At 40.1% G+C, this 288,358-nt stretch overlaps 4 protein-coding genes across 12 annotated transcripts; 1 reads left to right on the top strand and 3 right to left on the bottom strand.

The window, feature by feature from the left end:
• Window positions 1-59,578: 59,578 nt before the first annotated feature.
• rnd3a (Rho family GTPase 3a) lies at window positions 59,579-74,723 on the bottom strand. Its single transcript, XM_041978522.1, has 5 exons — window positions 74,408-74,723; window positions 74,030-74,117; window positions 64,488-64,597; window positions 62,783-62,917; window positions 59,579-62,325 (listed from the first exon to the last, which is right to left on the bottom strand). Exons 1-5 carry the CDS (start codon window positions 74,555-74,557, stop codon window positions 62,086-62,088), a joined length of 723 nt encoding a protein of 240 aa, XP_041834456.1. The 5' UTR covers window positions 74,558-74,723; the 3' UTR covers window positions 59,579-62,085.
• Window positions 74,724-100,412: 25,689 nt separating this feature from the next.
• LOC121635392 lies at window positions 100,413-106,053 on the bottom strand. Its single transcript, XM_041978505.1, has 3 exons — window positions 105,670-106,053; window positions 102,398-102,492; window positions 100,413-101,803 (listed from the first exon to the last, which is right to left on the bottom strand). Exons 1-3 carry the CDS (start codon window positions 105,866-105,868, stop codon window positions 100,652-100,654), a joined length of 1,446 nt encoding a protein of 481 aa, XP_041834439.1. The 5' UTR covers window positions 105,869-106,053; the 3' UTR covers window positions 100,413-100,651.
• A 95-nt stretch (window positions 106,054-106,148) lies between these two features.
• LOC121635386 (R3H domain-containing protein 1) lies at window positions 106,149-163,892 on the bottom strand. 8 transcript variants are annotated; one of them, XM_041978489.1, is made up of 26 exons: window positions 163,798-163,892; window positions 156,992-157,136; window positions 150,346-150,544; window positions 144,318-144,335; window positions 143,759-143,848; window positions 140,278-140,401; window positions 138,774-138,852; window positions 138,073-138,132; window positions 137,726-137,866; window positions 136,077-136,185; window positions 135,810-135,905; window positions 135,486-135,511; window positions 135,205-135,258; window positions 133,134-133,366; window positions 127,466-127,732; window positions 126,854-126,993; window positions 126,427-126,555; window positions 124,382-124,844; window positions 119,565-119,722; window positions 118,091-118,224; window positions 115,417-115,520; window positions 109,528-109,709; window positions 108,973-109,114; window positions 107,916-108,013; window positions 107,746-107,830; window positions 106,149-107,139 (listed from the first exon to the last, which is right to left on the bottom strand). In XM_041978489.1, exons 3-26 carry the CDS (start codon window positions 150,502-150,504, stop codon window positions 106,880-106,882), a joined length of 3,351 nt encoding a protein of 1,116 aa, XP_041834423.1. In that variant the 5' UTR covers window positions 150,505-150,544; window positions 156,992-157,136; window positions 163,798-163,892; the 3' UTR covers window positions 106,149-106,879. The 8 variants fall into 8 exon arrangements, 7 of the variants coding, with proteins under 7 accessions (XP_041834423.1, XP_041834422.1, XP_041834424.1 ...); XM_041978488.1 differs by lacking the exon at window positions 163,798-163,892 and adding an exon at window positions 160,693-160,846; XM_041978490.1 differs by lacking the exon at window positions 163,798-163,892 and adding an exon at window positions 160,693-160,846 and having other exon boundaries at window positions 118,091-118,221.
• A 279-nt stretch (window positions 163,893-164,171) lies between these two features.
• Window positions 164,172-283,864, top strand: zranb3 (zinc finger, RAN-binding domain containing 3). 2 transcript variants are annotated; one of them, XM_041978486.1, is made up of 22 exons: window positions 164,172-164,258; window positions 166,750-166,941; window positions 177,982-178,000; window positions 178,269-178,447; window positions 183,766-183,997; window positions 188,151-188,236; window positions 189,317-189,488; window positions 192,961-193,095; window positions 203,303-203,422; window positions 207,680-207,799; window positions 208,320-208,499; window positions 208,697-208,870; window positions 210,570-211,008; window positions 222,237-222,503; window positions 232,631-232,785; window positions 246,178-246,282; window positions 250,608-250,750; window positions 266,869-267,009; window positions 274,308-274,466; window positions 274,613-274,805; window positions 282,564-282,695; window positions 283,345-283,864. In XM_041978486.1, the coding sequence occupies exons 2-22, from the start codon at window positions 166,802-166,804 to the stop codon at window positions 283,441-283,443; spliced, it is 3,390 nt and encodes a 1,129-aa protein (XP_041834420.1). In that variant the 5' UTR covers window positions 164,172-164,258; window positions 166,750-166,801; the 3' UTR covers window positions 283,444-283,864. The 2 variants fall into 2 exon arrangements, with proteins under 2 accessions (XP_041834420.1, XP_041834421.1); XM_041978487.1 differs by lacking the exons at window positions 282,564-282,695; window positions 283,345-283,864 and having other exon boundaries at window positions 274,308-274,493; window positions 274,613-274,729.
• The last annotated feature ends 4,494 nt before the right edge of the window (window positions 283,865-288,358 follow it).

Here is a 288,358-nt window from a genome sequence, read left to right as displayed (position 1 = left end):
TCCAGTGACATTGTCTGTGATAACCAGAGGGCAAAGTGTGTATATGTTTGCCTCCACGTGCACACAGTGCGTAATGACTGTGTGCACTTGTGTCGAGGCGAGGAGGACGTCATGTTTACACAACCTGACAAGCAAATCTATAGCAGAGGAGGGAAAAATGCCCAGTTACCGAAGTCTGCAGCCTCAGAATTCAAAAGATAAGTCGTCTCTAAAACACATCACAGATGTGACATTTCTGGGTCTCAACCAGTGTGGAAAAATGGTCTCAGACTCGTAAAAGTAAAGTCACAACAACTTGCTATCATTTATGTGCTTTCTGCCACTGACTCACTTGTGTTCAGGATTTCAGGCTTTAAATTAGTCAAGCTGTTCCTGCTGTGCAGGACGCTTTCTTCAAATCCACATTATGACCATTTGTTGCCTTACACAACATGATTCAACCTAAAAAAGCATCACTGCAATGCATCCTGCGACTGTGTGGAGCAAATGGCTGCACACTAAATGAGAGTATAAAAAAATATGACATATTTGGGTTATTTGGGCTTTATTTAGGCTTAAGTCAAAGCTGCAGAAATTATTTAGAGGCGATTTTTAACCCTGTTCAGCACATGACAAATGATGTGTCCAGAAGATGTAGATTTAAAAGCTTCACCGCCTAAAAATGTTACTTCAGAGCATCGTGAAAGATGACTGTGTGAGAGTCAGAAAATCTGAAAAAATAGAAGAAAATCTTTATTCAGTATTATAAAAGTAAATAAAACAAAAAAGAAATACAGAAAAAGTGGAAAACTGAAAAGGCGCCTACCTGTTACCATTGAGAAAATATCAAAACAGGGATAAATTTATATAAAGAAAAGATTAGCTACAACATTATAATAAGAGCAATGTATAAATTAACTTCTATTAGCTACAAAACCTTGAGGACCAATCCCATTTCTCCTTTTTATCCCTACCCCACGTCCTTTAAAACAAAGCGGTAGCGGTAAAAGTATTCTCCTAGGAAATGAGAAATCCCTACTTTACCCTTATATGTCGTCAGAAGTCGTCACTAGAGCTAGTTACATCATTTGGAAGACAAGTATCCATGACAACTGAATGACAACAAACAAAGATGGCGTCTACAGCTGTTTCAGTTGCCTGAGCTGTGGGCAGATTTTTCCATTTGTCTTCAATAAGACGAAAAAACAAAAGGAGACGTTATAATGTTATAAAACACTCAGAGGGTTCTGCTGACAGAAATTAGCGACATTAGCAAACTAGCTAATATTAACAGTGATGAACGTTATTGATTAGCAGTTAGCAATAAGTTAGCGATTTTGACAACATCCCCATGATAAACAGGACCGTAAATAAAGAGCTAAAAGATGGAACATTAAAATAATGTTTACACCCTTATTGATGCTGAATATAAAATTATAGGGGCCCTGCCTTTCTTTTGTCGCCATCTTTACTGATGTATCCAACGTCTGTCAGGACGATCACAATTCTGGGCCCTCTTTGTTTGGATGGTTGTGTGGCCCTCACCCTTAGCTCTTCCCCTAATCCAGAAGAGAATTGAGATAACCCTTTCCATAAGCTGAATGCACAAAAGTAGAAATGGGATTCAACCTTTGAATTTCACTTGTCATGATACTTCATTATTTTGTCATTTCTATACATTTTTTTAAATGATCTGAGAGTAAAATCTACCTGTAACTTTCTTTCCTTCTTTACTTTTAAGCTCTGATTGATATGCAACTTGTTAAACAACAAATTGGACTTTTACATGAGCTAAACTTCTAAGTTCATGTCAAGAATCGGCTCGGCTGCATGTTCTTCCCTGTGTTCACTTCATGCTGGCTGACATTTTCATCTGATTTTCAGTTGATTTGAATTAATTTATGTACCTCGATTTTAAAATTATGCTTTTACGTTGCACGTTGCAGCACTTTGGTCAACTCTGTTGTTTTTAAAATGTGTTATAAATGAAGTTGCAGGTTGCGGATTCCTTTTTTTGTTTTAACATGGATGGAGATTTTCTTTACTAGACCTTAATAAATGCACTGTTTAATGTTTTGTGTGTTAGGAGTGTGAACTAAGCATCTTTGTAAAGACAACCATGTGTGATATTGTTATTGATTTTCTTTCATGCTTATGAAAACAGAAGATACGACTTTTTATGCTGACTAAGAGTCCCTGCACTACTGGTCAGTGGTCTAAAACAATACCAAACACATTAAATCACTTTAATATATTTCATTTATAACTGCTGAATCTATCTGATTGACCTCTTTGCACACAATAACAAGGGCCAGGATCCAATCTTTCTATGTCAAATGACAGCTTATTGACTGGATGCTGCAGTAAATAGGCTTGTGTCTAATTATAAAGAGTCCTGCCTCTCTGAGCATCATTTTATGATGACATCAAACAAGTCATGCACATGCACGGCAAGTAATGCGGTCTGCAAATTGTTTCCCTGAATAAACCCTTTGAGCTGTCTGAATATTTTTTAGGCCTCTGCTAGAGCTAAACAATAAATATTTTAAAATAAAAATTGCTGCAATTAGCAAATCACGTAGTGATTTACACGTGACACGACGCCTGGGAACGGTTTCAAACCACTTACATTTAATGTGATTCCTGTCGTCTTTCTTGTGCAACAGTCATTTAAACATCATGTGACAGCTACGCTGTGAAGTCACAGGTTCAAACCACATAGTGGACTAATTTTCCATAAATGACTGAAACTCTCAGTCCTAATGTCCTGATGAAATTATTAGAAGGTTTAACTGAGTGAAGTCGCTCTAAATCTTAGATAACGTGACATTATTAAAATCTAAGAATACTGAGTCCATTTTAAGCCGTAATGTAAGTCAGAAAGTCCTACAATGATGTAGATTCTTCTTGTTCAGCTGCGTCTTTGTGATGGACATGAAGTTCTCAGCATGAATCAAGACTTTTCATCTTCACCTCCTCGAGAGACTTAAAAAAACAGGATTTCTGTCTCATGTTTAGATGTGATCTCATGTGATCCTCTATCTCATATAGAAAAGATATTTCTGCATGAACACTGAACAGGAGCTGAAATGTAAAATATTGCAATATTGGTCAGATATATGGCAATTACATTTTATCCCACATCGTTCAGGTCTAGTCTCTGGTCAAAAATGTCATAATCATAATTAAATAAGTATATCTGCAACCACAAGGTCTATTTTAATAATTATGAAATCATAGAGAGGGGAACGCTTGTGAGATATGTTAAAATGTTTAAATGCCAGCACACGTGTTACTGGTGAAGAATAAATGAAGACAGCACACAGCATAAATGGAAGAGGTTTCAGGCTTGCCTAAAAAATAATAATAAAATGAACATGATGCAGCTGTAGCTCTAAACCTTTATAAGATCTTTGTACAATATGTGAACATTATCGCTGCAAAGGTTAAATGTGATAAACTGAAGCAGAGCAAAGTAAGAGGTCCTGGTACAAACGGTTCAGGCGATGTCTCCAAAAGGGCCATTTTGTCCTTAGTTTGTCACCAGCTGTTGGTTTAAAAAGGTTCATTTACAGTTTTTCAGTCAACAGGTTAAAACAGTTTCCCACAAACATTGCATCTGTATGCATCATTAACAGAGCCTGGATTATTCTGGAAACACCTTGGGATGAATCAGTAACATCCATTGCTTCTGTTATACAACGAATTGTTCAATGCCGGATCTAAATTAAATTCAGAATAATTACAATTTAAATAACTTTTAGCCACACTGCAGTAACCCAGGATGTTAAAGAAAAAGAAATCGAAAGTTTGAGTATTGTGTTGTTTGACCTTTTCATAGAACTTGCTGACACTTAGAAAAGAAACTCAACATTTGAGGGGGGTTATGTTTAAAAAAATATGTGAACAAATGAATGAAAGTCCCCCAAAGAACTGAAACATGAGACCTGATATGTATTAAGAGATTATAGTCTACATATTGCTCACTGAACCACACTTTTTCTACAGATCAGCAAGTTTCCTGACGCCTCTCATTGGGAATCACTTGAAAGGAGCATCTTGACGGCGACTTCGCTTGCTTATTTAAAGCCTCTGGATAGACTGCCGCTGCCATCCCCTGGTTTTCACAGTGTGTGGGAAACCGATGAAAAACACAGAGATAATACCAAAACTTGTCAAACCTGGTCCAAGATCAAAGCAGCGGATCCATCTTACTGATGCGGCAGCAGTGGGTAGAGAGGGCCGAATTAAAGTGTTATGTAATGTGGTGGTTGTCTCAATAATGCCACAAACAGTCCAAAAAATGGAAAACTTTCATTAAATCTGATAACCTTAAAGTAACTAAACAGTAGTAATATATTGGAAAAAAATAAAAAGGTAGCATTCCGCATATAATTCCTGTATTAAGGAAAGCAGACATTCATCATTACTGTTTTGTGTCTGCTATAAGCAAGCAGTGTTTAGAGCAGGTTATTATATAACTCACACATTTATATTAACTCAGGAATTTTGTGCTAACATAAAGCCTCCATGATGGAGAGTATTTAAGCCCATTCATGTCAGGAAACCTGAGATTGTAAGGCAGATGTCATTGACTGCATTTGAAACGGAAGTCGGCCACCAGGATGTTTAGAGAGCTCAACCTCCTCCTGCTCTCCGAATCTGTCGTATTTCCTTACGTCTTCCCTTTCCTCTGCTTCTCTTTTGAACTCCGCTGGTGTCACACCCAGCTGGGAAGTAAGACGTAAGGAGAGAAGAGGAAGAGGAAATGGAAAACGGTCCAGCTGTTTAGGGTCTGAGAGGAGATGAGCACATGCATTTACATCCCTTCACATTCATTAACATTTGCACCCAAAGAGCTAAAAACCACCTCAACACATAAAAGTGAAGAACAGGTCCTTAAAGTTTGTTCTACAGTTACGTTATAAAGTTTTATCAGTTTTTATCTGGGGACTAATCTAATAATAGAAAATGTCTTATCTTTATGTACCACAATATTTGCTCTTGGTATTAGATAAATAACATATTTCCTTCTTCCACATGAATGAATATTGATTCATTCCCAGACTGACATTAATCCATGCAGGATGTGGGCAAACTACTGTCATCTAATATGGGAGAGGGATTTGATTGGAGGAAGCATTTGTATTGATTTTTGAGATGTGGGTTCAGTTTTCTGAATTTAACTCCTCAGCAGAGGTTTAGCCCAAAATTGTACTAAAGATACTTCAAAATAACATTAATCAATCAATCAAATTTTATTTTTATAGCCCTTTACAATAACCAAAAGGTACTCAAAGTGCTTTACAACAGAATCATAAAAAGTAAAACAATGCATAAAAACATAATATAATTCAAACAAAACATAGAAACACAACTGGAAAGTGCTGCAGGGTATTAAGAGCCTCCCAGAAGTGCATACACCTAAAAGCAAGACTGACCTAGTCGGAATTAAAAGTCAGTCTTAAAAAGTTATTAGATTATTCAAGTAAAAGTAAAAAGTAGTCACCCAAAACATCACTCATGCAAGAGTGTTTGTTTAAAAGATAACTCAAGTACTGAGTAACTGTGCTTTGTGTGTTGTTTTGTGATATAATAGTTATATTTTTTTAATTTTAATCCACTGGGTTCACGGTATTAGGTCGTTTTTTTTTCACTACTTTTGTTTTTATCATTTATATTTCAGCTTTAAAACAGTTTACCTGCCTTTTTGATTTAATTCTTTTTAGCACAACCTCACGTGTATTTTAAAAGTTTTACTAACTGAAGTAATACGCTGGACCTAAAATCACATAAAACATCAAATCTGAGTAGGAAAAAAGTTTTAGTGTGGGAATTACAAACGAGTTTAACGAACCATTTTCATAACTTAGAATGCAAATATAAACAGCTGATTTAAAAACTTACGTACAAATTTTGCAAAGAAACAAAGTCGTAAAACAACTATTTACATCAAAATGCAGCAATGTCGGTTTTTTACAACTATTCACAAAACAATCAATTTTCAAAATAAGACGCCACATAAAATATTTGTTCCACTCCAAAAGAAACATGTCCATTTCAAGACAGAGAGGACATCACAGGTTATATTTCCAGGGTGGGTTAGTCCTCCTTTCCACCAGGAGGCAGCACTTTAATCTGCAACTTAACTCCTCATTTTTTCTTGCCTGTGAGCACAGTTCCTTAGAATCGGCCATTTTTACCGTTTCTTCTTGCACCACAGGTGACTCTGGTTTGACTGGTAGGTCAACACAATTTAAAACTGGTATCTATCTTGTGTTCCAGTTGTCTTTTAATTTGTTTTCCAAAGGAATGCTTGCAAGAATTGACAAGCTTTTTTTCCCCCAAGAACACATAAGTTTCAGAGGATTCTGAGTTTCCAGATTTTAAAGATTGCTGCAGCCAGTCCCACCTATAGTACATTGTTGTTTTATAAACTTTATCTCTAATATGATATGCTATATGCTCTAAATATATGTATATATGGGAAACATTTCTGTGTGTACATATAGTATTATTCAATTCAATTCAATTCAAACTTTATTTGTATAGCCCTTTTCATACATTGTCATGCAATACAAAGTGCTTTACAGTGTAAAAACATATATTAAAAATCTAAGAGTAGAATAATGCAAATGCTATCTACCTTACATTTGAAATCACACACATTCACACACACACACACACACACACACCCAAGCGCGCAACACACAGCACAAACAGATGATGCCACTCTTCTTTTCATAGAATTAAAAGTATTCCTTCTAGTTCCTGTCTCTTTAACTGAAACGGTTTAAGAACAAAGTTTGAGAGAGAGATCTAAAAGACAAGATAAAAGACGATTGGCTTGACACCACTGTGAGGAAGCAATACCTTGGGGACCCATCCACACCATGAGCGCCCCGCCAGCAACCACAGAGGCCATCGCCACAGGAGCCGCCAAGATCGGGTCAGGCGAGGGCCCCCACCACAGCCACAGGACTGCAATGCAGGGCCCGTCAGCCATCCCGTCCAGGTCGACCCCCGCAGCGACAACCCTGCAGGCCGGAGAGACAGCCCACGATGTGGAGGATCCCCATGAGGGAACACCGGAGCTAGAGGATAAAAGATAAAAAAGATAAAAGCTGAAAATAAGACACAGTATAAGATACTTAAAAGAGCATAAATAAATCAACGTAATAAGAACAATAAAAGAAAATTAATATATATTAAAAAGTCAATTTAAGACCAAGATACAAATGAGTGATAAAAATAAACAAAATAGATAAATAGATTAATTAAAATAACTGAATAAATAAACTAATAATATTGTTAGTCAAATAACTAAATGATTAAGAAGTTCAATTAAAAGCTAAACTAAAAAGATGTGTCTTGAGCCTCTTTTTAAAAGCATCTACAGTCTCTGCAGACCCGAGGCCCCCTGGCAGGCCGTTCCACAGGCGAGGGCCACAATATTGGAACGTGGCCTCGCCATGTGTTTTGGTCCTCGCCTTAGGAACGACCAAAAGGCCGGTACCAGAGGACCTCAGGGTCCGCGAGGGTTTGTAGTCTAAAAGCAGGTCAGATAAATAAGAAGGCCCAAGACCATTAAGACATTTATAAACAAGTAAAAGAACCTTAAAATTATCATCATCATTATTATAAGTAGTAGCTTTAGTAGTATTATCATTATTATTATTATTATTATGATTATTAATAATAACAACAACAACAATAATAATAATAATAATAATAATAATAATAATAATAATAATAATAATAATAAGATCTCACAAGTGCCCTTAAAGTGTATTTATTTATTCTATTTTTCTACTTTAAATATTTCATCCTATTGTGTTTTTGTGTATTTTGTGTACTATCTATCTATCTATCTATCTATCTATCTATCTATCTATCTATCTATCTATCTATCTATCTATCTATCTATCTATCTATCTATCTATCTATCTATCTATCTATCTATCTATCCATCCATCCATCCATCCATCCATCCATCCATCCATCCATAATGTTTTATGTAAAGCCTTTTGAATTGTCTTGTAAATAAACTTGCCTTGCCTATAGTGTGACTAAAAACACATCTAAACAAGCAACAAGTTGGCTTTTGCCACATGTTAGGATCACATAGCTTTATTCTTTTAATAATTTTACCGCTCACTTTATTAACCCCGTAATTATCTTTGCACAGACATTTTGCACAGATATATTTTTTTGCACTGATATTTATATTTATTTATTTATTCTGCATCCTCGCTGACGGTTTTTTACTCTTATTATTCTTTAGTCTTTTTTCTCAGTGCTTATCCAAACTGTTTTGTTGTGGCCAAAAAATGCATCATAATCTCATTCTACAGTGCATCTATGATGTTATGTTGAATGACAATAAAGGAATCTGAACCTGAATCTGAATCTAATGCCTGATTTAATTTTAATTATACAAAAAACAAGAAAAAAATCAGGAGGAAGGACTGTAATAAAATTAAATGAACTGACCCATGTCATTGACATACACACACATTGATGCAGGGCTGATCCGCCTCCATTTACCATGTGTGAAGTTACTTTCTGGGTTAAAGAAGACACTCTTTGGTCCCCCTATAAGGTGCAGCCAATATATTAAAAGACTTATGTGAACATGAATTGGATGAAAGCTAAAGTAAACATTAATAAAAAAAATTAAACCCTCTCCACCAACTTGTAGAATGTGAGTTTAATTTCTTATTAAATCCTCAAGGTCATGAATCAGTGCTCCTCATGTACATGATGCTGACATGGATCATTGCTAAGGCAACATGGATGACTGCCTGGTTACATGGCACCCTTTGATTCATTATTAATAATGCTGAGGTAGCTTTTTGGTGCGCTTCATGTGAAAGAAATGCTGATTCCTTGTTGTTTTTCTCCTTTTTAAAATTCACTGCATATATTACTGGTAGTAACTGGGAGAAGTTATTTTGGCAAATTTCCTGCTAAAGAAAAAAAAGCAGATATTTGGAGTCATAATTTAGTTTTTAATATAAAAGCAGATATACAGAAACCAGTGAATTGATTTTTTGAGAAAATGATTTCCCAAGGTTAAATTCTCTGTCTGGTTTTGGTCTTGCAGTGATACAAGAAGAGGCAGCGATATATTTATTTCTCAATCCCAGAGGAATTTTAAACCATGTCAGTAGCATCTCACTTCTGTCTAATTTAAACAATCAGTGACTAGTGGTGCAACAGATACAGTCAGGAGTCTGGAGTGCTCATTTATTATTCCTGGAGTAGGTCACCATATGTTTTAAAATGAGAACCATGCACATTTGATTGTTATATTTACAGTATTATGTTAAAAGTCGGCTTTGTGTTCTTCATGTATGATGCAAAGCAGGTTACATCAGTTGCACAGAAAGAACTGCTAATTATGTTTGAGCAGGTGGCATCTTCATGGTTCTGCTTGTGTTCATGGCTTTTGGCCTGGTTACGGTTACTAAGCTGTGATTGGACATTTTTTTCCCAAGAGGAAGGATTAATGAGGAAATGGATTTATAAAGCTTCACCAGCTGATTTCTAAGATTCAAACAATTGTTTTCTATATGTTTTCTATTTCTATATGTTATCTGACTGTGAGGCACAACCTTTCTGTTTAAACCACTACAGTGCATTTTCTGTTATGGATATCCGTACTGATAGCCTCTCTTTCTTTCCTCATTAAGGTTTGATGAGGACAACTGCTTCTTCTACTTAATTGAGACCACTGGAAACGTATTGTACACTGCCACCCTCAAGAAAGCCTAAATTATTTGCTTCAGACCAGACTATCCAACGGAGGTCCAAAACTGCCTTATTAAAAATTGAATAAATAATTAAAAGAGGAAAACTAATTATAAAATATCTGTACTTGAACCAATTTATCAATTTTCCATCTATTTTTCACATTTTTATTTATTTCCACATTATTATTTTTGTTTATTTTTTTTTACTAATGCATCTATTTAATCTTTTATTTCAACATTTATTTCTTTAGGTATTTATTTGTATTTTTCCACTTTTGCTAATTTATACACATTTGTTTTCTCACTTTTCCTCATTTTTACTTCTCATCCTTTTTTTCCCCCTCAAGTCTGTGCTAATGAGGTGGCTGTGTCTATTCATGGTCTAAAGCAGGATTGGGAACTGAATGGAATCTTTTAATTTTGACTTGAATAGGCACCACATCACACACCAGTAACTGGATATCAACACACTGGTCATGTCATACAAACCATGACCAATTCAGCAAAGAGGACATTATTAGAGCGAGAAGGAGAAGAAAGAGAGAAAAAGACAGAGCAAGAGGTATGACAAGAGTCAACACCGGACTGACTTTTACTGGTTAGGGAGGGCTCAGAGAAGAGACAGGATGCAGAACAAGTACTGAAGTAGCCGCTGAGCCAAAGATCAGTTGTACATGAGTTAATATTCTGTCCAAGAGAAAATCTATCTTTCGGGATGGAAATAATCAACAATAGGTATTATAACAGCTACACCTGTCATGGTTTTGCTGATCCTGGCACTAGTCTGGGTGTGTGTGTGTGGGGGCGTGTCTTCTTTGCAGATGGAGTCTCTGTCTCCGGCAGCCATACTATATTACTATATTTTACCATATAGTAAATTCTACAACTTCTCATCCAAAAACACAAGGTTACAACACATGAAGGCATTTTTCATTTAATGGAACTATTAAGGGATCTCTTCAGGGACTTCTTTTAATGTCTGACATTAAAGCAACGCAAAGCAATCTCATGCTGGCAGCTACAAATGGAAGTGAGAGATAACAATGAACAAATTTATTTCGAACAAAAAATAAAAAATATAAAATAAAAATATGTTTCAAAACAAGAGAAAACAATTCTTTAGAAAACCAAAACACATTGCTTGTACAAATCAAAATGTTAACAGGTTCGAAAAAGGAGTGGGAAGAAGTATACACTTTTTGTTACTCCCACCCCTTCCTAGTCATCTTTTGTTGTGACGTTATATGTTTACATATTACCAATATTCTTATCAATATAACTTTTACTATGCATCCACTTTTATTGACATATAACACATAAAATAATTTCTCTTCCATATATATTTGTATACACACATACATATATATCAGCTTAAAATGAGACGAGTTTGGTTGCCATAAATGCAGCAATGTAAATGCAGTAAATCGCACTTGGTCTGCTTAACCCATACCGCACTGAAGGACATCACACAAGCGGTCCAGAAAAACACTGTTGTCTCAGGACTGACAGCTTTGACTTTCTGTAAGCATTGCATGCAATATTTTCAGATCAGTGTTTTCTCAAGATTACTGAGGCTGAGCGAGACCAAAGTACTTGTCATAAAACACCATTTTACAATTACGGGCTTCATTACATGGCAGTTATGTAATATAAAGTCAAAAATTTGTATTGAAACTGGTATTAAACTACCTCTGGTATTAAATCAAAGGGAGCAAAGATCTCTCAGCAGAATCTCTACTACTCATGTGTTTTTAAAACACGTGATTAAATGACGCAGGATGTTTGGTTTTGCTATAGCTGATCTACATTTTCCAGATGGTTGGGGAAAATCCCAGGAGTTTCCCTTGAAATTTGCAGAATGGAAATGAAGGTTCAGTCTTCCCCCTTGTTTAACTGAGTTTTAGTTTTTCAGGTCCTCACCTCGCAGGGACTTTGAGTCATTCGTAACCTCATCATGTTTTAATTGCTTTTGGCTGTGGTGCACTTCAGGGAGAAAACTGGCAGCTGTGCAGGATTCCTGAGTTAGGAGGTACTCAAACACACTTTTACAAGACTGAGAGTCTTCATTTCACATATCATGCACATGAAAAGTTTTTTTTTTTCTGCACATGCGCTAATCTCAATCTGTTAAAGTGTCTCTAATATCTCTAACATTTCCATTTTCGCAATCACCATATAAGGTATAACCATTAAAATTACACAGCAGAAACTATTTAAATGGCTTCTATATACAAGTGTCTCCTATTCATTTTCAGCTCTATTGAAACTGCTTTTAAAAGAAGCTGCTTCACTCTTTTGAGTCTCTGTTAAAAGAAAAGCCTTGATAGATTTTTTTTTTATCCTTGCAGTGGCTTTTGCACCTTTTTTCCTCACTGATGTCAACACCAGAGGTATCTCCTCGAATACACAAAGAAGTGCGACACTTTTCTTATTTCACCTTGAAATGCATGAGCACCTTCACTGCAGACAGAGTTTCACAGGTTTGAAGGCTAAAGCGAAAGACGCTCTCAGAGCTCAGCAAGAGGCTGGCTGCTCTCCAGGGCGGTAGCTTGCATGTCAGTGTTTCTGAAAAGGTTTCTAATTATAGTGTTGCTGTGACTTCTTCCATCTGTGATACATCCTCAATCTGTGGCGGTCCTCGGAGATGACTGATAGGTGAAGAGCAAGAAGGCTGCAGGCAGCTGATAAGCAGAGCCTACTCGGCCTTATAGACTCACCTCTAATCTCCACACTGTTTGATTCCAGATGTTTGTCTGTTATTTTATGTGCATCTTGGCCATTGATGGAGAAAACTCAGTTTACATCTGACCCTTGAAATGATAATATCATGACATTGCAGTGATTAATAATATAAAGGATCAGTAGGTTTATCATCTGTTAATTGCTCTATTTTTTAAGTAATACTGTAGAAAATAAAATTAAGACATGTGACCTGACATAAAAATGTAGAGTAATCTTTAGTGTATTGAGTTTATCTGGATAATGAAATGCCAGTACTTCACAGTAAAAAGAGATTCTGGTTCTTGAGCATTGTGCTGAAATTTATCCAGGGCTAACAGATACTGCAGGTGTCTCATGCAAAAAATTGGTAAAGGAGTTGTTAGCCCCGTGAGTCCCAAGAGGGAGGCTAGGATTCACTAACCCAGATAACAGACATTTTGATCTTGATAAGAGCCAGTTTTGGCAATCATGGGTCAGTTATGACACAGACAAGGGCCAGAAGTGAACCAGCTTGGCTTGGATTATGACATGTCTAATGTGGGCCACATGTGGTCCAGATGTCAGTTGTTGGCCTGGACCTGGATTACGGCAAGTATTTTGTGGGCCAGAAGTGGTCCTAATATGGGATGCCTACCTTGTGGCAGCTTCCTTGTGGGCCACATATGGTGGTCATGTGGCTGAGTTTTGGCAGCTACACTCACATTTAGTCAACAATGTAAGACAAGGCCAAAATTTGGGCCAATTTTTTTTAAAATAATTTCAAAATTAGCTGAATTTTTAAAACAACTTTTGTTCCCATCTGTAAATCATCATCATCAGTAATGAAACTGAGCTGTACCATTAATAGATGTCTTTCAGCTCAGTACTGAGCTCACAAAAAATAAGATGAAGGTTTAAGGTACACTATATTGCTAAAAGTATTCACTCGCTCATCCATATATTTAAAATCAGGTGTTCCAATCACTTCCATGGCCACAGGTGTATAAAATCAAGCACGGACGCATGCAGACTGTTCTAAAAACATTGCGAGGGAACAGGTCGCTCTCAGGGGTTCAGTGAATTCCAGCTTGGTACTGTGATTAGATGCCACTTGTGCAACAGGAATATATATAAATATTCTACAGTCAACTCAGTTGTATCGTAACAAAGTGGAAGCGATTGGGAACGACAGCAACTCAGCCACAAAGTGGTAAAAAAACTGAGTGGGGTTGACGGATGCTGAGGGACATAGTGCGCAGAAGTCTGCAAGTTTCTGCAGAGTCGATTGCTACAGATCTCCAAACTTCATGTGGCCTTCAGATCAGTGGTGTAGAGAAAGCCACCACTGGACTCTGGATCAGTGGAGTGACAAATCACACTTCACCATCTGATGATCTGATGGAAGAGTCTGGGTTTGGTGGCTGCTAGGAGAACGGTCCTTATCTGACTGCATTGTGCCAAGTGTAAAGTTTGGTGGAGGGGAGATGATGGTTTGGGGTTGTTTTTCAGGTGCTGGGCTTGGCCCCTTAGTTCCAGTGAAAGGAACTCTGAATGTTTCAGCAAACCAAGAGATTTTGGACAATTCCAAATTCCTAAATGCTCACAACTTTGTGGGAACAGCTTGGGAATGACCCTTTCCTGTTCCAACATGACTGTACACCAGTGCTCAAAGCAATGTCTATAAAGACATAGATGAGGAGTTTGGTGTGGATGAACTTGATTGGCCTGACCTCAACCTGATAGAACACCTTTGGGATAATTAGAGTGGAGGCTGAGAGCAAGGCCTTCTCCTCCAGCATCAGTGTCTGACCTCACAGGGGGAATGGTCAAAAATTCCTATAACACACTCCTAAACCTTGTGGAAAGCCTTCCTAGAAGCTTGTAGATACAATGGGTGAGCCAACGTCATATTAAACTTATTTGAAAAATGGGATCTCTATTAAGTTTATACCAGAGTCAAAGCAGTAGAGCCAATACTTCTGGCAATGCAAGTAGTGTAGATAGATTGGATTTATGAGTACCTTAGGAGGAAGTTGATCATCTTTCTTGAAGGTTTTGCTACATTTAAGAGTTCTTACAGACAATTTAGGCATAAAGTAAACACGCAAAAGTTTTGACAAGTTTAGCATCTCGTTTCCACGGTAACAGAGTTTTGGAAGGACAAAACTGCAAAGGTTTGAGAGTGAGCTCCAGATTTAAATGTTCTTAAAAGCAATGTGAATCCTATGCATTTGAACAGAAATTATAATCTTTTGGTGACAACGATGTGTGTCATGTTGTGTTGCATTTGGGCACTCAGGCCCCGTTTACACTCACGAACAGTCCGTGTTCTGTTTAAATCGCTAAATCTTTTCAAATTATTTTGGTCTCTTAAAGCAAAACCTGCTTTTCGTGCAACATTTATTCTGTCAGCAAAGAGATTGCATAAGCTAGATCTGTGATTCCCAAACTTTCTGAGCCATGAACCACAAGATAACATACGTTTGAGTTTGCGACCACAACAAATATGAGTAATGAGTAATATCTTAATAACCAAGGAGCCTTATACCCATAAAGCTCCTCTTGGCAAAGCAGATTTGTTCGGCCAGACCATCATTCTGCTGCCACCATGCTGGACAGGACAAGATTAAAAAATATGAGTAATAACTTTACTGTAAAAATGAATGTGTTAATTGTACAGATGAATTTCTTTGTTAATTTTGACAAACCTAATAAAATCTCAAATTATTTTATAAATATAGGCTTTTCTTTTTTTTTTTCTTTTTTTTGTCTGGCGAACCACTGGAATTATCTTGGGACCCCCAGTTTGAGACAACGCTGTGCTAGATAACAACCTCTTGTATAGAGGTGTGTTGGTTATGTCTTCAGGTCTGATGAGGATGTAGTGCATATGTGGGGTGTACTGTTGCAAAGTTTCCCCACCCGCTACAGACCTGGTATGCAAACTACATCATTGTCCAGTCCAATTTGCATTTTTCGTCTATTCTATAAATGCAGCTTCTTCGAAACACAAAGGGAAAATTTGGGGATTTTGCATGGAAATGTTGTGTCTGTAATAAGCCACTGAAATTATTTGTTGGGATATTATTGAGCATGTGAAGTACTTGTCTTTGACTTTCTTTACCTCATCCTTGTAATAGTGCTCCCCCATCTTGCACCAAAAACTATTAGAGAGGCTTTCTGCTGAGCTTATGCATCTGAATGCATTACAGTCCCATTAACAAACAGCCACAGCAGGGATGTAATTGTCATTTAATTGCCTGAGACAGGAGACCAAATGGAAAGTTTGATTAGGAAGGTGATCATTAAGTGTGAACTACCTTTTGAATTTGCATAAGTAAGATGTTGCAGTGGTGTTGGTTTAAGCTCAAGCTTTACCTGTATATTTTTTTAATCCAACCTAAGAAATGATCAACCTTAAAAGGATTTATTTATTTTTCTTGTTTGCTTTTCCTGTGCAAAAACGCATCATACATGCTTATATATACATTTATTTATGAAGAGGATGGCGTTTATAGCTTAGTTAAGTGTCTTAGCAGAATAGCAGGAGTAGCTGGCATCTGATAAGCATCTTTGGCTCGTAGCATCAATGGCACAGTGAGGGGTTTTGGTTTGGATCTCTTTATAATATGCTGGGGTGGTGAGCATAGCAGGGACTCATCCAGAGCTGATTCATGCTAATCAGGGCAGGTGGGAGTCCTGTGTGTGTGTTTTTCTTTTTTTGTTATTGGTTAAATAAACAGACTCAGCAGGATGTGGAGACACACATTGTCGTTTCTTCACACCAACATGATAGTTGTGCTGCTCTAGTTTTTCTAATCTTTAGGTGGTCCTCGCGGCTCATGGAGCTACTGTAAATGAACTGACAAATAAACAAACCAGAGCTCTTTGGAGTTTCACTGAGAATGGCTGGAATTTGGATTAGCTGTGACACCATGTGTGAGGGCCAGTTGCCAAGTCTGGGGCTGCATGACAGGAAGTAGTGATGGCTGAGGGTATTAGGGTTAGAGTCTGGAGGAGAGGCAAGCTGTAAAAAGAGGAGATGAGACATAAAATAGAAATTGTGGATTGTGGAAGACTGCAGATTAAACGAGCTGTAGATAAAACTACAACCCACTGAAGGGTGAAAACTGGTATTTTGCATGGCAGGTTGATGTCAAGTTACATTATTTAGTATATAATAAAGTAGTAGTAGTATATATTAAAATCTGTTTTCTTTTTGTTTTTAAATAACTGATTTAGTGTTCAAGACATTAAGGGCCGTCCCCACGATGCCGGATTGCAGCAAAACAGCAAAAGTATGTTAGAAAACCGCCCCTTTCATCCCCACAAAGCCAGGGATTAGCCTCCATTAAAACGACCATGTCTGAAGCCATGTACCAATGTGGATCGGTTTGAGTCCTCTACCGTCTGCAGTACTGTGTGTACAGCGAAGCCGCACAACTTGAGGATAGGATGTCAGTGCGATGAACGCTCACCGATTCCTGATACAACCCTTACTTGAGGTTTTTTATGCTTTATAGTCAAGCATTTTTTGAAGAAGCAGCTCAGCTTCTTTATTAGTCCAAATAAAGGTTTCTCCTTTGCTCCGCAGTGAATCCTCAGACTATCTTTCTCTTCTCTGCTTCTGATGTGAACTTCCTGCAACACGCAGTGAGCCTTTACCTGCGCACTGCGTTGTTTTGCTCTAGCTTTGGAGTGTTTACTCTTTAGCGCCCCCCACAGCCTGTAGTATGTACTACAGCGGTGTTGTGGTGATGTTGAAGCCTTTCTACTAGTTTTTGCCACCATTTTCAAACTGATTTCACACCTGAACCGGTTTCGGTGCCGTGTGGACGAAGCCTAAGATCAAACTGCGCTATATGGCTCCTAAACTAAAAGGTAAATTGACACCTCAGGTTTAGGTGAACATTATTTCACAGAAAAGTTGAAGAAGTTTGCACTGGAACAGTGATGTTATAATTAATGTGTAAGGTTTGATAGCGTGGGGAAAAAAAGGAAGGAGCAAGTTAGCAAAAGAAAAGTCCAAGTAACAAGAAGAGCGTGAACGAAATTAGTCAGAGCTGCATGACTGAACTTTCTCCAAAGCTTTAAAACTAGGATCACAGGATTTTGTATGTAATGTAGCACAAAAACCAAATCGTTCATGCATTTTCAAAGGAAATATGTTTGCAATGAAATCATTTTCAGAGCTTATGGATGCCATAGGGACTCTCCTGACATTTTAAAGCATGTGTTAAATCGGTTAACATTAGGCCCTCAACCAAAAAGGCCAAGGCAGGGAGCAGATGGCAAAGAAAGAGGAGATCTGCTCTCCTCTCTCAGCAGTCTGGATGTCACCCACGGTGAGGACGGGACATATGGTGAACCAGATTGGAAAGAAAAAAGCGGAGACATGTTAGAAAAAACTGAAGGAATTCTGGATTAATATAATAAAAAAAGAGACTTAAAAAAGACTTAAATGTCCAAATGTTGAGTTTGTAGTCCAAGTTCATCTGGTGCCAAAATCCAGAGAAAAATCTGGATCTGCCTCTTTTGTTGGCAAACTCTGAACACAGTAAAGCATGAGTCAGGACCTTTTCCCAGAGAAAATAAATTCCACCAAAGAGCATGAAAGGGTTTTTTCTGTTGTTCCCATAGTCCTCCTGCAAACACGATACCCCACGGAGGAAAGCGGTGAAGCGACAAGCTTTCAGCCTGGTTGAAATATGAGCCGACGGCTGGATCGCATGAATAAAGGTAAATTTTCTCAAAGGCTAGTTTATAGTCACAAATAAAGGATTAATGTTCAGGGCTTGTAACTTGCATTACTGATTTTAGATGTTTAAAGAACATCTGCTGGCCTAAAATTTAGATTTGATGCATTTGTCCATGAAAATATGCATCAAAATTCTCTTTGAAGACCTGATTTCCTCATGTCACACATTGTCTCACAAAGCTAAATGTCATACTGCCAGGCACAGGAAACCCATCCTCCCATATTCCCATACTTCTCAATTATTCCAATTTATTTTAATTAATAGTGATTATTTTACCAAACACAGATTATTTGCAAGCCTTAAAAAAAATCCATGATGGCTCAATTGCATGATTCAGATCTTTTAATTTGCTCAATAAACTGCATGATGGCTGTTATATTAAATGGAGCTGTGGTCTCCGGCCAGAAAGGTAAAAATTAAGAAAGAAGACCCAAACTAAAATTAGATGTCTGGGTGAAATTAAAAAATGAATTGAATTAAACGCTTCCTGGAGGCTGACACAGTCAAGGCCGTTACAAACTGAGCAAGAACGTTAATTTGTCCTTGTTCTCGAGGCTCTGTGGTCCTGGTTTGGAAGCTCCTGCGGCTTGTTCGACATCAGCACAGCAGAACTTTTTTCTCCATCTGAGAAGAGTTCTGTGATTGGTTGAAAATAAGTAGGCGTGATTAACGTGAAAAAGCTTGAAGCGGAAAAGTGTGTTTTCTCTGAGATCGAAAGACTCAGGTCAGCTAGTCCAGACCAGAGTCTGGAATAAACATGGAGAAGCAGCATTTAGCTGTTATGCTGCAAACAAGTGGAATAAACTCTCAGTGGAGATTAAACTTTCATTTTTCATTTTTTAATGTTTTATGTAAAGCGCTTTGAATTGTATTGTACATGAAATGTGCTGTAGAAATAAACTTGCATTGCTTCAAAAGATTTATAATAAACAGCTGACTGAGGCAGTGAGAAAGTACAAAAATGTATACAACACAAAGACATGGACACCCCTGCACTAACTCCCACCCTATCACAGACAAAGCTTCTCATGAAGTTTAAAAGAACTGGACCAAAACTAACTTTGTTCTTGTTACCTTGAGAAAAACAAAACTTCTGTTTTATTTTGGAGCATTACAGAGCTAAAGTATCTGAGGTACTTGTTAATGGTTGTTGGAAGAAAGGAGGAGATCAATAAACAGACCAGCGTGGCATCGACAGTGAGGAGCGTTGGTGGTGAATTATCAATTTGATTGATTTTCCAGCTGATCTAGGTCCCTAATCTCACCTTTGGTCATAAGATAACAAGATCACAGATACAAGCAGCTGAAATGAGTTTCCTCAGAGTGACTGAGCTCTCCCGTAGAGACAGGATGAAAAGTTTGGTAAGCCACACAGGGCTCAAAGTAAGCTGCCACTCCACAGGAGCCAGATGAGGTGGGTTGGGCATCTGGTAAAGATGCCTCCTAGACGCTTCCCTGGTGAGGTGTTCTGGGTAAGTTCCACCATGGAGGAGGCCCTGTGGAAGACTTCGGACACGCTGACCAGACTGTGTGTGCATTCACCGTAACAGTTCGATTGGAAGAGAAGTTTGTTTGGTTTGATTTGCTTTTATACTGAACTTTGCTCAAGAGAACCAAACTGCCCGGACAAAGTCACTCTAGGGGCGATATTCCCCGAAATTACCACTCACCAAAAAGAAATTAAATCCAGCTCATTGATTGGCCAGGACTGAAACTGGCTTGTATGTAATGAATGGAGCAACAATGAATGTATTCAGTCTGGTTTCAGTTTTTACTTAGGTCTTTAAATCAAATCTGTCCAGTAGGAGCAGCAAAATATGTTGCGCTACGTTGCGTCCTACATCACTTCTTCTCTGGTTCACTGAATGGTCTGTTTGCTTTCACACTGTACCAGAGTTCAGTTGCAATTGAACCAAGACCACTGTTATCAAGCAGACCAGAGTCCAAATGCACTACTCCAAACTAACCGTACTATCCGTGGAAGTGGACCTGGGTTAAAGCAATGAATGTATACATTTTTTTAACGCATTAACAATTACTCATCCCATAATATCCAAATTTAGCATTATGTTGGTGAGAGAAGCTGATTTTTGGCCTACAGGTGCCTTGTGTCAAAGATAAACAGAATCAACCAAAAAGCACTCCATCCTCCTTATTTGTGAGGTTTGTGATAGTTTAAAGATTAAAAAATTTTAGGAAAAATATAGATAAAAAAGGATAAACCTGAGCAGTCAGCGCAAATTCTAGTAAATGTTTTGAATAAAACTCACAGTATTTGTTTCCAAACAATATTCTGCCCACAGATGCTTCACATGAATGGAGCGTGTTGGACATCAGACTTCTATGATGTCACAAATGTTATTTATTTTATTTTCATTTTACTCAACTGTACTACTTCTTATCTTACTTATTATTCATTTATTTATTCATTCAGTCATTTTTTAGCTGGATGGGCGGGGGTTATTTGGCTTGGTGTGTGTGTGTGACTGCAAAAGATTTTATTGACTGTTTTTATTTTTGTTTTATTGAACAATGAGATATGAACTGAGATATGCATAAAGGTTTTTAATCATGTAAAGAACTTTGTGTTGCCTATGGCATGAAAAGCTCTTTTTAAATAAAGTTTGATTTGATTTGATGAAGGCAGTGTCAAAAGTTTTTATATAAAAAGAATGGCTCACAAATGAACGTCTCACAGCTGTGAATTGGTTCCCATCGTTCATTTAAAAGAGTCGTTCAAAAGAATTGATTCGTTCATGAACGTCACATCTCTACAAACCAGTCTGAGCTTCCCAGACTCTAAAAACAGGACGGTTGTTGTTCAGTCGCCCAAATTGTCTCCAGCAGTGCTGTAGCCACCCAGATGTTCAGGTTGGATTGTTAATGCAATGATGAAACACATGAAACCAAATTCCTTCCATCTTTTGGAGTCTGCTGATGTGTGTTAGGTCGGTAGCCTCATATCAAAATGTCCTGAGTCATGTTTGGCTAAATTGTGATGTCTACCTGTACTCTCCTAATATTGCTGAGTCACTGTTCATCATCGGCCATAAAACCTTAAAATATGACTTGCTATGAGACTAAGAACAGACAGCTCCAGGATAAATTATTTTTATTTTTACTTTATATTCCCTCTTTGCTTGGAAGCACCTGACACCCCAGTCACCTCCTCCCCTTCCAGTAAACTCCTCTTTATTCTCTCTGTGGTAGAAACGTGTTGGGGTGCCTTTACAAATCTCCATTTTCCAAACTAAACTTATTTCCAAGTTGACTAAACTGTTTTAATAAGAGTCCATCCAGCTGCTGCCTCCAATTTGGTCTTGCGTAACATGGCTGGTTTGAATCCGGGATTCGTCTCCAAATTTTAATGAATGAGCAGTAATGTTTATCCAAGTGCAGTAATTCTGTCTAAACTGTGTCCTGCTCAGATTTAAGGTTTGTGAGTAAGTGTGCATGTGTGCACACGCATGCGTACATGCAAAATTAAACGAAATTAAAGTTTTAAAATATTTTTATACTTTCTATTTATTTTTTTAATATCTTTATATATTCTAAACGAGCTCACCCCTGGTCTGCTACATCTTTAACCTGAGCCTGAGCCTGAGTCTGGAAAGAGTTCCGGTCAGGTGGAACACTTCTTGTGTGGTTCCAGTTGCCAAGACATCGTGCGCCAAGGAGTCCATCCACTTCAAACCCGTGGCCTTAACCTCTCACCTGATGAAGGCACTGGAGAGGATCGTCCTTAACCATCTCGGCTCACTGGTAAGCCCAAGCATGGATCCTCTGCAGTTTGCATATCAGCCTGGCATTGGGGTGGACGACGCTGTCATCTACCTGCTGCAGAGATCCCTGTCTCACCTGGAGGACACTGGAGACACTGTGAGGATCACTTTTTTTTATTTCTCCAGTGCTTTTAATACGATTCAACCTTCACTACTCAGGATGAAGCTGGAGAGGGCGGGGGTCAGTGACCATCTGGCTGCATGTGTCATGGATTACCTTACTGACAGACCCCAGTATGTGAGGCTGAGGGACTGTGTGTCAGATGTAGTGTTCTGCGGCGCAGGGGCCACTCAGGGCACAGGACTATCACCTTTCCTCTTCACCCTGTACACATCTGACTTCAGGTATTCCACGGACAGTTGTCACCTCCAGAAGTTCTCCGATGACACTGCCATAGTGGGATGTGTGTCGGAGGGGAACGAGTGCGAGTACAGGAAGGTCATCATGGACTTTGTCGACTGGTGTGAGCAGAATCACCTTCTAGTAAATGCCGGCAAGACAAAGGAGATGATGGTCGATTTCCAGAGAAAACCCTCCTCTACTGCACCGTTAAACATCCAGGGACTTGACATCGAGAGAGTGAGGACATACAAGTACCTGGGTTGTCCACCTAAATAATAAACTGGACTGGACAGAAAACACCGACTCTCTATATAAGAAGGGTCAGTGTCGCCTATACCTGCTGAGGAGGCTGGGATCCTTCGGCGTGAGCAGGCAACTGCTCAGAACTTTTTACGTATTGTGTATATAATGTTTCTTTCATTTAATTGTTTTTATTTAACTCTTGTTTTATCTCTTTTTGAGCTGCTGTAACAGTGAAATTTCCCCCATGTTATATTAATAAAGATTATCTTATCTGTATATTGTTATTTTTAATCTAAATAAGCACAGTTTGGAGACCCATCTTAATTTTGCTGTACTGTGCAATGACAATAAAGCTTTCTATCTTATTGTAAACCATGCCGCTGCTTTAAACTGGACTAATTGCAGCTGTTTAAATTACACACAGATCAATAACTGATTAAATGATTAAAGTCAGCTTAGACTGCAAGATTTGGGCTTTGAGCCTGGACTGGTGTTTCCTCCTGGTTTCATTTCTTCATGATGTTTGCGCACACATACACACACACACACACACACACATATATATATATATATCTTGTCTTGCTGGGTCATCATGGAGGTCTACAGCCTGCAGCAGATAAAGAAGACTTCTGGATCTGCTCTTGTTGTTCCTCTTGGTGACTGATTTGCAGTTTTAGCACAATTGCACATTTATTGTTTTCAGTGTTGAAATTTCCATCAAAGATGTGAAATTTTCTCTCTACATGACTTGAAGATATACGCCACAACTTCACGTGGTTTATTAGATCACATGTCATATTCTCTATTTTCTTTTATTGAAATTTTATCTGTTTACCGTTGCTGCTGCTACTGTTTATTCTGAGAATTTAAATAAAAACTTATATGAAAAAGTAAAACTGTCAAGCTCTCATCTGGTTATTGGTCATGCATGTTTTCTACTTCAGTGTTTAGCTCCACACCATTTTTAATGTAATTAAAATTTATGTAATTTCATTATCAACTGACACTGGTTATTTATGTGCTACGAAGAAACGAAGAGGTCAAACACTTCAAAAATGCCTTAAACACATTTTATTATGTCATGTTTAAGCCTGTACCAAAAAAACAAAAATACTTTTCACATTTTTGCTTGCACAAATAATATATATAAAACAAAAGCTGTTCGAACTGGCTGACTGTACACATAATATCATCTCATCATTATGTGTCTCATCCTCTGATCAGCTGATCACCATCTTCTGCAAGCCTTATGTGTCTCCTCTCTGGTCTGTAGTTGACTGTTTTCCTCTCCCGCATCGGGTGTCTTCTTCATAGTCTGTATGCTCTCCAGGGTCGCATCCTGGTGAACTCCATCTCTGCTGCTTGCAGCGTCTCTTTCCTCAGCTGATCCGTCTTCCTCGTCTTGCAGAGCGTGCAGCGTTTGTGGGTGTAAACTGACTAACAAAAAACTCTCCTACTTTCCTTTCCTGGGCTCTGAGTTTGTGTTGCCATATTTCCCACCACAGGACCCGTAAGTAATCTCTGTCTTCTTGGCTTACGTGGAACCTGTGAAAATTCTTCTCTACATCACAAATAACTGCTATTGGATGCTTGCGAAACCTGCAGAGTACTCCTGTCAGCCATTTGTCAGAATCGGTCCAGTAACAAATGATCATTCAGAGCTGTGCCTCATATTGGCTGAGCAGTCAAACACGACTCTTGATTTTTTGCAGGTTTTCTGGGGTGATAAACCCCTTGATGTGGAATATACCCACAAATGTCCTTCTCTCGGACGTGATCTTCCACTTTGTCTGCATCTCCATCCTTGAAAACACCCTCCATGAACTTAGTGGTAGTCATCTTTGAACTGTGGGATTCTTTTCAAACTTTCTTTTCAGCTGATTCAGGTCGCAACAACAGCCAATCACTTGCTTTGTGGGAAGCTGTGGGCGTGTCTTAAGGGAAGTGGCATTTCCAAAGTGCCCATCTGAATCTGATGTATTGATTATTAAGTATCTCCATGAACTGTATATCATCTTGTGTTATGCTCTTTTCCTCTATAATCAGTATCCTTGAAATCTGATTCAAGGGCTTTGATGATGGTAGCTGGTGTCAGTGGAGGAAGTTCCATCACAGATATACGGTGACACAGGCCTGTTACCTCAGATGACTTTGCTTTTGTGTGAGCTGCCGACAATACTCCAACCCAGATCGGTTTTGAGAGCATACGGCTCATCACCACCTCCTGTGATGAATTGACGGGGTGCTAATGCTCTGGAGCAATCATAGCCGATCAGGAGCCCGACCTCACAATCCATCAACTCTGGCATTTCTTTGATTATGCTGTTCAGATGTTTCCACCTTCTGGCAGTTTCAGGGGTAGGTATGTGGGAACGTTCAAGGGGAATGAAATCTCTGGTATAGGCTGGTGGCAAGTTAATGAAGCTTTGTGAGGAAAATCCTCGAACTCTAAGACCACTTACTCTTTGACTCTGAACAATGGAATCTTCTCCCATCATAGTGGTTAGCTTCAATTTGACTGGCTCTAAGCCTGCTCCTGTTTTCTCACATATCTCTTGGTCTACAGAGGTGCTGCTACTCTGTGTATCCAGCAGGGCATAAACTAAAGTCTCTTTTTCAGGTGTGGCAGTGGATGAAATCCATACAGGCACAATCATGGATGTAGTCCCACCATTGCCTTTGTCCACACAGCAAGAGAGGGATGATGTGTTCTCTTCCGCATGCATAGCATGAGAAGATGTGTCTGTAGCAGGAACAGAACGGTTCTCATGTAGTGGTGTTGGATGAGATTTTTTACATATTCCACATGTAGCCTTATTCTTGCAGTCCCTTGAATTGTGTCCTCTCCTAAGACAGCCAAAGCACAGGTTATTGTCATGTATGAACTTCCTCCTGTCTTCCACAGATTTGTTGACAAACATTTGGCATTTGTGAATTGAGTGGCTTTCTCCACAGCACATGCATATGACTGGACTTGATGTGGTAGATGTGTTTACTTTTCTTGCTCTGTTTGAAACTTTTAAGCTATCTTCCACAGCACTGCATTCCAGCTCTGTACTTGCTTTATCAGATGTTTTTACATTTGTGATGAATGCATTAGCCCTTGTGCGCTTTATATCCCTGGATTGCTTTTCATCAGTAGGTTTCAAAGCATTAAGTGATGTTACTGGATTGCAAGCAATTTCTGCTTCTGTGGCCAAGAAATCTGCAAACTCCTTGAATTTGGGATATTCCTCTGTATGTTGCAGCTGCTGTGTGACATGTCTGTTCCAGCGAGAAGTTATCCAATCAGGGAGTTTTTGTAGCATCTTTTGGTTCTCCTCACAGTCATTTAATACTTGGAGGCCTTTGATGTGTGGCATAGCATTACAGCAGGCTGTCAGAAAATCACTGAATTGTCCTTAGTTTAACAGAGTCTCTTGAGCCAATTTTTGGCCAGTTTTTTAGTTTTTCTCTGAAGGCACGCTGGATTACAAAGTGGTGACCATACCGTGCATTTATGGCTTTCCAGGCTTGGTCATAAGCTTCATCGTCTTTTCTGTAGAAAGTTCCTTCTAATACAGACTGTGCCTCACCACTAATGTATTTCTGCATGTAGAACAACCTGTCAGCGGGATTTATAGAACGTCGTTCTATCAAAGTCTTGAAGCTTGTGCTCCAACCTATGAAGTCAAGTGGGTCTCCTGTGAAGACTTAGGGCTCAGGCGCAGGAAGTCTGGTCAGAACCATTGTGTCATGTAAGGCTTGCGTTAATAACGCTTCTTTGGTAGTACTGCTTGGTTGTTCATCTTTACTGTTCTTGTATGTTTGTTCTGTTTCTGTTTTTTCTATTTCTTTAGGAGGGGCTGGAGAACAGTTTGACATCTGACTGCATACAACTGAACTCTTGTTCTCTCTGGAGTCAGCATCAGAGTACGCCCTTAGCTTGGCAGCTATTACTTCAAGATCTCTTTGGTTTTCCAGTCTTTTTTAGTTCTTGCCTTTGTGCAGCAATTACTGCTTCCATCTCAATTTCAGCCTTCTTTGCAGCACAGTCTGCTCTTTTAACTGTAATAGTTTGTTGTTCTGATGTACAGCTTGAGCAATGACTACGTTCAGTAGATTTGGAGGCTGTTGACTTACCATATATGGATTGAGCATATTCTCTGTCAAGCACCATATGAAGTCTAGCATGCTCTGCCTTGGTATCGAACTCTTTTTGACCAACCTCAGTCATGCATACTTTCATTAGCCCCATTAGGTCTGTAGTTACTGCTGAGCAAGAATCCATTTTCCTTCGAATCTCAGTAGAGGGTGCTGAAAGAGATCTTACATTATCATTATCAACAGTCCAGGCTGAACTGTGTTAACTGTGCTTAATAAATCATACAACATGATCTTCATTAGGCTGCCTGCTTTTTCCACAAGAGTGGGCTCACTAAAGCAGGTCGATGATGGCGTCTTCAAGCCCATTACTATAAGCAAATAATAATAATAATAATAATAATATAGATATTTAGTTTTAACAAGAGACTCTGTTACTGCAACCAGTATTGCAGGAAGATTTTGCACTGATTTTGCAGAAAGAATTCAGAACTTGCCTCTATGTACATGTGGTGTGTGTGTGTCTAGTACCAGTCATGATAACTGGAACTAGACATTGAACTGGACTTTGGGTGATGGGAGGTCTCCCAGTGGTTTCAGTAGGAGGGATGTGACGGAGTGGACCAGCCGGGCCTTGTCCAGCAGCTTGTTTGATTGGACCAGGTACAGGGCCGTGCTCTGGGTTATCTGGTTGCTGTTGCACAGGTGGAGGAAAATGAGCATGGAGCGGGCTCTCATGTTCTCGGGGATCTTGAAGTCATATCCTTCCACTTCAGCCCAGATGATCTGACACAGCTCCATGACCTGCCTATTCAGAACCTGATGATTTAGGGAAGAAAAGTCCGTCTTGTGGATCAGGATTTTAGTCAATTCGTTGACTAACAAACAAACCGCTTTGTGACGTTTTTCTGTCTCTGCTGGAGCAAAAACCTGGTCCTTCAGAAAAACAGGCTGACCTGTCTGGGCGTCCACAAAGGTCAGCGGCTGGTTCATCTCCTGTTGTTGGCTCTGACCGAGGTCCAGCTCTTCCGGTTGAGGTCAGGCTTTGTGCGTACTGGACCTTCATCTCCTTGGTCTTTACACAGGGCTTGATCTTACATTTGTCAAATGAGGAAAGCCAGGTGGTGGCAGGTGTCTTCGGGGTTTTCAACAAGGCCTTTTTAAAGTAGGAGACAAAGTATCTGTCGCTGTCTGGGAGCCTTGAATTCAGTAGAATCAGGACCAATCTACTCGGAGCCATACTTTTCCTTTTAAAAGCCTTGAAAATGGTCTCTGTGAAGATTCTCCAGCCTTTCTGGAGAGAGATCAAACAATGATGTCCTTCTACCTGGGTCCAGATTTTGTGGAAAAGCCAGGTGAAGGTGTTGTGAAGCTGCTGAGGAGTTGACCCCCTCTCTGATTTAGAAATGGCCTGGTTCATGAGGTTTTTCAGGACGAACGCAACAGCGGTTTTATAGCTGTCTGCCTTTTCTGACAGATCTTGCTCACGGTTTTCCTTCACACGATGTTGCAGAAGAACATTGTCCTTCCTTCTACGTCCTCAACTTCCACATCTGACTCAGCGGTGATGATCTGTTCCTCTTCAGACTCGGAGGTGTTATCATCTGGGTCCAGCTGAGTCATCGGATCCGATTTCCGCCTCTTCTGGAGCTGGCTCCAAGATCATTTTGGACCACAGACCGACGGTGGTCCAGATCTCCTTTCCTGATGTTGTTCTGTTTTGATGATGGCTTCATCAGGACTTCCTTAAAAATGAAGACAATCAGTTGGTCTGTGTTTTCTTCAAGCATGAATGTCAGCAGATCTTCACCGTTTAATTTAAGACTAATCTCCTTAAAGATGGTCTTGTGAAGATTCTCCAACCTTTCTGGTGAGAGATTAAAATCCTCTTGTTGAACCATGGCCCAGATCTTCTCAAAAAGCCGTGATATGATGTCTTTCATGCTTTGTGCTGACGTTTTGATCCATGATCTGGAATTGGCTTCTATGATCAGGTTCGTAAGGACCCTCCATACGGCGGCTCTATAGCGTTTCTCCTTCTTTAACTTTAGGGCCTCTTCACATGTCGGTAACTGAATCAAACGGGCTTTCTCCTCGAGTTCTGTGACCTCCTCTGTCTGATGGCGAGCTGTGGAGGTCTCTGTGGAATCAAGCTGCATTGGCATCACCTTTGTTTGCCTTTTTCCGAAGAAAGTTTTAAGTTTCTTCATCGAGGTAACACGTTTGGGTGGTGCGCCGGTTTCTGGAGCAACTGGCTCAGTCTCCCAACAGATCTTTGGGGGCATCCCTGGGATGCGGGGAAGAACATCCGGGACATGGTCTTCTTTGTGGGTCGAGGGAATGACGTCTTCGACCGCTGGGACTTCCTTTCTTTGACAGTACGCCCCGGAGGTCTCTGAGAGACCGTACTGCACCGGGATCACGTATGTCTTTTTCCTGAAGAAAGTCTTGAGTCTCTTCATGGTGGTTTTGCGTGCAGGCTTTGTGCTGGTCTCTACAGCAGCTGCCTCACTTTCCCAACAGTTTGTTGAAGACATATCTGCAATGTTAAAGGTGTTCAGATGATTTAGTTCTGAGGAAAATGGACTATTTCCCAAAACCAGAAACTAAGAACAATCTGAGGACAAATGAATTCTGTCTTTTCGGTTGTCTAAGCGTGGTGTCTCGATGAGGAAGGGATTTTTCACAATCTCTATTCCGTCTGAGAATTCCTAGCCAACTGAGCTGTGGTCAGAACAGAACTTTGATGTAGGGGCTTCTGGAATGCGTCCTTTATTACATCATTCAATAAGCCACACCCACGAGACGGGGTCTCCCGTGGCAGCAGGTTGTAATGATGTCACAAGGCGGAACAGGTGAGAGGGGGAGGAACGTGATCAATGTCTTTATATAAATGTGATCAAATTAAGGCCTGTTACCTCAGATGACTTTGCTTTTTGTGGTGAGCTGCCGACAATACTCCAACCCAGATCGGTTTTGACAGCATACGGCTCACCACCACCTCCTGTGATGACTTGCTAATGCTCTGGAGCAATCATAGCCGATCAGGAGCCCGACCTCACAATCCATCAACTCTGGCATTTCTTTGATTATGCTGTTCAGGGATGTTTCCCCCTTCTGGCAGTTTCAGGGGTAGGTATGTGGGGAAACGGTTCAAGGGGAATGAAAATTTCTGGTATAGGCTGGTGGCAAGTTAATGAAGCTTTGTGAGGAAAGTCCTCAAACTTTAAGACCACTTACTCTTTGACTCTGAACAATGGAATCTTCTCCCACATAGTGGTTAGCTTCAATTTGACTGGCTCTTAAGCCTCTCCTGTTTTTCTCACATACCTCTTGGTCTACAAAGGTGCTGCTACTCTGTGTATCCAGCAGGGCATAAACTAAAGTCTCTTTTTCAGGTGTGGCAGTGGATGAAATCCATACAGGCACAATCATGGATGTAGTCCCAACCATTGCCTTTGTCCACACAGCAAGAGAGGGATGATGTGTTCTCTTTTCAGCATGCATAGCATGAGAAGATGTGTCTGTAGCAGGAACAGAACGGTTCTCATGTAGGGTGTTTGGATGAGATTTTTACATATTCCACAGGTAAGCCTTGTTCTTGCAGTCCCTTGAATTGTGTCCTCTCCTAAGACAGCCAAAGCACAGGTTAGTGTGTCATGTATGAACTTCCTCTTGTCTTCCACAGATTTTTTGACAAACATTTGGCATTTTGTGAATTGAGTGGCCTTTCTCCACAGACACATGCATATGACTGGACTTGATGTGGTAGATGTGTTTACTTTCTTGCTCTGTTTTTGAAAACTTTTAAGCTATCTTCCACAGCACTGCATGCCAGCTCTGTACTTGCTTTATCAGATGTTTTACATTTGTGATGAATGCATTAGCCCTTGTGCGCTTTATATCCCTGGATTGCTTTTCATCAGTAAGGGTTCAAAGCATTAAGGTGATGTTACTGGATTGCCAAGCAATTTCTGCTTCTGTGGCCAAGAAATCTGCAAACTCCTTGAATTTGGGATATTCCTCTGAATGTTGCAGCTGCTGTGTGACATGTCTGTTCCTGCGAGAAGTTGATCCATCATCAGGGAGTTTTTTGTAGCATCTTTTGTTCTCCTCAAAGGTCATTTAAATACTTGGAGGCTTTGAATGTGTGGCATATGCATACTGCAGGCTGTCAGAAAATCACTGAATTGTCTTAGTTTTAACCGAGTCTCTTGAGCCAATTTTTGGCCAGTATTTTTTAGTTTTTCTCTGAAGGCACGCGGATAACAAAGTGGTGACCATACCGTGCATTTATGGCTTTCCAGGCTTGGTCATAAGCTTCATCGTCTTTTCTGTAGAAAGTTCTTCTAAGACCGACTGTGCCTCACCACTAATGTATTTCTGCATGTAGAACAACCTGTCAGCGGGATTTATAGAACGTCGTTCTATCAAAAGTCTTGAAGCTTGTGCTCCAACCTATGAAGTCAAGTGGGTCTCCTGTGAAGACTTAGGGCTCAGGCGCAGGAAGTCTGGTCAGAACCATTGTGTCATGTAGGGCTTTGCGTTAATAACGCTTCTTTGGTAGTACTGCTTGGTTGTTCAGCTTTACTGTTCTTGTATGTTTGTTCTGTTTTCTGTTTTTCTATTTCTTTAGGAGGGTCTGGAGAACCGTTTTGACCATCTGAACTGCATACAACTGAACTCTTGTTCTCTCTGGAGTCAGCATCAGAGTACGCCCTTAGTCTTGGCAGCTATTACTTCAAGATCTCTTGGTTTTCCAGTCTTTTTAGTTCGTGCCTTTGTGCAGCAATTACTGCTTCCATCTCAATTTCAGCCTTCTTTGCAGCACAGTCTGCTCTTGTAACTGGTAATAGTTTGTTGTTCTGATGTACAGCTTGAGCAAATGACTACGTTCAGTAGATTTGGAGGCTGTTGACTTACCATATATGGATTGAGCATATTCTCTGTCAAGCACCATAGAGTTCTAGCATGCTCTGACCTTGGTATCGAACTCTTTTGACCAACCTCAGTCATGCGTACTTTCATTAGCCCCCATTAGGTCTGTAGTTACTGCTGAGCAAAGATCCATTTTCTTCGAATCTCAGTAGAGGGGTGCTGAAGAGATCTTACATTACCATTATCAACGTCCAGGCTGAACTGTGTTAACTGTGCTTAATAACTCATACACATGATCTTCATTAGGCTGCCTGCTTTTCCACAAGAGTGGGGCTCACTAAAGCAGGTCGATGATGGCGTCTTCAAGCCATTACTATAAGGCAAATAATAATAATAATAATAATATAGATATTTAGTTTTAACAAGAGACTCTGTTACTGCAACCAGTATTGCAGGAAGATTTTGCACTGATTTTGCAGGGAAGAATTCAGAACTTGCCTCTATGTACCATGTGGTGTGTGTGTGTGTCTAGTACCAGTCATGATAACTGGAACTAGACATTGAACTGGACTTTGGGTGATGGGAGTCTCCCAGTGGTTTCAGTAGGAGGGAATGTGACGGAGTGGAACCAGCCGGGCTTGTCCAGCAGCTTGTTTGATTGGACCAGGTACAGGGCCGTGCTCTGGTTTATTCCTGGTTGCTGTTTGCACAGGTGGAGGAAAATGAGCATGGAGCGGGCTCTCATGTTCTCGGGATCTTGAAGTCATATCCTTCCACTTCAGCCCAGATGATCTGACACAGCTCCATGACCTGCCTAGTTCAGAACCTGATGATTTAGGGAAGAAAAGTCCCGTCTTGTGGATCAGGATTTTAGTCATTCGTTGACTAACAAACAACCGCTTTGTGACGTTTTCTGTCTCTGCTGGAGCAAAAACCTGGTCCTTCAGAAAAAACAGGCTGACCTGTCTGGGCTTCCACAAAGTCAGCGGCTGGTTCATCTCCTGGTGTTGGCTCTGACCGAGGTCCACGCTCCTCCGGTTGAGGTCAGGCTTTGTGCGGACTGGACCTTCATCTCCTTGGTCTTTACACAGGGCTTGATCTTACATTTGTCAAATGAGGAAAGCCAGGGTGTGGGCAGGTGTCTTCGGGGTTTTCAACAAGGCCTTTTTAAAGTAGGAAGACAAGTATCTGTCGCTGTCTGGGAGCCTTGAATTCAGTAGAATCAGGACCAATCTACTCGGAGCCATACTTTTCCTTTTAAAAGCCTTGAAAATGGTCTCGTGAAGATTTTCCAGCCTTTCTGGAGAGAGATCAAAATGATGTCCTTCTACCTGGGTCCAGATTTTGTGGAAAAGCCAGGTGAAGGTGTTGTGAAGCTGCTGAGGAGTTGACCCCCTCTCTGATTTAGAAATGGCCTGGTTCATGAGGTTTTTCAGGACGAACGCAACAGCGGTTTTATAGCTGTCTGCCTTTTCTGACAGATCTTGCTCACGGTTTTCCTCACACGATGTTGCAGAAGAACATTGTCCTTCTTCTACGTCCTCAACTTCCACATCTGACTCAGCGGTGATGATCTGTTCCTCTTCAGACTCGGAGGTGTTATCATCTGGGTCCAGCTGAGTCATCGGACCGATTTCCGCCTCTTCTGGAGCTGGCTCCAGATCATTTTGGACCACAGACCGACGGTGGTCCAGATCTCCTTTCCTGATGTTGTTCTGTTTTGATGATGGCTTCATCAGGACTTCCTTAAAAATGAAGACAATCAGTTGGTCTGTGTTTTCTTCAAGCATGATGTCAGCAGATCTTCACCGTTTAATTTAAGACTAATCTCCTTAAAGATGGTCTTGTGAAGATTCTCCAACCTTTCTGGTGAGAGATTAAAATCCTCTTGTTGAACCATGGCCCAGATCTTCTCAAAAAGCCGTGATATGATGTCTTTCATGCTTTGTGCTGACGTTTTGATCCATGATCTGGAATTGGCTTCTATGATCAGGTTCGTAAGGACCCTCCATACGGCGGCTCTATAGCGTTTCTCCTTCTTTAACTTTAGGGCCTCTTCACATGTCGGTAACTGAATCAAACGGGCTTTCTCCTCGAGTTCTGTGACCTCCTCTGTCTGATGGCGAGCTGTGGAGGTCTCTGTGGAATCAAGCTGCATTGGCATCACCTTTGTTTGCCTTTTTCCGAAGAAAGTTTTAAGTTTCTTCATCGAGGTAACACGTTTGGGTGGTGCGCCGGTTTCTGGAGCAACTGGCTCAGTCTCCCAACAGATCTTTGGGGGCATCCCTGGGATGCGGGGAAGAACATCCGGGACATGGTCTTCTTTGTGGGTCGAGGGAATGACGTCTTCGACCGCTGGGACTTCCTTTCTTGACAGTACGCCCCGGAGGTCTCTGAGAGACCGTACTGCACCGGGATCACGTATGTCTTTTTCCTGAAGAAAGTCTTGAGTTTCTTCATGGTGGTTTTGCGTGCAGGCTTTGTGCTGGTCTCTGCAGCAGCTGCCTCACTTTCCCAACAGTTTGTTGAAGACATATCTGCAATGTTAAAGGTGTTCAGATGATTTAGTTCTGCGGAAAATGGACTATTTCCCAAAACCAGAAACTAAGAACAATCTGAGGACAAATGATTTCTGTCTTTCGGTTGTCTAAGCGTGGTGTCTCGATGAGGAAGGGATTTTTCACAATCTCTATTCCGTCTGAGAATTCCTAGCAACTGAGCTGTGGTCAGAACAGAACTTTCATGTAGGGGCTTCTGGAATGCGTCCTTTATTACATCATTCAATAAGCCACGACCCACGAGACGGGGTCTCCCGTGGCAGCAGGTTGTAATGATGTCACAAGGCGGAACAGGTGAAGAGGGGGAGGACGTGATCAATGTCTTTATATAAATGTGAATCAAATAAGGCCTGTTACCTCAGATGACTTTGCTTTTTGTGGTGAGCTGCCGACAATACTCCAACCCAGATCGGTTTTTGGACAGCATACGGCTCACCACCACACCTCCTGTGATGACTTGCTAATGCTCTGGGAGCAAGTCATAGCCGATCAGGAGCCCGACCTCACAATCATCAACTCTGGCATTTCTTTGATTATGCTGTCAGATGTTTCCCCCTTCTGGCAGTTTCAGGGTTAGGTATGTGGGAACGTTCAAGGGGGAATGAAAATTATGCAGTATAGGCTGGTGGCAAGTTAATGAAGCTTTGTGAGGAAAGTCCTCAAACTTTAAAGACCACTTTACTCTTTGACTCTGAACAATGAATCTTCTCCCATCATAGTGGTTAGCTTCAATTTGACTGGCTCTAAGCCTGCTCCTGTTTTCATCACATACCTCTTGGTCTACAAGGTGCTGCTACTCTGTGTATCCAGCAGGGCATAAACTAAGTCTCTTTTTCAGGTGTGGCAGTGGATGAAATCCATACAGGCACAATCATGGATGTAGTCCCACCATTGCCTTTGTCCACACAGCAAGAGAGGGATGATGTGTTCTCTTTCGCATGCATAGCATGAGAAGATGTGTCTGTAGCAGGAACAGAACGGTTCTCATGTAGTGGTGTTTGGATGAGATTTTTTACAATATTCCACATGTAGCCTTGTTCTTGCAGGTCCCTTGAATTGTGTCCTCTCCTAAGACAGCAAAGCACAGGTTATTGTCATGTATGAACTTCCTCTTGTCTTCCACAGATTTTTTGACAACATTTGGCATTTGTGAATTGAGTGGCTTTCTCCACAGCACATGCATATGACTGGACTGTGATTGTGGTAGATGTGTTTACTTTTCTTGCTCTGTTTGAAACTTTTAAGCTATCTTCCACAGCACTGCATTCCAGCTCTGTACTTGCTTTATCAGATGTTTTTAACATTTGTGATGAATGCATTAGCCCTTTGTGCGCTTTATATCCCTGGATTGCTTTTCATCAGTAGGTTTCAAAGCATTAAGTGATGTTACTGGATTGCAAGCAATTTCTGCTTCTGTGGCCAAGAAATCTGCAAACTCCTTGAATTTGGGATATTCCTCTGTATGTTGCAGTGCTGTGTGACATGTCTGTTCCTGCGAGAAGTTATCCAATCAGGGAGTTTTGTAGCATCTTTTGGTTCTCCTCACAGTCATTTAATAACTTGGAGGCCTTTGATGTGTGCATAGCATTACTGCAGGCTGTCAGAAAATCACTGAATTGTCTTAGTTTAACAGAGTCTCTTGAGCCAATTTTTGGCCAGTTTTTAGTTTTTCTCTGAAGGCACGCTGGATAACAAAGTGGTGACCATACCGTGCATTTATGGCTTTCCAGGCTTGGTCATAAGCTTCATCGTCTTTTCGGTAGAAAGTTCCTTCTAATACAGACTGTGCCTCACCACTAATGTATTTCTGCATGTAGAACAACCTGTCAGCGGGATTTATAGAACGTCGTTCTATCAAAGGTCTTGAAGCTTGTGCTCCACCCTATGAAGTCAAGTGGGTCTCCTGTGAAGACTTAGGGCTCAGGCGCAGGAAGTCTGGTCAGAACCATTGTGTCATGTAAGGCTTGCGTTAATAACGCTTCTTTGGTAGTACTGCTTGGTTGTTCATCTTACTGTTTCTTGTATGTTTGTTCTGTTTCTGTTTTTTTCTATTTCTTTAGGAGGGGCTGGAGAACAGTTTGACATCTGACTGCATACAACTGAACTCTTGTTCTCTCTGGAGTCAGCATCAGAGTACGCCCTTAGCTTGGCAGCTATTACTTCAAGATCTCTTTGGTTTTCCAGTCTTTTTTAGTTCTTGCCTTTGTGCAGCAATTACTGCTTCCATCTCAATTTCAGCCTTCTTTGCAGCACAGTCTGCTCTTTTAACTGTAATAGTTTGTTGTTCTGATGTACAGCTTGAGCAATGACTACGTTCAGTAGATTTGGAGGCTGTTGACTTACCATATATGGATTGAGCATATTCTCTGTCAAGCACCATATGAAGTCTAGCATGCTCCTGCCTTGGTATCGAACTCTTTTTGACCAACCTCAGTCATGCGTACTTTCATTAGCCCCATTAGGTCTGTAGTTACTGCTGAGCAAGAATCCATTTTCCTTCGAATCTCAGTAGAGGATGCTGAAAGAGATCTTACATTATCATTATCAACAGTCCAGGCTGAACTGTGTTAACTGTGCTTAATAAATCATACAACATGATCTTCATTAGGCTGCCTGCTTTTTCCACAAAGAGTGGGCTCACTAAAGCAGGTCGATGATGGCGTCTTCAAGCCCATTACTATAAGCAAATAATAATAATAATAATAATATAGATATTTAGTTTTAACAAGAGACTCTGTTACTGCAACCAGTATTGCAGGAAGATTTTGCACTGATTTTGCAGGAAGAATTCAGAACTTGCCTCTATGTACATGTGGTGTGTGTGTGTCTAGTACCAGTCATGATAACTGGAACTAGACATTGAACTGGACTTTGGGTGATGGGAGGTCTCCCAGTGGTTTCAGTAGGAGGGATGTGACGGAGTGGACCAGCCGGGCCTTGTCCAGCAGCTTGTTTGATTGGACCAGGTACAGGGCCGTGCTCTGGGTTATCTGGTTGCTGTTGCACAGGTGGAGGAAAATGAGCATGGAGCGGGCTCTCATGTTCTCGGGGATCTTGAAGTCATATCCTTCCACTTCAGCCCAGATGATCTGACACAGCTCCATGACCTGCCTATTCAGAACCTGATGATTTAGGGAAGAAAAGTCCGTCTTGTGGATCAGGATTTTAGTCAATTCGTTGACTAACAAACAAACCGCTTTGTGACGTTTTTCTGTCTCTGCTGGAGCAAAAACCTGGTCCTTCAGAAAAACAGGCTGACCTGTCTGGGCGTCCACAAAGTCAGCGGCTGGTTCATCTCCTGGTGTTGGCTCTGACCGAGGTCCAGCTCCTCCGGTTGAGGTCAGGCTTTGTGCGGACTGGACCTTCATCTCCTTGGTCTTTACACAGGGCTTGATCTTACATTTGTCAAATGAGGAAAGCCAGGTGGTGGCAGGTGTCTTCGGGGTTTTCAACAAGGCCTTTTTAAAGTAGGAGACAAAGTATCTGTCGCTGTCTGGGAGCCTTGAATTCAGTAGAATCAGGACCAATCTACTCGGAGCCATACTTTTCCTTTTAAAAGCCTTGAAAATGGTCTCGTGAAGATTTTCCAGCCTTCTGGAGAGAGATCAAAATGATGTCCTTCTACCTGGGTCCAGATTTTGTGGAAAAGCCAGGTGAAGGTGTTGTGAAGCTGCTGAGGAGTTGACCCCCTCTCTGATTTAGAAATGGCCTGGTTCATGAGGTTTTTCAGGACGAACGCAACAGCGGTTTTATAGCTGTCTGCCTTTTCTGACAGATCTTGCTCACGGTTTTCCTCACACGATGTTGCAGAAGAACATTGTCCTTCTTCTACGTCCTCAACTTCCACATCTGACTCAGCGGTGATGATCTGTTCCTCTTCAGACTCGGAGGTGTTATCATCTGGGTCCAGCTGAGTCATCGGACCGATTTCCGCCTCTTCTGGAGCTGGCTCCAGATCATTTTGGACCACAGACCGACGGTGGTCCAGATCTCCTTTCCTGATGTTGTTCTGTTTTGATGATGGCTTCATCAGGACTTCCTTAAAAATGAAGACAATCAGTTGGTCTGTGTTTTCTTCAAGCATGAATGTCAGCAGATCTTCACCGTTTAATTTAAGACTAATCTCCTTAAAGATGGGTCTTGTGAAGATTCTCCAACCTTTCTGGTGAGAGATTAAAATCCTCTTGTTGAACCATGGCCCAGATCTTCTCAAAAAGCCGTGATATGATGTCTTTCATGCTTTGTGCTGACGTTTGATCCATGATCTGGAATTGGCTTCTATGATCAGGTTCGTAAGGACCCTCCATACGGCGGCTCTATAGCGTTTCTCCTTCTTTAACTTTAGGGCCTCTTCACATGTCGGTAACTGAATCAAACGGGCTTTCTCCTCGAGTTCTGTGACCTCCTCTGTCTGATGGCGAGCTGTGGAGGTCTCTGTGGAATCAAGCTGCATTGGCATCACCTTTGTTTGCCTTTTTCCGAAGAAAGTTTTAAGTTTCTTCATCGAGGTAACACGTTTGGGTGGTGCGCCGGTTTTCTGGAGCAACTGGCTCAGTCTCCCAACAGATCTTTGGGGCATCCCTGGGATGCGGGGAAGAACATCCGGGACATGGTCTTCTTTGTGGGTCGAGGGAATGACGTCTTCGACCGCTGGGACTTCCTTTCTTTGACAGTACGCCCCGGAGGTCTCTGAGAGACCGTACTGCAACCGGGATCACGTATGTCTTTTTCCTGAAGAAAGTCTTGAGTTTCTTCATGGTGGTTTTGCGTGCAGGCTTTGTGCTGGTCTCTGCAGCAGCTGCCTCACTTTCCCAACAGTTTGTTGAAGACATATCTGCAATGTTAAAGGTGTTCAGATGATTTAGTTCTGCGGAAAATGGACTATTTCCCAAAACCAGAAACTAAGAACAATCTGAGGACAAATGATTTCTGTCTTTCGGTTGTCTAAGCGTGGTGTCTCGATGAGGAAGGGATTTTTCACAATCTCTATTCCGTCTGAGAATTCCTAGCAACTGAGCTGTGGTCAGAACAGAACTTTCATGTAGGGGCTTCTGGAATGCGTCCTTTATTACATCATTCAATAAGCCACACCCACGAGACGGGGTCTCCCGTGGCAGCAGGTTGTAATGATGTCACAAGGCGGAACAGGTGAGAGGGGGAGGAACGTGATCAATGTCTTTATATAAATGTGATCAAATTAAGGCCTGTTACCTCAGATGACTTTGCTTTTTGTGGTGAGCTGCCGACAATACTCCAACCCAGATCGGTTTTTGACAGCATACGGCTCACCACCACCTCCTGTGATGACTTGCTAATGCTCTGGAGCAATCATAGCCGATCAGGAGCCCGACCTCACAATCCATCAACTCTGGCATTTCTTTGATTATGCTGTTCAGATGTTTCCCCCTTCTGGCAGTTTCAGGGGTAGGTATGTGGGAACGTTCAAGGGGAATGAAATTTCTGGTATAGGCTGGTGGCAAGTTAATGAAGCTTTGTGAGGAAAGTCCTCAAACTTTAAGACCACTTACTCTTTGACTCTGAACAATGGAATCTTCTCCCATCATAGTGGTTAGCTTCAATTTGACTGGCTCTAAGCCTGCTCCTGTTTTCTCACATACCTCTTGGTCTACAAAGGTGCTGCTACTCTGTGTATCCAGCAGGGCATAAACTAAAGTCTCTTTTTCAGGTGTGGCAGTGGATGAAATCCATACAGGCACAATCATGGATGTAGTCCCACCATTGCCTTTGTCCACACAGCAAGAGAGGGATGATGTGTTCTCTTTCGCATGCATAGCATGAGAAGATGTGTCTGTAGCAGGAACAGAACGGTTCTCATGTAGTGGTGTTGGATGAGATTTTTTACATATTCCACATGTAGCCTTGTTCTTGCAGTCCCTTGAATTGTGTCCTCTCCTAAGACAGCCAAAGCACAGTTATTGTCATGTATGAACTTCCTCTTGTCTTCCACAGATTTTTTGACAAACATTTGGCATTTGTGAATTGAGTGGCTTTCTCCACAGCACATGCATATGACTGGACTTGATGTGGTAGATGTGTTTACTTTTCTTGCTCTGTTTGAAACTTTTAAGCTATCTTCCACAGCACTGCATTCCAGCTCTTTACTTGCTTTATCAGATGTTTTTACATTTGTGATGAATGCATTAGCCCTTGTGCGCTTTATATCCCTGGATTGCTTTTCATCAGTAGGTTTCAAAGCATTAAGTGATGTTACTGGATTGCAAGCAATTTCTGCTTCTGTGGCCAAGAAATCTGCAAACCTCCTTGAATTTGGGATATTCCTCTGAATGTTGCAGCTGCTGTGTGACATGTCTGTTCCTGCGAGAAGTTATCCAATCAGGGAGTTTTTTGTAGCATCTTTTGGTTCTCCTCACAGTCATTTAATACTTGGAGGCCTTTGATGTGTGGCATAGCATTACTGCAGGCTGTCAGAAAATCACTGAATTGTCTTAGTTTAACAGAGTCTCTTGAGCCAATTTTTGGCCAGTTTTTTAGTTTTTCTCTGAAGGCACGCTGGATAACAAAGTGGTGACCATACCGTGCATTTATGGCTTTCCAGGCTTGGTCATAAGCTTCATCGTCTTTTCTGTAGAAAGTTCCTTCTAATACAGACTGTGCCTCACCACTAATGTATTTCTGCATGTAGAACAAACCTGTCAGCGGGATTTATAGAACGTCGTTCTATCAAAGTCTTGAAGCTTGTGCTCCAACCTATGAAGTCAAGTGGGTCTCCTGTGAAGACTTAGGGCTCAGGCGCAGGAAGTCTGGTCAGAACCATTGTGTCATGTAAGGCTTGCGTTAATAACGCTTCTTTGGTAGTACTGCTTGGGTTGTTCATCTTTAACTGTTCTTGTATGTTTGTTCTGTTTCTGTTTTTTCTATTTCTTTAGGAGGGGCTGGAGAACAGTTTGACATCTGACTGCATACAACTGAACTCTTGTTCTCTCTGGAGTCAGCATCAGAGTACGCCCTTAGCTTGGCAGCTATTACTTCAAGATCTCTTTGGTTTTCCAGTCTTTTTTAGTTCTTGCTTTGTGCAGCAATTACTGCTTCCATCTCAATTTCAGCCTTCTTTGCAGCACAGTCTGCTCTTTTAACTGTAATAGTTTGTTGTTTCTGATGTACAGCTTGAGCAATGACTAACGTTCAGTAGATTTGGAGGCTGTTGACTTACCATATATGGATTGAAGCATATTCTCTGTCAAGCACCATATGAAGTCTAGCATGCTCTGCCTTGGTATCAAACTCTTTTTGACCAACCTCAGTCATGCGTACTTTCATTAGCCCCATTAGGTCTGTAGTTACTGCTGAGCAAGAATCCATTTTCCTTCGAATCTCAGTAGAGGGTGCTGAAAGAGATCTTACATTATCATTATCAACAGTCCAGGCTGAACTGTGTTAACTGTGCTTAATAAATCATACAACATGATCTTCATTAGGCTGCCTGCTTTTTCCACAAGAGTGGGGCTCACTAAAGCAGGTCGATGATGGCGTCTTCAAGCCCATTACTATAAGCAATAATAATAATAATAATAATATAGATATTTAGTTTTAACAAGAGACTCTGTTACTGCAACCAGTATTGCAGGGAAGATTTTGCACTGATTTTGCAGGAAGAATCAGAACTTGCCTCTATGTACATGTGGGTGTGTGTGTGTGTCTAGTACCAGTCATGGTAACTGGAACTAGACATTGAACTGGAACTTTGGGTGATGGAGGTCTCCCAGTGGTTTCAGTAGGAGGGATGTGACGGAGTGGACCAGCCGGGCCTTGTCCAGCAGCTGTTTGATTGGACCAGGTACAGGGCCGTGCTCTGGTTATCTGGTTGCTGTTGCACAGGTGGAGGAAAATGAGCAGGGAGCGGGCTCTCATGTTCTCGGGGATCTTGAAGTCATATCCTTCCACTTCAGCCCAGATGATCTGACACAGCTCCATGACCTGCCTATTCAGAACCTGATGATTTAGGAAGAAAAGTCCGTCTTGTGGATCAGGATTTTAGTCAATTCGTTGACTAACAAACAAAACCGCTTTGTGACGTTTTCTGTCTTCTGCTGGAGCAAAAACCTGGTCCTTCAGAAAAACAGGCTGACCTGTCTGGGCGTCCACAAAGTCAGCGGCTGGTTCATCTCCTGGGTGTTGGCTCTGACCGAGGTCCAGCTCCTCCGGTTGAGGTCAGGCTTTGTGCGGACTGGACCTTCATCTCCTTGGTCTTTACACAGGGCTTGATCTTACATTTGTCAAATGAGGAAAGCCAGGTGGTGGCAGGTGTCTTCGGGGTTTTCAACAAGGCCTTTTTAAAGTAGGAGACAAAGTATCTGTCGCTGTCTGGGAGCCTTGAATTCAGTAGAATCAGGACCAATCTACTCGGAGCCATACTTTTCCTTTTAAAGCCTTGAAAATGGTCTCGTGAAGATTTTCCAGCCTTTCTGGAGAGAGATCAAAATGATGTCCTTCTACCTGGGTCCAGATTTTGTGGAAAAGCCAGGTGAAGGTGTTGTGAAGCTGCTGAGGAGTTGACCCCCTCTCTGATTTAGAAAGGGCCTGGTTCATGAGGTTTTTCAGGACGAACGCAACAGCGGTTTTATAGCTGTCTGCCTTTTCTGACAGATCTTGCTCACGGTTTTTCCTCACACGATGTTGCAGAAGAACATTGTCCTTCTTCTACGTCCTCAACTTCCACATCTGACTCAGCGGTGATGATCTGTTCCTCTTCAGACTCGGAGGTGTTATCATCTGGGTCCAGCTGAGTCATCGGACCGATTTCCGCCTCTTCTGGAGCTGGCTCCAGATCATTTTGGACCACAGACCGACGGTGGTCCAGATCTCCTTTCCTGATGTTGTTCTGTTTTGATGATGGCTTCATCAGGACTTCCTTAAAAATGAAGACAATCAGTTGGTCTGTGTTTTCTTCAAGCATGAATGTCAGCAGATCTTCACCGTTTAATTTAAGACTAATCTCCTTAAAGATGGTCTTGTGAAGATTCTCCAACCTTTCTGGTGAGAGATTAAAATCCTCTTGTTGAACCATGGCCCAGATCTTCTCAAAAAGCCGTGATATGATGTCTTTCATGCTTTGTGCTGACGTTTTGATCCATGATCTGGAATTGGCTTCTATGATCAGGTTCGTAAGGACCCTCCATACGGCGGCTCTATAGCGTTTCTCCTTCTTTAACTTTAGGGCCTCTTCACATGTCGGTAACTGAATCAAACGGGCTTTCTCCTCGAGTTCTGTGACCTCCTCTGTCTGATGGCGAGCTGTGGAGGTCTCTGTGGAATCAAGCTGCATTGGCATCACCTTTGTTTGCCTTTTTCCGAAGAAAGTTTTAAGTTTCTTCATCGAGGTAACACGTTTGGGTGGTGCGCCGGTTTCTGGAGCAACTGGCTCAGTCTCCCAACAGATCTTTGGGGGCATCCCTGGGATGCGGGGAAGAACATCCGGGACATGGTCTTCTTTGTGGGTCGAGGGAATGACGTCTTCGACCGCTGGGACTTCCTTTCTTTGACAGTACGCCCCGGAGGTCCTCTGAGAGACCGTACTGCACCGGGATCACGTATGTCTTTTCCTGAAGAAAGTCTTGAGTTTCTTCATGGTGGTTTTGCGTGCAGGCTTTGTGCTGGTCTCTGCAGCAGCTGCCTCACTTTCCCAACAGTTTGTTGAAGACATATCTGCAATGTTAAAGGTGTTCAGATGATTTAGTTCTGCGGAAAATGGACTATTTCCCAAAACCAGAAACTAAGAACAATCTGAGGACAAATGATTTCTGTTCTTTCGGTTGTCTAAGCGTGTGTCTCGATGAGGAAGGGATTTTCACAATCTCTATTCCGTCTGAGAATTCCTAGCAACTGAGCTGTGGTCAGAACAGAACTTTCATGTAGGGGCTTCTGGAATGCGTCCTTTATTACATCATTCAATAAGCCACACCCACGAGACGGGGTCTCCCGTGGCAGCAGGTTGTAATGATGTCACAAGGCGGAACAGGTGAGAGGGGGAGGAACGTGATCAATGTCTTTATATAAATGTGATCAAATTAAGGCCTGTTACCTCAGATGACTTTGCTTTTTGTGGTGAGCTGCCGACAATACTCCAACCCAGATCGGTTTTGACAGCATACGGCTCACCACCACCTCCTGTGATGACTTGCTAATGCTCTGGAGCAATCATAGCCGATCAGGAGCCCGACCTCACAATCCATCAACTCTGGCATTTCTTTGATTATTGCTGTTCAGAATGTTTCCCCTTCTGGCAGTTTCAGGGGTAGGTATGTGGGAACGTTCAAGGGGAATGAAATTTCTGGTATAGGCTGGTGGCAAGTTAATGAAGCTTTGTGAGGAAAGTCCTCAAACTTTAAGACCACTTACTCTTTGACTCTGAACAATGGAATCTTCTCCCATCATAGTGGTTAGCTTCAATTTGACTGGCTCTAAGCCTGCTCCTGTTTTCTCACATACCTCTTGGTCTACAAAGGTGCTGCTACTCTGTGTATCCAGCAGGGCATAAACTAAAGTCTCTTTTTCAGGTGTGGCAGTGGATGAAATCCATACAGGCACAATCATGGATGTAGTCCCACCATTGCCTTTGTCCACACAGCAAGAGAGGGATGATGTGTTCTCTTTCGCATGCATAGCATGAGAAGATGTGTCTGTAGCAGGAACAGAACGGTTCTCATGTAGTGGTGTTGGATGAGATTTTTTACATATTCCACATGTAGCCTTGTTCTTGCAGTCCCTTGAATTGTGTCCTCTCCTAAGACAGCCAAAGCACAGGTTATTGTCATGTATGAACTTCCTCTTGTCTTCCACAGATTTTTTGACAAACATTTGGCATTTGTGAATTGAGTGGCTTTCTCCACAGCACATGCATATGACTGGACTTGATGTGGTAGATGTGTTTACTTTTCTTGCTCTGTTTGAAACTTTTAAGCTATCTTCCACAGCACTGCATTCCAGCTCTGTACTTGCTTTATCAGATGTTTTTACATTTGTGATGAATGCATTAGCCCTTGTGCGCTTTATATCCCTGGATTGCTTTTCATCAGTAGGTTTCAAAGCATTAAGTGATGTTACTGGATTGCAAGCAATTTCTGCTTCTGTGGCCAAGAAATCTGCAAACTCCTTGAATTTGGGATATTCCTCTGAATGTTGCAGCTGCTGTGTGACATGTCTGTTCCTGCGAGAAGTTATCCAATCAGGGAGTTTTTGTAGCATCTTTTGGTTCTCCTCACAGTCATTTAATACTTGGAGGCCTTTGATGTGTGGCATAGCATTACTGCAGGCTGTCAGAAAATCACTGAATTGTCTTAGTTTAACAGAGTCTCTTGAGCCAATTTTTGGCCAGTTTTTTAGTTTTTCTCTGAAGGCACGCTGGATAACAAAGTGGTGACCATACCGTGCATTTATGGCTTTCCAGGCTTGGTCATAAGCTTCATCGTCTTTTCTGTAGAAAGTTCCTTCTAATACAGACTGTGCCTCACCACTAATGTATTTCTGCATGTAGAACAACCTGTCAGCGGGATTTATAGAACGTCGTTCTATCAAAGTCTTGAAGCTTGTGCTCCAACCTATGAAGTCAAGTGGGTCTCCTGTGAAGACTTAGGGCTCAGGCGCAGGAAGTCTGGTCAGAACCATTGTGTCATGTAAGGCTTGCGTTAATAACGCTTCTTTGGTAGTACTGCTTGGTTGTTCATCTTTACTGTTCTTGTATGTTTGTTCTGTTTCTGTTTTTTTCTATTTCTTTAGGAGGGGCTGGAGAACAGTTTGACATCTGACTGCATACAACTGAACTCTTGTTCTCTCTGGAGTCAGCATCAGAGTACGCCCTTAGCTTGGCAGCTATTACTTCAAGATCTCTTTGGTTTTCCAGTCTTTTTTAGTTCTTGCCTTTGTGCAGCAATTACTGCTTCCATCTCAATTTCAGCCTTCTTTGCAGCACAGTCTGCTCTTTTAACTGTAATAGTTTGTTGTTCTGATGTACAGCTTGAGCAATGACTACGTTCAGTAGATTTGGAGGCTGTTGACTTACCATATATGGATTGAGCATATTCTCTGTCAAGCACCATATGAAGTCTAGCATGCTCTGCCTTGGTATCGAACTCTTTTTGACCAACCTCAGTCATGCGTACTTTCATTAGCCCCATTAGGTCTGTAGTTACTGCTGAGCAAGAATCCATTTTCCTTCGAATCTCAGTAGAGGGTGCTGAAAGAGATCTTACATTATCATTATCAACAGTCCAGGCTGAACTGTGTTAACTGTGCTTAATAAATCATACAACATGATCTTCATTAGGCTGCCTGCTTTTTCCACAAGAGTGGGCTCACTAAAGCAGGTCGATGATGGCGTCTTCAAGCCCATTACTATAAGCAAATAATAATAATAATAATAATATAGATATTTAGTTTTAACAAGAGACTCTGTTACTGCAACCAGTATTGCAGGAAGATTTTGCACTGATTTTGCAGGAAGAATTCAGAACTTGCCTCTATGTACATGTGGTGTGTGTGTGTGTCTAGTACCAGTCATGATAACTGGAACTAGACATTGAACTGGACTTTGGGTGATGGGAGGTCTCCCAGTGGTTTCAGTAGGAGGGATGTGACGGAGTGGACCAGCCGGGCCTTGTCCAGCAGCTTGTTTGATTGGACCAGGTACAGGGCCGTGCTCTGGGTTATCTGGTTGCTGTTGCACAGGTGGAGGAAAATGAGCATGGAGCGGGCTCTCATGTTCTCGGGGATCTTGAAGTCATATCCTTCCACTTCAGCCCAGATGATCTGACACAGCTCCATGACCTGCCTATTCAGAACCTGATGATTTAGGGAAGAAAAGTCCGTCTTGTGGATCAGGATTTTAGTCAATTCGTTGACTAACAAACAAACCGCTTTGTGACGTTTTTCTGTCTCTGCTGGAGCAAAAACCTGGTCCTTCAGAAAAACAGGCTGACCTGTCTGGGCGTCCACAAAGTCAGCGGCTGGTTCATCTCCTGGTGTTGGCTCTGACCAAGGTCCAGCTCCTCCGGTTGAGGTCAGGCTTTGTGCGGACTGGACCTTCATCTCCTTGGTCTTTACACAGGGCTTGATCTTACATTTGTCAAATGAGGAAAGCCAGGTGGTGGCAGGTGTCTTCGGGGTTTTCAACAAGGCCTTTTTAAAGTAGGAGACAAAGTATCTGTCGCTGTCTGGGAGCCTTGAATTCAGTAGAATCAGGACCAATCTACTCGGAGCCATACTTTTCCTTTTAAAAGCCTTGAAAATGGTCTCGTGAAGATTTTCCAGCCTTTCTGGAGAGAGATCAAAATGATGTCCTTCTACCTGGGTCCAGATTTTGTGGAAAAGCCAGGTGAAGGTGTTGTGAAGCTGCTGAGGAGTTGACCCCCTCTCTGATTTAGAAATGGCCTGGTTCATGAGGTTTTTCAGGACGAACGCAACAGCGGTTTTATAGCTGTCTGCCTTTTCTGACAGATCTTGCTCACGGTTTTCCTCACACGATGTTGCAGAAGAACATTGTCCTTCTTCTACGTCCTCAACTTCCACATCTGACTCAGCGGTGATGATCTGTTCCTCTTCAGACTCGGAGGTGTTATCATCTGGGTCCAGCTGAGTCATCGGACCGATTTCCGCCTCTTCTGGAGCTGGCTCCAGATCATTTTGGACCACAGACCGACGGTGGTCCAGATCTCCTTTCCTGATGTTGTTCTGTTTTGATGATGGCTTCATCAGGACTTCCTTAAAAATGAAGACAATCAGCTGGTCTGTGTTTTCTTCAAGCATGAATGTCAGCAGATCTTCACCGTTTAATTTAAGACTAATCTCCTTAAAGATGGTCTTGTGAAGATTCTCCAACCTTTCTGGTGAGAGATTAAAATCCTCTTGTTGAACCATGGCCCAGATCTTCTCAAAAAGCCGTGATATGATGTCTTTCATGCTTTGTGCTGACGTTTTGAACCATGATCTGGAATTGGCTTCTATGATCAGGTTCGTAAGGACCCTCCATACGGCGGCTCTATAGCGTTTCTCCTTCTTTAACTTTAGGGCATCTTCACATGTCGGTAACTGAATCAAACGGGCTTTCTCCTCGAGTTCTGTGACCTCCTCTGTCTGATGGCGAGCTGTGGAGGTCTCTGTGGGATTAAGCTGCATTGGCATCACCTTTGTTTGCCTTTTTCCGAAGAAAGTTTTAAGTTTCTTCATCGAGGTAACACGTTTGGGTGGTGCGCCGGTTTCTGGAGCAACTGGCTCAGTCTCCCAACAGATCTTTGGGGGCATCCCTGGGATGCGGGGAAGAACATCCAGGACATGGTCTTCTTTGTGGGTCGAGGGAATGACGTCTTCGACCGCTGGGACTTCCTTTCTTTGACAGTACGCCCCGGAGGTCTCTGAGAGACCGTACTGCACCGGGATCACGTATGTCTTTTTCCTGAAGAAAGTCTTGAGTTTCTTCATGGTGGTTTTGCGTGCAGGCTTTGTGCTGGTCTCTGCAGCAGCTGCCTCACTTTCCCAACAGTTTGTTGAAGACATATCTGCAATGTTAAAGGTGTTCAGATGATTTAGTTCTGCGGAAAATTGACTATTTCCCAAAACCAGAAACTAAGAACAATCTGAGGACAAATGAATTCTGTCTTTCGGTTGTCTAAGCGTGGTGTCTCGATGAGGAAGGGATTTTTCACAATCTCTATTCCGTCTGAGAATTCCTAGCGACTGAGCTGTGGTCAGAACAGAACTTTGATGTAGGGGCTTCTGGAATGCGTCCTTTATTACATCATTCAATAAGCCACGCCCACGAGACGGGGTCTCCCGTGGCAGCAGGTTGTAATGATGTCACAAGGCGGAACAGGGGGCTTGGTGTGTGTGTGTGTGTGTGTGTGTGTGTGTGTGTGTGTATGCGACTGTGTGAAAGATTTCATTAAATTTTTTTATTCTAATGTAATTCTACTTTGATGTATGTAAAAGCTTGTTTTTTTTTTGTTTGTTTTTATATGCATGAACTGAGATATGCATAAACGTTTTGAATCATGTAAAGAACTTTGTGTTGCATATGGCATGAAAAGTGCTTTATAAATAAAGTTTTATTTGATTGGATTTGATAAAGGCAGTGTCGAAAATTTGTATATAAAAAGAATGGCTCACAAATAAACGGCTCACAGCTGTGAATCGGTTCCCATTGTCATTTAAAAGAGTTGTTCAAAAGAATCGGTTCGTTCATGAACGTCACATCTTTAGTTTAAGCCTTACATGTAACAGGTAACACTGAGAACCCAGAAAGTCAGCCACAACTCAGGAATAAGCGTTTAAAGGAATGGATTAATTGAAGAGTTTGAGAAATGGTGGTTTGCAGAAGATCCTGGGGTAGCAGCCTCTCCACAGAGGAAGGAGATGCAGCCACTGAACGAAACTAGATAGTTAAAACTCCAGAAAGATCCAGAAACATAGTCAATAAGCAGGCAATGGTCAAACACAGGAGGCAGATTTAAGGATACTTAGGATTAGCCGAGAACTGGTGGTCAAAGGTCAGACCATGGGTTGATGTCCAGATATCTAGAAGGCAGGAGCATGGCAAAGTGAGGTCAGAAAAATCCAAGGATGTGAACTTGGTCGGCAACGTGGAAACAAACGAGCAAATGGAAAGACTGTTGGACATCTACTGGCACAGGGAGGTCCATAATCTGGCAGGGAAGGAGAGATTGGAGGGAGTTAGGGCAGAGCACAGGCGAGGATCAGGAGCAATTGGGGAAGCCCAGGTGGAACAAATAAACCTGATAGAGGAAGCAGTCACTAGAGGCCTGGCAGAACATGATCCATTACATTATATCTAGAGTTTGTATCATCGGGTGTCCAGAAACAAAGTTTTTACAAATGCCATTTTAAATATCTGAATTTAGCATTATCTCAATTAGAGATGCTGATTTTGGGCATGTAGGTGCCTTCTCAGAGCAGTGAACCAATTCCACCAAAACCCACTAATCCTCCTCATTTATAAAGGTTCTGATAGTTGTAAAGGCTTACATTTAAAGTGTCAATGTTATCAAGCCATTATCTACTGATATAGATACCAACATTGGTATCGATATTACTGATCCAAAGATTGATCCGCCCACCACTGCTAGACATAAACATATGAAATTGAGCCCAAAGATTGAGCCATTAAATGCCAAATCTGCCTGTGATGGTTAAAGCTTTGCAGAAGACTAAAGCCATCCAAAAGTCTTAAAGAATGGGGGTTTTTGTCCCAAACCAGAGCAGGTTTTGTTTCCAGCTTAACTAAAATGCTCTTAAAACAGTTTTATAAAATTTCAAAACATTCTTAGTGGGACCCTTTTTTTATTCCTGGTCTCCTCACTGTGAATTTGCCTCATTGTGCCAGTATCTTGGATTAAGCCCCATGTTGCACCAGTTTATTCATAATGAACTAAAAGCTTGTCATTAAGCCCAAGCCGTCTGTACGTCTCACAGCCACAGGGAACACGTTCTTCTCTTCATCCTCTTTTCTCAAGACCCTCAGCCTGAGTCCAACACAGGCTTTTTCTGTTTAAAAGGGGGGGAAAATCCCCTATTGTTTCACATTCAGCCTGTCTCTATATTACAGCTGTGCATGACTGATTTTTCAAGGCAGGAGGATAGAAGAGGAAACAATGAGCCACAAGTTTAAACCTATTGATGTACTCCCACCCCAGCTGGTCCGACAGGAAAATAGGGAGACTATGACAAAGTGGTGGGGTGGAGGGGGTCATCACACATGCACCAACAGATTTTAGGTGTGTGAGAAAATTCTGATTCATTGAGTTGTTGCATGAAACACATCTCACTTTAACTCAGCCAACTTCGCACAGTTTAATATCAGATGGTAAATTGCACATATAAAAGGAAATTTGTGTGTGATAGATTATCATTCCTGCTCAATCGAGTTGTTTTTGCCATAACAGTTTATCTACGCAATTTCTTTCTTAATCATGATTTAAGAAACAGCTTCTAGATGGTGATGAGTAGATTTCTTCTCTCTCTAAGCCAGTTATTGCTGACAGATTAGGAAATGTATTGTGTTTTCCACTGGAGAATGGGGAAAATATCCTTAGCTTAATATTAAAACAATTTATCAAAACTATATATGTGACTGATAGTTTAAAATGCTCTTTAGGTAATTCTGTCTGAAATCAAATAAGCCATCAAAATGTTTAAAACTTCAGGTGCTGGTGTTGTGAAAGTATGAAAAATGTCTAATGAGAGACCTTCCAGCTACACGCCAAAGCACCCAGTTTGTCACCTGCCAGATTTAGTCAGCAGGAGGCAGGTGCAAACGAAAAAATATGACATCTAGATTTACTTATCTCTCTTCTTCAAACATTTTCATCGTTATGGGGCTAAGCTGCCAAAGACTGCTGTGTAATGTAGCTCAACCTTTCACAAGTGCCAGAGAGGAGTGGCTGTTAGTCACATTTCTCACACATAAACGTCACCTCTTCATATGAATATGAGTCACGAACAAGTCAGTAAGTGTTTGAATTTAACAAAAGTCTACAGCCATGCTGCTGGCTACATGAAGCTATAATAACTGGTGTAGCGAGCAAAGTGACAGTGACAAAGTTAACAGGCTGTTGTTTTTCCTTGTGATATTTGTCTTGTAAAGCTCTTTAACTTAGCATGTCAACATGCTAGCATTTCTTCATTTGTGCTGCTATGTTCACTGAAGGTGTCTTGTGAAGGCTCAGTTATACTTGCATGGCATCTGCGTCAGGACTATGGACTGTATATAAAAGACGGACAGAGTCTCCATGAAGGTTTCTGAAGAGCTGAATTGAAGCTCATTGGGCGGTTACCACCATCACCATCTTGACGGCGTCATGCATGTTGTCATTCCCAGAAAATAAAAAAATGGACAAGGAGGTGGAGTTGAGAGGGGGACTGTGAAGGTGGGGGTGGATGATTGACAGCCATCAAACTCTGAGCTGCCTGTAGCTAAGAGCTAACCGAGCTAACCTGGAGCTAACGGTAGCTAACCAGCTAACGGAGGTAGGCGGGCTAAAGCTTAGGCGAGTTGTTAGCTGGCTAAAAACCGCGGTTGTGCTACACTCTCCCTTCTTGCCTCGGATATTGGATGCCTGTCTATCAAAAGGACACGCCCCCAATTATGCCGAAGTTTAAGATAAATACCGTCCAAACAGACCTATTTATCCTAAAATGGATTTTGTACCAGGCTTTAAAAATGTTTACTTCTGCTGTGAAGTTGGTCTTTTTAACATGGGAGTCTGTGCGGATTGACTGTTTTGGAGCCCCTAGTGGATGAGGGGTGAACTGCAATTTTTTGCACTTTTCACCTTTTGTCCTTTGGGGACAAAAAGCCAAAGAATGAATGAGAACCAACATATAGTAAGTTTTGCTTTTGTTTAGCTAATTTGCACTGTTGACTTATTTTTTCAAATAATTGTGCAATAAAAGGGAATAAAAGATTGTATTTTTTTGTTGCATTGTTGATATTATGTTAAATCGTTTTTAAATAAATTTATCAGTTCTGCCAGTTCATCAGTTTGTAAATAAACTTTTTTATTTGACAAAAAATTTTGTACTGTGTTTTATTATGATCATAATCATGATCAAAAATTAAAGGTGAAATCCTTAAATGATTCTGAAAATTTAAGCAAAAAATATCAGTATCATATTGGTGTCGGCAATACTTGCACTGGATTTACTTGGTATCAGATCAATACCAAAATTTGCAGCATCACCCAGCCCTACCAGAAATGACTGAGTGACCTTGTTTTTTCAGAGGAAAACCTCAATGGTTATGTCTGGATCTTGTTTATGAGTGAGGAAAAAAAAGGAGTTGAAGACTGACAGGTATAACGCTTTAACGTTGGCAGTGATGTGGACTTGGCTTGTTGCGGCGCAGAAGGACCTAAACCAAAGGGCGAAGCTCTTGATTTACTGGTCAGTCTAACTTACAACCCTCATCTATGGTCATAAGCTGTGGAGAGATACCAACAAAATTAGACTGTGAATATAAGGGACCGAAATGAGTTTCCTCAACAGGTTGTCTGGGCTCTCCCTTAGGCCTGGGATATACTTGGTTTTAGGGATGTGCCCAGGTACGTATCATGGCTGCCATGCGTTCCTAGCGTTTGTTTGGCACCTAGGCCGCTCTTTTTGACACAAGGTAATGTGTCGCATGTGCAAGTCGCAATACTGACTTGAACGCTAGAGGCGCTCATGCAAACAAGAGCACAGACAGATGACGTGGCTCAAACATCTGGTTAAGATGCAAGCTCCAGCCTTCCATGTTGATTAAAAATAAGGTTGTAGGCAGCGTGAACATGTGGCTGTGGTGCACGCACTTTCAACTCCTTGTTATAAAAAAATGTTTCATTTATTTTATTCAAACATGTTAAACAAACAAATCAACAATGTCAAATAAGCGTTAAGCTAAATTAAACTTAATGGAAACATCATTTTCAGGATTGAAAGTGGTCACAAAACCAAATTTTTCCACCTGCAACACTATCTGAGATTGACAGCCAAAACTCAGTCCCCCTTCCCAAGTGTGACACCATAAATCTTTTCAGGTGGGAGAGGTCAAACACCCACCATTTTAAATAACACACACAATGCAAACAAAAAACAAAACTAAACTACACATATGTATTTCACATTAAGTCAATTTATTATACACCAATGCACATAAAACATTATAACAATTAGGACTTAGAACTTTGGGAATCTAATTCCAACAAACAGGCCAGAACAACACATCTTGGACGCCTCCCTGAGGAAGTTTTCCAGGCATGTCCCACTGGGAGGAGACTCTAGGGAAGACCAAGGACACACTAGAGGGACTATGTCTCTTTGTTGGCCTGGGAATGCCTCTGAACTCCCCTGGGGGAGCTTGAAGACGTGGCAAGGGAGAGGGAAGTCTGGGTCTCTCTGCTTAGGTTAGTGCCCCCATGACCCAAACCCAGATAAGCCACAGGGGATGGATGGATGGATGGCTGGATGGATGGATGGATGGATGGATGGATGGATGGATGGATGGATGGATGGATGGATGGCGAGCAGTGGCCAGTGGCATTTTTCAGGATTTTCTCACGTCTTCTCAGAAACATGACATCTTGATTGCGTTAAGGAAATTTCTTAAACTCTGACTCCGAAGGACACTTTGCCTCAAAGACTAATTGATTGCACTTTGTGTCACATTGATCTTTGACCGCCATTTTTAATGAATGCTTTAAGGAAGCATGGAAGATGGAAGATTAAGGAAGATGTTGGGGGAATTTCATTACATGTAGCTGGAGCAGAAGAAAAAACGGGTGTAAACTAAGACTTGGATAATGTGGGTGGAGATCTACAACTGTGAGACAGTAATACTTGGTAAATATCTAATTTAGGACCACACCAACACTAGCATCCCAATAGATTGCTGCTAGCATGGCTGAAAAATTACTAAACAGCTGCTAGTCACTAAAGGACAACTTGGGAGAAATTACTTAAAGCACATCTGCATTTAATGGATTAGCTCATCACCCCCCTCATACATATATAAATCCGCTGTGCAAAATGATGTATTGTTGGACAAATAGAGACCACCATAGACAGCAGACTTCCCAGAGACTGAATTTCTGCCAGCTCAGTCCACCCAAACCATGTGGGACCAGAGCTGTGCTTCAGAAGGATTCTTTACTTATTACAGTATCTGGGTCAGGTTAAGCACCATTTAAATCAGGACTCAGCCAAACCCTTGATGTTAAATGTGATGTTCTATATAAGTTTCAGCGCAGTCTATTTTAACTTCAGTAAGTCTGGGATAAGGTGTTTAAAGATGTAAACATACATAATACATGTTTACTTGTGGACAGCATTGCATCCAAGTGCAGCTACTGCAAATTTAAAGGAAAATCAGATTTTTTTATGAGGTTGGAGTTGCTTGGCTGTGGAGTTTGTGGCTGTTTGTCTCCCCTGCTTTATCTTACAAAGAATGCATTCCTGCCTTTCCTCTGCTCCATCTAAAAAATGTTGTTTATTGTTTAAGAGATGTACTGCTGCATTTCTTAGGAAGAAAATAAAAGAATGTGAGCCTTTTTTCCCGCTCCAAACATCCAATTTTCTGAGGCTGTTCATGGTGTAGAAAGAGTGACTTGATATTTTGAACCTCAAACTTGGCCGTTGTAAGTCAGGAGAATATAATGCCATAAAACTAGCTAAACAAAGAGCTCCTTCAGTTTACAACTAAGGGTTAAACCTGATCATTGACACAGTTGGGCATTTTGTACTCATTTCAAATCCAACAAGCAACTCAAAACAAGGGTGGACACCAATAGGAGAATATTGCAGTGGATCATGCCACATTATTTTGAGGGAACTACCCACATGTTAATTAGGCTTTCACCTGATGTATAATACAACCCCAACTGGTATTATTAAAGGGGGGAAAGAATCCACCTAACACAAATGTACTTATTTTTGTGGTAAGTTTTGAAAAAGCTTTTGAAAAAATAAACTTTTTTAAAAATTCTGTCAATAATTCGCTGCAGTCTTCAATGAAGTTATGGACTCTAATACGGCTGCCACCCTGTGAATTTAAAAATAAATTAGTAATTTTACTGCCATCAAAAACCTCATATTCAGCTTTTTTTCATTTATAGTATGCATTAATAACTTCCTTATGTATTTAAAAGTACATTTTATGACCTTTGGAAGCACTAAGCTAATCTAACTGGCTGCATCATGTAGCATTATGCTAATTCTAGATACATGAAATCGCAAGTAAGTGTAATATTTATTTTTTAAATTAGCCAAATAACACAAGAAACCTGAAGACTCGAATCCAGCTCTACAGAGCAATAATGCTCACAATGAAATTACAGGTAATGGCTCCTAAAACATTCCCTAATGTGACTGAAATCTAATTCCAGTGTGTGTTACTGAGAAAAATCTTTCATGCATTCAGCTATAAGGAAAAGCAGTTGTGTACCTTTCATCACCAACGTTTATTTTTCACCTGACAGGCCTGTTTTCCTGCCACTGACAACCCAATACATCTCAGTTCTCATGAATGTGATGAAGTCACTGTGTGATTTATAGGCTTGCTGGGTGAGGAAAAGCAGTTTCCATGCTCGGTAGCCCCGGGGAATTTACAACAGCCTGTATGACTCTGTCTGCTTCTAGTGATACTGTAGCTCTATAAGCAGACCAAACTACACAGCCTCACACACAGAGAGCTTTTTGTTCCATTTAGCTGCTACAAAACCGGTTTTTCAAGATTGGTAAAGCAGTCAAGGACTCAAGTCTTACTCTTTCTGAAAAGGAGATGTTGAACCGAAGAGATGAATAACACCGATGAGTAAATATTAAGTCAATTCAACATGTTTAAGTAGTTTTTGAGAATTTCTTCTTTTCATCCTCTGTTCCAAGGATCAGTTAGGATTAAAACCAAATTTGCTGAGAGGCAAAACTGCCAAAACTTGGCTCTGTATCAAGTTATTTAGAAACCTTTGGTTCGTGTTGAGCTGCTTTTAATCAACATTCATAATTAGTATGCATGATGGTTGCAGAACAGACATTTCACTGATTCGATACAGTAAATAATTTACAATTTTCATCCACAATGTTAAATTAGCTGACAGATAAATAATATTGATCATGTAATTATGATACAACGTTGAGCTGAGAATATCTGGTCCCAGTCATTTATGTGGATGCTCTAATATTGAATCAAATTTTCATAAATAAAATTAATCAAACTCCTTAAATGTTTAGATGTTTTTACTACTACTACTGTTAACGCCATTAATTCCTATCAATATATAAGTTAATACATTTGTTTTGCTAAATTAGTCTATGATTAACGTAGATATCTCAAAATTAAAAATGTTTTGATATTCATAAGAACAACAACACAAACACTGAAAGAACAAGCCGAATTTTTGCATCTGCGTTTGTTGCAATATGAATAACTAATAAATAAATAGATAGATCTTTTTTTTGTCACTGTGCAATACAACAAAATTTAAAAAAGTCTCAACCTTAAGGTGCATAATGATGCTGTCATTCATATTAAATACAATAAAACACATGATTTTCAATCATGGCATACACACAAACATCTACATACATATACACACACACATAAACATACACATATACAAACATACACATACATACAACCCTATATATATATTTAGCAGCTTTTAGAACATGTATTGCAGGAAGATAAAAGCTGTTTTTAAGCCTGTTTGTTCTCGTTTTGAGGTTTTAAAAATGTCTGCCTAATGGCAGCAGTTAAGAAAGATTGTGTCCAGGGTGGGCTGCATCACTGAGGATGTTCTGAGCCCTTCTAAAGCAGCGAGTACTGTGGAGTTCCTCCGGTGTGGGGTGAGGCCAGCCAATGATTTTTTGGGCAGTGGTGACAACCCTTTGGAAGTCCTTCTTCTGGAACGTGGGGCAGCTACTGTACCAAACACACATACAATATATTTAAGCAGTAAAAACACACCAGAAATCTCTGAGTGATGTTATTACTTCTAAGGATACGCAAGAAGAACAATCTCTGCTGGGCTTTTTTCACCAGCACAGAGGCGTTTGAGCCCCAGTTAACCCAGCTGGGTCATGTGCCTATTATGCCTATTTTATCTGCAACTACAAGGTACATTCGAATACTTTTGGAGTCATACTAAAGGGAGGACTTTTGGGATATGTTAACGTGTAAATATTAGTATATGTGTTACTGATGAAGAATAAACAAAGATGGCACATAGCAAAAATGAAAAAAGTTGCAGGTTTGCCGTAAAAAATGCTTTTTAGGATAAATATCATTTGGAAAGATGCAGCTGTAGCTCCAAACCTCTATAAGCTCATAGTACAAAAAGTGAAAATTATCTCTGCAAAGGCAACAAGTGAAGCAGAACGAAATTAGAGAAGTTTCAGTCATAGACTATATATAAAAGATGGACGTAGCCTTCATGACGTCACCTGTAGTTTTCTGAAAAGCAAAAGTGAAGCTCGTTCGGCGGTTCCTACCATCGCCATCATGGCAGCGTCATGCCTGCCGTCGCTCCTGGAAAATACAAAAATGGACAAAGTGGCAGAGCTGAGAGGATAGCTGTGAGCGTGGGGGTGGATGTTTGACATCTATGAAACTCCGAGCTGCCTGTAGCTAAGAGCTAACTGAGCCAACTCTGAGCTAACCGGCTGATGAAGGTAGGTGGGCTAAAACTAAGGCGCACTGTTAGCCGGCTAAAAACCACAGCTGTGCTACACTCTTCTTGCCGACACGCCCCTAATTATGCCGAATTTCTAGATTAGATAACATCCAAACGGGTGAGTTAGAAAAAAATTCACCCCCCTCACATTTGTCATGAAGGTAAACTTGACCTATTAATGTTAAAATAAATTTTTGTACCAGGCTTTAAACATGTTTATTTCTGCTATGAAGTTGGTCTTTTTAACATGGAAGTCTATGCGGATTTTCTCTGCTTTGGAGCCCCTAGTGGATGAGAGAGGAACTGCAATTTTTTGCACTTCCAATAGGCTTCACATTTCACTGCCGGAGGTTGCCGCTTGGTTTTAGTACAGACAGTTCAGGCAGCGTCTGCCAACCGGACGTTATACTCAAATACTTTGTCAGCGATTTTACTTAATACTCAAACATGAAGAATCTTTTTATAGGAGGTGAAAAATGATCAGAATAAGCACATACTGTATAAATTTGTATAAATGTGTTTGAATCCAGGCCAATACTAAAATGTCTGTGGGTACATTAATTCTTTTTAAATGGTACCGTGACTCCGCAGAAGGTGCCGTCTCAAAGCTGTGGCATTTCTCAGTATAAATGTGCCTCAGCTTCAGGTGCAGCAAAGTTTGATGGAACTGGTCTTGGTAGTTACTGCAGTATTTTGTAAGCAAACAATTGGACAAAAGCTAAAGATCACGGATGAAACACATTAACTCTCTGATGCATGAATTATTAAAAAACAGTGCCATAGCTTTTTCACATATTTCACTTTTACAGAAATGCACAGTGATACTTTTCTTTTGATCTTGTGTTATCTACTTTATTTTAATCTTTTCTATAAAAAAGGTATATATAAAGTATGTTATAATATACTCTATAAAATATAGTTATAATTTTCTTGTCCTGTTTATCACCGACAAACTTCATAATTACAGTGTTTGTATATATATTAAACTTTATATTTAATTTTTTCTTTAATGTATGACTCACTGGACAGAATCCTTTAAAAAGCACAACTGCTGGCTATGTATGGATTTCCAGCTTAAATGCTTTACTCCAAGTTAGTGTGACAGGCTGACACAATGGTAGCAGCAATGTGCCTGAAGACATGCAGTCTTATGCGTATTATGATGCTCACGCTAACAAAAAGCACTCAGTGCATCTTCCAAGGCCAGAGCTGAATTTTAGTTAACACCCACATCCTGAGAGAAAAGCCTCCTGTATGCACGGTCAGGCTGCCTCATCTCTACTCTCCCAAATAAACTGCGAACACAGCTCTTTAATTGCATTTGCTTTTATTCTAAAGAGAAAATATATAATTCAATAAATATTGTGGTAACACAATTGGCAAAGACATTTTGAAAGTGACAACATTCAAGAAAAGATGTGTACACACAGAAGGGACTACAGATTAGAAAATGAAGATGGGAACTGGGGCACTGTGCTGCCAAAATGTGACCATTGTGGCATATGAACAGGCTAACTGTTGAGCTGAATGTTATATTAAAAAGTGCATCAATGCCTTTGATATTTTAACAGCTCAATTGCACCATTTGTTAAAGGCAAAACCACAAATTCAGAAATTGACACTCATTTTTTCTTTTAGTTTACATTACAATACAGAAAAATCAAACACTGAGATGATCTAATATTTCAAACCATGTAGAAAAAAATACAATCATCCAATTTTTAGTCGAGGTCAGAAAATGGCACAGAAGAATTTAACTGTGAAATAAGTCGCGAGGGGAGGGCTAAATGGAAAAGCACTGAAGCTGGGGAGCCAACCGCTAACACCGCTAATAGCCTGCTAAGATTTAGAGTAGTCATTATTCTGCAATTTGACATTTACAATTTGCCCTAATTTGACCATTTCTTGAAGAGGAAGAACAAACATAAATGTAAGCTGGCTAGCGTATTAGCCCAGTTGCTAACTGGCTAATTCTTTTCATCTTGAACTGATACCAAACTCTTGTATGGCACTTGGTTACAGACGGAGTTAAATTCAAGCGGTGCAACCCAGCTAATCGACTCCATCGTCTAGTCCGTTTTCAGCACCATAATCACAGTTCACTGTTGGCCAACGGTGTAAATTCTCTTCGTTTAAACCTTTAGCCACATTCACTAAGTGCAGCAATTTCACTGTGAAGTCCAAACACTCTCAGGGTGTGACTGTCTTCAGCCAGTATAGCAAAATCTGTGTAAATGAACTGGTTCAAAGTTAAATTAAATTAGTTATTCATTGAATGGTCAGCTTTTATCTCTTTTAGTCCATCAAAAGGGTTTAAAATACACTGCCTGTCCAAAAATCACCACCTGGATTTAACTCAAATGGGTAAGAGCCTCCCATTGCTCAAATACAACAGTTATTAATATGTTTCAGCTGCTAACACGTTATAACTAATGCACAAAGCTTCCCATGCCCTTCAAACAATGTTGGAAGACATCCTGTGGTTGCGGAAAAAAAAAAAAGAAGGAGGGTCAAATATTGGTCTGCATCAAAGACTACTTATGAGGTTGCTAAAGCTACTAAAATTATGTTGATGCATTAATAAAACCTGAGAAGATAATGATAAATTACCGTCTTTGAGTAAGAAATTAAGATTTTGGATGACTATCATTGGAGATTACTTACATGTTTGAAATTAAATTAATAGTAAAGCAGTACATCATGTTTTATAGTGAAAGCTAAAGCATTTACACACCTTTAATGTTAATAAAACTCAAGGTATTTTGGCTAAACAGCTGTGTGGCTTTAAGAAAACACTAGTGAAGCTAACCAGATAGGTCTAAAGATTAGACTCAGTGGAAACAGGTCATGTAGTCTGGTGAGGCCAGATTTAACCAACTCCAGGGTGACGGAAGCATCAAGCTAAGAAAAAAATTAATGCAACTCCAGGTGGAAATTACTGTTGGGACATTGCATAGGCTTACTGAAACCATGCCACACTGAACGTGTGCTGTAATCAAAGTAACATCTAAGCGACTTTTTGATCAGGCAGCGTAGAATCTGCTGCTGAGGTGACAGAATGTGATGGGTGGCATTTTTCAGGACCCTCGCTCAGCTCTTTCTGATTGGATCTGTCAGAAAGAAGCTAAAATAAAACAATGACACACTTACACACCAATGACTTCACATTTTATCAACAACATATCCGACGGGACTCAAATACCACTTCCAATCTCCTCTGCACGCAGACCAATGGTTTCAGGAGCAGGGATGACTGAATCAGTTCCAAACCACAGTGATGAGATGGTTTATAAGCCCTCTGAGCAAAAAGTCTTTGATCCAGCACAAACAAGAGCTCCTCTTTCCTCCAAGTAGCAAAGCCCTCACCAATCGTTGGCTTTGGCCCTCATTCAAAAGATCACATTTTCTAAAACCCTTTAACAAATGAGTGTCTCGTCATGATATCACTCCTCCAGCTCATTTCCTGTTGGGGAGGAAAGCCCTGACTGCATCCACTTTGACCTCTCAGAGGAAACAGGTCACTTCCCAGAGCAAGTAGCCCACTGATTGATAGCTTCCTCGTCTGGTGGGATTTTTTTATTTTTTGGGAGGGGGGTGGGGGACACATTGATTGGGATGCTACTACGCATTGATTTTTCATTGGTGCAGAATATTCCAGTAACACGTACACAAATTGAAGCTTATAAAACCCCCTTTTCAGACAAATAAGAGGTCTTTTGCATGCAGGACAGAGCTTTGCCCCATAGCTTCCTGCTTGCACTGTGCGCTGTCCTCGTTCTCCTTAATCTGACCCCCCCCTCCCTCTCAGTCTGATCAGTCACATGACCGAGCAACTTTTAGCTTTGTCCTTCCGGAGATCTGCTGCCAGGTCGGGCCTGCTGGGCATGTGTGAAATCCTCTTGGTTGCACGTGCAGCCTTGCTGCGTTTGACGTTTTTGTTGTTTTTGTTGATGCAGGCCAGCGTTGCTACATGGAAAATGTCTCTGACGCTATTTTCCGACTGCTGAGCTGAGCATTCGATGTAAGGTGCCGAGATCTGCTTGGCCATGCTGGAGCCCTGAAAAGGAAGGACGTTAAAGATAGTAAATAATTCAAGGTCATGTTCACAAAAGGCTAACGTGTTTTTAAGAACTTGCACTAACAATGACAAGAATTTTCTGTCTTAGGGATCATAGACATAAATGTACCCGCCCCATAGCGCCGGCATATTGACCCTCCAAGTTATCAAATTTTTAATGGACTGAATGGAGGAAAGATGTCTGGATCCTCTGCAGCTTGCAGCTGTAAAATTCATGACAGTCTTAAACTCTGTAGGTCCTTAGGGACATTTGTCTTTTCAGATGATTTTCCCTCAGTTTTGGGCCACTGTTTTGGTTATGTTACCCCATATAAAAGTGATTGTGTGTTAGAAAGTCTTTCCTGGGAAGAATAATAAAAAGGGCAATGTGTAGTTATTCAGGAAAGACTTGCTTAGGAAAAGAAAAGTAAAAAGATCAAATAAAAAATCTGAATACCTGATCATATGAGACGGGCGCCTGTCGATGGTTGGAAAGCTCTACGAGCGTATTCAGGTCAGTTCGCAGGTCTGACTTGCAGCCAACTAACAGCATCTTAGTGTTTGGGCAAAACTCTTGAATCTCCCCCTTCCACTGTGGAGAAAGACAAAAATGTTACATCTGATGGACTATCAACGGTGGTCAAATAAGTGTTAAAAAGAATGTGGGCCACAACAACCCAACAAGAGATCCCACGAGTTTCACCCCCACAGTCACCTGCCCTTTACGTACAAAGGTTAAAGCTGCCACTTCCTGGAGGCCCACATGCTTTAAACCCTGGAAAGAAACTACAAATAATCCTTATGTTTCCTCCCTGACTACAATAAATGCTCTGTGATCGATGGCATTTCTCTAGGGGCCTTAATCTTAAGCTAATGTGCCTCAGGGCTGGCTGGCTGGCTGGCTGGCTGGCTGGCTGGCTGGCTGGCTGGCTGGCTGGTTAGGGGGATCAAGTTCATTGACGTAAAAAGAAATTCATTGTGAAAATTAGTTTGAAATCATCTGTGGCTTCGAGGTTCATTGGAAACTATCTGAAGAACTCCATTTCAGTAATAAAAAAGCCTTTAAGGAGGCAACATGCATTGCAACCAATTGATTAGCTGGATGACGCATTCTTACTCTACGTCATCTATAGTCTGAAGTCACATTTTGTTTTTCCATGTCCAGAAAACAAATTTAATTGGGTCTATTCAGACCTCGGGTATAGCTGCCAGACAAAACTTAACAGAGGTTTAGTGTTAAATTTTCAGCTCTGCTTGGGAAGATTGCATTCTGCAATCTTCTTACTTTAAGCCACGTGGAGCAGGGGTCAACCTCAACATACAACCTCAATGAGCCAAAACTGGCCCCCCGCTTGAAGAAGGAGAAAGAGTCCAGACATGCAGTCAGGTGGTGGAAGAGCACTTTAAACTCTCTCCCCCTGCTATGTTTATTACCTTTTTTTTCATTACTTTGTAATTTCCCTTTTTGGATAAATAAGAGTATTTTTCATTTAATTTCTAAACATATGTGAGTCCCACTGACTATAATAATAGTAAAACTAATTGATGTATGTAGAAGAGCTGGGATTAAATTAAATTATTGTTAGCTTCTTCCCACTTCTTTAGAACAAGGACATTTTTTATGTTGCAACTTTTTGGTTTTATTTCCTTTTTTCTGCTTTTATGTTCAAAGAAATTCTCAAATCTCAAAATCCCCACAGCAAAAAGAGAAAAAACAAGAAGTTCATTTTAAAAGAAGAACAAATACTGGGTGTTACAACAACAAATTCATGTTTTTCTCCTTTTTTTCCAGGACCAAAAGCCATCCATCAGTCAGACGACTGGCTCCGTGCACATCTAAACATGTGGACGTCAGACATCAGAACCAGGATCATCTGATGTTAACCACCAACAGCTGCATGAGTTACCAGTGGTTTAGTAACACATCAAGGCCTGACTAGGGATTTAACCACCTTCTAGTCACACACTAGTCTAACAAATATCAGAAGATCTGACGTGATCAGGTTTTACAGAGAAAAAAAAAAAAGTCCTTAAACTTTAAAGTCAGGCTAATTTAAACTAGAGGAATGCAGGACGATTCAAAAAGTTATGACTGACTAGAAGTGCAGAGAAGATGTAGTCGACTGCTTCTTGTGTAAATGCATCTGTGAGGAGCAACAAACCTTTTTTAATACGCTATCAAGGGTTTCGGGGCGGCTGATGTCGAAACAGATGAGGACAGCGTCAGAGTCTGGATAGGAAAGGGGCCTCACGTTGTCGTAGTACGGAGATCCTGAAACAAAAGAACAAACTTACACTGCTGCAACAACATGAAACCGCTCAAGAAGATTCCAGCTGAGACTGAGAAGTGTCTTAATCCAAGTTTTGCTGGATAGTCTAAAACACCAGAAAATAACTGGTCAATGCTTTAGCATAAAAATGAATTGGCATTCTTAATGTCTCTTAAACTGGACACCTGACAGATTCTGGCTTTACTTAAAAGTAAATATCAGTATTTTAGTGAGGAGCAGCAGCTAAATCTACAGAAAAACCTTAAAAAGAGAGAAAAAAAATGGTTTAAGCACACTGAGATGGCCAAATTACTACTTAAAGGATTTCTGACAGTTATTCTGATATGACTGCAGTTCTGCTATAATCCATAGCAACCAGGCAAGAAAAACAAATGATGCATCAGTAGGAAAAAAATGTGCTGACTATAAGATATTAAAGAAGAAGAAAAAAAAAAAAGAAATTTCTGAGAAACTGAACTCCAGAGTGAAGCAATGACTCCCTCAAATTGAAACCATGTGTGAGGGAGACACCCATCTCTTGGCAAGATTGAAACATCTCCGGAGAGGAAGTGCAGGGAGGGGAGGATAGGGGAGGGGAGCGGAGAGGAGGAGGAGGAGGGCGTCATGTTGAAGTCACATGACAGGAGAGGGGTGACCACACGCAACCAGCTGCCAAGAATCTGGAGAATTTTGTTTGTGGTAACTGAAGGTTCCCCAGGGATGTCTTCTCTAAACAGTGCTGAGAAGAAAAGCCAGGAATGGACACAGTCATACACACCAACACCCCTCCAGAAAACATGCACACACACACTCACAGAACCATGATTCCTAATATAAACAGTCTGGATTGGAGACGACACCATTTTAAACAATGCTTCCAGGCCTGGGCCTCTCTGGCCTAAAGAGAAATTCATCTCTGTCCCCAGTCATACTTCCTCAGTTTCAAACTGAGATCAAGGCTCCTTAAAAATAATAAATAAAAAAAAAAAAAACATGGCATAAACACATTAACCCTTCTTAAAGTGGGTAAATGTGCTGCAGAATTGCCTTTATTTGCCTGCTTTAGTCTTTTGGAGGATGTAACAAACAGAAAGCGAAGGGAAATGATCCATTTTTAAAGATTAACATTTGAAGATTTGTAATATTCTATAACATGTTAAATATACTTTTCTGATAATAGAATACATTTCTAAAAAGAATCCAAATGTCATACAAGTAGTCTTTTTGCTCACTGTTTGAGCCAACGTCTTGGTTCTGACCAAGACAAATATTAGCTAAGGATAAAAGACTTCAGAGTAGCTGCAGCTCAATTTTTAATATCCTCTAATCCAGATTAATCTGATATCATATTCTAACTTGTTTAAATGCAACCTATAGTAAATCCATCTGTTAGCTAGCATGAGTCAGCACTTAATGTTATATGTTTGCAGCTGTAGAAAACCAGCTAATTGAAATTGTATTGTTTGAAATATAGTTGAAAATCGAGTTTGCAAAAATGTGATTGCAAAATCTAGCACATCATCGTCATCACCACAGGGTGACATTTTTCTCAGACAAACTTGTAAATGGTCAAGCACACCAACATTAGCCCAACTGTTGGCAGCTAATCTAAAAGTTAGCAAACATTAGTTAATGTTAGCATACTTTGATAAAGATATGACTGATGTGTTAAGTTTATCCTATATGATTCCATTTGTTATACCATCAGTTAGCATGATTCAGCGTTTAATGCTACATGTTTGGTGGTATTTAATGGCAGCAAGCTAATGCTATACTGTTTGCAAACTTGCTTTTCACCTTTTTTGTACAATGTGACTGCAAAAAATGGGACACATTATCATTATAACCACCCCATCATGCCAATTTTCTCTGAGAAAGTTATTAGCCAAGCAAACCAACTCAAGCCCATCTGTTTAGCAGCTGAGCAAGAAAAAAAACCAAAAAGTAATGTTACATTTAAACAGACTTACACTGCTGCTCATATATCCTACATTGATCCATATTAATTTGACAAATATATAACTGATGCGTTTCTTTACCCTATAGAATTTCATTTGTTATTTAGCATCAGTTAGCATGAGTCAGCAGTAATTGCTATGTGTTTGGGGCTATAGAATTTCATTTGTTATTTAGCATCAGTTAGCATGAGTCAGCAGTTAATGCTGTGTTTGGGGCTATAGAATGGCAGCAAGCTAAGGCTTTATTATTTCAAACTTGTTTCAATATTTTTATTTTTTTAATGTGATTGAAAAAGCTGGAACATCGCCACCACAGGGTGACATTCTCTGCCAAGCATACACACTTTCACAAGCTAGCTGTAGCAGGCAACATTTTAATCGGTATATTTAGATAGTCGACTAAATAAATGCTAAAATATCTTCTCTTGTTTTATAGGGGAAAACTAGGTGCTAAACGATTAAAGAGACAGGATGTTTTATATTTCAGGACATTTTCAGCTACAATAGCATCCGTCGCTAAATTAATGCATTATGGTGTCACTTTTTCAGATTTGCAATTTAGTGTAGAAGAGCTGTTCAGCGTGGATCTCCTTTTGTCTTAATGTTCTTTAGTGACAATTTTTCATTCAGATGGGAACTTGCTAAATTCTCATTTTCCACCATCACCGTGAGAACTGTTTGGAAAGTTGTCAGAAAGGTAACACAACCCAAACAACAGACCCTGTCTAGACCAGCTACCCTGACACTGCTGGAAAAGAAGGAATGTTGAACCCCCCTGAACAATTTATTTACAGCTTTTCAGCCATCTCACAATCAATCACAACCACATTGCTTTGTTTGAAAGTTTTTTTTTTTTCCTTCTCTCACACTGCCTGGAACAAATCGGTAAAAATCAAGACCCTGCGACTGAAAGGGTGAGCTGTTGTCGGCTGACATTTTACAACAAATCGACTGTTTTTGAATCAACCCACTGAGAGGAAACACATACATCAAAGCCGTCTGGTGCAGCATGTGAGGTCTTCTGCGCACATTCCTGTGAATTCACCTGAAAATTAAAAACCAAAGTGCTTATTTCCAAACGATTTCAAGCTGCAAGGTATAAACAGGAAGGAAGGATCATAGGGTCAGAATTTATATGCAGCACGAAGATGTGTATGCAGAGCTCTGTAAATTGTTTACAGACCATGTCTTCCTTTTCTGTCATTTTTAAGATATGTTACTGCGTTACAGCTGCATCACCAACTAATCTCTGGTTTGAGGCCATTTTTCTGCCAACTGCAAAGATAAGAGGAAGGCCCAGAGCTAACACACACAAAGACCTGGCGACCGTCATCTAATTAGCTCCTGTCATTGTTCTCCCACAGGATCTCTAAATCTGGAAGGAAGACACACGCCCTGTCCTCCCCCTCTGTCCTTTTCAACACACCTCCGGCCCAACTTATTCTCACAGAAAACTAATGCTGCTGCACATGATAACGTAAAGGGACCCTGTACAGCGTGACCAAACTTCCACTGTGGTCATGATGAAAAGCTAATTGACTTTCCATGACTGAGGCTGCTCGCTGCAACAGCTGGGATTAGAAAAACCACTTATTTCATGTAAGTTCATTGCATTAAGTGGGAAAATACACTCTGGGCTATTCATGTAATGTGACTCACTTTTCAAAATCCCAGATGTTCCCTGACTTCTAAAAACAAATAAGATCTCCATGTTGCCTTTCTGGAATACAGTTAGAAAAACATTCCTGAAGTTGAAGGAATCTCACTTTAGAAGAACTGATAAGAGAATTTATTTGATCTCAAAACACACAGCAGACAGACCAGAAAAAAAAAAAAGCCAGCTGCCAACCGACACCTTTTAAAAAGTATGAAAACATCTCTGCAGGCCTGCTGATTTACTGCATAGCCCTCATAGCTGAGCAGAAATGAGCTGAACAGGTAATGAGTACATGGGGAGGCGTTAAGTCTTCATGGTCACCTGTGGAAACAACAAACAGCAGCAGACACGTAAAACCATCCTGCAGCACAAACGCAAACATAACTTCTCTCAAACCAACAGCGCGGAGGACAAGAAGCAATTTAAACTAAGGTAACCTCGACCAATATCTGGCTGTAGTTGCTGTGGTTACAGAGGCATCTGCAGCTGGAAATGCTGTTATTGTGCTGTGCAATAACTGAGCTGGTATCATGATAATATACTATATGAGGCAATGCTGTGCAAGGTCACAAAGTTTGCAATAAGGCTAAATGTCTGACCTGGTGACTAGATATTCTAGCACATATCAATGCAAAGCAAATGCGTACCGACCCTTCATGAGCTGAGCCAGACCCGTTGGTGAAAACAGGGCTTTTATTTTACACTTATTACCACACATGCAACACAAGCTTCTGCTATTTTGTCTAGTGAACCATTTTGTAAAATGTGACTTGAGTGATTTTTTTATTTTTATTTTACTAGACACACATTACTCTTTTAGATCAAGCAGCAGAAATAAAAAAGCATCTTTGTGTTTAGTTTCACATGAACAATCTCTGGGATGTGTTAGTAATGACACTTGAGTCACATTATCAACAACATGTGATATGCAGATCCGGAGAGGAAACCTTGTTGGATGCTCACATGTTTCTCATTCATGGACTGGCAGGATATATGTGCATGCAGAGCCAGGAATGCAAATGGCTCAATGTGAGGACCAGATTTTGATGTCAGGTGCAACATCTGAGAATCTTTCCATGACATTAGCAGACAGGAAGGGTAATCTCTCCCAGGATTCCCTTGTCCTTCAGTTGATACTGTATCACCACCCCCACTACCGGTTGGCAAATTCCACTGTGATTCAGTTTCCCCTCCCTTGGAAACAAGGTAGGGCTTTGGTGATCCATGCCACTTCTTTTACTGGCTGAGGATCTGGGTTTGCTGGGTACAATAGGGGTCTTTGTAGAGGAGGAAGTAGAAACCTTTAGTCTGAGGAATGCCAGACATGCGGCTCCAATTCGCTGAGCCCAGAAATGTGATCCAATGCAACAATGGCTGTCGAGGATCAGAGGGGGCAGATTGAGAGAGTGGCCTCGGAGCTTTCTGAAGGCATTAAAGTCTCATAGCGAAGCTGTCCGGCATGGGAGAAGCAGCAGATGCCACATACTCCGGAAAGTTTAAAAACTGACCATCTCATCTGCTCCAACCAAGCTTGTAATGTTTCAGCAGCTGTTTAAAAAAAAAAAAAAAACCATATTCCCACCAGGTTTCTTGTAATAAATATTAAGATCCACGGGGTCCAACGTGCCTCTTTAGGAGTCTAAAGAGAAAACGCCTGCACCCTCGTGGTTGTTTACCTCTAAGATTTTTTATTATAGCATCCATTTGTTGTTGCTTTGGAAATCTGCCAAAACTAATTAAAAAAAAAATCTGAGACTGATTGTAAAGTAAGAAAAATACGAAGCAGTTTCCTGTGGTTTACTTAGCATAAGTACACCATGAATATTTCAGCAGTGAAAAGCAGTTTACATCAATCCTCTCTGAGCCCATGACTAATGCCAAAACAATTAGTTGATTGGCAGAATATTACAACTGCTTTTTTAAAGCTGCTTTCATCGACATCTTAATATAAACAGTGGCTCGTAGAACAAGTTCTAATATGAAGTGGACCATTAGTAAAAATTAACCATCTGAAAGATTTATAACCCAACTTCTGAGCCCCCTCTCCAGCTCCACTGAATGTATGTGGTACATTTTTACTCATTGTTTTTAATTTACCTTCTCACAGCTTTAAAAGTGTTGGCTCAGTCTTACTGTTGTTTCCAGATTTGACAACCAGCTGTTTTCAAAACAATAAACAATCACCAAACAACAGGCTGAGCTAGCAACTAGCTTGTTAACAAAGTAGGAGGCAGATACGCCATTTCAGAGAGACATGCGATGTGTACGGAGTCTTAACTTAAACTAACATTACATTGTAGATAATTGAATAGTTTATGTGACAACCATCTTCAATATGCAACTGCATCGTTTTAAACATTTTGTAGTAATGCGCCACTACCACCACAAGGTGGCGCCTGTTTACTAAGTTGTTTATCAACCACCTAGACAAAAAGAGAAGAAGATCTCGCTGTTGCTAGAATCTGGTACAAAGTGTGGCACTGTAAAGCCAAAAATATACTTGCTTTTAATTATGCACAAGTATCATGGCTGCCTCGTGTATTTTGTATTTGAAGCATCATTCAAACAATGTTCTCAGAAATTAAAGCCATGTGTTTGCTAGCTGTAATATGAGAATAACCACAAGGGGCACTGTAAGGACCTATTAGACTTATATAAATGAAAGAATCGACAGCAATAAAAAAAGTATGTGAAGTTTTGAAAACAGCATGCATCACCTACGTTACTTTTTTTCCCCAACTGTAAGAATTTAGTTAATTTTTTACTTAACTTTCTCTGTCACCATGTTTATTTTTGTATTTACAAATTAAGCAACTCTATCCAGTGTGAGTTCTCTAATGTGGAATCCTTCTGTAACAAGCATACACAAGAAATTTGCTCGATTGCTTACACAAAGGCGAACTTAAATAGCAAGTATATTCAGGGCCTATGAGTCAATGCTAGAGTACAAATAGAAGAAACATGCAGCGCATAAGACAATCACCAAAAAATGTGGCCCAGTGCAACCTCCGATAGGTAAAGTTAGCATCCCATAAGTCCACCACAACAATGCACGCAGTCATTTGAATGAGAGATCAAACAGAAGGTCCACTCACAATGCTAGCAATGACGGCTTTGCCACCAGTTTGATGCTGACATGAAGAACAATTAGCAGACCTCAACTCAAACACTGCTAAAGACAGTTTTCTATTAGTTTTGTTAAAGTTGAGGGTTTTTGAAGTTTGATGGAACAAACAAGAAAAAAAAAACCATCCACACAAGACTGAAGCAGCTGCATGATGCAGGTACTGTAATTTTAAGTGAAAAGCTCTCTGCAGAATCACGGACGGCGCTTCCAGTGGAGTTGTACGCAACCATCGAACATTATGTACTCAACTGGGAAAAGCACAGACCAAAGCCATGTGAGAACAATATACAGCTGAAAACCTTATTAATCTAGTTATAGAAAGAAAATTTCCTAGGTGCTCTCAATGATTATCTGCTTTTTTTTTTGATTGTCTGGTTTCTCAATTTCAGTTGTACAGTTTTTGCTTTCTATCTGTTGTATCTTTTTCTCATTTATCGTCTTCTCACATTTCCCTCATTTTTCCTCGTCTGGTCCATCATAAACATGTAACTTAGCAATAATTAAATACAAGCAAAACAACACCGGGTAGAAGAAAAAAAAAAAGCACTTTATAAATGTACTTTTACGGCTGCTTAACTGGGGAGTAACAGCATGTGTATAGGACATTGCTAGCAACATGGCCTTAGCCAAAACTAAACACCTGATGGGGATGGGAGGGAATAATTCTCAGTGATTAAGAGTAGGATTTTGCTTGAATTGTCCATCAAGTCTGAATGGATACTAATAATGCTAGCCTGTTAGCTTCAGGTAGCTAACTGAGGCAATAATTACCAAGTCAGGATCTTTTAAAAGGAGCCCCTGTGCTCTGTTTAAGTGTCCTGGAAGGATTATGTAATTTTCTAGCATTTTAAAAATGAAACAATTGCAACCTCTGCGTGAGATTTCCTTCTTTATGCCTTTGTGATCCATTCTTGCTCATTTTTACTTCATAAAGAGAGATGAGGCCTTAGACATGCAGGTGCTGAGCCACAGGGATTGTTCTGTTTACCTTTGCTGTGTTCTTATCCTGTTTGACTCAAACAAAAACACCACTGCTGCTCATTCAGGCATACAGACAGACGGACCAGCACTGTAGACCACTTCCTCTGCCGGTGAAAGAAACTAAAAGCATCAAAGGGCTGCGCCTCGCCCTCAGCAGACCTCACCCTGAGAAAGCAAGGCTAGCTTAGACAAGCAGGGTGGAGGACAAATGGAAGGGCTGTACAACCGGCAGGCATTTACCTTAATGATCCAAATTACACCCATCACCCTCCCTTTTAAAAAAAACACTCACACTAACACACACCAGGCTGCTCATTAAGCCACTCATCGCTGTAGATGAGACCACCTCCGCATGGGTGGATGTTTGGTTTGGTTCTTTGTCCTGACGCATGGCGGGGGTCTCACAAGGATACGCTCCCTCCCCTCCCCAGCACACCTCAGGAGAAAAGAGATCGAGTGGATTGGCTGTGGCCAATAGGGACCTTCCACAAAAGGACCAGTCGAGCTAAAGGCTGAATCAATCGGTCCCTGGGTGTGTGTGTGTGTGTGCGATTGTTGGATGGGGGTTGGCGCTGAAGGTGGGGGGTAGGGTGGCTCCATCTGAAATCCACTGATCTAATAGGAAACATACCCCTCCTCCTCTTTCTGTTTTATAAAGCAAAGAGAAAGAAAAATGGCTCAGGGCAGCCGGCCAACACAATGCAATAAACCAAAATTCCCACTCGGTTTTTATTACTTCACCTTTCCTCTTCCACACAAACCAAAGTTAAACTGGAGCTTACTTCAACTGTTAAAGGAATCTGGCCACTGTTGCTTTATTTTAATTTCCTCTGAAGTAAGAAGCAGCAAAAAACACCAATAAAAACAAACTTTTATCTCAGAATTAACAGAGAAATGTTTCAAGCTGGTCTTAATGTTGGGGAAAGTTTTTCAGACATGGTTTAGGAATTCCAGGCAGAGCACCAGCAACAGCTGGCTGTCGGTTGATCCCCGCCCATCACTCCCACACACACCACATGCTTGCACGCTTGCGACATACGCCTCGATCACACCTCACTGTTGTGCTATTCACCACTGGGGAAGCGATGGATGGAAAACAGAGTTGTTTACACACTTTACAAACTGGGGACACAGCAGCTGCTTCGGACTCTGAACAAAGTCCAAACAAAGAATTTAAAAAAAAAAACAAAAAAAGCAAAGCAAAAAGGATCATTGTTGAACAAGCTTCCTTTAAAAAAAAAAAAAGTCAGGATGAGGAAATTTTTTTAAAGTGTGCTGACCAGATGTTAAAATTTAAGCTCCATTTGCTCCATCGTTATGTTTCAGCTTCACTCAGCTGGGAGTAATTCATAAATTAAACCCATTCCTCTGAAGTATTTCTACAAAAAATAAACATTTTCATGTAGGTTAAAGGCAAACCCTTTTTAAATGTTCAAATCTGAGCGGAAATTTGTCAAAAAACAGGTTAAACCCAGCTTTACTGCTCAAAATAGGTTGCAGATTAATTTCATTTTTCATAAAATGCAAGCGTGGGAGTCTTACAATCCAACATTTAGAGGTTTTGTGTTCAAAATATGACTAAAAATAGTCACTTTTACTTCTTCTAATTTAGCTGGTTTTCATTGATCCAGCTAGCAGTTTGCCAGAGTGACCTGATGGGACATGTCCACACAAAGCACAATGTAGGAAGGCTGATGGAGGACAGGATTACCTGAGGTGTCCCACAAGCTGAGCTCAATCCTCTGGGTGTCGATTTCAAAACTGGCTGTGTAGTTTTCAAACACTGTGGGAACGTAGGTCTGTGGAAAACATGCAGGGAGAGAAGGTTAGCTGGTGGGTTTTACCCTTCAAAGAAAATAAAGAACATTAAGATTTTACAGCAGAGGACATCATTATGAAACTATGCAGCATCACTGAGCCAAAACTATGATTCACACACGTGCATTCGGGATATAAAGCAACGCAAATGTCTTTCTACATTATTTGATGAAACCAGCTGGCAATTTGGACCAGATTATAAACGAGGCGACCTCCTGGTGGTGCTGTGCAGGTTAATTGGCATCATGACCACCAGTCTGCAGCGTCTCACCTCTGGGAAACAGTCCTTGGCGAACACGTGAAGCAGCGCAGTCTTCCCACATTGGCTGTCCCCCACCACCACTATCTTACACTTCACACTCTGACCGGGATCCATGCTGGATTTCAGAGAGGACTTCTGGCACGAGCGTCTCTCCTTCATTGATTTCAGTAGAAATTAAACGCTAAAAAAAGGAGTCTAATCCTGGGTGGGTGTGAACCGTCGAGACGCAAAGTGACAGATGCTGAGTAACGGCGGCTGCCTGCCAGTTAGCGTGCCTGCCCGTCCGACTCCTTCGTTGTCTCCGCCTGCTCTGAGCCGGTAAAAGCCGTTTGCCTGTATTTATAACGTCGCACGAGCCAATGGCAACAGTCGCGCGGAGGCTCGTCCCTCCTCCGTCCTTGCTCGGCTGTGCGCTGCAGCCCGCTGTGATTTTCCACCTTCAGGGCGCCCTCGTTTGGATAATACACAGGCCACAACATTTACCTTAAATTTGAAGACATGAAAATGAAAACGTGAAGCAAATTAATCTAAATATTACCCACTTTGGATTTTCTCATGTTAAAAGGAAGTTAAAAAGACACACTGGCTCATAACTACGCATAAAATGGCAAGTAGCACGTGACTAATTGAAAATAAAACCACAGCTTCTGTCCTTTAGTCAATTAGGACCATTTGTTTACTATCTTTATAGATTTATTTAAAGGGGTAGTGCACCCCAAAATGTGTTTTTGAGCTGTAAACAACAGAGAATTACTTAATTGTGATTAAAATGACATATACCGTTAATAAAATTTGTATTTTTAAAATGTATTTTAAAAACGGGATTTTGTGGGTAAATGGCTCATAATGCCATCTACAGGGTAAAACCAGGTTATGTTTTTCATGACCTAGAGAGGTCATCTACATCATGAGAAAATTTAAAAAAACTCCACAGCTCCTCCCTCCAGATGCAGATAGGCGTCCTCGCCTTGCAGTGTAGAAAACCACGTCCACCAACGTATATGAAGGGTTGTAACTTATATGGTGTAAATTTGCTAGTTTCAGACTTCTATTCTTTCAAAGTTTCTGATTAAATGTTCCTGCAATGGGACGGATTTGTGCTTTTGAGGGGTGTAAACGTAACTCCGGAATTTATTCTTTACCTGCTGATCCTCATCTGGTGACAGACAGCAGCTCAAATCCTAGCAGCAGCAACTTCCAGCAGCTCTTCCTGCAGCTGCTACAACCTGCCACGAGTCTCCACAGCTTTCCAGAGCTGCTGGAGCTGCCGACAGGTCAGAGTAACAGCGCTAACGGCTCAGACTGATATGTTCAGGACCACCTGGTTCATGTGTAGCTGAGGAGGTTCAGGAGGGGAAAGTCTTCCACCTCAAAGACGCTCTGTGGCGTAGCTGCTTTGTGAATCTCGCTTTGCATCTTGCCAGTGAGCTGAGCTGCTGTCTGTCAATCATTTCTGCCTGCCCTAACCCTCCACCCCCTGATCCCCCCACACCTCCCACCCCAACCCTTTCAGTTTCAGGCCTTTTTCAAATTCAGCAGTGGGTGGAGTTATGCAAAAACTAGGGGGTGGAGTTATACTTCAATTGGGAAAAGATAGCAACTTGTTAAATAGTTTAAGCCACAGTTTCCTGAAACTATAAATATACTTCTAACTTCGGTTTGTAATTTGTTTAAAAAATTGTGAGCTCAACAGTTTTTTGATTTGTTTATGTTCTAAAAGTATGCTTTTTAACGAAACCATAAATATTATTGCTAACTATTGTTAGCAATTAGCTTAAAAACGAGTGAGCTCAACAGTTATATGGTTTGGTTGCCATTTTAAAAAACATCTTCATGAAACCATAAATATTTTTGCTAACTCAACCTCCATTTGGTTTAAACATTTTGTAAAATAATTTCAAACAAATGCTTGTGATTATGTCACATGCTTGATTTAAAGGTCCCATAATTATGCAAAATCCATTTTCATATGGTCATATGTGTCCCCATAGCCTGTGTATGATTCCCAAAAATGAGAAAATTCTGTCTCCTTTCTCACTTGCTTGCTCCACATTTTAGCAAATGTGTGCTCAAACGCGAGTCTCAAATCTTTCTTTTTGTGACCTCACAAAGGGAAATAACCACTATGCCTGGTAATGGATGCTGCCATTGACCCACCCCCACGGCTAGCTGAGTCTGTCCTCTAAAATCACCGTGTGGGTGCCAGCAAAGGCAGGATCCTTTCCCAGAGAGGGGCGTGGACAGGCACCATTTATAAACATTTAAAGGTCCAGACATAGAAACAACCATAGAGCTCACTAGAGCTACTTTTGCAATGGCTGAAATTAAGGACCAAGGTTGAACATGGGGTAATACGCTTTGAAAACAATGTTGTTGGACCTCTGACACCCATATGAAATTGTTGAAAAAATGTTTAATATGTGACCTTTAATAAATTGTTAGACTTATTTTAAAAAAGTTTAAAAATGTCTAATAAAAAGGTCTGCAGATGTATATTAAACTGTAACTTTCATAGGATTTGTGTATAATTTTTATTTAACTGAATTTTAATGTTTAAAACTGGTTTAACAGGAGTTAGGTTTGCTCGTTTATGTTTGAGCAGAATAAGTTTGATTAGATGAATCCTAACATTTTAATCTCCAAGGTTTAAAATGTATTTCAATAAAATGTATTACATTTTAATCTTTTACAAAAATCGACACAATAGCTATAAAAAGGCTTGTGGAAGCAGAGAGTGACCACAATTAATTCTTTTTCCTTCAGCATTGTTGACATAATGAATCAAATATCTCAATATCTCAAGACACAGGGATCTTTTTCTCTTGAAATAATGTAATAATTTATGTCATCTTATTAAGACAAAACTGTTTTCTAATAAATTTTTAGCTGTTAGCTGTTAGCTTCCTGTCATTTTCTAATAAAAAAGAGAAAAATTCTTGTTTTGAGACAGTTTGCTCCTTAACTTAGCATTTGCTTTGGATAGCCATGGCTATCTCAGCAGTTAGCCCTCACCTATTTTAATTATCCTTTTTTAAACTATACAGTGGTTTCTCGTTAATTGTTGGAGATACGTCCAAAAAATAACCCACAATAGGCAAAATCCGCTAAGTAGTCAGCTTTATTTTTTTTGTTGTTGTTTGAGGCTGTAAAACCCCTCACTACACACTTTATACACTTTTCTCAGACAGGCATTAACATTTTCACACTTTCTCCTCTTGTTTAAACACACTCAAAGTTCAAACCTTCATAGAAAAATACGAAAATAAAATAAGAAGCCAATCAGGACGCAGAACACCATCAGCTGTAAAAAGGAGCTGTACAGGTTGCGAAAGGTGAACCGCGTTATAGCAAGAGACCACTGTAATTAATTTGCTTTGTACCACAAATAATGTAGTTTGATGCTAAATGTAAGAAGAAAGTGGGGAACGCTTGTTGGAGCAGAGTACTTTGAAAGCTTTACCAACACTGTGTGCAATTTCTGTGATGTATATCAAGATATTACAGATTTTATTCTAAATACACTTTTTTGTAGCACTCTAACTAGTAATATGAATGAAGCCATTTTAAAAAACTTTGCTTAGGCCTACACAGAATAAAGAGTTAATTTAACTATTCTTGTTGTAGTCTGACAACATAAAATAAATAAATCAAACCTACACAGTGATTGTAGTTTTCAATGACGCATCCGTTAATTTTCTGTGTGTAATACATGTACATATCCTGGTGATAAAAGACCTAAACAGAAAAATAATTTACACATGGGACAGGTGATGCAACACAGTCACATTTAACATTTTTTCCACGGTGTGAACAGGAAGCCTTCTGGTCTCTAGGCGTCTTCTCTCTGCCTTTAGGCTATTTTTCTCCAACATGAAATCATGGCTCATTTTTACAAAAATTGGAAAACAGCAGCGTTCTGCGACAGTAATTTGACTCTCTGAGGCACTGGCAGTGTTTTTACAGTGAGACAGCTCCGCCCGACAGGCTGTGTGGTGGGAGTCCCGTCTGTTGTGTGGGAGCTTTGCCTCCAGGCCACAACACTGCCAGAAGAGAAGGGACGAGAGGCGGGGGAATTTTACACAAAATAGCCCAGCTACTTGGCTGCTATCTCTGTACCATATGCATTTGACCTCATTAATATTCTGTTAGGACTTGAAGATTGCAGATTTTTACCTGCCAGAGTTGCAAAATAGTGTTTTTAATAAGTCCATTTTGCAAACTGAAAAGGAAATCTCAAAATATATAATTAAATAAACCTGCCATAACTGAGTTGTATGCATGCTGTGCCTTTCTTCTCTCCTTCTGAGGTCTTGAGTACATGCCACAAATTTGGTCCAAAGCAAGTTTGTGCAGAATGACATCATGCACCAAGATTTAATGTAAACCTATAAGAAATTTCAATTTGTTAATGTGCCTGTTCATAAAGATCACTACATCTGGTCTGCATTATATTATTCTTTGCTGAGTTTTTAACAGAAAAATGTGCCCCACCACTGCTTCTGCATGCTTTTAACGCTTTTTGTTTTACTGTACTGTCATCCCATCACACTTGGAAGTAGAAATTAATTAAAAATGCAAACCAAAGTACACAGAGTGGAACAAACTGGGTCTCTTTGAATGGAGTTGGCTGACAAGTACACTGCCTAAAAAGTGTATTCCAAGAATAGAAATGAGGGTGTCACCTGTTTCTGGTCATATGGTGCTGTCAACATCTTGCAGATCTTGTAAATTTAAAGGAAAAGTAAGCAGAGCAAATTTATAATAACTTTATACTTGATTTTACTCTGATTTTAATCATATGTCTTTAAATGTTTTGCTAATCTGAGCCATGGACAAGTTTAAGTATGTAGCTTCAGTGCTTCAGCTATGAACTTGAGGCATTTTTAAGATCAGCAAGTTCAAATATGTCTTTTCCTTTGGGAGTATGCGCACCCTGTATGGAGCTACCTATTACCTTTACTTACACATAAAATATAAAGCAGAGACTCTAAAAATCAATATGTTTAGATTTTTCCAACCTCAGTTTATGGCAAAAGATAATATTCTATACTGCACATTTTATATCAACAGACATGGCAATTAGATCAGCAAACAAAGGGCAATGAAATGATAGTAAACAATGGGTCTTTATTTTATAATGCTTTATTGCGCAACTAGGTCAACACAAGCCTATCTTGAAATGTTTTTTTAACCTTATCTCTCATTATAGCTGCTAAAATTAAATCAGCAGCGGATATTATTTTACTGTTATAAGTCTTTCTTTTTATTTTTACTGTCTAGTAGCATAGCAAGAAGGATGGACAATCTTTTAAAGGGTATAAAGGAAATAAAGCTTTGTAGATGTAAGACCACCTCCTGATATTTGAGAATTGTCTTATGTTTTGATAATTGCTAAGTTAAATGTTAATGTTGGATCAGACATGGAGAAATAAGGGAAGAGAGAGTGTGTGGACAAAGGAGACAAGGGTATAAAAGATAAAAAGCAACAGCAACAACTTTACAGCCAAAACCAGACAACCAGCTGTTACACATGTAATGAAATTTAACAGAAAACGTCTCATAGCCGTTGAAAGAATACAAAGCAGACAATCATCGGGAGCACCTAAAAGAAGACAAAGTGAGAATAAAACATGTTGCATACTCCACAAGAGCAGAGAACTTTGTTTTTGTTCTCTAGGTGGCAAGAACAAGAACAAAGTGAGTGGTTGCTGAGAAATAGAAGAAGTTGTGGGAGGGACCAAAATCCAACAAAAGCAGGTTGAAGGGCTGCACCCTGGTGGACAGAAGGACTAACACACCATGGAAATGTCCAACCTGTGATGTCCTCTCTGTCTCATGGTGGACAGGAACAGTCTTTGAGAGCAGAACAAATAATTTACGTGGCATCTTATAGTGATAACTGATTGTTTTGTAAATAGCTGTACAAAATGCATCTGGCCCATTGCTGTATTTTGATAAAAATAGCTATTTATTATTGGTATTTGTATAAAATGGTTTATTAAACATGTTTGTGGTGTTCACACTAAAAAAAATCTCACTTTTCCTTGTCAGATTTTATGTATTTTGTTTGATTTTAGGTTAAAAAGGAAAAATAATAAAAACACACGTGATGTTGTGGTGAAAAGAATGGAACCAAACAAGGTAGGTAAACAGTTTTAAAGGTGAAATACAAAAAGCTTAGAACAAAAATAATCAAAAACAGCCAGGTATTAACTACCCCAGAGGGTTAACCACGCCCACTTCAAGTCCCCGACCAATCACACAGATGCTCTTGGACTGGAGAAAAAAAGTTCAGCCTGGATGACTTTTTAAGAGCAACCAAACCAGGGATTTGAAAATAAGACAAAATTCTTTGTTCTTACAGTGTTTTTGCAACGTATGTAATGGCCTTAACATGAAAAATAAGAACACCAACAATAAAAATTAGAGCTGGGTGATACTGCCAATTGTGGTATCAATCAAAAACCAAATGAATCCAGGGCAAGGGTCGCCGATACCAATACCAATACCAATACCAATACCGATACGATACCGATACCAATACCGATATGATACCGATACTTTTGGCTTGAAATTCATCATTTAATGATTGTCACTTTAATTATCCATTATCATTATTATTATAATCAGATACACAGCATAAAGAATTTTGTCAAATAAAACTTTTTTTTAATAACAAACTTAATAACTAAAACAAATTAAGCTTTTTATTTGTAAACAATATAAAATAACAACATCAACAATGCAACAAAATAATAACAAATAACTCTGTTATTCCCTTTTATCACACACAATTGTTTAGGGAAATTAAGTCAACAATGCAAATTTTCTAAACAAAAGCAAAAGGTACTATTGGTTGGCTCTCTTTCACACTATTTGTCTGTTTCCCCTCAAAGCACCCTGTAAGAAAAATATCGGCCTCATCATGCTGGTATCGACTGATATAGATATGAGTCTTGGTATCGATACTATCTATATTTGGACTGATCTGCCCAGCCTTAATTAAAATGAGACGTTAACTGTAGCTTTTGGTGACTAAAACTACACTACAACACAGTACTGTGTCATCTGAATTAGTCATAATGAAAACACAGAGAAGCAAGGCTGTAGTTTCCCCTAATAAAGTCCCTCTGATGTCCAGAACGTTCATCATTCTTCCTGGTTCTAGCTGTCCTGACGGAGCAGGATTAGCTGCTTTCCAGAAATATTCACTAATCACTTGTAACCACTCAGGAATGATCCTAAAACATAAAAATGATGACCGGTGAGTAATAAATAATAGAATTTGACCCGGGTCTGAGGTGGTTTGGCTTTAGCCAGCAGCCCAGCAGTGCTAGAGGTGTGTGACGGGTGTAGGTCAGTGGGTCTGCCTCCCTCTGCCCTGACATCATGCTGCCCCACAGTTATCTCTGTCTCCGTGCATTCAATCAGCAGACCGCTGACATTTACTGCTGGCTTAAGCACAGCACACGTTCACTTGTTTCAGACTAACGGGGGTTCCCTCGATGTTGAGCAACCGTGATTTGGAAATTAAGGGCAGATTCAAGAGAGTTCAGGCAGGAAGAATGATGGACATGTGTTTGATATTTATTCACAAACAAGGGCATGTGCTACAGGCAGGAATGGTTGATAAAAATCATGTTTTTACTGGTCAGAAGTTAAACTGAAACACTGATATAACCTTTAAATGCTTTGTCCCAAATGCTTGGAGAAAATCATTAATGTTTCTGTAAAATAAATTAGACTGAGTTGAACACAAGTTGTCAGGGTTGTACGGCAGCCTCAGCTCTCTGCCTTGATCTCAGGCTGACAGCAGCAGGGGTCTGCAGCCTGAAAGTGTTCCAGTTTAAGGACAATAAGACGTTATTTCACACCAACTGAGCTGTGAGTGGCCCGTAATGACGTGTGTGCTAGTGTGTACATGCTCGTGTGAATAATTAGCTGCATTTTCACACAGAGATTTATTTTCCTGTGTAAAGAATAAATGCTCAAGGCAAAGGTTGTCTTTTCCAATCTCAAAATTTAACGTAACTCCGCCTTAGCAACACAATTACGACATGTAGTTTGTCATTAAACCTAACCCTTTGTACTTGGAGTTGCTTTGAGAGTCAAGGTTTCCCAATTATTCATATGGTTGCAGATTACCCCCCTACTGTACTGGTATAACTGTTCAGCAAGAAGATAATAAGGCAAGGCAAGTTTATTTGTTTAGCACATTTAATGTACAAGATAATTCAAGGTGCTTTACATAAAACATTAAAAGCATTACAGCGTGGTGCAGGAAGCATTTAAAAGGATCATTAAACTTAGCTGTTTGAAGCTGAGTACAGACTTATGATCTTTCTTCCTTGGCTCCAAAAACTATTATTTCAGTTTTGTTTTAATTTAACTGAAGGAAGCTCTGGCACATCTAATCTTGAAGAATGTATCAGAATTTTTTAGATTATAAATCACTGCCATATTTAAATCTCAGTAAGCAGATGATTTATCCTCTAGATGCCCCCGAGATCTGGGCATTACCATTTCTTAGGAATGAAGGTGTGTAACTCTGTGTGGGAAAGTGTGATCAATAGCTTCTTTTGTAACACCATCAAATTTTCTCATAACAAAGGATCCTTATCGGTACTATGTTTTTAATGTCGGGGCAGCATGGCTCAGTGGGTAGAGTGGTCGTCCTGCAACCAGGGTAACAGGTTCGATTCCAGCCTGGAGAGCTCATGTCAAGGTGTTCCTGAGCAAAACACCAAACCCCTACTTGCTCCTGATGGGTCGTGGTTGAACGCCTTGCATGGCAGCTTCCGCCATCAGTGTGTGAATGGGTGAATGTGACGTACATGTAAAGGGCTTTGGATAAAAGCGCTTTCTAAGTACAGACCATTTACCATTTAATTTTTGAGCTGGAGTTGGTTTAGTGAGGATAGCAGGTAAATAGTAGCAGGAATAACTGGAAATGAGGAAAAAGTGGAAACATGGAAATAGTTTCTGTTGTGTGTTTGTTTCAATAATAATATTTTTTCTCCAGAATGCTTAAAGGATTTTATCAAATTAAACAGTTGCATCCTCTCACTGTTGTGTAAAGTATTGTTTATGCATATATATATATAGTATATATATATATATATATATATATATATATATATATATATATATATATATATATATATATATATATATATATATATAATTAAAGGACAAAACTTCAGGTTCAGCCCATTGGTTGAGTTGTTTAGGGGTTATAGCAACAGTTCTCCAGGCTCACTGAAAGTCTTTTTAAAGATTTTCTTTAGACACTGGCTGCATGTCAAGTTATAGTAGCTGAAAATTCTCAGGGAAATGTGTTTTTTCATGTTTAACCCTTTGCATACCCACAATGAAATTAGTATATTTCTGGGTATACTTGTGGAGTCATTAATAAAAAGGAACAATAATGAGATTTGTTAAAATATATAAATATGTGTAACATTTTTTACTAGTGAAGAAATAAACAAAAGATGGCACAAAGCACAAATAAAAAAAGATTTTGCCCTAAAAAGAAAATTCAGAATGAATATTCTCATAATTCAATATGTGAACAACATCTCTGCAAAGACTAACTCTGAGAAAGAGAAGCAGAACAAAATGAGGGGTTTTAGTACAGACAGTTCAGAAAAGGTCTGAAAAATGGCCTGGTTTGGCACCATCTGTTTACAAAGTACCCCAATCAAAGGAGCTTTTTAAAAAAGTCACTTAAGGTTTACTGATAAATTTTTCATGCACAACAAGTCATGAAATTCAAAGGATGATGAGTTTACAAATAACACTCACTTTGTAACTGTGAAAAATGCTAAAAAAAACAGTTTGAAAGCATAAAAAGGAGCATTTCTGCACCAAAAAAAGTTATTCAAAGAGCTATTAGCAGAAAACTCGACACATCTCTGCATGATGTGCAGTGTAGCCTTAAATACACTAAAGAAACTGGACTAGTAGGACAAAAGGAGCATCAAGAAAAGAAGCGTCAGGCCTAAAACATATATAGCAGATGAGCAGGATTTGAATGTCATGTCCTTTCAAAATAGGAAAAAAAGACCTGACACATGACCCAACAGATGCATCAGGGCCTTCAAGTGATCCATCTACTGTTGGCTGAAGCCTCATCAAAAATGGTCTCCAGCTATTAAGAAGCCATACTTAAGAAGGGAAATGGAAAAATTGTTAAGGTATGCTACATGACACAAGAACTGGACTTAAAATGAGTGGCAACAGGTTTAATGGACGGATGAATCCTCCCAAAAGCCCAGACTGACACATAGAAAGTACAAAATAAAGAAATTCCTTTCCTTGCTCTGAGTCAAACCTCCTTGTACAAACTGTTACAGACTGATATTTTATTTATCTAGCCAAAATTCAGTGCTTTTCTTTTCCAGTAACAGCCTAATCACTATTATATCATACTGTATGAAACATGAGCCAGAAAGCTGACTCATTTAACAGGTAAATTAATGGGACATTCCCATGTGAATCCACAGATTGTTATAGAAGTTATTTTAATGTTCCATGGTTTCTAGTTCATAAAACTGAAGCCACTTACTAGAACTTCTTAATCAATCCTAATAAGCTCTGGCTGCCTGTTATCCCCACATGACATTTACTTTTAATAAACAATTAGCTTAATAACCTCTGTTGAATGTACTGTATGACAGTACAAACACTGTGGCAAGCTAACAGACAGATGGGCACACACACACAGCCAGCGTACAGTAAGTCTGTCGTGCGTCTCCCTTCAGTCATTAGCTCCGTTCAGGCATGGACACACAAACTGATGTAATGAGGCGGTGAATGCGTTCAGTGTGTGTTCTACAGTTTGAAAGATGAATCATTCCAGGGGATGACCTGATTCTTCAGGGAAGTTTAAGTAATGTATGTGTTTGTGTGTTCATGTTTGAGGGTTAATGGTGCGTGAAATAATGTCCTCATTAGCATAAACCACATGATGGGAAGATAATCTGTCAGATTCAAGACAGGAATAAAGAACATTTGAATGGTGTAAATTATGGGCAGTGATCATTCAAGTGCCACATATTCTTATATGGTTACATCTGATAAAAATACATGCACACACAAAGAAAAAATGCTAACTGTAATGTTTGCTAGTTAGACCCTCATTTTAGCTCTAGTGTTAGCTCACTTTTTAACAAATATTAAAACACAGACATGCTTTATTTTGTCTAATTAGCCTTTTAATTATGATAGTGAACACGTGTGTGTTCATAACTCTTTGTGCTGTTCCTCCAACATTGTTAATACTGTGATACCTAGCAGCGAAATATTACACAAAAAAGCTAATTGCTAAGAAAGCTAATATTTCCATTGATTTTTCAACGTTAGCTGCTAATGTTTTCAGGAAAATATTATGCACAAAATCTAATATCTGTTTGATGTTTTGTCGTCTTTGTGTCTTTTCTAGTTTTGTTTCAGTCTTGAAAGAAAAGTTTGGTAATAAATATATTTTCACACAAAATTCTTCTTTCAACGTTAGCTGCTGCTAGCAAGAAATTAATATGCACAAAAGCTAATATATGCGTCAGATTTTTTGTTTTCTTGGTGTTTCTTTTAGTTTAGGTTAAGTCTTAAAAGAAAAGCCAGATAATAAATACTATATAAACATATTTAGACACAACATAAAGACATTTGTATGCATACATTTTTGCATTCTTTCTTCAACATTAACTGCTAATGTTAGCAGGAAACTATTACACACAAAAGCTAATATCTGTTTGATGGTTTGACATCTTTGTGTTTTCCAGTTAAGTTTCAGTCTTCAAAGAAAAGCCTGGTAATTAATATATGTTTCCACACAACATCTGTGTGCATAAATATTTGCCTTCTCCTTTCAACATTTGCTGCTAATACTAGCAGGAAATTATAGCACAAAAGCTAATATCTGTCTGATGTTTTGTCCTCTTTGTATGGCAAAATAAAACATTTGTGTGCATATGTTTTTATCATTCTTCCTTCATCCTTAGCTGTTTATGCTTGTAAGAAAATTACACAAAAAGGCAAATATGCAGCAAAACCTAACATTTCTGTCTTCGACATGTTGTCTTTTTTGTGTCTCTTAGTTAAGTTTCAGTCTTGAAAGACAAGGCATGAAACAAATAGTTTCATCATATTTTTCACTCACAAAATGAACTCAAGTTATGGCCCAAGTTATCTGGCAGCCACCTAGTCTGTGTTCCAAACCAGCAGCCGCTTTAATTCATCTTGATCCTCGGAAATGTGCGGCTGCTGTGCACGGATGTGGCTTTTTTATTGTGAGAGACCCACCACAGCCTTTTCGATGACTCAAATGACATGACAGAGGCCATCCAGAGCCGAGGCGGTGTGCCTTCAGTGTGAATGTGCTTGTGATTTGTGAGGTGGAGATGAGGGTGACAGCTGGAAAATAACCGCTGGTGTTGTTAAGCTCTCAATCGCGCTAATGATAAATGAGAAACTTCACGTTTGGCTGTGATTTTTATGACAGGATGGAAATTTACCCTCACATCTGAAACACCCAACAGACTAAAAGATAACACAATATCAATGTCAGTCTAATCTGAATACATATTAATTACTGAATGATATTTAAGTTGACATAAAAGTGAAGTTTAATGTGATTTTACTGGCCTTCCAGTCTCATTTTGTCTCATCAGGCCACTTTATTAAAAGTCTTCAGCTGTTAATGGCATAGTTAAATGCATAATCAGGTAAACATTAATCTCTGGTTTTGTACAGGCCATTGTGGTAGAGACTACTTTTTGACCAAGATGCTGTGATGGCTGTCATCTGTATATATATATATATAAATATATATAAATAAATAATATAGCAGTGGCACTTTTGAATAGAAACTAGTCTAAACTCTAATCGGCTCCACATCTTTACCCTGTCAAGCTAAATATAGATAATCAGAGCATTTCTCTGGCCAGTGTATGCTAACTTGCAGCAGACTTATATGAACGCGAGCTATTTTCCCAACAGAGAACTTACTCTCAGACTGCAGGTTTACTTGTGGTTCCTAGAATAGGGGTGAGAACCTTCAATCATCTCTTTAGGCTCATCCACACCAGCTTTTTTGATACAAATCCTAGTTTGTTTGCTCGGAAAGGCCTCTTTGTTTGGGGAACTGTGAATGTGGAATAATAATCAATGATACTAGTGATCATCTTCCAGTGTTTGCAATTATTCACAACTGTAGCATGACCAAGAAAAACAACAAAATCCTTAAAATAACGAGACAAATGACACAGAGAGACATTAGTAATCTTAAAAAAGAGTTAAGGAAGCAGGATTGGAATAGTGTGTATGTAGAAAGTGCTGATGAAGCCTATGGAGAGTTTTTGTCCTAGGCATCTATAGCTTACTGGCTGATACTCCACCTCTCAGGTAAGGTTATGGTTGGCTGTGGGAATGCATGAGATTACAATTTACAAACCATTTCCACACTCTAACCGACCCGCACCTGTTGGTGGAAACAAAGCTTTAGACGTGTAGCCAAATGGAGCAGTACCACTGGAGACCACAGGGGCAGTGTTGCACCAGTAAAAGCAACAAAGAAGAAGAAGAAGAAGCTTCTCTATGGCTGTGTCTATTATATGTACTTTTAGAGCCGTCGCTTCTCAGCAGCATCTTGTATTTGGGATGTTGCAGCCCAGTTTTGCTTCACAAACACTAGCAAGTGGAGAGGGCTAGAAGTATAGGCAGGGTGCAAGATGGATGCTAAATTGACCATCATTAGGGGGTGCATCACTGAGAAAATTCCTAAAGGTCTGTTGTGGGTCCCATTTATGCTCCACACTAAAGACAGATACAGACTTTCGTCGTTCTTCTGCGTCTTTTATGTGTGTAATTTGCTCAGTTTTTGGGACCTTGTGGAGGAGGGCAGTGACGTTTGAAATGGACATACATTGGAAGAGGAAGGGTGGAGGGAGGATGGGGTGGTGGTGGGACTTTAGGCCTATAAATACGTCTGAGTGCATTTGTAACATTTGTAGTTTCTTTAATATTCTCTATTGAGCTGGACCAGATTAGTGGGTAATAACAGACGACAGAGACACAGAACCCCTCTTTCTTTCTTTACCGTCATTATGGTGATGCTTCTCCAGAGGTCATCCAATACTCAGGTATTGTCTCCTCGACTTGTGAGCCTCATCTAAAAATCAGCAGCAGACGTATAAAGGGAGCAGTGTGGAGAGCCCAAAGCGAGGGGCTGGGCACTCAGGAGGAGGATGGGTGGAAAGGGAGGAGGTGTGATTGTATCAGCATCTGTGAGTGTGTCACACAGACAGCGAGTATGTGGATGTGTGGACATCCCAGAGAGGATGCAGACTTCCTGATGGGGAGCTGAAAGGAGAACTCTGCAGGGTTACCGGGGTGGTGTTGGTGGGGATTCTGAGGTTTTGAGGAGGCAGGGATTCAGGCCAGCGTTTCTTTGATCTGCTGAAGTGCCCTGAGGTCTGAACAGCCTGCTGTGAATGTGGGGAGGGGGTTGAGGGTGTGCAAGTGGGATGTAATTCAAGACATAAAACCAAGGTTACACATGAAAACACAGCAGTGCATAGCATGGTTTTAATGAGAATGTGCCAGGTGAGATTAATATGGGAGCTGGTTCAGTCTATAAATCACACTGTTAGACAGCATGGATGACAGAAGATTTTAAGGCAGGGCAAGTTTATTTGTAGCACGATTCAACAACAGGGTGATTCAAAGTACAGAATACAAGAAGCATAATTTAACATTAAAAACAAAGGGAAAGGGGAAAAGAGCATTGGATAAAAACAGTATAAAAACATGATCAAGTTTAAAGATTCCAGCTTAAAAGAAACAGATGCAGATTTTGACTTCTAAATAAAAACTAGTGAAATGCAGCAGAGAACAGGTGGGTCTTTAACCTGGATTTAAATAAACTGAGTGTTTCAGCTGATCTGAGGCTTTCTGGGAGTTTGTTCCAGACATGTGGAGCATAGAAGCTGAATGCAGCTTCTCCATGTCTGGTTCTGACTCTGAGAACTGATAAGAAACTGGATCCGGATGACCTGAGGGTTCTGGTAGGTTCATACTGGGTCAAGAGGTCTCTGATGTATGTTGGTCCTAAACCATTCAGAGCTTTCTAGACCAGCAGCAGAACTTTAAAGTCTATTCTCTGACAAACAGGCAGCCAGTGTAAAGATCTCAGAGCTGGACTGATGTGGTCCACTTTCTTGGTCTTAGTGAGGACTCGAGCAGCAGAGTTCTGGATCAGCTGCAGGTGTCTAATTGATTTATTAGGTAGAACCTGTAAAAACGCTGTTACAATAATCAAGCCGACTAAAGATGAAAGCTGGACTAGTTTTTCCAGGTCCTGCTGAGACATCAGATCTTTTACCTTTGATATATTCTTTTCAGTGATAGTAGGCTGACTTTGTAATTCCCTTATTGTGTTTCTCAAGTTTAGGTCTGAGTCCATCAGACCTAAGAAAAACTTATGGTGTGAGAAATTAAATAACACACGGCACAAAACTGTAATACAGGAGAGAGTAATGGTTGGTGCAAAAGCATCAGGGAGCAATTCATGGTGAGTTAACAAGTGCTAGTTGTAAATACAACCCCGTCCTTCCCTTCATTGCATTACTTTCTTAATTCATTCATATATTTAAAGCAATGGTGTTGTTTAGTCATAACAGTAAATATTGTGAAACAGCAGAATTGTGCCATTTGACTTCTGTGACGTCAAAGTGAGTTGAAATGCGACGTGACTGTTTAGACAAATCGGATATGTATCCGATATAGGACCACATTTAAAGGTGGCCTGAGTTGGATTTTAAAAAAAATTGGATTTGCGACATTCAGACTGCCATTAAAAAATATCTGATATGAGTCACATGTGGGCAAAAAAATCTGATGACTGTACCTGCTGTTTCTGTGGTCCAAATCTCCAGAAAAAAACTGCCTGCAGACCTGAGATCTACTACAACAGCATCTACACTGCTGGTGGTATGTGTGCTGTATAATATTTTAAACATGTGTTTTGTTTGCATGTTTGTATGCACATGCTGTATGTACTGTATGTCTATGAATGTTTTACATGCTGCTATTTTTGTCTTTTGTGTTCAGCACATTTGGTTTACATGTATAGAAAGGTAATGCATGGAGCTCTGATAGGGACATAAGTTTAGTAAGTTTTATCTTCACATTTAAAACTGTAGCTGTAACAAGTACAGGTACAAAAAAAAATAAAAAATACAAGCGCAAATTGTGTGTACAAGTCAGAAACTAAAAGTAAATATTACAATTCCGAAAAGACAAGATGTCTTCTAAGATGCATATTTTCTGACTTGCTTGCAAATTTGATTTGTACTTTGACTTCTTGTTACACTACAAGTTAACAAAATGTCTGTCCCACTTCCAGCTCCATGGATTTATTAGTAAAATAGCCATAATAAATGGGATTTAATCTGATTTAAGTTAACTGAATATGATCATAAATAGAGTGGAATTAATCTTTAAATACAAATTAAGCTAATTAGATTAGTTTTGCTTTTTATCAGCAAATGATTTCAGACATTTCCCAAACCAACTCATTTGTCTTATGGAGGTGCTCTGGAGGATGTTTGGCATCAGCTGTTACAGCTTCAGTATTTCAGGGCCATTTTCAGGTCTGCACTTGAAGGATGTGAATCCTCTCTTCTTCAGCCCTTCTTTGGTTATTTTGCTTCAGGACATTAATTGTCCTGTGACCCATTTTTTGGTCCAGCCCCACTGATGGGATAATGTGCTATTCAAGAACATAAGTCTCAGAATTCGTGCATGAAAGGCCCAGATCTAGAAATTCTACATTGTTTGTGTATTTAATTCATTCTCATGCTAATTAATGACAAAAACACTCCAGATGTTCTTTACACATTTGAAAACATGCAATGTAATATAGGGGAGGGTAGCAACCTGCACAAACACAGAGGAATTCCTTGTAAGTGGGGATGATATCATAGAGCACATCATATATGTGCAAATGCAATAGTGAGTTGGTGGGCTGAGGGCGTAGCTAAGAGGGGGGAAATGTCACTTTTCTCTGCTGTTTTTGGTCTGTCTCCACTTATAACACACCCATAAAAGCAATAATGTGCAGATGCAGACGTTTTGCCTGTGAGCCATTAATATATAAGGCGCAGTATGTTGGGAATGCCTTTGATCCCGGCTTTATGAAGCAGACGGCGGCTTTGATGATTTTGCTGACATTTCCAGGAGAGTTTAAAGACTGGAGTTGCCCTAATGAAATCAGTGTGTTTTCTCTCCGCTGAAGGTTAGGTAGCAACGAATGCAGCTAGCCTCATGGGAGTTTGTGTTGTTTTAATGGTTTAGAGATGAGGCGACATTGTGTCTAAGTACTTTCTGGGAGAATTAGGAGATTTATAGTTTTTCCTCTAACGTTACTTGTGAATAAATGTACTTTCATACATGCATATATGCAGATTTTCCTTTTATATGCTGTTTTTCTCCAATAATATTTTCTCTTTATGCCCTAAAATACATTAAAATGTATGTTACTTTATACCTTTGTCTCATTTGACATTTAGAACAATCTGTGAATATGCACATTTGAATCACCTCATCCTCTTTGTACCTGCAGCCGTCACCAATCTTCCGCTGCAGTAAGAAGAGCAGAAGCCTCATTTAGTGTTGCATCTACACAGATGAGCCTTAAAGATGCTTTTTGCCTTTTTTGAGTAGGTGGGGATGATTAAATTAGTTGTAATTTACAATTTGTGTTCCTAGGTGTCATTTTTAAATAAACATTTGCAAGACACAAACAACAGGAGAGACACACCAACCTAAACATCAAAATAAAGTTATAATTGTGTATGTACCTTTTGTTGTGAAATATAAAGAGTTAGCTCCTTAGAGGACAAATATAATTCATCCATTAATTTGTGTATCATCTAAACTCCTCAAAGAGTGGAAAGATTTTTTTTATCACCACTGTAGTTGCAATCTGCAACTTCACCACAAGGTGTCACTAGTTCCCACTAATCATGCCTTAAATTAAATCATTTTAAATTTTATTTTAAACAGTTCTCTGATCATTTTCCTTTTTAAAAATGTTTCCAGTCAAAGAAATGCATGTTTCACAGGATGCTCGGGTACAAGAGATGGTGGGTTGTAATAAAAAAAGACAGTCAGGTAAAATGAAGGCACAGTGGCGAAGTGTCGGATTTTTTGCAGGAAAGTTTAATTTTTTTGTGGTTTGGTTTAACATCAACCTTAAAACCTTAAGATCTTAGAAAATTGTTTATTAAAACGAGTTAAAGGAATGTGCCTGAAGCAGGTGCACCACATCACCTGCTTGCAAGCGGGTATCAACACATTGCCTGTTTTGAATGTGTCATGGCTGGTTCAGCAGAAAAGCAAGAGGAGCATTATTGGAGGAAGAGAAGTAAAAAAAGAAATAGAAACAGAGCAAGAGAAAAGACAAGAATCAGAAGGCTGACTTTGGCTGTCTGGAGAGATCACTGAGAAGAGACAGGATTCAAGAAGGATGCTGAATTAGCCATCGTTTGGGAGCGTCCTTGAGAAAATCTTTTTAATTTCTGTTTTCTCTCTTTAACCCTCATCCTCATTATGGACATTTTTGTCCACTTGGGCAAATTTTTCCTCTTAATCGGATTATTTTGGCTTTGTCATTTCATATGGCACATTTTTTGTCTCTCTTGTAGGGGTATACATTTCAAGCATAGGCTTATAATGGGACTAATCTTAGTGGTGAAAATGACTAATTTTACTAATTTTCTTACAGATTAACCAATAGTAACACAGAACCAATAATTATACTTTATAAAAACATTTTTTTAAATGTGGGTTTGATGTAACTTAATGGGACATTTTTTTCCTCAAACATGAGGATAAAAACTACAGTAGTGGCATCAAGTAATGAAACTGGTATTAAAAGCTTTGAAATCCTCAAAAATCCATTTGAATATTTGATAGTTTTGAACAGGACTAAAATGCATTGACAGATATTAATATTTATTATATTTTCTGGAAGAAGACATTTTGTTTGTAATGACTTAAGATGGTAATAAATCAAAGCGATACCTGAGGGTAATTTTCTTAGGAAAGACTTTATTCGGGGGAGCTGTTGTTCTTAGGCCCCGAAATGGCTAAAAGCGCCCCTGTGGAAAAAAAAGTATAACTTCCAGAGGATAAAGTCTTAATTTCAGCTTGAAAAGAGTGATTAAAAGCTCCTTAAAATATGGACTTCAAACATTCATTTATCTGACTTTTAATCATGAATCTTCATCCCTCTGAAACAAAACAAATTCTCTCGTTAACACCTGCAAACACGCTGAAACATCTCATTGACTCAGTTGTCCAGTCAGGCTTTAGCAACCTTTTCTATGCTTTCACCTTCTCTCTTTTCAATTTAACCCAGACAACCCTAAAAATGTTAGATGACACTGAGGCGTAGAGCAGAAGCAGAGGAATCCACTCTAATGGCTAACACAGGGAATCAATTTATGTAACGTCCTTTCTGGATAGTTATGTAAATCTTTCAATTATAAAAGGGGATTTCATTTGGGCTGTCAAAGACAGTAAAAAGTTTTCATCTTTTGGTTCATGGCAGCACTTAATGCGCCATAATTTGACTTACCATGACGATTACTTGCTGTGACCTTTCACAATGTCACAAATTTTATCCTCACCCTCCGGACTTATCACCAGTACAGCACGTGTAACAGCAGAAATAATAAGATGTGGCGCTACTGGGGCCATTCCTGCAGTGGCTATTAAATCATACAGTTTCTTTGACATAAATTTGAATTATCATACCATTTAGGGGGTGTTTTCACCTCCTGGACATATCCATATTCAATTTAAAATAAGACAGAGTGCCCTGGACAATCAGAGGACCAACAAATCAAACGATTCCAGGTGCTGGCACTTTAGAAATGTGCCTCTCTCTAATGCTTGGCGTCTTTCTTCAGTTAATGGAGCTGGGAAATGGGGAATGAAATTGAGAAGCTGTCCCACAGGCCCAGCTGTGGACTATCCCAGCAGATAATAATGGAGTTTCCCATTAAGCCTCATTCATTTGGAGTTCAAGTTGGCTTAAAATGTTAAAAACGAGCCAGTCTGGTGACGCAGCAACTATTAACTGCTCTCTTGAAAACTAAAAAGCTAGCCAAATGTAATAATTAGAGGTGGTTGGGTCATTTGAGTTTAAAGAAATTTGTGCTCTAGAGGTCATTAGATCAACTGCTTGTAAAGAATTAAAATGGCTATTGTGTTAATAAATAAATGGTTTTGATTCAAGTAAGTCAATCAAGAGGTGAAAAAATGTTTATGTGGAGTGAAAGTGAGGAAAATGACGCCCATAAGGGCGATGGTGGTGTTGTAAAAAGAAAGTAGCCTACATTAGCCTTAACCACGATCATTTTCTAACCCCAACAGTGGGTTTGATTTTTAACCCTAATCCTCTGCAAGCACTCGACAAATGCAAATGTAGCTAAGAGGTAAAAAAAAAAACATTGTCAACATGTTGGCGACTGCAGATTTTTTCACTTTGCTTTTATTCTCTGAGAACGAACCATTTCTACTTGCCATGGGTCCACATACATGGCAGCTTCCATATTAGTGCCACCATTTTTACAATGGTGTCTCTGAAAGGACAAACAACTCTGAGCTTTAAAACTGAAGAGCAACTTTGCTTGATAGGAGCTAGATCACCATTTGGGATAAGTAATACCTTAAAAAAACCATAGAAGAAAATACACACATAATGCATCATGTTAAAGTAGTTACCTGTGATAAAGTCTTTGCTGCACTTGCGGATGAAAATATGTTTATATCTAGAAGAATTTTGGGCACTGACATTTACCGTCCATTAACAACTGTGCTCGGCGTTTGAAGTTATTGCAATACCAATCCTTACCACTAGATGTCAGTAATTTCTATGTTGGAACAACCTTGACTTCTAGCTTTTTTCTTGTAGCAAATTTTGCTTCACACTACCTTATTCATAAAACGCTTATCTGTGAAGTGTAGCAACATTTTGCTCTTGCTAGCCAGGAAATATAAAGTTGCATCCAATCATCCAAGATTAATCATGCTCAAGCCCTAGCTGCGAAACACAGCTTGGAGAATTTGCCCACAGAAGGAAATCTGGGAGCTGTGACATGATAGTAACCAGGGTGCAGAAAAAGAGCTCATTTTATTTAGCCTTGGGTGACATTTAATGTAATACAACACTGTTTAAACACTGCAGATAAGCCAGAGAACATGGCAAATATGCCATGGACCCTTTCAGTGAATCAGTTAGATAGCTACGGCAACGCTTATTTAGCAGATATTCAATAAAATTGGTGTTACCTAGCTTATGTTGCCATCCAGTGAAGACAAGTTATTGGTACAAAGGGATGAAATTGAGGCTAAAATAATAAAAAAATAATGCAAAAGAAATCTCAGTTAACCACAGTGTTTTCATCCACCAGAAGCCACTTGTTTCCCCAGTGAATGACCTACCAGCACCAACCCCGACCGTCCTGTCTTTAAACACGTGTAAAATTATAGCTCTAAACTGGGAGCTGTTCTCATGTGGCATCCGTATGTTGAGCACTGCGGCCTGTGGTGTCGAGGTTTAACAGGCAATCATGTTTCTTCTTCACACCCCACTAACTGCAAGCTTTTTTGAAATGGTCACAGGAGAGACTGATAATTATACTGACACTTCCTGGATTGGCTTGTAAGTGAGACTGAACAGGGCTGGGAATTGAGATGTGAAGGAGGAAGGCATAAGAGATGATGTGCAGCAGCTGAAGGATACAACATGAATCTTATTTTAGATGTAGCCACCACAACTGTTCTGCCCACAGAGATTCCTCTTGAGTCTCTAAACCTTATGATGATACTGTAGATGATGGGATGTACAAAGCCTACTCAGTGTTACGTTTAGGAACATTTTTTTCTGAAATGGCTCCAGAAATTATCTCTGATTGGTGAGCCTCTGTTCATCTTTCCATCTGAGAGACTCTGCCTCTCTGAAGTGCTCCTTTAATACCCTGTCTCTTGATTTACTTGTTGCCAGTTAACCTAGTTAGTTGTCAAATGTTCCTCCATTTGTTGTTGATGTGTACCAAGGCCGGCTTTACGCAGGGGCAAGAGGGGGCAGTGCCCCCTCAAACAAACATTCTGCCCCCTCAATCAAATGCGCCGAAATGGGCAAATCTCTCCAAACGCTCTCTCCCCTCTGTACTGAACGCTGTGTGTCGGAGCTTCACAGGATCCATTGTACTGTCTTCAACAAGTCCTTCCCACCACCACAGAAAACAACCAATCAGTGTTTAGTATGCAAATGAGTTGACATACAGCCTGATCTTGCGGTGTCATATTTCTCCCCCTCGTAGAGAGAGCGGCTGCTGAGCTCCAGCGGTAAAACTTATAGAGTAAAGCTCTGTTAAATGTGTTGTAGCGATACTGAATAAATACTTATAATAACAGACGTATTTATTGCATCTATTCTGTCAACTGGGGTTTGTTTCTGTTCTATTTAAACGTGTCTACGCCTGTTAGTAGGAGCAGTGATCAATCACGCACGGGCCATAGATGTGACTGCCTCCTCGGTACTAGACTGAGGGAAAACGAGCTGCGCATATGAGACCCCTCAAGCTCCGCCCAGCCTTTAGTTCAGCATGCTAGTTTGAAGAAAAAAATAACAGAAAGTTTCACTCTACATTCCCGCTGCTTTCAGCAGTTCAGCTCAGAGCTTCATGTATGCCTTGTTGGTTCTTAAAATTTTGATGAAGGATCATTTAGTTTTTACTCATTTTCATTTATTATTATCATTATTTCCCCCTGAAGGTTCACTGCCTTATTTTGGTAGGGGGTTTAATTTTTTGCTCTGTTATTGTTGTGCTTGATAGTTATGATTCTTTAATCATTATGGTCTATATACAGACAGAAACAAACACACAGATAGTTGAGTTTATTGTTATTAGTTTCAAATTTATTCAAAATGCTTAGACATCTAATGGCTGTCCAATAGGGCAATTGTTATTTTGTTGGTTGTTAAAGCTTTGATAATGGATCATTCTTTTCTTTTTTCTTACTTCATTTTGTTATTGATATTTTCTGTTCCCCCCCTGAGGGATTGCCACCTTATTGTGGTCAGGGGGTTTGCGTGCCTCAGTGACTCTAAGAGCTATACCAGCAGGAGCTTTGGTTTCAGGTGGGACACCCAAGCTGGACAGGTCTTAGAGTAGAGGCCTGACAAAGTGCAATCCATTTCTTTGAAGTTGGACTCCACTAACAGCACAGTTCCGTTAAAGAAACACTTAAAAAACAACAACAAGAAAATGCTGAAGTATGTACTCATAATGCCCCCTTCAAATTTATGCCTGCCCCCTCATGTATGCATTCCTAGAACCGGCCCTGATGTGTACCAGTTACTTTTCCAGTCATTTGTTGCCTCTGCTCCAGCTTTTTACAGACATGTTGCTGCCAAATTCAAAATCAGCTCATATTTTCATGAAATGATTATTATGTTATACTGGGAAGAAAATATGGTTTGATGAGATTTTCACATCATTTCATTCTGGTTTTACATTTTACACAGTGTCCTAGTTTCTGGAATTGGGGCTATAAACTGCATAAGTGTAATTATAACAGAGTTAAAAAAGGTATTATTCCACTGAAGAATATCAGTAATGTGATATGTTGACTCATGGGTGCCCTATCTTATCACTGGTTGGTAAATACCACTGGGAGTGGCAGAACTTTGCCAGTGGTGAGATGGACGTTCTCGAGGTACAGCTCACACTCCTCTACTGTTTCCTCCTGGCAGGGTGATGATCTGTAAAAAAGAATCATTAAGGCTTAATTTGTGACTGTGACATGCACACATCGCCTGCAGAAGGCTATCCATCACCAGCTGTGCCATTCATCACAATGGAGAGAGATTGATGGAGGGGCTGGCTGCCTCTCTGCCTGACCTCTGACCTCCAACGTGTGTTCCTGAACATGAAAAACACACACACATAAATCACTGGTCTGGTGGAGATTGGGTGGGTTGAGACATAACAGCCACCCTAAGCACATTCACTTCTCCCATTTGCATCATTTTGTGTCTAAACTGGGTCTTGTTTAGGTTTATTTTGCATTTATTTTTATTCACATCAATTCATGCTCCAATTACAGGTTTGATCCCCAGCAGACCTTGTTCCAGATGAAAAAGAAAGACACTTATACTTTATTTTCTGGCCTACTGCTGTTTATGACCTCAATTATTTAAGTCAAACATGCTTAATATATTAAAAAAATGCTGTTAGCTAATTATACTTAATGCATGATGACGAGAGGGATGGAGAGGCAGCATCAGGTCATGTCAGGACAAATCCTTCCTGCTTCAGGATGTGCTATCAGAGGCCCGAGTGTTTAGAGGCAGACCCATCCTCTGCTCGTCTTTGATGAAGGGTTCTTCTCCTGGAAATGTAATTCCACCATCCCTCTGGATGTTTTCATTGTGTTCGAGAGCTTCCCCTAATAACGGCCGTTGCTGGAGCTCTGCAACCTCCTCTGTTACGTTCCTATGGTAACAAGCCAGATTCTCTAGGAGATGCACGACTGTGCTTGTGTGTTCATTAAGGCAGCGTGGCTCATTTTTACATAATGAATCAATTATCGCAGCGGCTGAGAGCTCAAATGAATAATTGCGAATAATAAAATGGCCCTCAAAACAATGTGACTCTGGCGAACATCCTCTCGTATCATGTACAAGATGAGGCGTAACACTCGTATGTGTGTGTGGAGAGAAGAAGGTGTGTAATGGGGCATCTATCTGACATCATTTGTCTTCCAATGTTCACCCTGTTTGCCAAACCCAACCTCCATAATTGCTTCAATGGGTGGCAACAGCCTCTATTTTTGAGGAAAGTGTTATACTGCCCCCTGCTGTCCGATGCTGCAGCCAGCAGCCAAAAATATATAAACTATAAATTCAGTCATGAACGATGTCTTTTAAGGAGATAGTATTTGTGTCTTCTCACTGATGTGACTGAGAAATTGGCTTAAAAACCCAGCAATAAATATACAAACAATATTTCTGTTAATTTTTTTAAAAACTTTGTTAAAGGGCCAAATAAGATTTGAGATTAAAAAAATTTGAGTTTTCTTGATGCAGCTCGGCACTAAGAACAATACAGGAACAGCGCCATGTTTAAATATACTGTGGAATTTTTGTTGTTTAAAGCAAGAAAAACTCGTGGATGTCCTCCATTCTCGTTCTTCTTCGTCATAATTTAAGGAAGGCGTTGCACTGCTATGACATCACACTATTATGTAGCCAATCATCTATCGCCATTTGGTTGATATTTTGCCTAAAGGGTAAAAGTAGAATTGGCTGTGGAAACAAAATGGAGATCATGGTTTACCGAACTAATCCACACCAAATCGACCTGTACCAACTCGTTGGTGGAAAAGAGACTTTTAAGTGGACTAGTTTGCCTCTTTGGTTTGGACCAGAGTGCTAAAGTACGTTCACACTGCTCCAAATGAACTGTTGTATCCGTGGAACTGGTCCAGGATTCGTTTCAAAGTGGACCAAACAGTGGTAGTGTGAACGCACCCTTAGTTCAGGTATGTTGCTCACCTGCCTTTTAAAAAAAAATTTTAGTTGGATTTTTCTTTCTTGGGGAAAGACATGACTTTTCCTGCCTCCTGCGGTTGTCCGATCAATCCACACATAAGCTATGTAACAGCTGAAACACCTGGCGCAGGTGTGGGCAAAAACATTTAGCACCTTTTTAAAGGACAAAGCAGTTTCTGCTTTATTCGACTTTATAGATTACTCTGAAGTCTGGTGACGCCTATGTGTGATAGGATGGAATCTCTCTTTTCTTTTTTGGTTTATTAATTAGATGCCGATCTTATGTAATGAAGATGTGAGGAGGTTAATTTGGCCTGATGATGAATCCATGCAAAGACAAAAGGAAGCATCACGATAGAAACAAGACAGAGCAACAACACCAAAGTTTTTATTTTATTTTAATTTAATTAAAGGATTAAACATGCATCTATTTCTGAGTTATCTTGGAGATATATGATGGATAGTATTTATTTATTTGTGTTCTAATTACAAGCCCATTAGACAATAATAACAATGCGATTGTAATTTAACACCAGGATCTTTGACACTGGCAAGATTTAATGTCTAAATCACTGCTTCCTCTGATCACAAATAAAATTACATTTTTTCTTAAACATACTTCCTTAAGGAATTGACATTGAAGCCATCCTGTCTTTTACTGTCTCATAGAAACGGTAACTATTTTCTGAAGGGCCGATAATTTTAATGCAAGAATCCTCGAAAATGCAAAGAACGTCATTGAACCGGGAGACAGCTTCTTTGCAGATCCGAGTCAGTTTCTGTTTCTCTGCCTTGCTGGTAAAGATTTTGTGAACTCGCAGATGTGATTGCCAAAAGTCCATCAATGTCTCAAGGTCTTCCAAGGCGGCTTCAAGGACCCTCAAGGCAGCCTTGGTTGGATGCTTCTCAGTCAGTGACAGCTGCATTAGGCCACTTCCTGCAACACACTTGGACATGTTTATCGATAGACCCTTGAAGCATCTGTCCAACTCCTTCTCGTGAAAGTTTTGGATATATTTGAATGTGTACAAGTCGACCCAAATGTCCTCCAAATCCCTCGGATGTAGACCTTCGGTGTCCACTGAATAATTCAACTTAGGTTTGTAGCTGCTTAGCTCCTTCCAATAATCGGTGTTGGCGAAGCGTGAGCCTGAATCCTCCTCCTCTCTGGCCTTGGCAGCTGAAATCTTACCAGACCTGCTGTGATTTTCTAAAAAATGGTCATCCCTTAGCTGCTTTGGTGATGTCTCCTCTTCAGGGTGCAGGTATTGGCTGGATTGCGAAGACACAGCTCTTGCAATGGCTTCCTTCCCTACCACCTGTCTGACAGTCTTTTTTTGGCCATGTTTTGTGGATATGTCACGCCCGCTTTGAGCGTCCAGATCTTTCTCATTTTCATCTGAAAAGCTCCCTCCAGTCAAACTCTCATCAGAAACTCTTTGCTCTGGGGAAACCCTTTGATTCTTTGGTTTTTGGACTTTTCTTGGTTCATCTGAGCTCTTCTGTGATGCTGGTTCCTGCTTAGTTTTTGTCCTGCTGCTGTGTCTGACGGCAGGGCTTTGGGCTGAGGGTTGTAGACGGCTGGCCCTCTGGATGAGGTCCTCTCTCAGGGCTTTAACAGCGGAAAAAGGGCCCTCAATGATGGCTTTTCTGTCCTGGGGCAAAGATTTAAACCGTATTGATCTGTGAGCTGACAGCAGGCTGTCAATCAGTGACGCCTGATCGCTGCCAAACATAGAGAGATCCACTGTAGCGCTAGGAATGTACAGAAACACCTGCAACACAAGATCACACCTGAATCAGGATCCTACATCATGAAATTTATTTGTTTCTGCTTCAGTCCATAAATATCTAAAGTAGTTTCCACCAAGAGGTCCAGGCTGGTGCACATTAATGGGAAGGATGACATGGTATCTGACCTGTACTACATTTTAGGGATCAACCCACTGGGGTCCAGTGATCCAACATTAAAGGGTGGAGCTTCCTGAGCTTCCTGTGGGACTCAGCAATAAGAACAAACTGGAACATCTCCATATTTAAATTTACCATAGATGTGTTTGTTTTTAAAGCCACACGCCAAGAAGAAAGAACACAAACTGCTGGATGTCCACCATCCTCCTACTTTGTTTCACTTACATTCTTCTTTGTAATAATTCAATGTGTCGCTCCGCTAAGACATACCTCTTTTATGAAGCTGATGAATCAGTGGCTACCCGGTTTATATATTGTCTAAAAGGTAAAGGTACAGTTAGCAGTGGAGACATAAGAGATATCACGGTTCACCGAGCCAAAACGCACTAATCCGCCTCATCTCAAGGCGAACCTCTTGGTGGAACTCGGGGTTTTAACCATCGCATGTCCATACTTACATCTTTGCTGAAGGGAAACACAGTTAAAAGGTAGTTTTCCTTGAACTCATCATCCATCAAGATGTGTTGCTCCTTTTTCAGCACCTTTTCTGCATCTGTACACAAAGTTCACCATCATGAATCATCCACACTGCCCTTGAATCTGAATTGTGGATGTCTGAGCAGCATTTTGGGACATAATTAGCCATAACGTAAATTTAGAGACATTATCAGAGGTGACATCAGAACATTGATAAATCTATGTTAATAGTACTGTTACAATAAGAGATGAATATGGCCCATAAAGGGCTGAAAACACTGATTTTCAACCATCGCCACAAAAGCTGACCCTTCCTGTAGCAGCTCTTCCTCTATGGTGCTTTAGCAGTTTTCTTTTGTTTCTAAACATTTTATCTCATTGTTTTTATAGCATCATTGTTATGTATGAAACATATTTCTAAAATAGATAAGCAGAGGTTAATTATACAAAATAAGCGGAGCAACACAACCCGTAGTCCTGTTATTAAATCCCATCAGAAATATTGCTCTTCAGGTAATTATTAAATGTTTTATAGTTTAAATGCATGTTAAATCTCAATCAGGGATACAACTGCTCCCCCTGCTGGCATAAAATGGATGTTTCTAGTATTGTCTCTTCATTAGAAAGATATAAAATGTACCATAGCAGTTTATTTAGAAAGCACAACAGCAGGAATGACCAAAGTGCTGCACAATACATGCACAATGAGCCATATGTTAGGAGGGAGTGGGGGGGTTTAGATGAAACCAGGTGCAAGACTTCTAGAAGTAGCTACTTTTTCCAGTAGCAAACTTAGATGCAGGATGTATCTGTCAAACTGTCAGAGGAAAACCCTGGCATTACTGTTACTGAAGAGGAGGAAAAAGCAGGCAAGAAGGTGTGGGCTCCTAATATCCTCAGGGCATGACAGCAGTTTGGAGAGTTTAAACTCATTCGGGAGCTGCTCCTGAATAATGACCGCTTCCAGGTCCGCTTCGGGCAGAGCAGGAAAGATTTTGACACCAATTTAAAATTTATCACCAAATTTAAGCAGCTGATCTCTCTAAAAAAAAAAAAGTATGGAAATTTGTCTAAGTTGGGTGACTTGTTGAGATCTGCAAGATTCCCTCCAACTAGATGGCTCAACATGTCGAAACAGGGCAGCATGTCCGAGCTGAAATGGTCTTAACTTTAGTCCGACCTCATCGTGTGATTCAGTCACTCACAGTAATGTCAGTTTTCTTTCTCCTTCTTCAATAAATCTGACAGGTTTGAGTCAAACAAAACTAAATCTAACCAGGCAACAACAGTTGTAAGGTGAGGTAATGGGACAGCAATCCTTACAAGATTACTTTTTTTTTTTTTTTTTACCTAGTTAGACCCCCTTTTTCCTTCAAAACTGCTTTAATTCTTGGTGCTATAGATTCAACGTGTGGAAACCTTCCTCAGAGGTTTTCTCCATATTGACATGACAGCATCACACAGTTGCTGCAGGTTTGTCGGCTGCATCCATGATGAGAATCTCCCGTTCCACCACATCCCAAAGCTGCTCTACTGGACTGAGATCTGGTGGCTGTGGAGGCCGTTGGAGTCCAGTGAACTCATCGTCATGTTCTAGAAAGCAGGTGGAGATGATCTGAGCTTTGTGACATGGTGCTTTATCCTGCTGGAAGTAGCATCAGAAGATGCTCCACTGTGGTCATAAAGGGATGGACATGGTGAGCAGCAATACTCAGGTAGGCTGTGCTGGTTAAACCAGGCCACGTTGGTACTAAGTGGCCCAAAGTGGGACAAGAGAATATCCTCCCACCATCACACCAGCAGCAGCCTGAAGCTTTGATCCAAGGCAGGATGGATCGATGTTTTCATGATGTTTTAACCCGATTCTGAGCCTAGCATCTGAATGTGGAGCTGAAATGGAGACTCATCAGACCAGGAACGTTTCTCCATCTTCTGTTGTCCAGTGTTGGTGAGTGTGTGTGAATTGTAGCCTCAGTTTCCTGTTCTTAGCTGGCAGGAGGCACCCGGTGTGTCTTCTGCTGCTGTAGCCCATCTGCTTCAAGGTTGGACATGTTGTATGTTCAGAGATGATGTTCTGTATACTTTAGTTGGAACCAGTGCTGATTTGACTTATTTTATTCTACAGTCATTCAGCAGACGCTTTTCTCCAAAGCGACTTAAGAACAACACAAGTAAGTATTGAAACAAGATTGGACGTCATAATTATGTGGTAGCCGTAAGTCCAGGTAAACTCGGGTGCTGTCATGTAATTCTAGAAACAGTGCTTTTTCCCCCCATTGCCTTTCTGTCATTTCCATCATTCTCCTCTGACCTCCGACATCAACAAGACATTCTGGTCCAGACAACTGTTGCTCACTGGATATTTTCTCTTCTTCAGATCATTCTCTGTAAACCCTAGAGATGGTTGTGTGTGAAAATACCAGTAAATAAAGTCACTTAAATCCCCTTTCGTTCTCATCCTGATGCTCAATTTGTACTTCAGCAAGTTGTCTTCACCATGTCTACTGTGACTAACTGCATTGAGATGCTGTCATGTGATTGGCTGATTAAATATGTGTTAAATAGTTGAAGACGTGTCTCTAATAAAGTGGCCAACATAGATCAGGAGTGCATACAACCCCCCGGCTCGCCCTAAAACCTAAATTTTGCACTTCATGTCCATCTGAATGTACACCTATGGATAAAAAACAAAACAAAACAAAAATAAATAAATAAATTGATTAAAAAATAAACTAAAAGGATAAACAGATGCATATTTATTTAAATGTACATGTTTCTCTGAAGAAGCTGGTGATCTAAACTTTGATGGGAACGTCTCAACACGACGTAGTACGTAAAGTCGACGTTTCAGGCCAATCTGTGTTTACCTTTACTATTTTCAAACTGCTCAAATACGTCACTTCCGGTCAAATATTTAATGGATTTGGGAAAAGTTTAGCTCCTCTAAAGTTAGTGTAACTACGTTTAGGTTAGTTTAGTTCTGTTTAAGATTGATTAATCCTCAGTTTCAAAAGAATATATCCAGTAAAATGTTATTTGAACAGGATAGACAGGTTCAGTATTTCGAATGTTTATTTAACAAACATGTTCTTCATCTTCTTGTTAATCAGAATGGTAACAGTTAGCCATCATGGTTACTCAGAGTATTACATTAGTTCAACGTTGAATATTGCCCATGTTAATGTTTACTTTACAAATATCCTCTGGCTACCAGCACATTAGCTAGTATCGGTTAGTTTAGCCACATATTTACCTTCTGCTCTGTCAAAAGTGACGAACGCCACTCCGTCCAAGCTGGTGGGATACGTAACCCCCTCCACATCCCCTCCACCACTCCTCCTGCCACTTTGGAAGTGAATAGTCAGCTTGTCTACCATCCTGCTGGCGGACAACACGTTGGGAACACCGGACACGATCACCGTCCTACTGCTCTCCATCGTGGATGCTAACATAAAGCCCAGCAACCATCAAAGCGAACAGTAACGGCTACCGCGGTCTTTTCCAGCCACACTGATAACGGTGTTGCTATAAACACAAACGAGCAGCTAGTTTCACTTTCACTATTTGGACATGTGTTTAAATGCTGTAGTGCTGGCATTTGACCACTAGGCGTCGCCGTTTATCCATCAATGAACGGCGGCCACGTTCATAAAGCTTCTTCTGTGGGGGTTGGTTCTGCGCATGCGCGCATACAAGCAATATTAGCTTATGGGAGAAGAAAATGTCGAGACGTGTGGTGCAAACATTTATTATCAACCAAAACACATAAAAAAGAACCACACCATTCACACAGAAGTCCAGACAAACCAAACCAAAACTGACAGACTCGTTTGCATTTTCTTGTGCATATAAACATTTTAATTTATTATATAAAACAAAGTGGCCTGGTCAAGTGCAACAAACAGGTATGAGGGGTTAATAAAAGAAGAAGAAAAAAAAGTTCAGGCCCTGTCTGATACCAGTCAAAACTCCATCTTGATCTTTTCAGTGCAAATGCAACATTCACTGTGTTTAACGGTGACTTTAAATAATTCAGGTAGTATATCCATTATTCAGTGTTTCTTATCGTACACACTCACATTGTACAAGTTCGACTGCAGCATGTCGTATGAGGAGACCCATATGAGATAAACGCTACCCAGTTGGATGAGTCTGTGACCCAGCTGATGGTCTTCATGGTGAAAGTTAAGAGACACAAAAACATTGCATTGATATGAACGCTTAACTTAGAGGCAACTGCAGGTTTTGAAAGTGAATAAACCCCGAAGATGAGTTGGTGCACGGACCTGCTGACCAGAAAAAAAATGAAAAAAAGATAAACCAGAACTAAATAAAAGTGAACATTCATTCTTCAAACATTTGATGCTTTGATTTGGACAAAATCCAGACTGAGGCAGCAGAGGCAGGTGGTGGGGGGGTGTGCGTTTCCAGATCCAGATCGTAGCAGCTAGGAGCTGTTTTTGTCAGTCGCACAGCTCTCCGTTGTGTCTGGTGCTAGTTCTGGGTTTAGAGGGGGCTCTGGGCCTGCTGTTGGTGGTCTGTCTGGAGGGGAGTGTGGCAAAGGTGGGGTGTGATGAGGCCAGGTGTCCACTGGGAGCGTCTCTGTTCGTGTTGCTCGACTGGGGCTGGATCGATTCGCTCCGTTTGCAGAGCTCTGCCAGGGGCTGGTGGGAGTCTGTGCAGCTGATCCCCTCTGGAGGAGGATGTGTTGTTTCCAGAATCACTGCAGACACAGACAGACGGCACTGTGAGCGGTGGAGCTGGTAAAGAAAAAGACCTGCACCATCGGGAGGCTGAGATAAACCACTGCTGTCAGCTTTGACGCTTCAAGCTAGGATGGTCAAACCCCAAAACAACTTGCTCTGACTTTTAGATCTTTAAAGAATGAAGTGAATGTGAGTGCTAGTGTACACAAGTCCCACTGGTTGTCCTGGTGGAATTGTTGACACGAGCACCTGAATAATGCAGAAATCTCACTGAGTGCAAAGAAATAGCAGCGCAATATTTGAAATAATCAGCACATTTCTGTAGACGAAATATTGCCGGAGCTGCAGGTTCCTCTGCCAGGTGTGATTTCTGCCTGCTCTGTAGTTTATTTTGCTTACATTCACATACAGATGCTCCCCCCTAAAAATACAGAGCTGCAATAATCTGACAATAAAAAAAAGTGATTGTAGTCCACATAATCTGCTAAACTGCCAAATAGCAGCATGAGTTTCCACTTTAAACGAGGTAAAAAAAAAAAAAAAAAAAAAAAGTGGTTTAACCAAATAAAATATGTTTCCGACCCTGCTGCTATCCTCCAGCCTCCCTCTGGACTTCCTATTACCTGCATCACCTACACTGAGATCTGAAGACAAAGGTTTTCTGCTGGTCTTCCTCCCGTGATTGCCACGCAGAACTCCCAGAGGACCCTGAGGAGACAGACGACGGATGGATTCAGGATAAAGGAGGAGGATTTGCACAATAAGCTTCTAAAAAAATGTGTGCGCGTCCTACCTGGTGTTTGGCTACCATGTGTGCAGTGTGGATCAGCGGAGGTCTGATGGAGGGTTTGTACTGCAGAGGCTGGCCCAGTAGAGAGTAGTGTGCTTCACCTAAAAACACAGCCAACAGCTTAAGATGCTTATGGAGACTAAACGGACTCAACATCATCGTACATGTATTACACATTCATTGCAAATTGTTTTGTGTGCAACTTTGGGTTTATGCAAATGTGTTCAAATGCACACACACATGCACAACTATCAGTAGTTATGATTTACACACACAAAAATTACAAACTGCACAAACATCAATATTTTATGTGTTCACAAATGTAATATGTTCAAAAAAGCTCCTACACATATAAACTTACAAACGTGTACACGAGTCGGCTGATTTTAACAGACAAAACTGCCTTTACTGACAGGAGCACACAAACATGGTACGTTTAAGTGCAGGCGGAAAGCTGGGACATCTGGATGTTATCTGATTTCCTTCTATTCAAAAGGAGACAGACAGATCGATCCTGGATCATTTCTACCAATCTCTTAGTAAAAAAAAAAAAAAAAATCAGGATTCAAGCTATCCATCCATCCATCCATCCATCCATCCCACTTTCAAATAACTACAGAGGAAAATCTACTGAAAACCCAGATTTCCCAGCCTTCCTTCAGCACTTAAACCCACCAGGTATGAAAAGCGTGAAGTCTGAAATCTCTTCCTAAACTCGTAATCTGATCTGTGTGCAAGTCCAGTTTTGTTCATGCATATCCGAATCAGAAATACTTTATTTATACTTTATTAATCCCTTGCAGGGAAATTCAGGCGATTTGTGCACATGCATGTAAAGGATTTGTATGAACAGGAGTCTACTGAACATGTAAAGATGACATCTTGAAGGTAGTTGAAGGTAAAAAAAAAAAAGGTAAAATATTAATGTTTGTGCAGTTTGCAATTATTTTATTGTATTTTTGCAAGAATCCAAAGTCACTCAGTCAGATTGGGATTTCTACATGTCCAGTGGCATCGAGCTGATTTTCCATATCTGTCTCAGCTCTGGTTGACCTCTGACCTTGTCCACTGTGGCAGAAGGCTGTAGGGAGCTGTGGGTGGTGGGACAGGACAGGCATGGGTGAGATGCCTGCCGGGAGGCCCTTGACGCTGGGCGGCTGGCACGGCGAGGGAGTAAGCGCCGGAGACGAAGGCAGGCTGCTCTACAAACAAAGAGAAAAGAAAAAAAAAAAGGGAGGAACACAAACACTTTCATTCAAAAAACAAACTGCGACTACTTAAAGTCATTCTGCTGTTCGAGTCATTGCTCTAATGGCCCATCCACATTAGTCCCACTAATGTACCATTACACCCCGACGCTGAGGACTGTTTTCTTCTCATTTTCAGGGTCTATTTATGCCCAAGTTTAACCTGCTTGGAACGACGGAAAGGCTGAGACCAGCTCAAGGCGACAATCCTCAAATCTCCATCAGACAAACTAAATTAGCTTTTAAATTGCTTCCTTGTGACGGTCTCAACTCACCAATTGAAACGATTTGGAAGCTGCTGCAGTGGAGTTAAAACATTAGACGGAGCTAATTAAACGATGTCGACATGTCGTGTTTTCTGTTTGTACCTGCGTGTTATTCAGAGGTGGGGGGAGCTCGGCGGGCCGGCGGCTGCGCTGGTGCTCGGGGGCCGAGTGTTTGTGGCCGGGCTGCTTCCTCTGGCAGGGGGAGGGCGCTCGGGGCTGCTGGCAGGGGTGCGCCGTCATCTGCAGCATCACCATACCGCCGCCGGGTGCCGGGGGCAACAATCCTGCAGCAAATCAGGACAACGGAAAAGTTTCTATTTATTTAGATCACTACAAGAGCTCAGTGATGGATAACTTTCCATCTTCCTGCAAAATCCTCTCCAAATTCAATTATCTAATTACACTTAAATGTGACTCATGAACCAAAAACTTATAAATCTCTGGTTAATTAATATCTGTTTACTTTCGGCTCATAATAACTCCGCTCGCCCAACGTTGCTGTTGATTTATGAAGTAATTCCTGAACACAGTAACAAGGACGATGGATATTTGGACTTAATCTGATGATTATTCTCGGCTCCGGTCTTGCCAATTAAAAGTGTTTACTGGTCACGCTGTAGGTGAGGCCGTCGCGAGACCTTCAGCTGACCTCATTACCGATGGGCTGGAAAATGATGGCTCCCTCCGCTGCGCTCCCATAATAATCAGACATGAATAATAAAGGTCATTAGTAAGGAGACGGCCCCACCTGGGTCTCTGGATGGAGATTCAATGATGAGACAGATCAGAGATGGACATGAAAAGATGGAACATGAAAGCTTTGGTGGTTTCGTTCTTTAGGTCCCAAGTTTTCCTCTTCAAAATACAACATTTATATTCCTTTTAAATGTGATGTCTCCGTCCGTCTGCAGCCTTTTTTTTCTGCCTGAATAAAGTAAAGACGAGCTAACACAATCTTTTGAGCCTAAATGAAAATAAACTGAAGTGACTGTATTTGGAGATCAGTTAACCGGTTCACTCGGCCCTCTTGCATCTCCTGATGCCTGAAATGGTTTTAGACAGTTTTTCAGAACTAGACTAGAAAGTGGCTCAGTTGTCACGTTTTTGTCAGCTAAGACAGATCAAAGCTAAATCACATCTTCCTGTTGAAGACCTGGAAAACTCCTTCATGCATTCATCACCTGGAGACTGGACTCCTGTAATTCTTTAAGCTTTGGTCTTTCCATTGTCTGCAGTTTTATCTGGTTTACACGGGCTGCCTGGCCCTTCTCATACTGATTTTAAGATTCTGTTATTCACTTTCAAAGATTTAAATGGAATGGCACCAGTTATTTATGCAACCTGCTCTATTTTTATAAACTGAAAAGTTCAGAGAGCATACAGGCAGATGCTCCTGGGTCAACCAAGCCTGGTCTAAAGCACAGAGGGGATCTGGCTTTTGCGGTGGCAGCCCCCAGACCTGGGAACCATTGACATGTATACACAAACACTGCGTTGGCTTCCATGTATTATGTCAACGCCGCCGCCATATTGGTACTGGCAAGTTATCAATTTTCAACAGGACTGAAGGGGAAAAAGCCGCCTGGATCTTCTGCAGGTTGGGGCTGAACAAACCGTAACTCTGTTAACACGATCACCAGGAATTATTTTATATAGTAACGAGGAACAACAGTTTGTTTTGTACCACAGGGTTTACTATAATAACATTTATAAAGTACTACAGGGTTTACTATAATAACATTTATTAAAGTACTACAGGGTTTACTATAATATTTATTAAAGTACTACAGGGTTTACTATAATAACATTTATTAAAGTACTACAGGGTTTACTATAATAACATTTACTAAAGTACTACAGGGTTTACTATAATAACATTTATTAAAGTACTACAGGGTTTACTATAATATTTATTAAAGTACTACAGGGTTTACTATAATAACATTTATTAAAGTACTACAGGGTTTACTGTAATAACAATTATTAAAGTACTACAGGGTTTACTATAATATTTATTAAAGTACTACAGGGTTTACTATAACATTTATTAAAGTACTACAGGGTTTACTATAATAACATTTATTAAAGTACTACAGGGTTTACTATAATAACATTTATTAAAGTACTACAGGGTTTACTATAATAACATTTATTAAAGTACTACAGGGTTTACTATAATAACATTTATTAAGGTACTACAGGGTTTACTATAATGTTTATTAAAGTACTACAGGGTTTACTATAATACCATTTACTAAAGTACTACAGGGTTTACTATAATAACATTTACTAAAGTACTACAGGGTTTACTATAACATTTATTAAAGTACTACAGGGTTTACTATAATAACATTTATTAAAGTACTACAGGGTTTACTATAATACCATTTATTAAAGTACTACAGGGTTTACTATAATATTTATTAAAGTACTACAGGGTTTACTATAATAACATTTAGGGTTTACTATAATAACATTTACTAAAGTACTACAGGGTTTACTATAATATTTATTAAAGTACTACAGGGTTTACTATAATAACATTTATTAAAGTACTACAGGGTTTACTATAATAACATTTATTAAGGTACTACAGGGTTTACTATAATGTTTATTAAAGTACTACAGGGTTTACTATAATACCATTTACTAAAGTACTACAGGGTTTACTATAATAACATTTACTAAAGTACTACAGGGTTTACTATAATATTTATTAAAGTACTACAGGGTTTACTATAATACCATTTACTAAAGTACTACAGGGTTTACTATAATAACATTTATTAAGGTACTACAGGGTTTACTATAATAACATTTATAAAGTACTACAGGGTTTACTATAATAACATTTATAAAGTACTACAGGGTTTACTATAATAACATTTACTAAAGTACTACAGGGTTTACTATAATAACATTTATTAAAGTACTACAGGGTTTACTATAATAACATTTATTAAAGTACGACAGGGTTTACTATAATATTTATTAAAGTACTACAGGGTTTACTATAATAACATTTATTAAAGTACTACAGGGTTTACTATAATAACATTTATAAAGTACTACAGGGTTTACTATAATAACATTTATTAAAGTACTACAGGGTTTACTATAATAACATTTATTAAAGTACTACAGGGTTTACTAAGTGGTTGTTGTACATTAGTTTTTATATAATTGAAAATACTTTGTAAAATCTACTTTATGTTCCATTTTTATTTAACTATATCATGATAAAATAGATCTACTTATGAATGCATTAATGTACAACTAATTAGGTTTTAGTACTTTATTAAGGGTTCCCTTAAACCTGAGGATTATAATATAAATACTAACTGTTGTTGTGTTAGGCAGGAAAACATCTACCACGTCTACTCCTGATTACCGCCTGGTTTTGCCTTAGACAATCACAATCACTGATTCTGTATTTAACTTACTTTAATAATCAATACATACTCTATTGATTACCTGTCAGTGATTATTGATTTATAATTATTTCCTAAATTAAAAATAAAGCTCAATTCGCTGAACATTTTACAAACGTTTAACATTTAATCCAGTTTAAATCAAACAACTGTTCACTGTGTTCATCTAATGACTCCGGGACCAAGATGGTGGACACAGCAACGGGCTGAGGTGGTTGATGGGGGTTTATACGTGTCTATACCTGGAACCAGAATCCATCAAACCGTGTAATTAAACTCACTTTTTAAAATTTTGCTTTAACTGGAGTTCAGTTTGAGTGCCGTCAGGTTTTTATGTTTTTATTATTTAAACTTCAGTCATTTTATTCTACTTGCTTGCTTCTTTGTCTCGTTTTGCTGAGCCTCGTTATCTTGTTAAACATACTTGTAAAAGCACTTTGGTCAACCTGTGTTTTTAATGTGCAATAGAAATAAATCTGACATTGTCCACAAGGGGCTCTGATAGGTTATTATCATTTGTGCTTTACAGTAGAAAAAAACAACTGGTTACTAAATGAAGAAGTCTCCAGACTGAGACTGAGCTGGACTTTCTCTTCCTCTGCTTTGTGGAACAACCTTCCTGTGCAAACATCACTTCCTTCCTCATAATCTTACAGATCTGAGGTTGTAATGAAGAGAAAAATACGTTATCAATCCCAGAGGGAGATCATCATCCTGCTTTTCTCCAGCAGAGAAACACACCTGATGGCTGGAAATGTGAAATGATTCCCTCTGTGTTTAGAACGGGGTGTCAAACGCCGGTATCCTGCAGGTTTTCATTGTTTCCCTGATCTAACACACCTGACTAAAATTAATGGGTTATTGTGAAGAAGTTGACAAGAAGCTGTTGGATCCGTTTGATTTTATTCAGATGTGTTAGATCAGGGAAACAATGAAAACTTGCAGGATACCGGCCCTCGAGGAGTTTGACACTCCTGGTTAAGATGGAAGGCAACTTCACAGTTCTGAAACCATCCTGCTGACTTTTACCTTTTAATAAATAAATCCTTCTTCTTTTGTCGTATATATTTGCTTTTAGTACATTAATGTTTAGGTTTGACTACAAATATTTTGTTAGCATGAAGGAAAACTGTTGTTGAAAAGCTGCTTTTTTGTTTGAAGTGTTCGTAACAAAAAGTTACTGAACTTTTGTCCAGAACTAATTAAAAATCAAACATAAAATAATAATAAATCCATCCACGAGCTGGAACTTGTTTACCTTGAAAAATGTTACACAGGGGAAAAATAAACCTCCGTATTTTTAGATTAAATGTCAGTTTATGTATATAGTATTTCTACAAATATTTACCAGTATAACAGTAATAAATAAATACAGAACAAAGTACTTAGTACCTTTTTAAAGTAGAGTTGAGCTACGGTTACACCTGACTGTGCAAACTCCAGTCTTTGAGGCTTCCCTGCTCCAGCACATTTGATTCCATCAAATGGCTCCAACAGCTCGTTAAGTTCTGCACAACGACCTATTAACCTGAGGTGTGATGGAGCAGCAAACATCTAAAACGTGCAGGACAGAGGTCCTGAGGACCAGAGTTTGATACCCCTGGTTTAACTGGATTATGGCCAACACAACACCGGTGTTGTGTCTGACATGAATTCACTGCATGTTTTGTCTCCAAGCTTCATGGTGATTTTGTCAGATGAAGCTGCAGATTTTTCCAGCAAGGCAACGTCGGAGGAAGACGTTACACGACCGTTTCTGACTCGTTTCACTGAGTAAAGAAGGGAAAAATTTGTGGAGAGCAGCTTTGAGCTTCACTGGTTTTACATAAAGATACCAAAAGATGCAACTTCAGACGAAACGTTGGTGTTTAATCTGATTTCAATCAGATTAAAATGTTAATGCAAAATAATTATTTTTTATTGTCATGTAAACATTTGTTAATTTTGCCTGTTTTTCCATGTAAAAAGATTTTATGTTGGTTCTCGTTTCTCTGCAGTGCAGCGAGGGGTGGAGGAGGAAACGACCTTCATAGCAAAATAAGGAAAATAAGGAATATTTTTACCCATACTGCCTGATTTCTTGATATTAAACTGTGTGATGTCTCAGTACAGCAACAGCAAACTTCATGTCAACAGTCTTGATGTCAGCACAACGTTGACCAAAATGCCGTTTTGTCTCCTTCCAGCTCTGGAGGAAGAGGCGCTGGTGCAAATCACTTTCACTTTCCAGCCTCCAGGGACCCCTCACCACCCTGCCTCACTCTTTCTTCATTTCACAAACCCGGAGCGTAAATCTAATTACGGCTTGACGAGCGTACAAAGGCAAAGTAAACCCGGGGAAGATTATTTCATTATGGAGTGAGGAGTTGTGGCTACGGAGGAATGCAGACTTGAGTTATTGACACCGAGAGATGAGGAAAAATAAAGAATGTCAGAGTGCTGGCAGTGATGCTGAATCTCCAGGGCAGCTAATGTCAGAAAAAGAGAATATTCTCACTTTAGTGCGTGATGCTACTGTAGATCAGGGTGAGTTTGGATGCGGATCTGTGAGGCTGCGTACCTGCACACTGTTGGCCTGGATGTTGCTGGGAGACGCAGGGAGATGAAGCCTGAGGAAACTGGAGCTGCTCCATCATCGGGGCGGGCAGGAAACTTACTGTAGAACTGCAAATGAAGACAAAATATACCATATTTTCATCAAGGAGGAGAGGATTTATAGAAACATAGACATAAGGTACACCTCCAGCTGGCTATTAAATGTGAAATATAACTTTAAGCCCATCTGGAAAGTAGGCGCTTCGCTCTGTAAGCATGCGGCCTGTAGGGACTCATCTCCAGCTGGTCTGAAAGCAGGCTGCAGGTGGACCGTCGGTCCTCGTGGGAGAAGGCTGAGCTGTTCGAATGCTGCTGCATAAATCATCACTGTGCTGACTGCCCTACTAAAGCAGCCTCATTTTACAGCTGGGACAATGAGAACGTGACCTCCCCTCTCGTGTGTGTGTCTATTTTGTTCTCCTGCAGGTGATGACTGCGAACATGGCGGCGTTCATGTGTTTGTCATGACGGTCCCAGCAGCGCTCCCCTCACCAGCAGCTAGATTGATCGGGTCTATGGAGGTAGAAACTAATTACATGTTTTGCTTTCGGTGAACTAGTTCTATCAATCAGGAATAATGAGGAGTGCCACGCCAGCAGAGTAATGACGGGAAATGGCCAAAGCCCTTTGAGGAGGCAACATTCATCAGCTCCACCAGAAGTAGTGTGGTGATACCTTCATTTTTTTCCTCTACAGTGAACAAAGATGACTTAAACTCTGAGGATTCACTCGTCACACCTGTCAGCTGTGAATAAAAAGGACTCAAAAACCAGCCGAAGTATTTCACCCACAACTGATAAAAAGTGACTTGAGCTTATAAGAACAGGTTGAGTTTATTTGATTATTATTAACTCCTCAAGTTTAGCTGATTTACAAACAGGATTACCATATATGTCCAGTAGAGGGCAGCAATGAGTCCATATGTACCCCTTTAATATGCACCTTTAATAAATGTAGGAATCATGTGGTAATTCCTTCATTCAAAACAATTTATTGACACAAAACGTGGGTAAACGACAACATGTCGGTCAATAACCTGCCCTGTTTTAAAAATCGTCTGGGCCTGATGATGTCAAAATGTGAACCGTTCGATGAGGACTGTTTAGATACGAGTTGTCATGGAAGCAGAACATTTAGTGCTCCATTCGTGGTTCAGCATGTTGTCCAATAAATACTTAAACACTGACAAGTTCAAAAGTTTAGATAATGTCAAATCAAGTTCAACTTTAAAGGTTTTACTGTATTTTAGGTAAATTCTTTGATAATACAAAACGTTTTTTAAGTGTAAAAATGAGTCAAACAGACGAGATTTAAAGTGGTGATTAAATTCCATCTATTACATTCAGAAATTAAAAATTTATAGATATAAATTCATGCATGAATCATAACAAAACAAAGTCAATTTTCTTCTTCTTCTACAGGCGTATACAGTGATGCTTTTCTATTTCTTAATCATTTTATTTATTCAATCTGTTTATAAAATAATGTTTTCATATTTCTTTTGTATGAATATTGTATAAAAATAAAGCTGTATTGTTTCCTTTTCCTGTTTATGTTCCTCTCTCTCTCTCTCTCTCTCTCTCTCTCTATATATATATATATATATATATATATATATATATATATATATATATATATATATTCTTTTAGTGAGTGGCAGTTAATTGGATGATTTACTGATGTCCACTGAAATGGCAAGTGTATGAATATGCCATCCCTACACATGAATATTCTAGAAAACAGCGAACAGGCGTCTACTGTACATACATGCTCAGATGTTTTGTGTTGTGGTAAAAAACGATAAGCTGGCTAAATAAACAAACGCTATCGCTTCCTGTTGCTGGTTAACGGCTTGTTGTTGCTGAGCCAAACAGTTCCATGTTTATTGCAGTCCTCAGCAGACTGAAGGTAAACATACTGTCAGGTTAATGGGAAGGGATTTTAACCTTTTAAAACTCGGTGTCCCCCCGGTTTGGGACTTTGAGAACTGATGGTGTCAAACTGGGCTAAATTTTGGAGACCTCACCAGGAGTTCACCTTAGCAGAGATATATAATATTCGTAAATTGTACTACGATCTGATCGAGGTTTAAAACTACAGCTGCATGATGACAAAGACACTCATACATAGTTTTTTTTAAATTATTATTATTTTTAAAGGCAAGCCTGAAACTTTTCCCTTTTGCTATGTGCCATCTTCATTCACTCTTCACCAGTAAACACATATACTGATATTTATGCATATACAAAATCTCCCTTTAGTATGATTCAAAGAGACCTTGTGGTTGCAGAACATTCTCGTTTCATTTTGGGATGACGTGTTTGTGCAGAAGGCTCAATGGTTAAAGGGAATACTTCCCAAATAAAATACTAAAACCTACACTCATGAATCCAGTAAAGGCTGGGCCTTAATTATGATAATTATATCAAAAACTAAATAATAGTTAAACTGCATATAAACTGAACACACGACTCATAACTTAAGGACTAAAACGAACCGTTTCTGCTCCAGCAGACTGAATGGTAATATTCAGTCCTCCATCAAAAACCTCCTTTCTTTACTCCTATCTAAACACTACAGTCCCATGATGGTTTTAAATCCACATTTATGGAATGTAAAATGTGAGTGGGAAGGTGTACCTCATGGTGGTGTGCTGGTTAGGGGGGAGCAGGCTGTAGCAGGGCTGCATGCCAGCTACAGCCACCGGTCCCTGTCCTGGCTGGCAGGACACGAACACCGGCTGCTGGTAGGTCTGCTGTGGCACAGAAACCTGCTGCAGGAGGAGGAGAAAACACAAGACAGACATTTTTCCTTAGGGAACCAACAGCTTTTTATCCGTTTATCAAACACATTTAAAATGAAGCGAGTCAGGTTTTTTGCTTTTTCCACAGCTCAATCGTCAACACTCATTTCTGAAGCAGCTCTTTGACACTTTCTGCTGCTGAGTTAACAAAACAACAACAGTTTCAAGTGCAGCACTTTTCATTTATAACAAGAACTGAAAGTCTGAGATAAACTCAGCATTCCTGATCATTTTCAGTCTGCTTTTTGCAGGGCTTATTCTACTGAAACATCCCGATGTGAAGTGATGCTGGAGAAAATTCTGTCACTTATGCTCGACCTTTTCATCACATCATGCTTAATGGGCTGAAACACCGGGTTGGTGCATCAGGATCTGCTGTGCACTGGTTCTCGTCATATCCTTCTCGGTAATCATTTTCTGTGGCAGCTGCTAATTCAGGTCCACTTCCTCATCCCCTACCTGTGGTGGGCCACACCACACTATGGGCCTTTACGGTTTTTCTTATATCTGCTCAATCCCCATTTTAAATCTTAACATGTGCTGACATGTAAAATATTATAAAGATTCAATCCTACTCTTTAAAAAAAAAAAACATTTTGAATTAAAAACGTGATTAAAATGTATCTTAAAATATTTATATGTTTAGAATTATATTTAAAGAATTTAAAGAAACTATTTTAAAATGTTTAGAAAATTATTAAAACTTACATCACCTTTAAAATAAATAAAAAATAAAAATAAAATTTAAATAATTTGAAAATATTTACATAGAAAAAAATAATGAATTATAAATATTTTAATTCAAAATTATTTAAAATATTTTTAAACATATTAAAATATTAAATATATTTAAAGTATTTAAAAAAATGTAATATATTGAAAAATAATTCAAACATTTTATTGCAATAATTTATAAAATAAAATTATTTTTATAAAACATTAACATTTTTAATTTATGTAAAATATTTTAAAAATATTTAAAATATATTTTAATAATTTATAAAAAAAAATTAACTATATTTAAAACATTAACATTTTAATGTATGTAAAAATATTAAATATTAAAAAAAATATTTTAAATATATTTTAAATTTACTATAAAAAATGCTGTTGATGATATTCAGTTATGTATTTCTTCTAAACTACATTATGTCCTGAAGGTGCTCAGATTCTGCCAGATGGCTGGCTTAATGATGAGAAAACTGAAGATAAACGAACTCTCAGTCTTAAAAAGTACTAAATAAATAAAATTTTTCTTACTTACTAAAAGCAAATCTAATACTAATCTGCGTCTCCGATCATCAAAGTACCTGATACGACTGCACAGGGGGGTACTGGACCATCATGCCTTGCATCTGGTTGGCCATATTGCTTTGCTGGTTGCCAGTGAGAGCGAGGCTGGATGTTGGCTGCATGCCCACTACGGTCTGGTAGCTGGACGCTGGGTTTGGCATCACAGCTTGGTGCACTGAGGAAAAATTAGAAAGGCACAACATGGCGATTACTATTATAAATAACTTTTATTAATTATCATTACTCCTACAGAAGAGTCGTACACATTTAATTGATTTTTAAAAGGCATATTGAGTGTGGAAAGAGCCGAGTGAGAACAGAGGAGGTTGAGCTGTTTGGGAGAATGAGAAAGTCGATATATTTGATTTAGCCAGCGGTGGCCGAGCCAATCTTCTACAGGGAATAAAAAAAAAAGGTTTCACTTCAATGAGACGTCTCAATTCAGACAGTACTTATTAAAAACCCATTTAAGTGGGCTGAAGACAGCGACACACAAGAGACGCAAAGTCACACATTTTCCAAATGGCCTAAAATGGCGGTGCTTATTCCTAACAGGAAGGCTGGGGGGTAAAGACGCTTAAATGTCAAGGTGACAAAGAGAGACATTTGGAAATACTTTCCCTTGTGACACACACAGTAATCCAAGTGACAAAAGGAGAGGACGTCCTTTTGTGAAGGTGTCTCTACAGTCTGCCGCTCTGGGAGAAAAGTACAACTAGACAATGAAAGAGCTCCACAAGGAAGCGTGCAGGCAGGACTATTTTTATCCACCCTCTCCTCCCACCTTCACTCCCAAACCAAGCATGAAATGACCATCATATCAAACGCAGCCTGTATTATTCCATTCCTTCAGGCAGCAGACGAGGGAAGAATTTGACTTCTTTGCTTCAATCGGATCAAATTAATAACCGTCACGGTGACGGTAGCTGACCGCTGCTTTACATTCAGGCTCCGCCATCCATCAGCGGCCTGTTTTACAGGCCATCTGAGCTCCGGATAAAGTTGCTGTGTGGGTGAGAAGTGAGGGGCTGGAAAAGAGACCGGTTCACTGTGAGATTCATAGAGGCCTCTCAGACAGCGTCCCGGCCCCGCGTCCCGCCACTCAAGCTCCAAATGCTTCCTTCAAACATCGATGTTGGCTTAAACGGCAACAAGCTCTTAGAAATCTGTTTTCTATGTACGCTTTCCATCGCTTTTCCTCTGATTTTAGTGTTTTCCAGGGGAAATTACTAATCATGTAATAAAAAAAATGCAGTACAATTGGAAAATGTCCTAACTAGCCTATTTATTATCTTCATTTCAAGTTTTTTTTTCTTTAAATCTCAATCCTGGTCCTCGAGGGCCGATATCCTGCAGGTCTTGGATGTTTCCCTGCAGCAACACACCTGATTCACTCAGACTTGTGCAGAGTTTAATTTCAAGTTCAGTACAAGTCTTCTAATTACCCATTGATTTGAGGTTCTGCACCAGGAAAAGTTTAAAACCTGCAAAAGCCCTGGAGGACAGGGATTAGGATCCCTGCTTTAGAGGCCTTTATTGGACAGTTGCTTGACAGGAAAGGTGGTGACACACAGCAAAGCACTCCAGGCCAGGACCTGGACCAGCTGCATGGAGGAGCTGCAGCTTCTGCATTTAAGCCGTTAAAATTCTGTCTTTTTTTTTTCCATGGATCTTCTCCAGGACAGCCTCCAGGTGCAGCTCAAACACTCGGGTGAGGTTGATGGAGGCTGCTTGTTTTCTAGCTCCTGTTTGTAAATTCTCAGCCTGATTCTTCAGATACAGATGCAGCATTTTATTGTTTTTAGAGCATTTAAAAGGAGCAATAAGCGGGAAATTCATCATTTCTAGATTAAAGGAATTAAAGAATGTATGTGAAGAACAAGAGGTGTGATTTCATCTGGAGTATAGCATGACGTCACACACAGTCTATGTTGATGTCCTGCTCCTACAGCCACGTTCATGCAGGTTCATGTGAATCGCCATTTCCCCTCTCCTCTCAGAGCTGTTGACCCTCCCTCCATATAAAAGGCCAGCGAGCAATGGCGGCATATTTTCAAAGCGAAAGGACGAAGAGCAGACTAGATGTTCACCTGCAGACGACCAGGACCAGACATTACCTCTAAAAAACAGTCGTTGGTGAAGAAGTTGTTGGATAAATAAAGGGTCAGAACCCGGGTTGACGTCAGTCTTACCAGAGCTAAAGGTGCTAAGGTGATAGGAGCTAACTCTTCTTCTTGTGAACGGGTAACAACATAAACATCATAAGTTACTTTGACATGTTCCACAAAATGGCGATATTGTTCTGCTTAGTGTGTTTGCAGACGAGGTGGGTGGGGCGAAGACGTGGAGGGAGGCGTGGCTCCTGACACACTTTGTTTTGGTCTACAGGGAATACACAACAGAAAACCTTTTTGCCCCTTTGATGTCTTATTTCTTTGGACAACTTCAGCGTCTCTCTCTTAGCCACAGCTGAACGTTTGGGGGGATTCAGGCTTTCAGAGGAGCCTTCAAGAACACAAACTCCAAGAGTGTTGGAGTCAATGTGGCTAACTGTTTTCATACATTTTGGGGACACCCCCAAACTGAACCAGAATCATAGCAAAGTTTACTACACAGTAAGTACAGCGTTAAAGACTCAAATACCCCTGACCTGCGATATAAAGCTGCTTCAACCACTTTTTAGTATGTGACACAGGTGTGGTAAAAAACTATACGAGTATTTGGGTTTGTGTGTATTTGTGCTAACCCTGTATATTTGGAAGAATATGGACATGCTTATGGGGAAGTGAATATGGAGGAACATGATGTGTTTGGATGCCCGCCTTTTATCACAAACTGTCACTTGGTGTGCCTAACATTTCTCATGTCGAGATGTTGGAGTTTTATCTCCCCGTCTGTGTATTCTGTGTTAATTCCCTCCTTAGCAGAGCTCAAGGAAGCATAACACCGTAATTAAAAAGCCAATTAAAGAACAAGAAGAGGCGAATCTTCTCCTCTGGTTGACTCTGACCAGCAGTTTTTTACACTGTGTTGGTTTAAAACTGTGACCGGAAGTGGCCAGAAACCCGGAGGAGCCACCATCAGTCCCACCGAGTGCCTGAGCTGCACCTGGAGGCCATTTTGGAGAAGATCCGTGGATGAAAAACAGGATGTTTATGGCTGGTTTAGCAGCCCTGAATGTAGTATATAATAAAGCCAAAAAGGATATTCTTTTCATGAAATTTAAATCTGAGTAGATAATCATGAAAAAAATTAAACATAAATATGGATATTTTTGGTTTCATTACTTGTCATTTGTAATCTTTTAATTAAATAAAATTTTCTTTAAAAATGTTTAGTTTTATTCAGTTCAGTGAAGCTACCAAGTGAAGTTTTTTATCATTCAAATAAACATTTTCCCAAACCTCATTCTTGTTCACAATAATTTAAATAATAATAAATGTATAAGGGCTAGTGATTAAAAAATCCATCCTCCGGTTTGAGAGAAATTCAGGTGCAAGTTTTGGCAGGTTAAACAAACTGATGCAACCAAAACAAAAGTTAGTCTAGAATCCTGAATATGAAACTAGCATTCAGTATTTCTGTTTTTGTATTAAAATGCCTTTTTCAAACAAAATAAAACAATTAAAAAAGAGAAAAACTCTTAAATGTCTGAGGATAAAAGATTACGCCTACATATCAGCAAATTCCACCAAATTGTAGATGATTGTTTTGTTTTTCACATCATAGGGCCCTACATACATATATAGAATAAATAAATATATATATATATATATATATATATATATATATATATATATATATATAGGTTGAGTGAGTGGAGGCAGGAATTAGGAATATTCTAGTTTAACCTCCACTGTGGTCTTAAATCTGTAAAGAGACGTTATCTTCACCTTTACATGGTCATAGATCTGTGATTCTTTAATTAAAGCAAAAACCAGAGGAATGAGGCTCTGCGGTCATTCTTTTTGTCTTTTTTTTGCCATTTCCTTTGAAATAATTGCTGTTCTTTGCCTTTGTAGGTCAGCTTCATTTGTCCGCTGCCTATTCCCTGGTCCCCCAGCAGGGAAGCCACATTTGCAGCCTGCAGATGACAGAATAGTGCAGCAGCCACTTACAGAGACATATGTTCAGCAGTGTGTGTGTGTGTGTGTGTGTGCTAGTACAAGCCACAACTTTACTAACATTTCATCCAGTTAAGCAACAGCATGTGTGTTTCTGTAGCAGAAGCTAACAATCTCAACTCCTGCAGCGAAAGAGGAAAATACTGAAACAGAATAATCTGGTGGACAAACTCCCGGGGAGACGTCTGAGCCCGTAAAACAAACAAACACCGAGGAATGTTCGCCCTTTGCTGGAGAAGTCGGACAGCAGCTGCTGGAGCTCCCACGTGAAGAAACAAAGACGGCGAAACAAACAAATGACATCCAGAAAGCTCAAAGTGGAAAGCCGAGGTCTTCTGGAGTGTGACTCATGATAACGCAGCGAGGTTCAGCTTTTCTCTGTAACCACATGAAGCGAAGGGAGACGGTGGATCTTACTCATTAAAAACATCCTTTGATTTGTCCTCAGATCCGAGGAAATATTTCAAAGCTTTATTTAAATAATTTGGTGCTTTGTGATGCTAAAAACTGGAGGAAAAAGCTCGGTATCCAAGCGTGAGACTTTTAACTGGATTTAATAACGATCAAAGAGCTCTGCAGGCCCCTCGCAGTTTTTTGTGTAAAAAAAATTATTTCTTTTGGTTGGAGGAGAAAAAAAAAAAGAAAAACAAGAGAATTATGTAAAAATTAAAACTAATCTTACTTCTGTGAAGCTTAGAAAAGGTGTGTACCTTGTTGCTGGGGCAGGCTTTGGCTCTGAGGGCAGTTATAGGGCACTGGGTTGACGGGGGGTCGGTACTGCTGCTGCTGGGCGGAGCAGTGTGGGTGGTGGGCCGAGGAGCAGTAACACGTGGACATCTGCTGGACAGGCTGCTGGATGTAGGCGTGCTGCTGGAGGAGCGGCTGGGCTCCGGGAAAGGCCGCGGCTCCCGCGTTAGAGCCGGGATACGAGTGATTTGGGGTCGGCAGCGGGACGTGCTGACCCTGCAGCACCCCCGGGTGCCCCCCCGATGACCCCGCCACCACATAGCTGGTGACCTGCTGCTGCTGAGGAACGCCTTGCAGGACCACAGGGGACTGATGGTGGTTGTACATGGAGGCATAGTGGCGGCCGTCTGGAGCTGAAGATCCGCTGTCACTGGGCGGCTGCTGCGACAGAGTCATGTGACTGAACGGCGCGTTGAGGACTTCAGGCTGTGGAGACAACGTGTTTTACTCTGAAGAAGTAAAATAAAACGTAATAACAGATACAGACATGTATGGATGGCTACAGTAAATAAAAAAAGATAAAACAACAAACACTAAAACCTCAAATCTGACCAAAGTCACAATTTCTCAATTTCAGAATTAACTCTTAACCACTTCTGGCTTTATTTACTTTATTTATATCTAATTAATTTATTTTATTAATTCATTTGTTTTATTTCCATTCTTATGTACATATTTTGATAACATAATTATTTATATTATTTAATTGTTATCAATTAATTTAATATTTAATTGTATTCTATATTATTCCAATCTTTTTCTTTTTTTTCCTGTATTCATTTTGTTTAGATTTAATTGTAAATAAATTCAGGCGCTAAAGGGCTAATCTCTGTATTAAACGCCACACTTAATTATTTGTAAAGACCTTTAATATCGTCACCTTCCTGAAAAGATTCTGTCTGAATCTCAGCAGATGAGCGCAACTCTGAACAAAACGGATTTACAGGATTGTTTCTGTGTTTTCGTCCCGTACGAGTTGCAGGAGAAGCGAGTTAGAGCAAGAAAATTACAGCAAAGGAAGAAGTTTATCCAAACTGTTTTATATTTGCATGTCTGTTTTCAATAAAATGTTATGTAAAAATAAGATTTATAATTTATAATTTGTTTGTTTTTGTTGTTTAATCTAAATAATTTAATGAAAAACTAAATTAAATACAGTGTCATTTGTGTACGATTTGGGTTGAGCTTCTGCAAAACGTGATGAGTTAAGCAGCATTTATTTAACATTTATAACTTAAAATACTCATGAGGTCCATATCTTTATTAGTTATCTGTAGAAGAAAACATATTTAGTTCCAGATGAGGTCTTGCAGCCTTTTAATCTGCTTTTCTCAGAGAAATCCAGAGTTAAGATGTAGGATTTATTTATTCTCTGCACAGCAGAGGAGATTTAGTTAGAACAAGACTTCTTAGTTACTGTACTTTGTTTCCATATCATTTTGTTTAATGGCATCTAAAGATAGAAATCATTCACACTTAATGACCTATAAGGAGTGTTTATAATGTTGTGAAATTACTTAATAATCAGGATTATTTCTTTGACAATAACCGTACTAAGAACATCTATAATGGTGACATCCCTGGTCTAAAGTCGACCAGCTCAGGTCATTTCTGACACGTTGCTGGAAAAGTCATGTTTTTAGTCATGGATTATTCAGTGCTAACATCTGGTGATGAATTAAATATTAATGGAACTTTCCACAGGCATAATTAGCCACAGAGGCATGTCGTTTACTAGAACCAGGTCAAAAATGAGGTTAAGAGAATGCATGAGCTACATATGTGGGGAGCTGGATTTTAACACCTTTCCACTAAAAACAAAGCAAAAACCTTAAAAGCAGCAGATGAAGTAGCCAAATATTTATAGTAATTTACTATTAATGGGTTCATTTAAAGCCACGTAGATACAGAATGGGTCAAAGATGCTACAAAAACAGTAAAAAATAAAATCCAGGATGGATGCAAGGAGGGAAGAACACTAGTAAAATGGAAGAAAGAAGTTCTGTACCACTGTGTATTGTTGGTTAGAATAGATGGGCAGGAACTGAGGAGGAGGAAGAGGAGGAGGAGGAAGAGGATAAGAAACCGTTGGGTTGTGGACAGGCTCAGAGGACGGCTGAAGAGGAGGACAGATCGGCTAAGAAGGGAAGAAGAGATGGACAGAGCGACAGGAAATGAGAATGGACAAAGGACATTAGTAAAATGGCAGGAGCTTTTATTGGCCGCTTAACAAGCCCAAAAATCTATAATTTATATCATTCACTTTATCAAAAAAAGGTTTAAAATCACAGTTAGTGTTACAGGGTGGATTTTGTGTTGGTCAATTCATTCTGCTCCTGTTACAACACTTAAAGTTAGTAGGTTTTACATGACGAAAAAGCTCAATTTTAATTGAAAAAAGAAATCATTAAATGAATAAAACGTGTCGTCCTGACCTGGGAGTGGAGGTGATTGGTTGGCTGTTGCTGTGAAGCAGCAGGGATTGGCTGCGGTGGAGTTTTCCCCTGCTGTGGGATCCTGCCAGCGGCCGGGTTATAAACTACTGCGCTGCCATCAGGATGGATGAAAGGCTTGCCTGTTAAATTTCATTCATAAGAAAAAAAGAAGTGTTTTGTTACTAGTTTACACACAAACATGACAAAAAGGAAACATGTGGCACAATGCGACACGTCCAGATCTGGTCCGTGTGAGGAGAGTCAACAGGAATCAACAACCCTGGCAGCCTCCAAGGATCGGTTTATAGACCAAAAGTGCACAACTGTGCTCAGTCCATGATGCATATTTACAGATATCCCCCATCTGTTCGCTGCATCTTGATCAGGGTGCTTTAGTCTGACTAATAATTTGACAGACAAACTGAGTGCAGCTCCAGTCCAAGCTGGAATTCCATCCCAAACTCATGAATTTTCATGAAAACAAACATCTACCAGACTGTAAAATTGACCAGGATCTAATGTGGCACATCTTCATGGAATATTCGGACCATTTTCAAAACATTTCAGCGCTCTGGTGCATGTGCAGATGTCGTCGTCTGTGGCATCACCCACCTGTGTGTGGATTGACCAGAACGCTGCCGGGTGGAATCCCTGAGGCTTCAAGAGGCAACACGTAAAAGTTGGTTGTGTTGGGTCCTGATGCTGGCGGCTGAGGAGGGACACCCTTGGTCATGTCAGGGTGTGCAGGGCCTCTGGTGTCAGGGTGGATTAAAGGTGCGCTGGCGATATTAGGGCGGGAAGATGCTGAAACTGAGAGAGGCAGCTGAGGGCGGGACAGGGAGCTGGACGAGGACCCGACGCTGCTGCATGATTCCGAACCTGAGGAAAAACAGAACGTGAAGAATCATCCACCTGGGGACCTTTAGACCGACACAGTGAAGCCTTGAAGTCTGATCAGCCACAGTTAACAAGCGGAATTCAAATTAAACTCCTCCAACATTTGTGTCAATGGAACTTCGATGGATTCAGAAAGCTGAGAAGTTTCCAATGATAGATGGAGTATTAGATTACTAATGGGATTGACTGTGTGGAGGTGAACTAAGCTGAGCCCCAAAGCAGCAACTCGCCACCAGTTTACACTGAGTAAGTGCGCCATGTTACGGCTGCGCTGGGGCCTTGCGTCCGTTTTAGTCAATGGTTTGATTCCCACCGGCTGCACTGTGGTGCGTCCCAGAAGCACCTCGTCACGGCTCTCTGCTAAACTTTCGTACCAAGTCTATTTTTGACGGCGCACGCATCCAGAACCCGTCAAACTCAGCAGTTCAGATAGAACCAGACAGGAAGTCAGACATGGAAGCAGCGTAAAAGCTTCTGGTAACTTTCTAAATAAAAGCCCCCGTGAAGATGTGCGCTGCCGAGCCGTGTAAACATCACGTCTTTAACTGGTCATGATTCTCCAATTCTCTTATTTCATGATCTCACAGATCCAGCTAGGCGGCCTGCACTCGCGGGCGCTCCGCACCCGACACGCTCCCGATGGAGATGGGAACAAAACTGCAGTGCAGCCGGAACGCTTCACACACACACACACACACACACCCGGTGGAAACTGGGGGTCAGAGTGCGAATGGAGCTTAGATAACAGTATTTTAGCAGTACTTTGTAGCAGTACTTCAGAAGGTACTCTAACTGTATGTTAGTGGTACTTGAATGGTACTTTAGTGATATTTTAGCGATACTTTAGTTAGCAGTACATTAGTTGTACTTTAGCGATATCTTGTTTTGGCAGTACTTTAGCAGTATGCTAGTGGTCTTATAGCACTAACCTGAAGTACTTATCTAGTTTTGCCACTGATTGTCTTTTTCATTCAATTCATTCAATAATTCGTGATTTCAGTGGTAATAATTTAGTAGTAGTGGAAGGAAAATTGTCCAGGAGCTCTGCCAGGGACAGGAAAGTTCAGTGGACATTTGTGGATGATGGACAGGAGGAGTGTTGCCACCTTAACAACAGTGAAGCTGGATTTATACTCATGTGGTGTCTGCATAAGGTCGCTTATGGCGTCACCGCCGTAGATCTTGTAGGTCCGCGGAGGCTTGACGCGTACCAGACTCGACGTGCACCCCTGCTTACAACACGGTTACACAGAAGTACTCAGATTTGTGATTAAGTGTTTCTGGATTTCTGGAGGGTAAGCTACCGTACACAGACACTGTGCTAGTATAATACAGCTCGGATATTTGAGATCTTTATACCCAGCTTTATTACTATGTTTTTTGATATGCGGCATATTTTCTCTTATTAGCTTTGTTTTAAAACTGTCCTTTTCTTGTTATTTATTCTGTTTCATAGTTTTACAGCATTGAACATTTTTCTAGAAAAATCTTTTTTGGATAGATCTCATATCCTTTCAAGATATATCTTTTTATTGTTAGAGATTCATCATCATTCTGCAAAAGCAGGACACCCTGGAAGTGTAAGGAGTTCAGCTAAAAGACAGAAACACCTTGTCATGGACAAAAACAACAACCTACAACCTGGACACTGAAAGCCCAACGTAAACAAAACTGAGAAGATGGGTTAAATTTCATTTTTCTAATCTCACATTATCTGTACGCACATTTAAAATGTTAGTGAAGAGAAACCTGATGAAAATTCAAATCTGGTGTTTTTATTACACACTGTCGTAAATCTTTATATCATATAATATCAAATATGGGCAGATTTTAAAAGTCACATATGTCCTGGAAAGAAAAGGACATCATTGTTAACACTCAGGACATTTCCTGACACATTTATTGAGAAAAAAAACCCCACAAACAAACAAAAAAAACAAAACAAATAATTACAGTACTTAAAGGGTTAACGTGTTGAATCTAGCTTGTTGGGTATTCATGTGGGTGGAAAGAGCCAGAGGCAAAAATGAAGTAGAAAAAGAAATTCACCGTTGTGTCTCTTGCTAATAATGCATCCTGTCCTCCGGCTCCCTTATCAAGGCAACTATAGATAAAATAAGTAAATAAATAAATAAAAACCCTTCTCTCTCTGCTCCGTCTGCCATGGATCTCTTACTGTATGATCAATGAATGTTCAAAATGGTGAGCGCACAAAAAAGCTCTTTGTTTAAAGAAACAATTTGGTACGCATGATTTCAATCTGTCTGAATTAGAAAACTTCAAGGATTTTTTAGCAAACAAAGATGCTGCTTTTAAATAAATATCTGTATATTCAAAATTCCTGTGTTTTTAAATGACGGTGAAGGAGAAGACTTGGTACTTGTAGGGATCTTACTGGCTGTAAGTGATGTAGTAATACTAATAACACAAAGGAGAAACAGGAAATAGATGGAGCTCTTGCAGTTAGTGTTACTTTCAAGCATTGTTTAAAAAATCCTGATGAATAAAAGACTAAATATATAGTTAGAGTATTGTAACCATATCTAAATTTATCCCTATTTTATCATACTTTGCTTTACAGACATTCAGACTATCTGCATTTTGAAGTTCTTTCAAGGTTTTCCTTTGGATGTTTTGATGTTCATCTTCAGTTCAGACCTTTTTCTGACCATTTTGAATGTTTTTAAGCAACTTGAAGAAGCATTACTGAACTCTGGCGGATTTTCTCACTGAGGCTACGTCGACTTATTCAGCATTCTTCATCCTGTCTCTTCTCTGAGCGTCTCCAGCCAGTAAAGATCAATCTGATGACTCTTGTCTCATCTCTTGCTTTCTTTTCCTCACTTCCGTCGATAATGTTCTATTGGGTTTCTTTTCTGAATCAGCCTCGGGACGCTGCCGGGCAATGAGGACTCCAGGAATGTATGTAATAAATGTCAAGTGTCCCATAAAAATGAGTCAGAAACACAAAGTTTTAAAGTTAGAAAGTTACATTGTGCTACTTTAAAACCTCCTTTCTGCTTCCTTAAAGTACATAAAAAGGTTCATTTCAACCGTTGCTAAATGTCACCGCCCACATTCTCTAATGTCAGCAAACGTGGTGGAGGAGATTATGATAATGTACATTCTCAAAAAGAGACAAAAAATGAGGTAGCGGAGTAGACTGTGTTGTTCTGTGAGGCCATTAAATACGTCACAGCTTATTCTTCTTTGTTCCTTTCGCTGGTTGCACGTCAACTGCACAACATTGCCCCCATAGTTTCTGATGGTACCGATCTGTCTGATATGCTTGGCTACGCATCTGCGAGCTGTCTGAAAATGCACTGAAATATGCCTGTAAATGATGAAAGAGATGGACCGAAGGCTCCACTTGTAGGAATGTTCAATGCAAAGCATAAATAAAGCTTTACATTGACATAAGCAACAAAGAGCTATTAGCTGAAAAACATGAAGAAACTGGAGATGTGGAGGACAAAAGAACAATTGTCAAGGCTCAAAAACTGTCTACAGTAGACAGACAGGACCTGAAAGGGATTTCTTGAAGAAACAGAAAGAAAAATTCAGAAAAGACCTGAGAGATGCATCTGGACCTTCAGTTGATCCATCTACTGTTGGCTGAAGCCCCATCAGAAATGGTCTCCATGGAAACGTGGCTGTCAAGAAGCCATTCCTAAACCTCTGTGGTCGATGGGTGCACCGGTGAGTGCAAATCACATATCCGTGTCTCCATTCCAACTTCAAACTATTTACCCATTTTTAAATTGGGTTGACAAACCAGTAAAACCAGTTATGATAAAAAATACACGCCATACTTTTTCCATGGATATTACCGTCATGCTTGGTGAAGGAATTCAAGATAAAACGGCTGATTCTAAAGAAAGAGCTAAAATAAACCTAGCAAGGCCTCGTCTTTTGGTGGAAAAATGCACCACATCAACCAATCAGAAAATGATGGTGGCTGAGGAAGAGGAGAAGTTGTGGGAGGGAACAAAATCCACCAAAAGCAAATTGCAGCACTGCCTCCAGGTGGACAGGAGGACTAACACCTTGGAGATGTCCAACCTGTAAGGTTCTCTGTCTTGTGGACAGTGTCTTGTAGTGAAACAAATTATGTGGCATCTTATGGTGAAAACTGATTGTTTTGTAAACAGTTGTACAAAAACCGTCAGAGACATTGCTGCATTTTGATGAAAATAGTTTACAACTTTGTTGTGTACTAAATTTAAACTTGAGATTTTAAAACTATTTATATTTGCATTATGAGCAATAAAATTGTTTGAACATATTTGTGGTTTTCACACACACACACACACATAAAAAAAAAATTTATTTTGTGATTTTGGGGTAATTTTAGAGCCAATGTGTTAATACAGTTTGTCAAAAATGGACAATTATACCCTAAACCCCAGACAGATCAGGAAGGAAGACGGGAAAAAAGGGTGAGGAATGCCAAATGACAACAAGGAAACAGCAGAACCCGGACCTCGACGTTACTGAAGCAGTGTGGGATCATCTGGACAGAACAGAATAAAATGCAGAAACCTCCAAAAGAAAGAAAGAAAAAAAAAAAAGCTTATGAAAGTCCTTTCTGGAGAACTATTCCTGAAGACAAGTCAAACCAAATATGGTTGCACCTTTTCTGTTTTCCTAATAATATTTAAAGAAGAGAAGGACAGATGAAGACTTTTGCATAATGCTGCACATTGACAGGATAAACAGGAAGGGATTATCTCGATCGTAGATAAGCTCCTACTCGAAGTTGAGATTATTTGTGATCGGTTGCAGCTGAAGTTTATTCAGCAGCTGAGGAGAAGGACAAAAAGCAGAGAAACATTGCAGCACAAGCAAGATGTCTCCTTCACTTTTACTCCCCAGAACACAAAGCGATTTGTGCCAGCTGCTTCGTAAACAATTTAAAAACCTACTCAGGTAAGAAGCTCGATGCTGTCTCTGAAAAGGAGAGAAAACGTAGACAGAAAAGACGGCAGGGAACAGAGGTCATATAAAAACTACTGCCATGCGTTCCACAGTGCAGAGCGTCTAACGTCAGCATATCGAGTCATAAATGCATCATCCTCGCAGTCATACATTATGCAGAAAGCCCTTCCAGTTGGCTTTTATTCTTCTGCTGCTACAACACTTTTTTAGAGGCTCTTCTATTATCCGGTTGTGTTGGAATTCATTTTGACAGCTGTCCGGCTACAAGAACCACAGACCGATCAACAACAGCAGGATGTAAACGTTTGCTCAGCCGTGACTTTATGAACGAATAAAATAATTGATTACATCTTGCTAGTAAGAAAAATCATTCCATCTACGCTCAGAATTCACCTGAATTCATCAGTTTCTTTAAATATTTCTAGTCTGAGTTAGTGTGTCTTGCCTGTTTTAGACAGCCTCCCGGTGCTCTTGCTGCTGGCCGTGCTGTCCCCTCGAATGAGGCCGGGGGAGATGCCGCTGAAGCTGCTGGCCTTGGTGATGGCGGGCCGTGGGGCGAGCCGGTTGGAGCTGTCTGAGCTGTCAGTGCTGCTCCACGGCCGGGGCTCGCCGTGTCGTGGCAGTGTTTCCGTCTCCGAGCTGCTCTGCCGGCTGGCGCCAGACTGTCCGGCTCTTAACCTGGGAGTCAAATGCAGAGGTCATTTTCAGGTCTCATTTTATTCTGAGGTTATAAACAGAGGCGGGTATTTACATTCGGGGGAAAAAAAATGCGCTTCTAAGATCATACTTTTATTTTAACTTCAGTAAAATTGTGAAAAACAAACGTTACTCTTACTTGACCAGTTACTTTTTTCTATTTTTTATCATTACTTCCACGGGTGTCAAACAAAACCAGTCCACCAGGATGTCCAAGCTGACCCATAGGATGAATTTGGTGAGTGTGAAAACAACAAAGGAGACATTAACTGCTATTATTTATTAAAAAATGCAACTAATTATTTTAAGTAAATTTTTTATATTTAAAAGTAAAACATTTCTGAGGCATGGGGGGAACTTGTTCCATCTTTTCTATCTTTCTTAATTAATAGATCTGACTTATTTGTTTACACATATGGAAACGTACATGTATGTACTCTGAAAATACTTTCGAGCTCTTTACATTTTGCTCTAATCATAACATGAAATGCTGTATTTTTCAGTTCCAGATAACAGGGATTAGAGGCTTGGTGATTTTGTAGATCCACTGTGTTCTAAAAGTTGTAATGCAGGTGTAAATAGCAATTTATGATGTTTTCTAAAAGGATGCTTAACTAAAATTAGTATTTGTTATTTACAGGTTATAATGCTGTTATCTTACTGGTCTGGTTCATTTGATATTATTAATTAAATTCATTTGAGACCCCTGACTTATTCCATTAGGTATAATTAATTTTTGCCATTGGGTCTCTCACATTGATCTTTAGGTGGATACTAGAGTTGTTAAGTTACAGAATACCAGTCTTAAAAAAAGGCTTTCATAGAGTTTGGAAAAATTTAGTTAAATGTTACATAAGCTAACCATTTTTTTTATAGAGTAATGAATTAGCATTAGCAACCATAAGCTAATCAGACCACTATACAGCATAACCATGGCACACCTTATGGCATATTGCACTATATTATATACTTATTTTATCTTGTTCTATTTTGTTTGCTTGATTTACTTTTTTATACCTATGCCCTAATTGAAATACTAGCTATTTTCTGACCCATTTGTTATTATTTCTTTGTTTTACTTCCACAGGCTGTGAAACTTGTCTGTATGCCATAAGTTGCTCCTTTGGGGCAAATAAAGTTTGTCTTTTATTGAACTGATTAGAATAATGTGTATTTCGATGGCATAATCTTCGGTAGCCTCATGAACTGATTTTTTTCAGTCAGAGGGTTCACACATCAAAATGAAGTAGTAACAGAAGCAAGAGACTCTCAGAGAAAACTCCAGTAAAGCTCCACTTCTACTTAACCACCTCTGACGAAGGCAAAAGTCTCAGTAACACAGGAAACATTGGAAAGCTTTAAGTTGAGAATAATTTATATTTCAAGTTTGTTTGTTAACCTGAGTAATGCTATATTAAAATAATGCTACTCATGAGTACAATTTTTGGCTACTCTACCCATCTCTGGTCATAAATGTGCTTTTATCCATTATGAGAAAGACAACACAAAAACATCTAACAAACCAGAACTTAAGTATTTGTACTTATAGCTCAAAAATCAATCAATAGTCTGATTATTTTTGCAGAAATAAAACTGTTTAAAACAGTTTAATTAGCCAGCTTTGCTTTAAATAGGCCCACATGAGGAAGTCTGGCACAAAATCCTATTTAGCCGAATCTTTCTCAAGCAGCAGAAACAAATCCTCAGATCAGCACTCAAGTTCCTGAGCGAGCCGATTAAGACGGACAACGATTCAAAGGGTTTTCTCCGCCTGCAATACTGATGGCAGGAGGGGGGGCGGGGGGGTTAGTTGGACCCACCTGAACATTTGTCGCCTCTGTTGAGTGCTCATGCATGCGTCTCCATGCTGCATACTGAAAGGAGGAGAAGCATTAGAGAGCAGGCACTGATAAAAATGAGATGTCTAACATTTTTAAACATGGCAGGTTTGACTCTAATTACAGCTCGAAAGCTTTAGAGACACTTTAAAGGACAAAACTGGCTCCAATGCTGCCATTTACCTGACAATTTATTGGCTTTTTGGAATAAAATCCCCACTTAATAAAAGATCAGCCTATGTGTGATAAATGTTACTTCTTACCTTCTATCTAGGATGAAGTGTTCTCCCTGTGGATGAAAAAGAGGTTATAAATCATCCTGAATGCCTCAATATTATGTTTCTTTTGAAAAAACTTGATATTTTATTCAGTTAATCTGTACATTTTGTGCTGCGTAAGGCACTCAGACCTGCATCAGTTAGAAATTTGACTCTGATTTGGAGCATCTATAGAGTCATAAAGCCAGTTTTGGTTGTCACCAGCAAGAAATCCAGTGAATTTGCACATGAATAGACATGACACAAAGATTTGTGAAACATGCCCCCCCACCCCCACCCCGACTCTCCGCCCACACAAACAGCTCTCACATCATGTGCAAAAATCCTTTCTCTGGCTCGCTGGTACTCCTCCTCCCTCTCCTCCATCGATTTGCTCCTCTTGTCAGCTTTCAAACGCATTCGGATCTGGCAAGGACACATAAACACACATTTCTTTAGCAGCGACGTCAGGGACGCCAGATTGTCCCGCTCTTCCCAACATGTCAGGAATGAAAGTGACAGCTTGGGGTGTGTGTGTGTGTGTGTGTGTGTGTGGTGGTGAATAATAATAATAATAATAAAAAAAACACAACCCACCGTGCTGTCTTCGCGATCAAAGCTGGAGTTGTCTCGTTTGAGAATGTAGCGTTTCTGAAAATCGTCCGCCCTGTCATCCTTGATGTGCTCTGAGAATTTCTGATCGGGTCTGTTGGGGGGTTCACAGGAGTTTTAGTGGCAGCTTCATTTAATGCAGATACTGACAGCAACATAATAAACCAGGAAGCAAAGACAACGTTTACACTACAGGTCTTAACTTTCAATTCCCATTTTTTTGCTGCTTTTTTCGTTGTATTAGGTCTCTATGAAATCCATTTTACTTTTTCTCCAATCCAAAGTTTTTTGGGTCTGCATCGACTAGCTGTCAAGTAGGTTGGCGGTTCGATTCCCACTCCCCCAGTCATCTGTCAGTGTGTCTTTTGCAAGACACTTCACCCTGCTTGCCTCCAGTGTTGGCATTGCTGGCGTATGAACGTTCGGTGATGGTCGGAGAGGCCGTAGGTGCGGATTGGCTGCCACGTTTCCGTCAGTCTGCCCCAGGGCAGCTGTGGCTACACATGCAGCTTTACATCACCAGGTGAGGAGTGAATGAATAATGGGTACAATGTAAAGGGCTATGGGTGCCTTGATATATAAATCTAACTCATTATTATTATTAATGTTTTACTCTGTGGTGAAAACAGAAGTTCCCTGCATTAACCAATAGATGAGCCAGCTTTCTCATCTTCTCTTGCAGCAATTCTTCATGCAGCACCGCCTCTGGTGAAGATGAGAACACACAAACACTCAGGGGAAGTGAGTCCGATAGAAGCATTTCATATTCTGATGACGCTCCTTCTTGTTTGTAGCATTTCACCAAAAACTGAGACAACTTTTTCCTTTTCTCTCGAGCCACTTAGGATAGAATTTCTTTCTTTCTTTAACGATGTTGGTGCTTCTGTTGGTTTCTTATCCATTGCAGAGTTCCTGGAGGAGACTTGCTGCCAGTTAAGGCAACATAACAGACGGGAAGCTGCAGCGTCAGAATACATTCGACTTTCATCTTGCTTTTTTTCTTCACTTGGCTCAGAGACAGTGAAATGCTCTTAAGATTAGTAGAGAAAGCAGAAAATTCAGCCTCATTTGAGCAAATTCCACAATATTCCACGTTTTGAAATGGATTCCGTTTTTACAGTCAAATTTTGTGATTCTGTCTACGATGTAATCGCAGGTCCCAACAGTATGAACGATTAATGGCCCTAAAGTGGCCTGCATGCGCAGGGGAAGACATGATGCCACACGTGGTACACTGCGTTTACATTGGTAAGGAAAGGCAAGTTGATAGTTTTACAGCACAATTCAACGACAGGGTGATTCAAAGTGGTAGAAATGGATGCTACCCGTTAGATGCATGGATCAGTCTTCTCAGTTTTTCGGAGCTGAGAAAATGATATAACATTGTTGACATTCAATCTTCTTGCGTCCCGCCTCCTCAGACGCCAAATTGTGACATCAGTCTCACTTCAGTGCCATAAAAGTCGAATAAAATGCAGCATAAACTTTCAGACTGAGGTATGGAGGTATGGAAGCAGCCTGGATCAGATTTGTGCTGCTCAGACTGTCATAAAAAGATCAGATATGTTGCATTTGAGTCATGTTTGCCTGCAGAGTGAACGAAGCCAAATTCCTGCTGACTAAAACAAACTCACATTCTGGTGTTGGTGGTCTTGTTGATGACCACTGACTTCCCACTGGGGTCCACATTGTGGTCCATGCCGAAGTAGGCCGCCACACGGTGTAACAGCATCCTATGGTAGGACGTCATAGGGGGGAATTTCCTCTTTTGGCTTCTGCAGGAAGGCAGAAAAGTCACAAGAAAAGCATGAATGAGCCTGGCCAATGATTAGACCTTCAAGAACTATTGATTCTACACACGACTTCATTCCAGATGGAATATTTCCTCATGTGTATTTTGTGCGGCTCACAATGGAGTTAAAGGACTAACTAAAATAACTTAATATGTTTATTAACTTAAATATATTATTGATCTTCTTACTCGTTATTGCTGATAAAATCCAAGATGTCCTGCTCCAACTTCAGCAGCATAATTCGATCCCTGAAGAAAAACAAAGACATTTGTAGGCAACGTCAGCTCTTCCCCAGACAGAAGGCTGGAAAATAAATAACTACATTTTTTAGGTGATTGTACACACCTTCTCAGTGGTGAATGCTAAGGCTGTGAATCATAATTTATAATGATATTGATTCAGAGGATAACGACCGATGTTTGCTGATATCACAAACTCAGACTGCTCACAATTACGGGATTTTATGGCCATGCAAACTGGAATGTGACATATTGTCAAATGTGCATATGAAATTTGAAAATTTTATGTTAATATAAATGAGTTCACTGTTCTATTCAATATATTTGTCCACAAGGGGCGATTAAAAAAAAAAACCATGGAAGTAGCTTAAAAAAACTGAGAGAATAAAACAGTAAAATAAATGAAAACATTACAAAGTGGATATTAAAAAAACATCAGGTTCATCTCTAGTTGAGAATAACAAATTTAACAAATTTAAAAAACCAGTTGCAACCAGTTCAAATTGCTGTGTCCTCTCTCTGCTCACTGTCTTTACATAACTGAGCTCAGACACTCTTCATCAGATGGATGCTCATGTGCTTTAAAGGTAAGTAAATTTGTTTTTGCCCCTCCCATTTGCAGGTTTTGTGAGTGTGTATGCTGGGCTTACCTGGGATTGCCCTTCAGTGTGTTGACCAGGAACTCGTGGAGGTCTATGCCAGTTGAATCTGTGTAGTCTTGACTGGAATCTAACATGAATAAGACATAAATCCTGATTAACAGCACATCATTAAAAACCCTGTTACATGGTGGGTTGCTAGTGTTACCAATAAGACCGGGCGAACGCTGCCAGACGAACCATATACGAAGTGGTCAGATAACAAACATGCTCCTGTGCACCAACATGAAGGCGAGGACCCGTCAGTGGGAGTCAGGGGACACCAGAGCTTGTTCCCCTCTGCAGGTGTCTGGTTTCTATAATTGGAGGCTGCCTCATCAGTGGTGTTGCTCCACAGAGGGAAGCAGACACCTTTATACGCCTGTGGGAATCCATGTAATTGCTTCACACCTTGAGCTTTTTCGCAATTAACTGAATCGCACCAATTATCGACTCATAATGAGATATCATTTAAAACAGCAGAAGTGCTTTTGGACAAACTGGAAGACACTGAGCAAAAAAGAAATGTTTAGAAGTGGATGTCCCTGCTGACACGGTAAAGGATATAATCACTGAAGGGCTGTAATTTGCCTGAGTGACACAGATTGTATGATAAGTATCATTAAAGCATTTGGCTTCAGTTCAATACTTCGCTTTCAGTGTCACAATGATCGTGCGTGTACACACACATCTATGTATTCTCCAGTTTCTATAAATAAATTCCAATTTTGGATGGTGGGGAAAGGATATGCATATTTTAAGCTTCTTTTTTGGGGGGGTAAGTAATGTTTACAAATGAGGCCCCAGGTGTCAAAAAAGCTGAGGCGTTAATGGAAATATTGCAGCGTCTGTGACGGCAAAACAGTTTCTCCAACATCAATCTGATCAGGTCTTCGTGAAAGTTTCGAAGCCACAGATTGGAGTCCTTGGCCAAGGTTAATGTCTTATATTGTGAATTTAAAGAAAGCAATCCAGATCTGTGCTAACCGTTCTCTTCCTCCTCAAGGTTTTTCCAATTCAGCCTAATTTTTTAACAAACTACAGTAAAAGCACCTCAGTTCTTACCTTGGATGAAATGAAATACATGTTAAAGATGCTGTTAGGATCGGGACACAAGTCTTCTAACTTGTATCTTCATATTTAAAACTGTGCTAAAAGTGAGTCTGTTTATGGATTTTAAAACATTTATGTCTCCTAACGGTCCTTATGTGTTTTATTTATCCATAAACCAACTCACCTTGTAGACATAGATGACATCCATCCCCCTCTTTTCATGATTTGTTAGAAATGAGAGAAATCCGTTTGGTTCTTAAGAAGGGGTTTAAAATGTGGAACTGCTTTGCACTGACTTGTATTTTCAGACTTTTAAAATTAATCCATACTTGTAGTTTTAACTTGTACCTGTACTTGATTTACTTATAAATATGGAGACACAAGTTACGAAGTTTATGTCCGTATCTCAAATTACATAAGAGATCAGTTGTAAGTTCAGCTGATGACTTGCTTGGCTTCTCACCTCTCGACAGCATTTTCTTCGGTGCTTTCTCTGGTTTATCCAGCTTGGCAGAGCCGCCCTCTTTCTCAGCTTGATCCTTTGCACCGCGTTCTTCGTTTTCAAAGGGTGGGGGAGGGAATCCATCCTGTTCAGGAAGAAGAACGAATGAAAAACTGCACAGATCCAGTGAGCATGGATCTGATTGTTATGGCGAGGGTGTGTGGGCCAAAGGGCTTTGATTCAACCATCTCAATAAGAAGCTGAAGTCATTTTACAGGAAGACCAAGTGCTAAATGTGACCTGAGTCTCTTCTGACAGGCAGACACAAGACCTTCATTTAGAAAAGAGCCATTAAATATGAGGCCTGATCTTGCCTCAGGCAGCTGGGTTAATTAGACAATGGCATGTGCCGTAGAGGCCACTGCAAGACTCTTAATAAACTCTTCTGGTTTATCACTGACACCAGTTTCCTCGCCAGAGATGATGCGCCCATGAATTCCAAATCACTATGACAATTAATCTTGCAGATTAGCTTGTTTTTATTAAACCACCTGAATAAAACATGAATCCTAAAATTAAACAAATGCAGCACATTTCATTTCATTAAATTCAACCGTACGAGGGCTTAGCTGTAAATCCGCCACCAACTGTAAAAAAAATCCTGGTTAGAAGACCGTGCATCTCTGGGGAAAAATCTATTAAACATTGTTTTGGTTTGACTCAGTTGTGCTCTTCCTCCCTACACACAGATTTGCACAGTCTCAACTCAGAGCTGTATCTGATTTGCTTTTCAGGCAATTCTACAAAGGCTGAAAGCACGGCTGAACAGCGGTGAGGGGTTGCCACTGCAATGAACCCTAAGTGGATTAAACACAAGTCTGGGAAGCTAACATCAGAGAATCTGGGAGTCTGTGTGGGGGAGAGAAAGCGGGAATGAATGAGAGAGAAAAAGAGTGACCTAGCGGTGGGAGAGCAGCTCATAACCGTAAAAGGTCACGAGTTTGATGCCTGTAACAGCTGTGGAGCAAGATAATGAGATGCTGCGTTTTCTTCCTTGGAAGGCGCTCAGGATGTATGTGAAAATGTAAAATGCAAATGAGAAAACGTGAGCGACTAATTGCCTGAGCGAGACTGGGGAGGGAGTGAAAATGAGCCTGGGACAGAGTGTTGTGTTGGTGACAGCAAAAGATTTTCTTTCTCTTTCTTCCTCCCTCTTTAGGCGAGAACGCTGACGTTGGCTTCTTAATGCCACCGTCGGCATCGCGTGGAAACCGCGGGGTTGATGTGCAGCTGTTGCGAGCTGCCTCATTTGTTTCCTGACATCCATTTACCGCCAGATAAAGGAAAAACAGCGTGAAAATGATGGTCTTGTGAATATGTAATGAACATGCTGTCAGTCTAAAACAAAAAAGGTACTGGAAGCATTCAGAGGCCTGTGACTATGGGCCATGGATTGGAATTGACAGCCAAGTATCCAGTGTAAGGACAGATGTAGCTTCTCAGCCTATAGATCCATACACCCCTTTGTTATTCCTTAATATCTGACAGTTTGGACAGTAAATGTGAAAGAGAACAATGGGAGACGTCTAGATTTTTTTCCCACCCTTCTTCCTTTATTGCGTTGCCTCACCCCTCAAGGTTAGTGTGCTGCAGAAGGAGTTTTGACTCCAGGGCAAATAACAGGAACAAGAGGGGGGAAATATCAGGAGTATTCAATTAGAGCGCTCCACAGCTCTCTGTAGCTGACGTGCGGAAATTGTAATTTCCTCGACATGATTGATGGCAGTAATACAGGACGTCGTGTGAGTGCAGACGACGCGAGACTGTTGTGGGAATAACACCGCCCTCTGGTTATGGAGCCCGGTGCTGACTGGCTGAAATACCTGGAACAGATTCACCTGTGTGTGTGTGAGAAGGCAGGATATAATGGGGAATGTTTGATCGGTGGGGGGTTGGGCTTTGCCTGGAGATACAGTGTAAAATAAACGTTGAATTAGCAAAGTTATGGCCGACGCTGCTGGAGCTCGACACTTTCTGTTTTGATGATGTGAGGTTTTCATCAGGCGGCCGCGGCCAGGTATTTAATCATAGCTGTCAGACAGACCTACAATCCAGCATCAGAGGTCTATCTGCTCGGCTGTAATGAGCCGAAATGAAGAAGAGATCTCAGATCAGCACTTCAACACAATGCAAGAGGGCTCGCGGCTTAAACTGGGCTGATGCTTGACCGAGGCTTAGGTGTCGTACTGGGGTTGATGGGATAGCTGAGATGAATGTTTCAGTCTTTAAAAAAAAAAATTGCATGCCACATGAACAAAATGTACCGTCTCATGAACGATTAAACTATGTTTAGAATAAGTTAAATGTGTGTGCTGACCTGCTGGTGTTAAATCAAACTACTAAAACTGAACTTCTTTATTTTCATTAAATTAAAAATAATATTAATCTCTATCTCAAACCATAAACGGTGGCGGAGAGCCAACATGGTGGACAGAGCTCAGATGACGTCTATGAGCCTCGAGGAGTTTAGCTAAACAAAGCAAGAAGTCGCTCATCCTCGCTTTACCATCATGTTTTCTTATTTCTGTTAGGAATCTGTTAGGTAGGGACAATATGGCCAAAAAATTAAATTAGAATTTTACCAACCAAATTTAATTTTAATCCTTTTTTTATTTTAAACATTTTCTTTCATAAAAAAGACTTAAAAGAAACTTTGTATGTGAATGTGCCTCTATTGCTGTATTGTTGCAGTATAGCTTCAAAGATTTATTCAAATCTTAATCTTAGCTTTCCAGTGGTGTAAAACTGAGTAAAACATATAAGTCCCACCCACAGGGGGTCTGGTACCAATGGGTTAAATATGCAGTGGAATTTTTTTTGTTGTTGCCAAGCAGAGAAAACAAACTGCTGGATGTCCATCATTCTCCTCCTTGGTGTCTATGTCACATTCTTCTTTGTTGTAATTCTAGGAAAGCATAGTAGCACTATGACGTCATGCTGTTACGCAGCTAACGCATCTATCGCTAACTTATACCCCGCCTACCAGGTAAGGGTTTTCTGAACCAAACTGGCCCTGCTTGAGCTGGACCTGTTGGTGGAATAAGGGCTTTTGAGAAGAAAAGAAGCTGGTTTAGTTTATTCCAACAAAATCAACTGGAAGTCTAAATTTCATGGTACCTTTGATTCAAAAACATTTACTATATTCAATTCTGAATTTATCTGAGGGTTTAGTTTGGAGGAACTTTCTGCAGGCACTGTCGCAGGCAGTGAGGACGTAGGTGGACCAATGCAGTTATTCAGGCATGTATAATGTTCGCAGACCAAATCATGGTTGGACAGTTAAGAAAAAAAGTATAATTGTTGTTTAAAGAGAAGAAAGAAGCTGCATTAATGCAGGTTGTCTTCTGATATTCTGCTGCTATTGACACCATAAAAACACACTGTAATAACAACAGGCACATCGCTGTGTAATTACACTCAGGTTATTCAGGGAGATTTTTACCTGAGGTGCTTCTGAAGGCTCAGGAATAGGGCAAGGGAAGGATTCTTCGCACACGGCCAGGCTCCGCACGAGCTTTAGCCTGGTGTTGGACTAAGTGGGGGAAGGGGGATGCAGGTAGGTGGGCACAGTTAAAAAACCATGCGCACACACAAATGCATCAATAGCAACGCATCACATTTGACAAGCCAAATTGTAAGAGGAAAACAGCCAAGGAGAACGATCCATACTCACAAGCAAACCATACAGTTTTCAAATCTTTTTGTTGCCTGTCTGTTCAAATCATTTGATCATGACAAACTAAAGGAACATCGATGCAGCAAGCCCAAACGGTATGCACTTCCAGGCATAACTTGCATTACAACCTTTGCTGCCACTCGTACATGAACATGTTACAGTGATTATTTTTTTCCAAAGACACCTGCAGCTGTGCGAACAATGACGTCTTGCTAGACAAAAAACACAGGTACGACTTCCAACTTCATTCAAGAAAACAACTCCATCCAATGCACGAGACATTTCAGAGCATCTGTGTGCAACATGCAAGTCGAGCGAACCATACCTTGGAGTACTTCGCAGGCTGTCCATTGAGGGGGGTGCAGGAGAAAAGTGCACAGAAATAAATTGTTTTAAATTATATATGACTGAACATTTTGTGCACATGCACGAAAGGCTCTGCAAATAAACCCTCCACAATATGATTTCCACCGCACAGAAAACACAGAGCTGTGGAATTTGACAACGAAACTGGAATCGGTTGTAGAATATGGTGGAATTTGCTCATATGTGGGTGTGATCTGTTTTCCAGACCAGTTTAAGAGTTTTTCAACGGTGTCTGAGTCAAATGAACAAGAGATAATGACCTTTAACTTCTGCAGCCTCCCTGATGGGGCTCAAGTCTCCCCCAGAAGTGGCTAAGAGACTAACAGAAACACCTAAGATTTCTTTAGAAATAACTAATAAAACGTTTTGAGGCTCTAAAAAATAAAAATGTATATAAATAAAGTTTCATCTGTTTCTGGTGAAGCATCTGGCTGAGAATAAACTGGACGGACAAGCAAGGAGTGTTGCTGCACCTGGAGGCTGTCCTGCATAAGATCCGGGGAAAAAAAAACAAATATCAAATGAGAGACTGTCAGGTTTTGGGTGAAAAAGCTGGATGTTTATGTCTGGTTGAGCAGCTGACTCATTAACAGAGGCTGCAGCTCAGGTTTGAATCTGGGCCTGTCAAGCTACTGTCCAATAAAAGGCTTCTAGAGCTAAACAAACAAACACTATTTTCCTACTGAACTGTTGAAATTTTGTAATCCACCATGATTAGACAATCCCCTGAAATAAAAAGTTACATAATAAAACACAAAATTCAAGGGGAAAAAAAGGGGAAAACATGGAATTTGGTGAAAAAATAAAATTCATTTCATTGGGCTCTACTTCATAAATTCAAAAACATAAGACATAAAAACCAGTTATAAAACAAAATGATAAAATATATCTAAAAGATAAAAGACAAAACTTGAACAATAAAACTAATAACATGAATGTCTCATGTTGGGTCCAATTAAAACAAACTGACTCTACAACTGAACTGAAAACCTGAGCAGACCAACATTTAGTGGTGCAGATCTGTAGGAATAAAACCCTAAACCTAAATTTTTTTTGCAGAGCATATGTTACTGAGGCTGCTTCACCGTAGGGCCTCTTCCTCACAAACACCCCCCTCTGAAACACCTGCAGTGTAGAAAACAAAAGCCAGACATTTGGCTGTGAGAGATTCGGGTCAGTTCTGTGCCGTTCCCTGGTCCATTTAGCTGTCATGTGAAGCAAGAGCTGAAGGTGAGATGCAGAAAGCGGAGAGAGGCTGGCCGTCCAGCGGTCTGCGAGACAGCTCGGTGCCTCTGTGCTTTATGCACCAGTGAGTGTGTGCATGTGGGTAAACAGAAGGTCTCTCAGTAGCATAGCGAAGCAGAGGAGGGGAAGTTTGGTAGGGAGGGGGGAAGACCTGGCAGGAACCATCTCAGTCTAAACCCTATCAGAGCCCAGTCCTGTGATTTCTAATCCCAAAACACACTTCTCCTTCTTACCTGTCCTCTAAAAATCAAAAGGACAACCCTGATCACTGAGCTTGAGGGCTAAAAAACACCTAAAAAACCATTAAAATGGGCTGTTAGCCCATCTCTGATGCATGTGACCCAACATGCCCCCTTTTTATATCAGGTGATACGGATGTGGAGGAAGGGCGGGGGGAGAGGGCTGGGACTGTGAGCGCACCGCTACACCAGCTAATTGAGCGGCGTGGGGCCGGAGGGGAATGAACAATGCCGGCAGGAGATAAAGGAATGGGAAAAAGAGGGGGGACAGGGAAAGGGCTGAAGTCAGCAAAAGTAGGGCGGCCACCGGCCACCTGTCCTGCTGCAGAGGACAGAGCTGGAAGAGCTGGAGGCAGATGGTGGCAAAGTCATTCTGTTTTTCCTCTTCGCTTGAATCACAACGCTTTCCTTTGATTCTTACCCTGATTTCAGACGTCCTCTATTTCTCCCACAATTAACATTTGAGGCATTTAGCCGAAGCAGTTGCAGGGAGTTACCTCCACTGCGGAAAATTACAAGCCGGAAGGTCGGAGCAGTCTGCGCCATCAGTGTATGTTGGCATTTGTGTGACCGAAAAATAATTACGTCAGTAAAATGAAAGTAACCTATACTCATATAGGTCACAAAAGAACATGTGAAGTTAATTTAAGGCGAGGCACGGCAACCCTGTTCTATCATCACCTGGTCAATTTCCAGATTTGGTTTGCTTTTTTCCTACTTTCAGACAAGTGGAAAGAAAATGTCAGAAATACACATTTAAGGTGTTTATTTCATGATATTTAGTCTACATCAAAATTTGCATCCAAATCTCTGGAAAATCTACCTGATACTTGTGTATTTACACAAAAAGCATCTGCAGTGGTTGTCTGTACGGGGCTAGGATAGGGACGTGTTTCATAGCTTGTTTCTTCATATATGTTGCTATACCAACAAGTACAGGTACAAATGAAATCTACAGATTACTTTTACAAGTCTTACAATACAAGACTTTAAGACTTATAGCTGTCATTTTAAAAAATAAATCTATATGATCATTTTGACTTGTTCCAGTTGTATTTAGGATCTTAAAGGGAATATTACTTTTATTATTTTTTAAGGTCGGGTAAACACTTATGCCTTACTATGACTTTGATTAAATTTGAATTAATTACACGGACCAAGTAACGACTGAGTAGTAAAGTCCAGCTGCCTCGGCACGTCCTCCTCCACATAAACCGTCTAGCAGCTTTGATTCTGTCACCAGATAAAATAACGCACTGATGCATGCTAAAGAAACAGGTTTTATTATTTTATATTTATTATTTTATTTATATTAAAATAACTCCTGGTGTCCAACTTTCTTTTTATTTCCTGCTGATATTCCAACTGAAAACAAAACCACTGTTAGTACCCCATCTCTGCCGCTAGCTAGCTAGCTAATCATGTTAGCAGGAAACGACAGAGCATAGCCGCTCCTAACAAATGAAACTGGTTATAAGTGGGGTCTTATGGCAGTGATAGCTTTTTGGAGATGGTGGGGACAAGACAGGACTTGTTGGACATTGGTAGGGACGCGTCCCATGCTAAATTCCATGCTACAACAGACCCTCATCGAACACTGAAACCTAAGTAAGTTTTATTTATGTTGTCTGAACTTGAAAAATAAAACTGGAAAGGATTTTTTTTTATCTAAAGATGTTGACAGGCAGATCTCACTGGAGGAGAAATCATCATGCCATCCAACCCTCAACACCTCCTGTTCTTTTCGCTTCCTCCTCCTTACAACCTGCGTCTCTTCCACTCTCTCCTGCTGCTCCCCCCATGCTGGTGTCATTCTGTTCCTCAGGGTAACATAGATGCAGGAAGTTGGTAGATAAGCCAGGATTTGAGCTCCGATTATCCGCCTGCCTGACTCCCTGGCTGTCCCTGCCACCAACCACAAGGCCAGATTGGCCTGAATCCTATTTTTAGGCTGCAGCCAAACAGACAATCCTTTTCCTTCCGAGGATTTTGTTCTTTGACCATACTTTAATACCGTTTCACTATTTCTGAGTTATCCTCAATTCCTCTGTGAGCACAAGCCAGTTGGCACCAGTTTCACTTTGAAAATCAAATTAACACGTGCAAATTTCCTGCAGTCCCAAAGCACAATGTTCCAGTGACATACACCTAATTAATTAGCAGTTTATCTGAAAGTGATCTCAGCTGTCCTGAATCCCCAACAGATCCTCGATTTAATGTCTTCCCTGGAAGATTCAACGATTTTCAACAACCTGATGTTAACCCTTAAAACTCCACTAGATCACTGGCGTTCTCATTGCTTATATCATCAACAGTGTCTCAGGAACGGTAGTGTGTAGCTCTGCGGGGTAAATTGTGATGGATATCTTACCCTTTAGGTGGTCTACAGAGGTTTTCCAGACATTTATAACCTGTCCAGGAGATTTACAATCCAGACTCTATATGGAAAATCAACAATAACAGAGTTTACATGCACACCAAAAATCTAAATATGTGATTTCTGGAGTTATCAGATAATTTAAGTGATCATGTAAACAGCAAAATCCTTTATCAGATAACTGCTATTATCAGATTATGAGAAATCAGATTAATACACACCAAGATTTCTCCCCAATACTCCGACTTTCTGCATGTAAATCTGGACATTCAACTAATTTTGTGTTTTTACATCTGCACATGTGCGAAAACAATCCTTTACCGGAGGAGGTTTAAAAGAACAAAAACACACACAAAACAAACCCAGAAGTGACACAACCCAAGCAGGAACGACAGAAAAACAAACCGTGAAGGCGTGCAGATTTTTTTTGAAAGAGGAGGATGCGAGCTGCATGCCCCAAGAAATGAAAACCCAGACTATTCTCCATCTCTTTGACGAGAGAAAATACCGATATGGGGACCCCCTTTAACAAGTGTCTGTTAGAATGGCGGAGGGCGGTTATATGAAAGCTGCTGACCAGATCTGCACATGCTGGAAGCCTTAATGGGCGGCTTATTATGGAGCTGAGCAGGAACACATCACCAGCAGTACAGAACCTACAACACGGCCATTTCTGGATAAGCTAGACGAACTCTTGGGTCACCGACCTTTGTCTACACTCAGTGGGAACGACATAGATTTGAAACTAATCCAGCTCAACAAACAGATGACTCAGCCTCGTTTTTGTCACCAAGTATGCATGAACGACACTGGTTAATTTTGTTTTCCCCTTGGGGTGTGGAATTAACCTAAAATATATTTCATGCGTGTACGCACATGGCGAACACAAACAAAAGCACATAGACTTTGTTTATGAGGGGTGTGGTGTGTAATTTAAGATAAGTCTAAATGACTACTAACTGACCTTAACTGAACAACCTGTTGTAGCAGAGGAAAACAATGGCTTTTTACACATCAACAGCCAATGCTATGACCGCGTCTGCAACCATGTTCCACACACACACCAAATGTTTTAAAAAAAATGACGTCACCACACACATATGCCCTCTGAAATAAATCCAATAATGGACTGGTTATGTAGACATGTTTTTTTTTTTTATTTCATTTTTCGGTTCATGTAAACACATCAGATCAGATTAATAAAATGTTGTCATTACTACCGGATATCTTATGGTCATCTAAACGGGCTCATTGATCTATAAAAACATGGGTATTTATCATATTTTCATAATAATTAAACATCACTACTTGTTGCTCTGAAACCACTATTTTAATTATTATGAAGCCAAGTGAGCAGAAGGTTCTATGTGTGTGTGAAAAGAAGAAAAATAATGCTCCTCTATGGCTGGAATAAAGCCAAGAAGACGTTTCAGATGCCCGGTGGCGCAAAAAAGCAGCTGAGCTGGAGTTGGTTTAGTGAGGATAGCAGGTAAATAGTAGCAGGAATAACTGGAAATGAGGAAAAAGTTTAAATATGGAAATAGTTTCTGGTGTGTGTTTGTTTCTAATATTTTTCTCCTGAAAGCCAAGACTTGAGAGAATGATGTGCAGATGAGAAAAGGCTTGGTCACTGTTGTTATTTCTACAAAGTTCTGTTAGTAAGAAATTCCTTTATGCTGCTATATCTATTGATAAAAGACAGACCAAAAACAGGAAAGGAGTTTTAAGGGTAAATAATAAAGCAGCAAGTCTCACTGAGTGACCTCAGTATGGAGGAGAGGCAGAGTCAAGCCCCTCATTATTATTTCAGACTGTGCAGATTACAATTCTCAGGAATAATTTTTCCTGCTGAAGCAGCCGGAAAAATCATCCTAAATGCCACAGGTGACAGGAGGTCCCCGGGGCAGTTGGTGTTTGGCGCTTGACAGTTGCTGGATTTTTATGGAAATGAGTGCAGAGAAGGAGTCAAAATGTTTAGTGTGGCTGTCAAGAGTCTTCAGCTCATTTGGGCTCCATTAAAGCTGTAAAGACTGACATCTGCTTTCACATCAGTATCCCATCATTCCATCTATGAAGCACCAGTAAAAATCTTACATCATATATAAATATATATGTGATAATAGTACCTGTACATCCTTTTTATTGTTGCTGCCGTGTTCGTCTCTGCTGCCCTGGCTCTGGTCAGCGACCTCACACTTGGTGGCGTTGTCTTTCGCAGGTGACACTGAGTCGGCAGCCTCGGAAACCTTCATTGTTTCAGCGTCCGCGATATCGGACATTCTCATTGCAAAGTCTTACTGGGAGATGCTGGCAAATACAGAGGACCTGAAAGAAAGGAAGGTGCCCATTAGGAGCTAAACTCTCAAAACAAACAACAACAGAGGATTAGGATGTAGGTGTTAATCAAGTTGTTAAAAAATGAAAGAAACAAGAGGCGCCACTCGTTCTCTGTGGAAACATCTGCTACTGGGCAGAGCAGCATGGTCATGAGAGAATCCATCTTGCACGGCTCTTAGCTGCAAGGATGGGATTAAATCGCCGCTGAAGCTCATCTAAAAAGATCATTTGAAAAGTCTGAAATGTGATAAATTCATCCAATTTCTCTTCACCTCCTTAAACAGAGATTGCTCATCCCAAATGTTTATTTAAACCAACCTCTGCCTCTATATTACTAACAACACGGGGTGTGAGGTAACAAATCAGCTCTTAAAAAAGATAGAAATGTAAGAAGTGCAAATAGACTACATAGATAAAATTAGTTTAAAAGAACCAAAAACAGACCAAAGCAGACAATTACATGAATATATCTGTCAATAATAAGTGTATAGTTTTCAGATCAGATAATATCGATAGTATTTTGGAATTTTCACTACAAACTCACTACATATATTTGGGGGAAAAAAAAGCCGGTTTATTAAAAAGTATTAGAATATGCTAAAATATAAATAAATATGTATATCACAGCTGAAGCACTTTGACTATTGATATTTAAATCTTACGCAACAGCCCAGTCAGCCAATAGCAATCAGGCTTTCAGCAACCTTCTGTAAATATCACAAACTCCACCATAACCGATAAAAAAAAAACATGACAGGGTAGAACTTACAAGCAGACTTTTATTGACATATAGAAACATTAAAAGTTGAGTTTCAGGGCAATTACTCATCACCATCATGTTTAAAGTACTACTACTAATAATAATAATATTAATAGAAAAAAAGGGAGACAATTAATTATACATGACTGCATTTACATAAATGGGTTAAATTCCAGTGTTCTATAGTTTTACATGAAAACACCTGTTTACCTGTGGTCCACGCTGTGTTCCAGAAGAACTCACAGGAGCAGCAACTTTTCATTTTCTTATTTCTTTCTCCATTGTTGATATTATCTTGTCAGGGAAGATAATAATTTAGTTCTAAGCAAAAGCTCTGATGTGAATGAAGGTGAACTATGAAGTCAGCCAAGACAAAAACACGTGTTACTGAGATTATTAATGGCTTTCTGTCTGAATGAAGTTGGGCCAAAATTAGTGACGCCCTGTGTTCGGCAACCCAGGAAGTCTCTGATGACAAAGGTCCGTGCAGCTAAAAGGCGGGACAAAAAGGAGAGGAGGCCGTTGGTGTCAACGACACAGCTTATGGTCATCAGTCACCACGTTTTCTCTGTGCTGTCTCGCAGCTCTGCAGCTGTTCAGCCTGAGACAATAGACGAGATTAGAAAAGACGCAGCAGGAGTTTTCTCCTGTGAGAAAATACATTTACGATCTAGCAGCTTGTTCTTTTTCTGTTTTGGGTGGGAGTTAATCCACTGGTAGCATCTTTTATTTAGCATTAAGCCTTTAGGAGCGCTATCTCTTATACTGTCAATAACTTCTCAGGAACGGTAGTGGGGGTTGTGATGGATATCTTAGCCTTTACATTTTCCAGGCATTTACCTTTCCAGGAGGTTTACAATCCAGCCACAAATGTGTTTAATTAGAGACTATCTGGTAAATCCACAATGATCCAAGATTACACCATCATCACATTTTCATCATTAGAAAGATCATTATCACCACTATGTTGCTAATCAATCAATCAATCAATCTTTATTTATAAAGCACTTTTCATGCAATAATGCAGCAAAAAGTGCTTTTCTAAGAGACCTCTATTTTGGAAATTGTGATGAAGCCACTTCCTGTCAGACTTTCCACCAATCAGAGAGCTTAAATTGACGGTAACGTCCAATCAGGAGCAGCCAAAGATCAACCAGTGAGCAGAAAGTTCTATGTGTGTCTGAAAAGAAGAAAAATAAAGCTCCTCCATGGCTGGAATAAAGCCAAGAAGAAAAGAAGCAGAAACTGGAACACATTTTCTTCTGGTAGATATAAAAACTCCACGTCCGCCTCTTGTCCAATAGGAACCTTTCCAAACACCCAGATCTTAAGCAGACTGAATGAAGGCGATTGAATGCGTTTTCCACATAAACCTCAAATTGGAATTACTATTCCCATGTAAACTGCAAAGGAGAATAATTTTATTCTGAATTATTTCATTCTGAATAATTAATTCCGAATTAAAACACACAATGTAACCGTTGCCAATGTCTGGAAGTTAACTGAGATTTAAAAAGGTTGAACTTCTACATAGTTTTATATTTAAAAAAACAAAACAAGGTGGACTAAAAATAGTAAAATATGGCTTTAAGATTTAAAGGAAGACATGAAAAGCTTTAACCTACATTTCATTTGAAGTTTTGCTAATAGATTCTATATTTTTACTGTTTCTCCCATGTGTAGACATTTAGAACAGAGATGTGTGGAAAAGTGAGAGATCCATTCGATGGTAGCGGATTTTTACCAACGATCATATCAGGACATATCTGTGTAATGCCACGACCTTCCTTTGTCGATGTCATGGTGCAAGTTCATCCTGCTGATGTGATCTCATTATGCAGGCCTCCTGCAGGGTTTACACACACACACACAGATGCACAAGAAGGGAGGGCAGACATCTGGTACATGAGAGCTATGATTAATAGGTTAATTAGAAACGGGCTCTTCAAATTTACTTTGCACGTCAGAACTGGATCCACACATGGCAGACTTTGGAGGTGACTGGCTACGGGTGTTCCAGACATTTTTTCCTTTCTTTCTCCGTCCTAAAAGAGCTGAGACAGTGAGAGTCTTTAAAACCGTGGCATCCTACATTTTAATATAATTCTAGCTGGAGCAGAAATGCTCTGCTAACCAAATGCTGAGGCTAAGGGGTTAGGTAAAAATTTGCTGGGGCACTTGAGAGTCAGACGTCAAATTTTCAATGACCTGTCAGAGGTTTGACGAGAAAAAAAAAAAAAGCAACACCGACTGCTGCTTTACATTATTTGTACATTCTGAAAGAAAACAGCTGAATACACCAGAGTGCTGCGCTCATCTTTGAATATTTAGTGTCTGTTGCTGACATTTTGATGAGTGAAACTCTCGAGTCGCTCTGTTGAAGATGTGTAATATTGGACCGACATTTTCAAGAGCCAGGCTTGTGATGGATATCCATTTTGTGTCTCACTGAATCATTCATTCTTCCAAACACATTTTTATCATGGGACAAGAGTGCTGCACTAAATTTGGCTTCAGGACTTTGATGTATTTGTATTTCACCGTCTGGTCTCTCATGGCTGAGGTAATTGCACTGTGAGCCTGTTGGAAATCTCTGATCTTCTGACTGCATAAATAATATGGATCATCATTTGGTCCTTGGTGTTGCATTAAGAAATTCAATGAGTAGCAAATGGGTCTCTTATGAGTCAGCCAGAAAACGGATATTACCATAATTCTCTTATACATGCAACTATATACACGCATGGCTGCTGTAACTACTTAATGACTTATCACACATGATGTAGATGCTCATGTCCAATTGGAGCCGATCATGTCTTTGCATTTTCCACCCAATTTAAACTGGCTTTTGGAGAGTAATGTTGGAGTATATTAAATAAGAGGACAATGCATTTCTTATTTTGTCTTGTTAGCTGTGATCAATAATCATTGATAAAGGCTGAGCAGTAGGATTGCCACGCAACTTCTTGGGAGTGATGGGGTTGCCGTTAGGGGGCAGGGGGCCCCCCTAACATAATGATTTGGATTAAATACTTGTTTATGCTCTATGAAGAGAAAACAATGGTTGCCTTTAATGTGGCAAATATTTAACCTTGGTTTGGGCATGATTGGGCTTACTTAACCACTCCTTACTTAAAATTGGTTTTAAAGATGTAAAAGAAAGAAATCTGGTTTAAAGGCTACTTGCACAAAGAGTCTTTTAATCTAGATGTGCTAATCTGAATTCTCACAAACACACGACCATCACATCTGATATCTGGGAATAATCAGATTGTGGTAATAATCTGATCCGACGCTTCTGCAAAGTGATATTTGAAAAACTATTGTCTGCTTTTTGCAGTCCATTACTGCTCAGGATCTTAGCATAGCTGCTAATATGGGAGCTATTAAGATGCAAAACAGACCAAATCTGAATGTGTTACATCCTTAACGCTCCGGCATCCTGCAGCTGTACGCCATTGTGTTTTTCTTTTACATTCTGCTCATATTAGCTACGTTTACATGGGCAAATATTTGAACTGATTGAAATCAGTTTGATTGGAGATTTCTATCTGACATGTTTACATGGGAGCTGGATAAAGTGATCCGATTAGTTTAATTTACATAACGGACTAATTTAATACGATCGTAACGCTTTTGACATGCGCACTGTTGACTGGTTCTACTGTTTTTAACCTTTTGTATGCTGAAATGCTCAATAATCTTTAACTCTTTCAGTTTTCTACAAAAACGTATCCGCCAGTCTCGTTTTGTTTTGCTGCCGCCATTGTTGTCTCGTAGACTTCTCTGAAACTCATATGTATACATATGTATGTATACATGGGTATTTTTACTGCTGATCTAATCATGAAAAGGTTTAAACCACCCCTCTCGATCGGATTGAAAATTCTTTCTGCTGCTGATCAGCTGACATGTTTACATGATGTATTTTTATTCTGATTGGACGTTCATTTGGATTAAAAGTGCAAACGTAATAATTGGTATTATATAATTATTTAATGGTTTTAGGGTTTTTTAGTCTTAGATGTCAGTTTTCCTTGTGCACAGAAGCTGCTTTTACACATGCATCAAGCCTGGAAATGTTCTAGAAGTCTTCTAGAGTGGTGGCATGTGAGAACGCAAATGTCTTTCTGCAGAGATTTTTCCTCATACCTGCAGCATAAAATCTCCAGATCATCAGCAGAGAGACAATGTATGAACTAGGGCTGCAACTAATGACTATTCGGATGGTCGATTAGTCACTGACTATTAAAACGACTAGTCGTCAATCGGATTATGTACATAATAATTATTAAATGGATCTTATTTCACTTTCAGGTTTGAAATCTTGCATAAGGTTGTTATGTAAGTCCGACGTTCCTCCTCTTTAAATGTTCGAGCGTTGCAGACGTACTTCCGTGTAGGGCTGGGCGATATATCGAGATTTTCAAATATATCGAGTCTTTATCAGAAGCAATATAGAAGGAGGGAATATCGTTTATATCGAGATTGTTTTGAGTTAAAAGCATCTTTTCTTTTGCATTTTGCACAACTGTATTTTTGTTATGGTCTCTGAAAAGTATTTTTAATTTTTTTTTGTTTTAGGAGTATTTAATTTAATATAAAGGTACTTTAATATCGGCCAGCTGTTTTAATGCACATGTGCTGCTGATCCTTAATAAATATATATTTAGCACAGAAGGCTGTAAATTAGAACAGTCTGTTTGGTTACTTGACATAAAAATATATATTGAGATATATATCGTATATTGAGATTCAGGTAGAAAATATCGAGGTACTTGCGTGGTACACAAGGTCCGCTTTACAAATCTCACATGGATTTAATTTATTCTGTAAGTTTAACGTGAAGTTATTTCAGACTTTTGACGTCCTCTGCCTCCGTTCTAGTCGCTGGTCAGCCGCCATATTTTTCCCCTGGCGAACTTTATTGCGCATGAGCAACTCTCAGCAGAGATAGAGAAGAAGACGATGTCTCACTCTGTGTGTGTGTGAGTATATATATATCTATATATGTATAGATATATATATATATATATATATATATATATATGTATTTATATTTATTTATTTATTTATTTATTTTTGCCGACAATAGTTGACGGGTAAATTAGCTCTTTTTATTGTAGACAATGTAGTATGAACTCTTTCCCCACAGCTGATATAATGATGCAGTTCTTGTACCAACACAATAAGGAGCCCTATCTTGCTGCTGATAAAAAAAACCCTGCACCACCTCCTTCACATTTCCATTCAGAAGAACGCGTCTCTAGCAGAAAGTTTCCTGCTGTCATGTGTATGTAATACCAGAAACTTTTGAAAAAGAATGGACCAAACTGTCTGAAATCTCTGGTTAATGAGTGAAAATGTCTTACATGTAATAAGGAAAAATGTTATTTACACTGTAATTTTGTTAATATCGTCTATGATTTACAATTCTTATACAATTATTTTGTCAGAAATTTTTCAATAATTTACCAGAAGGTATTTAATGACACAGAATCGCTTTATTTTTTAAAGTTGTGTGCAGGAAGGCTAGAAATTTCCTTCTGTTACATCACCTTGTACAATTCATCTGTAGGAATAAAGATAGAAACAAATATCTTTAACCATGATGTAAATGTTAGATCCCCTCTGAGTAACAGTTTATAACAACAGAAAGAAACGAGAAGACGTACTTGTTGCGTAGCCAGAGGTGGTTGTGGCTGGTGACGTCAAAGAGGCTGAGCCAACCGATGCCATCCAAGATTTCTTTGCCCATGCCTGCTTCAGCTGCTCTGCACAGCGAGCCGGGCCTCTGTCACCCTCATGACCCCTGCAGACCTGCAATCCAAAGAGGAACGGAGTCGGGGGGGGGGTTAGTGCTGTGGTGCTTGGAGCATGCCGGGTCAAAGGTCACGCAGCGCTGTCATAGAGTTTACATGGACTGTCAGGAGTCAGAAAGTCAGCAACTCTGACATATTTTTGTGTCGGAAGGCAGAGTGAAAAAACATTAAGTGTGGCGAGTGTTTATTTCTGGGCCTATGCGTGCCTTTGCACCATAAATAATGGATGAGCACGGAGATTGGGAGTGCAGTTGAGGCAACAGGAGAAGGCACCCCTGCCAACCTCATAAAAACCAAGCATTAGGCATTCAGAAAGCAACGGGGTAAGATAACATTTCTCAGCTCAAAATCCTCTGCGATTTGGTGGCACATGAATTCAGTTTAGGAATAAATTTCTGTTTTCAAGCAAATTCCTCCTGATCTTATCAAATCTAAAAACCTCTATGTAAGGAAAATTTGACAATAGCACGTAGTTTATCAGTCAGGTGAGGCTACAACAAGCTAAATTAATCTTAGCTGTTTAATCATTCAGCCAACAAAATGTTAAAGAAAAGAAGCCATTATAATTTCCTTTAACCCAAAAGTTGTCTCACCGGCTGCTTAGCCGATACAAAACGACCATCTGATTGATTAATAAGTCCGGCCCTTCATTAGATCCCCCGATGTTGTACATTTTCTGCCAGCTGACATATCTCCAGGCTGTTTCACCATCTCCCAGTATTCCCCAACCCTTTGCGCCTCTACAGATCTCCATCACAGCATGGTCCCCATACAATCCTCCTGCAATCCCACCCTCCCCCTAAACTTCCCTATCGCCATCTAATGACACGTCTGGCTAAAGCCAGCGCCGCAGACAGACCTGATGACGGTTTGGAAAGACGTGTTGTGAACAGAAGTGAATTAAAACATATAAAAATATTATTTTAAAAAATGAATTTTTGATGTTTGCAGGCTCCTGTGGGTCTTCTTTCTAAATGCAGCCACCATTTCTGAGGTGAGGCAGGAGTCTCTTTTTGCTGCTGCCTCTCGAGTGCATGTGACAGGTCTGGAAGGTAAAAATGTGAAACCTACTCTGTGTTTCGGTGCTGATCCTGCAGCCGTCACACGAGCAGAGTGTGAAAGTTGCTGTGACTGTGGGAGCTCCGGGCTTGATGGCTGCAAAACTTCACGCCAAGTCTATGTATGCTTGTGTAGAGTAAATCATGCTTATCCTTTTCATTCTTTAAAGAAGAAAAAGGTTTTGACACAGACAGCAAAGCATCCCCATTTGACAACAGATGAACAGCTTTTCACAAGCTCTCATACTGCTAGAAACATGCACGCACACACACAAACATACAATCTCACGCAGAGGTGAACTTGTAGAGATGAGATGCTCCACCTGCCGGTGCACCGTCTAGCATTGTGCCGTAGCTGACAGGGAGTGGTTCATTGCTATTAAAATCACCGCAGAGCGCAGCAACCTTAAAGAGGTTCCCTCGGGCATTTTTCAGTGTCACACGGCCATTTTTGCCGCGGCTGACGGCTCGTTCGCACAGACGCATCGAACACTGCCCATTAGCACACAATGCAAATTCCTGAATCCATTAAAATCTATTCATGCTCGATCAAAGGGATCTGAAACAAAGCCTGAAATGAAATAATCAACTATAAAATCTGATTAATTTAAAGACAAACAGCTATACTACAAAACCACTCAGTAACTGAGCATAAATATTCTCCTCACATATATTTCTGATGGAAATTAATACTTGTAAAAGTAGCTGTAACCATCTGAGCTGAGCTAAAACATCAGGCTCTTAACAGGCTACTCTCATGGACTAATGTCAAATTTCTCAATCGCCATAAAGAGATGGCAAACACATAAACACACAAAAACCAGCACTCTTCAATATACCCATTACACAAGCTGGCCCTTCCCTCCCACACCTCTGCCCCGTTCTGCTCAGCTATGCGTGCATCAGCGCTCTTGTCTGGGCTATAACCAGCTCAAGCAGAGGTGAAGGACCCTCAGTTCTCTCCTACCTGCTACTCTGCCCTCGGCTCTATTCTGGGCAGAGAATGAAGAGATAAGTGGAAGCAGGGACAGAAAAGAAGCCATCATCTTTGTGAGCTTTTGTGTAATCTCAAATAAGTCAGAAAGTGCAGCATATTTCTGCAAGAAGTCACGGATTATGGCACTGAAAAAACAATCCCATTTTTACTGCAGCTAATGAGCTTCGGCAAGTGTCACATGAAAAGGACAATGCCAGGAGCGGAGCCAAACAGCTGGGATATTGCATGCAGGGACATAGCATACTAAACAGAGCCCTATTCACTGGATCACTGTGAGACAAAAGCTGTCTGTTACAAAGGTAAAACGGCATGTCTGCTTAATTAAAACCACAGGAGATGCAGCAAAAAGCAGCCACTGATCCTAAATTAGAGGCCAACTTCCAAACAAAACAAACAAAATAAGATTTTGGAACAAGTCGGCTTCTGCAGATTGCATGACGTGCAGCTTGACTAACGAAATCAGGCATCAAATAAACAGTCAATTAAGTTAATAATGCTGGTTTACGTTCATGGCGCTGCCATAAAAATTGATTTCAGTGTTTGCTTAACACCGAGTAACTAATCTCCCATTTTCTAACCATTTCTGCTAATTGTAAAGCAAAGAGCACTGAGTGGGGAGCTGCATAATTGGACCACAGGACGATTAGGGTAAAGTCTATGAAATTATATCTCTTTCAGACACTGCTTGGCTCAATGTCAGGCTGACTGATGCAGTGTTAATACAAAAAACTGCTTGTAATAGCTCAGACTGAATTAGCAGGAAAAAAATCATAAACAGACACAAATGAGCCCCTAATTGCGCTGCTCTCTTTGCCTTCAGCTTGCATAAGGCAGAGCGGCACAGCGGAGGTGCAGCCAGCCAGCCTTAATAAATTAAATCTACAACAGAGCATGTAGGTAATCCATTACCTATCCCAGAAGAGAGCTTCCAGAAAATATCAGTCTAGGCAATTACAGTAAAACAATAACCACACAAAAAATAAATAAATAAAAAAAAAACTGACATGCAACTTTGGCTGTTTTTATATCTGTGGAGACCTAAGAGAGAGGAATAACTAAAAAGTCATTAAAAGTCCATTTACAGGGAACACCTGCAGAACAAACACGGGAACCAGAACACAGATGAGCTTGGCAGAGTGAAGCCTCTTATTGGCTCATCTGGGTTAATTATCCTTGTAATGAAAAGCGCAAACAAATGCTGGCGAACTAGCAAGGGGATTTTAAAAGCTCAGCAAATTCCCTGTTACACCTGGTTGAACTAACCAAAGAAAACAGCACAAAACCGGCTCACTAACCGAGTATAAAACAACAACACAATACAGAAAACATAACTAGTCATTATCTATATACATATACATACATAAATATAAGTGAGAGCATGTTGGAAGAAAAATATTAAAAAAAAAATATTTAAAAACTACACAAAATCTTAATCAGAAATGAATTTTTAAAAAGCTAAATGGATATCAGCTCACTATCAGAGTAGCTGCAGGACATACCTGCATGCCCGGCAGCTCTGCCCTCCATCCCCTCTGCTGTGAGAGCGTTTAGTTTCCATCGTACAGGAGGCACTATTTGCTGGAGAGGAGGCTGGAGTCGACTCCCAGCTCGCTCCTCGGCAGCTGCCTGCTGCCTCCTGTACTCCTGCCTCAACTGAGTGAGAGTGGAAGATGGGGAGAGGAGAGAGTAAAGGGAGAGGGTGAGGGGAGTGGGTGTCACAAAGAGAGAGAGCGAGCGAGCGAGCAGGATGGAGGGAGGGGAAGAGCGCTGTGCGAGCACAAGTCTACCTGCCACAACCCATCAAGCCAACCAGCCTTGGAGACAGCGCCAAATCAACAGCTGGCCTCTGTGTGATGTCAGAGCGTCAGCAGCCAGTCGCTGCTGCTGAGGCCGGACGGTGCTACAGAGAGCCGACTGAACCAAAGTCACTGGCTAAATGGGGCTCTTCATTAGCTACTCTGCTTTAGGATGGAGGCGGGGTATGAAGTGGGGGTGAAGGAGGAGAGGGCAGCCAGGGACATGGGATGGATTGAAGGAGACTGAGAGAAAGAAGAGGAAAAAATGAGATGGTAGGAGGTAAAGCGGTTAGAAAGACAAGCAAAGAAAAGAGCACAGAGGGGGCAAAAAGAAATCGAAGGAGAAAGAGAGGCGACGAACAGGGAGGAGGACAGGAGCGACACGTCTGTGGCCAGATAGGTACTCGAAGACCAGGTGGAGAGTCGATGGGGAGGCGCTGGCTGCTGTGCAGCCGAGCTGTTCACTGGGCTATCTTCCCATTGAAGTCAGCACCCCTGCTTCTCACACAAGCAAATCCCACAACCTGAAACACCACCTATTACTGAAACACAACTATGAAATCTGCAAATCCTTGACTAACCTTTTCTATTTTATCTAAATATAATCTCACAACGTCTGTGGATTTAATAGAAAGTCATCACAGAATCATCAAGCCTCTATTCAGCTTAATTTTATGAAAGATTTCTTTGTCTTTTGCAGATTATTACATATCAGAAAGATTTAAGACAGAAAACGCTTTAATCATCGTGTAATGGACTAGTCAAAGACACAGCAAATCGCAAACAGGCCCAAGTCTAGACTGCCATAATGTGATTGTTTTTGTCCTTTCAGTCACTCAGACTTTAACAGCAAACACAGTGGGAGGAAAAGTTCCTGCTGTCACTTAGCAACCAACACCAGGCTGCGACAAAAGATCCGATCCGATCCGGCCTCATAATTGTACCATTCGTTATGCCAGGTCTCTGTAGAATTTATTTTTGTGCTTTCTTAATCCCATGAAAAGGTCACTGATTGAACAAACAATTTATAGATGGGTAGATGAATTATTTAATGGTCCAAATATTAGAAGAATGAGAAATTTCCACCCTGCCGCCAGGGAAGGCGATGAATAATTTAGTCATCAGGCCACATCTTTGGTAAAAAGCTATTACACAGCAACCTCAACCTCGATATGTGATAATGTCATCAGCTCTAAATACACCCTAACCTGCGTAATGAATGGTCAACAGAGAGGCCGCTGGGAGAAACTGTTGGTGCAAATAGTTATTAGCACATATTTTAAGCTCTGGAAAGGCGTGCAACAACACAGACAAACACAAAAGAGGCATCTGAGCTGTAATTTGGGATGCTTTAATGTCACTAGCGCTCGCTAATGTACTCACCTAACAGTAAACATGGTAAATATAGCTCTATCACATGGCCATAAGAAATTATAAGATATAGGAGTAATTCTCCCTGATAAAGGTGCTACTTATTGGGAAAACTGTGGAAAGGAAAAATATACCTATGATGAACTTTACAGAGCATTTACACATCATCTCCAGCATCCACCCACCAGGCTCCGCTGGTACCCTAATGAAAATGATACCATCATGTTTAGCCTCATTGGTGGCAACTCGCAGGCTCACACTGCCACCTCTATCAATTTCAACAAAGTCAATGAGGCAATCATTATCTGGGCTGGTGCATCTCTATTATAAATGTTATGGCTTATTTATTAGGCATGCATGAATTTGGGTTATTGGATTTATGATTTATGGCCTTTGACGGGGATAAATCTGGTTCAAGTCAGCTTTTCCTGTCCACTTTCAAAATTATATCAGCAATGAGACTATGCTGATTTATGCTAATGATAACTAGATTAGAAATAGTATTACAACAATTTTAGAAATATTACGTGAAAAATATTACTTTATTTTTAAAGCCGAATACAACTCTAAGACTCTCTGTTCCCATCTGCTTTACTGTCTTGCTTTAATAACTTGGTACTTTTAGGTAAAAACTGCGTAACAACAGTTCGTGTGTTTTTTGTGCTTCCTTCGACTAGAATGAAATACATATACAAACAAAATAAGAAAACACTATCAATGTAATGCCACACATAAAAGTTGGAATATCAACCAACATTTATCAATCTTCAGTCACTTGAAGCTTAAGCGGTCGCCTATCAATTACAAATCCGTCATACCAGCCTCCCTTAGAAAATATGACAATTTGATGTTTTATTTATATTGACAGGCCTACAAACCCCAGACGATAAATAATACTCTTATTTGTAAATACATATATAAAAAACTACAATTCAGCGTATAAAGGATTTTCCCACGCAACACAGAAATCCAATTAAAGCTCAATTCATTAACGGAACGGTTAACATTAGCACACCGACCCATGCGGCAAATAGGGAGAAACACAGTCAGGGCCAGGCCTAAAAGTTATCGAATTTATCTGTATTATTCTCCACCTTGATGTGTGGTTTTCCTGACTAACGCCGAATTGACATGTGACTGTTAAGGATTTCCATCCGTTTTTTGTTGCGAGGTGTTTGCTTTTACCGAAACGCAAGGGGACATAATGACATACATTTGACGTTGGGTCGTGTCGGGGCTAAGCTAGCGACTGGCAGTGGTTTGCTAACGCCTGAAAACGACCAAACACCGGCGCCCTGAGCTGTCACAAACCGGCAAAGAGAGATGTTTCCGGATAACTAGCTCGTCTTACCTGACTAAAACTATCCTGTTAATGTTATTTGCCTCAAACCAGTAAATGTTGGGTAGGAAAACTGCAGATATCCAACGTTGCCTTACCGCTTTGGTTTACAATCGGTGAACGGCCGTTCCTACAGAGTGCGAAGTTACCACTGTTTGCAGAGTGAAGGAGACACAGCGGCCAGCAGACTGCTTGTGCGTCAGATACTCACGCTTTAGACGCAGGGTGTTGAAAATATGTCACGTCTCGTCCTAAGAGAATCTTTTTTTCGCGGCATGACAACATGTACGCACACAATCGTTATCACAATAGCGTCACTTGTTTCACATCTCTCCAAATAATTATGTATTTTTGAAAAATATTTTTAGATCATTTCTGGTTTAAATGGCGAACACAAAGTGTAATGTGGTTGTGGTGAAACCTGGGCGAAACTTAATAACGGGTGCCCGGTGATATAAACCGAGTGTACCTCAAAGATACCGCGAAACTATTCTCGTGCCCCAGCTAGTCTGCTGTTTAATTCGCTGGACTGAAGCTTTTCATTCAGCTGATTTACCGGGTAGGCAAAACTTACATTAGATAAAAACTGATTACCTTGGTCTCTTCTTATCTAGCTTCGTTAACACTACTTTTTTACGTGATAAATTAGCTTCTCGACCACTACAACGTGGCAGCGCTGCGGTTGACTTCTACTTGGGCGTTAGAAAACTATTACACTTGCATGCACAACATGAATGTAGGATATAATTACAGAAAATAGAATATTTATCTTGACTTAATTGTTCTTTCCTTTGAATATTTTAAAGGTGTCCCATTAGTTTATGTACTCGGTGGAAGTTTTCAAAAATAATAGATTTGAAGGGTTTTTATTCTTGTAAGTCTTCTTCACTTCCGTTTTTTTTTTTACATCCGTGCTAGCTTAGCATAGTTTAGCTAGTGATGCAAAGTCAAAGATTCGGGTGTTTTGGTTCCCAAATCGTTCATTAAGTATCTCTCTAAGCTTATAGTTTACACTGATTTAGCATTAATGATTACTTTATATATCGGTAAACATTTTTTTTGTTTAGTGTTTAAATTAAAGCCCTATTAATAAGCATTTTTTTAGTTAAAAATGCAGTTACTATTTAATATTTTAATCAAACCTTTTAAATGAGCAACTGAATACAGAACCATAAAAAAAATCAAAGACCAAAGTCTTAATGAAAAATATTTAGATTTTTTTTTTAGACAGAAATTGTAATGTAATGTTAATAGTTTTTTCTGATACATTTGGATTTAAAATCCAGCTCCCCACTCTGTGTCGTCTTAGAGTATACCCCCATTCCTCCTTTCACATAATGGTGTGATCCTAGTCTTTCCTTGCTTGTGACTGGATACACATGTGCCTTTTTTATAAAAATAGCTTTCTGAATATTCGGCTCTCACCTGCAAGAGTTAGCACTTCTTGTTCACTACAAAGAATTAGCTCTTGGAGCCGTTTCATTGGTGAGCAACATATTACTAACATCAACTCATGAGTTGTACCTCATGTTCAATGGGTATTTGGTTTTTAACATTCAATAAATTGGCATTTTATTATGATAAATGCAATATAAAGGGTGCAAAAAGATGGTATAACAATGAAGTAATGCATAGAAACCCCAAAAATATGACACAAAACAAGTCAGAGATGAAAATTGACCAGACTGGGACATCCCAAGCGTGACACAAAAGTGACGTGAGTGAGATGCAAATAATCACCTAGAGATGCAAAAATGGGCAACATGAAACAATATTGGAGTGTTCAGAAATGTTCAAACTGGATAAAAAAAACAAACAAAAACATAAAATGATGCAAAATGACACAAAATTATACCAAATATTTATATGTACATGTAGACAGAAATAAATCTGGTAATAAATCTAGTAAACATGTGACTACAATTCAACATTGTTAATTAAAAAATCACCATATTCTTAAGGCGGATTTATACTAGCGCAGGGGTGGCCAACGTCGGTCCTCGAGAGCCACAATCCTGCAGGTTTTCCAAATTTCCCTGCTCCAGCACACCTGACTCAAATTAAATGGATCCAACAACCTATAAGGATCTGCACAATGACTCATTAGTTTAAGTCAGGTGTGTTGGAGCAGGGAAATTTGGAAAACCTATAGGATTGTGGTTCTCGAGGACCGACGCTGGCCACCCCTGTACTAGCGTATCGTCTGCCTCACCGCCATAGGCGCTGCTAAGCTCTGCGGTGCCCCCATGTGCACCTCTTCCAGACTTGATGAGAGGCTGATCAAGTTATTTCTTTGTTTTTTCCACAACTGGTCTCCATTGTTGTTTTAAAACAGAAAATACGTACCGTTACTGAAGTGAACCATCAAAAGAAGTTTACCGGCGGATACCTCGTCTGCGGGCACCTTCGGATTAGGAAGAGAAACTGCAACATGACACCAAACACCAAAATAGTTCCCCCTACGCTCAAGTGCGTAACCAACTGCACGCAGGCGCCATGCGGGTATAAATCCGCCTTTAGTGGTTATCCATGCGATGGACTGCCTAGATTCCATGCTCCATGGGGGCTGCAGGTTGCCCTTTAGGGGCTTTAAGGCCATCTTTTTCTAGTTCTGATCCATTAAATACAACTTATTCCTTATATTTTACACTCCTACACAGGCTAATACAGTTACCATGTTGTCCTCCAGGTTTAATCAGCATTAATAAAGTTATTTCATGTTTTCCTGTAGGTGCTCCTGATAGTTGTCTGCTTTGTTTTGCTTACAGAAGTCGAGGATGTTTTCTCTCAATCTTTTTTTTTTTTTTTAACAGCTGTAGTCACAGGTTGTCAGTTTTTTTTTCTGCTGGACTTTTGATTTCAGAGTTGTTGCTGTTGTTTTCTATCTTTTCTCTTTTTCTTTTCTTCATGTTCTCTTTTTTCCACTTGTACAAAATTAAATCCAAATCTTCCTTACGGTATATATTTCAAACAAATGTCAATGCTATTTCAGGGTAAACCTTGCCTACTATTACCTTTTTGTTTTAAACATATATTTTTATATTTTCCAGCTTGAATTCAATCTTACTGAGTGAGAAACCTGATCAGGACTTACTGGTGGAAATGGGAGACGATGTCCAGCAGACTTCTTGCTGTGATACAAGATGGTCGCAGCAACTGTCTGGACTTCCTCACAAGCTCCTACAGCGCCTGATGCCTTTCCAAAGGGAAGGAGTGGAGTTCGCTTTGTCGAAGGACGGACGGTGAGCAGTGCTGCCACTTGGATACTATAGTAGCATCATCTTTTATACTGGAACTTCAAATCTCTGTTTTCCAACTCATGATGGTGATGCTCAACCTTTGCAAAATTTCATATGGCCATCCACAGAGAATCTGCAGTGTAACACATTCTACACTGCAGCCTCATTGTGTGGTTTCATCTAATATAACTGTTTTGTGTAGATAAGTTGCTTAATGAAGCCTTAAAGTACAGCAGTTCCACTTCACTTATATAATGAAACCAAAATGGCAATTTCCCACTTTTATGGTTGCAGAGAAGGCAAATGTAGAGTCAAAACTGAACACAAATATACAACATTCAGAATCTACATTGTCACAGAGAGTCCAGCTTACGTCTATGAAACCAGTTACCAGTCCATGTGAAGTTTCATAGTTGACCTTAAGTGTCCGTTTGGCTGTCTTCAGCATTAACTGTAGGAACAGACTGAGACTTGACAATTTCTTCCTTCCTCACCGAGCAGTCGATGGCACCCGAGTTGTGGGAAGGTCAGTGCAGGGGGAGCCAATCTGTGATGCGGAGCAGCCATATTGATTCAGAAACACTGGGAGGCAGTGCTTTCTTGCACGGCTGGGTCAGGAGTCAATTGGTTCTCGCTGCATCGTGTGGACAACCTCCACGGTCAATTGGCATCGGTGTGACAGTAAGAGTAGAGAAGGGAGGGTTACCAGCCAAAAGAGTCTTAGCAGAAGATGCTTGAGAGCAGTGGTTCCCAACCTGGGGGACCTCCAAGGGGGTTCCCTGACGAGCACAGGGGGTCCCTGAGGCTTTGAACATTCAGAGCCATTGTGATTAATGTCCATGCATTGTCCCCATTTTAAGATAAATAAGTAAGGCTCTGTGTTGTTAATTTAATTTTGGCTTTATTGAAGGACGGGACTCAGCCAGAAGACAGTATTCATGGTGAGAATCTCACTAATGAAAGTGTAAAATCAAGCATGGTTTCAGCACGCGTTGGGGCAGGGAGTCCATGGCTCTTTAGTACCTGCATGAAGGGGGTCCCAAAGAAAAATAGGTTGGGAACCTCTGCTCTAGAGGGAGGGAGTGTGATGTAATAGATATTTATGAAATCTTTTAGGTTTATGTTAGTTACACCATATATTTATTATGAGTGTGTGTTTAGTTGTGGTTAGGATGTAAATATGTGCCTGTTCAGTTAATTATATACACGTCCAACCTTGAAGCAGATGGGTTACAGCAGCAGAAAATCCCACCGGGAGCCTCCTGTCAGCTAAGAACAGGAAACTGAGGCTACAATTCACACACACTCACCAACACTGGACAACAGAAGACAGAAAAAATGCTGTCTGGTCTGATGAGTTTCCATTTCAGCTCCACTTTCAGATGGTAGAGTCAGAATTTGGTGCAAACATCATGAAGGAATAGATCCATCCTGCCTTGGATCAACTCTTCAGGCTGCTGGTGTAATGGTGGGGGGAGATTTTCTTGGCCCACTTTGGGCCCCTTAGTACCAACGTGGCCTGGTTTAACCAGCACAGCCTACCTGAGTATTGTTGCTGACCATGTCCATCCCTTTATGACCACAGTGGAGCATCTTCTGATGCTACTTCCAGCAGGATAATGCACCATGTCACAAAGCTCAGATCATCTCCACCTGCTTTCTAGAACATGACGATGAGTTCACTGGACTCCAACGGCCTCCACAGCCACCAGATCTCAGTCCAGTAGAGCAGCTTTGGGATGTGGTGGAACGGGAGATTCTCATCATGGATGTGCAGCAACTGTGTGATGCTGTCATATCAACATGGAGAAAACCTCTGAGGAAGGTTTTCTACACCTTGTTGAATCTATCACACCAAGAATTAAGTCAGTTCTGGAGGAAAAAGGGGTTCAACCCGGTACTAGCAAGGTGGATCTAATAAAGTGGCCAGTGACTGTATAGGGGTGCTTAACTTCAGTAAATTCAGAATACACCAAACCTGCTGGGATGTGATAATTTTATAATAGATAAATATGGATGCCAAGGCTATATAGGACGTAAGGGTATTGGATGAATCAGACAACTTCCTTTAATTCCCTTTGTACCTTTTCACTAAGACAAAAAGTAGCAAGTAAAGGTTGTAATATTCTTTTAAACAGTAGCTGCCCGTCTGGGATAGTTCATGTTACTATCTCACTAGAAAGTAAAAGTGGTTCAAAAGATGTAATCAACTCTGAGGCTAGAAAAAAAACTTGACTGGTTTCTATTCGTAGTCCAAGTTGTACTGAACAGTTATGTTGTAACTGGTTTTGGTTGCATACAGGTTAAAATAAACAAAAAAAAGTCTCAGCCTAGATATCTGTTATTTAAATATCCATCTATTATTGGTTCCATCTATTATTCTCTCATCGAGATAATACCAAATTCTGAGTTTTGATATGGCACAAGTAATAACTTTATGTGTTAAAAAATAACTGGTTAATTCCACAGATTGATCTCTTTCCCTTAACAAGTTCATTTTGACAGCCCCTTATAAAAAGTACTGGTATTGACGATACTAGCCCACTAGTTTTTTATCAGATCGATACCAAATCTTGCAGCATTTCACACCCCTTATTGGTACGTCCCGAGTCAGATCCACCTCTTGTTTCTGCACAGATCAAATATTTCTTTTACAAATATAGTAGTTTCTTGCCACAGAACTACTACTTACTAACTAAACTAGTTGGCTTTCTTCCACTTTCACTTTATATCAGCTGGTTATATTGATCCAGAAGATCAGCTGGAAACAGTGTTAAGAGCTGATGGTTCTATCTGATATCAGTTATTTATTAGGCCTTTCACAGAACTTTTGAATGCTTAGTGTTCTTCTCCCTACAGATCCACATCCACAGCTTAAAGCAGCAGAGAAATAAATAATTTTTTAGATACTGCTTTAATTCATAGCCAAGCTACTTTTGCAGTAATAAGTCTAAAGAATGGCAAACTGGGTCAAAGAGCTTCATTTGACCATAGAGACAGAAATAAAGGTTGATTAAAAGCTAATGTGATATTGACAGAAATCTCTTGTGATAAAAGGAAATGGAATTAAAGCCGACGATGAACAGAATCTCTTAGTAGAAAAGAATGTCCTTCTGAACAGAGCGCAATTCAATGCAGCTGTAACTGGTTGGATTTTTAGGAAAGGAAGCAACATTTCTAGAAAATACAGGATACAACCCACTTAAAATAGACCTACAGTAGACCTGACAGGCTGACAGGGAAAAATAAATGGCCTATCGTTATGAAAGAAGTCCTGAAATATGCTGAACATCATAGGCTGATGTTGGATATCTACCTGTGTGGGAGGATCCGTGGGAAGATGTTCCTTCAAATCAAACCGTTATAGTGTCTTTCCACATCTAGAGCATCAAGAGTACCGAACCAAAACATGAAATGTTGCGATTCAAACACTTATGGAGCGAGGTGTATCGGCCTGTGTGGGAAGGCGAGTGGATTTTATGGAGGGACGTTGGGGGGACGATGTGTAAAAGTTGTGGAACACTGACAATAAAAACCTGTGAGATGTGGCGGATTCAGTTGTTTAGACAGTTGAACGGAAGTTTTCCATTTTTCTGCACTGTTCTCTGAGCTGGCTCACTCACATGATGGGAAAGATCAAGATCCTGGTCTTTCTAATAAAGACTGTTAAACCGGGTAAGGCATGGTAACGCTGCAAGACGTGTTTACTGATGTAATAGAGGCTCAATAATGTGTATTTGCTCCACATTTAGTGTTAAAATAAGTATCACTTTTAATAAATAGTCTGAGATTTGGCGTGTGGGCTGATTTAATTGGCTATGATTAGACTATAAAATGTCTTTTTTTCCTTCTATGACTACTTGACCAGAGATATCATGATTATAGATTTTCTTGTTAAGATTATTTTCAAAGAAATAATCAAAATTTTACAATTATGACATGTTAATTAGTTTACCAACACTATAAATATGTAAAATCACATCAACACTCCTTTAAGAGGGTCTTTAACCTTTATTAATTTCTATCTGTTGATGCGAAGATAACAAATTAATATAGAAACAAAGTAAAGTAAACTCCATCTTAATCTCCTCTGATGTTTAAAGAATAAATATATCCTAGATATTAACTGTGGATTTCTGTCTCCAAAACAGAGCAAATCCCCACAGATTACCATGTTAAAAAGACCAACTTCACAGTAGAAATAAACATGTTTAAAGCCTGGTACAAAAATCCATTTTAGGATTAATAAGTCAAGTTTTTCTTCATGACAACTGTAAGGTGGGTGAATTTTTTTCTAACTCATCCGTTTAGATGTTTTTTTTTTTTTAATCTTGAACTTCAGCATTATTAGGGGCGTGTCCTTTTGACTGACAGGGATCCAATATCAGTGGCAAGAAGGGAGAGTGCAGCACAACCGCGGTTTTTAGCCGGCTAACAGCGTGCCTTAGCTTTAGCCCACCTACCTCCGTTAGCTGGTTAGCTACCGTTAGCTTCGGGTTAGCTCGGTTAGCGCTTAGCTACAGGTAGCTCAGAGTTTGATGGGTGTCAATCATCCACCCCCACCTTCACAGCCCCCCTCTCAGGAGTTAAATATGTTTGGGAAAAAATATGTTTTCTTCAGGGTCAAGGACGACCTTTTACCTTGTTGTATTTGTTAGAAACTCATAAACTGTCACACAATAATTTGACGTGCCAGATGTTGAGCTCTCCATTTTCCCATTCAATCCTAAACTGGGGGTTGATTTTAGGTGTGATGACAATCAACAAAAACAGTTTCTATTTACTGATTGGTTCAACCAATCAGAAGCCTTTAAATCTGGCTTTTAAATGCAGTTAGATTCGTTTAATTGGCATTCTGGATTAAATGAGTTGCGGTATTTATTTGCTCTGACTCCAACCAGCTTTGATGGTGTAACCAGACCTCAGTGCTGTGCTCATGCACACTTGATAACATTAGATAGTTAGGGCTTAAAAAATCTGTTTGACATCATTAAGTCTGTTTGGAAAAAGTAACTGGGAAAAGTTGAAGTTACATCTCAATCAAACTGCAGCTGACCTTTAATGACCTTTCTTCCTCAGCAAACATGCACTTGGATGTTTCAGTAAAGTGTTTAGAAAGACAAAATGGTGAAAATAAAAGTTCGAAAAGTGCTAATTTTGAATGATTAGCGTGGGTTAAACTCCTGGAACAATGAATTATATATTCATTTCTGTGCAGCTCAGTTTAGACTCCTCTTTATATGTGTGTTAGAGGTAATGTACAGAGAGACAACGACACTGGATCATCCATCAGTTTGAGTAAGAAACCATTCTTTCCAATTTACTAAGGTATAATTGTGTAGATAAAGGAAGTGCATTCTGTTAAACAGCATGAGGTCTTGCTTGCCATTAGCCAGACATATCCTTACTATGCAACTTTTTATTGTTTAGACTGCAGCAGGACATAAAGGACGAGGTTTATATAGATGCAGCGTGTGGAAACTACACATCAGAAATAAATATCATATCCTGCTGGGACTATTTCATCTGTTAGAGAGAATAATCATTGTTGACTCATATCATAACTGAAAAAAATATGTTTGCTTAAACATCTTAGGAAACCTGGCTTTTCCAAGTATATGCATCATCAATTTGAAGCACTCTAGTACATTTAAACCACCAAACACAGTTAGGACAACGAACAATTAAAAGACCAGAAAAAAATATGTAAACACAAATGATGTCTCCCCGTGTCCACCCGACAGCATGAACGCAAACAAACAATTCCTCTACTGAAAGCTCACTTCTCACAGATTCCAAACCTGTAAGTTTCATCTCGTCATGACCAAGATTCACCGAACCAGAGGCAAAAGAAGGCCGGATTTATCCTTCACGTTTGTATAACATAGCCATAAAATGCCTTCCTTTGCTGTCTTGCCTTCAACTTAATAAAAAAATAAAAAAAATTAATGGTGTTAATTAAGTAATTAATAAAGAATGTACATACGTGTGCATTTCTACGTGTGTGTAGTAATCCTGATTCATCAAACATGCAGCACATTGTGCAAACAAAAAGAGAAAATCATGGGAGTTAAAACTCACCACCGTTCAGCACGTGTGAAGAATGAACCCTGTCTCAGCAGGCCATGGTTACATGCATGAAAACTGTCAATGATGGCAGCTAAAGTGGTATTAAAGTGAACAAATGAGGTCTTTTCCGACTCTAGAGCCATTAATCCCAAATAGGAGGCTTCAGTTGGTATCTTACAAACCAAAGCCCGGTATCAAGGACATTTTTTCCTTATTTTGTTTACAGTTTATGCTTAGATTTCTCTACAAAGCACAACGTGCACTGTGCCTTTTTTTTTAGCTACCACTTAATCTTTGAATCAAATGAAGTGTCCTTCAAGCTGAACAAACAACCTTAGTGTGTCTACTTCTTGTTAGAGGAGAACATGAGTCATCTACACACTGAAACACGGAAAAGTCTCAGAATAATGACAATAACCAAGAAAATTGCAATAGGTTTATCTTTAAATTTAGTTTCGTATCAACATATTTATCATTATTCATAAAGCCTTCATTCAGTCAATGACTGGTGCAAAGAAAAGGCTCAAGGATGGTTTTTGTAAACATTTATCTAGATATCTGCTGACTACTCGGTAACCACAGCCCTTTGCTAAGAGCAGAAGATGATTGTAGGTCCAGGTCAGTAAAAGAGAAGACTGAAGTCCAATGAGCCCTAAAAGCATCAAAGTCTCTGCAGTGCACTTTGTGTCTCTGGTGCCGTGTCATAAGACTTATCTCTTTAAAACGACACAGAGAGCATAAGAGGATTCGCCTGCAGGCAGATTTTCCTTTGTAAAAACATTCAGTGACGTGTATGAGGCCCAACAATTACTCACTTGGAAATAGAACAGCTACCCTAATCTGGGATTCTGGCTGGAACTAAATCTATTGTTAGTTAAGGCCATGTTGTTTATATCATTACTCTGTGATTACTGTCGGCTCAAAATTTGGCTCGACTTTGTATAGTAACAATAAAGAAACAGTGAACTAAATATGCTGAGAAAGTGTGAGATTTCAACGCTGTTAGAGACAATGGAAGGTTTCAGGACGCTGGTACAGTAGGGGCAATGTGGCAGGTTGTAAAGTAGAACCTGTTTATCCAAACTTGGACAATAGAAGATGGAAAAGCGTTGCCTGGTCTGATGAGTCTCCATTTCTGCTGCCACATGGTGAAAAAACACAAAAGCATGGAACCATCCTACTTCTATCAAGCTGCATTTCAGCTCCACTTTCAGATGGTAGAGTCAGAATTTGGTGGAAACATCATGAAGGAATAGATCCATCTTGTCTTATATCAACCCCTCAGACTGCTGCTGGTGTAATGGTGTTGGGGATATTTTCTTGGCCCACTTTGGGCCCCTTAGTCCCAACGTGGCCTGGTTTAACCACCAGCCTAGAGCAGCTTTGGGATGTGGTGGAATGGAAGATTCTCATCATGGATGCAGCCGACAAACCTGCAGCAACTGTGTGATGCTGTCATGTCAATATGGAGAAAACCTCTGAGGAAGGTTTCCGGCTTCTTGTTGAATCTATAGCATCAAGAATTAAGGCAGTTCTGAAGGACAAAGGGGTCCAACCTGAAGGTGGATCTGATCAAGTGACCCGTGACTGTGTTTGTTTAAAAACTCTGAACCATGAATGGGTGTTTTATGACTGAATTATTCAATTATTGAGGAAACAAAAAGATTTATTAATAAAGTTTATTAAAATCCTACTTCAGTTTTGCCCCGATTGTTCATGATCAGAAATGTTTTTTTTTATTTTAATTTTGAAGCATGAAACCCGTCTAAATAAAAAATAAAAACTTTTATGGAATTGAGGTTTCTTCCAGGTTCTCTCAAAAGGTACACAGTGTTCCTTTAAGTCTTTTCCATCTTTTCAAAACAACCACAACCATTAACTTTATCACCTGCTACATACCTACATTAATTTTTTTACTATTATTACCGTGTTATAATGTAATTATTACCACATCTTATGCTTATTTACTTAGTTCAAATATGATTAATAACCTAATAGGTCATGCTAAAGTGGAATAATATGAAAAATGCATAAAAAAGGTAAAATCACTGGAGCAAATGCTTCCTTAAAGTTAGAATAAAAGCTTCTGCAGTGGAATAAAATGGAGCAGAGGTCTTTAAAAAGTCTAAAACTAAAAAACAAAAATCTCCACAAGCAAAAGTTGAGAATTGTCCCATTTAACTTATTTCTCCCTTAAAATCCAAAGACTATTTCCACTGTAGAGGATTTCATTTTAATGTTAAGTGCAAATCCCATCGTGGCACTCCGGATTACCCTTGCAGCCTACATCTCACACCGAACATGACTGGACAGACACAGGTCCTCCCAGCACAATGCCCTGCAGAGGTCAAAGCCAGCATATCATGGCAGCCAGCTGGGACGGCAGTGGAGCCCATTTCCTGACACTTCCCAAAGTTGTGGGTTTCAGCGATAACGTTAGAAAGATGCTGCGACGGGGAGCGTGCCGTCGTCAGGCAACAGCACTGCAGCATGCTCACAGTCTCAAACCGTCAAGACGACACTCAGGTTATTTAAAGGAGGATGATTAATGTGTTGAGAAATGGCAAGCACCTGCCCTAGCTGCACTCCCTCCCGGGGTTGTGTGTGGGCTTGTGTGTGGGTGGGTGTATGTGCAAGCACACATACATATGCATTCAGTTTTACATGTGTTTGCATCTGTGCATGCACTTCCTTTTGTTAGAGTGTGTATGGGTCTGTTTTGTATTTTTGCATGTCTTTTGTCTGCACACACGTACCCGTCCGAGGTGTGTGTGTTTGTGGATTGCGCTGACTGGGCCAGTGTGCTGGCAATTAGAAAAACCACCAGTGGCAAGGTGCACATTAATCATGTTCCTCAGCTGAAAGAGAGAAATGGGGCGGAGAAGGGGGAGGAAGAGGAGGAGTAGTAGAAAGAATAATGAGAGGCTGTGGCTGAGGTATTCAGAGCTGCTCTGTTCGCTCTGACATGATGTTGGAAGCATTTATGAATAAGCAAGGTCATGACAATGGGCCCCGGCCCTCTGGACAGAAGGAGGCAGGGGTTGATCTCGCTGTATATTTTCCACGGGGATGACTTCAGCTCAGGACTGTGTCACACCTCCATTGTTCTTTACAGTGTTCAGGGAGAACTCGTTGGCTGTTTCTATGGCTGCTTAAACAGCCAAAGAAAGCTGAAGCTCCACAATGGATTTAGGCTCAGTTTCAGGCTAATTCTGGCCTCTGAAGAGGAGAGTTGCTTGTTAACATTTGGGGAATGTGATAATACTGATAATCTTGGCTCTAACTTATGCTCTGTGTTTGGAGATGTCTTTTCCTGTATAGCAGGGATCCTGAACCCTGACTCATTAATGGGTAATTAGCAGACCAAGTTTGTTAGACTGCAAGTCTAAGTCTAAATCAGGTGTGCTGCAGCAGGGAAACTTCTAAAACCTGCAGGACTCCGGCCCTCTAGGACCAGGATTGAGGATCCCTGCTGTACAGTACTGTATAGAAGTGTTAAGAAACCCATGATTTCTTCATAAATCAACATGGAAACAGGAAAGAGCTGTGCAGTGGTGTGGTCAGCAGTCTCCTGGGTCGAGTTTCAGCTGGAGCCTTGCTGTTCTCCCTGGGTTCTCCGGGTTCCTCTAACAGTTTATAAACAACCATATTATATATGGATGGTAATATAAGATTTTCAAATATATGGAGACTTTTTTTACATGAAAATATAGAATGAGGGAATATTGTTTCTATGGAGATGGCTTGTTTTAAGTTAAAAGTATCTTTTCTGTATTTATGTTATGGTCATTTTTCATTTATTTTGTTTTAAGAGCATTTAATTTAATATACACCTACATTAATTTCAACATGTGCTGCTGAGCCTTAATAAAAGTAAAAATAAAATTTAGCCCTCACGGCTATAAACTAGAACTGGCTCTTTGGTTACTTGAAAAAAAAATAAAAATTACATTAAGCTATATCGTAATTCAGGTAAAAAATATTTGGATATGAAATTTGGTTCAAATCGCCCAGCCCTATGATAACGCGAACATTAGTTTATTTAATATTACTGATTTGTTTGAAATGTCGTTTAATGCTGTGTTTACAAGTTGCAAATACGAGTAACCAGTAGGGGGCAGCGTAGGGACCAGTTTAACAGGACATAAGGTCAGAAGATAGTAAAAATGAAAATTCAAAGACAAGACACTGTTCTTGATTTAGCACAGGGGGTCCCTGAGGCTTTGAACATTAGAGCCATTGTGATTAATGTCCACAAATCATTCCTATTTTAGGTAATAAAAGTAAGGCTGTATGTTGTTCATTTAGCTTTGGCTTTTATCAAAGGACAGGACTCAACCAGAATACATAATTTCTGGTGAGAATCTCACTTTTGAAAGTCTAAAACAAAGCATGGTTTCAGCACAGGGTGGAGCAGGGGGTCCATGGCATTTTAGTACATGCATGAAGGGGGTCCCCGAGGAAAAAAGGTTGGGAACCACTGCTCTACGGTACCGTGCGGTGTCGTTTTTTCCTGCTGTCATATCAAAATTAACCAAGCACTAACCTCCTCTGTTGTCACCATGTTTGTGGTTTTGTTTACACCCTTGGTTTCTTGCTAAGTTGTCTGTTATGTGTCAACACAACACTTGTGCACCCCTTGAGTTAGGAGCTTTTTTTCTGCTTGATTGATTCACAGGTGAGAATTAAGTGGTTTAAGCAGCAGAAGACATTCATCTGAAAATGATCAGCATCTCTAAAAGTAAACTTCTGGCACAGACCTACAGCACATGACTAGTGACGGATTTGTAGTATCTCCAAAGTGTTTGTGTTTGTGTGCTAAAGGGTCTGAGATGCACAAGAGGCCTAAAACCCTTAAACCAGAGGACTGTTGTCTAATCTTTCTTAGGATGGTAACAGCTGCCTGCTCTATGAAACAGTTTCTCAGCTTGAGAAGCCATCTAATGCTCTTTCTCTGATTTCTTTCTTTTACAGCTGTATGATTGCCGATGAGGTAAGCACACACTGCACCAACTCAGGAAATCTATTTCCGAAATAAAAAAAAGAACCTAAGACTCTGCTGCATGCCTTCCAAATGAATTTGTCAGCCCTGCACTGCACTCCCCTGTGCTTAATCGGTTTTGACACAAGAATCATTCAGAGACCTTATTACTCCTGGGTCTCACATCAGCTCAGCCGTCATATGCAATTTGCAGCAGAGTCGCCGTGCGATTGACTTGTTTTTCTCCCCCTTTGCTATGTGTTGATTTTGGGCTGCCCAGATGGGTCTTGGGAAGACGGTGCAGGCCATCGCGGTGGCATATGCTTACAGGCAAGAGTGGCCTCTCCTGGTGGTGGTGCCCTCGTCTCTAAAATATCCCTGGATTGAGGAGCTGGAGAAGTGGATCCCTGAGCTGCAGCCTGGAGACATCAATCTGGTGGAGAACAAAAGCCACACCACGTAAGTCATCACTTCCTACCCTTCCTACACAGAGCTATTAGGGCTGTCTTAATCAGTCTTAAATGATAATATTGATTAAACTGATCATTTAATTCCTAAAATGTTGAGGTGTATGATAAAATGTAAATAAATCTGCTAACTCGTATTTTATTCCCAACAGAACATGAACAAATCAGATGATGAAACTGAGACATTTTACCATTTCATGGAAAATATGAGCTGATTGTGAATCTCTGTAAAAAGTTTGAACAGGAGCAACTAATGGCTGAAAAAGTTATTGGTTCAAATCTAAACAACTAGACGAATGTTTGACAACTAATTAGTTTATTCAGGAACAGATCAGTAACATGACTGGGTATAAAAGGAGCATTTCAAAGAGGTAGAGGCTCTCTGATGGAAAGATGGACAGAGGTTCACCAATCTGAGACAGACTGGGTCTAAACATTGTGGAACAATTTCAGAAAAATGCTCCTCAGCATAGAATTGTGAAGACTTTTAAGATCCCACCATCTACAGTGTAAAGGCCCATTTATGTTCGACTATGACGACGATACGCAGACTGGCGGACAGTTTCGTCCGTCTCCTGCGTCGGTTACTTGAGTAATTTGGTCCGTTCTCAGGGAGCTTAGCTATCCGTTGCTTGACGCAGAAGACAGAGCAATACCACCGGATATCGTGGGGGCAGTGTTGAGCTAACACACAACCATCAAAAGGAACAAACCAGAGAAGAAGTGGAGGAACAGGAAGAAGAGGAGGCTAAACCGCAAATAAAAAGCACCCAAAGAAGAAGACACAGACAAAGAAGAAGTTGAGAGAAACTGTTCCTTCTTCCTGGTATCTTCTTCTTCTTTTGGTGTTTTTGGGTGGTTGTAAACAACTTTATAGCGGTGCACTACCGCCACCAACTGGGGTTAAAATGCTGAAGTGATCTCTGAACTCGGCACTGCCCACTTGTGGATGAACTGATTTATTACCCATGGAAACGTAAAAGACGCTGGGAAGTGTGAGGGTGGCGACGTATGACGAAACTGTCCGTCTTCTGTGTTGAGCATAAATGGGCCTTTAAATATCATAAAAATATTCCGAGAATCAGAAGGAATCTCTGTGTGCAGGCGACAAAACTGGATGCTGGTGATCTTCTGCATTAAAAGCAGACATGATTCTCTACTGTAAACCACTGCATGGACTCAGGAAGACTTCCAGAAACCACTGTCTGTGAACACAGTTCACCCTAAAATCCACAAATGCAGGTTAAAGCTCCATCATGCAAAGAAGAAGCCAGATGTGAATAAGATCCAGAAACAGCGCCGTCTTCTCTGGACCAAAGCTCATTTAAAATGGTCTGAGACAAAGTGGAAACCTGGATGAAAATGAACTAGTTTCTGGAAAGCATGGATGGCGTGTCCTGCAGACTAAAGAGGAGAGGGAGCATCCAGCTTGTTATCAGTGGACAGGTGAAAAGCTGCATCTCTGATGGGATGGGGCTGCATTAGTGCCTATGGCGTGGGCAGCTTCCACATCTGTGAAGCTCCATCAATGCTGGAAAGTACATGGAGGTTTTAGAGCAACATCTGCTCCCATCCAGACAACGTCTCTTTCAGGGAAGGCCTTGCAGGTTTCAGCAAGACGATGCTGAACCACATCCTGCATCCATCACAGCAGCATGGCTTCACAGGAGAAGAGTCCGGCTGCTGAACTGGCCTGCCTGCAGTCCAGACCTTTCACCAGTACACAACATCTGGAGCATCACGGAAGCAGAAATCCAGCAACCAAGGTCCAGGACTGTAGAGCAGCTAGAATCCTGCATCAGACCAGAATGGGACAACAGCTTCCCCACGGCCCGTAATGGGCAAAGTGGTACAGATACTGAATGAATGAATGATAAAATGTCTCAGTTTCAACATCTGACATGTTTACAGGTGAGTGTCCTGACATCATCAATTAAGAAATGATAAAAACTTGGTTATTTTACAGGATTTCAGACAACATATAAGCAAAACAACATGAATACACAACCTGGAGCCAAAGGGACACCCAGAGCAGGACAGTCATTTTGACTTTGGGACTTCACACAACACATATAAATTCTAGCAATAAAATCCCCTTATTAATAAAATCCCCACAAGTGTTTTTTTGCCCCTCAAAATCTGCATTGTTTTAACTTAGAATTTCACAATTAATCGCAGTATTAAGCACCAAAATTAATCGTAAGATTTCTCGATATTGTTGCTTTACATTAAAGAACATGTCTGAACCGTAAAGGCAGATTAGAAAAAAAAGAGTTGTGTGATTTATCCTGCGGCCATCCTCTAAATGTAAGGCTTGAGTACCATCAGAAACTTCATAAATAAGGAGGCTGTAGTGGCTTTTGGTGAATTTGGTTCAAGCATTGGATAAGATCTGTCCTCAAGTTGTTTTATTTTTGTAAAGACATGAAAATTCATTTGGAGTAGTTTGGAAATTTGTGTTTGGGTGATCATTTTTCCTCTTTGGAAAGCTTGGTTAGTCCCCTTTACAATGAGATATAGTTTATAAGGATGGTGCTCATGTGGAATGAAGAACACAGCTAAACTTGTGGGTAGTTTCCCTCTAAAAATCCTCCCAAATCAGTTTTATTGCATTATTTTCCATTAGGAGAACATTCATGTTCTGCACACTTACAAGCCTACATTTACTGCAGAGACGCATCCAGTCTCATAAAGCCACACATGCTCCAGATATCTCTACAATAACGATTGTAATGTCAGTGAAAGGTAGCGGCTGTTGCTTGATCTTAAAAAGAAGTTGTCTTTATAAGAAGCTGCATGGTGGTGTGTGGTATCTGCTTGTGCAGGCGGTAATAATTTACCCTAAAAAGATGTGATAAAAACATGAGGCCCTCGGTCACATCCTATGAAACGGAGGTAGAGTGATGGACAGCAAAGGTGAGGCCGATAAATTAATCTAAAAATGTCCCTCTGTGTCGGGAGCCGGCAGGGGCCGACGTTTGACAGCACTGACAGACAAATCATGTCAGGGCGACGTTTGCAATATTGAACAAGAGCTGAAATATTTCAGGAAGAGGAAAACCGCTGTCCTTGAGAAATGTGCTTGATTTCCAGGGCTGTTTACTCAGGTTTGCATTGCACGTCTGGACTAATGTGGCATGGAAGACTTGAAAGCAGCTCTTTCTGTTATCTCAACTTTCCCCTAGTTCTCCCTGCTTTTCGCTTTCATTTTTAAATGATAGAAACTTTTTATATTGATGGGGGGGGGGGCTCTCTCTGCTCACATCACATCACAGATGAGGTGCAAAAAGGTTGTGAACAGCTTCTGGGGAAAATGTGCCCTTGAACTGGTTGTGTTAATGACTGAACGCAGCGGCAAGACAAAAAAGATATGCAGCACATCCTCCTGGTATTTCGACTCCTTGCTTTTGTAGAACATGAATGGCTCCTTATTTCAGCTAGAAAACATCTGCATGTGAGTGCGGTGAAGCAGAGAATTGAAGTTTGACAGTTGCTGGGAATGTTTTTGATTTCTTTGTGATCGTCATTGAGTTTTGTGCTGCTGAAAGTCGCCTGTGTGTGTTTGTTTATCTGTGCCCTGTGTGTTTGTGGAACAGCTGCTCGTAACATTGCTGGGAAATGGAGAAATTCAAATATAGCTCAGGAGTGGGGTTTTGAAGCGCTAAATAACAGATGTATGAAAGGTTTGTGTCAATCAGGATGTCTGTGAGACCTAAACATTTAGGGCTGAAACTAGAGATGTTCGATATCATTTTTTTCTGTCCGCTGGGGTTTAGTTATCTGCTGATACCGATATGATAACTGTGTTATTTTGTCTGTTATTATTATTACTTATTACGTATTTGACAGTGTTTATTGTTACTGTGGTTTGTTGTGCTTTTCCTTTAAAGCAACAAACTCCTCGTTCTCTTTCATGAGATGATTTATAAGGTTGCTGGTGTTAAATTCATGAAACTTCTGTCCTGCATATGAGGCTTGTCGCTGTTTTGCTAGTGGTATTTTCTAATGAGTAATGACGCCAAATTGCTAACATATTGCTAATGCTAAATGTGACTCATGCAGCTGTTTCCCTGCCTCTAACTTTAAAACAATCATCACACAAGATTGTGTAACTTCATGTGTCTGTGTGTGGTGGTGTTGGTGTGGTTGGACAGGAAAACAATAATTATTATTCGGTTTCCATGGTAACTGATGGAGTTTATACAGAAATGCTCACAGATATGGATCCCTTTATTTTTGGGAAGACTGGCGAGTTTTTAGATGCTAATATCGGTAATTTTCTAGGTGAAAATGACCTCTATGACATAGCATTACGTAGTGGTTCTAAACAGCTTCCGCAAACATGTGACTACCTGTTTTGGCTTTAAATGAACACATGGGGTCAACACTCAGAATGAAACGTACTGGCCACAGAAAGAGCTCATGTTAAACTAAGTCCACTTTGGACCAGATGGCACCAGCTCCAGGCTCCTTAAGTCTTGTGCAGATGAACTGTGTGGAGTTATGGAGCAGATCTTCAACCTGAGCTTTAAGCTGAAGGTGGTACCACAGCTCTGGAAGACCTCCTGTGTGCCAAAACCATCTCACGCCAGAGAACTTAGCAGCTACAGGCCGGTGGCTCTCACGTTCCATCTGATGAAGACACTGGAGAGACTGTTCCTGGGACACCTCCGCTCCACGGTGGGACCCTCCATGGATCCACTGCAGTTCGACTACCCGCCTGGCATCGTGTGTGTGTGTGTTTGTTCTTTTTGATATCACCTGTGTGCTTCTGCTACTGCACCTGTACTGTTGCAACAAAGCACCAAGGGGCAAATAATGGTTTCTTATTCTATTATTCTATTCTTATTATTGTCTCAGTTCCTGTCAGCGTGGTTACAGGCAATGTTCTTGTGCTCAATGAGGGTGAAATTTCACCTGCTTTATCCTGTTTATCATGAAATTGGTTCGTTCTTGGCCTTCCTGGCTTCAGTTTACTTTCAGCTGCTAAAGGCGCTGGTTCGTGGCATTTTTAGTTTTTCAAAAACATCACCATGTTGCATTTGTAGAATTGTGAACCACATTAGGTTTAATGTTTTGTAAACTATTCAGCAAGGTGAACCCAGTAAATTCTGTTTCAATTCTATAATTCATCTCAATATTGTCTATAACTAACTCATGGCCACAAATTAATTATCTCGTTTACTCGCATTAGTAATCTCTGTGTACAATTGAATTTTTTTTCTGTTGATGTCACTAGACAAGCGTGGTACATTTAACTTTTACAACATTTGGTGCTTACATATGGAATATGTGTGCTTGTCCTTCCAGAGGCATCGGCAGCAGCAAGGTAACGGTGCTGGGTTATGGCCTGCTCACCACAGACGCACGCCACCTAGTGGAGGTTCTGAGCAGGCAACAGTTCGCCGTGGTGGTGGTGGACGAGTCGCACTACCTCAAATCCAGGAACGCAGCCCGAACTAAGATTCTCGTCCCAGTGATTCAGAAAGCAAAACGAGCCATCCTGCTCACCGGTACTCCTGCTCTAGGTCGACCTGAAGAGGTAATGATGTTTGATTTGATGAACATTTAATGATGCTCTGTGCAGAAGGAGTACACGTTTGCAGATTCTTAGCTTAAAATTTTCAACAAAAGATTGAAGGAACTACATTTAGCAGACTTTTTAAAAATGGGTTTTGAGACCACATTAGTGAGGAGACAGTAATAAACCAACTTACAGTTCTTGGAAAGGTGTAGAAAGAACAGGTAGAGCGCCATGGTAACGTGCTCCAGAGAAGGATATACTCTGATCCAACATTCAAAAAAGCCAATTAACTCTCTCTGGCGCCACTCATCCTCCAGGATCCCATGGTCTTATTTCAATAACCTTTGTTGCAAAAACTTCATTTACAAAGACCGATATGAACAGACACGGTGCCGCAATAAATGAGACAAGTAATAAAAAGAAGTGCGGGAGGGGGGAACTATTGAATTTAGAAACAATAAGAAGGGCTATTCACAGGACGGCAGTGTTTGGAGAGCGGCTGGGCCATTCCCCTCTCCATAATGATTTATTATACCATTGTTATATATGTTATATTGCAGGTGTACCGTAGATTACAGCTGCATTCCATCACTGCAGATGTGAAAATTGAAGAATAGAAAATCTGTTCACAGATTCGATATGAAGACACAATACAGTATCCATAATAAACACTTTATATACACAGTAAAAAGCTTGATATGAAGGGAAATATGTATTTTTTATGTTAAGAAAGGATTAGTTATTTTGTTAAGCAGCATTATATAATGATGTGGAATGCGGGCTGTTTTCACTGAGGATTAATACGTTTATTTACTTTGTTAGTTTTTACAAAGCCAGGATGACACATGTGGGATTAACCTGTCTAGATTGTTTGGTAATGCTAATGAAGGCAACAATGGAGCTTTTTACTACAGAGGAATTTAAGATCAGGATTAAGTTACATAGACATTGTTAACAAAGAAATTATGACCCTATTTCCAAACAAGTTGGTACTCTGTATAAAATGTAAATTAAAACAGAATGTAATGCTTTGAAACTCTCACATACTAATGTTTTTTTTTCCGTATAGAACACAGAAAACATATAAAATGTGCTTTTCTAATAGTTGAATGTTTAGTGTTGTCTTGCTGAAATATTCAAGTCCTTCCTGGACATCACATGTATGCAATGCCATGTCTCTTACAAAATTATCTCCAGATTTTACTGAATTGTTTGATGAGATTATACACTATAGATGAAGATTCAAAGTCTTTGTAATTTTAAATCAATTAGTATTATTGATAAATATATAGATGCAAATTTTTGCAAACTGCTGAACCTCTACTCAGCTTTATTTCTGAGAGACTCTGCCTCTCTAAGGTGCTCTTTATTCCCAAACTCATGGCTGATCTGTTGCCAATTAACCTAATGTCCTTTCTGCTGTTTATTTGTTATTTCTACCATTTACTTTTCCAGGTTTTTGTTGCATTAAAGTCAAGATGAGCTGATATTGTCATTAAATAGTATAACTTTCTAATTTATGAGATTTTAATTCTGCCTTTTATTAATGTTTTCCAACTTTTTAAAACTGGGATTGCAGAAATGTTTAGGGCTAATTATCATATAAACATTAGGAACAAATACTTACTGAATCATTAATACATCACAAAAAAACTTGTCTTAGTGGTGGCTAAAGTATGCCATCTTGGTTATCATAGTGAGCTGATAATTAACTTCATGATCAGTTATCAGGTACTAAAATAATAGATTTTGTAGTGACTTTGTCAAACTATTTATGTGGGACAGGACTTAGATTTTGCTGTGATGGGCAAGACTTAATTATTGCCTTGGTCATGATAATTAGCTGACATAATTCAGGCAGCTAATTAAGTCTAAAATGAAATTAAGTTTATACATGTTAAAAATCTTGAGATGTGTCACCCAGAAATTGCATGCGTGTGATACTTTGTGTGTGTGATGAATGCCATCCTGTCTTTCCTGGTGCCTGCCTGCATTGTGGAGGTTAGTTTTTAGATATCATCTCTTACTGTGCCACTAGAATCTGAAACTCCATATAACATTTTATCATCCTCAGCATAAACCTGATAAGCCCTGTTCCTGCCTCTGTGCCAGTCTCCTCGCTGCCATCATTACTCACTGTGGCTCTGACATCGAGCTAGCACACTGCTCAGGGCATGCTGTACCGTTCATGATGTGCCCTCATTCCTCCCACCTATTATATCAACAGTGTGAGGCGAGAAAATGCAAAGCTGCTGTTGAACAAGTGCTGAACTTAGAACAGAGCTTTTAAATACGACTGCTTATTCAAACTGCCTCGCTAATGATTACCTGTCATTACTTCAAAAATTGCAGGAAATGGTTTAAATTGACGGATGTGAGTGTGTTCATTCAGGTTCAAGCTCTGTTTGGTGGGCTTTGTTATAATCAGTGTATAAATGCACTATACCTTATATTATAGAGAGATAAGATGCATAGTTTTCATGCTATGAGCTGTTTAATAGTTGTGCAGTCAATGCTTCTGTGTTATTTGATTTTTCAGTCAAATTCCTCTTCCCTACCTTGTTTGACAATGCAGTAGTTTGACCTAGTTTATTGGTAATGACACAAATTACCACACAGTTGCACAATGCTGGACTGGTAAACTAGGCGAAGGACATAAAGACCTTGAAAAAACATGCAAACACTCTTTAATCTTGATGCTGAGTATTCTCAGCACTGGTTATTTTCTATTTAGAAAGCTAGGAGGTGTGAAAGGTTTTCCAAACAAAGAAAGGCGATAAGTATACTAACTAAAATAAAATGCAGTATCCACAGATGTTTTTTTTAACACTTTACATTTTAATGTGTCATTGTAGAAAAAGTACAGGTGAGTCTTAGTTAAGTTAATTTTCCCAATAAACTAACCTGATTGGACAATGAATTACTGTGTTTCTGCTTAAGTATAATGTAATGCTGCTCATTCAGGTTCAAACTTTGTTTTTCATTGTATTACAAATGTTGTATTTCGAAGTATTAATGCATTTGTTAATCAAAGTTGTAAAATAAGGTTTTAAAACAACATTTTACTGTCAAAAAGTTAATAAGAAAATAACTGTTGCTAATGTCTTTGTGCTAAATGTAAAGTTAGCTCGTCTTGAAACAGTAGGCTAATGTTGCTTGCTAGCTGTTTAAAGCTGGCTAACAAAGTTAGTTAACATTAGCTACCACACAAAATGATTGAAAAGTAAAAAAGTTTGAAACCATATTTTATTGTCAAAAAGTCAGCTAAGTGAAAGAATCACTTTTGCTAATGTCTTTGTGCTAAATGTAAAGTTAGCTAGTTAGCTGGTTTAACACAATAATGTTGGTTACACAGCACCACTTAGCTGTTTAAAATTAGTTAACAAAGCTAGCTAACATTAATTTCCACACAAACGTTCACAAACTAAAAAGAAAAAAATGTTTTAAAACAATATTTTACTGTCCAAAAGTAAATGAGAAAATTACTGTTGCTCATGTCTTTGTACTAAATGTTCAGTTAACTAGTTAGCTCATTTTCCACAGTAATGCTGGTTGCACAGCACCACTTAGCTTTTTAGGCTAACAAATCCAGCTATCTGGGTGTCTATATATTTTTATCTGTAAGTGTCTTTGACCCCCCCCCCCCCAAAAAAAAAAACCAAAATAAATAAATAAATAAAAGGGTTGGACTCAGATTTCAGCACAATACCAGTTCATTGATTATTACATCTTGCATTTTATGTATAACATCTTCTTTTTCTTTCTCCATCTCCCTCTTTAATGACATTTTACTGTTTTTAGCCAAACAAAACAAAATCCAACCAAGTAACAATGGCTGTAAACTGAGATAATATGAAAGCAAACGGAGATATTCGGAAAGTGGTGTCAGCATAAGATGACACCACTCTCCCATCATGAAACGCAGCCTAACTTATCTTCATATTCTCTACACTATCAGGAAGTAAAAGGTTAAAATATATGAGCTTAAAAGGGATACCAGTGTGATAAAGAAGGGTGTTGATTAATTAATAGGAAGATTTTTATCACACATAGCTTATCAGCTTTTTATAACTATGTCCCTTAAGCATACAGAAACACACACTCATGTTTATTTCTGGTTTTGAATAAAGTTGCTCTTAACTTTTTATTACCTGTCTGTGTTTTCTTCTAGCTTTTCATGCAGATTGATGCCCTCTATCCCAAGAGGTTTGGAACGTGGACAGACTACGCCAAGAATTACTGCAATGCCCATTACAGGTGACATTTTCCAAATGTCCTCATATTCTCTAATTGTTGTAGTTTACTTGCAGTGTCTCTTAAAGCCTCTAGACATTTATTAAACCTTTCAAAACTCATTTCTGCTCATCAAAATAACATACTTAGAATTTATCTTTCTATTAAATAAAACCCATCTTCGAGGGATGTCTTCAGATAACTCCCAGTGCCCATTTTTTAATTGTGTCTGTTAGGATAAGGTGGGCTGTACCTGAGAGTGGAGTGGTGTTGGTCCTGAGCTGAGGTTTTGTTGTGAGAGCCAGGCCACAACTAAAGCCAAGCATTATTTGCCAGCTGGCTGCCATTTTCCAGCACCGATCAGTTACATGTGTGAACAAACACATCAAATGCATTGTTTTGGATGTCCATCAAAGCTGGCAGCTTGGACGGAGATGGGATTGGTGCCATCAGTGATAACACTTTGTATATGATAGTTCTTATTGTGGCTGGGGAATACCACTCTGAGTCCCCCCGCCACACACACAAGAGATATCATACACGGTGAGGGACACCAGGCGGTGCCATCTGAGCACAGTCTTTCAGAAAAGTGAGGTTGTCTGGGACACAGAGGCAGCATTGGTTAAGAAAGGTTGCTGGTTCAGATTCCATGTTTTAGAAGAAGTAGTTTTGTGTTTTTCATCAACTAAACTTTTAATCACCAAAGTGTGAAACAGCAAATTTTGGCAGTGCCATGTGAAGTTTGTCCAGACTCTCAGCCAGTATGGCAGATAACCAGCCTTTGTGTGCAGTGCCAGTTCTATTCTAACAATCCATTTGGCCGATACGTTATAAAAGTTGCCGGCAAAATTTTGAGATGAACCTGCCGCCTGGCCATTAGACAAAATAGTTTCCTGCTCTGCAAAGTGCCTTTAAGCAAGAACTGGATCACCCAGCAGGGCTGCTCAGCAGTGAATGGTGGGAAGCTGCTGCAGTGCTACGCAAGTCCCAGAAGCAAACCTTTAAATGTCTTTAAACATGTGCTGCAAAATCTTTGTTAAACTCATGCTTTGAGAAATGATTACATCAGCAGACGCTACACCTCTCATTTATTTATCTTTCCAGATATTTTGGACCTCGCAGGCAGTGGGACTGTCGCGGGGCATCCAACCTGGATGAACTGCACCAGCGTCTGAGCCAGATCATGGTACGCCGTCTCAAAGCTGAAGTTCTCAGTCAGCTGCCCCCTAAAATCCGCCAGCGTATCCCCTTCGACCTGCCCAAGGAGGCTGCAAAGGTATGTGTTTAAAGTCAGGTGGCAAAACCCAATCCCTTCTTTCAAAAAGCTGTGCATGCTGCACTTGTTCATGCATGATGGGTAAACTTCGTTTAAAGCAAACTGGGAACTTTTCTGTTGTGGTTTAGGACCCAGAAAAGCACTTTAGTCTGAAACAGAGTGAGATGTGTGTGAAGCAAATGTTTGCTTTTTTTCACCGTCATAAAGAGGATATCTGGGTATTTGTAGAGTAAATGCCATGTTTTTATGTGTGGGTGTTTGTATCTCTTTTAGTCTCCCCAAGTTATGGCTGTGATTCCTGCCTCCCACGCCGTGCTGCATGCATGCACATGGACACGTGAAAGCTAACATGCCTCTGTATGGAAGACCTAATGTGCCATTATTTGCCTTTTTTTAAACAGATTTCTCTCCTTATTTTTCTTTTTTTTCAGGCATTAGTTCCCTTGATTTTAACACTTGAGCTCTGTGCCTATTTTTTAGGCCTCTGCTCAAAAATTGACAGTATAATGATAATAATACAGTATAACTATTTGAATAGTTTGAGTCATAGTAAAGCAGCAGAGTGGGAGATGTGGGGCGATATAACAAATATTTAGTGTAAACTGACTTTCCAGATGTCAAGGACAGGTGAATATAGTCCACACAGAGACGAGTTGAGGCGTATTCATTTAATTTTTTTTATCATTTGTGTGTTTCATTCTCATGGAGCCCGTGTTTTGGGAGCCTGAAAACACTTTGCACCATTTCATTAATGAGACATGTCTGAAAAATGCCACAGTACAGATGATTCGTCCTTATTTTGAAAAAAAGGAGGCTATATGTTGATAATTATCTTAACTTCGGTTTAATCAAAGAAAAGGAATAAGCCAGAATGCATCATTTATGGTAAGAAGCAGGTAATGAAGCATAAAGTTAAGAAGGATTTCAGCACAGGGTGGTTGGGGGGTCCTCTGGGAAAATGGGTAGATCATAATGCAGACCTCATACAGCATCATCTTACTCTTTGTTAAAGAGGATGTAGAAGTCATAAAACCACCAGATGTGACTGAAGTTTAACAGCCAATAATAATGAAGGAACTCTGATAAAACTTGCAGGATCATAAAATTGTTGATTTAGGAAAAAAAGTATGAATATTATTGGCTGATTGTTTTTACAGATTTTATTTGACTTTTTACATTTGATGACCAATTTACTTTAATTATCGGCCTATTATTTCCTAAAATCTAGACCTCTTTTAAAATGTAACGTAGCTCGTATTTCCTCTCTCTCATGACTCTACACAGTTGAGTTTATTTTGCTTCAAACATATCAATGAAAAAATGTCTGATCTCACGTTTGCTTTTCACAGCTTCTCAAGAGATTTCTTCAGATTTGTTTGTTTGATCCTCCTCTGCTTCATGTGTCGAGTCACTGGTGTTTAATGAGAGACCAGCTCTCATGTGGGAGCAACCAGCACAACAATGCACACTTACAAGCCTCCACCAAGAGGGTTTTGTTTTGTAGATCAGCAGGTGTGGTGAAACAGCAGAGATGCTTTTTCACCATTAATTATGCACCGAGCCACTGAGCCAGCAATGACAACAATAAGCTCAGAAAAGTGATGATGCAGGATTTTAGTCACATTCTCCCAAAATGTTAGGGGCACTTTAATTGGGAGCTTAATATGCTTGTGTTTCTACAAAGTGGCGGCAATTAGGCCATGGAGCTCACACGATGGAAAAGTTCGTGTCACGTTTTGTGGCCGGTGCTGCTCTCGTCTTTGGTCGAAACAAAAACAGGATCTGGTTTTTGCTTTTCATCTTAGCGACGAGGTATTTACACACTGATAACAGACAGACGATACATCCTCACAGCTTTTCTGATATAGGGAAGGGAGGTGCAGAATGGCCACTAACCTGAATCCACAGCTATTGTCCTTTCCATAATCAGGAAAATATGAACAATATAGACCATAAAAGACTGGCTGGATATTATTTTCCTCTTAACTAAGGATAGTTTAGCTGACTGACAAAATATACTGAATGCCAGGACCACTCACCACCAGTTCATCCCTCCTATCTCATTTTACTCCCTAATGATGGCTTTTATCTTCCGCTGCCAGACACTTTTTATGCCCCTCCTGCCCTTTACGTTTTCAGCCCTGGCCTTTAGTCTGGTGAATATCATCGAGCGAGGGTGGAGTGCTTAGCCACTCAGGATTTTTTATTTTTTACCAGTAGATTATAAAGAATGTGTGAATGTACAATTTTCAATTAGGAGACAGAAAAACAACCGACAGAGAGACGGCTTCAGTGTTGTTTATGCAGGTGCTGTTTGGTGGAACATCTGAGGAAAAACATGAAGGAAGAGCAGCTTTGTACTCCTGCAATACCATACTATTTACTCATTCAACTGTCCTTGACTTTACAAAGTTTTTGAAGCCACTGAAATGCAAATATTTCCACTAAATAGTGAAAAGCTCTCATTGCACCAGAGACTGCAGCTGGAAACTTGCTCAACGCAGAAACCTTCGTTATAGATGCTTGTGTCGACTCATATTAATAAGGCTTCTTGCTTTCCCACCCTTTTGCCTCTCTCTCTATGTCTGTGCTTAATCAGGCATGGCCAGCTTCCACCTTCCTCCACCTTCCGTCAGTTTGCCATATGGTTCACAGTTTCTCATCAGCTGATGCGCGGCGCTTTAAGAAAATGCTTTTCTGTTAAAGTTTTACACATTTCGTGTTGTCAGGTGTTGCAGCTTCAGGATTCTAGCTTAAAATAGAGAGTTGTTAAACTTAGAAGTGACTCAACACCGCTTTGAAACCCTTTATTGTCAATACATTGATCTTTTCTGCTATTTGAATTGATATAAACACAAACCATGATTTTTATGAGGCCTTAAAAAAGAAAAAATGGCAAATATACGACTGAATTCTGCTTTTAATCGAGGTTCATGAGTTCTGCCTTTTCTATAAGTAAGGCCTAACCTACATATTGTTAAAACAAACTCTCTGTTCTTGTCTTGTTTATGAGGAGGAAGCATATGCTGCTCTTCACCGGCAGCCTTTCCCACTGCGATCTCCTCTCCCGCCTTAAATACTTCTCGCCAATCACCTTGAGAGCACGAGGCGCTTTTGATTTATTGTACCGGCTGGGCTGCTTCTCCATCTTCGACCCCGACTTGTCACAAGGCGGCTATAATTGGGAGACGCTGGTGACCCAGCTAACACAGCAGCCCAGTTGGAGGGGGAAGCATCCTTGGGAATTCTCCATCTCTGCCTCTCTGGTGTTTTTTTTTTTTTTTTTTTTTTTTTTTTTTCTCGCTCCGTCTCCCTTATTCTTTCTTTCTCTTCCAGAAAAAGTAGGACACCCAGCAGCACCATTAATTGTTTTGCCCTTTATATCTCAATAACAGGAGAGAACAAGGGAGAGGGGAAAAAAGAAGAATTAAAGGACGCAGCCTCACTGTCTTTGTGCTCTCCTTGCTTGCAGGAGGCCTCTGCCAGCTTCGCTGAGTGGGAGAGGCTGATGAAGGGACTGGGGTCAGGAGTGGCCACAACAGACAACCCGTTCACTGAGGTCATGAGCCTGGTGACACAGATGTACAAGCAAACCGCTATTGCCAAGGTAATGTGAACCCAGCTGGCGTTACATCTTGTTTCACCCAATTTGTGTCATTATAAAGTACAGCACACCTTTGCAGAAGAGTTGTCCAGACACGCGTTCTTTACTGCCTGGTTATTATGATTAAAATATAATATTAATAAGATAAATGCCCATCAGACTAATTAGGCCAAAGCACCGAAGGTGGTTGAAATGCAAGCGTTTATTTATATAATCTTCTGCTAAAGAAACTTTCTGTTGGGGGGGCCTGGACATGCCCCATAATGCAACAAAACTGGGGTAGTTTTAGAGCAGGGGTCTGCATCCTGTGGCTCTTAAGCCTTTCCACCCTGGCTCCAGAAGAAAATACTGTGCAATTCTGTGTGGACAGAATCGTTTGCATTCATTGCCAAGGATGCTGGCTTATGCTTGTTTGTGCCAAAAAATTAGAAAAGATAAAAAAAAATGTGACTTTGAGAAGCATCTGCAGAGCAAACAGTATTTGTTAAAAAAAGTACCAATCAACTCCTCAAACTCAATACTGTTGCAGGTTTTGTTGTAACTCAGGAGATCGTGAGGCCGTTCACAAATGGAGAATACATGAAAGAATCATTCATTCTGAGATTAAAGCATCTATTCATGGACTTGAGTGGAATTAGTGGCACGTCTCTCTTGATTCAGCTCCTCCAGACTCAATAATTTATGATTATTCGAGTGATATTGACGATATTGAGCTGACAGCATTGTTGTGTAGGAATCTGAACTCAGTTGGTGCACAGGTTTGGCATTTTCTCTTGTCATGACACATAAAAAGCTATAAAATCTAACTGTTTTCATAACTGTAAGTTACTTTTAAGAGTCAAATATGTTTTGTGGCTCTAAACTATTTTTATTTGGTGGGACAGATGGTAAAATGGCTCTTTTATTAGTAAATGTTGCCAGTCCCTGCCTACAGCATTGTATTGTAAATTATAAATACGATGGAGAGAGACAACAAGCTCTAATTGGCCAACAAGTCATGAATGCAGTCTGTGATTGGTAGAGACGATCTTTGAGTATTTATTCTTAATGTGCTCAAATATCTGCAGTAAGCTGCAGTCACAAGTAGGGCATCTGGACCTCCTCACTCCAGGGAACTGCAGAAATGTTTCCCTCACATACTTTATGAATTTATGTTATGCAGTGTGCATTTAAAGCACTTTAGCTAATAGTGAATGCAAAACAGAAGGGCTTTAAAGTTCCACTTTAGCCATTGTTTAAGCTAAATCGGCTTTAAATGATCGATTTGTTTGTGTTCTATTTGTTTAACATGTTTTTTTCTGTAATGAGCATCAAACAGAAGATAGAGAACCACAGTGCAGAGAGGTCACCAATCCATCAGAGGTGGAAGTGCAATGAATGTCATTGTCTGGTGTAAGTAATACTATTATAGGAGCCTGTTTTAGGTTAAACAAGGAACAGATTTATATCATAGAGAGAATCAGAGCTTCTGTGTGATCTGTTGTCACTTGCAGGATTCAGGAAAAAGCAGAATGAGAACTAACTTTATCTTTTTCTTGGTTCAATGAAACAGCAGACTGCAGTTTGTTCAGATCGACAGCGTCTGCTGCTTCTGTACAAGAAGAATGAATCAGATTTGTTTGAAAAATAACATGAATTTGTTGTTATATAATTATTATTATAATTACTGAATTGTATAATTAATGCACATGTGACGTCATCATGAGTTTTGTCCGCCATCTTGTGGGAAGCTTGCTGCTGTTTACATTGACACTTTGAGGTTTCTCACTAGTTAACTTTGGGGCCGTCCCCATGACGCGGAATTGCAGCAAAACCGCAAAAGTACTTTAGCGATCCACCCTTTAATTCCCACGAATTATGACGTCAATGTGAGAGACGAGAGGCGATTCCCAATCCACCCTTCACGTTTTTTTGCTTTGTGGTCCAGTGTTACTTGAAGATGAAGCTCGATTTCTTCATCAGTCCAAATAAATGTTTCTCTTTTGCCTCGCAGTGAAACCACCAGCTATATTCAGCCTTTATCTGCACATGCGTTGTTTTCTAGCTTTGGAGTCTTACTCTTTAGCGCCTCCCACAGCCTTGTAGTATGTACGACAGCGGTTTTGTGAGGATGTTAAAGCCTTCCTCCTAGTTTTCGCCCCCCACCTGGGGGGTGCGCAGCATCAGATCCTAGCGGTCTTGGGCTGATCATGTTTCTAGCAAAACCTTTCCAGAATTTCCTTTCAGAAATCTGACTGCAAGCCATTTCTCCTTTTGGGAGCCGTCCAACACGCGCTTATGTTTAGGACTGAGACCTGAGTTTGTAGGCGGAGAGGGTCCGTTCTTTGATTCAAATCAGAAGTTGTCTGTGCATTCACATACCTCAAACAAAGCAAACTTTCCGAGCACATGGAGTAAGATTCTAATCAAAAAGGCTGGTGTAAGTGAACCCTAAAAACTACTCCTCATTAAATGTTCATGCAGCCATTTTGCAAATTAATGGATGAAAACCTGCGAGTCTACCGACTGTTGGCTGCAACTACACCATCACACGGATCATTTAGGCCCGGTTGTTCAAGCATAATCCGATCGGATTTCGGTTATCGGATAGGATCAAATCTTGAAAATGGGTGATGGGTGATAAAGTGGTTAAAATGAGGCATAGACTCCTATTAAGCCTTTCAGCAGAGTAAAGCAAGATCATCTTGTCCCCATGAAATAAACCCCCAAACAAATTCAATAACAAACACACATACAATAATCCATCTTTCTGTCAGCCATCACTGCATAATCAGAAAAAAACCTGTCGGAAATAATGTCTAACGCCTGCACCCCTCACTATACGTCCTGTCTGTCCCTCATTCTGACAGAAAGCCAGAGGTTAGGCTGGAAATCCGGATTTCGTGATCCTGGAAATGGGGATTCTGAATCAGGGTGATTCAATCCAATGTTGTTTTAAACAACCGGGGTAAAAGTAAGCCGGATAGCTTTTATCCGGATTAAATTTTTTGAACAACCGGTCCTTATATGTTAAATATTTATTGTTCTGGTATTCATTCATTTTTTCATGGGTCACAGGGAAGCTAGTGCCTATCCCAACAATTAGTAGGTGAGAGGCAGGTTACACACTGGACAGGTCGCTGGACAAACAACCACTCACACTCCCTCCTAGCAAGAATTTTAATTAACCTAACATGCATGGTTTTGGACGGGATGCCAGATTACTCATGCATACATAGAGTGAACATGCAAACTCTACACAGAAAGGCCCACATCTAAGCCCTCCAACCCCTTGCCACCACACCACCATGCAGCCTCTTGTGATATTTTGATTTTCAACAATGAACAATGAACAACAAAAACATGTCAAAGTATATTTAATACAAGAACTATAAAATAAACTAAAAAACTCTGCAGGATCTGATGTCGTTCCACTCTGAAAACATAAAAACAGTAAACAGTCCTGAATGTTTTGACTGAATATCTGACAGAACAACACTGGGATTCAAGTTAATCAGAGAACAAACATCACAGTCTGGTGGAGGAAAGTGATGTTCTCATCTGCACATGGGAATTTCATCCAGATCGGTACCATTTCTTTAATCATGGAATAAAGCAGCAGGAGGCGAGCAAGTAGGAGCTAAATGCAGGACTGACAAACACCGGAGGCAGATGGAGGAATTGAGATGTAATTGTATGTAAGTAAGGTAATCAAGACAGAAAGACAGGCCATGACCTGTTTAAAATTAAATGCAACATTGCCGTTGATCGTGACATTTCATAACGATACTGGCATGTGTTAATGTGTCATATTAACACATTAACGTTTGTGGACCCTGACCACTGCTGGTTGGGACGTTGTGGGACGACAAAATGTTGCTCCATTCTCATGTCTCCTGGACTGACGGAGCCCAATAAGCCTGCACCTGCTTTCACAGCAATGCGCCGTCACAGACATGATTTGGCATGTTTGTTGCTGTTGCCACGGTTACCAACTAGCATTTAGTCAGCGCAATAATTTACAAAAATAAGGTTTTTTGACCGGATCTTCTTTTATAGGTGTCCATTATCACTTTTTAATGGACACCCTCCAGCCAATCAGAATCGAGTATTCACCCAGACCATGGTATAAAGAGGACTCAATAATAGACTGAAGACTAACTTAACACAACAAACTGGCAAAGGACAAAGGAAAACTGGGAGCTTGAATACTGAGGCGCTAATTATAAACAAGAAACAGGAATAAAAATAAACAGAATCAGGGGGCAGGAATTAAACAGGATACATAAGAGGAAAGAATCTTTCAAATAAATCAGGAAACAGAAGACGTAAAACAAGACCAGAACCAAAGTCTACAAGAACTGAACCAAAACCCACAGACCATGACACATGCAAAATCCTTTACATGTGCAACCATGCACTGCAGCCAGTAACTCTTTCTACATAAATTCCCAGGTGTACCACCTCACCTCATCCCGTTCATCTAGCTAACACATAATGCATCTTTACTGCTGCTTACATAAAGCTCAAACTGTCCTTTATATCCAACACACGGTCAGCCAGAAGAAGTTTCTTCAGAAGTCCGCTGTTTTCTGGGAAGTGTTTAGCACTGCTCTGCCTGCAAACTGAGTAAACGCAGGATGTAAATCTGCAGCTTCATTTCCCTTTGTAGAGCTGCTGTTGCTGCTGAGGACACAAAGAGTAAACACTCCTCAAAATTCTCAATAAGACAACCACTGTTGAACAGGACGCCAGTTCCCCCAAAATGGCGGATCAGTCCCACAGTTCTGTGTGTTCTCTATTAGAAGGTTTTGCAGTCACTGCTTAGCTTTTTGTCTTTTGTGTATCAAAATCTGTTGGTTGAGGCAAATGTGAAAGGTTTTCACAATATTTTAAAGCTAGCGCTCTGAGTTTGATTAGCTTAGCCTAGCATAATGACAAGCTAGTCTTTAAAACAGACTAGGATTATAAACTCCATTTCTAGGAAAGTGCTAGGGAGCATAAAAATTTGACTCTGAAGCAATGGAAGAGGGTTATATGGTCTAATGAGTCCAGATATACCCTGTTCCAGAGAGAGGCAGATGAAATGATGCGGCCATCATGCCTAATGCCTACTGTCCAAACCAGTGGAGGCAGTCTATGATCTGGGGTTGAGGATATCTGTACAGGTTATATTTGTCTGTGAAGGCAACATATTTATTTCACAATTTCCAACCTTTTTTTTTTACATCAGCAGTACGTTCATACATATACATGGTCATCCACATCATGGACTCTGCTGTATCTCCATCTCTAATGGTGGGCTTTGTCAGCTTTGCCCTCCAAAAGCAACTACAATGTGAACTCATCTAACCTCAGAACATATGTCTTTCCACTGTCCTCTGTCTTTCTGTCCATCTGAGATAAACTGTGTTCAGAGTTGTAATACGCCATCAAAATACATTCCAGGATACAGCTGTGGACCGTGTAGAATGAAAACGGTTATCATGCAGTGCTGCCTGAGATCCCAAAGATCACGCAGATACAATCAAATTTGAAAGTTATCTGCATCTGGTGTGGATATTTATTTATTTATTTTTTTACTTATGTAGATCTTATTGATAATTCTTTGACTGAGTTTGGCACAAAGCAGTAAGCCACAGCCTTTGGTGGAAGCCCCTTTTATACCCAATCATGACACCCTAACCAGTCACTGGAACTGCTTTGTAGACTTGTTCACAGCCCCATATGAAAACCATCAATGCAGACTGTTAAATGTTAATTATATTGCATTTAATAGACAAAATACAGAAGCATTAAGTGAGTTTTAGAAGCTTTTTTTTTTTACTGAATTGATCTAGTAGTTTTTATAATTAAGACAAGCTAACACCACCTTCTACAATCTTTTTAAACAAAACATGAACTATTCAAACATTTGTTTTTTTTGTTTGTTTGTTTGATTTTCAGAAAATATGTCACTATCTGTTATGATCAACAACAATTTGCATTAACCTCTTTAAGTCTAAATTTATTTACAATTATATAAAAACAAAATAAGTACAGAATGAAGGAAAATACTGTAATGAAATAAATACAATTAAATATAAAATGAACAACAAATAATATAAGATAAATACATAAATAAGAATAAATTAATTAGATAAAAAAATTGCAGTTTGTCACAAATTTGCAACAATCGTCTTCGAGGGATTAAAAATTCTCCTAAAACTTTTACAAAATTGTTGTAAAACAAATTTTATTTTATAACTTTACATACACACACAGAGACTCCCTTAAGATTTAAGATTCAGATTTATGCTTTTATATATAGAGATTTTTTTTCTATTTTTTCCTTTGAAAACTTTCATTCAGAAACTGCTTTTTGTGTTTGCTTGACTAATATTTATATGTATGTTTGATGACCTGAAATTAAGTGTGACAAACATAAAAATAAATCATATATATATATATATATACAGTATATGTATATATATATATATAGGGCTGTCGAATGATTAACATTTTTAATCAGAATAAATCACAGCTTACAAATCAATCATGGTTAATCACCATTCATTTTTATATCCCTGAAATTTGCCCTTTTTTACTGTATTGTATTAACGGAAAGAGCTGATCCTACAAATATTTGGTGTTAGCCAACCTTCTCTTGGGTAAACATCTGATGTCCAATGGTCAGTAAATGACCATATATGTTGTTCTGAATCATCTTTACCATGCTCTAGATCATGATGCTGCATTCACATCATATCTCACCAACCGTCTCCATGGTGATAATTTCTATTATAAAACCAGCAGATGTGACGACTGAAGTTAAACAGCCAGGATAAAAACAGGTTTTTCCTGTTATTATTGAAGTGTGAATGTTTGTGAAACAGTGATAAACGTCCTACAGCAGCATCACCCAAAGTAAACACCTGCTGATAAAACAGATCATTGGCTGTTTGTTTTCTTTTTACATTAGATGATTACTTTAGTTGTAATAATCAATTCAATAATTAATAAAATCTAGACCTAAAAAAGGTCTCATTTGTGCCCCCCTTTTCCTGGTCAGTGATCCTGCCTGGCCCCCCATCAAAACTTTTCTAGACCGGCCCCTGCATAGCTGAAGTTTAAGCCCTGTCTACAACCAGCCATCCACTGTGTTAGAGAAGGTCCTGCCAACAACAATACTTTGGGGTGTGTATATATATATATATATATATATATATATATATATATATATATATATATATATATATATATATATATATATGCCCTTCTTTTAAATCTGAATATTTTAAGCAAGTAGTTTAAAATGGGTAAAGTTGTGTTGTTTTTATTAATTTTCTATTCGAGGCAAATAGGAAATTGATGGCACAGCATTGTTCTCAGACCGCTTGGCCTACCGCTCAGTGAGATCTCATGGGGAAGCATCACCATGGTAACAGAGCCTAATGGTCACCAGTGAAAGCACTTAGACAAAGTAGGGAGTTATAAACTGAGGTTTTATTTGGTTGCATCCAGCTTGGCATGATTACACCTTATATCAAAGTTACACACAGCACTAAAATAGCATCTATGTGATGTTGTTGCTATGGAAACTCCGTCTGCTCTCAGTTTCAAGAGATTTCATTTTCTTTTTTTCTTTTTTTTTTTTTTAATGAGAGAGAAATAAGTAGAGTGGGAAGGTGGCTGGACTCATGAAGGAGGCTGGGGTCAGAACCTCAAGAATCTAACACTCTCGCATTCCTGGTTCATAACGTAGCTTAAAATGTCCAGTTTTCTAACACCTTCGCTGATCTCTTTCCTCTGTTTCTTATATTTGTCAAAGTATCCCCTCCAATCATCTGCCATGTTCAGTTGGCATTCCTCTCAATTAGCCGAATGCCCTCAGCCATGAGGAGCGTGGCCCAGAGGTTAACAAAGACCGGAGATAACCACCAAATGTAATCACTGACATACTACTTGCTCAGCCTGCCTCTAAGCTTGGATCTTTTTGTGCACATGCTCTTGTTTGCTGATTGGATTTCTGCTCAGTTTAGCCTAACACCGGACCCCCTCTCATTACAAAGCCCACCTCAAAGCCGATACCATCAGCTCAGTCTCATTTCCTCTTCTAGATTCAGACACACTTTCCCTACTTCAGAAAAACAGGGGGGTTTGCTTTCTTCCTCTTTCAGATCATCGGTGGGCGTGGAAGGGGTGGGATGGATGCGCACATCTATGTCTCTGACGAGCATCTTGGGTCCTGCCTGCCTGCCAGTCCGCCTGGCGACAGAGCTGCCAAAAGCCTTTGGGGTATTTTTGTTGCTTTACCCGCCAAGCATCTGCTCCCAATTACCCAGAGAGGACAGCTCTGATGCTGGACTTTAAAGCGAGATAACGGGCCGCTTCAGACAGCCGAGAAGTTTGTGCACTAATTAAACTCAGTGGAAGGAAGCCAGCAAAGCCAAGCCGTCAGTAATGAGGACCCCTCAGATCAGAACAGGGTCAGCAGGCCTGGCGGACAGATTCATTATCAGGCACATCGGTTAATTATCAGCAAGGCAAAGCAGAGGTTCTCCCACCAGAGCAGGTGTGATGGCTGCATAGGTTGTCATGTTGCAGAGGATGTGGAGACTTTCGGGGCTGGATTTGCCCCACTGTAAGAGTTCTGTTAGACTTAAATCAAACCTCAGGATTTCTCACTAGTTTCAGCTATTCTTGACTGCTTTGTGGCCCGGGGCTTCAAAATAAGCCAAGTCCGGATGCTCAATGACGTGCTCATACAGCACATCCACTCCAGCTCCAGCGGAAAGTAGCAGGAACAGCCATGCATGCTGAAATGATAGATTCGGATATCTGCAGGGGTACAGTCAACTCATCTGCTCTTGTGCTAGTTTCCTTTTTTAGACTGTTAGCTCCATGCTGTCAATCAAGGTCACTAGCAAGAGTGTGTTAACCTTAGGCTGTGATGTTTTTAAGATATTGTCACCGCTTGACTTCATAAATAAAACAAGACAAATGGAGAAAAATGAAAGCCATTCACAAAAAAAAGTACAGTTATGTAAGGGAACAAACTTCCAGAATGGAAAAAGTTGAGAAACTTGCTGCAAGTCTGAATTGCCGCTGTTACTTTGACAGGTATCCAGCCCAAACTTTCTTTTTAGAAACATTAGCAAGCCCGAAATGATGAAGGAAAGTTCCCAACACACTTTTCATTATGTCTCCTAAAATATCCGCCTTGATGGCCATATATATATAGATATATATATATCTATATATATATATCTATATATATATATATATGTGTGTGTGTGTGTGTGTATATATATTTATATATATGTGTATATATACATATGTGTATGTGTATATATATATATATATATATATATATATATATATATATATATATATACACGTGTGTGTGTGTGTGTGTGTATGTAAAGTGCAAGAAGGTTGGCTATCTGAATAGTTTCTTTCTCATTACTGTGGGAGAAGGCAATCATGCAATCTACCAAGAAAATCAAAACAAGAGTAAATACCAACAGGAGAATGCCGCAGTGGATTTTGCACATTTTTGTGAGGAATATTACAGGGAAAAATGATCGCCTGAACACAAATTTCATTACTTTTTGTGCTAGGTTTAGTTTCTTTGGAATTAATTAATAATCTTTTGACAGAGTTTGGAACAAATTGGTAAATCATAACCCATCTTAACTTGGGAAGGTTGAAGCTTTGGTACATTGCTTCTTTTACACCCAATCCTGACACCCTTACTTGTCATCAGTTAACCTGATGACTGTAAAATCTCCCTGAATAATGTAACTTAAATGTAAGTTTTCTCTTTCTTAGATTCTCTAAGAACTTTATTTGAGTTTGTGGCATCAAATTTAAAATATTCTTATATTTTCTTTGTTTTGGTTTGTGCACATGATCATAGTTGGTTAATTCTGTTGTTGATCTGGTTCAGGCCCCAGAAAGCATTTGTTGTCACTAAAATCAAACGAGTATACACTACATACCAATAATACCAAGTTGAGAGATATTGATTGGCTTTCATGATCTGTAAGCTGACAAATGCGCTCCAGTTGCCATCTCCTTTTTAAGTCTGGATCTCTGACATTCAATAGTTAATCAATCACACAGAGAGGATGCTGCGGTGATTAATTGACTTCCTCACTGATCTTGCCGGCTCCTCTGTGTGTGGTCGACCAGTGAGGTGATGGATTCAGTAGGTTTCTTTCATCTGTGTCTATTTCTGCATGGCCAGGCTGGAGCTGTGAAGGACTACATTAAGATGATGCTGGAGGCAGAGCAGCTGAAGTTCCTGGTGTTCGCCCACCACCTCACCATGCTGCAGGCCTGCACCGAGGCCATCATCGAGGCTAAGGTAACCTCATGCAAGTCACAGACTTCTGTAACGTATTATGTAGGTGTTATAAAGATGCAGTGTCCTGATGCTTATTTTTTATGCAAATTGTGGCATTATTTACAGTGGGAGTGTGTTGGTGACAAATTGCAAAAAGCAACAGAAAAAAAAAACTCACCAAAGATTAGAACAAAAAGAAATATAAAGAAAATTAAATTTAAAACATAATCCGGCTAATCTCATGTTATATGGAGCAGCAGTACTGTGGTATGGGTTGTTTACACATGTGCAATAAGAAAATCCCGAACGCTTAGTGCACAGCTATAAGAAATAATACTGATATGATATTTACAATATCTCTTACAATGCTTCTCTTTACAATAGCCATAATGCTAAATGTGGAGAAAAAAATAATTAGGAAAAAGAAAATAATCATAGTAATAATTATAGTTATAATATAACAAATAAATAAAATAAAAAAATAATGATATATGTCATAGTAATCACCAAAATAATAACAATACCACTGCTCATAACAATAATAATAATAAAAGTAATAAAAGTAATAATAATGATGAAAACAAATATTATTATTAATGATAATAATAATGATTATAATAATAATCATAGTAATTATAGCAGAGGCTCCCAAACTTATTCTGCATGGCCCCCTTTTCGGGGACATGACGGATGCTTGTTATGCATTAATTGTGAGAAACATTTTGCAAAAAGAGGATAGACAGACTTTCTTCTAAGGGATGTAGATATTTGTGGAAAATGATGTAAAAAATATATCCAGAGTTTTCAATCTCATGACAAGAGAAATAAATAAGAAAAATATTACTGGTACTTTTATGTTGTGGGAATTCATTGCAATTATTCCATGAACAAAACTGAAAAATAGCTAAAAACCTGCATTTGTTATTATATCTATATTTAAAAACATTAGTTAGATCTTTAGCATTTCTAGCCATGTATTAAGAGTCATTGTGGAAGGTCCAGAGAGCCACTTGCTGCTCCAGAGCCGCAGGTTGAACACCCCTGTTTTGGTGTCTGTAAACCTAAATTTACTGCTTTTTCTTCATATAGCAGTAGGCTTTCTTATAAAGGAAAAGAACATTTTGCACGTAACAATGTGATTAATCGCGACATTTCATGCTGTTAATCATGATTAAAAATTTAACTCGTTGTCCAGCACTAGATAGCTCGTACAAGGGAGTCCGTCACTCCATACTCCTGGAGCACCCCCCACAGGAGTCCCTGGGGGACACGGTCGACCATGGTTGAGCAAATTCCCATTCCCCTTCCAAACCCTGAAGAGGGTGTAGAGCTGGTCCGTTGTTCCACGACCGGGACGAAAACCACACTGCTCCTCCTCAATCCGAGGTTTGACTATCTGACGGACCCTCCTCTCCAGCACCCCTGAATAGACTTTATAAGGGAGACTCAGGAGTGTGACCCCCCTGTGGTTGGAGCACACCCTCCGGACCCCTTTTTTAAGGGGGGGACCACCACCCCAGTCTGCCAGTCCAGGGCAACTGTCCCTGATGTCCACGCGATGTTGCAGAGACATGTCAGCCAAGACAGCCCTACAGCATCCAGAGCCCGAAGGAAATCTGAGGCCCTGCCACCGAGGAGCTTTTTCAACCCCAGATAGGAGAGCCCACACCAGGCCTCCCCGACTCTGTTTCCTCATCTAAAGACATGTTGGTGGGATTGAGAAGGTCTTCGAAGGATTCCCTTCACCGCCTCACAACGTCCCGAGTCAAGGTCAGCAGCCCCCCATCCCCACTGTACACAGTGTTTACGGAGCACTGCTTTCCCCTCCTGAGCCGCCGGATGGTGGACCAGAATCTCATCGAAGCCGTCCAGAAGTCATTCTACATGACCTCTCCAAACTCCTCCCATTCCTGAATTTTTGCTTCAGCGACCGCCAAAGCTACGTTCCGCTTAGCCTGTCGATACCCATCAGCTGCCTCTGGAGTCCCACAGGCCAAACAAACCTGATGGGACTACTTAAGCTCGACTGAATCCCTCACTGCTTGTGTTCACCAAAGAGTTTGGAGATTTTTGCAGCGACAGGCACCAACGACCTTGCAGCCACGGCTCTGGTTAGCTGCCTCAAAAGAGGCACGAAACACAGCCCACTCGGACTCAATGTCTACCACCTCACTCAGGACAAGGTTGAAGCTCTGCTGGAGATGAGAGCTGAAACTCTTTCTGACAGGGGACACCTCCAAATTTCACATTATCTTTTCATTTAACGTTATTTTCCCATTGCTTATTAAACAGAACCTGGAAATGCTAAATGTGAATCCATATTTCACTCCTTCCTGGAGGACCAGAGCTAATTGGCCCCATGTTTTAGTTTCATGCTTTCATCCATAGTCCTGCTGCATTTAGTTAAATCTCCAACACGTTCATGATTAAATTTGACAGAGTAATGATCTCTAAAGTTGCAACTAAGACTTGTACCTACAGCAGATGTTAGCAGTCATGAATTATTGAATCAGCTGCTTTTAACACGACTGTACAGTTAATTACAAATGTGATTTTAAATAAGTCACAAACTGCACGTGTTACTCAACAATGAAATCTTACAGAAAACTTTTTTTTTCCCTCTCAGAAAGTAAACTTTACTCCTACACCCAATCTCCCAAGTTTTATCTCATCACATGCACATGCGAATGATTTCTCTTAGCTTGGCACCAGCAACCTGTAAAACAGTTCAAGTGTGTGTCTGCATTTGTGTGGTTGTGCGTGTTGCAGGGGTCGAGAAGTTGTCATGTGAATGCAGCGTGGTGGTGTGACGTGTGATAACACATTCCTCCTTGAAACGCTCGCTCTCCGGTGCGTTTGCACTCACCAATTAACAGAGATGAGCTAAAAAAAGGAACGACAGGCAACACAGTGTGATGAGAAGCTTGGCAGAGATGAGTGACTATATTCCAAACATGGCGTTATCACTGTTTCTTTGCTTCACATGTTTCCATCTCACCTGCGGTTGAAAGAGTTTTTAATAAGATTTTAAATGTTTTAAATTTAAAAGAGTACCTCTGTTCAGGTAGCAGGTTGATTTGTGGAAGTTTTATGGCCTTGTGATCTTGTTTATTCCTCCCAAAAGTCAGCAAACATATTTAACTGACCTTTTATTTTTCCTGGAAAAGTCAGACAGGCTTCATGCAGTAGCTGCTACGTTCACATGTGGGAGCGGCGCGGTACGAACACGCTGTCCTGCCGTCGGCTGCTGTGCCGCTCTGCAGGACTCGTGGACCAAAACCAAGAGTGCAGTCAACATGGTGCATTAGCAGTTCGGTGGATGCCAAGTTCAAGTTCATTTTTAATGGATGTGCTGCCTTTGTTTGGTTTTAAAGTGTCACAAAATATTGTGTTATTGGTTGTGTTCTCATTTTCTTTACAATGCTGATCCATTGCAGCTCCGCTGCCATTTTTCTGTTGTGTCCATTCACTCGTTTCCTTCTAAAGTGTCTACAGTTTAGAATCCAGGTTAATGAAATGCTTCTCTCTTTTACTGTGTTTCTGCAAATCTGTAGCTGCTTTTTTAGAGATGGACAATACATCCCTTTCATAGTATAACGCTCAATCCCATTCAGTGGAAGGTGTAGCCACCCATATTAGCATATCTCTTCCAGTCATTTGCCTAATATTTGTTTAAAAAGTGTGCACATGAATGAGCTTTGGATGAGAACACACTCAACATCTCTTAATGTGAAAACTTTCATTCACAGCCATCCACACATCTGATTAATGCAGGACACAGCAGCTTTGCTTGGTTTGGTATAACCATTAGCCTCTAGAGGCTACTGTTAATGTTTGCTAACCTTAAAGAGATATCACTGCTTTGTTAAATGACTGGTTTTTGGATCTTAAACATTGCACCACTCTCTTATGAGACATTTTGACATGTAAAAGAGAATTTTTTTAAATAAATATGTGTTTGGTGGATTTTTTCTGTGTTGTAACAATGAATCTAACACTTTTAGAAAGCCTTTTTATAATGGAGGCACATTCTAAAGGAAAATGCATTTGTGGGATGAGCAGCAGAGTCGAGTATGTGGGTTTCACTCATAAAAACTTGCTAAAACTTCTCTGACAATGGCAAACAACTTCCTGTTAGTGCAGCTTTAACTCACTAAAAGTTAAATCTACACTAATAATTTTCCAATGTCAATTAAATAAATGTGATGTTTGGTATTCTTGTCTACTTTAGCATCAAGCAACTGAAAATCAAACGCTGTTTTGCCTCTGTTCTGACAGGCTGGTTACATCCGCATCGACGGCAGTGTGCCGTCATCAGAAAGAATCCAGTTGGTCCACAAATTCCAGAACGACCCAGAAACCAGAGTGGCAGTACTGAGCATCCAAGCAGCTGGCCAGGTGCCTATAACCCCACACATTTCTATTTCCTTTAAATGAGAAGAAACATACTTTGAGAGAATGCGGACAGGAAACAAAATAAAATAAAAACTCAAACAAGAACGGTCTTGTTAAGTTCACCTTGTGCTGATAGGACATGACAGAATAAATAAAACATGACGCACTGCTTGACTTCTACAATAAATGGGCTAAATGGAGACCTTAGTAGTAAAGATGAGTAAAAGTCATGACCATTAGTGGCTCTAAAGCATCCCAATTAAAGTATTTCCTTTTAAAAATGTTAAAAACATTTTGCACTTTTAATAATAAACATACAAACACACTGATATTAATTATTCTGAGTGGCATACATGCAGAAATCTAATGTATTCAAGTCAAAAGAAGTGGGTGCCTGAAAGCTTACATGCCAATTAGATTATAATAGTCTGTTATTAAATAGGATTTCTCCAAATTTAGATTGAATTGAATGTGAGGTGTTTTTGCTCTAAAATAGCTATTTCAATGTGCATGTCCTCTCCAGGGTTTGACCTTCACCGCTGCCAGCCATGTGGTGTTTGCCGAGCTCTACTGGAACCCTGGACACATCAAGCAAGCTGAGGATCGCGCCCACCGCATCGGGCAGACATCCTCTGTCAACGTGCACTACCTCATTGCCAAGGGCACCTTTGACACCGTCATGTGGTCCATGCTCAACAGGAAGGTACAGTGGGTGACATTTTAACCGCATTACTGGGAGTAATTTATGCAAAGCTGCTTGACCATTCATAGATGTCACAGTTCATTTGAATGATGCATCACTGGGAAAAATATTCCACCTAAAAACTATTTTTACTACGTTTGGACTGATTAGCTTTTTGGGTTTTTGCTAAGGAGAGCTGAATGTGACGTGTCCTCTAGGAAACCGTTACTGGCAGCACTCTGAACGGCAGGAAGGAGTACCTGAAGGCTGACGAGGGGGACAAGGACAGATGGGAGTTCCTCAACTTTGCCAACGCTTGGACACCAACTGACATGGTGCTACCGCTGGCGGGGAACTCAGGAAACATGAATGAAGACGTGTTTTTCACCCATGTAAGTCAGTAAATGAAATGAAAGCAGGAGAAAAGCCATATTTCCTTTACTAACTCCATGTGATTTCCTCCATTTTATCCCTTTTTAACCCTTCTGTGGTTTAATGGCACCAACTGATTATCTAAAAATACTTTTATCCAACAGACAGAATTTTCTCTGAACATCTACTGACATAATGGAAAGCCAATCAGGAGCCCAGTAACTCAAAGAGGGCAATTTGTCAGATTGGCAGCAGAAAGGTTGAAGGCGAAGGTCCTAATATCCCCTAATCTAATCTCGTTGTAAGAGTGGCTTTGAAAGAAGAGAAAAGATTCATTTTCAACTGCAGTGACCAGTCTGATAATTAACTCTTAACTAAAATGTAATGATCATAAAAGCCTTTCCTCTTTGTATTAATTCTAAGCTCTTCAGGATGTTTGAAAAAACATAAAAAGACCTTGTGCAGTTCAGTAGAGCATACAGTAAAGAAACAGATTTTTGAATGTTGACATGACAGCATCACACAGTTGCTGCAGGTTTGTCGGCTGCATCCATGATGAGAATCTCCCGTTCCACCACATCCCAAAGCTGCTCTACTGGACTGAGATCTGGTGGCTGTGGAGGCCGTTGGAGTCCAGTGAACTCATCGTCATGTTCTAGAAAGCAGGTGGAGATGATCTGAGCTTTGTGACATGGTGCATTATCCTGCTGGAAGTAGCATCAGAAGATGCTCCACTGTGGTCATAAAGGGATGGACATGGTCAGCAACAATACTCAGGTAGGCTGTGCTGGTTAAACCAGGCCACGTTGGTACTAAGGGGCCCAAAGTGGGCCAAGAAAATATCTCCCCACCATTACACCAGCAGCAGCCTGAAGCGTTGATCCAAGGCAGGATGGATCCATGTTTTCATGATGTTTCCATCAGATTCTGAGCCTAGCATCTGAATGTGGAGCTGAAATGGAGACTCATCAGACCAGCAACGTTTCTCCATCTTTTATTGTCCAGTGTTGGTGAGTGTGTGTGAATTGTTGCCTCAGTTTCCTGTTCTTAGCTGGCAGGAGGCACCCGGTGTGTCTTCTGCTGCTGGAGCCCATCTGCTTCAAGGTTGGAGGTGTTGTGTCTTCAGAGATGCTGTTCTGCAGATCTTGGTTGGAACCAGTGCTTATTGGACTTCCTGTTGTCTTTCCATCATCTCCAACCAGTCTGCCCATTCTCCTCTGACCTCTGACATCAACAAGTCATTCTGGTCCAGACAACTGCTGCTCACTGGATATTTTCTCTTCTTCAGACTATTCTCTGGAAACCCTAGAGATGGTTGTGTCTGAAACTCCAAGTAAATACTCAGACCAACAATTATACCACATTTAAAGTCAGTTAAATCTCCTTTCTTCTTCATCCTGATGCTCAGTTTGAAGTTCAGCAGGTCGTCTTCATGTCTACATGACTAAATGCATTGGGTTGCTGCCATGTGATTGGCTGATTGGATATTTGTTTTAACAAGCAGTAGAACAGGTGGACCTGGTAAAGTGTGTACGTGTTATATTGCATCAGGTTTGTTTCATTATTCTTCTGCATGTTGCCAGGACTTATTGTCATCAGCTGTTTTTTCTGCTTCCTTGTGACACTGACAACAAAAGGAAGATTTTAGTAATTTATTCTGTCACTGCACAGGTGGATGTGGAGACAAAAACTAACCAGAACTTGAATTGTTTTCCATAGTTTGAGATGGAGCAGCAGCACGACATCCGTTCATTCTTCTCTCCAAGTGCCAGTAAGGAGAAGAAGAGGAAAAGAACAGACGAAGAAGAAACGTCTCCCTCCATCTCCTGGGAGACGGGTGCCAAACATGTTGGCAGTAATGAGGAGGAGGAGGAGAATTCCTGTACTCCAGCATCTTTTACACCTGACCCGGACTTTTCCCCGCAGCTGAAAAGGCTGCGGACGCCTCAGGCCAGGCCAAGCCCAAGGTCTCGAGTAAGGGGGAAGCGGAGGTCGACAACAGGGAGGATCAGCCCCACCTCCGCGTTCCCCCGAAAGCTGTCGGAGCCCGATTCCATGTCGACGTGGAGCTGTGGGGCCTGCACCTACTCCAACAGCAGCCTGCTGCCTTACTGCGAGATGTGCGAGTTCCCTCGCTCTGCCTCAGCTGTTAGTCCAGGTAAGACTAGTCAACCACCGGTTCCTCTTTTTTTTAATTCACAATCATCATTTCACTGATTGAAAACTGGATTTCATCAAAAAAGAAATGCAAGCCTCTGGCTTGAAATAAATCGCCTGAAGCTAAAATCCATTCATTGCTTTATTTTCCTTCCTGTCAATATCAGTCATAGCGGTCTGTTGACATAATACTTTTGAACAGCATTACAGATTTCACCAGATGGAGACACGAGATAGCGGAAGATGGAGGCAGGCTTGCCAGAGTCTGAAATAGCACAGCACAGAGAATATTGTCTGTCTCGCTCTTTTTCTGCAGATGACAAGGACACAGTATAATTCTCACCTGTCAGGCTGAGAGAGAGCAGGCGCCTACTATTGCTGCAAACGTCTTGCACAAAGTTGGGGAAAAGTTGAGCTGGCTCCAGGTGATATCTCTTTGACAGCCTATGATTGTATCTCACAAAAAAAAAAAAAAAAAAAAAGAGGAGGAGAGGGAAGTCGTTATGACCTGGCAGACTGCAGGTCCTGTTTAAATGTCTGAGGTGCATCAAATCGGTTGAGAGGAAAGAAGAATCTAACACTTTAGTGAGGTTTTTTTTGCAGGGGGAGATACAAACCTATCCCTGCATTTAATTCAGAATAGCAAAGGCAACATGGGGCTCATCTCTGATATCACCCTAACAACTCTCTCATCAATCTAACTTAGAAGTCCATGGATAATTTCTGTCTGGACCTCAGTGAGGAGACCAGAATTACCTCTCTAAAGTAGCTGCTTGGAGGTCTACCTCCCCTCCCTTATTAATTTCACCCCTTGCTATTTTTCGTCCACCTGGTTTCTAATGTAAAAATGCACAGAAGCTCGTTCCTTTTAATCCCAGTCACCATACAGACATTATGTTTTTTAGAACAGCCTCAGCTGTCAGGTTATGAGGCTAAAATGATGTAAAATAAATATATTAATAGATATAACAGCTTGAAGGCCAACCAAAACAAGAAAGCAGAATTTATTACTACCAGAACTTTGTAGAAATAACACACAGATCAACAGTGACGAAGCCTTTTCTAATCTGCATCATTCTCTCAAGTCTTGGCTTTCAGTAGAAAAACTGGTTTTGAAACAAACACACAACAGAAACTATTTCCATGTTTCCACTTTTTCCTCATTTCCAGTTATTCCTGCTACTATTTACCTGCTATCCTCACTAAACCAACTCCAGCTCAGCTGCTTTGTGGCGCCACCGTGCATCAGAAACGTCTTCTTGGCTTTATTCCAGCCATAGAGGAGCATTATTTTTCTTCTTTTCACACACACATAGAACTTTCTGCTCACTGGTTGATCTTTGGCTGCTCCTGATTGGACGTTACCGTCAATCTAAGCTCTCTGATTGGTGGAAAGTCTGACAGGAAGTGGCTTCATCATCATGTCCAAGTCTAAATAGAGGTCTCTTAGCAACATAGTAGTGATGGTGATGTTTTTATGATGAAAATGTGATAAATAATGCTGTTATCATGGATCATTGTGGATTTACCAGATAGAGTCTAAATTAACACTACATTTAGTGGCTGGATTGTAAACCTCCTGGATGGGATAGAAATACCTGGAAAACTTCTGTAGATAATCTAAAGGGTAACCTATCCATCACAATTCACCCCACAGAGCTACACACTGCTCATAATGTTAGCAATAGCGCTCGGGAGGACCTAGAAGAGTTTTAAGGGTTAAGGATGCTCCACGGGTTCTCAGTGGGGTTGAGGTCAGGGAATAATGGTGGCCCCACCATGAATTTTCCTCCCTTTAAACCCATAGCCGCAAAAGATTCTGCTGGTATTTCTGCATCGTGGGATGGAGCGTTGTCTTTACTGAAGAAGGAATGATTCCATCTTTCAAATCGTGGCAGGAAACTGTCAGTTAGAAACTAACTAGATTTAGCCTCTCATTCCCCATTAATCCAGCCCAAATCATCACTCCACCACCACTGTGCTGACATGGCAGCCTTGTTGGGACATGGTGTTCATCCAGAAACAGAAAAGATTATTAAAAAAAGAAAACAGAAAACAAATTTATAAGGCTGTTCGTGTTGAAGCTGCACACAGTAATTTGCATAATCACACAGACATGGGGCTTACTTGATTCATTGCACTACAGATCGGTGTGCAGCTGTTCTACTGCACATGGCTCCTCCAGATGGAAAGAAACAGGGAGAGAATCAGGGATGAGAAACTGGTCATGTGCATGTCCTCAACTATAGTATAATTAGCCTGTTGCATGTCAACGTTAATGTCAATGACGCTTGAAATAAATCAAGGCATAAACTAAAGAATATACCCTCATATGCAGTAACCATCAAAGCCACAGGACAGCTAGCTTAACATTAAGACTGGAGGGTGAAAAGCTGGCTGAGTTTCATCTAAAGCTCACTAATTAACACATGCTGTAAGGTATTTTTTAACATGTTTTCAATGCAAGGCAACGTGAGCTTAAAATGATGCTGGCTTGACCCTTAAAGTTTGGTCTTCAGTCCAGTAGGGAGTTAGCTAACAGCAGTTTTATGTGTTTTTTAATAATAAAATATGTTGAAGAACTTTATTGATGACTCTAAATTGTATATTCAGCCACAGGATCTATACAGAAGGTCTGTTGGTAGCTCGGTCCACAAGAAGTAAAGCTGATGCACTTAAAACACATGCTGTACAAACAAAATTCCCCCCTCATTTCATGCTCAGCTGCAGCAGATGCTTGATAACTATTCAGCAATCACCCTCTGTTTGTACCAGGCGCCGCTCTGCATTCACAGCAGCAGGCTGTGTCAGCTTGCTAGACGGGGAATTTAACAACCTGCTAAATTTGTACATGACAGAGCGCGCTGATAAATAACAACTGTATTTATGGAGATATCGCTCAGATTGGCACTGCAATCCTCACCTCATGGAAATGTAAGAAAATAATCAGGTGGAAGCCTATATTATGACATGAGAGATGTTATCTCCTTTAAGAGGAACAATTTTTCAGTGAGAACAGAAACTTGGGACATTTCTATGTGACAATATCATGGCTTTATATTTGGAGTAAAGGAATTAAATCTAGATATTCAGACTCCTGTTGTGTTTTGTAGCAGAAACGATTCATGAAGCATGAATAAAATAAAGCATTTTATTATATCCAGGCATTTATTAAACCCACAGATATGTTAAATTTATTCATCTCATCTCACAAGGAAAGTCAGTAGGAACATTGAATTATATCACCACTAAGGGCCACTGCTTGCTAGCTTGAAGGCTGTGAATTTATGCTGGAATTCCTGCAACTTCCATTAGTGCAATAGTCATTTTCTGTGTTTTCTCTCCAGAATTTCCATCATTTTATACCTTTTTTTTCTACATACATGTCCTTCAATGTGAGTCAGCTGGATCTATTAATCCCAATAGGAATACATGTAATATCTGATAAATGGGTAAAACTTCATCTTCAATATTTTTCCCTCTGGAAGAGGCTACATGTTGCCTTTCTACAGAGATTTTGGTAAGAGACGGCGCTAATGTCAGGATTCTGACTAAACAGAGTAGGGATTAGGAGGAGAAGCTGCTAACAACATTTTATAAGTGAATTTTGAGATGATATCAGAAGAAATTATGTACAAAAACACATGTGGAAACAAGTTCAAACCTTTCTAGTTCTATGCCAAGTTTGATTAACAAAGGAGTGAATAAACTAACGAACTACACAACCCTAATTCCAAAAAAAGACGGGACGCTGTTTTAAATACAAAAAAAAAAAAAAAACAATACAATGATTTCCAAATCTCATCAACCCATAGAACATAAACAATATACTGGAACAGTTTCAGAAAAATGTTCTTCAGTGTAAAACTGTGAAGACTTTCAGGGTCCTACCATCTACATTGAATCAGGAGGAATCTCTGTGCTCAGAAATCAACATTTTATTCACAAACATCAAATTAAAAGTTTAACATTTTATTTCATGAAAATTATCTTGATTTTAAGGGTCTGTATCATGTTGCAATAACCTTGGTAGGCAGGACAAGTAAGTTGTACTAAAAAATACCTTAAGAACCAGCTGGAACAACTAGTTGGGTTATTTGGCACCATGGTTGGGAATAAAGAGCACCTTAGAGAGGCAAAGCCTCTCAGAAGTTAAGCTAAGTTAAACAATCTGAAAAAATTCAGTATTTCAGCAATTCAGTCATTTTTGTCAACATGAAAATTTTCAGTATTCCAACAGTGCAAACTTTTTAAAAAACTTGAGAATCTGAAGGAATCTCTGTGTGCATTGGACAAGGCCAAAGGTCAAAACTGGATACTGGTGATCTTCTGCATTAAAAGCAGACATGATTCTCTACTGGAAACCACTGCACGGACTCAGGAAGACTTCCAGAAACCACTGTCTGTGAACACAGTTCACCCTGGAATCCACAAATGCAGGTTAAAGCTCCATCAAGCAAAGAAGAAGCCAGATGTGAACAGGATTCAGAAACAGCGCCGTCTTCTCTGGACCAAAGCTCATTTAAAATGGTCTGAGACAAAGTGGAACACAACATCTGGAGCATCGTGGAAGCAGGAATCCAGCAACCAAGGTCCAGGACTGTAGAGCAGCTAGAATTCTGCCTCAGACCAGAATGGGACAACATTCCTCTCCTAAAACTCCAGCAATTGGTCTCCTCACTTCCCAGACGTTTCCAAACAGTTGTTAGAAGAAGAGGAGATGCTACACCATGCTGAACATCACCCTGGAACTACTTTTTACAGATGTGTTGAACATCACCCTGGAACTACTTTTTACACCATGTTGAACATCACCCTGGAACTACTTTTTACACCGTGCTGAACATCACCCTGGAACTACTTTTTACACCACGCTGAACATCACCCTGGAACTACTTTTTACACCATGCTGAACATCACCCTGGAACTACTTTTTACACCACGCTGAACATCACCCTGGAACTACTTTTTACACTATGCTGAACATCACCCTGGAACTACTTTTTACACTATGCTGAACATCACCCTGGAACTACTTTTTACACCATGCTGAACATCACCCTGGAACTACTTTTTACACCATGCTGAACATCACCCTGGAACTACTTTTTACACCATGCTGAACATCACCCTGGAACTACTTTTTACACCATGCTGAACATCACCATGGAACTACTTTTTACACCATGCTGAACATCACCTTGGAACTACTTTTTACACCGTGCTGAACATCACCCTGGAACTACTTTTTACACCGTGCTGAACATCACCCTGGAACTACTTTTTACACCATGCTGAACATCACCCTGGAACTACTTTTTACACTATGCTGAACATCACCCTGGAACTACTTTTTACACTATGCTGAACATCACCCTGGAACTACTTTTTACACTATGCTGAACATCACCCTGGAACTACTTTTTACACCATGCTGAACATCACCCTGGAACTACTTTTTACACCATGCTGAACATCACCCTGGAACTACTTTTTACACCATGCTGAACATCACCCTGGAACTACTTTTTACACCATGCTGAACATCACCATGGAACTACTTTTTACACCATGCTGAACATCACCTTGGAACTACTTTTTACACCGTGCTGAACATCACCCTGGAACTACTTTTTACACCGTGCTGAACATCACCCTGGAACTACTTTTTACACCATGCTGAACATCACCCTGGAACTACTTTTTACAGACATGTTGATGCCATTAGATTCACTATCAGCCAGTTTTGTGCCTGAACGAGTTCATGAACCATCCTTCAAGGGAGCCTTCCAAGTTATATGAACCAAATGTGACTAAAAAAATCCAAAGACTTGGCAACAGCATGCTAAAGCAGATCCTCTACCAGCCAGAACTAAATAACGGCGTCCAGCAGCAGCTCTGTTGTCTTCATCTCCAGCTGGAAAACCTTCTGCAGTATTTTGAGACCTGCAACCTTTGAGCATTTGTCAAGTTCATAAACTTGACAAATGCAGACTTATGGTCTGCATGTCTTTCTTTGTTTTTATTTATTTATTTTTTTTACTTATTCATTTGGGCTGAATTCTGCACGTTTATGACCCAAGTTGTAGAACTTTTCTTTGGACAAACAAGTCAGAAAAAATACATTCACAGAAAACTGTTTTAATGTTTAAAGCACTTTGAGGTAAACCCTTTGTTTCGTACCTCAGCCTGGTTCCTACCTCAGATAGTTTAATAATTCCTCATTCAAGCAAGTTTTTCCTCTTGTTTTTATACTGTAGGAGTGAAAGCTGCACAGCTGGCTACAAGCATGGACTGAATGGGTGGCAACAACAAGAAAATGCCAGTAATCTGAGGGTAATAACTTGCAGCAACATATTGGAAAATGAACTATGAACTAGTTCATTTTTAGAACTGTAAACTTAGTTAAAAAATTTGAGTTTTGAACTATGAACTGAACTAGTTCATTTTAAAATGTGTGAACTGAAATTTGAACTAGTTCATGTAGAAATTTCCCAACACTGCTCTCATATTTTCTATGAAAAGGAAAAATGTCTCAGTTTCATCATTAATGTTTTAGTGGGAATAAAATACAGGTTGATGAGATTTGGAAATCATTGTATTCTGGTTTTATTTATATTTAATGGAATCGCTGTTCTTTGGTCATTTTTTGGTTTTACTAATAAAACTAAACTGAAATGACATAATAACATTGTTAGCATGCTAACGTTTTCAGTTGACTTTACAGACTGTAAATGCTGTTGAATCTTTTTCTTTTTCATTTTTCATTTTAGTTCCAAAAGAAATTGAAAGTAGATTAAGAGTTTATCTTCTTTTTGAAGTTGAGTGTAGCATTTTATTCGTCTTCTCTCATGTTCAACAGTGAAATTGATCTGTGTGACGGGAAGAGGAGCTTGGCTAATTCCAGGTGTTAAACAATAACATTGCATATTAATTGGAGGCTAATTGGATTATAGTTGGGCTGTTTTGGCAGAAATCCTAGACTGCTTTTAATCAAACTGTCATGGATTATTTCTGTGCCTCCTTCACGTGACAAGGTTTGACATCTCAGTCAGGTTTGTTCTGAACTGTTTCCTCTGCTTAATTTAACCAGACAACTTCAGTCGAGCCATTTTCCTTTTCACAGCTTTTTTAAGGTCTGGAGCGTGGGCACGGTTCAGTCTTTCAGTTCTTACACCTGTAATTTGTCTCTCAGCACTTACTGTGAGAGATGGATGGAGGGAAGAGGGTAATTTGGTTATCTCCTGGCTCTTTACACCACTCATCTAGCACTCTACCCCTCTTTTTTCCCCCTTTTTCATACAGAGTTTTAGTAGGGGAAACCAGGTATGGTTGTAACATTTCCACCTCTTAGGGATAAGCTAGGAGTCATGTGATCATTTCTGTGTTTACTCGCTTCCTTCTCAACCTCACATGGTTGTTGTCAGGGCTGCAAACAGGCATATGCTGATTTTATATGGGGAAAATATAATTTTGAGTTTTTTTTTTTTTTTTTTTTTTTTTTTTTTTTTTACCAAAACCAAATTTTTAGTACTTATACAATTAAAGATAAAATCACAGGACCTACAGTAAATGTTGCATTTAGACAAAATGTGAAGCATTTTCCCGTTTCTAATTTCAAACCGCTGTACTGATGAAGTTAGCTTAACAATGCCTGGTGCCATTTATAGTAAACAAAGGTGGGTATTTTATATAAAAGTCTGAGAACTGTAACTCTAAAATTCAGCGAGCGTTTTACATGCAGGATCACACTTTTTTTTTATGATTTGTGTCGATTTTGGACCCTTATTAAGCCTCAACAGACTTAATGGGGTCCTGATGGGTGGACAAACAAGGGGCCGGATGGTAAAATCGAAGCACACCCCCTGCAGGATTTCCCCCGTTAACGTCTTCCTCGGTGGGGACAACTCGACACAAATTGAGCCGTCTCTCTGTGGCCTTGTTAGTGAGGGGGGGCAGCAAACAGCAGGCAAAGGAGCCCAGAGACTGGTATGACATTTGAGGAAGCTGACTAGAGCTGGCCTTTTGAAGAAACAAGCCACAGAGAGGCAGGATCACTAATTAGCCTTCTGCGTCCTGGAGTCTCACAACTTACTGCCTTGTTAGATTTCGCACCTCAAGTTTGACAAATATTGTGAGAGGATGTGATTTAAATATAACCACAAGAGGAGGGAAACGAAATTGTATTTGCCTTTCTTTTCTTTTTTTTAAGTTGTACTCGGGCTGTGACATTTGCAGTTGGCTATAAATAATTGTGCTCTTTTGTTAAAGCAGATTTGCCTGTTAATTCTACCTTGATATAAAAAAAAATATAACTTTAGTGCAAAAAGTGCAAAAGTATACTTTTATAAAAGGGAAAGTTAAATAAGGAGAATAATTTCTTTTAGGTACAGAATTACTTTGTTTAAAATAGGAAACATGCAGACATGAAAAGAAATATAATCTATAAAGTAAAACCAGAGTTTGTGAAAGTAAGTATTTGCTGCTTCTTTCCACAATCTGAAACCTTTTAGAAGCGTTCAAGTCATTTCTTTAAGTAGTCATCAGGAATAGTTTTCCAGACTTCTTGAAGGACTTTCCAAGCTCATCTATGGAGGATATATCCCTCCATTGATTATCATTTGGCATACCTTAGCCTTGTCTCCCTGTTTCCCTTCCTTAACCCTTTAAAGACCCACTACAGAACTTTAGCAGCTTTTCTCAGCGAGGTCCCCCCTAACGACGGCTAATTCGGAATCCAGCTTGCATCCTACCAACACTGTGAGCTCTCTCCAGCCAGTAAAAGACAGTCTTATCTTGACACTCGTCTTATCTCTTGCTCTGTCACTTTTTTGTTTCCTCCTCACCAATAAGTCCCTTTTGGATTTCTTTGTTGAATCAGCCGCAGCACATTCAAAGTGGCCAGTGTGTTGATATCCAGTTACTAGCGTGTGACGCAGTGCCATAAAACAAAACACAGCTTTAACGTGATGCTCTAAGCCTCTGGATGTACCAGTGTGGCATCAAAATGAGTCTGAAACACAAAGCTTTAAGGTTGGAATGTTATCTAGTGTCACTTTTAGAATGGCTTCTTTACATCCATCCATCCATTCATCCATCCATTTATTTATTTATTTATTTCCTGCTGCTTATCATCAGCCTAACCTGGGAAGCTCTGACTCTCCTTCCCGTCCACATCTTCCAGTCTTGGGGAATTCTAAGGCATCCCAGACCAACGTAGTCCCTCCAGGGTGTCCTAAATCTTCCCTGGGTCCTCCTTCCTGTAGACACCTCACCGCTGAGCCAGTGGGTGACTCTGAGCCCCTCCCAGATGGTTGAGCTTCTCCATTTCTGTGAGAGTCCATACATCCTGTGGAGGAAGCTCATTTCAACTGCTTGAATCTTATCCACCCTTCACGGAGCCCATTTCTGATCATGCTTCGGCCAACGGTAGATTCATCAACTTGAAGGTCTAGATCAGGGGTAGCCAACGTTGGTCCTCGAGGGCACCAATCTGGCAGGTTTTCCAGATTTCCGTGCCCCAACACACCTGACTTAAACTAACGAGTCATTGTGGAGATCCTTATAGGCTGTTGGATCCATTTAATTTGAGTCAGGTGTGCTGGAGCAGGGAAATCTGGAAAACCTGCCGGATTGGTGCCCTCGAGGACCAACATTGGCTACCCCTGGTCTAGATGCTCTCAGGTCCTGCGTCAGGTCTTTGCTGGATTTTAGATCTTAATCTGTTCTTTTGTCCTCCACCTGTCCAGCTTAGGAACACACTGCTCACCATGCTGAGATATGTCAAGTTTTCAGCTTATATCTGTTTGATAAAACAGATTTAAGATAAAAAAAAATATCTTATGTCTGTCAAACAGTGTTTTTTTTGTTTTTTTTTTAACCTTGTCCTGTCCAGCATCGCAGCAAGTCCAGCTGCCATGTTTTGCTGAACAAGTTTGCTTTGCAAGGGAAGCTTTATGGATATAAATCCCATCTTGATAATTTAAGTGTTATTCAGTTTGTCTATGCTGATTTTACATATTTATGCTGGACCTGATAAGAAAGTCCTTGGAAGGATAAAGAGAAAGTAAATGAAGAAGAAGGAGAAAATATAAAGGATACACTGGATATAAGGTAACAGCATCAGCTGTTTAATCAGAAAATAAAAAAACAACCTGTTGCTAAACCTGTAGGGAAAAAAAACACCTGCAACATCTTTAAGAAAACTAAACCATCAGAATAATTAATAGACGTGTTTATGTGACAGATAGACACAATTCACTTTGGGTTCTTTGTTGTCTGTTGTATTTTAACACAACACTGGTTCTTGCATTGAGAAAAGTGACGTTTTTATGCTTAAATGATTCATAGTCGCTTAGAAAAACACCTGAAAATGACATAAAAAAATAACTGCACAGTAAATGGGCGAAAAAGCAGCAGTTGTCCAAAGAAAAGCTTTAAAAGACCTTTGGAAAGCCTGAAGAACTGTTCCTGGAGACCACTTTAAAAGATCAAAGTCTGGCTGCTTGGAAGCAAACTACAAAGGAATGAAGCTCACAGCAGAGCCACCGAACAATAAGGACTGGTTAAAGAGTGAAGGTAGGTCGTCTTTACACTGATTACTCTGACATTGGTATTAAGCCGTCGTCAGCTGTGTGAATTCTGCCGAAGCCCAGCACAGATGCAGCGATTGCTGACAATTATTCTGTTTCAGTTTGATTGCACATGATGCAGGTGACTAATTAACAAAACAATGGGACACAAGCATAATTCATTTCCTCAGCAAATGATCGACTGTTTGGCAGGTGTTCTGACTGCTTATTTTTGCAGCTGAGTGGGGAAAAAAATGTCCATAACAGCACACACTTCCCATCAATGGTCAGTCTACTGCAATCAGTCAACTACATTTATATCATACACTTGAAAGTATTTATTTATGTTCACCGTGAATGCAATCCTTGTAAAAACAAAAGGTAAGCATTCCTCTGCCTCCCTGCTGATGTCTGCTGGTTTTACACAATCACTTCCTCTGAACTTGTCAGAGGAAGACTTATGATGGCTTCTGTAATAACATCACTAATGAGCCATATTGAGTTTTACTTTCATGTCAGCAGTCATTTTGTCACACTTCAGATGATGGATATCTCTCCAGGGAATAAAACTTCAAAGTCTGATTACACTGTGCAACTCGGCCAATAGAGTGATCCTCTTTTTTTTGTTCTGTTCTTCCTCTTCCAACCTCTCTTTCAGCTGGCTCAGAGCCACCCAGGCCTCCTCAACCCCACATGACGACGGCCCAGCAGAGCATCGATGGCGAGCCGGAGCTGAGCCGGGTAAAAGCCAGAGAAGACAAATGTGATAAGCTTGGGGAAGAGGATGAGCCTCCAAAATGCAAACAAAAACTAGGAGACGTAGAGGAAGAGGACAAGCGGTGGCTCAAAGGCAAACAGTCGGCAGGAGAGGGAGGTGACAGCGTCCCTGGCAATGTCGGCTGCCTCCCCCCTGACCACACACAAGGTAATCCCACCTGCAATCTTTTCCTTTTCATATCTAGGGAAATTGGCTTGTGCCACAGTGTCACCTGCTCGTATAAAGCTGTTTAATATCATGACTTCAACCAATAAGGGACTATAACTCATTCCATATGGGGCTTAGCATTATTATTTTTTATTTCTTCAAGCCCATTTCTTTGCTCTGCAGTAGGAGGCTACAGGAGATATCGAGTAAAACCTCGCTAATCTCAACCGACCTGCTCAGAGAAGTAAATTACAGCACACACGAGGCCTTCAGGTTCCATCACTGTCCAGCAGCCTGACGAGCTTCCGATTAGCTGTTTTCCAATAAGGTGGACTGAGGTCTAATTACATAAAAGGTACACGGGGTCCTTTCATTGCACCTGCTCGTCATCGACACACAACCTGCTCCACAGTCCACTTTGGTTAAATCTCTGCGGGAATTTCCCAATTACACATCATGTAATATTGCAAATTAAGACCTCTGTGTTCGAATACATGCGTCTCAGAGGGATACACAAAGCAATAAATTGCACTAATTACAAAGAACTAATTACAATGTCTGCAATATGAAGACCTTTAAGAGAAAACTGCCAGACTAGCAGAGTCTAAGAAAAGCCTGTGACCAGGGGGTTGCTTCTGAAAGTGTGCAGACTTTTTTGGTTATTAAAGCTTCTTTATAAAATAGTTAACATAAGAGGCACTGTTGCACAAATCATTTAGTTTTTACCAGGGAAGCTATCAACGCTGTTACCCTTTACCATCCTAAGATCAGCTGGATCACCTCGGCAGACCTGTTGTTTAGGCTGATGAGTAGTTAACATCTTGACGAGAGTCCATCAAGATATATAATAATAATTTTTACTTTATTAATCCCGATTAGGAAATTCCACTTTGCATTTGACCCATCTTTAGATGTACAAGAGAGCAGTACATCTAGAGATGTACAGCTACACATTCCAAGGAATACTTTACTAATTCTCACAAGTCAATACTGTAGTAAAGTCCTGCTTCTTTCTAACGACGGCTGTCAAAAATCAAGCCCCTCCTGTCACGACGTCACCTAGAGACGGTTATTCATGCTTTTATTACCATCCCAAGCCATTTATTACTAATTCCAAGGACCACTTTACTTATTCCAAGGACTAATTTACTAATTCAAATGACCACTTTACTAATTTCTAGATGAATTGTGCTGCTATCCTCTGGTTTTCACTGAAAGTAATGTGTTTTTTTTAAGAAGAAGATTATCATGTAAATTTTCTACTCTGTTTTAGGCATATTAACTCTGGCACAGTAACATATTTGACACTTCTGCAGTAATCTTACGTGGTTTGGCTTTTTTAAGAGCAAGGTTACACATGCATCTCTTGTAGTTGTGAAGATGTACCCCATTTCTTTTGAGATATGTCATTTCAGACAGGAGGCAGAAAATAAAAATAGGCCTTATAAAGAAGAGGTTAATTTCCTCGTCTCTGTAGCTACCTGTGTCCATGGTCTATGATTTAATCCCACTGCAGCTTCCCCTGCAGTGCTTTCTGCACTATGTGCTCGCCCCCCTACAATCAGGCAAAAAGATACTAAAGGTGAGCGAAAGACCCGCTCTCTTTAAAAAAAAAAAAGAAGAAAAACACCCCTATTCAGACGACTCCAGGGGAGAGATAAAAGCTTCACCGTCGATCAGAAATGGCAGCACTAAAAAGGCACTGCAGGGCATCAACTTGGCCCCCCGTGTGCCCTTTAGACGCACACTTTTCCCTGGAGGCGGCCAATATGTCTGCAGCCCTGTGCAAAAGTTTTAGTTGGAGTTATTAAGAAGCATCATCAGTGTCAGAAACAAGGACCGTTGCAACAGATGGTTCCCGCAGAGCTCTGATCACAACATCATGAAGTCAGTCAGGGATTACATGAGGACCTAAATCCATAGATGCTTTGAAAACAAGCATACCTTGACTCTTTCTGCTCGTCATGTTTGTTGGTTACATGTTGTTGCCTGTCTTTCTCCACCAGTGTGTGTCTAATATGAAAAACAGTGGTTGTCCAATAAAAGTGACCTATGGGGTCAGGAGCGGTGCCTAATGATTTTTCTCAACCTGGCTGTGGTTTTCAGGAGGCAAACCGCAGAGCTGTCGACCGCCCCCGCCTCTTGATTGCTCTGAGATTACTTTCCACGCAGCACAGACAGGCAATCACTCCTCCTCCGCCGCTCCGTCTCCCTCTCTCTTTACTGTCTGTCGCTCCATCTATCTGCATGCTGCGACTATTTAAACATCAATACGTTTGGTTTTTTTTGTTTGTTTTTTTTGCCTTTTGTTTGTGTTTTCGGACATTAGTTCAAACACTGCAGCAGCATTAGTCGTACCGTACATCTTCATACCACAGGAGCGTGGTTCGAATTTTGTTTTTCTACATCTGTTGTTTCAGTGCTGCAGAAGATGAGATGACTCAGTCCAATTAGTCGCTGTTTTCTTTCTCTCGCAGTAAAATAGCAGATAAATCCCTTGGGGTGTTTTGAAGGCACTGTTCATACTGTGTAAGTGACAGTCTAATAAGACGGCTTTGTAAGATGAATTGCCCCCATCGTATAAATGGCCCACTTAATGCAGCTGGCGCATTCCGCCACTGCAAACAGGGGAAGGAGGGTAGTTTTAAAAAAATGCTTACAGAAAATATAGGGTGCACATTGCAGAGATGCAGGGTTTCATTACAGATATAGCAGGACAGAAGGATAAATGAGATTTTTGCGAGATGCTGGTGTCCTAAAAACGTTTTGGTTCCAGGTTTGTAGCTCTACACAAATGCCTCCGCCTTGTTATTTTGGTATTTTCAGACACAAAGTGGCCTGTTCCTGCTGAAGCCGAGGGTAGGATCAGAATAAAGTGTGCCAGACCTTGGAAAATTGCACCTATGAGGATGGCAAACATAAAAATGAAAGATGTGGACTTTGCACAGAGCGGGTCAAGGAGAAAGAAATGACTTGTTAGGATGATCTCACTTTGAAACAAAAACAGTTTTAGTATCACAGATATTAGTCAAAGCAGTCAAGGAATGTAACTGATGTTAATTGGCCAATGAAACTACGGAAATAGTGGAATATCTGCAGGAAATGTCAATGACAACTATTTAACACTGATTGAAATCATTAGTGAATGAAATAAAATACTGAAAGAAGCATAGTGAGTACATGACTAAGGCCATGCTGACTGAATTAGTGCTTCAGAAAGCTTAATATATCAAGGTGGGTAAAAAAAAAAAAACTATTAAATAGAAATAAAGCATCTAGTCAATATGAGCAGTAATCACAATTAAGGCCTAACTATCTTAATAAAATTAGATATTTTTTAGTAAAAGGACATTAACTCAACTGCAGTTAGATACCGCTATGAGGTGTGAGTGCTTTCAGTGATCATTACCATTTCATTTTATACATCAGTTTAATTACTTTGCAGAAGCAAACATAAGTTTTGGTCCTCTGTTGTTTTAGGTAAGGTAAGATCATAGTTTCACTATAGAACCGTAGAAGCATTCCCGAGGCTTAAAAACACAAATGTTTTCTTCCAGCCCAGAGCATCAGCAACCATGGCAGAATCAAGCCATGCTGAATCAACCATGGTCAAAATGACAAAGTTCGGTTTTTGAAGAAAGACTGCTTCATTGGGTTTAAGCAGCAAAACTAAGATAAAGCATAAAACTTTGCTAGGTTTAAGGAAAATGTCTAATTTATCATTTTTAAATATTAAAACTACTTGATTAGGTTTATGCTGTCACACTACTGTTCAGTCAAAAAAAGACTGTGGTTTGGGTTCAAATGGGCCATTATACAACATTTCAGTCAGAATTTCAGGTATACATAATTAAACCCTTCTGTCAGAAAGCCTTAGCCGTGTCACTTAGATACAATGCAGGAAGTCCGCAGTCAAGTATTGTTATCTAAAGGATGTAAATGTTGGACCCGGCAGGTTTTCATACTGCATTGTTATCAGAAAACATAAGTGTTAACATAACTTTTCAATATTTAAACAACACTCTTTGAATTTTTCCTTGTTTCTTTAAATATGCTAGACTGAAGAGCTAAAAGTTAGCTTTTAAAAGCTAACAGAGTAAAGTACTACTCCTTGTGATTTTAATGCTAAGACATTGTAATTTTTTTCAATGGCTTGGCAATACAAGACTCATGCATCACTGAAGCCTAATATTCAATATCAGGTTGAATACTGAATATAATCAAGTATCAGTCCTGGTTCTGTTGGATCTCAGTGCTGCGTTTGATACTATAGATCACAGAATCCTGTTGCACAGCCTGGAAAACTGGGTTGGACTTTCTGGAACGGTCCTTAAGTGGTTCAGGTGCTATTTAGAAAGCCAAAGTTATTTTTTTACAATCTGCAGCTATGAATCCAAGCAAGTGGCCATGACCAGAGGTCAGTCCTTGGACCTCTTCTGTTCAACTTGTATCTGCTCCCTTTGGGTCAAATATTACAGAACTTTAGCCTTAATTATCACAGTTATGCAGATGATACACAACTTTATGTGTCTTTCTCACCAGATGACTGCAGCCCAATAGACTTATTGTGTCAGTGTCTGGAGCAAATAAACACCTGGATGAAGGAGAATTTTCTACAATTAAATGAAGACAAAACTGAGATTATTCTGTTTGGTAGAAAGAGAAGAGGTTCAGCTTTGGTAAACACCTGGAGTCTCAGGCTCTTAAAATCACAGACCAAGTTCATAACCTTGGTGTGTTGATAGACTCAGATCTGACTTTCAGCAGCCACATCAAAGCTTCACTAAGAAGCTTTTTACCAACTCAGAAACATCAACAGAATGAAAAGTTTAGTCTCCCAGAAAGACCAAGAGAAACTCATCCATGCATTCATCTCCAGTAGGCTGGATTACTGTAATGGTCTTTTACCAACAAAAGAGCATTAAACATCTCCAGCTCATCCAGAACACTGCTGCTAGAGTTTTAACCAGGACTAAGAGATCTGAACACATCACACCAGTTTTGAAATCTTTACACTGGCTTCCAGTCCGTCACAGAATAGATTTTAAAACCCTTCTGATCGTTTACAAATCCCAAAATGGTTTAGGCCCAGAATACATCTGTGATAAGTTCAGAGAATATAAACCTAGCAGAGCTCTTAGATCCAGAGACTCTGGTCAACTAGTCCAGACCAGAGTCCAGACTAAACATGGAGAAGCAGCATTTAACTGTTATGCTGCAACTGCTGTTAACTGTTATAAACCTTTGGCAAATAATTTTAGTACAGATAAAGGTTATCCATCTTAAAAGTCAATTAAGAAAGTCAGTTTGCAAACCCTGTAACGGGCAAGTTTAAAATATTATGCATAAACATTTCTGCCACTTAACCCTCTCAGACATTGAATACATAAGCTGATTCTGTCTGATAAGATCCAGTGCAAGAACAGGACAGTGCTTTTTCATTTTAAACTCTCTTGTCACACGTGTCAGTATTTCCCCCCATTAGCAAACCTGATGACCACACGCACTTCCTCATGAATCCGCGCTCACACCGACACGGCAGACAACTGGCCACGCGAAGTGATTTAAGGCAAGTATTATCAGAGTGTTATAGGTCATTGTCTAAATGAAGCGTGGTCGAACAGCGCCGGTCTCATTTCCACCGCCTGACCTTTTCTTGCTGGATGCTGGCGGGAAGAACGAGCTACATCGCTGACACTAATGACCTGCTCTTTCTTCTCTTTCTGTTTCTCTCCATCTGTCATTTTATCACTCTCTTTTTTGCTCTGGAACTGTGTTTCCATCCTTTTGTTCAGCAAATTCTTTGGTGAACTTGTGAAAAATAAATTGGACAGTTTCTGTCAAAGACACTGGCTTTCTATGCAGCAGCACAGCATCACTCAGCTCTAAAGGAGTGCTGTTAATTTTGCTCTAGTGAGTGGATTAAAGATTAGCCTAGCTTAGCACACAGGCTGTTATATGTCTGATTTGTTCAATGCTATAATTACATATATATAAAAATGACAAAACAATCAAATCTTTGTTATAGTTAAAATTATGTTAAAGGAGATTGAAGGGCTATATGCATTATTAAAACAGTTTTGGAGTGCTGGTATTTTTGCTGTAATGTTAAATGTCTGTGCTCAGTTGATTTATTTAACCCTTTTTACAAGAGTTTGAACTATAGAAGAAGTTGACAGATATGTAATATGCATAAGTTGTAAGATTACGTCCAAGCTATTGATTTGGTCCATAACCAGGGAAGCTAAAACGTTTGCTACCTGACAGAAATCAACCCTGAGCTACTTTTCGAGTTATTGTTGATGCACTCGGTTAGCAGTTAGCAGCATCTTACAGGCTAAGGAAACCAAACTTATTTTAAGCTTCGTGGCATTGTCTTTCAGGAACCCGTGGTATTTTTTAATTGGTTTTCAACACATATTTATGATAAAAATTTAATCATCCATTAGGCATTTTTTGTTTAGCCAAAACAAATTCACTAGTTTCTCCAACAAATGCTAATAGAGAATATTGGGCACCACTTTTGCTAGGCTAGGGTAACTTCCTTTTTTATTTGTTAGCTCTTAATACACAGCGATTGGTCGAGTCTCTGAAAAATATGTGGAAACACTTAAACACTTTTTTTTGGCTAGTTTTTATTAAAGTTTGAGCAGTGTGAGTCCAGTAAATAAGCTCAGATAAGCCATGACTCAGTATAATAATGGAAAAATAAACAAATAAAAAAAGGGCTGTCAAAATAAACGCATTAATGCAAATAGATTAATTTGGAAAATTAATGCATTCCTTTTTTTTTACGCATGTGCAGGATGGCCCATTTGATATATGAAGTACAGCTCATATTCAACTCATTCGTCACATCTGACATTTTTGGTCCACACTCCCTACCAAAAGGCAGTAATGCACTAAATTATTGTGTGCCAGCTACTAAGAAAAAGAGAAACACAAGGAAAAATATCTGTTGCATCTACATCTGTGTCCCAATTCAGGTAGTTTTTATATATATATATATATATATATATATATATATATATATATATATATATATATATATATATATATATAGATATATAGATATATAGATATATATATATATATGTCAAACTACCTGAAGGAACAGATAATTTTAGCTGTGTCTGTCTTTCCCATACTTTACAATACTTCACACAAAGATTATAGAGATGTAAATAAAGAGGCAGCCGCGGGGTGTCAGGGTGAATTTGCATTCATATGTATCAGCCTTAAGGTCCATCAAATGATGACATTCACCATGCTGTTTCCTCGTTTGTAAAATAGGATGAACCCAGGTTTCTCTTTTTCTTTTGTGCAGTAGAGTCAACAGCAAGATTTTTGTCAATTCAAGCAAAATCTTCCGACTCTTCATCCTTCAAATCTTTCTGTCACGAACTGCTTTGAAAAATTTCAAAATTCCCTCCAATATCATAACCAATCAATTTCTTGGAGAAAAGCGACCAGAGAGCACTGTCACTGCCGCTTGTTGCGTCCCGTGTGTTCAGTTTCACCTGGGGTGACAATGAGTTTCGCCTGTCACTGTCATTGGCCGTCCCCCGTGTGTCGAGCCCATATGAACAATCCCTATTGCAACCATCACTGAAACCAATGAGTATATAAACTGGACAGCAACAGTGATCCTGGAGATGCTGGGCCAACATAACATCAATATGAAGGGCAAGAAGGAGGCACCATGGAGGATGAGGTTGGAAGTCAAGATCAAGGCAACTCAGAGGGAAGTTAGTCAACTCCCAGAACTGATGATACAACCACAAGAGGGGTACCCAAGAGGTACAGACAGATGTCTATACCTGAGGCTCTGGAAACTGCCAAACAAAGGCTCCAAGCAGCTAAAGTGTACTCCCAGTGACAGGTAATACCGTACATGCCAACCCACCAAGTCTGGAGACTGAACAGTACTGGAGAAACATATAGGAGAAGAAAGCATCACATAACAGTGAAGCACAGTGGTCAAAAGAACTAAAAGTGGACCACAGCACCCTCCCTGAGCAAAGTCCAGTAACCATCACAGTGGCAGACATCCAGAAAAGAATTTCAGGTATAAAGAACCTGGCCCGGTCATGATCCACACCAACTGGTTAAAGACACTAACTTCACTCCATGAGCACCTAGCGCCACAAATGAACCAAGTGCTGAGGGATGGGACCCACCTTGAATGGCTGACCAAACCACGATACTGAAAGATCCCCAGAAGGGAACAGTCCCATCCAACTATCAGCCAATAACCTGTCTCTCTACAACATGGAAGCTCCTGTTGGGCATCATAGTGGCTAAGATAAGTGGGCACATGGATCAAAACATAACATAGACACAGAAAAGCATTGGTAAAGGTACCACAGGAGCCAAACACCAGCTGCTGGTTGATAGAACTGTTGCACGAGACTGTAAAACCAGACAGACAAACCTGTGCACTGCCTGGATCCATTACCAGAAAGTCTGACTCAATGCCACATACATGGATCCTGGAATGCCTGAAGCTGTACAAGAGCAACAACACTCTAAGAGCCTTCATTGCAAACTCAATGAAACTGTGGCAGACCACCCTTGAGGCCAACTTCAAACCAACTGCACAAGTCTCCATCAGATGTGGTATATACCAAGGAGATGCTCTTTCCCCACTGCTGTTCTGCATTGGACCCCTCAGCCAATTAATCAACAAGACTGGCTATGGCAGCCAACTTAGGAATGAGGTCACCATCAGTCACCTCCTCTACGTGGATGACATTGAGCTGTACGCTAAAAGTGAGCGAGACAGTGACTCACTGATCAACACCACCAGGATCTACAGCAGGGACACTGGAATGTCATTCAGACTGGAGAAATGTGGACGAATGGTAACAAAGAGAGAAAAGGTAGTCCATACAGAGGGCATTGCACTTCCAGAGGGCAAAATAATAGATGTTGAGTAGAGCTACAAGTACCTTGGCATACCACAAGCAAATGGTAACCACGAAGAAGCCACAAGGAAAGCTGCCACAGCCACATATCTGCAGCGAGTAAGGCAAGTCCTGAGAAGTGAGATGGGAGATTTTAGAACAAACCAGAGCAGAAAGAATGTTTAGTTTAGCAAGTTTGGTGTTTATATTTTGAAATGTGATTAATCGTGATTAACCCAAAGCTACCCTGTAATTCATCAGATTAAAAGTCTAATTATTTGACAGCCCTACAATAAATAAATACATTTCATATCACAAGAAACTGAAAAACTTTCCATTTTATTAAATGTTGCTGTATCCTCAAAGCCTGGTGAACCTGTGTAAGGGCAGAAAAATTTACATACAATGGAATAATAATAAAAAAAACAGGACATTGTTTTAATTTTCAACCATTACTTAAAGTTTACACCCTAATCTTCACAAAACAAGATCAAAATGTATGTTAGTGCAAACATTAATATTTAGAAAGGATTAAGTGCTAAAGTGATCAGTGACATCTGTGTGCATGGAGTCATTGTTGGCATGGTGTTATCCTCTGTCAAACAGGATGGAAAACAAACATGTGAGGGTATTGATTTCACAGTTCTCCTTAGTTTTATTGCAATTTACTCAGGCACAGTAACATTCACATAGAGTTGACTCTGGGAATACATTCTCTGAGTTTCCCAGATGCCTCTAGGCACCCACAACATGTATTGAAAATAACTTATCATAGAGATCTAAAGAACTAGTTGAAAATGTTTTGATCCGTTTAGAAACTTGATCATAATACCCTGGTCTCATAGTTATAGAGGCTGCTTTTAGAAGACTCTATTTAGACTGTTTAGACCTCCATGTTGGTCTGGTCTTACACCAACTGCTGATATCACAAATGTTAGCGATAAATGCCTCAACATTTTCATTTCTGATGCTATAATTATCTGAAAGCAATAAGTATGAATATAGAGTAGTTTTTCTAAACATAAACCCTATGCACACAAATCTTTCTGAATATTGTGCTACGTGTTATAAATATTAAAAGATGCTGGATTCTAATGTCTCTGTTATTCATTGCATCACTAAAGGAGCAAACAGAGTACCAATAAAGCTGGAAAAGCCAATAATGAGCCAATAACATATGCTCAGTGAGATATTATTCAGCCTCTTCTTCTCTCCCTGCAGACTGCGAAGATGTGCCGTGTTCGACTTCTGCCTCTGATGCTAAAGCCGATGGGGAGGACAACGATGGAGATGACGCCAGCACCACCCAGTCCGTCTATCCGGGCCTGCAGTTCTGCGCCAGCCTCTACACGGATCGAGTATATCTCTACACCAAGGTACTGCTGCCTTTTTAAGTGTTTAACTTTGCATTTTTCAGCTCAAAAGGGGAACTGAGATATTTTGCAAATAACTCCCCCTTTTTTTCCCCCATTTTTTTCTTTCCTCTTTAAGGTTGTGAAAAGGTGGTGCAATCATAGGGAATGTTACACTAGCCTACAGCACATACTTAAAGTTTTCAGTCACTCCAGGACTTTTTAAGACTTTTCCTGAAGTGACTCTTTCCTGAAAGATGCTTTTCTTTTCGTGATAGTGCATCATTTCCTTCACATGTTGCCGTTATCAGGTACCCATCCTCAGTAAGAAGTCAGCTTTCAGCTCAATTAAATTTATTTATTTAGAAAGTGCTTTTACACCAGCCACAGTCGAAACAAAGCCCTGCACATCTGAGATAGATTAAAGTATATTTTAGTAAAGCTTTTAACTGAATATATCTATTAGTCTCTTAATCTCATGTTAAATTTGGTTTTTTTATTCTCAGACTGTGTTTTATCAGTTTATTTTATAATTATTTATTTCACACATTTATATTATTTTGCATTATTAATGAACTTGTTTTAATATTTAACCCATGTCTACTTTACTTTATTTACTCTATTTTGATCTGATTGTGTTTTGTTTTTTGTATTATTTTATTTCAGTTTTATTTAAATTTCCAGCGTTTAAGTTTCCCAGTATGGTTGGTGAAGGTTAATGCTGGGCTCACACCAAACGATTTTCACGGTCGCAGACTAAAAACGGAAACTTTAGGAAATCGTAGGAGTTTTACTGGAGTCACAGCGCTCCCGTCATCTCGGCCGTTAGGTGTAAGCTGGTAATCTGCGCTGTTTAACGTCAATCTTTCCCTAGTCTTGGATCAAGTTGCAGTGACGAAAAACGATCACCAACCAATAGATGAGCTCTGACAAAAGCAGAAACAAGAATCCCGACAGAACACCGGCAAAAACGGATGTTTAAAAAAAAAAAGACGAACAAGAAGCGGTGATGAAACGTCGTCGGTGGAGCGTCCAGAAAGAGGAGCGGATGGTTATTAAGAAGTAAACGTCTGCTGTGGATCATTTATGTGTTACAGTATAATGATCTAACAAATGAGAAAAGAACAGAAACTCATTCATCCTCCAGACTCTGATGAGTCGGTGTAAAACCTGGTGGAGATGTAAAGCCACACTAAATAATGATGATGTGTAATTCCCTCCTGGAGTAAAACTCTCCCCTTGTTTGCTTTGCTGTGGGCAGATCAGCCTGTTTGAGATCAACTGTCCAACATATCACAATAAAATGCGAAAAGAATATAGTTGTAGTTTTGTAAATAGTGACCCCAAAAGATTCACAGGCCGAGACTTAAAACTCTAAACACTTGTCTTTAGATGTGAGCTGGTAGTTTTCTAGAGTCTTTTGCAAATCTTTTAAAAGTCTTCTGGTGTAAGCCCAGCTTGAGACAGCACTTAGAGGAATCATTTTATATTTATGTCGTGTATATGTGCGACTCTGCATTTCATTTGCATTGCATTGCATTTCTTTATGTAAAAAAGATTGAATGAATGATTGAAAAACAACGTGAAACAATTCAGATTCAGTACAAGGAATAAAATATTGGCAGGTGATGAGCTATGGGGGCTCCATACTCCAAAATTATCCACAAAATCTGATTTAATTGTCACAGTCTGGAGTCTGATGAAGATTAAATAAATTAAAATGATCATAAGTTATTAGTCAGCGCAGTGGTGACGCACATCAATACAAACACTTAATGTTTATGAATGCTCCATTTATGTACGTTAATACATAATAAGTATAATAAGTCCATTTCAAACAGCACTGCCTTCATACTTCAGTGTGTTCCATAGGTTAACGTAGTTGTTAGCCAATACATCCACCAGAGGGCAGGCTAGAGCACAGCTCCGAGTTCCAATGGCAGCTTTAGACAATAACTAACATGGCGACAACAATGGAAGAGGACATGATGATGTTCATTGTTATTAAGAGATATAAAAGGAAGCAGCGCAGTAGACAGCTGTGGTCTGTTAAATACAAAGCTACTTCTTTCTGGTTCCTTTCGGGGGGTCAAATATCAACCCCTGTGATTTCCGGTTGTACTACTCTGTTTGGTGCATCAGGATTTGGATCTGCAAGGGCCCCAAAAGCAAACCAAATTATGCATGGAAATTATACAAAAGACAGTTCTTTTAGCGGACGCATATGGGCCTTTAAAAGAACTGGCAGGGAGATTGTAAATGGCCAGTTTTCTCTCACTGATACCTGTTTCTCCTGTTTACATATTCAACCGAATGTTTCTAAACCAAAACGAAAACTGAAAAAGCTTAAAAAATAAATAAATAAATAAAATTATTGCAGGTCCTTTTTTAAAAACTTTCTCAGCAAGAGAAGCTGATTTTTGGCACGTAAGTTGCAATGTCACAAAATCATTTTATCCTCTTTATTTATAAAGATCCTGACAGTTTTCGAGGTTACGACGACTGATGTTTGTTATTTTGGGGTTCATGGCCTAAAAAAAGTTTGGGAACCACTGCCTAACGCAACAGAGAGTGGAAACAAATGTATGTTCAGACAGAGGCTTCTTCAGGTAGCTGAAATATCAAAATAACAGACGTCTCCCTCTTGAAAAAAAGTACTGCAACATAATTTCTCTTTAATTTAACTTCATCAGATATAAAAATGAATAATAAGCTGCAGTGGATCTGCTATAGAAAAGCTGTCCATGAGACTACAAGCAAGGTGCCAGAGAGAAAGATGGACACTGTTTATCTTCATCGTCCAGTCATGTAAAGCACCTGAAGACAGTCACCCACTGGGGTTAATTACATGGAGACTTTAGATGTTTCATTCTCTAATCAAGTCAAATGTTCATGCAGCTGCTTCCAGCACCCATCAGATTAATACATGCTGTATTTTAACCCTAGTGTGACTCTGATTACTCTCCTGTGCATCCTTTGCACTCCTGAGTGCCACTTGCGAACAAACCTCTGTATCGATCACGTTGTAATACTTACGGCCCTTTTGTTTCATTCATGAGGGATCAAATTCCTTCCCCGCTAAAGCAGATAAGAGGCGAGAGGCACTGAACTGAATCACCAGTGGAATATTTCTCTGACGGCAATAGACAAGTGTCATGTACGCGTGGCTGAGACGATAAGCCATGGAGATAAATGTCCCCCCTATGTCGTTTAAATGATAAACTGGGGGAATTCTGGCTGGGAAGCTGCCACACTGGGATAATCCCAGACCAGGCAGAGAATTCACTCGGGGTGTTGCTCAGTGCTCAATCAGATGACAATTTGTCACCAGTGCTTGGATGAGAAATATTGAGAGTATTAGGAATTTTATGCCCATTTTCTCCCCATCAAACAGTTGTTTTAGTCAAGGATTCGCTGTCCTTGATTTTAGGTGGGCGGATGCTTTGTTTCTTGTCAACACTCCTTTACAACATCAGGATGATACAGACGCATCTCATGTTGTGCTAAGCTGACTTTTCCATGCTGTCGCTGTTGTATTGTAGTGTCGTATGACTACTGTCGGAGTGTTAGGTAATCTTTGTCCCTTACATAAAACACATATTGGATGTTCAGCATAGCACCAATGAGCCACAAGATTAAAACCACCTTGCCATAATGCTGTACATGATCTCTGCAGGGGTTATGTGGTATCAGGTATCAAGACATTGGCAGCTGAGTCTTAACCTTTTAAAACCTGAGGTAATCTGATTGAGAGATAACTGTCAAAATGGCAATTTTGGAGACCTATCCTGAACTGTCTGCACTAAAACCTCCAATGTAGTTCTGCTTCACTTTATCAGAGCTGGCCCTAGCAGAGATAATGTTCACATATTGTACTAATATCTGATGTAGGTTTAGAGCTGTATCATTTAAAAGATGTTCAGATGCATCCTGAAAGTCATTTTTAGGCAAGCCTTTTTTCCATTTTTGCTATGTGCCATCTTCAAAATATTCACAAACAGGTTTGGGTAGGAATGGGAATCTAAAACCAGTTCCACTCAAGAGCCGTCCCCAATTTTCCAATGCATCGGCATTGTGCGCAGTGGGCTAATCAATACCTGTACTGGTGCTGACAGGTGCTGGCCAGCTCACTGATCACAAATAAACAATGTCAGACATGCGTCTCTGTTTGTTGCTGGAAGAGGTAATGTTGAGCAGTGATTACCAACCTTGGGTCTCCTAAAGAGGACAGGAGGTTCTCGAGGCTTTGACTATTCAGAGCCATTGCAATTAAAAATTAACACCATGTCCACACAGAGACGAGTTGAACTTCTGCATCCAATTAATGTTCATCTATGTACTGGGGTTTAGTAAAGTCAGTCAGCAGGCGGAGCTACTTCATGTCTATCCTCCTAACCTTGATTTTTTTCCTGCAACATTTAATTAATTAAACCAGTCTGAGAAACTCCACAGAGCAGATGATTTGTCCCCATTTAAAAAAAAATGAAAGCTATTTCTTGTTAATTTAACTGTGGCTTTATCGGTGGGCTGGACTCAACCAGAATACAGTATTTATGATGAGAATCTAACTAATAAAAGCATAAAACCAAGTATGGTTTCAGCAGGGGGTTTTATTCATCTGTCTCATGTTTCAGTTAGATATTGTTTGCCTTTATTTTATAGAACTTTCTAGTATTAATGAGGTTTGCTGGTGACACAGCTGTAAAATCTACTGGTCATAAGACATTTATGAAGATAGATCAGGTTCAGATATAAGAGGCTTCAGCTATGCAGGGGCGGGTCTACAAATATTCTGTCGGGGGGCCGGGCAGGGGCACTGACCAGGAAAAGGTTGGGACAATGAGATATATTTTTTAAGGTCTTTATTTTATGTAATATTGAACTGACAGCTAAGGTGATAATCTAATTTAAAAAAAAGAAATTAAAATAGAAACATAAAAAATTATGATTAATCATTTGTAAGCTGTGATTACTCCGATTTTAAAATTATAATCACTTGACAGTATTCCCCATTATTTATATATATATATATATATATATATATATATATATATATATATATATATATATACTGCAATGTTTATATTGTATATATTGCAGTGACGATCCATTTTTATCAAATTGAAAATAAATTGACCTTTCTCTTTTTAAATAAAAATGGGATTCTAATTTTTTGTATTTACTCGTGAGCTTGTTGTCTGTGTGGCTCCTTTCTATCACATCTAGCAGGGCTCTAATCCTGCTTCATGCTGTTACAGCACAACCGGCTGCATCCTTCCCCTGACTCTCTATGATATTTATTTAACCATAATCCAAATAAACAGGAGGGCCTCTGAGCGCTGAGGGTACGACACAGGAAAAACTTCCTAATGTTGATATGCATCTTTAAATCCATGGGTCTGCTATCTGCAGGTATTAACCTTTAGACGTTATCCTGTCTCCCGTCTCCTGTCCCGTCCTTTCAGTCCATCTCCGAGCCAGATGTGGCTCTAACAGCTGAAATCCAGATTTTAGCATTCCACTGGTTGTTTGTAATATCTTTGGCACTGTTTGATTAGAACTAATACAGACTATAAGTCTCTTCTTGGGTGTCAGATCGACCGAAGTTAGTGTTAATAAAGCTGTAAGAACTAAGTTTACTGTAGTTATTTTTTCATGTAATTATGCTGCTACTCCAAACCCACTGCAGCATGATTACCTATCATTACATTAAGGTACAGTCTCGTGGATATATGCATGTTTTTCCTCATACTCCTCATTATTGTTGCAAAGTGTCACAGAAGAAAAAACATCTTCAAATGTGTAGTAGGAAAAAAAGGGGAAAACAAGACAGATCACTAACAAGCGCCTTGGTTGCTGCTGGAATTTCCATGGCAACCAGTAAAGAATGATATGTAGCCAGATTAGTGAACTTGAAATTGGATTCGAGTTATGCAAGTTAGTAATTAGAAATCTGATTGCTTGGCTAAAAATACCTGAAGTTTTTAAGAAAACTGCGATAGAGTACATAATGAAACTAATTGCACATGAGCTTTGCAACACTGGATATTGGGTATCTAATTACAGAGTGACACTTTGGAACAACTGTCCATTGTTCCAGCCATTTAACACGGCTACATTTAAATTTATCAGCTTTTTTTTACCAACAGTAACCATAGTTTTGTGTTTACTTCCCATTTCTTTTATAAAAAAACGAGTGTGATAATCTATGAACTTTTCATACAGTGTTTGCAGGTCTGCATAAGAAGTCTGTACCAAGGCACAGTAGTGCTATAAGCTAAATGCTTTAATCAGCAAACTTTGATTTTCTAAGTTCACCCAGAATGCAAAACACCATAATATATTCATTCCAGCCTTGTGGCAAACTCAGCCAGGCATCTAAGACCTTAAGTCAATAATACTCTAAGTGTAGGAGGAGTAAACACAATAGGATTCAGGTTCATTATTGATGCTCTACTTGACTGTTTCATCCCCGCTATAGTCATGTGAAAAGGAAAGGACATTTTTTAGACTACAAGATTTTAAGTAAAAAGACATAATAACAAAACAAAGATGAAAAAATATCTTACCGGAACTTAAAGTAAGACATCCTCAGATTAACATCGGTGCATTTCTTCATGCAGTTTCATGATTTATTTTGCATTTCTTTGCAAAAAGTTAGTTGCAGCCTAATTGATTTATCATAATCAAATCCTCTATAAAAGCAGAAGTTTTGACTGTTTATTGGTCTGAATCATTCAGGTTTGTGTTAGCACAATGCCAAGGAGGAAAGACATCAGCAACGATCTTAGAGAAGCAACTGTTGCTCCCCATCAATCTGGGAAGGGTTGAAGATGTTTCTAAAAATACTTGGAATCTATCAGATTGGTAGGAAACATTTAAGACAGCTGCCAATATTCATGGGAGGGGAGATTTCAGCAAGTTCATCTTAAGGTTAGACCATGCAATCATCAGAGAAATCACAAAACCCAAAGGCAGCATCTGAACAAACTACAAGACTTCTGGAACAATGTCTTTTTGACATTAAAAGAGGAGATGCTTGGCGATAATGCACAGCAACACAACTTAAACACTTAAAACCAACTATAAAACACAGTAGCTACAGGACCTCGACACCTTGTTGTCATTTGGTGGACCATGAACTCCTCTGGATACTAAATTATTCTGGAGACAAATGTTACTCCATCTGTCTGATAGCTAAAGCTTGGCTTAAACTGTCTTGTGTGCCGTGGTGGGACCTTAAAAGAATTGCGCAGAAATAAATTCCTTAGAGCAGCTTAGAATGTGCTCCAATGTGCCCCTGCCTGGGCACTGAGGGCAGTTAGAAGACTCTGTTTTGCCCCAGATGGAAAGGTTTGATGCGCTGGGCAGAATGTCATATACTGCCTGTACAAGGAGCTTTATGCATGCCAGAGATCAGTCCATGTGACATTCCGGTTGATGGCCTGCTCCCACCTTGTCCAGGCACTTTGCTGCCTTAGGCCGACAGCTCTACTGGTCCTCAGCTACTCCACCTCTGCTCCCACTTCCTCCTGGATCAGTCTATGTCTCTTCTTCCCCTTGGCCTTCTCAGATGTAGCTTTAAAAAGGTCCTCAGACTAGCTCTACTTTGGGTCATGGCTCCAAACAGGGCAGGTTGTGCTTGCAGTGCAGCTTCACCGGCTCTCCATGATCCCTGTCTGGGCCACCTTGGGGTCACTGAAGTCCCTATACATCATTACCTCTTTTGCTCTTGTCACCTTAAACTCCTCCTCTAGTAATTTCAGGGGCAGCTGAATCTTGATGTTCTGTCCATAGAGGGCAATGCTGCTGAGGCTCCTAGGAAGGCCCAGCCACCTCCTAAGGAAGCTGCTGGCTTTCCTCTTCAAGCCCTTTATGATGAAAATATGAACTGTCACTGTAAGATAGGCAAGCAAAGGCCAAAGAATCCTAGGCAGGATACGGTGTTGGTAGATCCAAGCCTTGAAATTGCCATTAAGCCCTGACCAGTCCACTGCCCTCAGCCAGCTTTGTAGCTCCCTACAGGTTTCCTGAACAGATGCTGAATCCTTCAGGCTGCTGTTGAACACCTTGCCAAGGCTTTTCACTGGCTTTTCAAAGACAGTTGGGATTGGCATCCTGCCAATGCTAAAGCAGAACCTGTCCATGACTTGGGTCCATGAAGGCCCTGATTGGTGGTTGGCGCACTCGTGTTTTGATCTTTGGGCCCCGACACTGAGTTTTTAGTGGCTGTCACAATCATGTTGATCGCCAAGGAAAAAGGATCACAGATGGTACAGTGTATAATGATCCCAAACTCAACTCTGTGCCACTCCGATGTTAAAGACCCTGATGAGACTCTCATGTTCAACTGGTTGCAGTAGTCCATGATGAGTTCAGCCAGTTGGTCTGGCACATGATGTTTCTCCATGGTTGTTTGAACCAGCTTGTATGGGATGGAGCCTAATAGCCAGGTCAAGCCAGAGCACTGCCAGGTCTCCTTTATTCTCTAATGAGCTGGGTCAGCAAATCACCACTGCTGTGCCACTTTCCCTCTTCTCTAGATGACTTTCAGGTTCTTCCACAACCGCTTCAGTAACAGGGACAGTTCTTGTAGACATTGTAAGGCACTCAACTTGGGCCAGGAGCTGAACTGGATCGTGCCCTCCTCCCAACATCCTGTTCTTCTTTCAGGAGTGGCTCCCTGCTGTCAAACTCCTTGGTGGGTGTAGGTGGTTGTATCAGGGTGTTGCAGTAGCCCAGCTCCTGCTGCCTGTCAAGGTCGTTGTAGGTGTTCTGGATGTACAGATCAATATCTTCCTTGGAGCAAGCCAATCTCCCTCTGTGCTTCTGTCTCAGGAGTTGCTTGGTGAAGCCAAGGGGGTTGGCTATGAAGGGTGCTCGCTTCCTGGTTCTTTCTTTCCTCTGCCTTCAACGGGGGGTGTTGCTCTTTACTGGCCTCTTTAAACTCCATCTTGAGGGACTTAAGCTCCTGCCGGATCCGGTGGATCTTTGCTGCTCTCTGGTTCATGGTGAAGGGTGTTTTTTGCTGTTGCCTCTATCACAGATTTGGCAGATTGCTGTCTTGCAGGCCTGTGGCCATTTGACTCAAACCCTCTCTGAAGGTCTGTACTGAGGGATTGGTTGCAATAATAATAATAATAATAATAATAATGGATTAGATTTATATAGCGTGTGTGTCTATTATTTATTCATGCACACATTTACACACTGATGGCGGATGCTGCCATGGAAGGCGCTGAACCACGACCCATCATGAGCAATTAGGGGTTCGGTGTCTTGCTCAGGGACACAATACTTGGAGGTTCCTGGCTCTATGGGGTATCTCCGGGCCAAGTTCCTCCTCCGTTTCACCAGGTTGTAGACCTGTGCGTTGTGGCACTCTCTCTCCCTGTAAACATTTCATTTGGGTCTGATCAATCTTAAGGCCTCGGCTGTTCTTACAAACCTTCCTGTATTTGCACTTTATTGTCTATTGTCCGTTGCCATTGTTCATTAACCTATGGTCTGTAAAATAGGGGTGCAGAAAGTATATCATATCAGAGAGGCAAATTAAAAGAGAATGTAACAGAGCAAGAGACAAGACGAGTCAACATTGGACTGACTTTTACTGGCTGAAGAAAGCTCAGAGAAGAGACAGGGTGACAATGGATGCTGAATTAACTGTTGTTAAGTTCAGTAGTCAGGCTCAATGGCCTTCTAAGGACCAGATATGCATTTTTATGTCCTGACACATTTTCATATGATTATAGTTCAAATATAGGCTGCATTTTAACCACAGAAAGCTTCCCAAAATGGACCTTTTCCAATATTATTTAGACTACCCAATGTGTTAATTTTTTAACTTTAGGCACTCAGCACCTCTGACTGGGTATTCCAACCATCTTTCTGGACCAGCCATCTCAAAGACAATCTGAATAATAGTTTCCAAAAAGCTGAATAGCTGATAGTTTTTTTTATAAAAAACAACATTCACTTGTTTCAAATAAAGAGCTGGAGCCCAACCCTGTGGGAAGGAGCCACAGTATCAAATTGTGCAGTTTTTCCAGACTGCAGGTGAAGATTTTTTCCCTCTTTTCAGAGAGGCATCACTGCTGTTTGTCAGACCTCAGTGGAAAGACTCACAACAGCTGTTTAAATGGATTTTTTTTCTTCCTTGTGACTGAAATGCCACATTACACAACATCTGCTGTCTGAGAAAGTCTAAGAATAAAAACATTCATGCACTGACGCCCACCTTCTCTGACACCTTGTTAACGTTTATATGATAGCATCAGGAAGATTTACTTGCACTCTATCTCTCTATTAGTGTTAAAGTTATGTAAGACAAACTCTATTCTGACATTAATGCTTATCAGGCGGGTGAAACAGTAATTCTTCTGCATTGTCGTTCACTCAGAAGGACAGACAAGCAACTGAAGAAGCTCCAAACAGCTATATAGGCTGTAATGATGTAGCAGTGAAGCACCATATAACAGCTTATTTCTATATCATTTATTAACAAAAACTGAAGAAAACTGCAACTCTTAAACACTGAATCTATGTTGTTGGTAAGATTAAAATGTTTACAGCACTGTACATAAGTCTGAAAAAAACCTTTAAACCTTTCATTTCTATTTCTAAGGATTCTTTTAGCCTTTAAAATGGTCTTTTGAACAATAATTTTCCAGGATCAAGGGATGAAGCAGTGCTGAAACACATAACAGACAACTTGGCAAAGAACCTGTTTTACATTTTAATTTCAGGCACTTTGTTACCAGCAGCCTATTGCAAAGACACATCATTTGTTTCGTTTTTTGTCGAATTTATATCAAATACAGAAGATGACACAGTTTGACAGACATTAGTCGTATTTACATCAACAAGTTGATTCCCAAAGAGCTGTTAGCTGAAAACTTTGCATATCTTTGCATGGTGTGCAGTGTCCTTACCCCTTTGAGCCCTGTGCTTATTTGTTAGGCCTCTGCTTCAAATTGAATGCTAGGGCTGCAACTAATGACTATTCTAATGGTCACCGACTATTAAAACGACTAGTCGACCAATCGGATTATGTATCTGATGATTATTATGATTGGATCTTATTTCACTTTCAGCTTTGAAATCTTGCATGAGGTTGTTATGTAAGTCCGACGTTCCTCCTCTTTTAAGTGTTCGAGCATTGCAGATGTACTTCCGTGGTACGCAAGGTCCGCTTTAAAACTCACATGTATTTAATTTATTTTAAAAGTTTAACGTGAAGTTATTCCAGACTTTTGACGTCCTCTGCCACCGTTTTACTCCCTAGTCCGCCGCCATATTTTTCCCCTGGCGGACTTTATTGCACATGAGCAACTCTCAGCAGAGATAAAAAACAAAAAAAAAGAAGACGATGTCTCACTCTGTAGTTTTTTTTCCTCCTCTTTGCGCATGTGCATTGTGCAACTCTCAACAGAAATGGGATTAGAAGACGATGTCTCACTCTGTAGTTTTTTTTTAATTATTATTTATTTATTTTTTTGCCAACAATAGTCGACGGCTAAATTCGTTATTTTTCGACTATTTTTATTGTCGACTATCGTCGACCACGTCGACTAATCGTTGCAGCCCTATTGCATGCCCATAATTAAATGAGTAAATCTCTGCAACCACAAGCTTTACTGAATACTTTTGGAGTCGTAGTTAAAGGAACACATTATTTGTTAAGATGTGTAAATATCAGTATGTGTTACTGGCAAAGAATAAATGAAGATGTGAAGATGGCACAAAGCACAAATAAAAAAATTTTTAGGTTTGTCTAAAAAACAAAAAAAAAAAAATATGAAAATCTTTTTGAAATGATGCAGCTTTAAAGCTCAATCAGATCATAAAACCATATGTGAACATTATCTCTGCAAAGGTCAACTCAACTAAATTAGAGAGGTTTTTCGTACAGACACCTCAGGCGTTGTGAAAATCCCCATTTCAACACGATTTCACTGGCAAAAACATTGAAGAGTGCCAAATATCCGATCTAAGCGGGACACCTTTTTTGTGTGTTTCCACATAAAAAGAACTGGGAAAGGTTCCCAACCATCCCATCCGACCTGTCCTACTTTTTTTGGGATCCTTCCGTTGGGCTACCAATTTAATCAATCCAACCCAAAACGTTGAAGTTTGACACACTGCAATGCGTTGATTGATTTAAAAAATAAAAGTCACTTCCCATGCGACCTGGCAATAATAATAATAATGGCTCCTTGTTTAGAGCAAGTTATTAAATCTCAGTTTAAAATGGCGTTACGAAGCACCGCCATATTAAATCTCAGTTTAAAATGGCGTTAAGAAGCACCGCCATATTAAATCTCAGTTTAAAATGGCGTTATGAAGCACCGCCACATTAAATCTCAGTTTAAAATGGCGTTAAGAAGCACCGCCATATTAAATCTCAGTTTAAAATGGCGTTATGAAGCACCGCCACATTAAATCTCAGTTTAAAATGGCGTTACGAAGCACCGCCATATTAAATCTCAGTTTAAAATGGCGTTATGAAGCACCGCCACATTAAATCTCAGTTTAAAATGGCGTTAAGAAGCACCGCCATATTAAATCTCAGTTTAAAATGGCGTTATGAAGCACCGCCACATTAAATCTCAGTTTAAAATGGCGTTACGAAGCACCACCATGAAGAAAGAACACAAACTGCTTTATGCCACACTAGATTTCCATACTTTCTCACTTCCTTGACCATCTTTCCACTTCACACTTTTCTGCATTAACACTAGAATTACCAGGATTTTCAAGCTCTTCTGCAGTTTTCCCTCCCTCCACCACACTTAATCACCACATTTACTAACCTATCTTTTTTTCAAATGAAGTACTCTGGTAAGTTTTCGTACTTAACACAGACTTTTGACTCTCACAGAAATGAGTTGAAATCTGTAGTGATTTATTTATGGATTAGATACACTGCAAAAATAAATGTAAGCATTCAGTGTAAACACATTTATGTGAAGAAAACTCTGCAGCCAACACTCAACTTTACCTTTAATTCCTTTCTATCATCTTCTCTGTCTACTGCCAAAAAGTGAACCATACAAATAAAATGAAACAACTCTGCCTTATATATATATAAATATAGCCTATACTTGCATTTAACAAACCACTACACCCACTTCCTGTTTTCCTGGTAGTATATGTAAATATATGCTGGTAAGAGTATTTGCCAAACCAATAGCAGCAAATATGACTGATGGAAAATGTAGTTAAATGAAGCTGGAAAAACATTAGTGTGTTTGTGGTTTTGTGAAAATGGCCATCTCCAAAAAACTGCAGATTTTATGTCTTTTTTAATAATCTATTATCCAGGCTTAAGATGTTTTATGATTAATATTAGTCACAGCTCTGTGGTGGTAACTGTGCTTCAGGGTGCATTCTTCATCTCTGTGTCCTCGTCTTTAGGACGGAGCTCCGTTGAACTTGAGCTTCATCCCTCTGGACATCAAACTAACCAACTGGGACGACTTGCCCGAGGCCTTTAGCCAGCGCCGGGAAAATCGAATACAGGTCTGCCCTACCCACCAGGCTGAGTGTGTGTGCTGTATATTCTTTGATATTCATGAATATGTGTGGGTGTGAATGTGTACCGGAGTGCCTACGCCGTGAAGATGTACCTCCTTAATATGTCTTCACTATAAAAACATTTGAAAGTGGAGTTTTTGATTAGAAATCTTGCCATTCTTTTCTTTTTGTGATTAATTAGACAGGCGAGAAAACACAAGCATATATATTTCAAAATTCTGTATTTATTTAATTGTGCGGTTAGAATTTAAATTCCCTTCGGCTGCTTTATGGTTCGCCTTAATTTCAGACAAAGATCATTTAGTTTCATATCCCAGTCAGTGGAGATATCTTTTCATTTCCACTGACCCAGTGAAGATAAGACCCAATTCAGTGTGAGGGTTATTAAACCTACCACATATGTGTGTCAGTGCATGAGAAACTAATGACACTACTGATCATGAGCAGGAAGAGCAGTAAGCCGGGGTTTCGAGAACCTGACAGCTCGGCGGAGTGTGGACGCCCACTTTCCTCCCCTGCAGGGCCTGAAGCAGGAGGGTCGGGAGGGGTTGGAGATGATGGAGAAAGGCGGGTGGCGGTTTAGGAGGGATTTTTTTGCAGCCAAGGAGACGAGCAAAAGAGAAAGTGCCGTTTTATGAGGGTCGTTAAAGGAGACGGATCATCGCCTCAAACGACCCTGCACATATTAAATCCTGCAATCTGCCTCGGCTGTATCGGAGCTTCTGACAGACGCCCTACCTGTCACGTTGTTTATGTTGCTTTGTAAAACCAAGGCGTGAGCTGCATCCATCCTCCAACCCATCATTTATGCCCCGTTACCTCCCAATTGTCCATCACAATCAATAAGAAGTAAGCAGTTTAATGTGGGCTGCAACACGACTTGGACAGGGAGGCAGAGGTGACTGAGCTCTTCTTCACCCACTGAAATATACAGGGGGGGTAACTACTTGCAAATGTAAAGTAATAACACATTTAGTGCTCTTGAAAGTGTATGATATGTGGATGTAGCCACAGAAACATCACTCATTGTCTTCAGGTCAAGATCAAACTGATATTAGTGATATGATAATATCAATAATATAATAAAAGTTTGAACACTGTGTAAAATGTAAATAAAACTGAATGCAATGTTTTCCAAATTCTCACAACAGACCATAAATGACATATCAGATGTTGAAACGGAGACATTTTGATAATCTCACTATCTACAGTGTATGTAATCAAAAGATTAAGAGAATCAAGAGGAATCTCTGTGTGCACAGGGCAAGGTCAAATGTTGGTGATCTTTGGGCCCTCAGGCAGAAAACAAAATGTGCTGATTTACAAATCCCATCAACTTTTATTGTATTTTATTCCCAATACAACATAAACAACATGTCAGATGTTGAAACTGAAAATTTTACCATGTGATGGAAAATATGAGCTGATAGTGAATCTGATGGCAGCAACACGTCTGTAAAAAGTAGTTCCAGGGTGATGTTCAGCATGGTGTAAAAAGTAGTTCCAGGGTGATGTTCAACATGGTGTAAAAAGTAGTTCCAGGGTGATGTTCAACATGGTGGAAAAAGTAGTTCCAGGGTGATGTTCAACATGGTGGAAAAAGTAGTTCCAGGGTGATGTTCAGCATGGTGTAAAAAGTAGTTCCATGGTGATGTTCAACATGGTGTAAAAAGTAGTTCCAGGGTGATGTTCAACATGGTGTAAAAAGTAGTTCCAGGGTGATGTTCAACATGGTGGAAAAAGTAGTTCCAGGGTGATGTTCAGCATGGTGTAAAAAGTAGTTCCATGGTGATGTTCAGAACGGTGGAAAAAGTAGTTCCAGGCTGATGTTCAGCATGGTGTAAAAAGTAGTTCCAGGGTGATGTTCAGCATGGTGGAAAAAGTAGTTCCAGGGTGATGTTCAGAACGGTGGAAAAAGTAGTTCCAGGGTGATGTTCAGCATGGTGGAAAAAGTAGTTCCAGGGTGATGTTTGGCATGGTGGAAAAAGTAGTTCCAGGGTGATGTTTGGCATGGTGTAGCATCCCCTCTTCTTCTTACAACTATCTGGAAACATCTGGGAAGTGAGGAGACCAGTTGCTGGAGTTTTAGGAGAGGAATGTTGTCCCATTCTGGTCTGATGCAGGATACTAGCTGCTCTACAGTCCTGGACCTTGGTTGCTGGATATCTGCTTCCATGATGCTCCAGATGTTGTGTACTGGTGAAAGGTCTGGACTGCAGGCAGGCCAGTTCAGCAGCCGGACTCTTCTCCTGTGAAGCCATGCTGTTGTGATGGATGCAGGATGTGGTTCAGCATTGTCTTGCTGAAATCTGCAAGACCTTCCCTGAAAGAGACGTTGTCTGGATGGGAGCAGATGTTGCTCTAAAGCCTCCATGTACTTTTCAGCATTGATGGAGCTTCACAGATGTGGAAGCTGCCCACACAATAGGCACTAATGCAGCCCCATCCCATCAGAGATGCAGCTTTTCACCTGTCCACTGATAACAAGCTGGATGCTCCCTCTCCTCTTTAGTCTGCAGGACACGTCGTCCATGCTTTCCACAAACTAGTTCACATCTTCATCCAGGTTTCCACTTTGTCTCAGACCATTTTAAATGAGCTTTGGTTCAGAGAAGACGGCGCTGTTTCTGGATCCTGTTCACATTCTTCTTCTTTGCATGATGGAGCTTTAACCTGCATTTGTGGATTCCAGGGTGAACTGTGATCACAGACAGTGGTTTCTGGAAGTCTTCCTGAGTCCATGCAGTGGTTTCCAGTAGAGAATCATGCCTGCTTTTAATGCAGAAGATCACCAGCATCCAGTTTTGACCTTTGACCTTGTCCAATGCGCACAGAGATTCTTCTTGTTTCTTTGAATCTTTTGACTATACAGATCTACAGATCAGGGTTATTCATATCAGTTCCACAAGTGCCGCAATCCTGCAGGTTTTAAGTGTTTCCTCGTCACACCTGACTGAAATTAATGGGTCATTGTGAAGAAGTTGTCAACACACCGTTGGATCCATTTGATTACTATTTCCGTGTAAACGCGAAGGAGAATACTTTGATTCCGAATTATTTCATTCTGAATAATTAATTCCGAATGAAAGCACGTCATATAACTGTGGCCAATGTAACAGCCTTTAGCTGATGAAAACTAAATGACTCGCAGAACTAAACTATGACTAAAACTCATTGAAAATTTTGTCATAAGACTTTGAGTAAAAGTAAATAGAAATTTGTTGTGAAAATTAACGCTATTTTACAAGTTTGTCTTAGTGGGACATTGTCTTGACATTGCCCCATCGGAGCTAAATGCCTAACACTAACCCTTTTCATGAACTCATGTCAATACCAACTCTAAAACCAATTTTTACTCATCAAAATTTAATTTAAACATGAGTGGGTCCATTTTGTCCCCACATTCTAAAGTGGCCCCCAAAAGATTGTGGTGTTCAGTCAACACCATTATGTAAACAAACACATTCACACGTACACAAACACACTCCAACCCTCCAAAATCCCCATGAATTCAACCAGATTCTACATGACATTTAAGCTACTGATTACTTATAGTAATGCAGAATAGTTAATGTTCATTATTTAAGGAAACAATGTCAGTTTCTAATCTATATATTCAGTAGCTTATTATCTTAATTTGTCTAACTGAATTGTAAAATTCAGATTACATAATGTTAAAAAGCCTCCCATTTAAGTGAAGAAATGTGAAAACAATCATGGTTTTAAATGATCTCATGGGTCATTAATAAAACTCACCTTGTTGCCGTGTAGCAGTAGATTTTTTATGACTAGAAAGTATCTTTAATGTAAAAAATAAACCTGATAAACAAAAGAAGAAGCCTGAAGGCTCAAAAAGCTGTTTGAATAATACATATTCAATTTTGCCTTCACACAAGTCATCTTTTTGCAACAGTGGGTATCATCCATGAAAATAAATGCTTCTCAAGTGTAATATATGTTGGTAAATTGCCCATTAGACCTTGGGAGTGGTGTGCTATTTGCTATATGGGCAGTGGATTTTCTTTGAATACTTGACTGAAAGCGTACACAGTTTCTCTTTTGATTTGATGGGTTTTCTTTAGCTATCTGGAAAAGCATCTATTTTTGAATAGTTTGTTTTTGGCTCAACTGAATTTAAGATTAAAGAAAAATAAAAAGGTTTTCTTTTAGAGATGCTTCAATGTCCAGATTATCAATTTGCGATAAAGATGAGGCTCCAGCAGCTTCGATTTCAAATTGAAATTGGACAAAAACTTGAGGTGCCTTGATCGGGGTCCCGTTCCCCCCCCCCCCCCAAATCTCATCTGTAGGTCCTAAGGTTTGTTCAGGACTGGAGCAGCTTGGCAGCTATGAAGCAGAAACTTCTTCGACGCAGCGCCCTTCTCTTCCACACTCCTACCCTGGGCCTGCAGCAGCTGGCCACCGCCCAGCGCCCGCACTCGAGCACCAAAAGGTCAGATTCTTCACGGAAATATGTTCTTGAAGGAAACATGCTTTGACTTTCTCATGCACTTAATCTCCGTTCAAATCAGTTTCCAGTCATGGCCTGGGAGAGGTATTAGTCATGGCAACATTTCTATTTTTAAGATTGGCCTCTCTTTTCAAAAGACAAAACCGCAAAGGTTTGTGATCGGGTTCCTGAGATTTTCTTAACACACAAGAATCATGTCTGTGTAAACACAAACTAGAATCTTTTGCTGGCGGTGATGTGTGTCACATTATCTTGCATTTGTGCTCCCAGGTCCTGTTTACACCTGCGAACAGCACGACGACATTTGCTCTGCTGAATCTTATAAAATTTTTTGGTCTCTTAAAGCTAAATCTGCTTATTTGTGCAACATTTATGTCGTCAGCAAAGACATATAGATTACATTTGCTAGATAAACAATTCACACATGCAGTTATGTCTTTAGGTCTGATGAGGATGTGGTGCACGCTTTGGGTGTGTCTTTGCAAAGTTTCATCGCCCCCTACAGGCCTGGCATGCACACTACAGTGTTTCCTGCCTTATTTGTGTCTTCAGTCTCCACAGAGGTATTTTTCACTTCGCTGTTGTGTAAATGTAACTTTTTTTTAAATTCGCAAAGGGGCCACCATCATCCCCTGACCTTAACCCAACTAAGAACCTGTGTAGCATCCTTAACAGGAAGATCTATGAGGGTTGGGAGGCAGTAGACCTCCAAACAACAACTTTAGGAGGAAATTATGGTCTCAATACAATCCTGACAAAAACTGGACTTTCGGGTTCAGTGGATGAGAGAGTTGCTATGGTGATATCAGAGAAGGTCTCCATTATAACATGGATCTGGTTGATAAGCTTAATCCAATAAAAACTTATGGTTGATTGTTTTATGTAACGCACTTTGAATTGTCTTGTACATGTTCTATACAAATAAACTTGCCTTTAAATAAAAAAATAAAATTGTCCATGACAAGCCTCCATCATGCATAACTACAACTACTATACAAGAAAACTGACTGAAGTATGTTGATTCTAGAAAATAATGAAGTCAAAGATCCAGTTTTCTCTATTTCCTTATCAAACTGTGTTCACTAACCAAACATAATTTGTGGCACATTCATCTGCAGCCATTTAATAAATGGGTAAACTGTAACAAGGAAACAAAAATATGTCTACTTTATGAACAAATCAGTATGATATAATTTAACAAGGTGCATCCTTCAGCCTAGTTGGTATTTTGAATCGGTGGAAATCGAGAGATAAGTCAGTTCCCAACGTGTCAGAAACCATGAAGCACTGTGTGAGATTCCACTAAGAAACAAGCGGATTTGTACATACTAACTGCCCCAGGCATCGTGGAAGGCTGAATACCATCAATGTGTGTGTGCATGTTTGTGGGAGTATCAAAGGGTTAGCTGAGGCATGATAAAGGACGGGATGAACGCTGTGTGTGTGTGTGTACATGTGTGTTTTTTGACAACTGGCACACTAATTACAGCTGGCTTGAAAAGAGGCAGTGAGAGTTTGCCAATTATAGGGTAGTGTATGTGGGTATAAGTGAAGGAGAGTGTTTTCTCAACTGGGGAACACGTTTGGGTGCATGAACCTAATCAAGGTGTGAGTAGGAGGCAATTGGACCGACTTGATTTGATACCTGTTTGATTTATTCACTAATCAGAACCAATCAAGCTCCAGCTTTGGCTCAGCAGGGTGATCGTAGCTCACCATCCCTGCTCTGAGACGCTCAGTTTTCAAATACATCAAACATAATGCATTTTGCTTGGGTTTCCAACACTGATATGTTTTCGTCATAAGCCACTCACAGTTATTTACAGTGATTTTAAGAGTTTTTTAATCCAGTTTGCATCCTGCCCACTGTAAGCTGCTGCCATTCTTGAAATGGTTTATAGCTTCCTACAACACGCCATTACAATCACTGCAAAAAAAGTTGTTTTTCTTGTTTGTTTGTGTAGATGTAAACATTGATTTTATAATTGCAAAAGCTAAGACTCGTATAGACAATCAGTTTAACAAATCTGAACTAAAATACAGAAACAGCATCTGAAAAAGAGCACCGAAGGCGGTGTGAAGGCCTATTGAAATGCAAGCGTTTATTATTATTTTTATTTCGCACAATGAAATGCAATTTTGGGGGCCTTAACTCACCAAATTTTGCCTACCCCCGCATTGGAATGCGAAAAATTTTATAATTTGGGGTGCTCGGGACTGTTCAGCCAAAACTGAATGAGAGCGCCACCTATTTGTGATGTCCCTCCACTGCAAGTTATCAATCTTCATGAAAGTTTGTACACATGTTCTAAATCATCGGGCGAACAAAAAATGAAATTATGGCATAGGTCTAAAGCTAACAGGAAGTCGGCCATTTTGGGTCGAAGTTGCCATTTTGGCTTTTTACTGACATCGCATTTGAACGAACTCCTCCTAGAAATATTAACGTACTGACACCAAAATGGCTCAGGATGTTCAGAAAGCATGTGTGATCAAAACTGGTCAAACTTTCTCAAAGGAGAAAGGGCATGGTGGGGGCATGGCCTCAAACTTTTATATCTCGCCATGATAGATGACATTGTTATAACTTACAGATAAAACAACATATCTGAACTAAAATGGCCATGTATGATGCCATTTCCATGCTGACAACATCTACATGTCCAGATGTTGTCAACGCCATAGCCCGCCCCTTGGAAACAAGAAGTACCACATTTTGTACCATTGAAACCTTAAAAACCTACTCAAAGTCATCAGTATCATCCTTGATGAACTCATGACTGAATGTATAACAAACTTCTTACACCATCATGATTAAAATGGCTGCCTGTGAGGTTTCAGTCTTTCGCCATCAAACAGGAAGTGGCTATAATTCTGGAACCGGTTGACCAAAGGGCATGATATTTGGCAGTTGTCATTAAAGTCCCAACCTAAACATATTAGTATATTAATAAAGACAATAGCGCCACCTAGTGGCCATGTTGATATATGCAGATCTTTATAGCATGCTTTTGTCTGTATTTATTTCACACCATTGGTCATAACATGGTCATAAACACTTCTGATGTCATTATTGGGCCCACTGATGTACCAGGTGATCGTCAGGGGGAGACAATGATAACCCACGGCAGAAAACCACACTGGAATGTGTACGAGTGGACGAGTGAGCTTATGGCTGCAGGCGATAGCAAGTGTGCTGGGGGAGGGAGGTTGCCGGCATGATGTGGCGGTGCAATAGGCCGGAGTGGTGCCAGAGGTGCGAGGGCCTTCATCGCTGCTTGCAGCTTTAATTGTAATTAAATTTGAGAACCTTAAAAAAGCAGAAGTTTTGTCAGTTGCAGGTTTGTGTTAAGACAATGCCAAGGAGGGAAAGACATCAGTAATAATCTTAGAGAATTGACCATCAACCTGGTATGCATAACCATTGATGCTAGCAGCATGGCTATATCCTTGTAACCATGGATGCCTGCATCATGGCTATATGACTGTAACCATTGATGCTAGCAGCATGGCTATATCCTTGTAACCATGGATGCCTGCATCATGGCTATATGACTGTAACCATTGATGCTAGCAGCATGGCTATATCCTTGTAACCATGGATGCCTGCATCATGGCTATATGACTGTAACCATTGATGCTAGCAGCATGGCTATATCCTTGTAACCATGGATGCCTGCATCATGGCTATATGACTGTAACCATTGATGCTAGCAGCATGGCTATATCCTTGTAACCATGGATGCCTGCATCATGGCTATATGACTGTAACCATGGATGCTAGCAGCATGGCTATATCCATGTGACCATTGATGCTAGCAGCGTGGCTGGATAACTGTAATCATGGATGCTAGCATCACGGCTATATGATTGTAACCATGGATACTAGCATCATGGCTATATGATTGTAACCATGGATGCTAGCAACATAGCTATATCACTGTAACTACAGAATCTCTTTTCTTGTTTCTTTTCATTAGTGCATCCAATTATCTATCAGATTTGACCATTTCTGGCCAGATAAGGCAAAGCAAGATATATATTATACTCATTTGCTCCACTATACTGACAATGATATGTAGTATACTGGAAGGAGGATCAGCACCTCCAAATCCCAAACCAAGGTCCACAATGTCCTCTCCAGGTCAGGAATGAGGTCCTGCTCCTAGTGGAGGAGTTCAAGTATCTCAGGATTTACAGTTTTCAAACAAGGAAACCAGAGATGTGAAGGAGCATTTGGTCCACTCTTTCTACAGTTGGTGTTCACACAAGTCCTCCACAGTGGGAGGTTCTAAGCTGCCGCGCTCTCCTAGCTGGACATTTGAGAGAAGACCTTCATCTGTCCACAGAGGAGGCAAAAACACCTCCATCATCAGTAGATAGAAAGACCTCCTTTCTTTCATTTATTCCTTCAGTCCTTAGATCAGGGCTATTCAGTTTGGTCCTACGAGGGCCGTAATCCAGCAGGTTTTCCATGTATCCCTGTTTCAACACACCTGACTCAAATCAATTAGTCATTGTGCAGAAGTTGATTGGCTGTTAGATGCATTTAATTTGATGCAGGTGTGTTGAAGCAGGAATACATGGAAAACATGCTGGATTGCGAACCTCATAGGACCGAAATGAATAGCCTTGCCTTAGATCCTTCCTGTTCTCTCCAGGAATGAGAGTGGAGGAGTTCAAGTGTCTCGGGTTCTCTTTCATGAGCTGTGGGGAGTGACCAAAAGAAAAAGATCATGTATACAAGGATCTGAAATGGATTTCTGCTAGAAAGATTTCTCAATGAACGACGGACACTTTGATCGATGAGAAGACACAGCTGTTTACTGCAAGTGCAAGAGTTCACAGCACAGCCAGAAGACAGTTGAACAGGCCAGCCAACAGTGTTGGAACTCCTTCAATTTCAGTAAAGAGCTGTGTTTTCTCATTGATCTGAGTGTCCGTCGATCATTGAGAAACGAGTTTCCTCCACCGGTAGGAAGCCTCAGGGAATACCCTGGAAACACTGGAGAGACTTTGTCTCTCAGCTGCTCTGGGAACACCTTGCGATTCTCCCAGATGAGCTGGAGGAGTGGCCAGGAAGAGGGAAGTCTGGGTTACCCTGTTGCCGCCCCCACGACCCGACCTTAGATAAGTGGTATAATATTGATGGATGGATGGATGGATAGATGGAGTCTGCCGGTTAGAAAGGGGGACCTCAGTGGACCCCTAGATAATATCAAAAATATGTTTTTCTAATTTTTAAACATCCCTAGAACATCTGCCATAGGTGCTCTTGCAGTGTGCCATATTTTGTATGAGCTTCTCTTTTAGTTACCTGGATGATATTTGTGAGACATTCACAATCAGATGTACTTTTTCCAACCCTCTGATTCTGTGTACACCACCAAAAGTGTTTACGTCAATATTTCAAAATGCATTGTTGCAGATTTAATGCACACACATATAAACACCCAGAGCATGTTTTTCTAATGAAACCCAGAAAAGTGCTGACATACACTGGTGGTGAAAGAAAGTGGACATTGCACTGGGACAAAGTCACAACTTGCTCCAGACGTCAGAAAAGTCTCACTAACATCCTGCTGAGAATGTTGACATTATGGATGTACTCTGTTTGCTGGACTTTGGTATTTTTTATCATGCTTCTTAATAGGTTCTTCCTGATAGGTTCTTGTGGTGTGTCATATTGCCCTGCTGGTTAGGTTCCTTTTGACAGGAAGGGTCATCACCATGCACATAAATGCCAGGACTCAAGGTTTGGGATTGGGGAGGAAGGCATTGGGAGGTCATATGTGTTAATTCACCTGTCAGTGGTTTCAATGTTATGGCTAGTTGGTGTATACTTTAAAAAGTGAATTAGCAGTTCAGTGATTTAGTTTAGTTTAGTTTCCTCCAATTCTAGCAAATCAGCTGAGAATTTTTTCTGTCTGCCCCTGAAAAAGATTGCTGCTTTACAACTGTGAGACTGGTGGAGGAGATCAGCAATCAATCACAGCAGCTTCAGTTGGACAAGAGCGGAGCCGTTGCTTGTTAGTTTGATTCCACACAGCTGAGCGGTCTGGCCTCGGGGCTGAATCGCAGGCCAACCTGGGCAGAGCCGGGCTGCTGTGTGCAGCTCTGATGGTATACTGTCAGCTACCTGCTGCCAACCTGGCGCTGCAGCAGCCCCCTGCAGCTGTGCATCAAACGCAGACCAACAGAAAATCACGTCCAAAAGCTCCAGTTTTAGTCAAGTTGATGCTGCGTTTTGTCAGTGCTGCTCAAACCCTGCCATTTCTGTGTAAAATATTTACTTTTACAAAAGCTTTCAAAGCTATGGATGTCTGACAGGTTGGGAAATGCACTTGATAAGAATGATCTGATTCATGTTTTTACAGAGAATTTGAAGCTACCTGCTGCTATTAAATGATATGTTGCTGTTTTCACACTTTGACTTTCATTCAGATGAAATAAACATCTTTTTTTCTTTTAACTTTGTTCTGTCCAGCATCACAGCAAGCAAAATGATGGACTGACTGCTGTGATGCTCTGAACAGAGCGGCTTTGCCAAGGGGAGCTTAATGGGTACGAAAGTACTTGAACAACATTAACATGTATTTGCTAGCGTGCAGTCTTCCTCAGTGCTTTTTTAGGTATATTGCTTGGTTTTTGCCACCACATTACTATCATAAAATTAGCATGCAGTTTTTCCCCTACAACATTTTGTAGCCGAGGGGGTATTATTAACAGACCAATCAAGCAACAGGCACCATAAACAACAACAAATTATTATTCACCAATATGTACATCTATTAAGTTAAATGTGTCAGTGACACAATTTGCATTCTGGCATTTTACTTCATTGTCTCCTACACCACTCTCCTCCCCTGCTCCTCCACTTGACTCTCCTCCTTCCTCTGCCTCACCTCTGTCACGCTGTTCTGCACCTAGCCCTTGAGCTACTCCTGTTCAAGTCTGTGAATCGACTATCAAAACTCTAGTATTAAATTATTTGGTATCGTTCAGGACTCCTGCGTGAACCTTGTGCCATTGATGTTACCGGACCAGAACGCTCTTCCTCGGTTGCCTTTTGCTTTTTTTTTAAAAATATTTTAACAGGCTGATCTGGAATTGCAACCAGTGGTTAATACATTACTGTGTGTAGGTGATAACCTAGGCAAGGTAAGTTTATTTGTATAGCACAATTCATCAACAAGGTGATTTAGTTTTACAGAATGCAGGAAGAATAATTTAACATTAAAAAGAAATTTAAAAGGAAAAAGAATGTTGTTTAAAAAAAAAAAAAGACAGTATAAAAACATGATCAAGTTTAAAGATTCCAGCTTAAAAGAACCAGATGCAGATCTGGACTTCTAAATAAAAACTAGTGAAATGCAGCAGAGAACAGGTGGGTCTTTAACCTGGATTTAAATAAACTGAGTGTTTCAGCTGATCTGAGGCTTTCTAGGAGTTTGTTCCAGACATGTGGAGCATAGAAGCTGAATGCAGCTTCTCCATGTCTGGTTCTGACTCTGGGAACTGATAAGAAACTGGATCCAGATGACCTGAGGGTTCTGGTAGGTTCATACTGGGTCAAGAGGTCTCTGATGTAATTTGGTCCTAAACCATTCAGAGCTTTATAGACCAGCAGCAGAATTTTAAAATCTGTTCTCTGACAAACAGGCAGCCAGTGTAAAGACCTCAGAGCTGGACTGATGTGGTCCACTTTCTTAGTCTTAGTGAGGACTGGAGCAGCAGAGTTCTGAATAAGCTGCAGGTGTCTAACTGATGTTTTAGGTAGAACCTGTAAAAACACTGTTACAATAATCAAGCCGACTAAAGATGAAAGTATGATTCCCTTCATGTGTTTTTCAAAGTTTAGGCCTGAGTCCATCACTACACCCAGATTTCTGGCCTGGTTGTTGGTTTTTAGGTGTTTAGACTGTTTAAGCTTCATTAGCCTACGTTAGGGGTAACACTACATAACACCGTGTTTGCTGTTCATAATCAATATATTTATCGGAATTTCTATTCAACTTATGAAATCTAAAGCAACTCTGCCTTGCCTATGGTCTTCACTAATGAAGTTTAATTAGGCCCTGCCTCTCTTCCCGTCGCGGCATGCTGTGCTCACATCAGATATCTGACAGCAGAGAGATATTTGACCACTACTTGTGGAGGTGACAGTACAGGTTCAATTAAGACATTTTGATGTTATCCACTGAAACTATTGAATTCTCTGCATTTTAAAAGGCGTGGCCGTCCGCTACAGCTGGGTCAAAGTAGGGAAACACAGAGCATGTATGTTTATCTATGTTAGTCAAGGTCGCTCTCCTTGAGCTGGGTTCCGTCTGAGGTTTTTATGTTGAAAGGGAGTTTTTTTCTTTTCAACTGTCGCATGTGGCCCTGTGCATGCTCAGGATGGGGTATTGAATCAAAGTCAAGCTTGATGCCATCCATTGGTTTCCTTAGGTAATCCTCTTTTTTAAATGGCTGATATGATTACTGATTGGATCACAATGAATTGACTTTGTCTGTAAAGTGCTCTGAGATATTTTTTTTATGAATTGGCGCTATACAAATAAAGCTGAATTGAATTGACAGCATAAAGAAAAAGAGTGTTGCTGTTAGTAGCTAAAGCTTACCAATAAAACACTGTTTAAATAAATGAAATGGCCACTTATGTTTGAAATCATGCTTGATTACCCTTGACAGGTGTGTGTGTGCCAAAAATATGGACTTATTCAGTGAGCCTGCTTATCTTTGTTAATATTGGCAGAAGAGATTTCAATCATAACAGAAAGCATAATTCATCAGGAAGCTGCAGCAGCCACCTTAGTATACAGGATTATTGCCCAAGCTCCTTGTTGCATGAGAAAAAAAATGCAAATAAACTCACACACCCAGAAGTGCAGTTGGACTCCAGTTTAGTGCAAGGTATCTCATTTCATCCAGTCTCTGTGCCGCGGCCGTTTGAAGTACAGGAAGCTCTTGTGTTTGATGGAGACTTACCTTTTCCTCATCTCCACTCAGCTTCCAGAGAAACTTCTTCTTTTTGATGTGTTTCCTTTCCACTTTCTGCCTTCTTCTGTCCTTCTTTCCTGCATTTTTTCTTCCTCCTACTTTCCTTCTATCTTTCTCCAAAGTAAACCATTTTTGCCAAAAGGAGGTGGTGTAACTGCATCTGTTATGTTGCAACCTTATGCTAAAGACACACATAGAATTACAGAAATCCGTACAAATTTATTAAAAAAAAAAAGTGAAAAACTGATATATCTCTAGTGCTCAGAGCCTTTGTCGTGACATTTAAGTATTCAGCTCAGGAGTTGTCCATTTCTCTCGATCATCTTTCAAATATGTAATTGTACTTTTTTATATTGTATTAAATTTTGTCTTTTGATTTATATTGCTTTCATGCTTATTCGAAATAAATTCAACTAGACAATCTTTGATATGGTTCAACACCTTGATTGGAGTCCAGCTGTATTGAATTCAAACTGATTGGACATGGTTTGGAAAGGCCTCGCAGCCCACAAATTCTAAAGCCTGGTACACACTTAAAGATTTTCAGGCTGTTTTTGTCCAGATTTTGCCTCTTTCCAACTACGGATGGCAAACGCCCGATTATCCTGACTCTTATAAGATTATCTGTACAATTATCATTTGGTCTGAGGTGTTACGAGAAGATTTGTCCGGATAACCCGCTCCGAAATGGGATGTAGCCGACAATCAGGAATATTGAACATGTTCAATATTTCAGAGCTGATTTCTGAGGAACGACAATGATTCGTAAATTGTGACTTTGTGGATGGTGACGTGGTACGAAATGTAGCCAATCAGAGAGCGAGCTGGCTGGGGAACAAGGAAGTAAATAAAGTCCGTGTTCACGCCGTCTCCAGTCTGTTATTTTTTCCAGTTCTGGCTTTTTCTGTAAACAATAGTCCCAAGACCACCATCATTCCCTCGTCCTATATATCCACTTCCATGCTGTGTGTTGTGTTTTCTGTTTGTTACTGTGTTTGTTCTTCTTCGTTTTTTGACGGTTGTTGCTATGTTTCTTTTTCTTTGTTTTTTTTGCTGGTTCTTTTTTGTTAGATCATGTTTGGTCACGTGAGATGTCCGGCTCGGAGGACTAGATTGTGTTTGAGTTGCGGGACAGCATCGTTATGTGTGTGTTGTTCTGTGATTAGATTATCGGAGCACACCTCACACATTGTGATCAAAACTGTTAAATGCCTGATTTTTTTTATCTTCACATGTGAGGTCTCAACCAAATAAAAGATCTCATAAGATTAAAAAAATCATTGTGTGTACCAGGCTTAAGGTGGTTTTTACACTTAAAAGTCTGCTGGAGTTGGTTCGATTGGGGGGTCAAAATATTAGCCGATCTAAGTTTGTTTCACACTACAATCAGGTAAACCTTTGAAAAAGAAAATATTTAGCTCCTCACATGAAGTCTTGCCATGGGTCCTCATACATGGCAGCTGACATATCACATGTCATCTCTGTTGACTCCTCAGTCGACAGAACCTCAGTGGTTCTGTTGACTGAGGAGGGGAAACCAGACACTTTCTTTGACAGTGTGAGCAGCGTAGTGCGGTGGTGTGACCAGAATGCCCTCATACTGAATCCCACCAAGACAGAGGAGGTCATCTTTGGGACCACACAACATGGTCATTATACATAACAAACCCATTAAACTATCTGCAACTATCGGCAACAGCCGAATGACTTTGTCCACCTCAACGCAGCCACTCCGCCTGGGTTTGTTTACATATCGAAATCTCGCAGCTCAGGTAGAGGAGGCGGTCTCGCGATGATTCACCGCCAGCAGTGGAAAGTAAAGCCACTTGAAGCTCCTGAGATTAATTCATTTGAATACACAGTGTCTCAACTATGTGGTCCGACTCCAACTATTTTATGTACTGTGTACCGACCTCCTAAACCCAATAAGGACTTTTTAAATGATTTTGCATCTATCCTGGCGTACCTGTCCTCACTCTCTCCAAACCTGATCATTCTTGGCGATCTGAACATTCATATGGACAACAGCAATAATCTCCTCTCCAGAGACTTTGGGTCCTGCCTGAACAGTTTTGGACTACATCAATACATAAACTTCCCCACTCACTGTAAAAATCATATTCTGGACTTGGTTTGCTGCTCCGGTTTAACACCTAATGACTGTAAAGCTCATCATTTCCCCCTCTCTGACCACAAACTTATTTCTTTCAACATAAGTGTGTCTCTTTCCAAAATCCACCCTCTCCGTTACATTTCTTTCAGGAAAATCAAGGACATTAATCCGGATACATTTTCATCTGCCATAAATAACCTCCCCACTGTAAGCAGTATCTCGTCTCCAGATATATTAGTCTGTAACTATAACAAGAACCTCTATAATCTACTTAACACTTTTGCTCCAATCAAACACAGACATGTTTCCTTTTCCCGTTCTGCTCCATGGTTCACTCCTTCCCTCTGCAAACTCAAAGCTAAAGGGCGCCGGCTTGAACGCCTTGCCAAGAAAACTGGACTCAGTATCCATAAAGATATGTATAATAATCACATTCTTCTATACAAAGACTGCATTAGATCAACTAAATCTGCATACTACTCTGCTATTATCTGCACTAATGAAGGAAATTCCAAATCCCTCTTTTCTCTGTTCAATAAAATTACAAGACCCCCGGACTCTTTTCCCTCACATCTCAACTCAACTGACTTCTGTAACTTCCTTTTGTCCTACTTCACTTCAAAAATCGACAACATCCACCAACAACTCACTTCCGAAGGAGCTGCAGCTTCCACTGCAGACTTTCTTCCTCCATCTTTCTCCATCATTCATTCATTCTCAAGCTTCACCCTTCCTTCTCAAACTGACATATCTGAACTGATTCGGAAAGCCAAACCTTCCACCAGCCCACTTGACCCGATCCCAACAGTCTTGGTAAAGTCCTGTCTCTCCTCACTCTCTCCACACATCACTGCCATAATTCACTCCTCCCTCATGACCGGACATGTTCCACTGGCCTTCAAATCAGCTGCCGTCACACCGATCTTAAAAAAACCTGGCGCTGATCCATCTGACCCTAATAACCTCCGTCCAATTTCCAATCTTCCCTTCATCTCCAAAATCCTTGAAAAGGTTGTTGCCTCCCAGCTTCACCAACACCTCTCTATCAATAATCTGTTTGAACACTTCCAGTCCGGCTTTCGTCCACTCCACAGCACAGAATCAGCTCTTCTGAAAATAACAAATGACCTTCTGATGGCAGCTGATTCTGGCCTCATCACCATCCTTATTCTCCTCGATCTTACTGCAGCATTTGACACCATTTCTCACAGCACCCTCCTTAATAGACTGGCATCCATCGGCGTCTCTCATACTCCTCTTACCTGGTTCACTTCATACCTGTCCGACCGCACACAGTTCATTCACATTAAGGATCATTCATCACAATCACTCCCCGTAACAGCCGGTGTACCCCAAGGTTCTGTCCTGGGGCCTCTTCTGTTTATCATTTATATCCTCCCGCTTGGTCACATTTTCCGCAAATACAATATCAACTTTCACTCTTATGCAGACGATACACAGCTCTACATCTCATCAAAACCAAATTCTTCTGTTCCGCCTTCATCCCTCTCTGACTGTCTTCTTGAAATCAAGACATGGTTCTCTTCTAATTTTCTTAAACTCAACAGCAGCAAAACAGAAGTTCTCCTTGTCGGCACACCCACCACTTTAACCAAATCTCACAGTTTCTCTGTTAACATTGACAGCTCTTCTATTCTCCCCTCCCCTCAGGTAAAAAGTCTCGGCGTCATTTTCGATAGCACCCTTTCATTTCATTCACACATTAATAGCATCACTCGGTCTGCCTACTTCCACCTCCGAAATATCAACCGCTTGCGTTCATCTCTCACTCCACATGCTGCAGCTATCCTCGTCCACAGTCTGGTCACCTCAAGAATCGATTATTGCAATTCACTTCTTTTTGGTCTCCCCGATAAATCACTTCATAAACTACAGCTTCTTCAGAACTCTGCTGCCCGGATTATCACTTGCACACCTTCTTTTCAACACATCACACCGGTTCTCAAACAACTTCACTGGCTCCCAATAAAATTCAGAATCAACTACAAGATCCTGCTTTTCACCTTCAAATGTCTCCATAATCTGGCCCCTCCATATCTGTCTGACCTACTCCATATAGCTACTCCCTCCCGCACTCTCAGATCATCTTCCTCCATTCACCTTTCTGTGCCCCGTGCCCGTCTCACCACCATGGGGAGCAGAGCCTTCAGTCGCTCTGCTCCCCAGCTCTGGAACACACTCCCACCTGAACTCCGTAACATCGACTCACTTCCATCATTCAAATCACAACTTAAAACTCATCTGTTTAAACTGGCCTTCTCACCTTAATGTTTTTAACTGTCTGCTGCATGATGTTTGTTTTGATGTTTTGTTTTATGTTTTAACTGATTTTAATTGTCTTTTGTGAGGTGACCTTGGGTCTTGAAAGGCGCCTTGAAATAAAATTTATTATTATTATTATTATATATATAAATATGTATATAAATATTTGGGAGTGCACATGGACCCTTTCATAGTTCATAGTTCCATCATGTGGATTACATCTGTAAAAAAATACAGCAGAGGATCTACTTTTTTAGGAGGCTCAGGTCTTTTGGAGCCAGCAGGGACATCCTCCAGTTTCTGCAGCACCACCATACTAAGCATCCTGCAATATGGAGGTCCAGTTTGGCTCTGTGGCCTCTCTGTCAAGCTGAAGTCCAGGATTCTGAAACAGCTGAACATCTGCTCCAAGGAGGTTTGTCCACCTGTGGAGAGCTGTTTCTTTAATGGCTGGTCTGTACAAACCCTTAGACTGGCAAATAAGATACCCTGCATGAAGAGTATCAGCGTCTTCCATCGGGCTTCAGGGTGTTTTTTTGCATGAGGAATAAATATAAACACTCATTTATTTCACACACCATCACACTGCTCAGTCGGTAGCATTTTGTATACATTTTGTATGAGGGTTAATATATCCAAATGTCTTGGAATGACCTAGTCCAGGAGTAGATAACTCCGGAATTAGAGACCTGCAGTCTTGGCCAACATTGCCCATTCCTGACTTAAACATTCATTTTAAAAACTTTTTCCTACTCTAATACACCTGATTCAAATTAAATGGCTCCAACAGCTTATCAAGTTCTTCTCATTGACTCATTCATTTGTAACAGGTGTTTTAAAATAGAGAAACATCTAAAACTGTCAGGACTGTGGCTCTTGTTGACTAGAACTGCTTCCCATGACCGAATCAAAGCCCAGACTTCCATTAAACTCAGAATCTGTGGCATGACAAAGTTAATCCTGTACACCAGGGCTACTCAATTTGGTCCTACGAGGGCCGCAGTCCAGCAGGTTTTCCATGTATCCCTGCACCAACACACCTGAGTCAAATTAGGTGGCTCTAACAGCCAATCAGGTTCTACACAATGACTCATTAATTTGACTCAGGTGGGTTGGTACAGGAATACATGGAAAACCTGCTGGATTGCTGCCCTCGTAGGACCGAACTGAGTAGTCCTGCTGTACACCAACAAAACCCATCCAACTTGAAGGAGGTGGAAGAGTTTTGCAAAACCCCAGTGAATGGACTAACAGCTGTGACATAAGTCAGCTTTACAAACTTACTGAACACCAGTGATGGTCAACTCCGGACCTTAAGGGCCACTGTCCTGCAGGTTTTAGATAATTCCCTTCTAAAACAAGTCTGGTTCAAATGATGTCATTCTCCAACAGCTTGTCAAGTTTTGCACTAGCCTCTTAATGACCCACCAGTTTTACTCAGGTGTTGTAGCAGGGAAACATCTAAAACCTGCAGGACAGTGTTCCTCGAGGTTCTGAGTTGGTTAACCCTGTTTTAGATGTTTCCCTGCTGCAACATACCTGGTTCAAATCAAATATCTCCAACAGCTTGTTGTCAAGTTCTGAACAATGACTAATTAATTGAATTAGGTGTGTTAAAACAGGGAAACATCTAAAACCTGCAGTACTGCAGCAACATTGCCCATCCTTGGCATAAACAGTAATTTTATAAACTTTTTTTTTTATTTACCAATATGGACCATTTTTTTATTTGAACCCCAAATAAATCAATTGAATTTACAGGTTGCAACAGAAAATAGTAAAAATGAAAAATAAGAGGTAAATTTAAATTACATTTGGAATAAATATCTAGTAGCCTGTTATTCCAGTATGTAGAGCATGTTCAGGGTAAAACAAAAATGGTGTTTTGTTGTCTGGGTTTGTTTTAGCTCTGTAAGGTTGTAGAAATAGCAAGACACTAAATTTCTGCAGGTTTAGTAGACAAGTCTGACCCTAGCCTCCCTGTGGAGGAAAGAGGAAGGATAATTGCTCTGCAGAGACCATCAGAGGGCTGTTTCATTCCTCTGTGGGAACTCTTTATTTTTCCTGGGGATTTCTGGTGATTGTTCACTTTTCTTTTAGACCCACTAAAATTTCCTTTCATTGGAGACAAACATCTCTATAATTCCCTTTTTCTTCTGTTTTTTTTACAGATAGACAGATCAGCATGTATAATTCTATGCAATTTTTGACTCCGATGCCTAGCATCAGTGTTACAGGAGCCATAAAAACCAGCGGTGAAGCAGATGGATTAAATTTGATGATTGACGATCCCTATGGGGAAATTAGATTGCAACAGCAGCATTAGTAATGGCATTCATTACAGGAAGAAGAGAAACAAAATATAAACAAATTGAAAAGAAAATAAGGACTTAAAAGAAGAATTGGAGCATTTAAGCTAAATTGGTGCTAGTTCTGCCAGCTCTGTGGGTGGTGGTGTTTGTTACATTAATGTGGTTAAGTCCAGAATAGATAACTTAGAACACAGATATGATAGACCAACCTTAAATGTTTTCTCATATATTTCTGATGATGTTGCTATCCAGAGAGAGTTTTTCATTCCATCTGTTTGCAACTACACCCCCATGCTCCACAAATGAATCAGCTCTCATCATCAGGCTCTCTAGTTATGTAACATGCATATCTTCTATTCCCTCACAACCCAATTTTTCCAATTTCGCAGGTACGTCAGCAGAGATGAGGTGGCCCAGGCCTCCCTGACTAAGGCCCAAGAGGAGGGAGGCAGCGTCCGACTGGTCACCAAGGAAAACTTCTTTACAAAGAGAAAATCTGTCTCTTCATTAATGCCATTTTCTTCAAAGAGGTGAGTTAACCCTTAAAACTCTGCTAGATCCATTATGAGCTAGAATTATGATAAAGCCACTTCCTGTCAAACTTTCCACAAATCAAATAGCTTTAATCAGAGATCATCAGTCGTGCTCCTCGAAGGCCGGGGACCTGCTGCAACCCACCAGACTCAAATCAGTGGGTAATTAGCAGACTTGTAATGAGCTTGAGGTCTAATTCTGAATCACTGTTTTGCAGCAGGCAAACCTCTAAGAGCTGGGATATACTTGCTGTGAATGCAAGTGTACACGTCAACGTTCCTTTACACTTGTTTATAAACTTGCATAAACAATCAGTACTGGAGGTCACCACTAGGGGCAGTATATTCAGCACTTGGACTTGGAAATAGTGAAAATTCAATCAACTGGTCACATTGTATTTCAGGGGCATCAACCCCCGAAACACTTCCAATCTGTTGCCAACTGCTTGACACACTTGTCTATCCCTGTGTAACCTGGAGGAAAAATCTTACAGATGCTGGTAGTTGTAAACAAGTTCCGAGAGAAAGTCTTCAAAACTATCCGCCATTGTGTTTACCTTGGACCTGTCATGTTCCTGCTCTTGTTTATGAGTGCTTGTAGTGTTCAAGTCAATACTGCAACTTGCGCATGCAACATGTTATCCCGTGTCTACGCGAGCGGCCTACGGGCCAAACAAATGCTAGAAACGCGTGACAGCCATGATACCTACATGGACACGCCGTTAACAGCAAGTATATCCCAGCCCTAAAACCTACAGGACACCAGCCCCTGAGGACCAGGTTTGAGGATCCCTAGCTTAAATTGGCCTCTTAGAGATCTGAACTCTAAGAATATTTAGAGCGACTTCACTCAGTAAAACCGTCTTTATTCACTTCTATAGAAATTTCAGACGTTTTTTTTTTTTTTATTTTTCTGTTTTTTGTCTCAGTGTTTTGGTCATTTATGGAAAATTTGTCCTCAAATGCGATGAGACTTCACAGATGGGTGTAGATGTCACATAAATGTTTAAATGACTGTTGCTCAAGTAAGACGACAGAAATTACATCTGAAGGGGTGGATTTGTAAAACGGTGGATGCTGCAAGTTTAAAACTTAACATCAGGCGACGTGTCATGTGAAAATGAAAGAACAAACAAATGACGAAAGAAAAACTTATAATTATTATTAAGAATTACTGCAACATAAAATCATAAAGAAATTAAAAAATGCAGTGGGAAGAAGTATACTCTTTTTCTTTTTTTTGGAAATCCCACTCCTTTCTGCTCATCATTGTTTATATTTATCTTTGTACTACATTATATCCATATTCTACATTATTATCCAAATTAATAGATATATATACCACCTAAAGTTCCATATCAATAAATACTGCGTCCATAAAAAAAATATGTATATATATATACACACACACATGCCCATATACATACATATAAACTAATAATATATAATATCCCTTGTGTTAGACTATTTTTATCCCTCATCTTCCATGTACCTTGTCAGAATAGATCTATTCTGTATCTGTTTTTAAATAGATTCATGTTTGTGCTTTGCTTTATCTTTATGATAAAACTTTGTGATTTGCTAATGCAAACTATTAATCATTCAGCTCTACCTTTATGGTGCTAAATTTATTAACAGATTTATTTGACATCATTTTAGCTTCATAATTTGACAACTGACGTCCTGAAAATTAACATCTGGATGGTGACTGGGATTTAAAGGGTTGCATTTCTACATGGATTTTTACATTAAAAAAAAACTACAGGTGGACCAAAATAGCAACAAATTGGTTGGAGTTTTAAGGTTTAAAGGGAAAACGTGGGTGGATGTTATACACAGGAGAGGTTATGTTGCTCTCAGGTCTTTAAAGTCTGTTCACAGCTTTCATTTCACACATTTTATACCACATCTAACATCTTCCAATCTGGATACAGTTCTTCCTGAAAGCCATGCATCTGTTTTCTGTTCAGATCCAGTCTTGTTTGTGGTGGAAGATGAGGTTCCAGGGTCTGTTTATAAAGGTGGTTTGTCTCATCATGTGGTTTGCACTTTGGGATTCGGACTATTTTCATTTTCTCTCCTTCAGCTGTCTCCATGGAGATCTGTATGTGCCTTGCAGCTGAGGCACAAAGGCCTGCTGAGTGTGTTTATACAGTAAATATAGACCATAATACAATTTACCCGTTTAGATGCAATGGCCAACTCACCCCAGAAGGTCATATCGCTATGGAAACCTAAAGGAAGCACACTCCCTCGCACTTGTGTACACAAATACACAACAACCAGTGTTACCTACAAAAGTGCCTGAAGGATGTTACAGAGAATGTGAAGCTGATGTCATGTTGATTTGTTTAGACGCCATATTGTATTTTAGCTTGCTTCCAGGCTGACGTTGGTATACTCAGACCCTGAAATATAGATTTCAGGATACCGTCTCGTTGCTCAAGCTCAAAATCAGTCATCTCTTCTCTAATCCTCATAAACAAATGTTAATATATAAGTCTACTGCATCCAACATAACACATTTAATGGAATATAACACTCTATATTGATAATAAAAATGTGACCCATAAAAGTTACTACACGACTCCATAAAATTACCACATTGCTGAATGTGTTTTGAAATGTTATCATTTGTTTTAAAATTTGGCCATTTAATTTGATCCTGAAATTCAACCACTCCTAGTTCATCCTCTGTTTTTTTTTTCTCCATAACCTCCCTTCAGTTTGGCCATTTTTAGCTTAGCCTAAAGGACCAGTCTAATCAGGCAACAGTGTTCATAAATGGACTATAAAATCTAACAAGTTGGCTTTACTACAAAAAAATTCTGCAAACTCAACTCAAAAAAAGTTATAGAAACTTGAGTTAACGTTTAGTTTTTACCACCTAAATTAACTTAATAAATCTAAGTATTCTGTAAATTAGATATGATGCTCCAGAAAATCCTTTCATTTTCAACAAAAATGACAGTTTTAAGTTCACTTTACTTGGATTAAATGATTAGCTTAAATTATTCTTTCATCTTTGCATCAGTAATTTTGTGTGGATGTGGTTTTTGCTAAATGTTTGTCCCGCCACCGACCTCTCGGTTACATTGCAGCAGTTGACTGTATAGTGGTACCTGTGGAGGTAGCGATCATCAAGAGTAACGTGTAACACAACACACTATAGAAATATAGTGCAGTAGAAGGTATAGGTATTTGCTGTAAAATGTAGTGAAGTAAAAATTAAAAAACAACTAAATCTACTTAAGACGCCTGAAAACCTTTATTAACCACTGATCAGATCTGACACGTCTACATTAACTTCTAAAATGTGATATCTGAAAAACTCTGGTCATTTTCCATCCATTTTCAGGTTTCTTTCAGAGTATGTACGTAGTGATGTAACTTCCTGTTATTTTCCATTCTGTGTTGAACGTGGCTCACAGCTTAACGGTGCTAATGTGGGAGCTAATTAGCCTGCAAATTAATCTACATGTGAATGCTTTACTTGTCTCAGCCAAGTTTTAGCTGTCAGACGGACTCACATGTGACTGTAGAATACTTTGGTAAACAGAGGAATTCAATGTCCCCTCCATAACGCCACGGTATCCAGGGCCTGTGGCGGCAGAGAAAAACCCAGATCATCATCCCTTCACCTCCATGTTTGATTGTGAGATTTAATTTTTTTGCACACTGGTTCTGCAGTTTGGCTTCATTTGGCTATATATAATGTTCACCGGATGCTGTCTTATTTTAAGAACTTGTAAGAAGCTAATTCTGTTTTTATAATGTCCTAATATGTAAAACTTTACCCGTCGGTTAAACCAAAAGTAGAAGTGTTGCAAAAGCGAAGTTGTGAGCAAATCATTGCAAAGCGTTGTGGCTAATTACAGCAACTCTAGTCAATCAATGTGCCCACCAGGCCCACTGCGCAGCATTTCTGAAGCATTGTAACGCTCCGTCTCCCCCAAAACACATGGTTGTTCTATTTCTGCCGCTTATAAACCGCATCTGCCTCGAGCACAGCGGATCATTCAGGCAGGAAGTCAAGCGATTAAAAGCAAAGTAGATTCGATCTATTTTAAAAACACTCTGCAGACTTTGGATCGCATTTTACTCTGAAACATCAACATTACAAAGCAGCCATAAAAAATTAAACAAACACAATTTGAACCAAAAGTATTTAAATAAATATGCTGCCCTTGCAATGCGTTACGGAGCAGAGCTAGCCAGCTAGCTACCAATGTTAAGCATCTTAAAGAATCCTCAGAGCTTAGTCTTACTTGTGAATTTTACTGAAAAAGTTGTTTCAAGTTGTAAAACTGTAACACAATATACATAAGATATGTAATTTCTAAGGAAAAACACAATATTAGTTGAGCCTAACACCAGTTTGCCCACAAGGCTCATGCAGATAACAAGCTAGCATGGTAAAATAAAATCTACAAAAAAAAAAGACAAAACTCAAAAGTATTTTAAAAAGAGAAAATTAGTCCCTTATGACAAAAAGATATTCTTACAGAAAAAAATAATATCCAAGACTCACTAAAAATGTGATGAAAAGCGCTGTTGCTCTACACCTGCAGTTACAAAAATGTCCTCTAGGTGGCCACTTGCACAAAGCTCAACATACAAGCACATGACACACAGGTTGGACTGACCAAATAACCTCTTGCTGGTTTATTGTTCTCCTTAAATACCCATAAGTAGGCCTGTCGCGATAAGCAATAAGTCAATTAATTGAACGATAAGAAAATAAGAGCACGATAAGTTTGCTGGCCACGATAATTTTTATTAGTCCCCCCTTTACCATAAACTGTGTATGACAATAGGTTTCACCATGGAGTATTTCGACTCAACGCTCTGGTTTGTTGCGGAGTGATCTCTCTGGTGTCATACTTGACTGCAGCATGTTGCAGCACGAGCCGGTAAGCCGCATTTGTTTTGCAGGGCTGCCAACACGCAATGGCCGTGAGAGAAATAATAGATGCAAGCACCTCCTCTTTTATCATTTCGCTGCTCCCCACATGTAAGCAGAACACACACATTCTAGCTTACGACGTCAGTACAAAGCCCCCACTTCCTGTAATCCGCAGGCACATTACGCAAATAGAGTCAGCCTATATACTAGCGTATTTGACAAAATACACATTAAGAGCAATGCCGGCTAATCGAGAGGTTTGGGAGGATTCCCAGTGGGTCACATTACTTTTGGGCCGGTGTCCCGGCGTATGTGAAAAAGGCGCTTTTATTTATTTAGTTTATTGACCTTTACAAAAGGGGTACTTGCATTATTATGGCATATGTCATTATATTAGTTGAGAATGGTCTCAAAATGACACATTAGCGCTTTGCGCAATATTATCGTTTATCGCGATAATTTCTGAGAAAATTTATCCTACAGCTAAATTTGTTATCGTGACAGGTCTACCCATAAGTTCAGCAACTATAACAAACACTAACATTAAAACCTCTCTGTCTACAGGCAGCAACAAATGAGAATTTATAAACCAGAATCTGCCTTTGGATAAAAGCACTCTGTTGATTGACAGCTGGACTTCTCAATGTCAGATTTCTTTCTTCTTCCTCTAAGTTTTCCTCGGTTTTAACACATCATAACTAGGCCGAAGTGTATACATCAGCATGCCATGTGCTGTTTGCTGAAGGCGTGTCTTATTTCTGCAGTTTGGAGTATGAGCACACCAATTTTAAAACATGCTGAATGTTATCTTGCCACAAACCTACATCCGTTAAGGTCATTTTCGATTGCACTGCATTTTTCTGGTAAATGCATTAAAAAATTTCAATCAGTTGCTCGGTAAAGTTTTCCAAAGTACCACATTTTCAGCATTCTCTGTTTGGGCACACCAGTAAATAGTCTATTTCTGTCCCTCTTTTATCCACTTGACTGTGCTGGCACAGTATTTGTCTCTTGGTACTTCAATTTTTGGTATCTCCTCAGCTTTGTAGCCACAAGGTTCCTTTTTTAGAAGGTTTCTTCTCCATTTCAATGATTATATTTCCCTCTGTAGTGCTCTATCTTACTGGTTCTTTGTTCCTCTTTCTGTTTATCTGAATTGTAAACCATGGGGGAAGAGAATTGAGTCCATCTGTCCCCTCCATCGTAGCTCTTGCACCCTGCTGGGATAACATGGCAAATGCCCAGATTTGCTGTCTTCTGCCAAAAAGACAAGCATGCACATAGACATAGAAGTGTTCTGCATATGCAAATGAATCATTAATAAAGAGTATGAAGGTATTTCACACGTTAATGCTTTATGTCTGTAAATTTACATTTTCTTTTTGTATTAATGGTTATTTACTGATGCTGAAATACACGAGTCAAAGAAATTTTTCTTTGGTGTTTAGTGCATAAAGGGACTAAAATACTGCTCCAGTTAACTGAATGAAAAGGGTATTTTAAAAGAGGATTGCATGACTTGTCAAATAGGTTTTTGTGGCATTGGTTGCATTATATTTTTAATATTCCACATTTGCTTACAGATAAAAAATATATTCTTTGTCATTTTCTGTAAGCAAATTTAATATTAACTCATTTTACATTCTAACATTCACATTTCATCATATTTACAATCAACCCATGTCCTTTTTTTTGCAGTTATTCATTCTTACTATCATAAATTCCCAAATATTTAATTTATTTTGCTCTATTTTCTGCAGATGTTGTTACACATCACAGTCACTGCTGCTGCTCTAGTTTGTCTTTAATAGGGAGATTCAGAAAATTGGGTTTTGCATTCACAGAAAAGAAAGAGGAAACTAAAAAACCTTAAGTATTCAGCGTAAGCTTAGAAAACACCAGATCCTACATTTCCCATAATGCGGTATCATCAGTTTGTTTCTTTTGTGCTGTATTATGACTCATTATTATGGTATGTGGGGCAAAAATGCAATGAAATATGCATCCAAATAAATTTGTGAGGGTCCTTTTTTTTTCTCAGAAAAACCCTTTTATATCTAGACATCTATAAGGAATTTGCAGTCTGAGTCCCTCCACTAAAAAGTAGTCTGCACTTTTATGAGTACAATTAATAAACTTTGACTTCAAATATATTCAAAATTATATTTTAGTAGGAATTTATATAAATTAATAGAACATTATTTAATCCTGAAGTACTTCAATACACATTTTGTTTTTTGTTTTTTTCAATGACCTGAGTAATTTAGATTTCAGTCAACACTCGTGTTGGTATCTTTTATGAATGTCTGATATCAAGATAGAAGTGAGCTACTTGTTTGCTCTCAAATACTCGTGACAGATCTCATTCTCTGTCTTTCTCTCTCTGCAGGGAGGAGAAGGAATCCTGTAAAACCGAGGATCAGAAGTCATCGTCAGAGCTCGGCTATCTGCAGGCTTTAGATAGTCAAGGTGTCCCTCTATGTCTCTCTTGCCAGCAGGGCTGCCCTACCACCGGTGGGGCGTGGGATACTCGATTCTGCAGCCACAAGTAGAGTATAGCTTCTCGACATACAGTGTAGGGAAATGGAAAGGATACTTTCTGCAAATTCACATCTGCTGTAGGAAGAAATAACATTTTTCTTTGTGTGAAATTAAGAACTAGAACCAGACACTTCCATGTAATATCCCCCACAGATGCCAGGAGGATTTCCAGTTGCGCTCTAGCCAGACGTACATGCGCTCACGAGTGCTGGAGGCGGAGAAAGGTGTCTGTCAGCACTGTGGCCTCCACGTCCATGACTTGTTCCTGAAGGTCCGAGACGCTCCACCCTCCCAGCGAAAGGAGATGCTGGAGAACACCTGGCTCGCTCAGCTATCGCTCAAACAGGTTAGACGCAGCGTACGACGCTGTGATCTGAAGTGTGTCAGTGCAACAAGCCTGTTTGCCTGGATAGCTGGAACATCCTATTATATATCTATTCTGGTTATAAAGTGGCTGATATGAAGAGAATCATTCATCAGTATCTCTTTTTCTTTAGCAAAACAAGTAGGTGTATTTATCATAGAAATAATATTCGTTCATTCACCGGCTTCTGATACACAGTTAAACATTAAAAACAGTAACTCTGATGGGAAATTTCCTGTTAAAGTTGACTGAACAGCCATAACACCGATTTCACTCGTGTTTAGCTTGTAATGTTAACTATCACAGGTTAGCTTGCTGGCATGGCTAAACTAAGACGTCATGCTGTTTTATCTTGGATCAAAATACTCTAGAGCTACACACCTGTTATTTAAAATCATTATGCACTGCTGTGAGAAATATTATTTTACTGGTGACTATAGAAGAAGTCACTGACAAAGGGAGGAACAAACAAAGTACTTTCTTGCTAGCATGCTAGCATTAGATGCTAGCAAGGTCCTAGATTTTGGTATATAGCACAAAGTCAGATAGATAGATAGATAGATAGATAGATAGATAGATAGATAGATAGATAGATAGATAGATAGATAGATAGATCGAAATGACAAAAGGTTGCATGAAGGTGTGGTTATTTGTGTTTTTATGTACATTTCACCACTGTAAGCCAACTGGTTAGACATGTGTCTTTAAGGCAGGGCTGCTTAAAGTCCAAATTTTAGTTTGCATGTTAATGGGGCTGCAAATCAATCAATAATTTCCATAATTATGCTGTAAAATTATTTAGATGTGACATTTTTTGAGTATTGAAGTATATTGAAGTATTGATGTTTGGTTGAGTTCACAAACTATTGATCGAATAACTCCTAAAAGAATATACACTTGCTTTCACATACAATTTCTACATCTATACATATGCATATTTACATAAGTTACAAATATATATCCAGACCTTTGACCTTAAGCACAAACTGTTTGCAGATTGTTGAGGAATCCCTTGAGAACTCTTGTTTTAGAGATTCAGATTAACTAAATTTACTGTTGTCTTCACTATATTTAAAGTTTGGTAAAACTTTATTTGATTTTTGCTCTTTACATTAGCTGATTCAAACTTTTAGATGTGAGTTAGGTAAATGATAAAGGAATGATCATGTTTTCTTTGTGCTTTTGTGTACGTTTAACAATACAAACAGCCTCTCCATCCCACACGCCTACGCACATATGCACACAAACATACACAAACACACACACAAGTGTAGGTTGATCTACGCTCTGAGGGGCCAGCTCCCAGTAAATGGATTGCTGGGCACATTGATTTTTTTTTTCTCAGTGCCAAGCCTCGACCAGTAAGCCTGTTTGATTTGGTTGGCTGTTATCCTGCAAAGCCAGCCCCCCCATCACACAAACACATACACACCTCTTCCCAGTACCGCCGGCAGCAGCATCAGCACCGATCGATGCGTTGAGCTTTAGAGGAAACAAACTCAGCCACATGATAAGACGCCGCAGTGGTGGAGAAGCCTGGAGATTATAGGCTCATTCTTTAGTTCATACTGGGCGTTCTGGTGTGTGTACGTATGTTCCTAGGTGTGTGTACATGAGTATACAGGTCTTTTTGGTCTCTTTTGGTGTGTGAAAATATGTGTTTGTTAAAGTCTTCAGATGACTGTCAGCAGAGTTTTGGTGTGTGCATAGCATGCAGTCGTGGGGTCAAGTGCAGGAAGGTGCAGTATTCTGGCACAAAAGCAGATTTAATTGACTGAAATGTGTAATACTGAGTGTGTGTAAGATGTGAACTCTGCCTCTGTTACCAGGCTTGTTCTTTAAATCTGTTAGGATCAATTCCAGTTCGCTGCTATAATGTTGGCAGAGTACTTCTCAAAGCAAGAGAATAGATTTTTGGGTGATGATTCTCTTTTTCTGGTTTTAATTCTCTCAATCATCTTCGGTTCTCCACTGGCTTTCACTCTGCTCCCTCTTTCTTTTCTTAGTTTTACATGATTGAAATAAAGGAAAGTTCACATGCACACTGAAGATCCGTTTATGCTCTACGCAGAAGACATTTATGAAGCATGTTGTCCATCTTCTGCAGCATTTACATGCGTAAATTGGTTTGTTTTCAGGGTATGGATGCATACCCTGACAAAGCAAACAGAGCAGTACTGCCGGTGAGCATGAGGACCGTGTTAAGCAGTATAGCTGGCATGCGACCCACGAAAGGGACAAAGAAGAAGATGCAGCGTTGTATTTCATGGCCGTACATTATCGTGATCTCATCAACCATCGCCATGTTTACTGTTGTCTGAAATGACCGTCTGAGTTTGGAGGTGAGCTCCGCACTGCCCTCTGGTGGATATATTACCTAACAACCATACCAACATAAAGGTTTTAGTGTTAGTTTTTTTTGGTTTCTTTCTAAATTAAGGTATTTATCAGGTGCATAATTCGAAACATCAGAATAAGCACTGTATAATAAAAACTCAACAAGATACAATTTTTAAAAACTGTATCAGGAGGAAACATGAACAGCCATTAACAAATCAAAACACAACAGCCCATAAAATAGCAGCCTTACGTAAAAAAAATGTGTGCAATGCAGCTTCTGAGATAGTGTGCTAGGTAAAAATCAACATAACCAACACATGAACATAACATGAATCCATTCAAGAGACAATTTACAGTCCTTGGCAGCCAGGAGTCTAAAAGAACTCAATCATGAACAACCCAATAAACATTTTGTTTGAAACTCTAAAGCCCCACTTACAAAAAAGTTGGGTAGTTGTGTGAAATGTAAATAAAAAGAATAAAAGGATGTGCAAAAGTTTAATAAATCCATATTTTTTCTTAATAGAACATCAACAACATATCAGATGTTAAGACTGAGACGTTTGACCATTTTATGGAAAACGTGAGCTTGTTTAAATCTGATGGCAGGAATACGTCTGTAAAAAGTTGGAACAGGAGCAACAAAAGGCTGCAAAAGTAACTGACACAAATAACAGAGCAAGCATTGCAGTATTTCCAAGCGGCAACCTCTGGCGGTAAAATGTGAAGCCTATGGGAAAGTGCAAAAAAATGCAGTTCACCCCTCGTCCACTAGGGGCTCCAAAACAGAACAAATCCCCATAGACTCCCATGTTAAAAAGACCAACTTCACAGCAGAAATAAACATGTTTAAAGCCTGGTACAAAAATCCATTTTAGGATTAATAGATCAAGTTTACCTTTATGACAACTGTAAGGGGGGTGAATTTTTTTTCTAACTCATCGGTTTGGATGTTATTTAATCTTGAAATTCGGCATAATTAGGGGCGTGTCCTTTTGATTGACAGGTATCCAATATCAGCGACAGGAAGGGAGAGTGCAGCACAACCGCGGTTTTTAGCCGACTAACAGCACGCCTTAGCTTTAGCCTGCCTACCTAAGTTAGCTGGTTAGCTACCGTTAGCTCGGTTAGCTCTTAGCTACAGGCAGCTCGCAGTTTGATGGGTGTCAATCATCCACCCCCACCTTCACAGTCCCCCTCTCAGCTCCACCGCTTTGCCCATTTTTGGATTTTCCGGGAATGACGACACGCGTGACGCTCTCAAGAGGGCACAATGAGCTTTACAAGCTCTACAAAAACCTACGGGTGACGTCACGGAGGCTGCGTCCATCTCTTTGGGTACAGTGGTCCCTCGCTAAAACGCGGTTCAGCTTTCGCAGCCTCGCTGTTTTGCAAATTTTGTTTTTGTGCAATTTTGTATGCTTTTTTTTTTTTTCTTTCTTTTTTTTTCAGCGCTTTGTGTTCTGCATCCTGCGGTTTCTTTCTATAACACTGGACTTATTTTTCTACAAAGGTTTTAAGGGCACGAACGGTGTTTAAACAAAAGAGAAAAGTGTGAAAATGTTAATGCCTGTCTGAGAAAAGTGTATAAAGTGTGTAGTGAGGGGTTTTACAACCTAAATCATCTATAATAATTATAAAAAATAAAGCTGGGTTTTTTTAGAGTGTAACTCCCGCGATAGACGAGTGACCACTGTATTTCACAGTTAAGTTAACTGCCTACAGTTAGTATCATGACTGTATAAAAGGAGCATTTCAGAGAGTTTCTCAGATGGAAAGGGGCTGAGGTTCACACAGAATATGATATACTCTGTGTTCTTAAATGACTAAGCTGAGGAATAAAATCATATTTTAATATTTTTGTTGCTTTTTGTGATTTGATATGAATGGAAGTGGTTGTGCTACATTAGCATTTTGATGATGATTATTATATTGCATTGTGATTACACTTTTGATTCACAACCCTAAAACATACATAGGAAAAGTTCTGGTGTTTAGGATGTTTGCCTAGTTCAGGAATAGGTACGTTTGGCCCTTGACAGCCGCAGTTATGCATGTTTTAGATAATTTCCTGTTTCAACAAACAGAATTCAAATAAATGAGTCACTGAGCTGAACTTGATGAACTGGATCAATTTAGTTTGAATCGGGTGATTTAGAGCAGGAAAACATCTAAAACCTGCTGTGTCCCCGGCCTAGTTAAACACTAGCTATTGCTCAAAGAGCACCAACTCTCCTCCGTCGTTTCATCTACCAACCTATCTGTGTCTGGCAAAGATTCTTGTAATTCTTTTTCATTTGTTTTGCCACATAAATTTCTATCCAAGACAATTCATAAAAAATAAAAATGACAATCAGTTATTAAATTATAAAACAAGACTGAGTTAGTTTTTTATCAACAAAAATACATTTTAAACCTAAGTTAAATCTAATTCTGTTGCACTGAGCTCTAGTGCAGCATAACTTGAAACTATTATTGAAAATGTTATCAAGAATTAACTTTAAACTTGCTCTTTGACGTTTAGCTCATAAAAATTGCTGCCTTCTGCAAGAATCGTGTTTCTTGGGAGAAAGTTAAGGGATCAAACTCAACCTAATTGAGTTTTATGATGCTGCTGGGTTTCTCTCAAGATAGAGATTAAGTAAGGACACTGTGATGGAGCTGAGCAGGAAGACTGGACCAACTGTCAAGCTTGGCATGAAAGAAATGCAGCTGTGCTTCCAATGCTCTAACCCCTGGTGGCTTTAAGATTTTATGCCACTGGATGCTTTCAGAGGGTAGAGGAGGTCCTGTTTGGCCCACATAGCTCTGGTGTTTGCTCAGCTGTCAGTCATGGTAAGATATTAATAACTACTCAATTTTGATTTATATCAATAAAGTTGGATTTACTAAATGGATTTTTTTTTCTATTTAATTAGTAATTTGGATTTGATCCATTTAAATCTGATTTTAATCACTTCTTTAAACATATTTATTTAAAAATAAGGTTTAAATCTTTGTTGGTGCATCCCAAACTTAGATTTTACTACTGTAGCAGTGGTCATGGTAACACGAGACCTAACAATAAAAACGTATTGATGCTTTGCTAATAAGGTACAAAGCTAACGTAGTTACAATGACAATAATAATGTTAATATAACCAAATATATCTTTGCATGAGTGCATGCTAACGTGTTAATTATAATATGGTTTATTTAAAGAATTTTGGACTCACTAGCCTAGCTTCAAGTGTTAGCTAAACTTATACTGGTTCATACAGTGTCGTCGTCCTCATGTTTGCACCCCAAAATAAAAAGTTTATCTTTTTGTTTTCTTTCTTTGTGTTCCTGTTCGGTTACCTTCTTAGTCTCCAGTCTGCTTTTGGCATATCTTAAAGTTGAACTTTTTTTTATAACAATTGCAAAAACAATGGAAAAAAGCAGCTAAAACATTGACATGATGGACCATTCTGGATACTGTCAACATGATATTGTTGCCGCTGCAGGAGTTGTAATTGTCTACTCACGGCTAGCAGGTTTGAAGCGCTAACGTTAAGAGACCCAACACTCTGTCACTACTGTGTACCTTAATTCTTGCACATGTGCATTATAGCTTAGCTATGATGCTAAAGTGATTACTACTTAGCCTTAAACGTAACTAAAGCTATTAAGTTTAGTTAAATTTATACCTATTTACTTAGCTAAAAAATGATAACTTAGCTATAGCTATTAGCTTAACTTAGTTTAGCCTATCCCTTTAGATGCAGCCACGTAGCCTTGTTAAAATTATAGCTATTAACTTAGTTATAGCTGTTTAGCTTGCCTAAATAACTTGAATAACCCTGAGGACCCATGTTCAAGTCCCTAGACTGGCCATGGAGGAGAACAGTGGGCCCCTGAGGAATTCCCTTAAACCCCTAAACTGGTTCTGGGTGCAAAAACATGGCCTCCTACTTCTTTCTGTAAATGAAACGCAGAGGATAATTTCACAATTCACATTAATTAAATATATAGTAAATAATTTTTAAATAGTTTAACTAAATAGCTATAACTTAGCTGTAGTTATTTAGCTAAGCCAGTTAGCTTTTACTCAGCTATAACTATTTTATGTTTTTATTTTTCAATATACATCTATTTTCATTACAGTTCCCTGAAAACTCCTTGTTCCTAACAAAAAAAATTTAAAGGTAGCATAATCATGACATAAAATATATTCTCTTTCTCTCTGTCTCTCTCTCTCTCTCGCTCTCTCACTATATATATATATATATTATATATTTATATATTATTTATTTATTTTTTGACAACTAATAGAAAGTTCAAATCAGAAGGTTGTGATTGCTAAATTAGTTTGAGTTCTCTATTGAGATCACAGTGATAACACTATTATTTTTTTCCATAATAGTTGTGTAGTGAAAATCTTAGATTTTTTGTTGCTCCCACATTCATCACCCAGACTCAGTTCTATTGGTTTGTGCAGAATTTGCATGTTCCTCCCCATCCTTTTCACTTTGTCTTGAATATCCATGTTAGATTAATTAGTTATTTGAAATTGCCTGTCTGCATTTCCCCTATGATGGACTGGTGCATGTACCACGTGTATACTGCTTATGATAATGAGTCCCTGGCTCTGACATCACTCTCCCTAGAAAATAGCACATCTCCAAAGTTGTTCAACTTTATTTAATGATTGAGTTTCTCTTTGGCATTAAGTAAACTCTTCTGCTAACTCTGCTTTAAAAGTGTAATATGTACCTTCCCCCCAAAAAAGTCACAAAAAGTTAAGTAATTTAGGAGAATGTGTTTTACTGTAGCATGTTATTCCCTGTGGTATTTTTAACCTAATTTCTGTTCTTCATCAGGCAGACTTGCAAGCACTCTCCGATTAAGTTTCCCTACAGCTGCCCATTATCTAGGTCATTTAGGTGATTTATTTGTCTGTACCTGAAGCCCTGAATAGTGATAGATAATGGAAGGTCACAGTTCACTGTCATTGATTGCACCTGGTCTTATCCTCACAATCACACAGGCTTACATTACTCTCAACTTTTTAAGCCTTAATAAGAGGCTGTTTTTCTGCAGTTTTTCTTTCAATATTTTTTGGATTTTGCCAATTATATGCTTTTCTGTTATGTCTTTCTCTTTTTTTAATGGGCAAAAGTGTTCCTGCAGTGCAGAGATTTGTTTAATAGGAATGATTTGTGCATCTGTGTGTGCTGTACCATAATAATTTGGGTCACTGCTGTACTTTCGCTTTAATAAAGACATCAAATCAGTTTTTAAAAAATTGCCTTTAGCATAGATGGATGGTTTGGGGAAGCAGAGCAATCACAGCTTGTTTTGGGGAATTTAGAGTGCGTGGCAACATCTGAGGGTAGTCTGTACTGAGACACTCATGATTGCCTTTCGGATATGTTTTCAGCTGAATGAGATGATCCGAGCGCCGGTCGAGGGAGATTTCTGGCAGGTCGACCACATCCGGCCGGTGTACAGCGGAGGAGGACAGTGCTCTCTGGACAACCTGCAGACGCTCTGCACAGTCTGCCACAAAACCGTACGTGCACACTCCGCACCGCTGCACCTGTAACAACCACAACAACAGCTTTTAAAGCCAAAAGGGCTTCAAGGGGCAAAAGCAATTTGTCTGACATTTAAGGTGCACGCAGGATGGACCTCTCTGTTATCCTCCAGTAAAAAGAAGGTGTCATCACTCATGTTGAGCATCACATATAGTGGCAGTAATGCGATACATGGTCAAACACATTGATCAAAAGTCATATCATCCCCCTCAAAGCTATTTATTCTTTGTAATAGCATCACATGATGTGGCTGTTTGACACGTTGATATATAGCATTTGTTGAAAAAGGCTGTAAATCTGTCTCAGAAAACATTTTAGAGAGAGAACTGACTGAGAGCAGAGGGTTGAAAATGAAACACAGCTTTCATTGTAAGCTAAAATGCGCTTTGCCTTCACGCTTGAAAGCTTTTTAGTCCGAGTGGGTGTCAGTTCAGAAGGATATGCTTCATATGTAGACGAACATAAACTGATGTGGAGAACTGGGCCCCCTGATAAGGGGATCCTCTCACTGTTTATACCGCCGCTCAGACACTTTAATCTAGAGATGCTCAATATATTGATCTCACTTTTCAGCTCTGGCTGCAGATTTAACCTCTTGCATCATGTTCTATTTTCCCTCCACAGCGGACGGCTCAGCAAGCCAAAGAACGAAGCCAGATGAGGAAGAGCGCAGCAGCCTCCAAGGTTGCATCAGACATCAGCAGGTTCTTCATCAAGAAATGAAAAGAACTAAAATAGAGTAGGTACATGTTTGAATTTTTTTTTTTTCAGCCTCATTTTCCACTGACATCATGAGTATCTCGCCAGTCGTCGTACGAGTTGAAGAGATTTTATTGACTTCATCAAATGCAAATTCAGCCAACTTCTTTCTTGTCCCTGAACCGTCATGAGTGCGCCAAGTTTGATTTATGATAGCCCCCCTGATTCTTTTTTCTTGCTTGAGGCTGAAGTAGAGCAGGTTGTTTGGAGGGATGCAGCTATTTTAAGATTGTGCAAACTTAGTAGAAAAAGAGCAGGTGAGATGAATTAAGATGGTGCAGCAGAAAACACAACCAGGTGTCCTCATTGGTGCCTCCAACATCATGAAAGCTTGTGAATCTTTTTTCTGATTGCTTTGTAGAGAAATAAAAAACTGTTTTCATCTTTTCTTTGTTGATTTAATTCTATTTCTTTTGTGCTTTAATCATAGTTTTGGGTGTAAATTGACCAAAATGTTGGGTGTTCTGACACTTTATCTCCTCGGGTTAGGAACATCATTGTCTGTGTCCACGCATCTACATCCTCTTCAGCTATGCTTGATGATCTGAGCAGAGATAAAGTGTACAGGCTATGTTTAGAGAGACGGAGAGCAGAGTTACTATGGAAACAAGGCTTCAGGTTCAGCCATGTCGGGAATATTGAATCTGTTATTTTGCGAGTTACACAATGAGCCAGACATCAGAAACTCCAATCAATATCAGCAGGCTTCTGTGAAAATGAGGCCATCACATTCCTCCGCAGCACAATTTTACTTCCCTTCTTCGCACCAAGGTTCCATCATTGACTCCGCAGATGTCGCCGTGTCACAATTTGTCTGTCTGTCAGCCGTGTCAAACTCCTAACTCAGCAGATTCTGCCATCGCTGAAAAGTTTCACATTTTTCTGACAGCCCTAACTTCTCGCAGCCTATCAGAGCGCTCCGTGGAATCCACGACGTCAAACTCTCTTGGAGCCCGTGTGGGTGCACGCGTAGGCGTGTGTGTATTTCCCCTACGGCTGCTCCAGGTCTCCACTTAATAAGACCGTTGTTCCTATCCTGTCCAAACCGACAAGCTTTGTGAGTAATGAACATCTCCCAGGCAGCCTTCCAACAACAGCAGGTTTCGGTGTCAGTCCCTGTCAGCAGCCAATGACTCTGATCTACTGTTTTATTACACCCAAAAGGTGTGTGTGTGTGCGGCTGAGAGGAAGTAGTGCAAAAGGAAAGTAGTGAGAAAGTGTCTCTTGAGTTTGTGTTATATGGATAAAATGTGTGTTTGAGAGAGGAGAAGTGTACATTGGAGGAGTGAGGAGGTGGAGTGTGTTTGTGAACGGAAGCCATAATGAGGCAGCGCCCCGATGAAGACGTCTCGTGTTTCTCCCAGAAGGTCTGCTGGGTAAAGAGCAGTGCTGCGCCGCTCACTGTTTGCGTAGGAAAACAGCCCAGAGGAAACACCCCCCCCTCCCCGCCGATGGCGAACGTAATAAAGATGGACTCAAACATCGGATGGCCGCGGAGGATTGCATGTTTGCTCTCCAACACACCTCTCCCTCCTCGCTTTATAAAGTTTGCATCAAAGCCAGCTCACTTTCCTTGTCGAGTGAAATCAACACCACAGCTGCAGAGACGATTCTGCACTTTACGTGGCAACGACACATTACAACAAACGTCACAGGCGCTAAAATTAGCCATGCAAACATCTGGTAGAAATAGTTGAATGTATAATTACAAAGAAAGCAAAAAGCATTGTGACGAAGACGTAAGCAGCAGGAAACATTCAAGAAAAACATCATCATGTGAAGAAAATAAAGTTCACAGGGAACAGTAAAAGAAAAAGTTAGTTTCAAGCCAGCCCTCGATTTTATTATGTATCCCTGGGAAAACTTTATTCTTAGCCTTCAGGAATAGTTCTCCTGGCTTCCTGAAGGACTTCCCAAAGCTCTTCTTTGGATGTTTCTGCCTTTTGTTCTGTTCTCTGTCCAGATGATCCCACACTGCTTCAGGACTGTTGAGGTCCAGGTTCTGGGGAGGATCCATCCCTCCACCAGACCTGTTACCTCTGATCTTCAGTCCAGTTCTTTGTGACATACCTCAACCTTTTATCCCTGCTTCCCTTCCTTAAGAATGGCTTCTTGACAGCAACGTTACCATGGAGACCATTTCTGAGGAGCCTGCAGTAAATGCACCATCTGAAGGTCCAGATGCATCTTTTAGGTCCTGTGTCAGGTCTTTGCTGGATTTCTAAAAGACAAGGTTAGGGGTTTTAGGCCTTGCACTTCTTCTTTTGTGCTCCATTTGTACCAGTTTCCTGAAAGTGTTTAAAGACATGCACTATATCATGCTAAGAAATATCAACCTTTCTTTAAAAATAATTTTGTTGATGCAAAAATACTATTTTATGTCCATTAATCCTTTTATTACCAACCCTACAGATCGCCATAGCAGCAAGAGGTTCCAGCTATTCTTACTGGGGTCCTGTAAAATAATAATAAAAACAAATAATCATCCAAAACAACAAAGTAATGTAAATACTTATAATGATAATGCAAAAGCCTTAAAACCCTTAAAACTCCAGGCCATTTTTTTCTTTTTACTATCAACAGTGACCAAGCCTTTTCTCATCTGCACATCATTGTCTTAAGTCTTGGCTTTCAGGAGAAAAATATTAGAAACAAACACACAACCGAAACTATTTCCATGTTTCCACTTTTTCCTCATTTCCAGTTATTCCTGCTACTATTTACCTGCTATCCTCACTAAACCAACTCCAGCTCAGCTGCTTTGTGGCGCCACCGTGCACCAGAAACGTCTTCTTGGCTTTATTCCAGCCATAGTAGAGCATTATTTTTCTTCTTTTCAGACAAACATTGAACTTTCTGCTCACTGGTTGATCGTTGGCTGCTCCTAATTGGACGTTGCCGTCAATTTAAGCTCTCTGATTAGTGGAAAATTAGACAGGAAGTAAATTTACCGGGATTATCAGGTCTAAATAGAGGTCCCTTAGCAACATAGTAGTGATAGGGATCTTTTTATGATGAAAATGTGATGAATAATGGTGTAATCATGGATCATTGTGGATTTATCATATAGAATCTCTGAATAAACACTACAGTTTGTGGCTGTAAACCTCCTGAATGGGATATAAATGCCTGGACAACTTCCATAGATCATCTAAAGGGTAACTATCCATCACAATCAACTGAGTGTGTAACTCACAGAGTTACACACTACCGTTCCTGAGAAACAGATCACAATATAGTGACTCCTGTCCTGCAGGTTTTTAGATGTTTTCCTGTTGATCATCTAATTTAAATTCAAGGCTCATTGTGCAGAACTTCACAACAAGCCGTTGGATCCATTTCCTGTGAATGTGATGTGTTGGGGTCCAAACATGCTCAGTCAGGGGCACCTACCTGATCCCTTTTCCCCAGACTATGAGAGATTCCAGAGTTGGTGGTGTGCATGTAGACGAGATGACTATATCTCATTGGTACCGCTCTGCCTCACACACCAGCTCAGGTTCTTTCCCCACCAGTGAGGTGACGCTCCATGTCCCAACAGCCAGGTTTGCAATGCAACACATCAACCAAGTTCACAGTGCACCCAACCTCAAATTTCCTTCCCCACAGGTGGTGAGTCCATTTGGTGGCAGCTTCTTGAAACTGAGGCCAGCCAAGGCTCAGCCACCAGGCACTCGCCGGCAAGCTAACCCCCTCCAGGCCCGGCTCTAGGGAGGTGCCCCAGTTTTCCGTTTCTGGGCAAGGTGACTTTCAGTCTCCACTCTCACTCCATAAAGGTCCTTGAATCTTCAACTGCCCCCTTCACCTAAATTACTTTACTATTACATTTAAAAAGCTAAATATTTATTTGCACCTTATCACTAGATGTGCAACAGTTGCACTTCAAGTGTGTTAGAGGACCCCGCTCCACCCACATTTCATTTTAGAGTTTATTTTCACAAAATGTGACTAAATGTGTCTCTTTATGGGTCTGTGACATAAAGTGTGTGAAAACTTCTTGCTGTGACCAGGCAAAATGTGCACTAAACTACACAAATCATTCTAAATGTAATCAGGATTTGCATTCAGACAGCAATGCATTATATTTGGCCCCATTCCACCGGTATTCCATTACAACCTTGCCTGCCCCCATAATCTACTTTGGCCTTTTCAGCTGAAGGAAACGCTTCTACAAACCCAATCTAGTGTGACAGGTGTGATGGAGCAGGGCCAGTAAAAGCCTGCACAGCTCGCTGCATGCAGCCGTTGGCTCTCCAATCTGTGGCTAAATCCTGCTGCGGTTTGATTCCTGGCTGCCACGCTCTCCACTGTGATCCCTCTGTGTCTGTGACCCTCCCTGCCCTTCAGCGAGGTAAAGGAAATAGACCCGAGGGAGGCCGTGGCCCGCTGCTCTCCTTCAGCAATGAAAAGCAGCCGCGGTGCCGCTTCTGTCTTGTCAGAGCACCTCTGATGTTCTGTCACTTGGAGGAATGTGAACTACAGAACCTCATTATAGAAAACGAGTGAACCTCCATTGAGACTTCTGCAGAGCTGTGTTACAACAACCAGAGCTTATGTTCTAAAGGGCTACACTCGTACCATCTAATAGTACTCTAGAGTCTGCATTTAAGAAACAAGTCTTGGCTTTAAACAGCCACGCCGATAAGAGGCTTTTGTCTTTATTGTCATATTATCTCTTGGGATGGTGATGAGATGATTAATCATTTCCTGCTGCTGCCTCGCGCTTTGCAGAACGCCGGCAAAGAGACGCCCTGGGTGGAGGAAGATGATATTATGGCTCAGGTAATTGGTAGAGCACCATCACTCATAAGCAATTTAATTAACCTCTTTTTGACGAGAGCCTCATGTGCAGGGGGCAGCGAGAGACAAATGCAGTACA

Source organism: Melanotaenia boesemani, chromosome 24 (assembly GCF_017639745.1).
Source record: "Melanotaenia boesemani isolate fMelBoe1 chromosome 24, fMelBoe1.pri, whole genome shotgun sequence".
NCBI classification, from domain to species: Eukaryota; Metazoa; Chordata; class Actinopteri; order Atheriniformes; family Melanotaeniidae; genus Melanotaenia; species Melanotaenia boesemani.
This window is presented reverse-complemented; position numbering and strand designations above follow the sequence as displayed.

Coding starts and splice junctions, on each gene's coding strand:
- LOC121635392 (XM_041978505.1), bottom strand. CDS start 105,868: ATGTTAGCATCCACGATGGAGAGCAGTAGGACGGTGATCGTGTCCGGT. Junction 102,493..105,669: donor CACTTTTGACAGAGCAGAAG/GTAAATATGTGG, acceptor CTTTGTGTACAG/ATGCAGAAAAGGTGCTGAAA. Junction 101,804..102,397: donor TGTTTCCCTTCAGCAAAGAT/GTAAGTATGGAC, acceptor CTTGTGTTGCAG/GTGTTTCTGTACATTCCTAG.
- zranb3 (XM_041978486.1), top strand. CDS start 166,802: ATGGGAGACGATGTCCAGCAGACTTCTTGCTGTGATACAAGATGGTCG. Junction 246,283..250,607: donor GCCGGGAAAATCGAATACAG/GTCTGCCCTACC, acceptor TCTCATCTGTAG/GTCCTAAGGTTTGTTCAGGA. Junction 274,467..274,612: donor ACTCGATTCTGCAGCCACAA/GTAGAGTATAGC, acceptor TATCCCCCACAG/ATGCCAGGAGGATTTCCAGT.
- rnd3a (XM_041978522.1), bottom strand. CDS start 74,557: ATGAAGGAGAGACGCTCGTGCCAGAAGTCCTCTCTGAAATCCAGCATG. Junction 64,598..74,029: donor CAGCTTGTGGGACACCTCAG/GTAATCCTGTCC, acceptor CTTTTGTTTCAG/GATCTCCGTACTACGACAAC. Junction 62,918..64,487: donor TTGATAGCGTATTAAAAAAG/GTTTGTTGCTCC, acceptor CTTTCTCCACAG/TGGAAGGGGGAGATTCAAGA.
- LOC121635386 (XM_041978489.1), bottom strand. CDS start 150,504: ATGAGAATGTCCGATATCGCGGACGCTGAAACAATGAAGGTTTCCGAG. Junction 109,115..109,527: donor CACCTCTGAATAACACGCAG/GTACAAACAGAA, acceptor CTTTGTTTGTAG/AGCAGCCTGCCTTCGTCTCC. Junction 107,140..107,745: donor TCTCAGTGTAGGTGATGCAG/GTAATAGGAAGT, acceptor CTGTGTCTGCAG/TGATTCTGGAAACAACACAT.